This window comes from Sus scrofa, chromosome 1 (assembly GCF_054392235.1).
Source record: "Sus scrofa isolate SSC_HxYL_T2T_F1_AM1 chromosome 1, Sscrofa_HxYL_maternal_Yorkshire_Landrace_v2.0, whole genome shotgun sequence".
Classification (NCBI taxonomy): Eukaryota; Metazoa; Chordata; class Mammalia; order Artiodactyla; family Suidae; genus Sus; species Sus scrofa.
Window position 1 is genome coordinate 22,614,321 of NC_139383.1, and position 282,583 is coordinate 22,896,903.

Genomic DNA, 282,583 nt, shown 5'->3' on the forward strand with positions numbered 1-282,583 from the left:
CAGCTTGGATCCTGCTTTGCTGTGGCTCTGGCGTAGGCCGGCGGCTACAGCTCCGATTGGACCCCTAGCCTGGGAACCTCCATATGCTGTGACAGCGGCCCAAGAAATGGCAAAAAGACAAAAAAAAAAAAAAAAAAATTCACTTCAGTAGGCAGAATAATGGTCCCCCAAAGATGCTCACCTCTTAATCACTGGAATCTATGATTATGATATGTTATATGGCAAAAAGGAATGAAGGCTGCAGATGGAATTAAAGTTAGGGAGATTATCTGGGATTATCCAGGTGGGCTCAAGGGAAATACAAGGATCTTTAAATGTGTAAGAGAGAAGCAGAAGAACAGGTCAGTGTGAGGCTGTGTAATAAGTTTCAAACTGCCACTTCTGACTTTCAAGATGGAGAAAGGAAACTATGAATCAAAGAAAGTGGGCAGCTTCTAAAAACCAGAAAAGACAAGGACATGATTCTCCACGAGGGCCTCGGGGAAGGAAAGCAACGTTGCTGGTACCTAGACTTTAGCCCAGTGAGACCAGTGTAGACATCTGATCTCAAGAACTGTTAAGATAGTAAATCTGGAGTTCCCGTCGTGGCGCAGTGGTTAACGAATCCGACTAGGAACCATGAGGTTGCGGGTTCGGTCCCTGCCCTTGCTCAGTGGGTTAACGATCCGGCGTTGCCGTGAGCTGTGGTGTAGGTTGCAGACGCGGCTCGGATCCCGCGTTGCTGTGGCTCTGGCGTAGGCCAGTGGCTACAGCTCCGATTCAACCCCTAGCCTGGGAACCTCCATATGCCACGGGAGCGGCCCAAGAAATAGCAACAACAACAACAACAACAAAAGACAAAAAGACAAAAAAAAAAAAAAAGATAGTAAATCTGCGTGGAATGCTTTATTTTATTCTGCCTTTTTTTTCTTGCTTTCTTTTGGGAATAATTATTGTATTTTGTGGAACTTTATTTTCTGTATAGATTTTTAGTGTACTTCTTTGCACTATTTATATATTTATATATGCTGCTGTAAGGCTCATAATATGCATTCCTAACTGAACAGGTAGAGATGATATATTTGACATGAAATATAAGAACACTGTAATAGAATAGTTTATTTTACCCCCATTATTTGTGTGTCCCTCCCAATAAGGTATTACAATTTTTGCTGTAAACAATCATGTACCCTTTAAAGAAAATAAGAAAAATTACTGTCTTTTATATTTATCCACGTATTTGCCATTTAGTTTGTTCTGGCTTCACTTTTTCTTCTACTACTTCTACTCTGTTGTTAAGCTTATCTAGTGAAAATTTCACTTTAAATTATTATATTTTCTAGTTCTGAAACTTCTACCGTGTTCTTCATATTTTCATTTTATTGATGAGATGCCCTGTAAGTTCATTTATTATAGCCCAATTTATCTTGAATACATTTGTAATACACTAAGGTCTTTGATAATATTTGTAATTGCTCCCTTAGAATTCTCATCTGCTTTCTGCAAAATATCCGTTGTCTCAGAGTTTATTTCATTGACTGCTTCTTTTCTTTCTCCTAAGGGTCACATTTTCATTCCCTCACATGTCTAATAATTTTTGTTGAATAATTTTTGTATTAGTTTGCCAGGACTGCCACAACAAAATACCACAAACTTTTTAGTGGCTGAAACAACAGAAATTTATTTCCTTACAATTCTAGAGGTTAGAATCCAAGATCAAAATTTCAGAAAGTTTGGTATCTTCTGAGGCCTCTCTCCTTGGCTCTCACCGTCTGGCCGGTTCCTCACATAGTCTTTCTTCTACCTACATTGTCTGTGCCTGAATCTCCTTTTCTTAGAGTGACACCAGGCGTACTGGAGAAAGGCCCATTCTAATGAACCCATTTTAAGTTAATTGCCTCTTGAAAGGTCCTATCTCCAAATATAATCACATTCTGAAGTATATATGAAACAGGAGAACAAAATTCACCCCATAACAATGGATATCATGAAAAATACATCTTAGAACTCTTTATTCTATTATGTCTAATTCTAAAGAAAGCCAATTTTTGTTTGTTTTAAAAAGCAGTCGTCTTGGCTGGAAAAAAATTCGTAGTCTCTCTTCTGAAGAAAGCAGTAGCTGAAATCTTCTCTCAGCTTGTTGTTATTGTTGTTGTTCTATCTTCCAGCTGTTGCTTTTTTGATAAACTCCTTGAAATTTCCCTTATACATGTGTAAGTAAGGGTTAAGCCATGGAATTGAAAGGTTAAGTTTATGGTAAGATTTTGGGGTTCACTCTTGTAGTTTCCTTCTTTCTGGAATCAACCTCGCATTACTGAGCTGCTTTGGTATCTCTTAGCCCTGCAATTTGACCCTTTAAATCAGTAAGGCTTTCTGCTTCAATTCCTGATATCCCTGTAGTAGACTGTAGCATCTCCTCAGGTGAAAAGCCAAATAAAGACAAATCTCACCCAGTATAATTCCTTTCTTTCATGGTTCAACTTTTCCCCAGTTTCCTTCTAATTTTGTTGTTGTCATTCTATGATATCTTCAATCATTTTTTAAAATGTTTTAACCAAAGCATATTTTCCTGTAGGAAGATTGGCCTGATACAAGTTACTAGTTTATTACCAAAACTTTAAAATAAATTTTGAATATCTTGAATTGTTTGCATAGATCGTTGATACAGAGGCACAACACAAGATAAGCATATCTGATTTAAAATCCCATGTTAATCCATGTGACATATTAAAAATATTGCACTTAAAGTCTTCAAAAAGAAGCAAGAACACATGGCAACTACGATAGAAGAGGAAGGAGAAATAAAGAGAAAATGAGTTAAGATAAAAGATGAGATCAATGCCATGTGCAAATAAATGAGGCTCAGATAAAATAAGAAATGCAAGCAAACTCCAAATGCAGTGGAAAAACCAAAGTTTATGTATTTGAAGCAATAAAAATAAAAATTAGGAATACAGCAAAAGGAATCAGTAATTGCTGTGGTCTGAATATGTCCCCTCAAAATTCATAGGTTGAATCCTAAACCCCAAAAGTCATGGTACTAGGAGATGAGGAATCTGGGAGGTAATTATCCCTCATGAATTAGATTAGTACCTTTTTGGTTTTTTATTTTATCTTAGTTTTTTATTATAGTTGATTTACAATGTTCTGTCAATTTTTGCTGTATAGCAAAGTGACCCAGTTATACACATATATATCTCCTTTTTCTCACATTATCTTCCATCAAGATTAGTACCTTTATTAAAGAGAGATCCCTCACCCCTTCTGACATGTGGGGATACAACAAAAATTCTGCAGTCTGGGAAAGGGCCTTCACTCCACCATGCTGGTACCCTTATCTCAGACTTCTAGCCTCCAGAACTGTGAGTGATAAACTTTGTTTAGAAGCCCAGTCTGTAGTATTGTGCTATAGCAACTTGAACAGACTAAGACTGTAGTGTAATTTAGAGGATCATTTGAAACATTTTCCAGATGGTCCACTATGTTGAGAATAGTGAGAAGAGGGGAAAGAGAATATGGTCCATAATGAGAATTCTGTTTATTCTAAAGGAAGAAAGGTAGATGATTGGAATAAAAGCCATAATCGAAAATATAAGAGAAGGCACATGGAAAAAGACTACAAATTAAGCAGAATTTTCACTTACCACATGTGTGACACTATTGTGGACTCTGGGCATACAGTAGTGATCCATACAGGGAGGGCCCCTATAATGACAGATTTTCTGTGATCATGCAGGTGGAAGTACAGTAATCAATAATTTTAGCTCATAACATATGTAATTTTGGATATTGATAATTGTCCTAAAGAAATGTATGTTTCCAAAAGAAGGATTATTCTTCAGGGCAGTACTTCCAGATCCTCCCAATTTTTACATAGAATAACACACTAGAAGGGGAATTATTTTTATGACATAGTGGGGTAGACTAGGGGGCATATGGGTATGATTTTATACAGATAAATATTGTTTTAAAAAACAAAATAGAATGCCAACATTATAAAATAAAATAAATGCTGATTTTGTAAAGTGCTTTTAAACTTAAGATATTCCCCAAATATTTTTTTAATTATTATTATTATTATTTTTTGTCCATGTACATGGCATATGGAAATTCCTCAGGCCAGGAATCTAACCTATGTCACAGCAGTGACCTGAGCCACAGCAGTGACAACACAAGATCCTTAACCTGCTGTACCACCAGGGAATTCCCCCAAAATATTTTTAAAGAGCATTTAAATTTAATTCGATGAACATTAGTTTTTTGTTTGTTTGTTTGTTTTTGTTTTTTGTTATTTTGTTTTTTTGTTATTAGGGCCACGCTATGGCATATGGAAGTTCCCAGGCCAGGGGCTGAATTGGAGCTACAGCTGCTGGACACAGCCACAGCAATGCAGGTTCAAAACTGCGACTGTGACCTACACCACAGCTCACGGCAATGCCAGATCCTTAACCCACTGAATGAGACCAGGGATCGAACCTGCGTCCTCATGGATACTAGTTGGGTTCCTTACCACTGAGCCACAATGGGAAATCCCCATGAACATTAGTTTTTATTCTCTGGTTAAATAGTATACAATTCCTAGCCACGACTTTCTAAGGATAATTCCTTTAGATAATTTATCATTATCATTGACAATAAACTTTGTTTACACAAATAGGTGATAACAAATTTAACTTGTTAAAAATAGCCACCCCAAATTTTACAACAGTTAAAATTATACTTAACAAAACTAAGAGTTCTTCCTTTTATTTTTCTGACAAATGCAGTCTTGAAATAAATCGTGATAAAGCAAGTGGGTTTATATGTAATTAAAATTTTTACATCAATATTTAAAAATAGCAATGAAGCTCTAATTTGTAGTTTGTGCATTCATTGCTAGAACAGCCATTCTGCTGCAGGCTGCTGGCTTGAAAGGCACATTAAACACAAAGACATGGGAATATCCAAAATACGTGATAGCAGAAATTTAGGGCTGTTGCCCGGGCATGTTCCAGCTTATCTTCTCTAACCTCCAGCCCCAACCTTAGCTGTGCAACTTGCTCCTTGGGTACCACTTCATGAACTCTTTAGCAGCTGCAAGCCCTTTTGCTATATGACAGGAAGAAGATCACTCTTCAGGATGTTGCTGAATCAAATGGTGTGTGATAAAGTGTTTTTTTAACAAGGCTCCCTGTATTCTGGTACAGAGCAAGGATGGTGCCATTGCATTCGTTGTTGTCAGGGACTGTGGGTCATGCTATCAGACTCTTTATCCCATTCCCTGAGAAATCCCAGAAAAAGCTGCTCAAGGTTGGAGGTGTCCAATCTAAAATCTCCAACAACCTCAAGTTCCATGAATGACTAAGGCTTGGTAGATTTTAAAACATAAAAGTGTTTAGTAGTTGGGAAACTAAAGTATAGAACTCAATAGATGGTTATTATTTTCTCAATGTATCATTAGTTGAAAATTGTGTTTGGTTTTGATAATTGTTCTTTAATTGTCTAAAATTTGTGCTTTCCATATTTTTATGCTATGTTTTGGGGCATGTAAATATCCCTGAGTGTTTTAGTTTTGTTATTGATTATAACTTTTACCAATTTATGAAAAGACTAACTTTCTCAGTGAAATTATAATTTTACTTCATTTGAATAGAAACACCATAACCCTGATCTATTTTTTTGACACTTGCCTAATAATTTTTATTCTTTTATATTTAATATGACTTTGTCATTTTTATTTATACATTTAGGAGCTTAATAGTCCAGGTATTTTTATATTTCTTCTGGGTGTTTGTCCTTTAGAAAGGACAAACATTTACTTTTTCATTGTCTAAACTAATTTAGTTTCTTTTTCTTCTGTTGTTTTGTCTCATGCTTCTCTTTTTTGACCTTTCTTGGTATTTATTGTGTTTTATTAAATATTTTACTTTCTATTTTATTCCTGCTAACCACATTTTTTTTCTAGAACATCTATAATTTTATTACTCTCTTTCCCTGAACCTTTATGCTGAACATCTATTATCTTCACTCTCAATATTTTAAACTCATTTATTTTATTTTTGTTTTTAGTTGAAACTCTGGTAGACACTTAAGCTGGTATTTCACAAGACCCATTTATTTTATGCATTGTTAATTCTATTCCTTAATGCCTCCAATTCAGATATTAATTTTGGTTTTGCATTAGAAGATTTTTTAAATTTCAAAGTGTTTGCTTTCTTTTTTTGTCTCTGTCATTATCCTAATTAAATTTTCTTGGTGTTTTCCTATTCCTCTTTCATAGTTGCTATATAGTCTGGCTTCTTTTAATGACATTAAGAAAATACCATCTACAATTTTTTTCTTTCTTACTTGAAGATATTTTTTAAAGACAAGCTTTTTCACTGAGTCTCTGGAGCTATGTTTATATTCTCTTATAATTCAGCGTCATTTTTCTAAAGAATTGTTTACATATCCTTGAATGAGAAGAGATTTAGTTAAATCCAGAACTAGCTCACAGTTATGAAAGTGGATATAAGTCCTATTTAGTGCACATCTGAAGGTTGATGGTTTACTCATTTTATCTAACCTAAAGGCAGGTATTCTCTAAAAACTTTTGAAAATACAATAGAAAGGCATTGATCAGGGATGATTTATCAAGAGCACTATTTGAAGTTAAGGGAATGAATTAGGTAATCATTCAGGAACTTATCCATCGCTAAAATGCCTTAAAACGCCTTCTTTGCTATTATTTATTAATGGCCTTGCCCACCTCTCATAACACCAACCTAGAGAGTTCCAAGAAAATAGAACAGCATGTGCCTTTGACTAGCAGCTCTGTGGAAAGTAGTGTTTGTTTGAACTGGATGACATCATTTCCTGTAGAACTCAAGGAGTCAAGTTTTAAAAAAAATTTCTCTAACACTTTCAAAATGAGCATGAATTTTTTGCATCATTCTTTGCTTTGGGATTAGCAATTCTAAGACAGCTGCAATAGCAAGAGAAATTTAAACCCTAACCAACCACAAAGTTAAATACCAGGTTTCTACTCTTTAAAACTCAGGAGAAAACGACGAACAAGTCCAAACTTGTCAAGTGCTTCAGTAACTGGAATGTGTGAGGTGAGTTTTGGGTAAGCATCCCAGTGAAACAAGGTTAAATTGTCAGTTTCCATCAACATACTTAGTCTAAAGAAAACTAGGTGGGATTGACATTTATCACAATGCCATTTGCTTTGGTTGGACTTCATGCTGGCAAAGATCAGGAATCTGGCAAAATAGGCTGCAGTTCAAAAGGTCTTACAATTTCCTTGGGAAGAAATTTTCCCCCAGTTAATTTGTTTTCTATCTGTTGTGTAAGGCTCTAAACTTGCATATTCAAACCCTCCATGAGAGTAGGTGTTTCAGAGGAGGATGAGCTGAGAAGAGCATGGATGGATGTGGTTTGGGAAAAGAATAGGATGTAAATTTCAGAACAGCAAAATGACTATCTAAAACCACTTCAAAGAGAGGGAAGTGGCTTAGTGACACCATCTCAGGTGTGGGAAGTGAGCTGAAATGCCTTTGATTCCATAGTGCGTAGAGGAGAACAAAGGGTTCTTTGCTTATTGTTCAGCTGCTCAGACTCTTCCACCCCTTTCCTTCCTGCCTCCGTCTCATGTTCTGTGAGTTCAGTCCTTTGGAAAATAAATCTTGCTGTTCTTGCACTTAAAGTCAAGCCATTTGCTCAGCAATGATCAGGATCGGAGAAAGATCTCATTAGCAATTCAGATATTAATCATAAGTTTTTGAACGTTAAATAGATACTTGAACTCGGCAGCAAGTCTTAATTTAGATAAATAAAAATCACCCAGGAGGTTTCTATTGCCTCTCAAATGCTCACAATTTATTTGGCTTTTGAGGCTGGATCCACCTGTAAGGAGGAAGGAGTTCTTTAGGGTTGCTCTGCATTTTGGTACTTCTGGGTAAACGCGGGCTGTGAAGAATATGTAAGGTGATATCTCATTATGTGTCTTCTGTGAATTTCAGGAAAATGTGATGCTTGGTGTTTGATCAGAGTCTGTTATTTCTTTTTCTCCACAGCTCTGTTTCACACCCATTGATGAGTCAGAAGTAGACTCAGAAAAAAAAAAGAAAGAAAGAAAAAAGTGGTAGCCCAGAAGTTTTCATTTAATGCTGCATGTACTTTTTTTAAAGAAGCCATGGAGGATTTTCTGAATCAAAGGGAGACTGAAATGTTGGTTAAAAATGCTGTACAGTAGAAAATTGACAGAACACTGTAAACCAGCTATGACTGAAAAAATAAAAATCATTTAAAAAATGAAATTAAAGGCTTCTCCAGAATGCAGGAGGCAAACTTACATTACTCAGTTGTGTAAGAGGCAAGATGATAATCAGAATATTTCTTTGGTAGATCTAGAGATCAATTTAAAAAGGAATCATTATAATCTCATAAAGCGTCCTTTAGCTGAGAGAAGGATCACTCTGCTCATGAGATAAGGTCTTATTTTCTCATGGCCAACTTCGCTCTGACTTGAGTCATTCTGAATACACTCTTGATAAAATTTTGATGCAGCCTCTTTTTCTGTGTTCCATGCAGGTTATCTTCTAGTAATAACTTTTCATGTTTTTAATTGTAGTAAAATTGGTTTATAGCATTACATAAGCTGTGTGTGTACAACGCTGTATCTCTGCTTCTGTAAACAGTACAGCTTGCTCACCACCAAAAAAGGATAACTTTTATTTTCTATAAACATAGGTATGAGACATATTTAATATACCAAAGCCAAATACTTTGACAACACTCTAGAGAAGTGTTTTTCAGCCTCTGCTCTATTGACATCTAAAGCTGGATACTCCTTTGTGATGAGAGCTGTTCTGTGCATTGCAGGATGTTGAGCAGCATGTTGGCCTCCACTCACTAAATGCCAGTAGCACCTTCTTTCCACGTCGCTCAGTCACGACCATGAGACTGTTCCCAGACATTGCCAAAACCAAAGCTGTGCTAGAGTGCCTTTTGTCATTTGATTGCAAGCAACCCTTTAGTTATTAGTGTATTGCATCTTATGATGGCCAACTTCCCCTGCTGACTTACCATAATCCCTAAATAGCGGAATCTATTTTTTTTTTAATCAGCATACATTATATAAAGATTCTGGCTTCTTTATGGCAGACAGAGTTTTTTTGTATAAGGTATTTGATGCTTTATATATCAAATACTTCTGAGAAATAGAAGACTATAATACAGGCTATTTATTCTGAAAATCTAGATTTTTTTAATGCATGAAAAAATCCATCCATTGGCCAAAAATCTCATTTTCTCTTATATTTTCATGCACTTCAACTTCCATTATCTTCCTTTCCCTGATATCAACCCTTCTCAAGCCTCCTGGATAAACAGTGGCAATTGCTACAGACATTCTTGTCCACCTGATATTTAACCATATCCATCAACAGCTATAGTTACTCTGAAGCAGGCATCATCTAAAAAATCTCAAAACTCTCCTCCCCCTTTTTTCCATTATTCATTACTGGGAGAAAAGTCTGGCTTCTCCCTGAGGAAAAAAAAAAAAAGGTTCTTTCTTTGCTTCAATGTTCTTTTTTTCAAAATCCCATAATGTCACTCAACACATTGTGTGACTAGTCATATGTCTCTTTTTCTCACCAGACAATGAGCGTTTGAGAACTTTCCTGCCTATTTCCTTCTGCATCTTTAGGTGCCTAGCACAGAGGCAAATTGCAAGTAAATGTTGTTAAATGAATTGTGCTAAGTAGATAGAGTTGTAATTGAATAGTTCAGGAAGACTGTACCATAATACTAGAAGCTTCCCCAGAGGGTGACCGCTTAGGTCATTAGACATCTAATGTCAGCTACACTTTTCTTCTGTTTTCTTGCCTCGCCAATCATTAAGCCCATCTCCCTCACTTTTCCTACCCCACATGCTCAGGGAAAATAATACTTTGGGACTTTTGAGGTTTAATTATGGGTACTATCAAAAGTCATTCGAGGCTGAAGTGAGTAGGGGAATTTAGAAGAAAAAATTGTTGAGGCAGAGGTATGTCATCAATTTTAGAATAAGGAATAGATACACATTGAAATACTAATCCCTTCCACCAAAAGGAATCAAATCAATTAACCTTTAGAAAGAAGACGGGGCATTTTATCTGTGGGTAAACCTTACCTTTGGAAAACATAGAGCTTAAGGTCTTAAAACAGTAAAGTTTCTAGGTTAATACTGCAATACTAGGGTTTGGGGGGAGGGGAAGCCAAAGTTAAGTATTTCCTTCCTTTGTCTCAAATTTGACCCTTTGAAAAACCTCCTCAAGGGTGCATTTCCTAAAAAATAGCTTAAGATCCAATGATAATTAAATAAGAAACTATACCCATATATTTCTGAAAAGAGAAGCAGTCTCTAAAAATAAAATTTGTAATTGAGGGGTGAAGAGATCTAGAATCACATCGTTCTAGAGCTGAGAAGACCTTTGTTTCTTTGTTTGTGATGTGAGAAGTTAGAATGAATGATTGTTGTATATCATATAAAATTTTGAGTCAATGGAGAATGACTTGATTTTCAAAACAAAATCAAAAACAAAGAATATCTTTTCATAAAATTCTTCAGGAGCACATCTATTCTATGCAGTAATAAATATGTGAATTCAAATTTGGCATTTGAGGAAACAGTAATGATGCAGGAAGAGGCTTAAAATGATGCTGAATAACACAGAAAATCTATGGGGAGTGATTACTTGGTGGGAATATATAAAAATTGAGAGCACTCCAATCAATGTTCATTGAAGATCTATTTACAACTGCCAAGACATGGAAGCAACCTGAGTGTCCATTGACAGAGGAATGGATAAAGAAGATGTGATATCTATATCTATATAAATATAAATATCTAAATAAATACACACACGTACACAATAGAATATAACTTAGCCATAATGAAGAATGAGTTTTTGCCATTTGCAGCAATGTAGATGGACTTGGAAGGTATTATGCTAAGTGAAATAAGTCAGACAGAGAAAGACAAATATTGTATGATATCACTTATGTGTGGAATTAAAAAAATACAACAAAATAGTAAATATAACACAAAAGAAGAAGACTCACAGATATAGAGAACAAAGTAGTGGTTACCAGTGGGGAGAGGGAAGAAGGGAAGGGTAAGGTAGGAGTAAGCCAATGCGAGGTACAAACTACTAGGTGTAAGACAGGCTCAAGGTTATATCGCACAACATGGGAAATATAGCCAATATTTTATAATAACTATAAATGGAAAGTAACCTTTAAAATTGTATAAAGGAGTTCCCATAATGGCTCAGCAGTAATGAAACTGACCAGTATCCATGAGGATGCAGATTTGACCCCTGGTCTTGCTCAGTGCATTAAGGATCCAGCATTGCCATGAGCTATGGTGTGGTCCCAGATGGGGCTCAGATCCAGTGTTACTGTGGCTGTGATGTAGGCCAGCAGCTTCAGCTCTGATTCAGTCCCTAGCCTGGGAACTTCCATATGCTGCAGGTGAGGCCTTAAAAAGACATAAATAAATAAATAAAACTATAAAAATTTTAAAAATTTAAAAATAAAGAATGGAAACAATACAAAAGAGAGAGACTTGAGAGAGATGCTCTGTAAAGTCCCCTGCACACACAGTGCTACACTGGACTACGTAGCCACCTACACAGTGTTCTTGCACGATACCACTACTGCCTATGATCAGGACAGGGTGTTCTGGCAAGGTCTTTTCTGCAGTAGAGATGAATTTGGGCTAATGAATCATAATACCCTTTTGCTTGGTTTTCTTTGTGACCTTTGAAATAGGATTTCTGAAAGCTCTGGCATAGTCTGAGTTCATGGAACAGTATTAGGCTAATAAAGGCTCAAAGTCTTGTTTTTGGCCTTCTAGGTGAGGGATCTATCCAGGTGAGGGATCCATCCAGGTGAGGAATCCATCCAGGTGAGGGAAAGGCCACATAAAGAAGGTTCAGCGGACATGTGCACAGTTGTTAGGGTAGAGGTTCTCAGTGTCAGCAGCATCCCTGCTCCTGGGGAGGTGTCTAAAATGCAGCTGTCTAGGCCCTACTCCCAGAGATTCTGATTTAAAAAGTTGTACATTGGGCCCAGAACTTGGCATTTCTAGCTAGCCAGCCAAGTGATTCCGAAGCATGTGTTCCTCTTTGAGAAAGGCAGTTCTAGAAGTTCAGTTGATTTCTGCCTCTCCTCCTTGGCTCAGGCCCTTTGAATTAGGCCCATTAAAAGTTTTTTTTTCCCCTCATCTGCTCCTATTTTGATGAAGCTAGTTTTAGAATCATAATTTACTTCTAGAATGCTCTTACTGTTATTCAAAATAGTATTGTTTGGCAAAGTGGAAGTGATTTGGAAGAGAGGGAACACAAAAAGCTTTTGAAAAAAAAAAAACAAAACAGATCATAGGATGGCCTATTAAGCAGCAAGAATAGAGTCAACTTTGAAGCTTTGGAGAAGTTTAGCAAATGGTCTCAATGAGGAAATGACTAATGGAGATTTGGGGAGCCAAGGGAAAGAGAGAGAGAATCATACTTCTGTCAGTAGTTAGACCAAGAATGTCTGTTCTGCTAGAAGACCTTGTGACACAGGGAGAGCCAGGTGACTGAGAGATTAGTGTTCTCATCACAGACTTTTATTCACTTAAGTAGAAACCATTCCAGCTGAATTTGCGTTTCCAAGACTGAAGAACATCCAGGGAAAAAGTTGCCTGGATTTATAGGAAGTCTAAAAAACTTGGCTTCAGCCTGAGTGTTTGGATCTTAGAACAGCTGAGAGATGGATTTTGTGGTCCCCATTATTAGAAGAGTCCAGGGTTGTTAATTGTCCAGTATGGGTCACGATGGGAAATGGGCTTAGGCACACAAATGAAATCTGGTGAATAGTTTGGAAAGAACAACATAAAGGTACAGAGGTGTTTGCACTTCTGTCAGAAGGATCATTTTAATAAAATAGGAAAAAATGCACGTAAATTGACAGTCTGGCCAACGTATACCAAGAAGCATAATGAGTAATGGCAAAGGCAGTGGAAAGTGCTCTGATATCTGTTCTCACTATAGTTGAATTCAGATAATCACCATGGGGAGTGAGAAGTAATAAATAATAATAACATTGAGAAGAAAAACAAAAACAAAAACAAAAACTACTGTAGCAGGGAGTCTGAGCCAGCCCTTTTCTCAATGCCCTTCAGCCTGTCTTTTGGTAACTGGACCCCCAGCCTCCTATGTCTCTAGATTGCCCTCTGGCTGTCGCTGCTGATACTGCTCTGTTTTCTAGGCAGAAAGTCTACAGAATTTCCCTTGGAAACAGATGGGTCTGTATCCCCTTGCCTTTTTGTCCACTCTCTTCTTTTAAGTATGACAAGCCAATGATTTTCAAATACTTCTGATAATAGAATTCTTTCTTCAAATACCATTTCATGCAGAAGTCCAGTACATAAAAGGTTGAAGTAGAACTGCTTAGCCTGAAGAGGGCAGGACCTGCAGCCATATTCATGTGGCCTCCAACTGGAAGCACAACCCAACAGAGCACAGTTAGGCAACTGCTGTGATAAACTCATTGTGGAAATGAGCTCCTGTTAGTCATCTTATGGATGTATTGGCCTTTAAGCAGAGATATCTTGAAAATAATATACATTCATCACAACTCTTTAGGTTGGAATTGAAAGAAACCCAAATCAAATTAATGAAAGCAAAAATGGGAACCTTTTAAGAATCTTGTAAATGCAACTGTAAGGGTGTTATCCGAACGAGGACTAGAGGCAGATGCTCAGAAGATGTCAATTGGAATTGTCTCTTTCCATCTCTCAGGTCTTTGTTAAAACGTGTTGGCTTTATCCTCTGTAAGTTCTCTCCACAAAGTTGAGAGAAAGAAGATATCTAGGCCTGCATGGTAGACATAGCTGGACTCTCATAAAGAGAGACAACATCTTTTTCCTTCTGGCTGAATCCCTGTCCCTTCCCCATCACCTTTGCACACTGACAGTGTTCAGGACCAAGATCCACCATTGCATCAGACACCGAGGTTATAAATTCACAACTCCTGCATAGCATAAGTGTACCATTAAGGATTCCTATTATAGAGTATTCAACTCTTTTCCTCTTGTCTTAATAAAGGGACCAGATCGTCTAAAGTGAAAACCAAGAGGGGATTCAGGATCCAGAAGCCCACAGTGTCATTAGAGCTGTATTTCCACTCCTGTGCTCTTGGTTCTGCCCTCCTCCTCATGTTTCCTTTGTCCTCACACTGACTTCACACATGCCAGTAAGGTGGTGGCAAGGACCTCCCAGGGATCAGTGTTTTCTGAGTCATATTATCCAGTGAAAGACCTGGCTTCCCTCTGACTAGATCCACTAAGCTAATGGGCACAGCTCTGAATCAGTTACTACTGGGAGGAACTGGGAAATCATTGATTAGCTCAGGTCAGTCAGGGACCACTCCTGTAGCTAAGGATAGCTCAGGGAAGAGAAGTTTGGGGTTTGAGAATAAAGCAATAAAAAGAATGAATGCCTTTCTCTTCAATATAATGGTGGAAGTTAACTCCCAAAAAGGAACACCTGTCAATCTGTGTTTGATCAGAAAAATGGACTCACTAGGATATATATAATGAGTATAATATATACTCCTTCTAGTTATGAACTCAATGATGTCCCCCCAAATTTGTATGTTGAAGCTTTAAAGGCCTTTAAGGAAGAAATTAAGGTAAAGTGGGGCCATGATCTTGGACTTCTAGCCTCCAGAATTATTAGAAAAATAAATTTCTGTTGCTTAAACCACCCAACCTGTGATATTTTGTTATGGAAGCCTAGGCAGACTAATACATGTTTTGGCACCAAGAAGCGGGATGTTGCTATAACAAATGCCTGAAAATGTGGAAGTGAAATTGGAACTAGGTAGGGGTTAGAGTGCAAGACTTTTGAAGATCATGTTAGGAAATGTCAAGATTGCCTTGAAGGAACTGTTGGTAAAAATATGAACATTAAAGCCATTTCTTGGTGAGATCTCAGGTGGAAATGAAGAACATGCTGTTGGAAACTGGAAGAAAGGTGATCCGATGAAGCAGAGAAGGCAAGGACAAATTAGAACCCCCAAAGATGGATTAGAAGCCCCAAGGATGGTCTGGAACTTACTGGTCTCTCACCACCTCTAGGATGTCAACTTTGATGATGGGGTGATCCGAAGGAGCAGTTGGCCCCTTTGTCAAGGAGATAACTATGCACTTGTCCCAGGAAATAGAGAAGCTGAAGGACACAATATGGCAAAGCAAAGGGTCTGTGGGTCCAGCAGCTGCCTCATGCTAAGCAGGGGACCCAGCAGATAAGTGACAACATGTCTGAAATCAACAGTGCTTCATGGTCTGCACCAACCTCCCAAGCATAAAAAAATATACTGCTCTTACTTCATTTCTCCCCAGATCTGCAAAATGTCTCATGTGGCTGATGCTAATTCAGAACTATGTAGTGATGGGAATTCTAGGAAACAAAGTGCTAGGTGAGCCAAATTGATGCCACACAAATCTTACACAGGAATTAATGCAAAATGGAAGAAAAGGTAACAGACATCACCTTAATCATTGGTCAAACTGAGGATTTTAACTGGATGTGCCCTGCAGAATGTTCTTCAGTCTACTGGGGATTATCGCTGCACAATTACTTGTGACTCAAGTTGCTGATTAGAAACTAAGCAGTTCTTTCTTTGTCAGCATGTTATGTGTGCTGCCACCAAACACAACAGCTTTTTATTTTTAATAAAATATTTGCAATGGTAGCACCTACAAGGAATTTTAAGGCCACGTGAGTCACACTGTGAGAAAGACATGTTTATATACAGGAAAGTGCTGCTCTATTGACATCCTCTTTGTCCCAAAAGATCCCTTTCCTTAGTGTGGAACTGCTAGGAAGATGATGGAAGATTCCTGAATATGAATACCAGTCTAGTGACTGACGGGGGTGCATATGTATACATCTATGTAGAGAGGAACCCCTGGCTCATGTCTCTTATTCCACATGCCCTCTCCTTCATTAACTCCAGAGAACTGAATGCAGAATCAGCACAGCACCCCTCCCTCAGAGACCTTTCTAAATTGTCCTCAGGTATTTGAGAGAACTCCCTTTGTTCTGTATCAGCAACTCCACGGTCTTGGGGTAAACATTATTTCTGATTCTATAAAGAGTCACAGAAAGACTAGCTGGAGAAAATTAAATAGAAAGACTGTTGCTCATTGTTTAAAAGTTTTTTTCCTCTCCCCAGAGGACTGTCGATCAAGGTAAGTAGATTCACAGACAGGAAGAGAACTCTCTGTCTTTTCCACATCATATCTGCTCCACCTGGAGACAAAAACTAATGATTGGTCATAAATGGTGAGCTGATGCTTTTCTATCGACTTGTGGTTTGCCGAAGCTTTACTTCCTTTGATTTGTGACATCATTTTCCTGTTCATTTCCCACAGTTGCATATGTGGGTTCATAAGATACACACTAATCCAACAAATGGAAGAAATTATGTACCGAGTCAGAGAGCTTTCAGGAGCAGAACTTGGAAGAAAGGGGTCAATACTTGAAGCATTCATGAAGTAAAAATGATGATGAGATAACCTACGAGGAATGCTTCTCAGCATGAGATGAAAGGAGCCTGCTCACTGAAGGTTTGAAGTCAACTGTGGTGATTCTATCACCGACCAGCTTCATGCTGCCAGCACTCACTGCTGGCAAGTAGGCAGAAGTTTATTCCACAAAGCTCAGTGGGGTTGACCAAGACTGCGCAGCCACCCGGGGAGGTCATTTCCACTGGCAGGAGAGAAGATGACTTCTCTGAGGTCATTTGGTTTGAGGAAACCATAAGAAATCCAGGAACTTTAGGACACTGGTGCAATTCTTACAGAGAGGGGAAAGGTGGTTTGAGGTTGTTCCTTTTGACCAAAGTGCCTCCAGGCTGGAAAATGTTTCCTGAGTTAGCTTTGGGTCAATATACTTCTGTAATCACTCTGACCCTGACAACCTCACTGCCCCATGACAGTAAGAGCATCTTGGAATTTCAGGGGAGAGTCAGAAGTGCCTGTTGACTGATGATAACTTTTACTCTGAAGGAAGATACCTTGTGAGGTACTTTTGCTGATGCTTTCTGCTAGGAGGAGCACCTGGTAGCTGCTGACTTAAATCCTCTGCCACACTATTGGAGTTTCAGCTTGATAGTCAAAAATAAGATGCTCTGCGGTGTTGCATGACTGTCTGATGTCTATTCCTTTCTTTTGATGCTGCACATGAGGGAGGGGGAGTCACGTGTTGAGCTAACAACCACTTCCATCAAGCCTCTTATTCAAACAGTTTTCACTCAGAAATTACCTGTCAAAGAGGGCAAATTCTTTTCAGGAGTTTAAATTCCAGTTCTCAAAATAGTGTCTAAAATAAGACAGGGCTGTTGCATGGCATCCTCAGAGGCTCGAGGAACCATTAAGGTCACACCGTGTGTGGCACTGCTTAACCATCGGATGATCCCATGGTTATCAGCAAAGCCTGGGAGACAGCAGTAGCTATGAGAAAATTAAAGATTTAAGCCCCAAGACGATCGGTTGCCTAAGTATCCTTAGGGGAGTCTTTCAGTGTTTATGCCAGTGCATGGTGTATAGGAAGTGCTCAGTAAGGTCTTTGGATGCCAAAGGAAGCTTAGGCTGGGCAGAGGCTGGGGAGGGCTCCTTACATCCAGGGCTGTGACACACCAACCTAAGACCAAAGACACTTCCTGCAACTGTTGGAAAAAATGCTGCCATAGGCCTTTCTCTTCAACAGGGGGTCAGCGGAGCTTGACAGGGAAGAAAATTTTGTGATTACAGTGTACCTAACCCTTAAATATGCATCTTTATAGCTTCATCTATAAAGTGGGATAAAGAGACATACAGGACTGGAGAAAGTATTAAATGGTATTATAGGTTATCATAGTTGGAAAGACATCTAATAGATGTGTATGTGTGAATGTGTGTGTATACACATGCACATATTTACATACACATATAGAATGATATGTTATGCCATCTATTCACCACAATAACGCTGTGAGATAGTAGTCTGTGACTTATATAGATCAACTGAGCCCCACCCACTTAAATAACATAGCTATCTAGTAAATGATGAAACCATAATTTCAGTCCATTCTGTCTGATTCCCCCAGCCTGTGCTCTGTTCTCTACATGATGCTGCCTCCCAATAGGTAGTGTAAATTGGGTGAGAAGAGTTTAGAACTGCTGAGATTTTGTATTCTTGGCATTAGTTGATGTAACTTAATTCTCTGCTTGTTTTCAAGAATATCACATGTAAAAGAGATCTGGACAAACCTTGTCCCTAATTGCCTAGTAGTCTATGCAAATTAATTTTAAATTAACTCTTGTCTTTAAGAAGTCAGGGAACAACTAAGATTTGTAACTGACTAATGTGATCCTTCTCCAGTTTTAGTAAAATTCTATTTTAGTAAACCTCTATTTTAAACTTCTTTTCAGCATTTCTTTGAAGTATTGATGCAACTGAATTTCTTTTTCTTTTGTTTTTTGCATTTTACCTTGTAAGTTTATAAGTCTGTCTGTCTGTTTTCCAGAAGGAAAATACATTCCTTTTCATGTTTTAGGGATGAATGAGCCACCATTGATACGCACACAACTATGCATGTAAAGAAGTAAAGTTTTTTATTCCTATGACTCCTTTTCTCTTGTAGATGAAATGACCCCGTAAAGTGAATAATACATATACATATGTGTATATGTGCATACATGATTACATATATATGATATATATGCACAGCATGTATATATATCACATGCATATACACATTCTATATGTATTTCCATAGGATTAATGTGAAGCAAATCATTATTCTCAAACCTTTCATTTGTCTCATGTGTCTTCTACATCTTTTGCTGCCATCCAACATAGTAATTTTCTTTTCACCCTGTTTCAAAATGTACACCTGTGTCACTCAGAACAAATATTCATGAGCCCTTCCTGAGAAATTGTTTTTAAGTGTCAACTGTCATCTCACAACTTGGACCATCTAGGCCAGGAAAATTCTTACATGCTGTCACCATTAAGAACCTAGGAAAATAGCCTCCCCATCAGTCTAGGGCTAGGTAATGTACACAGCTCTATCTTTTCCAAAGCACAGGTTCATGCACTTGTTATTACATCTGTCTCCAGGCAATATGCTGCCAGGCTGCTGAGCCAGCCTTCCAGGTCATAGCCTACTTTGGTGACCCCTTGTCCTGAGTCAGTGACCTCTCATCTCGGAAGATAGCTGACTGTTAAACAAGTGGAGGAAGAGAATTATCAGTTCTGAGCTGTTTGGTTGGGTGCAACTCCTCTGTGTGAAATAAAAGACACATTAGGGTAAGAACGGCATAAAATGACTCAGTTAAGGTGGCTTCCATGGGCCTACCCTCCCATTTCCCCTCCTACCTCTGGATTTCCATAGCTGATAAATGCCAGTTGTGCAGAGTTCTAGTGTGGGAGGGGTAACAGTGGTGACGTGCCAACAGTGTGGTCTTCCAGGTCCCACTGCTCAGTGGGCCTTCTATTTTCTGTCACAGTGCCATCCTCACCCACAGTAACATGTCCACACTTCTTTCCCTCATTTACTACCATCTCTAGGAGGATTTTGACAATGGATTTTCCTATTGGATGATTAAGCCTAAGCTTTGATAGTGCATTGGCTTCAGGTTTATATGAACATGGTCCTTTTATATGTCCTTGTTTTTCTAAGCCTTTTATTTTTTTCTAGATCTTTTATTTAATTGCTCCTGAGTCACAACCAATCAAATTTGTCTACCAATGGCAGGAACTTTTTTTTCAATTGCTTCTGTGTGAAAAAGAGTGAGTTGCGGGTGGGAGTGGTGGGGAGGCAAATGGAAGAGTGTGGAGTGGACAGCAGCTGGTTCTCCCATCCTCTGCCTCAGATGAGTGAGTGAGTGAGGTGGGTGGAGTGTAGACTTCACCACCGTCACCAAAACAATTCCCTATTTGTCTTCACCGTCATCATCATCAAACACAATTTGTAAGCACTGTTGGCATGTGGTTGAAATGACCATTGACGACACTCAGATTATTGTTTTGAGAGCTATCGTGGGGTGTGGGAGTCAGTGGGCATTTTGCCCAAGGTCCACCACAATGGGAGGTCAAGGCTGTTAGTTAGCAAGTTTAGAGTACAAATTGAGGCTTCCCAGTCTTTCTATAATAATGCAAAAATTAGAAAGTGATAATATTTCATGGCATTTGGATAAATGGATAAAGATGCTCTTGGCCCAAGGCCACTGGTACAGACACTTTGGCAACTCCACCTCCCACATGGCTGCCATAAGGCCAAGAAAAGCAGTATTTCAGCATGCCTACGGCCCAGCCATGGCACAGCATTGCACTACTATCTTCCAGCTGAGAAGTGCTAATCTGCATGACTTAGATTGATGAACCACATGTGTACTGACTGACTCAATTCTATGCCTATACAATATTTGAAATATCCTCTAAATTAATGAAAGCATTTACATATTCAACAACATGCTGAATTCCATTGATTATTTTTCTGTGAGTTCTAACAGTTCAGTTGCCCTAAAGGCTCATGGAGACTGGAGGGAGAGGAGGAATATGTCCCAAAATTTGTCAAAGTTTCATTACTACCAGATGTCCCTAAACCATGGACCCACTGTTCTCAGAGTATTTAGGAATTTGGTAGGAATATTTCTACTCAGTTACCTTTAGTGAGATAAATCTCAGGCAGTGGGCTATTTGATTTACTTTAAAAAGTAAAGCAAATCAAATAACCCACTAGACCTAGTAGTACAGGAGGGAGGCTAGATGGTGTTGCCAGGCAAGGTAAGCCATTGCTAGATGATGTTGTCCAGGAGGTTTTCAAATAATAGCAGCACTTAATAATTGCTCTTGGAAAAAAAAAAAAAAAAAAAAAAAGGAGTTCCCATCGTGGCTTAGTGGTTAACCAATCCGACTAGGAGCCGTGGAGGCTGCGTGTTCGATCCCTGCCCTTGCTCAGTGGGTTAAGGATCTGGCGTTGCCGTGAGCTGTGGTGAAGGTCACAGATGTGGCTTGGATCCTGCGTTGCTATGGCTGTGGCCTAGGCTGGTGGCTACAGCTCCAATTAAACCCCTAGCCTGGGAATCTCCATATGCCGCAAGAACGGCCCTAGAAAAGGCAAAAAGACAAAAAAAAAAAAAAAAGTTGCTTTTGGTAGATGCAAACTATTATGTTTAGAATGGGGGAGTTCCCGTCGTGACGCAGTGGTTAACTAATCCAGCTAGGAAGCATGAGGTTTCGGGTTCGGTCCCTGCCCCTGCTCAGTGGGTTAACGATCCGGCGTTGCCGTGAGCTGTGGTGTAGGTTGCAGACGCGGCTCAGATCCTGCACTGCTGTGGCTCTGGTGTAGGCTGGTGGCTACAGCTCCGATTTGACTCCTGGCCTGGGAACCTCCATATGCCGTGGGAGCGGCCCAAGAAATAGAAAAAAAAAAGAATGGATAAGCAATGAGGTCCTAGTAAATAGCACAGGGAACTGTGTCCAATCTCTTAGGACAGAACATGATGGAAGATAGTATGAGAAAAATGTACACACACACGCGTGCACACACACACGTATGACTGGATCACTATACCATACAACAGAACTTGACACATCATGGTAAATCAACTATACTCAGTAAAAAAAAAAAAAAAAAAAAAAAAAAAAATAGGCTTAGGCCACACCCTTTAAGAGAGTATTACGTGAGGAATGTTTCTTGAGAAAAATTGAACATACTTGTCTTTGGAGATACAAGTCTGGAGCCATCTCCTTCTAAATGTTTTTGGCATGATTTCCCAGGATCTCCCTTCTTGGGAAAGCATCTTGTTTCTTCTTCCACGACTCCCCTGCATGTACTGTACCATCATTACTTCTTAAGAGCACAAACTCCTGAGAGTTGGGACCATGTCTCATGTCCTCCTGAATCCATAGCCTCTTGCAAGTACCCAATAAACTATCAAAGAGAGGATGTGAAGTATGAAAGTCGGGGAATAGTTCTCCTTTACGTGATGTATTTTATTCACTACAGGTGATCTGCTGGTATGTTATAGATAGGCTACCCCCGGTTTACAAACATTGGGCTTTCCCATGGTTCATTTTATTAAGTCAGTTGTGGGAAACTTGGAAAGGGTTTCTTGGAGAAACATTTTGGTGTGTGGTGGGTAGGTTCCCACCTAAACTATAAAGTTCAGAGTAACAGAGAATGGCGCCAAATCATCAGACTCATGTAACAAGACAGAAATCTGGACTGGAGGGTCTCACGGTACAGAAATGAAGGGAAAGGGTCTGTCTTTTCCCATCTGTTCTGGGCTGGCCCCTGGCAATATTTTGGAACAAACAATATTTGAAGATTATTTTGTCTCATCCCAGATCTGCTCTATTTCCTAAAATGCTGCACTCTTTAAAATGCCCCTTTAACTGCAATCACAACACAGATTTGCTCACTGTATGAGCTCTCAAGCTTGCACTTGGCACAAAACAAGCTGATCTAAATGAATCCCACAAAACCGAATAACTTATCAGTGAGATGCTTGCTCTGTTGAGTGGCGATTGAGGTTAATCCTCTCAACTGTTCGCAATTTTCCCAGATTTTGCCCGGCTTTGCGAAGAATGCACCGTTCTCCCAATGCTCTGTTTTTTCATCCTGAATTTCTTGGAAACAGAAACGCCAGTGGTGCCTTTTGCCTGGGCGGGAATGACCCTCTGTGTCACTCCGGATCATTTACTTATGAACCGGGAATGTGCAGGTCTGGTACTGCCTGTGCTCGGAAAGGTTGACGAACGTTCCCCACCCCGAGGCACTGGAATGCCCACTTCTCTAAACCTTCAGAAGCAGCTCCTGCCCTACCCGTGAACAGCCCGGGGAACCTGGGAGCCACCCTGGGGTTTGGAGGCTTGAGTTAATGACACACAACCGCCTGGCTGTGGTTAGCGGCTGCTTTGCCAAGGTTGTACAGCTGGCTGCCTGTGTGTTGGAAGATCCTGATGCCGCCTGCTGCACCCTGGGTTGCCAGGAAGAGCAGTTCCAGTGGGTTTTAAGGAGAGCACAATCTATCTTTTCTCAGAGGCATCCTTGTTCCTCAGCTCCTGGCAGGTCCGGCTCAGCTCAGGTTGTGGTTACGTAAGTGTTATATACTGAACCATCTGCCTTACCCAGGGGCTAGGCTGATTTACAAGCCGAGGCTACAGAGGGTGTTTGGCGCTGTCATAGCTTGAATTTTACTTGAGATTTGAGCCTCTAGAATGTTCTGTGCTGTGTTCATTGTCTTGCACAGGGCAAGCTGTCTATGCATTTTTTAATTCCTTTTCTCTTTGCCTGGAGTGTTTGCTTACCATAGTGTTGTATAATACCACAGCCAGGCCTTTGACTCGCCTCATCTCCTCAAACGAAGATTGTTTTTGCCTTCTATTTCGTTACTCTCGCAACAGCTGCCAGAAGTTTTTCAAATTTATGCTTTTATTAAATATTTAAAGATGTATTTTCAGGGATGGAAAATATTCTCCGCTCAGAGCTGCGCCAGCAGATTTATCGCCTCTACCAGCGGGGAGATGAATTTATGAAAGGCTATGAAGTGTCCCCAAGTAGCGAGCCGCAAATGGAGATATCAGAGGTTTTATGTTACTGGAAGCTTCAGACTGGTCCTTATTCCTAGAAGACCCTTGGTGGGCGGCAGTATTACAGGGCTGTGAAATTCTAGGGTCGGCAGCACAGAATTATACTGAAATGAATAATGCATGCTGATTTAAAGTAAAATGTGTACCCCCGAAAGAAAATGGTAACATTTAAATTTTTGCAACCAAGGCAAAAATCTTTTATTCAGTGAACAGGGCTCTTGCAAGTAAACTTTGCAAATGAGATCATCTTTTAACATTTATGTGGAGCGATCCGACCCTTCCAAGAGCTTTCTGAGCACGTGCTCAGCCTGGTAGTGGAGAGGGCTGCTTTCAGAAACAGTATTTTTAAAAAATCCCCTACAGATTTAACAGAACCTTAAGGGACAGAACCCAGTCCTGTCAGAGCAGCAAAGATTTTCTTTTGAAAGCTGCTTTTTCCCCTTCCATGACCGCCAGAGTAAATGATGCTGCTTCTTCTAAAAAGGAGAAGAGAGCACAGAAGGGAAGGCAGGTGCTTTGGCATCGAATAAGTAAGAAGCCCCTGGGAAATACCAAGCAAAAGTGACCCAGAGGAAGAAAAAAAACTAGTCTTAAAATAAACATAAAATAATTTATTTCATCTACCTTAAAGGCAATAAGCATTGATGATATCTAAAGGCAAATTAAAATAAGTAGTTGTACTAATTGGCTGTGTACCCTCCTTGTTCCTCCTGGTCCAAGCATTATAAGGGTGCTTATCTAGTAAGTGGCCATCGGTCCTACAGGTTCTGCATGGAACCCCACTTCATGTTCCCTGAAGGAGTAAGCAGACACTTGCCTTGATCATTATATCCAAGTTGCCCTGGAACTAGCCTCCTGCTTGCTCCTTCAAGATCCTTGAGATCCTTGCCTCTTCACTCCATTCCCATAAGTAGGTACCTGGTACTTCCTGCCAAACCTTCCTCAAGCTGCCTCCCAGCCTACCTGTCTGCTGCCTCTCACCTGTCACCACCTTCTCTTAGTACCCTCCCTGTCTTCCCAGTTCCCACCCCTGGGTTTTTACCCCCAGGCCTCTTACCCCAACACACACATACAATTCAAACAGGACCTGCCATGTACCATCTCTTTTTAAGGTATGCAGTCTTTTAACTTTGACCTAATTCCATCTCTGCCACTGGCTATTATATCTTAAAAAATATACCTATCATCTGTTCTAAATAATTAAAGTCCTAGGTAAAATTATAAATTAATATTGCTTAGAGTTCAAATACCTTATATCCCGGTGTTTTGCTTATTTCTTGGGTTTCAAAAGAGTCTATTGCTTCTTCCTGAAAGAACCTAAAAAATCCTTCTCCTCGATGCAACTGCCATCAAAGTAAAGATTTCTCTTCCTGAAGCAGCGTCTCTTGCTCGAAGCTTCTTGCACTTGTGACTACCCCTCCATACCCACCACAACCCCATTCCAAAATGCCGAGATTGTGTTGCAATACCCCACGCCTGTGCTGACCAGCTTCTGATAACTTCAGTCTTAGAAATCTTCGGGCTTGACACAAGGTAAATGATTTAATCACCTAGCATTGTTTGGAAAGACCAGAGTTACTTTATGCACAACATATGTTAAAACAAATTTAATCTCACACATTGATAGATGCAAACAAACAACTTTCCTCACAGTCTCTGATTATAGTCGACTTGAGGAGACAAGCCTAGCACACAGACATTAATTCCAGAACAAGATACGGGTGCTAAGCTGGGTGTTCAATCACATGATACTGGCAATCAGAAACCAAGAGTACAGGGAGGTGTGGGGAAAATAAAGGCAGCAGGTGTGAGCAGGCTAGGAGGAGACGGTCTTTGAGGACTAAAAGGATTGAGTTAGGAAAAGAAGGAAAGGCATGTGAGAAAGGGGTACAATCATTCAGAGGCAAAAAATAGGGATGCGGTTTTGGGAGGGGGTGAGGAGAGGGTGTTTAAAAGATAGGCTAAAAAATGCAGGGCTAGAAGTGTTGGAAAATAAGCCTGGGAGTTCCTGTTGTGGCTCATCAGGTTAAGAACTGGACAGAGTGTCCGTGAGGATTCGGGTTTGATCCCTGGCCATGCTCAGTGGGTTAAGGATCCGGCTTTACTGTGAGCTGGGGTGTAGGTCACAGACATGGCTTGGATCCAGTGTTGCTGTGGCTGTGGTGTAGGCTGGCAGCTGTAGCTCTGGTTTGACCCCAGCCTGCGAACTTCCATATGCCACACATGCTGCCATCACAAAATGAAAGAAAGGAAGGAAGGAAGGAAGGAAGGAAGGAAAGAAGGAAGGAAGGAAGAGAGAGAGAGAAAGAAAGGAGGGAGGGAGGGAGGAAGGAAGGAAGGAAAGAAAGAAGGAAAGAAAGAAAGAAAGAAAAAACTAGTCTGAGGAAGTAGGGTGAGTCCCAATTATGGAGGGCCTTAAGACACCAGGACTTGGATTTTAGATACTTGGGCATTAGGTGTTGAAAATGTTTATGAAAACTGAGCCTAAAGTATTTAAATTCAGAAATTTGGGAATAGCTGGGAGGTTATTTTAATTACATATTTATAAGACAATGAGGTTCTTGTCCAATGATTTTTTTTTCTTTAGTAAAAAACTAAAGAATATTTTTCTTTCTATAATTACTCTTTATTGATAATAAATGGTATAGATATGATTGGATAAGTCGGAAAAAAGAGGGTAATAAGTGATCAGTTTACATATGTCCAGGTGGATCTTGCCTAAATTCATCCTCTGCCATTTTTCAAGTACTCCAGAGGCAGAAGGAGTTAAGGTAAAGACAGGTTAAAGTTACCATTTTGCTTATTATGAATAATGGATTCAACCTTGCTTATGCTAAATTAGCAGCAGTGTCAGGAAGTGCTCAGGAGGTAAGCTCATGTCTATAGAATGACCATTCTTAATCTGTGATGTGCTGTTCCTGCCTGTGGAAAGGTCTCTCTCTCTCTCTTTCTTTCTTTTTTCTCTTTCGGCCATGTGCATGGCATGTGGAATTTCCCAGACCAGGGATCAAACCTCTGCCACAGCAGCAATAGGAGCCACTGCATGACAATACCAGATTCTTAACCAGCTGAGAAACAAGGGAACTCCATCTCTTTCCATGCTGTGTTGTTTGTATGGGGTAAGTTGCAAATACTATTTGCTTGAGAAATGTATGTCAAGAGGTATTTTTGACCTGGCCACTCGGACAACATATCTATATTTATTCAATTGTTTCTTTCTTTATAAAAAATATGCCTGGACATATGCAAATCAATCAACATCATACACCACATTAACAAAAAAAAAAAAGTCAAAAATCACATGATCATCTCAATAGACGCAGAAAAAGCATTTGACAAAGTGCAACATCCATTCATGATCAAGACCCTCGCCAAAGTGGGTATAGAGGGAACATTCCTGAATATAATCAAAGCCATTTATGACAAACCCACAGCAAATATAATACTCAATGGGGAAAAACTGAAAGCCTTCTCACTCAAATCTGGAACAAGACAGGGATGCCCACTCTCACCACTGCTCTTCGACATAGTTTTGGAAGTCCTAGCCACAGCAATTAGACAAACCAAAGAAATAAAAGGCATCCATATAGGAAGAGAAGAGATCAAACTGTCACTGTATGCAGATGACATGATACTATACATAGAAAACCCTAAGGACTCAACCCCAAAACTACTTGATCAACAAATTCAGCAAAGTAGCAGGATATAAGATTAACATTCAGAAGTCAGCCACATTTCTGTATAAAAAATATGCCTGGGATTTCCCGTTGTGGCTCAGTGGTAACGAACCTGACTAGCATCCATAACAATGCGGGTTTGATCCCCGGCCTCTCTCAGTTGGTTAAGTCTTCATACTCTGATATTCTTTGCAATGGCCTATGCTGCGGTGTAGGTTGCAGATGCAGCTTGGATCTGGCATTGCTGCGGCTGTGGTGTAAGCTGGCAGCTGCAGCTCCAATTTGATCTTTAGCCTGGGAGTTTCCATATGCAAGGGTGTGGCCCTAAAAAGACAAAAAAGAAAAAAAGAACTATTCCTGAATTAAACTAACTGTCTAAACTTAATAGCTCTGCTTTTTATGTTTGATAATAGTGAGTATAAATAAAATGAGCTTTTTCAGTGCTAGCTCTGTGAGCCTGCACTAGTTTTCTGCTATGCAATGTACAGATTTGATTCAGTGGGTATTGAACCAATACCAAAGAAGAAACCTCAAGTCCTGAAAACTTTTGTAGAGCATGTAAACACTATCAAAGAGATGGCCAATAAGAAGAGTCCCCTTTAAGGGTCCCCAATTAAACTGTCATTAATGCAAGAAACCAAAGTCCGAAGATAAGCCATTGCAAAGAATATCAGCGTATGAAGAATTTTGCTAGAGTGGGTTGTGGAAGTGCAGAAGAAATCAAGGATAAGAAGCTCAGGGATCTGTATTTTCAAAATAGTGAGGGGAATGTGTAGTGAGAAGGGTTTAACCATACTTGTATACATTCCTTCAAGGTGTTTATATAAGGAAGATGAAGGCCAGAAATCTGAAGACTAAAGAACATTTGATCTGGTGAAGAGGAAATGTTAAATGAAGTATCAATAAGGAAAGATTGGGGTTTAGATATGTTTAAAGTAAGAAATGCTGAATTTTTAAATTTACGTTTGGCATTATGCTTAGATAGGCTTGGGAGTTGTAATTTGGATGTGACTCCTGTCCATTCAAGAAATAATTTAGAGGCATTCCCGTCGTGGCGCAGTGGTTAACGAATCCGACTAGAAACCATGAGGTTTCGGGTTCAGTCCCTGGCCTTGCTCAGTGGGTTAAGGATCCGGTGTTGCCGTGAGCTGTGATATAGTTTGCAGACACGGCTCGGATCCGCATTGCTGTGGCTGTGTCTGTGGTGTAGGCCGGTGGCTACTGCTCCGATTCGACCCCTAGCCTGGGAACCTCCATATGCTGCAGGAGCGGCCCTAGAAAAGGCAAAAAGCCAAAAAAAAAAAAGAAAGAGAGAAAGAATTTAGGGGAGTTCCAGTTATGAGGCAGGGGGTTAAGAATTAGACTGCAGTGGCTTGGGTTCCTTCAGAGGTGTGGATTCAGTCCCCGGCCCAGCTAGTTGGTTGAAGGATCCAGAGTTGCCACTTTTGTAGTGTAGGTACCGCAGCTGAGCTGTGGCTCAGTTTTGATTCTTGGCCTGGGAACTTCCATATGCCACAGGTGTAGTCATAAATAATAATAATAATAATTTAGACACTTAGAGCTTAGCCAGTCTAGCTTAGAAAAAGAAACAAAATTTATTTTTTATTGTTAATTTAATTATAATTAAAACATTTTCAATTACAGAACAAAACATGTGAGTAGGGATCACAGTGATTAAGATTCTCCTGTCTGAAGGGAGGGAAGCCAGTTCCTAGCAGAATATTGTACAGCAGCCCTGTATCAGAGAAACACACCTTCTCATCTCCAATCTCCAAAACTAATTGGCTCAAAATAGCATAACTATTAAGAGTGGGACCTAAACCCAGATGATCTGATTCTGAAATGTCAATATCAATTTGGGGTCCCTTGCTTCCACTTTGCTTTCATCTACAGATCCCACTGAAGCAATCTGCATCTGTACTACTCTGTTCAGTCCTCTTGCAAAGCAGTGAGGTGAGGGCGTTCATATCCCTTCATATATCTGTTTATGTCACTCAGGGCAGCTATACTTGTTCAAATTTGTAACTTCAAATTCAATATGTGGCACTTTTAAAAAACTAATAATTGATCTTTTAATCTCCTTAGAAGGAATGCTAATACAGACAGAAATATAAATAAGCTTTAGTTCCGGTGGGTAAGGCTAAAAGAAAATTTGAAAATAGCATTAAAGGAAATGTAGCAGTTAGCCCGGGTATCCTCAAGTAGCTTCTATGAAATACCACAGAGTTCGCTTCGCCTTTGTCTTACACCTTATGCATGCCCAGGTTCCCATCAGGGGCTGTATCTGTAAGTGACAAAGGAACCTAGTTTTCAGTGAACAGTAAATATGTCCTTCATTCCCTATTCTGGGAATGAGAAAGAAAGAGGCCTTCAGTTATGGTAATGTCTCAGTGTTTGTCCTAGTCAGAAACAGAGTTCATTCAAAGAAGTTATGAAAGTGAGTTTTATAAAGGAATTGCTGGAATTAAGGGAAAACGAAAGATTTACATGGCATGATAACGCCACCCCTAGGTCTAAGGGACAAAGAGAGGGACTGTAGATAGTGCAGTAAGTACTTGGTTAGCTAGTAGTGGCAGTTGTAAACAAGATCTGGAGGACAGGACTTGCAGCCTTCAGTAAACAAACGGGAAAGAAATGCAAACGCTCCAGCAACCATAGTGATGACCCAGCAGTGATGGGGTCGGAGAATGAAACCCACGCTGATCTTCTTTTCCTTTCTCACTCTGAGCTCCACCGGTGCCTCCCATGGCTGAAGCCAGGTAGCAAGAGAGCCTTTGCTGCTGACCTGGAGCTCAGTCTCCCAGGACCCCAGAGCAGGTCAGGGGAGTGGATCTGAGAGGCAAACCAAAAGTGCCCAGCACAGACAATGACTATAAGATTAAGGCAAAATGCTCTTTTTGTGGACCAATGCTGGTTATATTTGACCAACAAATATTTGATAATTATTCCTAAACGAAAGGCTCTGGGGAACAGAGATTCACTATTAATAACACTCCTAGAACCTGGAAGTGGACATTGCTGAATCTGGAGTTTAGACTGGGACCATTTGAATGCTGGCCAAAGCTTCCAGGGCTCTCAGAACCGAAACCAATGGGAGGACAGTGGCTTTCACTTTCCTGGAGAGACAACCATGATGAAGTAGAAGAAAGTAGTGAAGAACGAGAGGTTATTTCATGGTCAAGTTTCTTCTAGGATATTGGAAACTAGAGCCAGCTCAAAAGGTTTTTTTTGTTGTTGTTTTTTTTTTTTGCAAATGAGTTGGCAACGTTTCTTTAAAGCCAATTAAACTTACCTCAGATTGAAAATGATTGTGAACAGTGTTGTTCTCATTTAAAATCAGGGGTTTGAGGTTCTTTTGTGAGAAATCAATGTAACCACATTTATCCTTGGCCTAGTATTGAAAAAAATAGTTACAGTAAAAGTGATTTTAGTCTTTTGAAGCTGTGGGTAATATGAGTGATGCTGACAATGGAAATTTCAGGTTAAGAGTATGAAATGGCAATTCAATAATGATGTGGAATTCAGGTGGGGGGTGGTGGTGGATTTAATCTAAAGACACATAGGTAATTTATGTGCAAAAAAATATCATTGTGTTCCAGTAAATGATGTGACCTTGAAATGTTGGTGGGGTGGGCGCCATCACACATTCGCAGCCCAGCACATTTTCAGCTCTGGCTAAATATATGCTGGGAACGCAGTAGAATAAGGCCAGTGTTGATGACAGCAAGCCTTGCAAAAGCCAGCCCCGGCAGAGCTCTCCCCTTCTGTTTTCCTACTTTCAAGAAAGGGCTTCAAGCGTTCATTTGAAATTTGTCTCTTAATCTGTTTTCCATTGATGGCAGCAACCGGGAAAAGTTTTCAGCCGGAAAAAGTCAAGTTAAGTCAAACCAGTTCTGCACACAGCAAGCATACAAATTGGCTATTTTTTAAAAATCAGAAGTTAACCATATGCTTTGAATTCAGAAGTAGGATTACATACTCAAAGGCTGCATTAGCCTTAAATCATCTCATCTGTGTGCATGGGTGAGGCTTTGTGTGTGTGTGTGTGTGTGTTTTCACACATGTGTGTGTAGGCCTGTTCTCTCAACACCTGGCTTCGCTGTTACCCTTAAACAAGGACAGGTACCACGGAGTCCTCTACAATCCCCCACAGGCAGAGATCATCTCTTCATGACACTGGAGAGGCAGGCTCAGTCTACATACACTCTGAGAATGTGTTCCGAGCCTCAGAAGGCATGGAGATTTTTACAAAGTTATCTTTAATAAATAACACTTGAATAAATATGTTCTTTTAAAATACAGATGAGGGTTAGATAGTCTTCCTTGAAGTTAAATAAGTCACCACCAGCCACTGTGCATGAGAAGAATGTTCTACAAACGAGATATGAGCACAAGGAAAGGGCTGAAGGGCGGACCCCCCTGCCACCACTACAACATCCACCATGTTGACCCACCCCTCTGCCCCTGTTATGGAGTTGGCTGAATTCAAAGTGGCTCTAGAAGAAAGGCTGCTTCAATGTCCCAGGCCGATTTATACACCAGCACTCCAAAGCTTCAAGCTTGGGGTTTGTTTGTTTCCTGAGCAAGTGTAGGTATGCCTGTGGCACCAGCCCTGGTGTTCTCATAGGGCTTGGACCCCAGAAGTGTGTGGCTCCCACACCGTGTGCCCCTGGGAGCAGGGTTCTGGCAGGAGGTGAACATATGGCAGCCCTTCCCTGCTCTCCAGACTGTGCGTTTTTCCAGGTCCAGAAGTGAGGCATATGGGAGATATCTGATGAAGGTGTTGAAGGGGCCAGTCAGGGGTGTCACCTTATCTTGTGTCCAAGATTGGTAGAGAAGAAGTGGCTTGTCCTAAGACTCCCCCACCCTAATTCAACCCTGTTTTAGGGCAGCTGCTAGTCCCAGTGCACACAGTCCCTGGAATCCCAGGATATTATCCTCAAAATGCAGATGTGTCATTTGCTCACTTTCCTCCACATGCTATAAGGTAAATCAATTACGGTATAACCTTTCCCAGATTGGTTATTGAACCTTGAGACAGAAACATGTGCTCCAAGGTCTTTGTGTCTCAGTAATGTTTCCACTTATTCAATAACATTTCACAGATGTTGCATCAATGTTAGACTGTTGGGGGCAGTGCCTTATTTGGGTTCTGCTCTGAGTCCCTATTCTCACCCACACTAAGTAATCAGAGGTAGCTGATGCAGGGTAAAGTGTGACAGCAACCAGTGACCACCTGGGGTCTTGCTCCTCTTTGAGGAGGGCAGACTGCAGGCTGGGACTCTTAGATCAGTCATGAGGAAGGAAAAAATAAAACTCGAGTGTGTATGGCCTTCCTCGCTCTCACACTTGATCCAATCTGTGTGGGACCTTTGGAGAACATGTGACCAGACACATTGGAGAAGGGAGTGGAAACAGCCACAAGCAGAAGGATCACAGCCTCCACCTAACTGCTGGATGACATGCAGTATTTATCTGGACACCGTGGGCAGAAATAGAGGAATACGGCTGCCAACAAGGCTATAGATATCTAAGCAGAAAATTTCCCCACGGTAAACCTCCCCCCCGACTAGAATCTTGGAAAAGTTCCTCTCTAGTCATAGATAAATCCCATTAAATTTCCAGAATTCTATCTTCTTATAATCCCTGTCATATTCTATTATTAATAATTTTAAATTAGGAAATAAGCAAAGGTTTTGATAAGAATTCCCAAAATAGTATGGTTCTGCTATAACTCTAAGAAGCAACTTTTTTGGTTGTACCATGACTGAATTTCAGCAGAAATTTTGATTTATTTTATAATGGGATCAGGAACCACAGGTGGGTTTGTCTTCCCGTGGCTTCTGCAATACCTTATACTGGTCACATTGTATGTAGTGATTCCGGAATTTTTCAGCTTATAACATGCATTAAAAATTAAAATATTGGCACCCACTACTGGGCTAACTGGATAAATTTGTCCAGAGCTGGAGGCAAAATTGGTCTGGGTCTCTGGTCATCCAGGGCCTGACTGGTCTCCCTGGGACTAAATTTCTTGAGTTGATATCTTGTTGGTTTTAAGCAGGAGAATGTCTCCTTTGCCTACGGAGCAATGTAGATGCTGGCCATTTTTGTCCTTTGGATGATTCAGAATCTCCTGTGTATGAATGGTGTGAAACACTGACAGCTAAACAATGCCTTAGAAGTGTCATTGTGAAGTGACATGAACTGGATGACACATTGATCCCCATCTAGGTGAGGTTCACTGACACTGTGATTGCTTATCCATCACATCTGATTTACCTTTACTCTGGCTGCTGCCTTGGGAAGTGAACTGTCACTGCTTCCTTGAGCATCATGGAGTTTCCCTGTATCTTGACATGTCAAGAAACAACAAACACATGTAACACCTTTTCTTATCTACATTCCCATCACCCTTGATTCTAAAGTCCTAGTGTGACTCCCTGGTATTCTGCCTTAATTATGAGAGCATGATCTACAGAGGTGTTAATAAAGTTGAATGCATTCCAACTGTCTGATAATATTGAACTTGAGCATGAAGATCCCATATTTGATTCTGTCCATCAGAATAAGCTATAAGACCAAAGTTCCTTTGTCGTTAAACTACATTCCATCATGATCTGGCAAGAGGGTTATCCTCACCATAAACATCCAGGAGTCCAGGATGATGCAGTCCCCTTTCTCACCACATGCTTCCGTAAAGCAGAGACAGAGGAAAGAGAGAGTACAAAGCCACACGCTGGTACTTAAATCTTCCAACCAAGTATAGCACTTATTTCTTCTGCTTGGATTTCATTGGCTAAACAAGTCACATGATTATGATTGAATTCTTTTGTAGGTAGGCAAATGGAACATTTGTGAACTGTAACATAGTATACCACTGACTACATGGCCTCATTATCCAAAAGAAGCCATCTGTTCATCCAGCAAACACTTTTGAGCACCTATTACATGGCAGGAGTCTTCAAGGCTCTTGAGATGCATTAGCAAATAAAACACACAAAGATCCCTATTCTCATGGAGTTTACATGCTAGTGGGAAAAGAAAGACAATACATAAAAAGCATCATGTATAAGTGAATTATATGGTTTGTTAGGGGATGGTAAGTGTTATGGAGAAGAAAACTGTAGAACAAAGTTGGAGGGTGTATCATGTTTTCGGAAATGCCAGGTCAAAAGGGACAGCAATTTTTTTTTTTTGCTATTTCTTGGGGTGTTCCTGCGGCATATGGAGGTTCCCAGGCTAGGGGTTGAATTGGAGCTGCAGCCACCAGCCTACACCAGAGCCACAGCAACACTGGATCCGAGCCACATCTGCAACCTACACCACAGCTCACGGCAACGCTGGATCGTTAACCCACTGAGCAAGGGCAGGGACCGAACCCGCAACCTCATGGTTCCTAGTCGGATTCGTTAACCACTGCGCCACGACGGGAACTCCCGGGACAGCAATTTTAAAGAGAGTTGTCTGTTGGGGAAGGACTCACTGAGTAGTAAAGTCAGCAAAAATTTGACATAAGCCAGGGAGTTACTAAGTGTATATCTGATCATATGGGGCCTCCCATGTTTTTATTTTGAGACAATTAGGAAATCATTGATGGGTTTTGAACAAAGGAGTAACATGAAAAGTGTGACTTCTGCTTTAAGAGGAACTGCTCTGTTGAGCATAGACTGTAGGATGCAGGATAAACACAAGGAGACACTCTGGAAAGCTATTTCAGGAATCCAGATGAGATACGATGGCAGCTCAGACCAGGGTAGCAGCAGTGGAAATGGTGGGAAGTAGCCAGAGTCTGGATGTTTCCTGAAGTGGGAGCCAACAGGATTGGGGAAGGACCAAATGTGAGATATTAGAGGAAGCTTTTGTCTTGAGGAACTGGAAGGTTAGAGAAGGAACAGACTTCAGGTGGAATGGATGGTAGGGGAAGATAAATAATTCAGATGCATACATGCTAATTTTGAGATGTCTATTAGATGCCATGTGGAAATATTGATTAGGGAGTTGAATATATGAATCAGGAAGCTGGCAGACAGATTTGAGCTAGAGATATAAAATTAGGGGTTGTCAAAGTGCAAATGGTATTTAAAGCCATGGGGTTGAATCAGATGGATATGAGTATAGATAATGTAGAGAAGAAAATGCAGGACTGAATCTTGGCACTCTCCAATTTAAAGGACACTGTTGAATTTTTCCAGACCCAGTGTAAACCAGTCATCATGTTTATTTAGTTCTTGTTACTTATTTGCTTCTTTAGGTTATCCTACACTTTTATTCTACAGGAAAATGAATTTTCAACCCAATAGACTTCTTGAATGAAGAGCGTTTATTCCCTTCCATCACACAGAAATTAGGCTCCAAATCAATTCAAGAATTTCAAAATGAAATCTGAAGTGGGATCTGTGACTAGGTGCTGAAGATAAAAAGATGAACAAATGCTTTCTTACTCTAGTCTGTCATAAAAGGGCGTTTTTATATTTGTGATGAGGGAACAGAGAACATGCTTCCCCTCCCCCTCTGCTCCCACTCTCAGTCAGTGGGACCACCCTCTAGTCATACGTGGGGTGAGAAACCAGGGCTTTCTCCTTTGTGGTTCCCTGTGTCTTACCCCAGCATCCCCTATGGCTAAATTCTATTGAGTACATCTTCAAAACAGCTCTTGAATCTATGCATTTCTTCCATTTCCAATGGGTCAGTCAGAGCTGCCTTTCAAAAAATTCAAAAATACACAAATATAAGAATGTATGAGAAAGAAAAAGAAATGAAAGAAAGAAGGAAGGAATGGAGGGACAGAGGGAGAAACAAAAGGAGGAAAAAAAGAAGAGAAGAAAGACATGAAATCTATGAGTGGTGTCCTACTGGCCTTGGGAGAGACTCAAGACTTTCATCGCTTGCTTGCTACCTCTCCAACTCTCTTCTCCTTCCCTTCCCACCGTGGCTAACCCCTTCATCTGGTCTTACTCCTAAGTACCCTTTAGTCTCAGTTTAAGCATCAAGTCCCTGATCCTACCCCTCTACTCCCATGAGCCTGGGACAAGTTCCCCTGATATTTGCTTCCACTATTGCCTTTGCACCTCCTATCATTACAAGAATGATATGTTGTTATATTTGCATTCAGACAGGTTGTGTGTTTCATCCACATACACCTGGAGTCTAGCATTTTGTGAGGCCTTCAACCAAAAGCTATTAGGAATGCGAGTAATAAGTGACAAAAAGGACACTAAAGCTTTGTTCCCTCTATAGACTGTTTGCTTTTCAACAGGAATGAAAGCTTTGATTTAAAAGCTGGAGCTGTGATTGGTGCTGAGGAAGAAGACTGCACATGCTGTCAGGAGAAAACTCTGAGCTGTCCAAAATGTTTGGGACAGTGAAGGAAGTGGCAATTCCCTGATTCCTTTAAGATGTGAGCTGAAGCCAGAGGGTGGGATGTGTCTGGCAGGAGGATGATGTTAACTCCTGCACGTTCCTTGACTACTCTCTTCTCCTCCTTTTCCTCCTTTCTGCCTTAATATTTTACAAAGAAGGAAGCTTTCTTTCTTGCTTGAATTCATGTAAATTTATTTGGAATCCCCTCATTCTGAAAGCTGCTTCTATCTGCCTGTTTTTAATTTACTAGAATTTCAGAAAAGAAGCAATGATTTATGAATGTGTCAAATAATTCATGTTTGAGGTAACTTAAATATCAGCATTATTTGTCCTGTTGAATATTTCATATAAGAGACAAAATATTTGTCTTTAGTCTTTGGGGGCTTTTGTCAGATCTCTTTGGGAATATGCAACATCTTACATTGCATTTTGAATGTCCTCATAAACTGACTACTCTATATTTCAACCTTTCTTTCTCTTTCCTTCCTCATTTCCCCCTTTTCTCAATTTCTTTTCTCCAAATGAAAATATATACAGGTTCATGGACAAGCAAATGGCTTAGCCAGTTAATCCAAAAAGATTGGAAGATTAGGTTTAAGGAAGTCTGGGTAGATAGCTATGTATGGATTTATGTGAGTGCAAAGGTAGATCCTTGCATTATGTATTAATGGTCACCAGAGAGCATCCACTACAAAAGAATAGCTACTACTAAACCACCAAGGACACAAGACAGAATAACTTGGCCAGTTGACATTGGTCAACCTCTGTCTTCCAATGCCAGTGTTCAAACAATGGCCTATGAGTGGAGTAGCCCTAGTGGCAGGAATTAAGGCTGTGCATGGATCAGAAACACACACCTCCACCCCCAATCTTGATCTAACTGCTGGTACTGACAAATAACCAACCTACTGGTAACAGAGACCACTGAGAATCCACCCCCCACCCCCGCAACTAGGCATGGCATTGTAACCTGAGATCGATCAGCCATTTGATGGAAAGTTGGCTACATCATTTTCTTCTATCCTGGAAAGGGAAGTGGTTCATTTTGATGGGAGTTGATTCATATGTCTGGTTTGAGTTTGCCTTTCCTGCCTGCAGTGCCTCAGCTGGCACTACTACCTGCAGGCTTAAAGAATGATTGATCTGCTAACACAGTATCTCACATAATATTCCATCAAAACAAGTGACTCACTTCACAGGAAAGGAGGTGCAAGAATAGCCATGTGACTATGGGCTCACTGGGTCCTATCACATATTGCACTATCCAGAAGCTGCCAGAGTGATAGAAAGACCTATTGAAGGCATAGCTGAGGTGTCAGCTTGGTGATGTTACCTTGCAGGAATGGGGCACTATTCTCCCAAATGTAAAATACAAACTAAATAAGTAGCCATATAATGCTCTGTCCCTAACAGGAAAAAATATGTGTCTGGGAACCAAAGGGTGAAAATAGTAATAGTCTCACCATCAGTACAAACAACCACTTGGGGAATTTGTGTTAAGGCTTTGTGGGTTTAGAGGTCCTGATGCCCAAAGGAGACATGCTTCCACCAGAGAATGCAACAAATATCCAACTGAGTATTAAGCTAAGGTTGCCACCTGTATATATCAGGCTCTGCATACCAAGAGGCCACCATTCAAGAAGAGGAATCTCCATCTTATCAGGACTAAACATCTCCTTCTGATCTTCAGAAGGAGAGGGAACACAATAGGAGTAGAGATGTTTGGCACCAAGCTAATTCTCTTGGGTGTTCCTTTAGAATTCCCTTTCCCAACTTGATGATAAATGGACACATGCAACAGCTTCTTCTTGATAAATGCTTGTAGATGAGGGACTTGGACTTCTCAAGAGTGAGAATCTAGGTCACACCATCATCCAAGTAAACTAGTGGAGGTGCTAACAAAGAGAGCAGGGAATCTGAAATGTGAAATAAAGGAGGAAGATCATAGGTGACAATGTGACCTTGAGACCAGCTGAACCAAAGGTTTATTACCTGCTGTCTTTCTTCTTATAAGTTTTACTCAGGAAAAGAGACTATTATCCTGGAGGAGCTTCTCTAGAACATACAGAAATACATGGATCCAAGAAGCGCAGAGACTCTCATGGGTGCTGCACCGCACTGTCGAAATTCCCTGTCAGGTCTGAAGGACCTATTTCCCATGGCTGAGGACAGCTGCCTCACCCAACTTCGTGCTCCTTTATTGGGGCAGTCTATATCCAATAACTTGCCAGCATGGGGTATAAGGTCTGACCCTCTTGCCTCAGTGGGGCAACTCTGAAGTTCTATCCCAGTTTCTGAGCTCTCAGTTGATTTGGGCTGGTCCAACCTCTTCCCCTGCCTTTTATTGTGTCCTGTCCTTTCCTCCCACAGTTTTTGATCCCCAAAGCACTCCTGAAGAAGCTTTATGCCCACATATCTCCACCTTGGAGTCTGCTTCCTGGGAGGCAAACATGGGGAAGGTCAATTTACAAAGACAGAGGAAGAGTTTAGGAATACCAAAGTGTTGGTGTTACCAGCTATAGGTCCTTCCTACCAACTATATGAAGGCACAAGTAAAAGAACCTGGAATAAGAGATAGATAGAAAAAAAATAACCTTACATGTTGTAGGGATTCAAGCAAATTGAAAGCCAGAGATTTTGCTGATGAGTTTTCCTTGCTGTTCAATGTAGTATAAATATAATACACTATGTTGATGTTTGGTCTTGGGCTTGTTTTCTAAAATATTTTTTACTCAACAACCTTTAAAAATCATGCCCTTAAGGAGTTCCCATCGTGGCTCAGTGGTTAATGAATCCGACTAGGAACCATGAGGTATTGGGTTCTATCCCTGGCCTTGCTCAGTGAGTTAAGGATCTGGCGTTGCCGTGAGCTGTGGTGTAGGTTGCAGACGTGGCTCAGATCCCGAGCTGCTGTGGCTCTGGTGTAGGCCGGTGACTATAGCTCTGATTCGACCCCTAGCCTGGGAACCTCCGTATGCCGCAGGAGCAGGCCAAGAAAATGGCAAAAAGACAAGGAAAAAAAAAAAAGACAAGAAAAAGAAATCATGCCCTTAAGATAGGAATTGAGCTCTTCTTTGCCAGAGTCCTCACCATTCTGCAAAGTTTTACACTGGCCCTGCAGCACTCATTTAAGATCAGTAAGCATTTCAGTTTATGACCACTGGTCTAGGTCTTTAGTAATTTCTTATGTTCTGAGTTTCATGACTTGATAGCTCAAGCATTTAATATGCAAAGGCCTTTTCATTTTCTTTTCCTTTTTAAAACACAGGAAGGAAGACACCGAGGCTTCAGTCTGTATTATATTTTTTCTCAAATGAGTTAACGATATCCTAGCCTAAGGAGATATCTGGGAGAAGAAATTAGTTTTGCGATTTAACTAGAGTACCAATTTTTCCTAGTAAAAAGTTTTTTATATTTACCCTCAGAGAACACCTACTTCTCTGCTTGAGTAGTGCTATGTGCCATTCAAACTGAAGGATGGAGATATGAGGATAATATTTAATTCATTCATCTTATTTCCATGTCTGTGGGGCTTCCTGTGAACACTTAGCTGTAATGCCAACAAACACTAACTTTGAAGTTTCCAAAGGTTTTCTTTCTTCCCTTCTCTCTTCCAAAACATCTCTCTCTCTCTTTTGCACATTTAAAAAATAAATCTAAAGCTAGACCCTCAAACTTCCTTTAGCAAGAGCCCCGTTTCTTTACCAATAACATGCCCCACAGTTTGCCAGCTACCCATCTTCATTGGATCTCAAGGACGAGGGAGGCAGAGGAAGCACACTGGTGATTGATGAGATCTTGTGGGGATGAAAGAAACCATTTCCAAATTAAATTTATTAGGCTTATATTAACAAAGAAGTCATAAGCTCTTAAAAGCTAACTTCATTCACATATTTTTTGGCCAGCAAAAATTACACCATTGCCAAATGAAAATGCTTCCTTTATTTCTCTCACTTCTGCTGACATATACTTTTTTTTTTTTTTTTTGGAAAGACTTAATTAGAATCAGAAAGCAGCTGATCCAGCCAGAACTGGTGATGGAGACAAGGTGTTTGGTAGCTGGATCTTGCTTCCTGCCACCCTACCCCCCATATTTCCCTGGTTTTGCTATAGATGTAAGTTGCAGAGATGCAGTTCTTTGACTCAAGAGAGCGCCTCTTACACTGGAGTCCATTCACTATTAGGGAAATGGGAAAACTAGGGCTGTATGTGCGATTCTTACCAATAGGGATGCTGCTGACCTGGGAGGTTGCAAAAGAAAAAATGTTATTTTATGATTCTTGGAATAGCTGTGCCATGAAAAAAGATTTGAAAATCTGTTCAGCTTTGTACTAAATTTGGAAATAAAAGAGTTAAAAATTCCAAGAAAATAAATACCTCCTATAATCATGAGTTTGGGGGAAGAAGTGGGTGTATCCATTTGAAGCTTGCCAACTCTTGCCTTTCTGTTTACTTCCCTCTTGAGGAATCATTCTCCAAAATGCTCTAGTTGATGTTAACATTTAATGAGGGCCAAAAATACGCTAAGCCCTCAGTGGTACACGGAATGAGCAAAGACCTTTATTGGAGGTCTTACATTAAGGCACAGGGGATAGAAAAAGAAAAGATAAAAACAGGAGACATAGAATTATAAAACTATTCTACCAGCTGTTTTCAAAAGAATACAAAATACCCCAATAAAAACAACCACAATGAGACACATTGATTGACAATCAGACCATTTATACTAGAATATGCGAAAAAGTATATTTTCAATGACTATATGCTCATGCATGTGTTCCTTACTCCATTTGAAAAAAAAAAATTATTGCATTGTTGCAAAGTCGTGGAATAAGCCTTGCGTAGGATAAAAATATTCCACGATAGTCCTGACTAAAGTAATTTCTGATCTAGTAATAAAGATAAGACAAAATTGCCTATCTGTTGACTAGATAACACTAGCAGTATACCTTAAGAACAGACAGGGTGTGGGAAAAGAGTTGAATAGGCAGAGCACAGAGGCTGTTTAGATCAGTGAAACTATTCTCTCTGATACTGTAGTGGTAGATACATGTCATTATACATTTGTCCAAACCTATAGAATATGCAGCACCAATACCAAGAGCAAGCCCTAATGTAAACTATGGACTTTGGGTGATAACAATGTGGCAGTGAAAGTGCATCAGTTGTAACAAAAATACCACCCTGGTAAGGGATGTTGATAATCAGGGAGGCGATGCCTATTGCGGGGGGTGGGGGTGGGGGAAATAAGTACCTTCCTCACAATTTTGCTGTAAACTTGAAACTGCTCTAAAAATTTGTCTGAAAAAAAAACACATGTGACAAGGAAGGGTTTATCTCAGAAATATAAGGATGGATTAGTATTACAAAATGCAGTAAAATCAGATACTTGTAGGAAACCTGTTTCAGAAAGGGAAAAGGGGAAATACAAAATACAAGAATATGGAGTCCCACCGTGGCGCAGCAGAAACGAATCTGATTAGGAACCATGAGGTGTGGGTTTGATCCCTGGCCTCGCTCAGTGGGTTAAGGATCTATCAGTGCCATGAGCTGTGGTGTAGGTCAAAGACAAGGCTCGGATCTGGTGTTGATGTGGCTCTGGTAGCTGTAGCTCCAATTTGACTCCTAGCCTGGGAACCTTCATATGCTGCAAGTGCGACCCTAAAAAGCAAAACAAAAACAAAAAAACCATGAATATCTCAATTGATCTAGAAAAAGTGTTAGATGAAATCCAACATCCAGATGTTACTCAAAACACACACACACACGCACACACACACACGCATGCACGCACACACCCACACACGCACACATTCTTAGCTAACTATGAATAAGAAGGGAAACCTTTAACCAGGTAAAGAATATTTACCTATCACTTACAACAAACAATATACTCTATTTATTTAATATTAAATGCATTTCTGCAAAGTCCCAAATAGCTCAAGGATGCCAACTTACAAACATGATTTTTCAACTTTTTTATTTTGAAATAATTTTAAACTTACAGAAAAGTTAAAAAAACAGTACAGAAAGTTTATTTATATATCTCACCCAGCATCCCCTAATACCAATATTTTATATGATCACAATATAATTATCAAACCAGGAAATTAACATTGGTACATAATATCAACTGAAGGCCTTATGCAAAGTTTGCCCATTGACACCAATCTTCTTTCTTTTCCTGGTCTAGTTGCTTATAAAATATTTGACATTCTGTTTCCTTGTTTAGTCCTAGCTGTCTCCAGTGATTAGTATTTGCAGCACATTTGCAAGTGTGGATCAGTTTTGTCCAAGTTCCCTCAATTTGTAATTGTTTGCGGTCTTCCTACGACTCAGCTGAAGTTATGCAATTTGGCAAGACCAACACAGAAATAAGATTATATTCTTCCTTTTTTTTTTTTTTTCCCTTTTTCTTTTTTTGGTCTTTTTTTTCCCCCCCTTTTTTTTTTGTTCTTTCCACACCCACAGCATATGGAAGTTCCCAGGCTAGGAGTCCAATTGGAGCTGCAACTGCTGGCCTGCACCACAGCCACCACAACACCAGATCTAAGCCACAACCTACACCATAGCTCATGGCAACGCTGGATCCTTTAACCCACTGAGGGAGGCCAGGGATCGAACCCACATCCTTATGGATACTAGTTGGGTTCATTACTGCTGAGCCACAATGGGAACTTCAAGATTATATTCTTCTCAGTGCATTATACCATGGAGTTCAGTACCTCCACGTGTATAAGTTGTTAGAGCAGCTAAGCACTAATTAGCCACGTGTATAAGTTGTTAGAGCAGCTAAACACTAATTAAGAGTTGGAATGAATAAAGCAAATTTTTTTTCACAGATAATGCTTGTCTATGTATTTCTACATATTCTCCAAGACAATACACAAACGATTATAACAAATTACATAGTTCACTAGACTAGTTTATTGGACAAAGATCAAAATATAAACATCCTTAATATTTCCGTTCACATGCGTTAATGAATTTGAAAATGTAATGACAAAATAAAACACAACAGAAAGTATCCAACACACCTGTAAATAAATATAACAAAAACATGCGAGATTTATAGAGAAAATTTTTAAAATGTTACTGTAAAACATGATGTAACAAAAGGTATATGGAGATATATTTATCCATGGACTGGAAAAATAGTTAAAATTTAACAATTCTCCCAAATTGATATATAAATTCAATGTAATTCCAATCAAATTCTCAGCATAATTTTTCATGGAATTAGACAAACTGATTCTAAAAATTTACATGAAGGGAGTTCAAAATATCAACACCAAACTGATTAAAGGTCTAACAGTCTAAAATTTAAAAATCAAAACTGCAGAAATTTCAGAAAGCAACAGAGGAGACTATCTTACTAACATAAATGAAGATAACTTAAAGCCTAAATAAACAAATAGGCCATGTAGTAAAAATTGCATACATCTGACTATGCCAAAATTTAAAACTTCCATATAATAAAATACACATAAAGGAAGTGGTAGGATAAGTAAAATGTCTGAAACTTGTAGTATCCATAATCTCTCATAACCTAGATTATAAAATGCACATTTTCACACTTTAATATCTCTAAATTTGGATACATCTTACTATTGAGAAAGCAATTTGGCAATATCTGATAAAATTGAGGATGCTCACACCTTCTGGTCCAGCAATTCTGCTCCCAGGTATATACCCTAAGTCAGTGTTTTTCAAACCTTAGGTCCTAACTTGGATCAGAATTTAAAAAGGATTAGAATGGAATGGAATGGACTGGACTGGAATGGAATGGGATAGAAAATAGAAAGGGGATCCATCAGAATGCACCTCAATTGTGTTTCAGTTAAATGCACATGTATATGTTTATGCGCGTTTGTACCTGGGCTTACGTGTGGTGATACACAGTGTAGTCAAACTGTTAAGTCCTTGTCAAAATGAGTTGAAAAACACTGCCTTAGAGAAATTTTCACACACGTGAACAAGGATTCATATACAAGAATGTTCACTGCAAAACTATACTTAATAGAAAAAATTTTGAAATGTGTAAATGTTCATCAAAGGAAAAAAGATAGATTATGGCAAACTCACATAAGAGAATAACATTCAACCGGCAGAATATATTGAACTAAGTCCACGTGGATCAACTTGTATAAATGTCAAAAACATAATTTTGAATGGAAGATACAATTTCCAAGAGGGCTCATAAATATCACACCATTTAAAATATTTTTAAAAATCAAAATCATACATTTTGTAAACTTGTTGCCACTGGGCAACAAAGCTAGTGGTTACCTTTGGGAAAAGATGGAGGGAGAGAGGGAAGAACAGAGAGAGAAAGGAAAATTAAACTGTTGATCAAGAGCTCTTTAATTTTATTGGTAATATTTCCCTTTTTTTTTACTAATAAAATATCTTTGGAAAATTTGGCAAAAGTTTGATATATATATATATATATATATATATATATATATATATATATACTTAGTGTTATATAAATTGCTGTACTTTTTGACCCTTTGCATTGTTTTATAGTAAAAAGTTAATTTCTTGAGAGCAAAACAAAGTCATACATCTATCATGTTTTTACACATTCTCGGCACCTAAGGCGTGTTTGGGAAATAGTGTGCTTCATTCATTGATTAATCTATCACTGGACTCTGGGATATTGGATGGCATTAGAGAGCATTCTAGAACCAGATATCTCATGTATGAAATAATCTAGTAACGTCCTCAGGGGAAGGTGGGCAGGGTTGACAGATGACAGCCTTATGGCCAGTGGCTTCACTCCTTCCACAAGAAAGCAGTAGGAGAGTTCAGACAGCCCAGACAATGTATTCTTGATGGAGACACAATATGGAGAAAAATATCGCCATCCTTCCTTCTTCATAAACCCAAGGTCAACACCAGGAAGAGATGTTTGGTTGCCGGATGCCTTTCATCAGTGTCAAGAATCCCCAGGAGGATACCTTCATTCCGAGAGACTGGGGGAAGAATGAAAACCTTGGGGTAGCAGGGACCACCCAGTGTGCCTCAGACTGCTATGGGCTGCAGAGTCAGAGGGAGGGGGCGCGGTGGGAAGAGAGAGACAGAGGGTCTCTGGCTCAGGGGAATGGCTGAATTCCGGCTCTGACCGTGTGTGGTTCTATAAATTCCACTGCAGCTCTCCTGGTGAGGAGCGGAGGCAGCTGTTTGCACTCAGGACACTTCCCCTTCCAGGCTGCAGTTGTGATGGATTCTGTTACTTTCAGGAAAAAGACAGAAATAGGTTTATGAAGGCTTATAATTCCCTTGTTCAGACAGAGGCAATTGAGAGTGGAAAGATTCTTCCCTGTGTGAGATGCTGCTTTGGAGAATATGCCGGTCCAAGCTGTTGGAGGTTGATTAGAAGTGAAAGTACACTTAGTAGCTGATCGCAATGCTAAGGAATCAATTTACTCCAAATTAATTTTTAGCATTTGTTACAGATAGGCCATTATTACCGATTAGGAGAGGTAGGGGGCTAGAGGGAATTTCCTAGGTATAATTTTATAATCTGCCTGCGTTGTCATCCTTTAAGGGGGAAATTTGATTTATTTTGACAAAGAAGAGGAATTTTCTGTTCTTCTTTCCCCAGCAGTGGACTTGTTGGGGGCTGAGGGGTGGTGTAGAGAAAGGGTCTGTTCTCATCCTGGAGAGAGAATTCCTGCACTGGCAGACCAGGACAAAATGCAGGCTGGACAGAGCAAATCCAGGGCTGGAAAAGGATGCATCAGAGGAGAAAAAAAGTTAAGGAAAAGGAATGAAATAATATCTAAAAGGAGTTTTTATAGGTCAATTGCCCCCCCTTTTTGGGGGGGACCTCATCTGTGGCATATGGAGATTCCCAGGCTATGGGTCTACAGCTGCCGGTCACAGCCACAGCCACAGCCACGCCATATTGGAGCTGCGTCTATGACCTACACCACAGCTCATGGCAATGCTGGATCCTTAACCCACTGAGCAAGGCCAGGGATTGAACCCACAACCTCATGGTTCCTAGTCGGATTCATTTCCACTGCACCACGATGGGAATTCCTGATCTCAATCAACCCTAAGAGATAAGTACAGTAGAATGCAATACTACTACAAATGAATAAAGTGAAGGACAGAAAATTAAGTAACTTACCAGCTCACCCTTGTAGCTATTCCTCAGTATCTGCATGGGAATTAGTTCCGGAACCCCCATGGATACCAAAATACACAGATGCTCAGGTCCCTTACATAAAATTGTGTAGTATTTGTAAGTAACCTAGACACATTCTCTTGTAGACTTTAACTCATTTCTTGATTACTTATAATACCTAACACAACATAAGTGCTATGTGAATAAGTCCCTGTGCATGGAAAATTTTGCTCTTCGGAACTCTCTAAAATTAAAAAAAATTAAAAAAAAAAAAACTTTCAATCTTCATTTGATTGAGTCCATGGACGCAAATCCTATGAGGGTGGAAGGCCTGGACAACAGTTCCCCTGCTTCTAAGCACATGACAGGATCTCCTGCTTCTGCTTCCTGGAGGGAGATGTCACCCTTGGATTTACTTTGTCCTGTAAACTCTGAGTGGAGGTGATGTAGGCCACTCCTGAACAGAGTTTTAGGAAATAGTGCGTCCTCTGTCCTTGTCCCCCTCCCCTTACCATGACAAATCAGAGACACTCTAGATGGAGGAGGTGCCACTGACCTGGGTCCCAGAGTGGAGAGACATGACCAAGTTGTGCATTGATCAGAAAGCCCAGCCTAGAAACTTCAGCCCTTTCAACAAATGTATACACAGCTAATTCAGTGAATTCAGTTCCTTCCTGTTTAAAATGCCTGCAGACATTTCTGTTTCCCTTGGTGACACTTAAGGAAGAATTTCTGCTTAATCTGACATAGGAAACCACTCCCTTCTTGACCCTCTCCCCTTGGCTTCAATGGCACTGTTCTTTTCTGAGCTTTCTTACTCTTTCCCACTGCCCTTTACAGGTTCAGCGCCTCTGCCCATCCCTAAAATGTTGGTGTATTTCAGATTTGATTCTTTGCAGCCTTCTCTTACTGCAAATTTTGCCTGTAAAATTTTATCCAAACATGTTCATTTATCATCTATATTGATGCCTGCTAATACATGGATGGATATCTTCAGATGAGGCCTCTCTTCTGGGCTCCAGATCTGTATTTCCAGCTAACTGCCAGAAATCTCTGTGTAAACATTAGGGCTGCACCTGTGGCATGTGGAAGTTCCCAGGCTAGGGGTCAAATTGGAGCTTCAGCTGCCAGCCTGTGCCACAGCCACAGCAACACAGATCTGAACCGTATCTGAGAACTATACAGCAGCTTGGGGCAATGCTGGATCCTTTATCCACTGAGTGAGGCCAGGGTCATCCTCATGGACACTATGTCAGGTCCTTAGCCCCCTGAGCCACAATGGGAACTCCAAGAAACGTATCTTCTTCAACTCTTCCTTTCACCAACCCTCATATATCATCTCTCATTCATCAATAATACTTTTCTCCTCATTCAGTCACCTTTTCATTTGTTCAAAAAATATTTATGAAACACCTAAATATGTTGGGAATATCACTGTCATGCTGGACAGTGGTGAACAAAATGTGGTCCTTGACATCAAAGAGTTCTGGAGTTCCCATTGTGGCTCAGTGGTTAACGAATCTAAGAACCATGAGGTATCGGGTTCGATCCCTGGCCTTGCTCAGTGGGTTAAGGATCTGGCGTTGCCGTGAGCTGTGGTGTAGGTTGCAGACGCAGCTTGGATCCCGAGTTGCTGTGGCTCTGGTGTAGGCCAGCGGCTACAGCTCCAACTCAACCCCTAGCCTGGGAACCTCCATATGCCACAGAAGCGGCCCAAGAAATGGCAAAAAGACCAAAAAAAAAAAAAAAAAAAAAGCTTGTCTGAGTTCACGCTGTCACCATGTCTCATCCAGCTCATAGCAGTAGCCTCTTAACAGGTGCACCCCACCAATATATCACATTGCTGCACAAGTGACATTTTATTATTGAAAACTGAATTTAGAATATGTCTTCTGGGAACTCCCACTGTGGCTCAGCGGGTTAAGAACCCAACTAGTATCCAGTATCCATGACGATGCTGGTTCAGTCCCTGGCCTGGCTCGGTGGGTTAAGGATCCGGCAATACTGTAAGCTGTGGTATAGGTCGCATATGCAGCTTGGATCTTGCATTGCTATGGCAGTGGCTTAATCTGCAGTTGCAGCTCCGATTAGACCCCTAGCCTGGGAACTTCCATATACCACAGGTGGGGCTCTAAAAAGCAAAAAAAACAAAACAAAACAAAAAAACAAAAACAAACAAAAAAAAAAACAATGTCTTCTGTACTCGGGTCTGATTTTGAATGTCTGCCATGAACTTGCTAGTTGTATGTACCATGGGCAAATTAACTGCCCCTAAATTTTGTGTTACTTTCTCTTTATAGGACCTAGGTATAGATTAGCTTAATAAATATTAGTTAACATTATTAAAGTGAAAACTGAACCAGGTTACTAGCCAGCTTACATTTCTTTTATAGATTTTTATTCTGGACAAGATAAAGTCTAATCTATCTGGCATGAGGTGTTGGAGTCTTAACAATCCAGGGTAAGGAGAGTTTGACTATTTTCCTCACACTCCTGCCATGTGTTCCTAGCACCCCGAATGGCTTGTACTGAATGTACTTGTTACATTCTTTCTGGCCTCTGTGCCTTTACACACTCTGTTCTTTCTGCCTAGAATGCTCTTTTCTTCGTCATCTTGGACTCGTGATCATCTTTAAATTCATTCAGCAACATTTATTGGCCATTTATAATTTTCCAGATACTGCATTAGGTACTCAGGACTCAATATTTTATAAGACATTTAATCTGTTCAGGAGATCCTTACATGTTAATGAGAGAAGCAGCCAAGTAAGGAGGTCATTACAATGCAATACCAAGTGGTGGGAGCCGTGATGGGCAGAGGAAGACAGAGGAAAATTATTTACCTCACCCAGATCTGGAGAGTCCTAGGAGATTTCTGGGTTGAAGAGATGCATGAGCTGAGTTTTAAAAGAGGAGACAGAGGAGAGGAAGAGAGAGGATAGGCAGTGCTTTTGAGGAATTTTGCTGCCTAGGGGAACAGAGAAATAGGGTGCAAACTCAGGGGGAATTGGGTTAAGAGAGGTTGTTTTTTTTAATGCTGATAAAAGCAGGTTTGCATACTGATACAAATGGCCTGGTTGACCTGATAGAGAAGCAGTGATTGATGGCAACATGAGAGGGGTAAGTAGCTAAAATTCTAGCCTTGAAAGGACTACAGAAGGCAGGATCCAGTGGGCAAGTGAGGGGCTTGGCCAGATATGGAGCATGGGGTGGAGATGGGCTCATCTGCAGTAACCTCATGTCTGCCCTCTCCTCTGGTGTGCTCCTTTGCATCTCTCTAGAAGCCCTGATTACCATTTTCCCAGCAGGGATAGGATTTTTAACCATACCTCTGCATGCAGAAAGCTCTCAAAAATATATCTGTGGAATGAATAATGAATGCGAAGGACCAGCATGTGCAAACCTAAAATGCAAACGTTGTTGTCCAAAGGAAAGAATGATTGAATTACAAATTATCCTTTGGGACACACTTATTCCTGAGTTGAAAACTACCTTTAAGTTTCTTTATTGCTAACAATTTGACTTTAAAATGGATTTAAATCATTTCAACACATTTTGGGGAGGGGGTTACAAATTCAGTTTATAGAATTGTCCACTTAAAAAAATAATTTCTTGTTGTACAGAGAAGCCCTCAAAGTTTGATATTTTGAATATTTGCCATGAACTAAAGAATATATTTCTTAAAGTAGAAAGATTATTATATAATCATTTATCACAGCAATGTGAATAATAATAAAACAAAGTAATCTATAAGGGGAAATTAGATTAAAATATTATTAAATTCAATACATCTGTGAAATTAATTAGTAAAAGAATAGGCATGTTTAATGACACAAAAACATGTCTATGACATATATTTAAGTGAAATAAATAGTTTAAAAAGTATATGTTCAATATTTGTTTTAGGAGAAAATATAAATTGAAGCACTGAAAAAGTTCCTGGAAGGATATACCAAAGTATACATAATTTTCTCTCCATATTGGAATCACGGATGGATTTTTTTTTTCTTTCTTATCTAAATTTTCTAGTTTTTAATAATGGAAATATAGTATTTCTGATTTTAAATATTATTTTTAATTAAAAAAATATTTTCTTCATATTCTATCAATTTCCACAGTCAACATTTTATGGCCCATTGATCTCCTTCATTAACCTCCTTTGTAGACCACATCTTCCTGTATCTCTCCCAGACCAAAAGCAGTTAACTCCACTGTTAACCTCTTCTGAAGCCAAGTGCTGTTCACACAGTATTAGCAATCATCTGGGAGGAGTGTAATGATATGGCAAATATTTTCTATTTTCCATTCCAGACCAGGATATTTACAGGTGGTCTAGGTATGTTAGATTCATGATCAATGGGTATCTTGACTATGCTGAAAAATGCTCCGTGGAAGTGTGGCTGTTTTTTCAGGTGGTAAATTATTATTCATTATCATCTCGGAATAGTTTATCTTCTCCAGTGCAAGTATGGTGTTTAAAAAATAGCCTTTCGGTTTTCAACTGAGGGAAGAGGAAGTTTCATTGAAAACGGTGAATACATTGTACCTTAATACAGAATCCTTAGCATCTTCAAAAAGGCATTGAAGAAATATTACATAACAAGTGTTCTTATTTCCACGTTTGGCTGGTTATAGGTAAAAGTAACATTTTCAGTTTTATGTATTTAATGCCTTTCATCTTAGCTATCCTTAATTTCCACTGTAATCTTCTCCAAAATTAGCTTCCAATAGAACATAAGCTTCCTCTCCAAATATAGCCTCCAGCAGCACTAAAATAGCAAGCTTTTTTTTTTTTTTCCTTCCTATTTCTTTTTGGTCACAATCAGAGAAGAGAGAATTCAGTAAAATTCTTCCCTGTGAGGAGCATATGAAGCATAATTTGAATCCTTTTGGAAAAATAACAACCCACTCTAGAAATGTAACTGGCAGGGGTTTGAGCTGTTCATATTTTCTGTGGCCAGTGTGTTCCTTCAGCCCTAGCTTGGATTTTGATGATGCAACTGGGTGGATGTCTCCATAAGTCAGGTGATGGAAAGCAGGCAGGCCTTCAGTTCATTTCATGCTGCATATTTTCATTGGTCCAGGTGCTGAGAAGAATGCCAGCGTGTGTGGAATAAAGAAATGCAATGCAGAAAGACTCAGTAGAAAAAGTGTTTCTTCAAAATAGAACATGAGAATGGGAAGTATCTGCATATTCATGGGGAGAATGCAGAATTTTAAATATATGAAAAATAAGTGTCAGAGAAAAAATGTAGTACAATAAGATTACTAGATTAATTTGATGTGGGATGCCCAGCTAATTGAGAAAATACCTGTCCTAGTCAAAGGGAAAGCAGTATAAACTAGAGATTTACAGGGCTTTTTCAATATAGAAAATTAAAAACAGAGCACAAGAAGTTGTAAGACTTGACACATAACAAACATTCAGATATGATACCTCTTTTGACCCTTCAAAGGGAGGATTCCGGATCGAAGGGAGCTGGGAACACATGCAGGGAGAAATGCAGTTTATTTGCGAGTTTTGCCCCAATTGTGTCTCCTGGGGCAAAAAAAAATTTACCCCTCCTCCCTTAGTCTTTTTTTCTTTTGTTTAAAATGAGTAAGTTATAGGCTTTCCCACTGTGGCTCAGCAGAAATGAACTGACTATCATGAGGATGTGGGTTCGATCCCTGTCCTTGCTCAGTGGGTTAAGGAGCTGGCATTGCCATGAGCTATGGTGTAGGTTGCAGACACAGCTCGGATCCTGCATTGCTTTGGCTGTGGTGTAGGCTGGCAGCTGCAGTTGCTATTCTTCTCCTAGCCTGGGGTCTTCCATATGCCTCAGGTGTGGCCCTGAAAGGCAAAAAAAAAAAAAAAAAAGAAAGAAAAAGAAAAAGAAAAAAAAAAGCAAGTTATAAACCATATTTTCGATAAAATATTTTAAATGAGGGAGTTAGCCACTATCTCCTTGGAGTTTAATTATCTCTGAAAGTAGACAATATAATGCCTGGCATATAATTGATGCTCAACGAATAGTACCTATACTTATTTGAGACAATGTTCAATCTATTAAATATAGCTTCCCAGGAAAGGCCTGGCTACTCTGGCTTTGGGGGTATAAACAACAGTGAGGCCCCTCCATGTTTGTCTCATGTAGTCGATGTCCTTTACTCTTTATGAATAAACCAACGTAATACACCAGGTATTTGAGAAACAATATATTTTTTTCACCGAGCATCGTGATTCAGTGTTCAAGATTGCTGACCTACACCACAGCCTCAGTAACACAGAATCTGAGCCATGTCTGTGACCTACACCACAGCTCACAGCAATGCCCTATCCTTAACCCACCAAGCAAGGCCAGGAATCGAACCCACAACTTCATGGTTCTTAGATTGTTTCCACTGTGCCACAATGGGAATTCCAATTTTCTATGACTCTTGATTGAGTGTTGAGAGTTAAATAAATAAATAATTTTGAGACTTACGTTTTAAGTTACTTTGAAGTATGGTGGGATGTATCCAATGCTTCCTCTGTAAAGCATAGACCATCTTAGGTACATGTGCATATTGGTACAAGCGAAAAAGTAAGATACGTCATAAGAGAAGTATGGATAAAATGTCATGGGAATTTAAAGGATTATTATTTCCCATCGGAGGGAATATAAATGTGATTTTTAAAAGCAACTCCCCACAGTTTATCTAAACCCAACAAAAGCTATATCTCAATATGGGGTTGTTGAGACACACACACACAAGCTCTGGAGTTCCTATCATGACTCAGCAGTTCACAAATCTGACTAGCCTCCATGAGGGCACAGGTTTGATCACTGGCCTTTCTCAGTGGGTCAAGGATTTGGCGTTACCGTGAGCTGTATTGTAGGTCTCAGACACGTCTCGGATCCTGCATTCCTGTGGCTGTGGCGTAGTCTGGCAGCTACAGCTCTGATTCGACCCCTACCCTGGGATCCTCCATATGCCGAGGGTGCGGCCCTAAAAAGCAAAATAAATAAATAACAAATAAGCTCTGTGTTCCATTTCAATCAGGGGACATTTGGGTACAAATTGGAACTCTATCAAAAATAATACCATAAACCAGTATTTGGTTCCTTTTCAACTGAAAGTAAAATACCAGTTTGTTATTCTTGAGGGGAAGTTCCAATAGGTAATAAAATATATTGGTGGAACAGGCGCATCAGAAATTTTGGTTCTAGTTCAATTATCTCATATGTGAATAGCCTTAGAGAAGAATGAGCTAATTGTACCAGGACTTCCAAAATATGACAAAGGCTATAAACCAAAGCTTAAGCCTTACCAACAATCATTACAGAGAGCTGATCATCAGGCATCACTTTTTGCCTACACTCATCCTCATGGAAAGCAATTTGCCACAAAGACTCAAAATCACTTTCCTGCATAATATGACATGTAGTCTATTGTGAAAAAGAAACACAGTTAGTTGACCTTGGAACCACATAGGGGCTAGCAGTGCTGACTTCTGCATAGTCAAAAATCCATGTACTGCTTTCTCTACCTCAAAAACGAAGGAATTAGTAAATGACGCACCCAGGGGCAGGAAGCTGAAACAGTTGGATAGGGTTAGAACTCAAACCTGAGTTCTTTTGCTTATGTATATTTTGATCTCTTATTGAACACGAAATTTTCCCTGTCCTTATTTAAAGATCCATAAAGTGAATATAGAGATACTATATTTATTTTTAAAAGACCACCTATAAGTGAACCTGCACAGTTCACACTTGTGTTGTTCAAGGGTCAGCTGTATCACCTTAATTGTAAATGGGCTCACTACTCTCAGAGAAAATGTTGCTTATTTTGGATGGGGATCAAAAAAAAAGCAGATTTTCCTCCACATGCCAAAACTAAATACTGAAAAGGAGTCCTTTCCACAGATTCTATATTATTTGTGACCTATGGATCCTTGGACAGATTCTTGTTTCATAGCTCTAGCCTTGGTGACTCCAAGATTTCATAGCTAAAGTTCAGTTTAGACCACTTGAAGTCTCTGTTGTTTAGATTACTTGTTTTTAAACTTTAGCGATGAAAAGAATCAGCTTATTACAGATTCCCTATGTCATTTCCAGCTATTCTGATTCAGCGAGTCTTGGGTGGGATCTAGGAGTCAGTATATATCACAAGCATCACCAAGCCAGCCTGATATAAGAGAAACCTGCTGTAGGTTTACTAAGCTTGATAAAATGGTCTCCTAATCAAAGATCTAGTAAGTATTCTCTTCCTTCAGTTTCTAGAACACATCCTATTCTTATTTTCACTCTTTCTTAAAAATGACACTCATTTCTGTGCTGCATCTAGGCCATGCTGTGAAAGAGAAAAATATTCCCTGTGCACAACTCTCTCTAAAGGCTCAAAGCTAGTGGTCTTCCAAGTGGGTGTGTGCACACAAAAGTGACTTCCTGGACTGTAGGAAAAAACCAGAGTTTCTATTTTTATTCACTTTTATCTCAAAAGAAAAATGAAACCTTACCAACTTGAATGAATCAGGATATCAGTGTAGATGCATGGTTTCTGAGTAAGTGAATAGGCATGTGGAGGTATACACATTCAAATGCTTTTTACTAAAAGAAGTGAGTAATGGAAAGATGGAGAACCAACTGTCCTAATCAATAAAGTTCCCATTTTCCCAAATCTCCAGCATTTATTATTGTATTGTATCATTGCTTAGATTTAATGTATTTATGTCTTCCTTTCCCAATTTGAATGTAAACTGGAGGACAGGAACTGTTTGGTCAACCCTCTCCCCACACCCAGCTCTCAGCCCCAAGTTTCCAATTGGTGGCCATTAAGTAACAGTTTGGAGGTGAACAGACCTGTCTTATGTCTTTCAATCTATTAGTTCTTTAATTTCAAGGTGATTGGCAGTACCACCAACTGTCTTTCCCCCCCTTCTTGTTTTCACATGTTCTGCATCCACAAAGCTCGTCCCTCACATTCCCTTCTGATGGACATAGGCATCTTCCTTATGGCTCAGATCCAGTGTTTCCTCTTCGATGCTGTCTTCCCTATGCCCCCAGTTTCAGTTAGCTCCAGGTGTCCCCTGGCTTTCCAGAGTAATTTACACCTGGCTCTATTGTAACAATTGCCATGCTGTGTGCAAACCTAAATTCTCTCTGCATGCCAAGTCTTATGTCTATAACATAGGAGGCATGTTCTTGAATGATTGGTTGATAATGAATGAAGGAACACACAAAAAAACTGCCTTTATTGGGCGTTCCCATTGTGGCAGTGTGGAAATGAATCCGATTAGGAACTATGAGGTTGTGGGTTTGATCCCTGACCTTGCTCAGTGAGTTAAGGATCCAGCGTTGCCGTGAGCTGTGGTGTAGGTCACAGATGCTGCTCAGATCTGATGTTGCTGTGGCTCTGGCGTATATGGTGGCTATAACTGCGATTGGACCCCTAGCCTGCGAACTTCCGTATGACTTGGATGCAGCCCTAAAAAGCAAAAAACAAAGCAAAACAAAAAAAGTGCCTTTATCCTTTGTCTGTGTTTTTTAGAAATATGTTAAAAGTCTCAAAAAAGTAGAGAACATCATGTAATCATCTTAACAGGATTTTTCGCATCTTTTCATGTCAATGTGTGGATACAAAATTGCTGTACTAGAGCAAAAAATTTTTAGGCAATGCTTTAGTTCAGTTCCCTTTTCAAAGGTAGCAATTTATAAACAATTACAAATGAGAAATGCTCTGAAGAAGTGCACAAACACCTCAGAGTGCTGATGGGTTTAGATGCTGATTTTTAGGAAGTAAATAGGTGAAGGCAACTATAAATAAAAGAATACAGAATAATCTTTTTTATTTTTTTATTTTATGATTTTTTTCTCCATCCCAGAGGCTGGAAATTCAGCAGTGAATAAAACAGAAGAATCCCTGCCCCCAAAGAACTTCTTGTCTGGAGACACAGGAAATGAGAAATAAACACATAAATAAACAAATTATTTCAAACATGAGGGATGCTGTGTTGGAAACTGGATGCCATAAGAGAAGGAAACCACTAAGCCGGGAGAGAGAAAGGTGGGTCCCACTTTGACATTATGGCCAGTATAGACTGCTTTGAGAGGACTTGAAGAAAAGACTTAAGAGCCAGTCCTAAGAGGAACCAAGCAGGGAGAATTCAATTAAGAAACTCCGTGGTAAGAAGGAGAGAGTGCAGCTGGAACAGAATGAGCGAGTGATTGGGTATGGTAGGGAAAATAAGCTAGCTAATGTGGGGTCATTATATAGAAGTCCTGTCACTACACATAATGTCATATTTCTGCCAATAATATATAACCTGAATTTAGTCATGAGGAAAGAAAAATAAATCCAAATTCTGCAAAACAAGTGATGTGTAATCTCTAAAAATGTCAGTTGTGAAAAACAGTTAAAGACTGAGGCACTGTTCCAGATTAAGAGACTAAAAAACAACAACAAAAAATGGAAAATATAATAAAATGCAATGTGAAATCCTGAGATTAGATACTGGATTGAGGGGGTGCAGTTGCTCTAAAGAGCATGACTGGGAAATTGGCAAATTTTAGATATTAAATGATGTGGATGATATCAATGTGCAAATCTGCAAATTTGATTGTTGCACATGACCTTAGAGAATATCCTTGTTCTTAGAAAACTAATGCTAAAGTCCTTAGAGATACATTCGCATGAGAGAAAGTATTAATGATTAATCTATTTGGGGTAAGGTTAAGTGGCAGTTTATTAAACTATTGCAATTCTTCCCTACATCTTGAATTAGTTGAACATTAAAAGCTAAAAGATATCACTGTGGCTGCTGTGTGAATTCTTTTTAAGGAGACAAGTCTTTTTAAGGAGATAACAGACATAGTGAGACCAGTTAGGAGGTCTTGCTCCATGTGAAAGATAGTAGTGGCTTCAGGAAGGGAAATAATAGCATATTTGTCTTTATCTGATTGTAGGGAGAAAATACTCAGTGTTTCACAATTAAATATGATGTCAGTTTAGGTTTTTAGTTCTCATCTTCTATCAGACTGAGGAAGTTCCCTTCTAGTTTATTGAGAGATTTTTTTTTCAGGAGTAGATATTGGACTTTGTCAAATGCTTTTCCTTAATCTTTTGAGATTTTTTTTCTTTTTTACTTTATTTAAATGGTGATTTTTGGAGTTCCCACTGTGGTGCAATGGGCTAAGAATTCGACTGCAGTGACTCAAGTCGCTGCAGAGATACAGGTTCAATCACCAACATGGTGCAGTGGGTTCAGGACCTGGCGTTGCTGCAGCTGTGGCAAAGGTCATAGATGTGGTTCAGACTCAGTCCCTGGCCCAGGAACTTTCATATGCTGCAAGTAAGGCCAAAATAAATACATAAATAAATAAAGGTGGTTTTCATTGACTGATCTTTAAATATGAAGTCAACCTTGCATTCCTCAGATAAACAACAGTCGATATCCACTCTCACCACTAGAGCAAGAAGTGAGTTTTGCAAGATAGTAGAATATGAGCCCAATTTACAAAGTCAATTGTACTTTCACATACAAGCCATGAACGATCAGAAATTGAAATTAAAAAAAAAAACCACTATTTACAATAGCAAAAAATTATGAATGACTTAGTGGTAAATCAAACCAAATATGTACAAGACCTCTACACTGAAAACTACAAAACCCTCCCGAAATAATTAAAAGATATCTACATAAATGTAGAGCTATACCTTGTTCATGCCCTAGAAGACTTAATATTAATATGCTAATTCTCTCAAAATTGATCTACAAATTCCAAAAAATCCTAATCGAAATTCCTGGATGCTATCCTGTAAAGATTGACAATACAATTCTAAAATTTGTATTTGAATGCATAGAACTAAGAATATATAAAACAAATTTGAAAAAGAAGAACAAATTTGATGACTTGCATTATCTCTTTCAAGATTTATTATAAAATGATAATAATCAACCCCGTGGGTATCAACATTATGGACAATCGATGTTGACAAAAGTACAAAGGTAATTTAGTGGAAAAGGATCATCTTTTCAACAAATGGTTCTGGAATAAATAACTGGAGATCCAAGGGCAACTCTCCCCCAAAATGAACTTTAAGCTATGATGACACCGTGTATGAAAATTACATCAAAGCGCATTGTAGAACAAAATGTGCAGAACTAAAACGATAAAATTTTCTGAAGAAAACATGGTTGAAAATTATTGTTATCTTGAGTTAGACAAAGATTTCTGGATTCCAAACTAGAAGCATTAAACATAAAAGACAAAAATAGTAACTGGATGTCATCAAAACGAAAATGATTAGCTCTTCAAAAAGTGCTATTAAGAGACTGAAAAGACAGACTAGAGAACATATTGAGAAGATATATATGACAAATAACTTGTTTCCAGTATATATAAAATGCTCAAACTCTAGAATACGGGAAAAAAAACCAATTCTTTAAAAAAGATCAAAATATTTGACTACACATTTTATTACAGAAGACACAGGGATGGCATGAGAAAAATGCTGAGCATATTTAGTCACTAGGGAAATGCAAATTAAAATCATAATTAGATACCTATTAGAATGGCTAAAATTTAAAAGACTGACCATACCAAGCACTGGCAAGCACATGGAAGACCAAGGACTCCATTCACTTTTGGTGGGGATATAAAATGGTATGCCTTTTTGGAAAAGTTCATCAGTTTCCAAAAAAAAAAAAAAAAATAAACACACAACATTCTATATGATCCAGCCAATCCCCTTGTATTACTTATGAGAAAAGATAGCATTTGCTCCTGCAAAGAGTTATACCCAAATGTTCAGAGCATTGACCATTGCCTCAAACTGGAAACAGTTCATATTTCCAAATACAATGAATGGGAGAAACAAATTGTGGTGTAGCCATGAAATAGAAAAGTACTTGATGATAAAAAAGGAATGAACTATTGACATAGGCAGTGACATTGATGAATTACAAAATAATTGTGTTGAGTAAAAGAAGAATACTCACTGTAAGATGTCTTTCATGTAAAATTCTAGAAAAAGCGACTAAGCTATAGTGACAGAAAGTCAGTAGTTGCTTGGACATGGGGTCATAGGGGGGATGGAATGAACTATACGGGATGGGAGGATGCTTTGAGGGTGATGATTTCACAGTTGCAAACGTGTCAAAACTTTAAAATTGCACTTACTTTTGTACAAAACTGTATACACAACTTAAATTGTACACTTAAGATATATGCAGGTGATTGCACGTCAATTATATCTTCAACAAATCATGAAGTATGTGCGCCTGTTAGAGCAAATTAAAGACTATAATAAAGCACTTTAGAGTTTAAAAACTGAAAATGACTATTGAAAATCTTCTTTATAATTGTATGTATTTCATGTTTCTTAAAAAAATTAATAAGTGAAGTAAAAAGAACTATTCTCTCAGAAGAAAATTCCAGGAAGATCTGCTTATCCCACTAGTTCCTGTGTAGGTGTTTTTGCCTTTTAAGGGAGTTGGATCCAGGCATACACCTCCACAGTTTATATACAGTAAAATGTATTTAGGTTAATTTCTCATATACTCTCACATATTGCTAAAAGCTTTAATTGCTTCTTTACCTCTGATTCTTGCTAAAATTTTATTGCTTCCTACCCTATGGTCAGAGTCCGGTATGGCCAAGTGACATGAAGTCATGCTGTGTCAGTCACTCTTTCAGTAAAAGTCCTTGCTTTACCACTGATGGTCCAAAGATACTCTTTCAAGTTTAACTATCGCTTCTTTATGGTCGGATCACTTTTAATCATTTATAATGTAGAAATAAGAAAAGAAATTCCCATCTCTTTAGCCTTAGTATTCTATTAAAATGAAAAATGGCATATAAAATGTACTTAGCAAATTGCCAAGCATCACTCAACCAGTGGTTTTTATCGTTGTTAGCCCTTTATCACTGTATCTCAATGACTGTCTATCCATCTCTCTTTCTATAGACATCACTTTCCTAGGTCTGTTTCTAGAAAGAGAGAATTATCAAACTTCCCAAGGTAAAAAACAGAAACAAAAAATAAGAGTTCTCATTATGGCTCAGCAGGTTAAGAACCTGACATAGTGTCTGTGAGATGAGGGTTTGATCTGTGGCCTCACTCAGTGGGTCAAGGATCCGCTGCTGCAGCAAGCTGGGGTGTGTGTAGGTTGAAGATGCGGCTCAGGTGGAGGTTTCTGTGACTACGGCGTAGGCCTGCTGCTGTAGCTCCAATTTGACCCCTAGCCCAGGAACTTCCATATGCTGCAGGTGTGGCCCTACAAAGAAAAAGAAAGAAAAAAGAAAAAAACAAGTGAGTGATGAAGTTGGGTTTCAAACCTTCTCTACCTGACACCAAAGTCTGTGCTTGTCAACATCCTGGTTCACTACTCTCCACAAATGCCAGCCAATGTCCCTGAAACATAGTAGATTTCCTGGTAGGTGCTCAATAAATATGTCTTGAATTGAATGGAACTGAAACTTGTTTTAGGAAAAGGAGATAATTATTCCAATACCTTTTTTTCCATGATAACATGACCTTGTAGGTGGCTTCCTTAACAAAGAGTGATGCAGCTCAAATTATCTGCAGTTCCCTGAATAATTTCCCACCACATTTGCTATGTATCCTCTCATTGCCAAAAGCCAGATGCTCTTTCTTTGATCTATATTTGTTCAGTAGTTGTATTGCGCATGCTACTAATTGGTCAGTAGGGATTCATAATATTTACTCCTTCACGATCCAAACAATACTAATTCTTTGTGGGCAGAGAGCAGTTGTTGATGTTATATTTGAGCCTGAAGATCTTATTCTGTAAAACATCAGCCTCTGCTTACATCTGCCTTTCAAAAACATTAGAAGTCAAAAATCCTTGTTTCTTCCTCTCAATTTTGGTATAAACCTAAAATTTTTCTAAAAATAACCTTTTTTTAAAAGTCCTTGTTTCTTCTCATTTGCATTGCATTCTACATCTCATCCCCAATCCCACAGAAACCATGAAAAATTCAAAGTGTCTAAACTTTCTTATATTTTACATAATAAATATGTGCGTTTGTGTGTGAGAGAGATTTATGCTTGTTACAAAAGTGTTTTTAGCTGTTGTATGTATATTAATATTTAAAAGATCTAATTCTCTAAAAATACTTTGGAGGGGAAAGACCCAACATATCATGGGTGCCCACTGCATATGTTAGGATTTTGCATGGTATGAGCAATCCTACGGAAATGATAAAACAAAAAAACAAAAAAACGGAGGTTCTGAGAAATTAAGGAAATTGTCACATGGTGGTGACAGTAGTGATTGTAAGGGGCACTATCTGGATTTTTTGGTTCCAGTTGTTCCTATTTTAGTGTTCCACACTAGAGTCACTGGGTGGTTAAAAAGGGATTCCTATCTTGGGAAAGGTGCTGCCTTCTCAAGGTCCTAATGCCGTCTTATCTTGAGTCCATCGGTTCTCCTCAAAGTTAGGAGGAGTTACAGCTCATTGTAAAGAATCAAAGTTTAGTCAAGCTGTAACCCTGACCCCAACAAGAGACAGAGTCTCCTCTCATTGCTTCTTGTGGCCTGCAGTGAAGTTGTAGTAAACTGGTAAACACTGGAGCAGACCAGTGTGTAGGAACTTAGAGCATCACACCAACTTCCTGGGGGCTGCACATATCATGGTGGCCACGATGAAGCCCCCATGGCCCTACTCTGCAAAGGCAAAGTAGAAGAGGTAGGATGGCTGTTAGTGGAGAGAAGAAGACTCATTACAAACAGAACTAAGCATAGTGATAAAAACCAAACCAAACCAAACAAAAACACGCAGAGAGCATAACGGTTGGAGGTCCATGATATGTTTCATGAACTCCTCTGGATCTCTAAAGGAACATGGATTAGCTTGGCCTATGAAGGATGGTTATAGCATAAGGTCAGTGGTAATGTTCTTGCAGAATACGTTAAAAAACCTTTTCCCAGCCACAGCTGATATATCATTGCTTTATAGTAAGGCGAGCATGAGTGACATAGTAAATTTCTTCAAGGAAGAATCTTATAGAATAAGATTGATCAAACAACCTGAGGGAAGATATTAGGCAAGTTTATAAATCTTCTCTCTTATGAAATGTCCTCTCACCACAAATATTCAGCTAATTTCAATAATACTTTTGAGTTATAGGACACCAGGGTATCATTCCTAGCTTGGGGTTGGAAAGTTTAGGGCAATACCTTCAGGCCCCAACTTATAGTGGTTTTTCGGATTTACAGTGGTGCAGAAGCTATATGCCGTCAGTCCTTCAGATTTTGAATTCGGATCTTTCCCCTGGGTGGTGGTCTGTGGTATGATACCCTCTTGTGACACTGGACGGTTTTACGGAGCCCACAGCTCCCTGTCGACCACGTGATCCTGAGGGTAAACAACCACTTCTGCACCCAGACGGGCATTCTGTTTCTCACTTTCAGCACAGGATTCAATACATTACCCAGATACTCCACATTTCATTATAAAACAGGTTTTTGTTGGATGATTTGGCCCAACTCTAGGCTAATGTAAATATTCTGAGCATGTTTAAAGCAGGCTAGGCTGTGATTTTGGTAGAGTAGGAATATCAATGCATTTTAGACTTAAGATATTTTCAATGTACAATGGGTTTCTTGGGCTATAAGCCCATGATAAGTCTAGGAAGACCTATATAAACAAATGATTTCACCAAAATCTTATATGGGTTTGTGGTAGAAACACAGGTCTCCCGATCCTCTGTGCTATCAATTCCTAGTTAAACTTAGTATGTTTTCCTCCTACCAGGAAAGATGATGCAGTTAACTGTGGTTTCTAGGGCTTGGCTGACCTGAAGTAAAATGTCATCCTTGTTTTGAATTATTGCCACTGATTTAAAAAAATAGGCATATCTGGAGTTCCCGTCGTGGCGCAGTGGTTAACGAATCCGACTAGGAACCATGAGGTTGCGGGTTCGGTCCCTGGCCTTGCTCAGTGGGTTAACGATCCGGCGTTGCCGTGAGCTGTGGTGTAGGTTGCAGACTCGGCTCGGATCCCACGTTGCTGTGGCTCTGGCGTAGGCCGGTGGCTACAGCTCCAATTGGACCCCTATCCTGGGAACCTCCATATGCCGAGGGAGCGGCCCAAGAAATAGCAACAATAACAACAACAACAACAACAAAATAGGCATATCTTAAAAGTAATAGTGATATACCAAAAAGAAAAGAAAATTAAACATTTGTCCTTAAGGATATAGGCATCCATGAATGAGACTTAAGCAGTACCACTTCTGATCTTGACATTGATCTTTCCTATAACTACAGGATTTCCTGAATATTTATGAATTAAACGACTGTGAAGGAGGAAGTAGGGGTCCACCAATGGCTTAGTTTTTACACTGAGAGTTCCATGCCTAACTTATCAGGATCTCACTGGAAAGAGAAAAAAAAAAATTCCCTTACAGTCATTTAGATCAGAAGTAATCTTTTGGATCAATCTATGTCATCATAATGCCTGATATAGGCCCTCCCTTAAAACAAAAGTTCTGGTTAGAATTGTTTTGGGTTTTGAATTGACAGAAACTGGTGTGTGCAGAATGCTCTGTGTCCTGGCCGATGTCTCGTTGCCCAGTGGAAATAATGAAAGAGGATTTATCACCTAGAACAAGAAAAGATTTTTTTTCCCTTAAATTCCTCATCTCTTGAACTTTGAAACTACAAAGGAATGTTAATTATCCCTGTCTTTCCCTCCCTAAGAAAAGAGGAAATATTTTAATCTTTGTAGACTATGATTCAACACTTCTCAAAAAAAAAAAAAAAATGGAGTTCGTGTCGTGGCACAGTGGTTAATGAATCTGACTAGGAACCATGAGGTTGCAGGTTCGATCCCCGGCCTTGCTCAGGGAGTTAAGGATCCGGCGTTGCCGTGAGCTGTGGTGTAGGTTGCAGAAGCGGCTTGGATCCCGCGTTGCTGTGGCTCTGGCGTAGGCTGGCGGCTACAGCTCTGATTCCACCCCTAGCCTGGGAACCTCCATATGCCATGGGAGCAGCCCTAGGAATGGCAAAAAGACAAAAGAAAGAGAAAGAAAGAAAGAAAGAAGGAAGGAAGGAAGGAAGGAAGGAAGGAAGAAAGAAAACACTTCTCTCAGATTCAGGTAACTTACTTTCTTGCCTTTGCAGTTTAGATGAAATATTTCTGTAGTGATGGATTCGTAGCTTGACCCAGTTTCCTGGGCTGAAGTGGAACAGTTTATTGGGTTTCCCCAGAGATGTGGGAGTTGAAGTGGTTTGAATTCAGGCTTTGGAGTTGGACAGACTTGGATTCAGTCCCCAACTCTGCCACGTACTGGTTCGTGTACACTGGCCAGTTATGTAACCACAACTGTCTGAGGACAGTTCCTAATCAGCAAAATTGGTATCACAATAGGAAAGAGTCCATATGTATTTATTTTCTAAATATTATCCGATATACTATCTGAAAGTACCTAGCCAAAAAGAAAAACAAACTCACAGTGAACATGAGTTACTATTATTAGCCTTACTTGGTCTGGAAGAATTGAAAAGGTTTCTAAACCCGATCACTCAGGGTAGAAGTCATCACCCAACGTGTCCTGACTGATGTCATGGGAACTGGGACAGCTGAGGTGCAAGAGAGGTCAAGATACCCACCAGAAAGGACTTTGGAGTAAACTGGCCAAAATAGGAGTTAGAAATGTGAACTGGCCATGTGATTGGGAGCAAGAGCCAGATGCTTTAAAAACAAACATCAGAGTTCCCATTGTGGCTCAGTGGAAATGACTCTGACTAGTATCCATGAGGATGCAGGCTCAATCCCTGGCCTTGCTCGGTGGTTAAGGATCCAGTGTCACCTTAGCAGTGATGTAGGTCACAGATGTGGCTCAGATCTGGCATTGCTGTGGCTGTGGCGTAGGCCAGCAGCTGTAGCTCTGATTCAACCCCCTAGCCTGGGAACCGCCATATTCTGCGGGTGTGGCCCTAAAAAGCAAAAAAAAAAAAGCCATGTAACTGATCCCCCAAAATCATTCTTACAAAATAGAAGTTGAGGATCAGCATCAGGTGTTTGTATGCATCTTTGGAGGCTGGAGGAGGGGTGAGGGGCCAGCCTTGGGGGTTGGCAGCAGGAATGTAAGTCCCATCTCTGCCATTTATAACCAGTGACAAGACCTACTATACCTGGTTGATCTGAGAATTAACGGAGAGGACTAAAGCAGCAGGTGGAAGAGTGAATAACACACACACATACACACCACAGGGAAAAAAAGAGACGTCACAAAGATCTCCACCTTATTTCCTTTTTCCTCCGTGGTCTAGATAACACACAAGGAGCCTCCAAACTCTAATCACGTTTACTAGAGATAGTGGCAGTATTTAAACAGAGCCCTTTCTATATGCCAGGCCATGTTATAAGGGTTTTATAAATTAATTCATTTATCCTCTTAACAACCCATGGGGTGGTGTTACTCCACAGATGAAGCCACTGGGGGCATAGAGTGTACATCACTTTCCCACCTCAGGTGGCACAGGTGGTAGGTGACTGGGATTCAATAGAGCAGCCTGGACCCAAATCCATACTCTTCACCCATGCACTACATTGCTACTGGCTGAGTTTTAGATACTGAAAACAGAAAACAATCATTCTCTTCCAGCCCACTGCTCTCTTTGGAGCAGCTATAGTCTTTCCTTTTAGGAAGTAGCATTGGTTGTTTTTGTTCTGAACTCACCTTAAAAAAAAAGAAAGAAAGAAAAGAAAACATTCCAAAGGCAGTAGTTTGCATCTGCGAAGACGGAGCATGATAATGTGAGAAAAAAGAATGTATACAGGTATGTGTAACTGGGTCACCTTGCTGTACAGTAGAAAATGGAGAGAACACTGTAAACCAGCTATAATGGAAAAAACAAAAATAATTATAAAATAAAATGAAAAAGAAAACAATTCTAAAACTGACACCTTTCCTATGAGCTTTATCAAAGGCGGGTACTTTAGTGCCTCTTTCCAGGCTGGGTAGGTCGTGCAGAGCAGACCAGAAAAAAGGACACATCCAATTAGAAGCCCAAACTTTCCTCAGGATTATTGGCTCTCTGCAGCCATTTCTCAGACTGTTTAAAAATAGACAGGCAATGAAATAATCTAAACATTTCCCAATTAGGAGAATGAGATAAAAGAATAAAATTTCACCAGCCAAAAGAAAAGCCAGCATCACAAAACTGCCACGAGTTCCTTTGAATAAAAATTTTTAAATGTCTTGAAGTGAAGAGTGAAGTGTTGTGTGGATGCAGGCTCAATGCAAGGAGTGGTTCTTATCAGGAGGCTGTGGGTGAGGGCTTCCAGAGGTGCAGTGGGCAGCTGGAAATTCCCTGTGGGAGAAATCTCACCCTGAGAAATCAGTCCCTTCAGGTGAATTGTGCACTTTCCACTGGAGATGGGGGGAGGAGAGAGGTGCAGATCCCCAGAGGAATGTTCTCTTGTCCTCAGCAGACACCCAGGAACACCCTCCCAAACCTCATCCCTGACAACAAATGCCCTCGTAGTTGCAGATAAGAAGTCTAGGGCCACACTGGCAGCATATGGACGTTCTCAGGCTAGCTGTCGAATCAGAGCTGTAGCTGCTGGCCTACACCACAGCCACAGCAATGCAGGATCCAAACCGAGTCTGCGACCTTCACCCCAGCTCCAGGCAATACCAGATCCTTAACCCACTGAGCGAGGCCAGGGATGGAACCCACATCCTCATGGATGCGGGTCAAGTTCTCAACCCACTGAGCCACAAAGGGAATTCCCCTTTCCTTCCTTTTCTTCCTTCCTTCCTTTCTTTTCTTCTTTCTTTCTTCTTTCTTTTTTTTTAATTATCATTGATTTTCTCCTCTCTACTTATTTTTTTGGTCTTTTTTGTCTTTTCTAGGGCTGCACCTGCAGCATATGAATATTCCCAGGCTAGGGGTCTAATCGGAGCTGTAGCTGCCAGCCGACGCAAGAACCACAGCAACTCAGGATCCAGGCTGCGTCTGCAACCCACACCACAGCTCACGGCAATGCCGGATCCTTAACCCACTGAGCAAGGCCAGGGATGGAACCTGCAACCTCATGGTTCTTAGTCGGATTCGTTAACTGAGCTACAACAGGAACTCCTCTTTTCTCTTTCTTTCCTTCTTTCTTTCTTTTCTCTTTCTTTCCTTCTTTCCTCCCTCCCTCCTTTCTTTCTCTTTCCTCTCAGTTTTCTTTATCTTGCTCCTTAAATATATAGTCTCTCTCTAACATTTCCTCTTAATACCATTTTTTTGCCAGCCGGATTAGAAAATGTTAAAAAACAAACAAACAAAGCTCTTTTCTTGGAAATTGTCAAAAGGCAAGCCACATTCTCATGTCACAATACAAGAGGAGTAAAGAATGATGCCATCGTTTCAAGTACCTAGTGGGTGCATGATACCTATGATACCTTCTATGCACTGTTTCTAATCCTATTGAAATTATTCTAGGAGTTCCCATCATGGCTGAGTGGAAAAATAAATCCGACTAGCATCCATGAGGATGCAGGTACGATCCCTGCCTTCGCTCAGTGGGTTAAGGATCCGGCGTTGCCATGAGCTGTGGTGTAGGTCTCAGATGAGGCTTGATCCTGCATTGCTACAGCTGTGGCATAGGCCGTGGGCTACAGCTCTGATTTTTTAAGGGCAGGTGCAGCCAGCCCTAAAAATAATCCTCTAAAAATACTCTATCAAGCAGTTGTTGGTAACCCCATTTTACTGGCAAGAAGAGTGAGGATTTTAGAAGTAAGGAACTTACTCCAGGCCACACAGTGACCTTGTACTGGAGCTGCGATTGGAAGTGAGGTGCACATGAGGCAAAATCCATGTTCCTGCCTCAGGCAGCCTGTCCCAGAAACTCAGAAGACAGTCATGCCTGGGATGGATTTGGTGTTTAAAATGAGGTCTTGTTGAAAGAGCACATCATTGCTTCCTAGAAGCATTTAGCTTAACAGAATCTAAGGAGATGGTGCATGCTGCTTGTTTGCCGATCTATGAGCCGTGATGGGAAAAGTAATTCTTATGACGTGGGGGGTCCTGAAGACACGGTTCCAAGTGGCAAATGAACGAGTGAGTGAAGCATGGCTTGAAGGGACGTGGAAACAGGAAGCAGTGTGGCCTTTCAGAAATGCTGTGCTGTCCCCCCTCCAGTCTATGAAACTTCGTCAGAACATGTGTCTTCTACAACGGCAAGCCTTCATGAGTTGAGAGTTTCACGAGTCTGGGCATTTCTCAACCATACCTCATGAAGATCCCTTTAGACAAGACTCAAGGGACCAAGTAATTAAACGGTGTAATGTCCCTTCTTCCACACTCACTCCTACCCTCACGTGTGGTTCTGTTAAGGGGAACACACGACACTGTGATGTGTTTAGTGGTTCCAGGTGTGGGGTGTGAATCTCCCTAGTTGAGTAGGAGAGAGACATGGAAGGAGAAGCGTCATGTGCCTTTGAGTCGCTCTTTCAAGGGGAGGGGAAACTAAATAGCTGGTGGGTAAAGGGCTTTATTTTAGCTTGGCGTCGGTGCTATTTAATAAAGAAACTGCCCCTAGAAAAGGAAGTGTGAACTTTGTGGTCTTTGGTACTTTTCCAGAGTTTTAACTCAGAACAGATATCCACTTGGTAAGTATCTGAGTCATTCCAGGCGTTTGCATGAATTCCTTTTTCCAGCATTTGGTCAATATCAGTTCTTCACGCATACATCATTGTCTTATGCTCCAGCTGGCAGTGCCATCATTGTCTTTGCATACTGACCTTACTGCTTCATGCCTTTGGCATTGAGGTTCTCTCTTTAGGATGGTGTGAGGACAGAGGAATGGAACCAGAGTGTAGCCACCAAACTAGATCTTCAATGATCCCTGAGTGATCAAGTCTGGAGCACCGAAGAACTGTCTTTTCTTCCAGGTGGCCAGAACACACTACGGCTTTGAGCATTCACTGACACTATGCAACCTTAGGAATTCTATCCAGATACCTTCAATGGCTCCCAGACAAACAAGAAGATGTCAGGGCTCCTCTCTCTCTCTCTTGCTCTCACTCTCTCTCAAAATTTAGAAAATTTGGAAAGATTCAAAGAAGAAAATAAATAGCATGAAGACAATAATAGCTTATAGATAATAATAATGTGTTAATATATTTTTATATAGGCTTCCAACTCATTTATACTATGTGTGGGAGGGGTGTAGGAAGGTATGAAAGTATTAAGTCCTAAGAATTTATTGTGCTTCATCTTACAAGGGTAAATATAATATTTGTGGCTGCACTTATGGCATGAGGAAGTTCTCAGGCCAAGGATCCAAGCCACACCAGTGACAACACTGGATCCTTAACCCAATGAGCCACCAGGGAATTCCAAGGTAAATATAATTTACCATAACATACTGTTGAAGTGTGAGGACTGAATCACAGTATCACAGTGGGTCACCCTGAAAACTATATTCTTCATATTTTAGTATAACAATGTTTGTTTGATAAACAATTTGAAAAAATAAAGTATATATATATCCCTGATCCCAGATTCCCAAATGTCAACATCTTACCATATTTCCTTTATCACTCAATCTGTCTTACGTTCTCTTCTATTAATAATAGATGATAGAAAATTTTTTTCTTACTCATTTGAGTGTAAGTTGTCAGTTGCAAACATTGTACCCATTTATTGATGAATACTTCAGTGTGTATTTCCCAAGAGAAAGAGCACTCTTTTACAAAACCATAAGACTGTGAAAACCAAGAAATTAACATTGATACAGGAATATTATCTAAATCTACAAATCTTATTCAACTGTTTCTCACTAATATCCTTTATGGAAAAAACAAGAAGGGTGTGTGTGTATGTGTGTGCATATATTTCATGTTTTCGGTCCAGGAATCCAGTCCAGGATTACACATTAGATTTAATTGCCATGCTTCTTTAGTCTCTTTTGATATGGAAGCTCACAGCAACATTGGATCCCTAACCCACTAAGTGAGGCCAAGGATTGCCTGCATCCTGACGGAGACAACATCGGGTCCTTAACATGCTGAACCACAATGGGAAGTCCTGGTTTTTATTCTTAACATTATATTGTGTCATTTGTCCCCATCAATAAACTTTGGAAGTAGGAATTTAATATTTGCATATATCATCAAACGGATGGTACTGAATTTATTAAAAATAATTCCTTCCTCTTAGCCCCCTCTTTTGATTCTGTTATTGTTATTCTTAAAATAGCATGATGAATATTTGTTAGCATCTCTGATTAGAATTCCAGAAGTGGAAACATTCAAGTTTTAAGGTCCTTTCTGCATATTTTCAAAACAGTTAAACAAATTTACTACTCAACTATCAGTTCAAATACCTTACTTTAAAAAAAATTGTTGCCATTATTATTATTCTTTCATTTCTGTCCATTTGAGAGTAGGGTAGGAGAAATGCACTTTAGAATATGGATTCTTGAGTTCTGCTTTTGCTCAGAATGTAGAAAGTTGTAACAGAAAGTCTAATAATGGGAAAAGCCAAATAATCTATAAAATCATTACTCCTCTTGAACCCATCGAGGAGCGGAGGTTGTAGTGCAAACAAGTGGACGGAGTTCCAGAGGATGACAGGGCTTTGAGGAGACATGGGGCACGTGGACTGGCTCATCACCACTGGCAGAAGGTGCCAGGAAGGGAGGGGGCTACCACAAGAGAGGGTGAGATAAAATCAACTAAAAAAATAACTTATTCAAAACCAAGTGTGAGCCAGCATACCAGCGTGGAATAACCACACTCACATGCACGCTCATTTCCACAGAACCCCTGTAGTTGCTCACCAGACATGAGACAGCTGTGGAAGCACACTGTGGAAGATTTTGAAGACTCTGTTGCCCTGAGGGTTAGAACAGAAACTTAAAAGACCGAACAGGGAGTTCCCATTGTGGCTCAGTGGGTTAAGAGCCCAACATAGTGTCTGTGAGGGTGCAGGTTTGATGCCTGGCCTTGCTCAGTGGGTAAAGGACTGGGTAAAGCATTGCCGCAAACTGCAACATAGGTTGAAGATGCAGTTTGGATCCTGCATTTCTGTGGTTGTGGTATATAGGCCAGCAGCTGCGACTTTGATTCAACCTCTAGTCTGGGAACTTCCATATGCCATGGGTGTGGCCCTAAAAAAAAAAAGAAAAAGAAATAAAATAAAATACCCAACAGCCCAACTACTGACCACACTCTTGGCCAGAAAGAAGACGAAATGTACCCATTACCAGGTATAAATACTACTTTACCTCAGTTTTTATCACTCGCCTATGTGCAATATTAGGCATTCAATAAAAATTATGAGATATATATAATTAAAAACCCAGTGTGAAAATGACCCACTGTCAAGACTTGAGTCAACTATGGAACAAGCCTTAGCATGGAAGCTCAAGGAAACAGGTCTCCTTCAACTCAACAGCTCAACTCAGCAAGACTTAGAGAAGATGCAGGTGTTGTAACCATAGGACAGAAGCTTTAAAATAACTAAGAGTGGCTTCTGCATATAATAAAACAAGACCCCACCGTGAAGAAAACAAGAATAAAACTTACATGTGCTACAAAAAAGCAACTACCTGAGATGCTGAAGCATGAGTAGAAGCAGAGAGATGGGGGAGAGGGGTATGTTTGCTTGAAATAGGAAATATGAAAGAATTCTGCAAATGAAGTCTTGTCTCATCACTAGGAGGTCACATGTTCTCAGCTTCCACTTTCCTTCCCATTGCATTTCAGCCATTGCTCCCCTGGCCATTGGGAGCCACGACCTTAATCACATGTGCATGGTAACAGGAGTTTTTCCCCTCATGCCACAAATAAACAAAATGCCAACACTCAACCCCTCCTTCTTTTTCTCCTCTCGAGCATGCATTCCACTGTCTTGGTCCTTTTTGAGGGCATTTTGGACCCAGTAAGTGATAGAGACTGTGGCTTCTATTATTTTTCTCCAATAAGTATTGTTTTCTTCAAACAGTGTAATTCACAATAGCAACAGATGTATATATTGTTTTAAGCACCGTTCTGGAGATATACCTGAGAATATAAGACAGAAAAGGTCTTCAGCCTCATGAGAAAAAGAGGTGACAATGAACAGATAAAGAAATAGGTGAGGAGTTCCTGTTGTGGCTCAGTGCTAATGAACCCAACTAGTATCCATGAGGACACAGGTTTGATCCCTGGCCTCACTCAGTGAATTGAGGATCTGGTGCTGCCGTGAGCCATGGCGTAGGTCACAGACACGGCTTTGATTCTGCATCACTGTGGCTGTGACATAGGCCAGCAGCTGTAGCTCCAACTCCCAGCCTGGAAACTAGCGTGGCCCTAAAAAGAAAAATAAATGGGTGAAACATTACTGATGTGATTGGTGTAATGAAAGGAATAAATACAATACATTAAACCAGGGGTCATTAACCTTTATTTGTAAATGTAAGATAGTTTAGTAGTTTTAGACTTTGCAACTATTCGACTTGGCCATTAGAGCACCAAAGTAGCCAGAGATGGTAAATAAATGAATGTCTAGCTATGTTCCAATAAAACTTTATATTAAAAAAAAGTGGGTGTTCCCAACATGGCTCAGCAATGATGAACCTGACTATTATCCATGAGGACATGGGTTTGAGCCCTGGCCTTGCTCTGTGGGTTAAGGATCCAGCGTTGCCATGAGCTGTGCTGTAGGTCACAGACGCAGCTCAAATCCCATGTTGCTATGGCTGTGGTGTAGGCCAGCAACTGCAGCTCCGCTTCGACCCCTAGCCTGAGAACTTCCATATGCCGCAGGTGCAGTACTTTAAAAAAAAAAAAAAAGTGGATAGTGGGCTGGTTTGGTCCCAGGGTCAAAATTTTCCAATCCCTGTGCGATGGAATAAAGCACACTCTATTCTGGACACTTTAGACAGAGTGGTCAGAGAAGACCTCTCTGAGGAGAAAGATTTTAGCTGAGACGTTAGGAAGTGCCAGTGTGTTCTGGGAAAAGAAGCAGCAAGCATGAGCATTCCCAAGCATGGCAAAGGCCCGGGCTGTTCCAGGAACCGTCAGGAGGCCAGTGTGGTTGGAGTGTGGTCAGCAAACGGCAGATTCAGGTTGGAGGGTGGACGAGCAAGGCCATGCAGGCATTTCAGGTCAGCGTGAGGAATTGAGTGGTTCTCTCAAGTGCAAGGGAGAGTCACTGAAGGGCTTTAAGATTGGCGTGATATGACCTAACAGACAACTTAAAGGTCACTCAGGCTGCTGTGTGGAGGAGTACGAGGTGACAAGAGTGAGGAACCCCCCCCCCCCGGGGGTGTTGGCAGGACTCCTGGGAGAGACCACTGCAACTTTTACCTGGTATTTACATACCGTTGTTACCTATCCTTCCTAGGAAATAGTTACTGTTATTATCCAAAATTACCATTTAGGAACCAGAGTAACTTGTCTGGAGTGATGAGGCTGGGAGGTAAACGCAGGGAGACTAGTTCTCAGGTCTGCGGTGGTCAGCCTCCCCTAGTCCTTTGACCTTAAATTGCCCTTCCCATCACTGCCTGTGATGTGTGTTTGCGTGGTTTCCAGAACCTTTGGCTCCATGCCCTGTGATTCAGCAGTAAGCCACACCACCTTTGGCTCTGGGCACTTGTCACAGCCAAAAGCCTGTGTGTTTGATGCCTAAATGCAGGGCAGCCAGTGTGCTCCATGGGCAAACTCCTCACCTCCGAGAGCGGGTGCCAGGGGACATTCTCCACTGAAACCTGGCTGAGTGTGTGAGAGAGGACGGTCCAGCATGAAGATAGTGTCGTCATTCAGAAGAAATTGAGTTGCAAATATTTAAAATGCTGTAAGTGTCACTTTTTCTTTGTTCTTCGTCACTGATTGCACCTGTCATCACCTTCAGGATCTAGGGTTTAGTTTGCTCTGGTTTTACCCAGCAGCAAGCACTCTTTGAGATGATTACTCTCCCACACCAGATTCAGTGCATTTGGGGAGCGATGGATAATTCGAGATGGAAGGTCTTTGCAAGATCTCTCAAGGGCGGTATTTTTCGAACTCTGCTCTGAGAGACTGAAGAGTCCAGGGGAGAATGATGGAAGCTCAAGAGGAACAAATCTCTTTCAACTCAAGCACTTTCCTTTATGTATTGAACTCTTGGATAATATTTTTTAAAAAATAGATTCTTTTGGTAAAAATGTTTAAACTGACTTACCTAATCCAATGCCTTCATTTTTTTAACAGAAAAGTAAACTAAAGCCCAGAGAGATGGAGTGGTTTGGTTAAGAATCCACGACTGTGGCAAGACTAGAACTTGTCACTTGTCACTTGTTCACTTCAGCCCTGAACTTGTCACTCAGAGAATCACTGCAGTGAAATGTTAGAGAAAATGTTGGGTCAGCTGACTTGCATCTAACTATTGCCAGTTGTGTGTTTAGGCAAATGATTTTGCCTTCCTTAAGTATCCTTTTGTATGAAAAGATTATAGTTGTCTTTTTTTCTTTTCACTGTAACATTTTCCCTTAGATATGACTTTCAAGGAGTTGAGAAAGGGGGAGATGAAATTTTAAAAGACAAGTCCCTCTTCTTGCTCGGACATGTTACTACACTGGGAATGTTCTCCACCAGAGCCGAGTTAGTGTCTGTTTATTTACCAGTGCAACCCCAGAGTCTGAAGAAGAACCTTGCACACAGTAAGAAATTCGTAAACATTTGTTCAGATCTCTGAAAATTGAACAACCCACCTTGTGCTAACGGTTCAGTAAACTGTTAATGATGCAGTGCCACCTGCTGGCAATGTGCATAATTACAGCGGCATCCATGAGAAGGGAATCTTGAGGGACACTTTCCTTTTTATGCTTTTGCATTGCTTCCACGGTGTTTAAAGAAAATATTGTGGGGACACTTTCCATTTTTTACAATAAAATCAAAATTTTGATCTCTTTAGACAAGAAAACCTCTTCATTTTCGTTGCGAAATGACAAAACATGTACCCTCACCTAATCTGAGAAATCTCAGCAAGCCTGGGAAAAGGCAGGAAATGAACAGATGGACCTGAGGGAGAAGGAACCCAACAATGGTGAGGGGCGCCCCCCTGTGGCCATTCAGAGCCTTACCTACAATGAAGGGTGATGTGATCCGCGTTCTTAGACAATTTAAAATTAATGGTGAGATTGCTGCATCCCTAGAAAAATCCCAAGTCTTATTTGCTATCATGCTGTTCCTTTAGAAACAAAATCTCCCTGAGCATGTATGACTTCCCCCCACCGTGTTTTAACACAAACCCTTGTGAGCACAATTTGTTTATTAGAAGTCAGGATAAGTTGCTGCCATGTGGGATTTTTCTGGGCCTCGAATTTGTCCCACGAAATATGGATTGTTCTAGAGAAACCCTAAGGTGATTACACCTCTGGAAACCATGAAATCTAATAAGCATTTCAGCTTTCCTATTCTCCCCATCCCTTCTTTCTCTGGGTCGTAGTACCTGTGACTATGAGAATTTACATGGCATACGGGACTTTGCAGATGTTATTAAATTAAAAATCTTCAGAGGGAGAGATTATCCTCAACTCTGCAGGTCAGCCCAATGTAATTACAAGGATCCTTAAAAGTGGGGGAAGGAGAGCCAAAGTCAGAGAAGGCAATGTGACAACAAAAATGGAGACAGGAGTGATACGGTCACAGCCAAATGTGGGCATCCTCTTGAAGTTGAGGCAAAGAATGGATTTTCCTCTGGAGCTTCCAGAAGGATCCAGCCATGCTAAATTCTTGATTTTAGCCTAGGTAGACTTGGTTCAGACTTTGGACCTCCAGAACTTTAAGAAAACAAATTTATTTTTTAAGAGAACAAATACATTGTTTCAAGTCACTAAATTTGTGGTAATTTGTTACAGCAGCAATAGGAAACTGATACTGCATTTATCTTTAATAAACAAAGATTTTGATCTAATCATCATGCTGACACATGTCACAAAATTAATCACTCCTTAATATCAAATACTACATTCAAATTTTATAACCCTACTCACCATGTATTGTCATCACCTGTTTGATATACTCGCTTTCCTCACCAGGCTGTGAGCTTATTGTCAATAAGGGTTGGTTCTGTTCAGTATTGCATCTCTTATAGTGCCCAGGATGTAGCATATTGTAGATGCTTTATAAGAGTAGGTGGAACTGAAATAAATGACATTAGTAATCTCTTGGATGTGAAACTTCTGAAAAGGCAACTTTACTATGATAACCATCTATACCAAGTCAGAAAGATATCACACTATAATGACAAAGTCATTACTGATTGATTGATAACTATATGATCGTTGTTTTATGTGTATTTTTTAAGTGTTATAACAGCTCTGAGAAATAGGTAGTATTATCATAGAGTTGGTCATACCGAAAGTCAGAGATTGGTAACTTGATAAATATCATCCAACAGGTGATTAGCAGGGACAAGTTTCAAATCTTGGAAACATCTGCTATGAACCACCTCTCTTTCTTGATGAATAGCTGTTGCTCAGAGAGCTGAAGTGTGCAACAAAAATAGAATGGGTAGTGATGGGGGACCATAGATGCTTAGGCTAGAATACCACTTGCTCTATTTCCTGTGGCAGAATCATAGGCAGAGAGAATACCTGAGTCCAGGCAAATTAGAATATGATGATTAATATTTAATGATACATGTCACTTAGTTCCTGAGCTGAGATTGAGTAAGCATGAATGTCATACACACACACACACACACACACACACACACACACACAAATCAGCTGCAGAAAAAGCAAAATGAAACCTTTAAAAGCCTGTAGTGCAATATGGTTCCTAGACATCAACTGGATTTTTCACTTCCTGACTTGCTCACTGTGGGAGGCTGGATTGTGCCTCCTGGAGATATCTAGGTCCTCAATCCTGAGACCCATGTTTTTATCTGGTTGAAAAAGATGAGGCTCAGCAGACAATTGTGTCAATCATTACCATCAACATCATTATACTCATAGGAGCAGAACCTGCCCTAAGGGCTTTACACATATTTATTCAATTAATGCTCACGTAACTGTATGATAAAAATATTACTGTTTTCACAGTTGAGGAAACTAAGCCTAGATTAATTTGCCATGTCTTGGTGTGATTGGGACAGTCCTGACTTGTGCCTCTTATTCTGGTGTCATTCTTGATAGCTTTGTTTTATACAAAGTGTCCCATTTGGAAAATATATTTATGGTTAACTTAGGCATAACCAAAATCCAAACCTATGCAATTGGCTCCCTATCTCCTGCTGATACTCTCTAAGAAGTGCTATATGCTTCTGACATGTGCAGTGAATGAATGAATGGTTAAAACACAGTTCCTGCCTTAGAGAACCTGACAGTATTAACAGAGGGAGTGAGAAAAGCTCACAAATGACTATTGTACAGGGAGAAATTGAAAAGACAAGAAGGCTGTGGGTGTTTATGAAGAGAGAAATGACATTTTCTTGGTAGTACATACAAGGAGGCATTTAAAATGAAGACCATTTAAAACAGCAAGAGCATGAGAGAACATTCCAAGGCAGAGAGTGTGCAGTGCACAGAGTCAAAAGTAGGCAAAGGGCAGGACATATTTGGAAAACAGCTCAGTTGGGTCATGGATCTGAATATTATGGAGAGTCTGGGAGTCCAGGGAAAGGACCTTAGATCTAATTTAGTAGGTAATGAGGGATACCTACAGGCAGATGGTGCCAGCAGAGCTTCAATTTAGGAAAATTAATCAGGTTGCAGTGTGCATGATGGTTTGCTGCACATACCACCTGGAATACTCAATGAAAAGTTAGTCAAATGAATTACAGAGAATATGGCTTTACAAATTCAGAAGTAAAAAAAATGAGGCATGTAGAATAGTTCTCCATTCATGATGCTAAAATGTCATGATTTTCCTGAATTTTGAATAGTACCCCGTGGCTAAAATGACAGGAAACATAGTATAAGGGAGAAACAGGGTTCAAAGAAGTTGGAAGTCAGTGGCAGGACCACATCACCTCCTTCCATTCCCATTATGTTAGCTTTTTAAGAAAGAGTTTCTAAAGACACGAGCTAATAATGATTCTTCAAAACTCCAGGAAATGCTGAAGCGTTTGCCTTCTGAAATGTTCAGACCCTGTGTAGGGCCAAGAATAGGAAGAGGTATATGAAGTGGATAAATAGCATTTCTTCCTGTAAACAGCATCCTGAACATAGTCTTTCTATTAATACAAAGGTTAATTGTGTCTTAGCTGGGGCACAGTGCCCAGCTAATTGGTCAAACATTATTCTGGATACTTCTGTGAAGGTGTTTTTCGGAGGAAATTAATCTTTAAATCGGTGGACTTTGAGTAAAGCATATTGTCCTCCATAATGCAGGTGGGCCTCATCTAATCAGTTGAAGGCCTTAAAAAAACAAGGACTGAACTTCCCCAAAGCAAGAAGGAATTCTCTCAGCAGACTGCCTTCATACTCAAACTGCAACTCTTGCCTGAATCATCAGGCTGCCAGCCTGCTCTATCAGATTTAGGACTTGCCAAGCCTCCACAATCTCACAAGCTAGTCCCTTGAAATACAACTCTATATATACACATATCCTATTGGTTTTGTTTCTCTGGAGAACCCTGAATAATCAAGAATGTTAGTTATGTTATACAGTATATAACATATGTATACACACGCACACACAAGGACACACACACACACACACACACACACACACACACCCCAGTGAATACTCAAGGCAACATTGAAATGAATGAGCTTTACTGTCCCCATATCAAGTTAAAACTAGCCTGCTGACCAAGGGAACAGAACATCCTTTTAGGAAGATGTCAACCATGGCCTGGTTATCTCTAAGTCTGAGGTTCAGAGCTAAAGAGAGAAGATACAATCTCGGCTAAATGTTGCTTCTTCCCTGTGAAGAAGGCGAATAGAACCCTGATGTACTTTTCTAGATCATTTTCATTTGCCTCAACAATGCGGAGCATTTAAGAGACGAAATGTTTCATGAAACCTCATGATTCATTTTCATGAGTTCTAGGAAATAACACTACCATTATTCAGGAAACATTATATCTGGGGTCCCTGCCCACCCCCACGCTGGCCTTATAGAGGTCTGTGCTAACAAGAATTTAGTTTGAGGGGACTTCCTGTTGTGGCTCAGCAGTGATGAACCCAACTAGTAACCATGAGGATGCGGATTCAATCCCTGGCCTCGCTCGGTGGGTTAAGGATCCAGTGTTGCCATGAGCTGTGGCGTAGGTCAGAAATATGGCTTGGATCTTGTGTCACTGTGGCTGTGACACAGGCCAGCAGCAGCAGCTCTGATTCAACCCCTAGCCTGGGAATTTCCATAGGCCACCCAACAGCCCTAAAAAGCAAAAAAAAAAAAAAAAAAAAAAAAAGAGGAAGAAGGGGAAGAAGACTTTAGTTTGGGGTTTTTGGATACAAATTGCTACATTTGTAATAGATGGGCAAGGGGGCCCTACTGTACACAGGGAACTGTGTGTAATTGGATCAATTTGCTGTACAATGGAAATTGACAAAACATTGTAAATCAACTATACTTTAATAATAATAATAATAATAATGAAAAGGATTTAGAAAGAAGGAGGGACTAGGGTCCCATGGATTCACCCCGCTATTTTGTTGTGACTGAAGAAAGCAAAGCTTTGCCCCTCCAGATTCTACCTAGGAGTGCTCACAGGCCCTGGAAGCCCCTCACCTCACTTGGAGGAGTGGATGTAAAAGGGGTGCTTGAAAACAAGGAGAGGCCATGAAATATGCCTTCTTCTCTGCAACTCTGGCTCATCCTGGTCCCCTCCAGCCCACACATGTGCTAAGCGAGATTCGGGGAAAAACTAACTCGAGGATTAAGGACCAGAATGCCTAAACTTCGAGGGCTTTTATTGAGCAAACAGGGATCATGCAAAATCGCAGAACCAAAGTTAGGAAAAAGATCCTTTGAAGGAAAAAAATCTCCGAGTGAATTGGGAATTACTTGGAAGAATGAAAACCACAGCTATGTTAGAAATCCCTTATAGCTTTTGTGGATAAGGAAAAAAATTAAAAAACAAAAAAACTAACCAACACTTCGTAACTACAAACTGATTTTTCTATAACTGTGGCAAAGGCCTAGTAAAACATTTCCTTACTCTTGTTTGGAATCCTTACTTGGAATCGTTCCTGAGGAGAAAATGTCCTTTCTACAAATCCGAGTACTTTGTTTGGAAAACATTCTGGGTATATAGTTATCTACCAAAGTTTTCAAAGAAATAAGCTTTTATCATCTTCAGGTTAAAATGGTAACCAGAAGGGAGCAAATCAAAGTAGTGACAATTTATATTTGCAGAAATATATCTGTTACTAAAAAAAAAATAATAAGGAGTTCCCATTGTGGTTCAGCGGAAAAGAATCTGACAGTATCCATGAGGATGCAGGTTCGATCCCTGGCCTTGCTCAGTGGGTTAGGGATCCGGCGTTGCAGTGAGCTGTGGTGTCAGTCACAGATGCAGCTCGGATCTGGCGTTATTGTGGCTGTGGTGTAGGCTGGCGGCTACAGCTCCTATTTGACCCCCCAGCCTGGGAACATCCATATGCTGCGAATGTGGCCCTAAAAAACAAAACAAAACAAAACAAAAGATACGACTTTGGTAGCTGTATTGAGTTCCGAGCTGTTCAAGCATCCCTCTGCTCAACATCTTTTCATTTCCACAGACATGACTCTTTTCATTTCCATTGTCACGACTCTGTCTGTAAACTGGTATTTAATACAACTTAGCAGACTCTCAGTGTCCTTGAAAAGGAATCAGAGGACATAGTACATCTTCCTTCCTTCCTATTTCGCTTTTTAGGCCTCACTGGCAGCATATGGAAGTTCCCAGGCTAGGGGTCAAATCAGAGCTACAGCTGCCGGCCTACACCACAGCCACAGCAACTGGGGATCTGAGCCACGTCTCTGACCTACACCATACCATACGGCAACACCGGATCCTTAACCCACTGAGTGAGGCCAGGGATTGAACCGGCGTCCTGATGGATACTAGTTGGATTCATTTCCGATGATCCACGACAGGAACTCCCACATATTACATCTTTAAAATGCTTCTTGGATTTTTGGCAATGAGTTCTGGGCTAAGAACTGCCCCCATAACTTATGTGCACACAGCTTTCTCTAATCTGAATGCAAGCCTGGCAGGCAGAGGCTTCCAGGGGCACAGGCAAATAAGCTCCTCTGCCCTGCGGGGCGCGTCCATGGGTGTTCATTACGTGGCCTATTGCTTTTGTCTTTCTCACTCACCCAGCAAGAGACCCTGTATTGCCCATCTGAGGCCAGTTCTTGGCAACTGTCCAATCTGGTTTTTTTGCTGTCTTAGTACTTCCTGCTGATCTGTTTTCTTCTTTCCCCCTGTGGAACACAGTTGGGGAGAAGAAATGGGATTTTTGTACCTACATGGGGAAGATCATTAATTCCATAGATTTGCTACAAGAAAACCGAGGTTTTAATTCTGATTTTCACAATGAGAAAGTACTGCCTTATTGCTAAGGAATCCTCTATTTGTATTTGAGAGTGAATCTTTGTATTAATTTTATCCGCAAAAGATTTCATGCATACCCTGAGAACACTAACGTTTTTGTAGAGACAAGGCATTGATTTGGAAAATAAAAAAGACATGGAATGCATGTATTCCCTTGAAAAATTCAGACTGACTAAGATCAAATGTCTTGCTCGACCTTTAGTTTTTGGGTCTTTGGATTCTGTATTTAAATAAAAACGACTAGCATTTTTACATTTTAAAAAGTTAAAGAGAACTATAAAATTCTAGTGCTGAAAACATGTTAGCTCTTAAGCAGCCTCTTTTATTTACCAGATAAATAAACCACGGCCCACCGCAAATAGGTGACATACTAAAGTCATGTGGCATGGACCAGGGGCCTTTCTTCCACATTCTGTGATTACTTCACAGTAAAGGAACTGTTGGCTTTAGCAAAACGGGATCAACTCACCTTTCTAAACTTTAAACAGCAGTACTTCTATATGACTGCTTTCTCCAGTTCTTCTCATCCTTACTAGTTTTCAGTATCACAGCTCCCCGTCCTTTCTGCAAGGCTGTAACATGGCTTTCTCACTTGTGGAAACTGATCAATAGGACAGAGGCTAATAAGCCAGTTGGGATCTCAGACTCTTCTTTATTTGCAACAAGTTATTTAAAAACATATTGACCAGGAGTTCCCGTCGTGGTACAGTGGTTAACAAATCCGACTAGGAACATGAGGTTGCGGGTTCGATCCCTGGCCTTGCTCAGTGGGTTAAGGATCCAGAGTTGCTGTGAGCTGTGGTGTGGGTTGCAGACGCGGCTCGGATCCCGTGTTGCTGTTGCTGTGTCTGTGATGTAGGCCGGCGGCTACAGCTCCGATTTGACCCCTAGACTGGGAACCTCCATATGCCGCGGGAGCGGCCCTAGAAAAGGCAAAAAGACAACAACAAAAAACATATTGACCAGAAGTTCATACAAAACAAGTCTAACAAATATTGGACTTTTGTTAGTCAGCTACCACTGTTCTCTCAGCAACCTAACAGCTGTTCAAGGAAAGTGATGAATTTATCAAGTGGGAATGGAAAGAAATATTTTTTTGTTTGTTTGTTTTGGGTTTTTTGGCCATTCCCCTGGCATGTGGAGGTTCCTAGGCCAGGGATCGAACCTGAGCCACAGAAGTGACAATGCTGAGCCTTTAAGCACTAGGACCATCAAGGAACTATAAGAAATAATTTTCTAATGATCAGTTCTGCTTGGTCTCTAAAACATCTCTTGATTTTACGTAGTGAAAGCAGATAGAGAAAAATATCAAAATCCTCAAGTCTGCCTGCAGGGCTCCATGAAGATCCTCTGTGCTTATACATTAAATTCCCTGATATTGAAGCCAGTTTGAGCCAGAAAACAGTTCCCAAGACAATTACTCAAAAGCAGATCTGTGTACTTATTCTTTTCAGACTTCAGTTGAACCTAGTTCCTTTCCAAAATCATTGAAAAATTAGGGGATTAATGTAAAGCTGTTATCTTCTTGTGTTCATCCTACTTGCCTGTATCATATAAAGTGACATTTAGCAGTGGGGGTGAAGTGTCTTGAACAGCATGATGCTAACATGGTCTCCCCCCCTTAATTTGTATTTCTAGTCCATATTCTTACCAATCTACCCCAATCCAAGGTATTCTGAGATATACTTTTCCAAAAAATACAATGTAAAAGGACCAGGTAAACTTCGTATAAATTTCAATTATTTAATTAAATTAATTAATTAATCTATTTATTTATTTTTTTAGGGCTGCACCTGCAGCATATGGAATTTCCCAGGCTAGGTGTACAATCGGACCTGTGTAGCTTCCGGCCTATGCCACAGCCACAGCAATGCCAGATCAACGCTGGATCCTTATTAACTCACTGAGCAAGGCCAGGGATCGAACCTGCATCCTCATGGATTCTAGTCAGGTTCATTACCACTTAGCCACCATGGGAACTCCCTAAATTTCAATTTCTTTCAATAAACATTAACCAAGTGCCTGTTATGGAGCCAGCAGTCTGCTATCACCTATGAAAATGATGAAAATAAACATAATCCAGTGCATCGGACCTTAATATTAGTATACATTCAGTAGAAGATCCACACACATACAAAAATTAAAAAAAAACCAAAAAACTGTATAATGTGTCACCTTTAAGTACTCTAGACACTGTAGGCACTTACTGGTTATTGCTGTTAAGGCTATGGGCAGTCAATGCATTAGCTCTAATTTGGCAGTGATGCTTGTGTTGCAGATCTTTACAGGTAAACCAATTATTTTTTGAGTTAAAATAGTTTCAAAATGTGTCAGATCTGTCAGTTCAGGCAGTGAACTCCTTGGAGGAAGGTTACAGGGGTGTAGTCATTCACATCCTTGACTGCTGGAGCTTTAGGACAATACAGCTGGAAAACACTGTGGTGCTCTGGAGCACTGTCTTTTGCTCCTATTGTATTTCAACTCTTCATTTTGTTATTTTCTCACCTGGTGTGACTAGACACTATACATATCAATACTAAAATACACTGAAAGTGAATATCAAATATTTGATTTTCACTGACATCCTGAGTTTATAAAAATCATTTCAATGACTTCACTATGAAAATAAGCCGACCAGCAGCCATGCCTTAAAAGATTCAAAAGATGTGGGGATACCTCTGAAATTATTTGTCATTCAATTATTCACAAACGTTTAAGATACATTAGTAAGGTTTGAGCTTTTAGAATATTAAGTGATTATAACCTTGAAATTAAACCAGTTTTTCAAAGCACACCAAATAAAAATGTTTTAATGAGATGATTTGGGGAAGGTACTTATAAAAGCTACTCTAAGGTCCACACCATTTATTAACTTGTTTAATTTAATTTAGCCAAGGATTTGCCTTCTCTGTAAAGTTGCTTCAAATTTAAATTTTACTCAGATCCCTATCCTGATACCACTGCCCTGACATTACCCAGAAGGTGAAATGAGCTTCTATTCTATTAATTGGCAAAAAGCAGGAAACTCAACCCTGCCCACCCCTCCTTCCTCAGGTAACAACCTGTTTTCAACCTCATCTCTTTGCCAGGGCTAACCCTCTCCTGCTAATTCTCATCATTCTCACCCTCACACCTTCACATGTATTCTTATTTTTCTCTAGGGAGCTAGGAAAAGGATTCTTCCTTGAGATGAAGAGAGAGGGAGAGAAGGAAGAGAGAAGTGAGAAAAGCAGAAAAGTTGGGGGGAGGGAGAAAGAGAAAGGGAAGGAAGGAGACGGGGGAGAGAGAGAGACTTAGGGCTTTTACATGAGCAAAGCAGACGGTTACTCAACAGGAAACACAGAAGTTCTTCCAAAATCTGTATTTATAAAGCCCAGTTTCTTCAGATTTCAAAATACTACAAACAGAGAGGTCAGCCTGCCAATCAAATAAGTACTTCTCACCTATTTCCTACTGCTGCTCCCCAAGCTTTCTAATGTAACCTACTGTATGTGACTGCAGACAAAGCCTCAGCAACTGCTGACCTGTTTTCTTACTGTGGCTTGGACGGTTTGTGAACCTTGGCTCAGAGGACCTGAGTTAGCAGTGACCAGCCAACACACCTCACAACTTAGCACTAAGTAGGGCCGTGAGCCAATTTGGGCCTTGGCTCTCTGAAGAAGAGAGTTATCCTAAATAATCACAGCAAGAGGAAGTGAGGAGGTTCTGTTCTAATCATGCAGGTGAAGTTGGCTAACTTCTGTCATTTCCTAAGCCTCTCACAATGAAAATACCAACCATAAATGTGAAAAAACATCCCAGGTCCTACATAGTATTACTGATTTGGTTCCCTTTTCAGGAGGCTGAAGACTTCCCAGAAAAGAAACCTAGATTACTTCTAATTTGCCTCAGAGCTTGGCTTTGCATCAGTCATCTTAAGAAAATCTAAGAACTTCAAAATGTATTAATCCCCAGTGAACTGGATCGTTGTAAAATATTCATTCTTGCCATGTTTTGGAGAAGTAGCCCCATGTCACTAGCTTAATTGGTGGAAGGTTATTTTCCAGCTGTCAAATAATCCTTTCCTATTTAAGGGTCAGAAATAAAAACATTCACTCATAAAGGAATTGAATAATTTGGATCACAAACAAAATAAGTATTTATTTGAAAAACATTTTCCATTTAAGTATAATGGCAAACCAGCTATAGTAGCTTCTTACTACTAATTCTAATTTGCACTCACAGTCACTTTTTATTCATCAAATTCAGAGATACTACTACAGAAAACTATTTCACAAAGTATTTAGAAAAAAATATATACAGTCTCTCCAATAGAAAGCTAAAGATAATAAAGCCAGGCAATAGAAAGCTAAAATATAAAACAAGCTCACATTTATAAACACAAATAAATAAATATGTACAAAAGAGTCTATGCCAACATTGAACAAATTAAAGCTTTACAATGCAAGTCGTGGCGACAACAATGGAAAATATCTCAGGATCCCAGTTGGACTCTAACATAATGCATTTAAAAAAAGGAGAAGGAAAAAAAATTTAAACACCAAAAAATACCCCCAGAGAATCTGAATTGATATTACTCTCAAAGTTAGGTTAAAATTAATTTTGGCTCCATAGCTAAATTCCTGTAATTCTCTTCTGAGAAGGGTAAATGAAGGTGAGAGCTACAGGCTTAGAACTGAGGGTAGAATTTGGCTCAGTCTTTTCAATCCACTTGTAAATGTTTCTATTTAGCTGTTTTTTCTTTTTTTCTTTTTTTCCTCCTTACCTGATTACTGGAAATTTCTAATGTGGAGCTGACATTGTCATCAAATGTGAAGAAAAAAATGTTTTCTCAGATCTGAATGAATACGAGTAGAAACCAAAGCTATTTTAAAAGCTCTCTTTTAATTACTTTTAGCTAAATAAGCACTTTGGGTAGAAATCTCACAGTAGAAAGCTAATTAAATTCTATCATCTCTAAGGCTTGGGGAAAGTATATGAAGAGTCAGTGACTATTTAAGGTTAAATTTCATCTAGATGTAACCTCTGCAAACTAAGCAGCCCGTTAATACATATCCCTCCAGCAAAGGATGTCGCTCTACCGGAGTGAATCTTCATGACTCATGTGAAACAACATGGCCTCATAGTAACGAGGTTAAAATCTGGTCAGTCTTTCTGGTCCCCACTCTTTCCTCTCTCTACACCCCTCTCTGGTGAAGGCCAAGCTGGGTAATGGTTCTGTCCCCCAGGACAGCATCTCAGTATGCTACAAACCGGAATGGTATAAAAACCCATTACCATGTTATCATCCATTTAGGTCTGGTAAAAATCTTCATGATTGAAGGTCAGCAAAAGCTGAGAAGCCCCTTGGTTGGTGCAGAGGCTGAAAGCTCTCCCATGTCTCAGACTGAGAGCTACCTGCTTTCTGTGCAGAGGGCAAAGTCCCCAGGTGCTCAGTCCTGGCTTCTGCCTTTAAGCAGTTTGGTTCTGCCAGAATGTCTCATCTTCTCATCACTTAGGCTGCTACCTCCCAGACCCTGAAACGTCTCAGATAACCCGGAGCCAAGGCAAAGGTACAGCATGTGCTGAGACTGATTTCTAAGAAACTGGATACGACTCCATCATTTAAGAACTGTTAGAATGTGGCCTCCTACACACTCTTGCTAGCAAGCATATTCCTCAGGATAGGTTGAAAGTTAGGTTAAGCTGTTAATATTATGCACGGCTTGTATGCAGAAACCTAATCCATAAATAACATACTATTTATCTTGCCAGACCTCCTCTGGCTCTTATAATCAGAGGACTTATGTACAAATAGTTTTCAGACTGGCAATTGTAGACCCACAACTTTTATAAATTATTTTGATTATGGTAAGTCACCCATATGTCTGAACTTATATTCTTTGGAATGAAACTCTTGAAAGAGAAAGAGGTTTTTCATTTGTGCAAATGGAGATGTCTTAAAGCCTCTGGAGCAAAGACGAGACCAGAGAGTCTCAATGGTTGTCTTTCCTAAAAGAGACAGACTATTGTATACAAAACACCTAGTGGAAGTCTGCACTCCTGAGAGCCCGCAGCTCAATATATGGTAGAAGAGCAAAGGCAGGGGTGTAAGAGGTTCATTCTGCAACTACTGGGAGGTTCACTTTAATGAACCATCAACACTAACCTTGATTCAAATATATAAGGTTAAATTATAATTAATGATGATGCTTAAGCCTTGTGTCTTGAAAAGGATAAGTGAAATAACATGGTCTCATATTAATGAGGTCAAAATCTGGTCATTCTTTCATTCTCAGGCACATTATGGTCTTCAAGGTTAAACCTTTCATATAATAAGAAAAAATTCCTTTCCAAACTTTGAGTCTGACATAAAATATTCTTTTGTATCTGTGGTTGTAATTTCACTTCAAAAGAGGAAAATCCTACTACATTCCTAGAAACTAGCCTTGCAATGGGGCTTGCGAGGCCCAGAATAGTTGTAAGTATTAGTATGATTTTGTTGGGAAAAAGATGACGCAGCAAACGGCCATATCCAAACCTAGCTATCAGGTGGGGTGTGAAGGAGCTCTAACTAGGGCCTGTCCCTAGCGCTGCTTGTCCCTTGTCCTCTAATTTTAATATTCCACCTCCTAGTCTAAGTTCTGATTGGTCAATTCAATTATACATTTAAAAAACCATGTCCCCTCTAGCTACTGAGTCATGCTGCTCTCGGAACTAAAGTTCTAATGATGTTGGAAACTCTCCCATGAAACACACTGAAAAGACATAGATTTTGAATTTCACAAAAGCCTTCTTAACAAAACACATTCTTCATATATATGTCGTTACCTAGGTAATTCCAACTTTACATCTGCTAGTCAGTGTTCTCTCTGCTTGCACATCTTCACGTTCCTGCAGACTGATTCCCCTTTCATATATTAAAGATATTAAAACTTTGTGCTGTGGCTGAAGGTGTCTGACATGATAATATTTTTATAGAAATTATCTGAATGAGCACTGCAATAACCCTTGACCTTATCAATGACCTGATGGACAGGGATGATTGATGTCTGTTCTCCATCAGCATAGGTCAGTTTTGATGAGGACTTGTCCATAGAAGCACTGTCTGCAAGAAATAATACAGGAAATTAGGCTGCTGGATGAAATGGTGACATACCTATGGGCCACCACACTGGACGCTTGATTTTGCACATTAAAGAAGATCACAAAGGAAATGAAGCTCTGGTTCTTTCTCAGTTTAGGTAATAGCACTGAAATTTCACATTTTTCACCTTCCAAGTGCACCCCTGCATATGAATGAATGTTAATGTGCCTTCTAGGAATTTGTGTTGGGATTTGTTTTAAGAAATGTTCTTGTAAGTGGTTTTTTTTTTTCAAAAAGCAAGTGAACAGAATAATCAGAAAATTGTTTTTGCAAAAATATATGTAGCAAATGGGTCAAACAAAGCAGTGACAGATCATATAACAAATGAATTAAAAGGTGCTGGAGTATTTGTGGAAGAAATGATATGATGTCTAAAACATGTTTTCAAATTAACACTGGGAAGGGAAAATGGGTCAGTGGCTATGAGTTGATAGGTACAGAGGGATTCATTATATTATCCTCTCTACTTTTACACTTGTCTGACACTCTTCATAATAAAAGATTTAATGAAATATAATTTAAAGGATTTTGGAAAATAAAAATGATCAAAAATGCAAAAGGCTATTTTGCACACATTTTTCTCATGGTTTTTAGCTTGTGAAATGATTGCAATGTAGAAAAAAGCCATCTTTTGTTATTTACTTTTAAATTATAAAAATCAAAATTATCTTTATCAGAAATATTTTAAGTTATATTTTCATTAACTATGTTATAGTCTCAGAATGATATCATTGCTGGCAGCAATAATATACGAGCCATTAATAGTAATAAAGGACTGCTAAATACATTTCTGTTCTGAATTTCTCAATATCATATATTTAAATAGTATTTTCTTGAACCCCAAACTTTCAAAAGAAAGTTCTCAGCAAGTGCCCTGAAACTTAGTTAAGCACTATTAGCTACAAATACAAATGGCTGTCTTCATGTACTCTGAATGTCTTGTAAGTATCTGCCCTCCTTCCTCTCCCAACACATTTTGGAGAAAAATTCTACCTAAAAGCTATCTACAGAGATTTCACATAGGTGAAGCAGCAAATATGACCTTCTACAAAGTACTCAGTTCCCTACAGTTGTATCTTCTCTATTCACTGTGGAAGCGGCAAAAACTCTTCACAAAAAACTGCTTCAAAGAATCATGGCTCCAGAATTGGAATGTTCATTCTAGGTGTTTTATGTTTTGAGTAGGTTGGAACCCGTATGTGACATAACATTAAAAATCCATCAATAATTGCTAAAGGCCATTATCACTGTATCTGTTGTCTTTGGAAATGACTCAAATTGTTCAAATGGGGTCTTGTGTTGGAGCAGACAGTAAATATAACAAAAGCTAAAAGAGAAAATGATGTGTCCATCCCACTAAAGGAAGCAGGAAAGAATTGATGATTTATGGGAAGAGTGGGCAGACTGAAGCATGGTAGAATGACTGTCCCAGGATTGGTGAGAAAAAGGCTCAGGGAGACTCTGTTTAAGGTCCCCACCCCATTCAGCTCTCAGCAAGCTGACGGATTCTGAGCTTTCTTTCAGTTCATGGAGTCACTAGCCACTGGTTTTCTGTTGGGAATTTTCCCATTGACTTAAATGTCAACAATGAACAATTTGTATTTGATGATTTTTAGAAAACCACACATTCCCGAAGAAATTTCAAGGATACACCCATTCTGCTTTGACAACTTCCAAGGGCATGAATTTTTAGAGATTTTTGACCAGCTCCATTTCAAATACTTGACCCAATTTTGTGGTCTTCACAGTCTAATAAGTACAATACTGAGCAAGGTCTGTATTTCAATATATATGCTATTCCAGTCCTCTGGACAGCTCTTATATTGTAGACGATATAGATTCTGATTATGGCTGTAAGTTTGAAAACCAGGGGCTAGGGAAATGAACTAATATTTGACTTAGGCTGATCAAGCAGATAAAAGTCCTCAAAAAGCAGGCTTGGAATCCACAAATTTTCTTTTATGACTTCTATGAATGTACCATGACATATCCAGTAATTCATAAGAGCAGTGAAAAAAATAAAGAATTTCATTTTCTTTTATAACAAACCTCTCCAGTACGGCTTTTTTTGTCGTTATTTTACCTGAAATGTGACCCACTAACTCCAGAGCATGGTACATATCCTAGAAGGAGCAGCTTGCAGACACCCCCATGCAAAGAAGAGCCAATACAGCACATGACCATTTGAAATTTCAGAAATTCCAGCTCGATGCAGGAATGTCCTTGTGCTAGCTGAGAAGTTTCATAAAGAACAAGCAATTTTGCTGGTGCAGCAAGAATCTTAATCCATGCAAATATTCTCTTATCACCTTGCAGAAAATTCATGCATTCAAAAAAGCAATAAAAGTTTACCTGAATGATCCACTTTTGTTGAAGGAATGCTCTTAGAAGACATTATCTACACCATAAACATATGAATTTCTAGATCAATTCCAAGAAATAAACCATCTAGATACCCATGATGATATGACTTTTTGCATACCCGCAAGTACATCAGCAGTCCCACTGAGAACTGGCTAGGTCGCAGAAGGTCATTTATATGTCAGTTGACTGGAAACTAGAATTTATTATATCATGGAAGTGATGTCATATACCCTTATACTAACCGACAAGAACCCATTTAACCTCAATGGTTTTACAACAGAAATCAATCAACAAATTAAAAAATATATACAAGATGATGAAAAACTTGAAACAGTCAAGTTTTTCTTTGGTCCCTCCATTTCTGCAATTCCTTTTTTCTTCTAGTCAGTTTTCCCCATGCTTGTTACTTCCAAATATTTTAATACTTCTAAAATGCCCTCTGTTCCAAATTGTCTACCTTGTTATCTTCTCTCCCCTTTTAACAGTGGTTCTTCAGGTAGCAATTCTCAGCTGTGTTCAGAGGAAAACAATTCAATTGGTCTAATTCCTATTCATTCATAACTGACTTACAACCCATTAAGTATTTGCATTTTAGAAAGAGAGGCAAATGAGTACCTAGTTTTAAGACTGATTAAATAAAGTAAAAGCTGATTCATTGTAAGTACAGTTGAGCCTGGAATAATGGTGTGGGGCTGACCCTCCTGCACAGTAAAAAATCCAAGTAAAATTTACAGTATATGCATCTGAGGATCCTCTTATCCATAGTTCTGGGTCCATGGATTCAACCAACTGTGGAGCATGTTGTACTGATGTATTTACTACTGAAAAAAATCTGCATGTACGTGGACCCAGGCAGTTCGAATCTATGTTGTTCAGGGGTCAATGGTGAAAGATATTTTGTGCCAGGGAACTACCAATTAGGTAGAATAATTCATCTCAGACTACATACTTGTTATCAATTTTCTTACACAGGTATTTCAAGCAGGGGTGCACAGATCTCTGAACTTTCAGCAAAACTGTTTGTGTACAGGACTTAAAGGCTGTACCTTATTCTGGAGAGTCCAGAGCTTGTATTCAATTCCCATAAATGTCCCTGACTCCCAGAAACTTAAAAACTGCTGACCTAAGCTCTTCCAATTTTACAGATCTTTAATTCTGTGATTTAAAAACTCTCTAAAAAGGAGTTCCCATTGCGGCTCAGCAGCAACGAACCTGACTAGTGTCCATGAGGATGTGGGTTCAATTCCTGGCCTTGCTCAGTGGGTTAAGGATCCGGCATTGCCATGAGCTGCAGTGTAGGCTGCAGACATGGCTTGGATCCCATTGGTTGTGGTGTAGGCTGGCAGCTGTGGCTCAGAATTCCACCCCTAGCCTAGGAACTTCCATATGCCATGGGTGCAGCCCTTAAAAAATAAATAAATAAATAAATAAATAAATAAATAAATAAATAAATAAAAACTCTCAAAACATTCAAACTTTTTCCCACAGTGCTATCATGAATTCCAGGCAGTGGCCACTCTAGTGGTACAAGCAGGAACACATGGAAGGATACACATGAAGAGTCACTTGAAATTCAAGCATTTTCAATGGAACATTCATAGACATATCATCCAAATCATTCCCTACTTGCACAAATCCAAATATGAACCTTTTTGGTGTCATTCACCTCTGCTTATGTTTATGGCTAAACAAATCCAAAATTTATGTCCATTATCGTTTTAGAAGCATCTTTAATTAAGAAAGTGCTGAATGCTAAGTGTTGACAGACATTTGCCTGATGTTTAATTAGTATTTAAAAGTAGCAATTCTGCTACTTTAGATTGGGATTATTAAAAGATTACACCTTTCCACCCCACCTGCTGGCTATCAAGGACCTCAGAATAATCTTTACAAGCGCACACGTCGTTTTATTGCACTTCACTTTGCTTCCCTTTGCAGATATTGCAGTTTTTATAAATTGAAGGTTTGTGGCAACCCTGTGTTGTCAGATGATGGTTAGCATTTTTTAAGCAATAAAGTATTTTTTAAATCAAGCTATGCACATTTTTGGACATTACTGCATTACACACTTCATAAACTACAGTATCAGCTTGTAAACATAACTTTTATATGCACTGGAAAACCAAAACAATTATTTGACTCTCTTTATTACAATATTCACTTTTACTGTGTTCTGAATCCAAACTCACAATATCTCTGAGGTCTCCTGTATTTGCACATTGTTTTTAAGATTATCCATACACATTCTTAGTGTCAAAAAGTGTGTCATTGTAAGTATCCTAAAGATGCAGAAGATGAACGAAGACACAATGTTTCTCACCATCCTGTATCACTTTCTAAATATGATGCTCTCTATTCCTTCATATTTAATCAGAGATTTAAAGAACAATTTCCAATAGCACTTCCAACAGTTAAGGATTAAAGTTTTTTCTTTTTTTTAAATCAAGGTATAATTGAAATATATCTTCATAATAGTTTTAGGTGTACAGCATTATGATTTAATATTTGCATATATTTCAAAGGACTGAAGTCTTAACTGTAACACCTGGATGGTGTTTCTTCCCATACCCATACCAACTTGCTAAGTAATAATTACGCTACGCTGAAGTAATCTACGCCTCAATTTCTACATTAAAAAAAAAACAACATACCTTTTTAAAAGAAGATACCATACTCTCTTTTTTCTTAGGAAAATTAAGTTTTAAAGCAAATGAAGTTACCAAAATGTTCAGAGGTAATGATACTATGGCAATACAGATTCGATTTGGGTTGTAAAATTTTTTAAAAGAGACAAAATATCCACAAGGGTGCTGGATGAGGTCTTCAAACAGATTTTGATTTTCATAAAACGAAAAATAAGCGCCCTAAAAGGCACTGTGACCTATTCATCTCCATGATACCCAACTCTCACAATGAAAGCATGATAGGAACTGACCATAGAAGATCTTCACCATGGCCAGCATGACTCACCTGTGTGGCTATTCCTTTTGAAGTAGGTGGTGGAGCTAGATTTAGATTTCGATGTAAGGTAGGTTGAGTTAGAACCAATGGAGCTGGAGGACAATGATTTTCCTATATTATCAGAACTTTTCTTGATGATGTTGGTAGCTGTCTTACTCCAGTCTGAAAGAGATGACATCTCTCCATGAGTCTGCTTTCCGGGGAATGTACCCTGCCCTGAAGAATCATCACCAGATCATGCAAGTAGCTTATCCATAGCATTAGGTGCCAACATGCTGGCAGCGGCTCACAGAGGCGACTGATGTGTCAACAACGGTTAGTTGAAGATGCAAAAGTTTCCTACTTTGACCCTGAGTTTAAAATTCTACCTTAATATCTTAAGGGTAAGAAATAACCAATGGTGGTTTTTTAAAAGTACATTCTTTTTTATATTCTTTTCCATCATGGTCTATCCCAGGAGATTGGATAGAGTTCCCTGTGCTGTTCAGGAGGACCTCATTTATCCATTCTGAATGTAATTTATACATTCTGAATGTAATTCACTACCATTAACCTCTTCTACTAACCCCAAACTCCCAGTCCATCCCACTCCCTCCCAGCTCCTGGCCATTTGTTTTTATATTGAGAAAAATCTCTTTGCCTAATAATGTAATTGAGGACTCCAAAAATGTGGAAAGGTACATATGGTCCAGTGGGTATCTGAGTTGTTAAATTAGACATAAAACCTCGGGCAACTCACTTAACCTGTCTGGGATTCATGCTTCTCCTTTGCAAAGGAGGAATCCTCAGATCTCTTGCAGTCCTAATAGTCTAAGACTCCAACTAAGGATTTTTACATAGTGCACCTTCACAACTTGCTACTCTTGGGACCAGGTTGCCCTGGCCAGGGAAGACCCAGTGACAAATGTTTCTGGCTACTCTTGGATGTAAAAAAACCAATTACCAACATGCCCCTTTACCTGAGTTCTCTGCTAACCGAAATCTACCACAGCAAAGATGCCGCCTCCACTGCTTCTGAACATTCTCCTTCATAGCACAGTGGAAGATAAATATAAATAAGCCTGGGAGGAGAGAGAAAATATAAACACTGAAGCCAAGGGACATATTTTAAGGATAAATCTTACAAAACACATGGATTCATTTTAACATTTTTTATATCCCAGTCACTAAGAAACAAAGATCCTAAGGAATCTTGAAGTATGTAGATGTTTTTTGATCCTTTAGAACAGAAGACAGTGGCTCAGATAAAAATAGAACAATTACATGGATCTAATTTGGTCTTTGTTCTGTTCACTATTCATTATGACTTAACCTAAAGACTAAGCTGATATAAGTAATATTCAATTTAAGAGGCACTTAATATTTCTTCTATATTCATTCTAAAATTATGTGAAAACATTTCATGAAATTGAGAAAAAGAGAAACTGAAAACATCCATGAGCTCATCATATATTTCAACTAATATATTTATTTGAAATATATATATTTGAATATATTCAAATGTATTTATTTGAAGCTATTTTATGTGAGTATTTTATTGTAAGTTTAGGCCATATAAAAGCAGTATTTTTACAAGTCAAATAAGCAAATTCATGTTGTTCCACCTGATCTGCCTTAATTTCTCAATGTTTTAATGCAGAAATATTTCTGTATTGTGGAGTAGCCTCCATATTTATAGTCACTCCCTGTGCTGATCCAAAACTGGCTATCACTTGTGCTTTGGAAGTCAACCCCTTTTAACTTTTCAAGGAATTTGCCTCTGCATTTTTATTCTCTCTTTTCTGCCTCAATTTCTCTCCTATTTCTCTACTTGGTTATTCCCATTAACTTACAAGCTTATTCTAATAACTCTCTTTTAAATAGTCACGTGAAAATATTCTCCTTTAACCCCCAATCTTCTTCCAGCTTCAACTTCTTCATTTCCTTTCTCAATAAAATTTCTTGACATGTTTAACTTTCACTGCATCCACTTTTTCTCATTTCAACATGGGTTGAGAAAAGGCTACTATCCACACTGATGAGTCCACAGATGCTCTTAGAAAGGTCACAGAGATTCGCCAAATGCTAATTCAGTTTCATTCTCCTTTTACCAGATCTCTCAACAGTATCCACCACAATGGACCATTCCTTCATTTTTGAGGTACATTCTTGATACCATTTGCCTCTAGGTTTCTTCTTAATTTGCTTTCTGGTCTCTGTAGCAGATCCCTTGGCTTTACTTTTAAAGGCTGACGGTCCACAACTTAGTTCTGGATTTCTATCTTTTCTATCTATGGCTACACTCTCCCAGCAAGTACTCATCATGCTTTACAAGTTCCACACACTAATTTTCACATATGCCCTGATTCCCTTTCTCCCCAACACCCCCAAGATTCCAACCCATGCTGCTTGCTGGACATCTTCACTTAGCTGTATCTCTATTTTGCAGGGTCTCAAACCCCTGAGGTTTTAAACAGCAGTCCTCTTCATCGTTACCCCTCAAACTAACACATCAAACTTATCCCTGCCCAGTAATGTGAAGGTTCTTTACTCAAATCTTTTCATAACAGGTTCCTACCTGTCACTTAAGTGTTAGATCAACTGTTAACCCTTCCAAGAGTCCATCATAAACTGTTAGTTTTATTTTATTTTTTATGTGTTAGTGTCCACTCACACCTTTGACCACTCAAAACACCTCAGCAACAGGACCCACAGGTAGATCCACCTTCCCGGGAAGGACAGAACAGACACTGGGTTTGAACCTCATCTTCACACTCTCACTAAACGTGACTGCCTTTCAAAGCCTTCCTGCATCTGTCTTCCAAGTCCCTCACCAGTTTGCTAATACAGAAAATTCCTTTAACCAGCCAACATGCTTGGTAACACGGGAGTCTGAATAACCAAGGAGTATACAAAATGTGAATTGGCTTACAGATCCTTTCCAGTCTTTAAGAGGTGGTGGCAGGTTCAGAGCAAAGAGGGCAGAGGGCATGGAAGCTTGAGGCAAGGTCAACACAGGTTACAAAGGAGGCTGTGGCTAGAGATGAGGGAGCCCTCTGCCTTGGGTTGACTCTATTTTCGTGACATGGGGCAGAATTTGGAGAATTTGTTCTTGGAGGTATTTTTGTCCTACGGCAAAAATATAGCTACCCGTGTGTTCTTTAACAACTGTTAAACAAAATCACGTATCAGAGCTGGAAAAGACTATAAATTCCAATTAAGGACTTTCATTCCCAGGCATTAATCCAGGCATTCCTCATTATAGGGCCTCACACTGTGCAAATGGCTTTCTTTCCGTTGAGGGCAGAAGGTGAAATTTGCTAGACACGGTTTCTCCTAACACCCAGGAGTTTTTATAAATGTCATAAATACTGGAGGAAAAAACTTCAGAGCATATGTCTGATGTTTGGAGGACTCTGGAAGAGAACCAGTTCTTGGATTTGCTTCTGTGGCCTTTGCTGGGATGCTAAGATATGAATTATTTTGAGGATCTGATGCTGACCACAGTCACACTGGAGGAGGTCAAAGCTAAGAAAAACTGACTAAATAAAACATTTTTTTAGATTGTGCATAATTACATAGCATAGATGATACTGCCTACTTTTAAGCAACCTACAAATATACAGGCATCCAATAAGTTTGAGACACCAGTCTATAAATTAGATTCAAAATATATCTCCTCTAAAACTAAGTGGTAGACATCATGTACATATTCCATATACCACTAGGAATTGTGATGCTACAGGACAAAGTTAGATAATAGGAATAAATATATTTTATAATGCCAAGGTATTATGCAGATTCTTTCGCTGTAATAGGATTCTCATAATAGGTTATTTTACTATTTGTAGTAACTAGTCCTTTTCACATGCATTTAAAGCAGTCTGGCAATAAATATTACACTGAGATTATTTTAAGACAAAACACCCCTTTTAGAGTTGAGCCATGGGAATTGTGGTAGGTAGCCACATCTGGAAGAACGCACACACGAAGTATGGAAAAAAATTCTAAACACGTCAGGAAGGAGGAGTAGAAAATGCAGCAGTACAGCCAAGGGCACTTGGAGGCCAAAATGAGAAAACAGAGGGCTAGTCCCTTTTAGTTTTGAGGGTTTTTTTTCCCCCATCCATTTACAGATCTTGGTGCCAGAAGCAGAACTTAAAATTACAAAACTGTAGAGTTTTATGCTGGCATCCAAGTGCATCTTTCTGATTTCTCATCCCCCATCACTGAGCTCTTTCTATCAAATATTTTCCCTTTGAGAATCTTTATATCAACCCATGCGGCTCAAAGAGGCTCTTCATACCACCTGGAAAAATATGCTCTTCTGGTTTTCTGGAAAGGACTTTAAGCTGTGACTGGGGACCAGGATAATTGGCTTTGACTCCTCTTTGTGAGTTACAGTTTTATTTAACTGACCAGGGAGGAGGGAATATTGTCCACAAAAGTTGGATGCTAAAATGACTGAAAAGACAGAATTCAAGTCTCTGCTTCATCTTGACAGGCTAGTTCTGGTTTCAAGATGGCCCTTGTGTAGCCTGAAAACTTACCACTCTGATGAATCCAAGCCAAAGTGCCTTAGCAATAGCTTCTTCAGCCTGATTAACTGCCTTGATTCTTTACTTTACTCAAATGAACAGATTCCATATTAGAACGGGGGGGGGGGGAGGGTCAAACCTTCTCTAAATGGACAGTTTCCTAACCAGCCCTCCACCTACTCATCCCACCTTCACCCTTGCCTTCCTTTTGCTTCCACCTTTCACTAACCAGAGGTATCTGCTCCCTTTTAAAACTAATTTCGACCAATATGTGAATTCAAGATGTTGGAAATCTTGGGAAATCTTGCCATTTTCTCATTTAAAATACATGGCCTTTAAAACTGTGATGGAGGAAGGGTGTTACAAGTATGTGGGGCCTGGTAGGAAAGAAAATGTAACAAGCCTTCATGGAGAAGCAGACCATAGGCCAAGGCTGGTGCAGATCACATGGCAAAGGGACACCCAAGAGAGTGCTCTAAGCCTCTAAATGTGGAGTGAGAAACATTCTGAGAAGTCTCATCCAAAACAGGTTTGGGTTTTGAAATCTAATCCTCTCTATCTCAGAACACATTCAGGTAGCATGTTTGGGGAGGAAAAAAAAAAAGCTTCCTTTTAACGTATTGACTTTCTATCCACTGAAGATTTTATGGGCTTCTGTTTAATCTTGGTCTTTACAAGAGCTATTTATTTTACTTAGGAAAACAAAGATATCCTTAGCCTCAATATTTTGGCTAGGACTTTGGCTCCCACATAGAATTCATTCTCGTTGGTTGATTTTGGCAGAGATATGTGGTTTCTGGGGCAGATGTAAAATAAGTAGCCAAAGGGATGCTCTCAGATCTTTAGCCTGATTATCAAAAGTTTGAAAAAAAAAATTGCACAGAATACTTTCCCTTGGACATGAAAGTGAATGTTATACAATAGAGAAGCACAAATTGCCATTCTTTTACTGGTCTAAAAACTCACTTTCAAATAGTCTGGTGAAGGAAAGAAAAACAAAACAAATGCCTAATGAGTTCTTTACCAATTCGGGGCCACAGACACTTTCATCAGGCTTGTGATCAATACATTGCAACTGATGACTTAAGTTGATTTTTCTTACCCTGGATAATAAAGATCCAGAAACACAGTGAAGGGGAAGACTGGAGACACAGATAACTTCAGGAATGTGGGATGGAATCAATCAACAATTAATCAAACCAGGTGTTTGGGCAAGAAAAGGATACATGCTCTAGACAGCTCATCTTTGACCAAAATGATTTGGGTAATTTCTGAACTTCCCAGAAAGCCTGAGTCCAAATCTTCCAACAGCTCATCTGTTCTGTTGTCACAAAGTCATAGCCAGCTGGCAGCTGGGCTGGGGATCTCTAGGGTTTATGGCTCTTTGGGAACCTCTTGAATCCTCCTTTCATACTACAAGGTGCCCTTTAGAAAATTATTTCTCTGTGGCACAAAATGCTCTGCCAAAAGATGAGTAATTTATTTCCTTGCAGTGTGTAATGTCTCAGCCAACATGATGTCGTTTCAGATGTTACGGGTTTAAAGGTGGTTCATCTCTTTACCTTGGCGTTGATTCGCCGTGTGTGTTGTCCATGTGATTATGGGCCAGCTTAACTGTCAGGAGGCCCCTAACTCATAATTTTATTTAATTTTCTTAGTTTACCAATAAGGTTAAAATAATAATCATAAATGCATTCCTATAAATGATCCTTGCTAAGAAAGTAAATTTCCATTTATTCATTAATCATATGTATACTAACAGTTTTTTTTTTTTTTTTTTTTTTTTGCTTTTTAGAGCTGCTAGGGGTTGAATCAGAGCTAGAGCTGCTCTATGCCACAGCCACAGAAAGGCAGGAGGAAGAAAGGCGTCTTCAACCGACACCATAGCTCTCAGCAACGCCAGATCCCCAACCCACTGAGCAACGACAGGGATCGAATCCGTATTCTCTTGGATACTAGCCGGATTTGTTTCTACTGCACCACAATGGGAGCTCCACTAACAGTCTTTTAAAAATGGACATCAAGAGTCACTTCCTAGAACTTTGAAATAAAAAAGCTGAAAGGACAGTAAATTGTTTAATTCTTTTCTCATGCTCTGTCACTTAATGATGTGCTTTTCGGTTTTCATGGACCCTATGTTATAAATATTACACTGTCGGATTCAAACTGATCTTGGGAAAGTCAGTGACTTTCATCTATAAATTGGAAAGGATACCTCTTTCTTGGATACTACTTTTCAGATTTGCCACCAGAATCATATTAGATCACAGATGTCATGTGAAAGTGCTTTGTACACCACAATGCACTATGCAAATAAAAGTTACTTCTGTTGCTCTGGGTATCTTAATGCTACACTATCTTAATGTTACAAAACTAATTAACGGAAAACTGATCTGAGTAGACTGATAATCCCCTTCCGTGTGGCCTACAGCAGCTTCTGTTTGCAGAACCATATGTTGCACCATATTATGCTGTCATATATATACGTACAGACCAGATGACGGGCTGCTTAGGCCCAAGACTATTCATCATTAATGTTTCATATGCATGAAAAAGGAAAAGTTGAAGATTAAGTTCTTGGTATGGAATGAGATCCTGAAGAACCTGTCAGGAGAATTAAATATCCTTATATATTGGAGAAGGTTAATTTAACTGACAGTGTCAAGTACTTTTATATAGTAATGAAAAAAATATACAGTCTAAGACACTGTTCGTCATTTATATAACAGGCAGCAGTGTACAGGCTGCCTCTCAGAGGAATAAATCAATCCTGTAAGTACATGGGTATCACCAAGGGCTACAGAGGCCCAAGAGGACTCTGGCCAAGATCGTCTCAGCAACCAAAGAACTGCCTTTTACTTCTTTAGAAGGAATTATATTATTTTTCTTGACGTACAAAAGAATATTTTCAGTAATGTAAATTATGACGTATTTTTGTCAAATACCTGTTCTTTTTTGAATAGTAATTTCTACAACATATAATTTTCTCAAATTGTAATCTTTAGACGAAATTAAAATTCCTCATACAATGATTTGCCAGTTTTATCCTAGGAAAGCAGCAGAAAAGCAAAAGGAGCTAGACATAATTGCACTGTGTTAAGAGAAGGTGTATTTATCTTTTCATCTTAGAATAAAAAGTTCAATGAAATGATTAATATATAACTTAATCAAATGAAGTAGGTAAGAAAAAAGAACAAAGCAATATACTGTGGAAAATTAGAAAATAATAAATTTGGTTTTAGCCTGGATTCAAGTGACTTCATTTGTTTATTCAAGTAGGTAATTTTTTTTTTTTTTTTTTTTTTTTTTTTGTCTTTTTGCCTTTTCCAGGGCCGCTCCCGTGGCATATGGAGGTTCCCAGGCTAGGGGTCGAATCGAAGCTGTAGCCACCGGCCTACGCCAGAGCCACAGCAACGCGGGATCCGAGCCACGTCTGCAACCTACACCACAGCTCACTGGCAATGCCGGATCGTTAACCCACTGAGCAAGGTCAGGAATCGAACCCGCAACCTCATGGTTCCTAGTCGGAGTTGTTAACCACTGAGCCATGACGGGAACTCCGGTAAAATTTTAGTTAGAGCCATACAGAGGATAATTTTATTATATCCATTTAATATGAATTTTGCAATTAAATTGGACAGTTATAAGTGTATATAAAAATATATATTGGGAGTTCCCGTTGTGGCGCAGCAGAAACGAATCCAACTAGGAAGTATGAGGTTGTGGGTTCGATCCCTGGCCTCGCTTAGTGGGTTAAGGATCTGGCCTTGCTGTGAGCTATGATGTAGGTTGCAGACATGGCTCAGATCTGGTGTGGCTGTGGCGTAGGCTGGCAGCTGTAGCTCCGATTTGACCCTTAGTCTGGGAACCTCCATATGCCATGGATGCAGCCCTAAAAAGCAAAAAAAAAAAGGCAGGTTCGATCCCCTGCCTGGCAGTGCATTAAAGGATCCAGCATTGCCACAGCTATGGTGTAGGCCACCATCTGTGGCTTAGATCTGATCCCTGGCTAGGGAACTCCATATGCTGAGGGGTGGCCAAAAAAGAAATATATATATATATATATATATAAAATAAACAAAAATAAAACATCTAAAATAAAAATACTTATATACAATTTTAATATATAATCTACACACATATATGTGATTACTGACATAAACATATATGTATATATGTTTGTACACACACACACATTTTTACATATATTTTTAGATATACTATCCTGAAAGATAAAATGGATTTTTAACATCATTGAATCAAATTTTTAAAGACATACACAAAAGTGAAATCTGCTAGCAGAAGCCACTCCTCTGATATACATGACCTGACATCACTGTAGATCCAGTTCAAACACTCTGTCCCCACATGCCCTGATTTTTTAACACTATAGGGTGACTTGTGAACTTTATGATTTTTAGATACTCAACTATAAGGTATAGCTGAAAAAATTGAAATGCATTTTGGCACAGTTTTAGGTTTCAGAATATTGTATTACATCCTAAAATTTTGGCTACTGCTAAGTCTTATAATGACAGGTTTCAATGAACTATAACATTGCATTAACACAAAGTCTTCTTCCCCTTATCACTGGAGAAAAATAAGATTTTAATGACCAAACCAATGATGAGTGTCTTACAGTAGCATATGTCCTAAATTTCTCTCAGTTCTGCTCCCCATTGCCCACCATAGTCTAAAACACCATTTGATCTTGTTTCACCCAGACCATTGCAATAGCCTCTCATCTACAGACACTACTGGGCTGCTCTAACCCATTCTCCACATTACGTCTGGCTTCATCTTACAAAATGTACATCTGATCCTATCAGTCCACGGGCCTAAAACCTTTCAAAGACTGCCCTTAGAAAGATCAAAATAAGTGACTTCTGGTCTAGTCCTATCTCCCTTCTATACCACACCCATTGCTCTGTTACTGTCCTGCTCTTTCTTGGTTCTCAGTTTATATGATCTTCCTTTTAATTCCTTGAGTATATGCTATAACAACCCATTATGGAAAATTTTTGGCACATAAAGTACCCTCTACCTGAACTAGTTTTTCTCCTATTCCTACTCTGCCTTTCATCTAGTTAATTCCTGTTGATTCTTCAGATTTCAGGAGTGCGTGTCGTGGCTCAGTGGTTAATGAATCCGACTAGGAACCATGTGGTTGCGGGTTCAATCCCTGGCCTTGCTCAGTGGGTTAAGGATCTGGTATTGCCATGAGCTGTGGTGTAGGTTGCAGACATGGCTCGGATACTGTGTTGCTGTGGCTCTGGCATAGGCTGGCAGCTACAGCTCCAATTAGACCCCTAGCCTGGGAACCTCCATATGCCTCGGGTTCCGCCCTAGAAAATACAAAAAAAAAAAATACAGATTTCAACTTAGACATGTCTTCTGTCATGTGCTCTCAACACCACCATGTACATTTATATGGAGATGTATTTGATTAATATCAGTCTCTCTCCTAATAGAATATGAGCTCCACAAGGCAAAGGAACCAAGTCAAGTTTTTCTGCTGGAATAAAGAATATCAGAAGGAGGACAACACAGCATAGTTTGCCTGAGTTCATCATGCATTCACCAAATTGGTTCTTTAAATGTCTAATTTCTACACACTTCTTTAAATAAAGCATATACTTTTAACTATAGCCAAACTTCTCATGGAAGTTTCTGAAAATGATGCAAATAAAAACCATTAAATGACTTTCCATAGTGTCCTAAGAAGTTTTCATATAAGCCTGGCCAGTAAGGAATTGGTGGTAGACTCGTGTGCTCTGTATCATTGCCTTTTAATTTAAATTTCCTTTTTAGGAGGTGTTTTTAATATTTAATTCAGAAAATCTGTTCTGAATTTCTATCATTTAAAATCAGCCTTAAAAGTCAATGATTTATGAAGAACACTAACTTGATGATGTTTTACAACATTTTTCCCTCCTGAGGAGACCTATGCTGGGGAAAACTAAAACATCCCAACTCTCATTAATGGAAACAGAGCTGAACAGACAACTGTAACTGTTGAAGGTTACTGAAACTGCCAGGAAATTCTAAAAGCAAAAACAAGGTTGGGCTGGCAGATTAATGTGCCTTTCATGTACAATCCTGAAATATAAAACCATGGAATTTTCTGATGTTAATGGACACTTTTGTCAATATTTGTCTAGGCATTTTTATGGTGCATATTATAGAAGAGATTAAATAGAGGAAAAATCACTTTGCAAAGCTGGATCCCAGTGAAGCTGTATTCATATGCTACCTATTCAGTTTCCAACTTCTGGAGGTACACTTGAGGGTTATTATTTTATTTGCTAAAGATAATCAACCCACATAATTCCTCTGTTATGGAAGAATAAATCTGAATAAAATTTGTTCATCTAATTAATGCATATTTATGCCAGCAGACTCTCAGATTAAATTTAGGCCATCACCAAGGCTGCTCCCTTTCTTCATCCAACAATCATTATTTATTAACATATAATGTTGAGCATCTACTAAGTGACAGATTTTTCTGATAGGGCTCATGAGCTAGTGGAAAACCTAAGGGGATAAGCAAAGCAGATATGTATGATACAAAGCTGTAAATGCTCCCCTGCAGGTAAATGTGGACTTTTCTTTTGTCTTTTTTTTTGTTGTTGTTGTTGTTGTTGTTGTTATTGTTGTTGTTGTTGTTGTTGCTATTTCTTGGGCCGCTCCCGCAGCATATGGAGGTTCCCAGGCTAGGGGTCCAATCGGAGCTGTAGCCACCGGCCTACGCCAGAGCCACAGCAACGCAGGATCCGAGCCACGTCTGCAACCTACACCACAGCTCACGGCAACGCCAGATCGTTAACCCACTGAGCAAGGGCAGGGACCGAACCCGCAACCTCATGGTTCCTAGTCGGATTCGTTAACCACTGCACCACGACGGGAACTCCAGATGTGGACTTTTCTTATGACACACCTGTTGGGAGCACCTACCTAGGCATCTCACCTGGTGAGAAATGATTTCCACTATATTTTCAAACCCAGCTCAGATTTGTTTAGCTTTAGTCAGCTCTTCCTTCCCCGAACACCTCCAAGTGGGTGACCAGTAGCAACAGGTAACCCAGTAGCACTGTCCTGCTCAAAAAGATTCCAAACGTTGTCACCTCATTCCTGTTGGAGACAGGCCTCATGGTGCTTCCAACATTAGGGAGTTTTATCAACACAGAGTATATCCAATGTCTTATACAATGCTACTGAATTTTCAAAAAATATTTTACATTCACTTAAGCTTAAACGTTAAATTCATCCTAGGTTACATTAGGGTGTATATTACGGACTCAGAAGCATGACAGTAAGTCTCTTGAGAAAAGTCTTGTATTTCTGAACAGAGCAAGCCATTTGTTACACTGTTGAACTAACTGCCATAACTCATGAAAATATAAGCTTTTCTGATTCTATTGCTATTTATTTTGAAATCCAAGGGGCCAAGGAATTAGAGTTAATTGCCCTGCCCTGCACAGAGTCTAAAGATTTTTCTGGCCATGAAAAACATACCCATATGGTTCCACGAAGAGCTCCAACAATCAGAAAAACAATGAAGAAAAGCAAAAGTTATCTGTGCCTCCTTTTACTCTTCCTGTTGGGCACCTCCCTGCCCATATTCAGTCATGCATATATATATATGCATGCAACATATATATATAGAGATAGCTCATATATATGCCATATACACACACACACACACACACACACACACACACACACACACACACTACAATTGAGCACCTACTATCTTTCAAGCACTGTTCTAGGTGCTTGAGATATATCACTGAGAACAAATAAATAAACTGACATTTCACCTCTTTTTTCCATTTAAGACCTTCTTCACAAGTATCCACCCTGTACTTGGAACTGTGCTCAGTGCTTGGAAGAGTGATGTAGAAACTTAGCATGGTGTCTGTCCAACCAGGAAGCTATTTGCAAATATGGTAAAATGGTCTGGGTACCATTTATCCTACCTTGTAATGAGTTGAAGATGCAGAAGAGGTATGTGAAAGGGACAGTCAACGGTCCCCAGGCAAAGAAAGCAAATCCCCACGTCATGCCCAGTAGGAACGTCAGACTGACCACACTTCGCAGGTTCCTTAAAACCTCCTCACGCAGCGTCCGGCTGCTTCTCTTGCCGTTCCTCCCGCAGATCTGCACCATCACCACAATGAACATGGCGACATTCAGGAAAAACATGACTCCAAAATACCCCGCACAGGACACATAGAATACGACTGGATCCTGAATCCAACAGCTTAAAGGAAAAGCGATAATAAAGTTATCATTGTGCCCTGTTTACCTAGACTTCTCCTGGCTCACTTTGGGCTTTTGTAGATTTCACAGCTAAGCCTTTCTCAGATGCCTTTAGAAAGTCATTTCATTTTCTTGGGCCTCAGTTTCTTCCTCAATCTTTACATAATTTATTTTTCTTTGTTTTGGATAGTCATCATCTTAAGACCTAGTTATTTGGTCAACAATTAAGAAAACAAGGTGGCTTCTTGAACTCTGGCTTGGCATGAAGACACCCTTGACTGGCTCACCCAAAATCATGTCTCACCCCCTTTCTCTTATGAGCCTGCGCTCCAAGAATGGGAAATTTTCTCAATCTCTTTTGTATTTAAGAGATTGGACATTGTTCTGCAAAGTGATAGGGAAGCAGAGTCTGCCAAGGGATTTTTGAGAGAGCTGTTCTTGATGGATTAAACTGAGTCAAGCAATTCTTGACAGACTCAGCTCAACCCTTCTTCCTTCTTTCTGCTTCACACACTAACACAAGCTCTGCAGCTGCAATAATCATCTTATATCGAGGAAGGAAAGGCCAAGACTGCTGCAAAGTTGCTGGCCCTGACATTTTCGCCACAGAATTAATGCCAGTTGTTGCCTTCTTTCAAGTTTCTTGCCATGTGAGAAGAGTAAATTCCTACTTATTTAAAACACACATTGGAGGTCCCACCATGGCGCAGTGGTTCAGGCCACAGCTGTGGCTCGGATTCAGTCCCAGGCCCGGGAACGTCCATGTGCTGCAGGTGTGACCATAAAAACAAAAAAACAAAAACAAAACAAAACAAAACAAAAAAAAACAGGCAATTGTGAATTCTATTACTGAAGACAAAATAACTCTTATTAATATAATTGGTATATTTGAGGCTAGACCCTGTTGTAGAACTCTGATATTCCTATGCTGACATTTCTTATACACAAAAAGGTTACATCACTCAGAACATCCTTATGAGATAAGGAAGGATACACTTTATATTCAGAATGATACAGATGAGAAAACAGATGAAAGTAATTTTAAAGGGCACTAAGGATAAAATTAAAACACTTCAATTTGCAGATTCCCCATTACCTATGTAATACTTTGGTTCTCAGGTACCAAAAAAAAAAAAAAAAAAAAAAAAAAAAAAATTAGACGAATTATTTGAGACAACTAAATTAATCTTAAAATTATAATGTAAATGGTCATCATTTTAGGTTGTGTCTTTCATGGTGGTACATGACCCCACAAAGGCAAAAGCTATCTTGAGCATCTTTGAAACTTATAACCGAACACGATTCCTGGTATTACAGTAAATGTTCAATTTATGAGAGTTGCTGATGGCATAACAGTTTACTAAATGGTACTTTAAAGAACTGCAAGAGTTGACTTACAACCTTTTAAAATTTCCTTATTTAGAGTTTATGCAGTGACTTCCACGTTTAATATGTCTTATTATAAAGATCTCCAAAATGATACTGCTTGTCCCTGAAGCTGATCTTTCTTTCCATATGGAAGGTCCCCTAGAATCTGAAAATCTTGACCTGGATCCTTTATTCTCTGCTAGTTCTTGTGGGGTTATTATGAGTGCTACCTTGGAAATATAAAAGGGAGGGCCATAGAGAACGGAACATGACCAGATACTGACTGGACGTAAGTGTTATCTATCCATGAAATGTACACAGAAATGTGACATCATAGTCAGGAGTAAGCTCTTTCTCATTCAGTAATTCACTCAGTCAACAAATATTTATTGAGTACCTACTATATGCTAGATAAAATATGAGAGAACTACCACGATGGACTGGTTTAAAAATCTTGGCCTTGGAGTTCCCATCGTGGTGCAGTGGTTAACGAATCCGACTAGGACCCGTGAGGTTGTGGGTTCGATCCCTGCCCTTGCTCAGTGGGTCAAGGATCCGGCGTTGCCGTGGGCTATGGTATAGGTCGTAGACGAGGCTCAGATCCTGCGTTGCTGTGTCTCTGGCGTAGGCCAGCGGCTACAGCTCCAATTCGACCCCTAGCCTGGGAACCTCCATATGCCGCGGGAGTGGCTCTGGAAAAGGCAAAAGGACAAAAAAAAAAAAAAAAAATCTTGGCTCAATAATCTCACAGTATGAAGGGAATTTTCCAAATTATTCAAGAACTCACTAACTTCTCCATTTCCTCCATTTCCACATAACACTCATACTGGGCACTGAATCATTCACCATCTGATACAGCTATTTAACTCGTTTGAAGATGTGTGTGGTTTAATGGGGTGGGAGTGTTGCAGAATCTCCTCAAATAGGATGAATGGGTCTAGAAGACAGTACCTTAGACTTCTTCTGAACTCCCCCAGCTGAGAGAGTGCAATGTTAACATGGAAAAGCAGCTCAAACAGTTCAGAGCAGTCAAATGAATTCATCTGTGGTACAGCAGAGATCTTTGCAAAGACAGGCAAATACACTTCAACCTTCCAAAATAACAAGCCTACTATTGGCATGGCAACTTACACCAAACCTCAAGGAACAAAGGATATACACTCATCACAATTAAATTCCCAGAAAGCTTTTATTACTTACAATTCATCACCTTGTTCTTTTCCATAACTCTCTTTTCCATAGACTTCATTTTGGTTTCTGCTCGCTAGAACAATGGACACAACTAAGGCAGGCAGACCTGTTACAACAAAACCAGGACAAAAACAACCTTTCTGAAGTATCTGAGGCTGTTTTATAAGATCAATAATGGCAAGGGGGGAAAAAAAAGAAAGAAAACACTCCATATCATAGAATCAAATTTCTTAAAACTGGTGACTTGGTTAAAAACAATAAAACCCCCTTTTTTGGTGTGAAATCTCCAACTCTAACTGGAAACGATCCAAACCTACTCTTAAATGGCAGATATTTAAACATTCTGTTCGCTTACTGGTACCCACTAAAATACTGAACCTGATTTACACTGAATGCAGCACCAGAAAATGGGGTTTCATTATGACACCTGTTAGACTGCCAGAGTTCAGGGAGGAAGGTACTGCGGCTTTATTTTGCCCCTTCTGCAGAAAGACAAGTCTTTAGAAAAAGTGGGGGGTGGGTGGTGGAGAACAGTGGGGGCGGAAAGTCTTTATAGTCCTCCCTGGAGAGAATCAATAGAATATTTCCATGCATATTTCAGTGAGGCAATGCTACACCACCTGAATTCTGAAAGGTGCTTTCACTGCCTCCTAGGGTGCTGCTGAACACTTTGGAAACGTCTCGTTTCTACACTGCCACCTGAAAAAGAGATTTGTGAGAAAGCTCTAAATGCCTAGCCTGATACGAAACCCAGATGAAGCAGAAGCCCAATTAGAAGATCTCAAAGATCCCTGGCCTCGCTCAGTGGGTTAAGGATCCGGCATTGCCACGAGATGTGGTGTATGTAGGTTGCAGACGCAGCCTGGATACCACATTGCTGTGGCTCTGGCGTAGGCCGGTAGCTATAGCACCGATTAGATCCCTAGCCTGGGAACCTCCACATGCCATGGGTGTGGCCCTATAAAACAAAAAAAGACCAAAATAAAAGATCTCAAGGAGGCTAATACAGCTATCTGTGTTTGGTTGAGGAATCATGTTAAGAAGTTCAAAGCAAGAATTCGGTCAGTATTCTGGTTGCACACACAAAAATAACTTTCTTGCTCATGTTTTCAAGACATGGGCATGTGTCTAGGGGTGAGTAGAGTTAGAAGTATGAGCTGGCCTTTATATTTTGAAATATAATGGAAATGCACCACTGTCCGCCAGCTGCTTCTTCAGACTTGGGTGGGCTGGCTCTGGACACAGGAAATAAGTTTGTGGTGACTCAGGAGTTAGGGTTTTTTTTTTTTTTTTTTTCCTTTACTCCTGACCTTAGTGAGGACTGGTGAATAGTTTTTAAAAACACCATTCTGAGGAAGCCCCTTTCTTAGGCTGTGTATATCAGGTCCACATCATTCACAATTGGGAAGTTTCTTTTGGCAGTGTTATTCTTTCCAGACAGGATCTTCCTAGGAGAAGCTAGGGATTTCCATAACGGAAAAAGATAAAACAAAATTGAGGAGGCTTACCCCAGCCAACAATGCAGAATTTCAGTATATATCGGCGAATGTAAGTGTTAAAAACTTTAACCAGAGCGATGTACATGTGAATCGCTTCCAGCCCCATCCAGGTAAAGGTTGCCAGAAGGAAGAAATGCAGCAGGGCTGCCACGGCGGTGCAGAGCCCACCCACGTGAAACGAGGTGATCCAGCCATCCAGGAGGAAGATGAGATTTAGGAACAGCAGGGCTGTACTCAGGTTCATCAAGATTTTGGAGGGATAATCCCTTCGCAATTTTCTAAAAAAGGCAAAAAGAAGGATATATGTTGGCGTTCCCATCATGGCGCAGCAGAAACAAATCCGACTAGGAACCATGAGGTTGCGGGTTCTATCCCTGGCCTCGCTCAGTGGGTTAAGGATCCGGTGCTGCCATGAGCTGTGGTGTAGGTTGCAGATGCAGCTCAGATCTGGCATGGCTGTGGCTGTGGCCAGAAACTACAGCTCTGATTAGACCCCCAGCCTGGGAACCTCCATACATATGCCACAGGTGTGGCCCTAAAAAGCCAAAAAAAAAAAAAAAAAAAAAAAAAAAAAAAAATATATATATATATATATATATATATATATATGAAAAGAATCTTGTAACTAAATCTTTTAAGCACAGGCAGTAAATTGGTATCTTACACAGCTCTGCAATAGGCAGCACCATCTTTATAACATGGTTCCCCTAGGAGAAGGGCTAAACATACATGGTTATTTGGTAAATGACAAAGATTGTTTTAAAACAATAATTTTATTTCAAAACTGTTTCCAAAATTTCCAGTTGGTTTCACAGATTGATTTTTTTCAATCCAGTAAAAATTCTAGATTTATAAAAAATGATATTTAAAAAAACACAATTTCCCCAAATTTTGTTAAAGTTTATTGATTTTTAACAAGGTAAGAATGCTATTTAAAAAAAACTTCCTGTTTCAAAACCAATTTTATAATATTTGTGAAGCACATGTTTTCATGTTTTACCATGCAAAAGACACTTCATACAATTATTTACTTAAATGCTAATCATCTCTAGCAGGCTTAAATACATTTTATCAGCACAGTACCTATAACAACACAGAAACTGTAAATTAAGATTCTACAGCTACAAAATTCATGTTGCACAATGAATCTTATGAGAAAGCCGAACATTAAAAGTGAACCACCCTACATGATTCACAAAGTGGACAGATGTTTTTAAAAGCCGAGGTGATTCTCTTATTCATATTTTGGGACAGGCAGCAGTGGATTTGGCAGGTAGAAAAAATACTTACTCAAAAGCAACATATGTCAGGAGAGTAGCTGCTGAAAAAATAGCAGATATTCCGCAACCAATATAGGTGATGAAGGTGAGAACTTTAGTGTTTTTTGCATCCAACTGTGAGGCGGTTCCTTGAAGGTCCTACCACAAACAAGAGAAGCAGCTGTCAGATTCTGTTTCCATGAGGGAGTGTTTTCTTTCATCAGAAAGTCCACTGATAACACTTAGAATCCCAGTTCAATCTCAGGGGCTAAAAACAGTGGTGTAAATCAATACAGGCACGCCTTACTCTACTGCACTTCGCAGACACTGCCTGTTTTTATAAATTGAAGGTTTGAGACAACTGAGTTGAACCATTTTTCCAATAGTGTTTGCTACTTTGGGTCTGTCTGTCACATGTGGGTAATTCTTGCAATATTTCAAACTTTTTCATTAATTATATTTGTTTCAGTGACAGGTGATCAGTGATCTTTGATGTTACCACTGAAGTTCATATGATGGTTAGCACTTCTTAGCAATAAAATATCTTTAATTAAGGTATCTACATTGTTTTGCACACTTAGTAGACTACAGTATGGTATAAACATAACTTTTATATGCACTGGGAAACCCCCAAATTCGTGTGACTCATGCTATCTTGAGATTTGCTTTATTGCAGTGGTCTGGAACTGAACCCACAAAAACATCGCTGAGGGATGCCTGTACTGAAACTTCCATTTATTGTGCTCTTGTGGATCACTTCATGAAACAAAAATGCAGCATTGAGAGTTGCATATCGTTTTGGTTTTGGGGGGTTTTTTTGTTTGTTTTGTTTTGTTTTTCTTTTTAGGGCCACACCCACAGCATATGGAAGTTCCTAGGATAAGGGTCGAATCACAGCTGTAGCTGCCAGTCCACACCACAGCCACAGCAATGTGGGATTCAAGGAGTGTCTGTAACCTGCATCACACCTCAGAGCAATGCCAGATCCTTAACCCTGAGCGAGGCTAGGAATCAAACCTGCATCCTCATGGATACTATTCAGGTTCGTTTCTACTGCATCACAATGGGAACTTCTATACATAGTTTTTTAGCTTTTTTTTTTTTTTTATAATCATTACCCTGTTACCCAAGGTCTTTGTATACCAGTATAACTTGAAACCAAAACCACTGGGTCCCCCAATGAAAACTGGAGACCCACTGCCTTGCATAATAAATGACCAGACACTTTCCTATCATTTGCAGAGCTGGGGACACAAGTATTTGGAGAACACCGTGGCCCACTGGCCAAGCTCTCAGGTGGGCTCTGGGTTATTTCCTTGGTGGGGAGGGGCTCAGCCAGAGACAGCCAGAGGGTGGTGCTGGCGCATGGCTGCCCAGTTCAGACAGTTGTGCTGAGGTGCTTACTGTGGTCATTTCAAAGATTGGTATGTTTTGGCTGTGGTGGCTTTTTTTTTTTTTTTTTTTTTCCATAAATGTGAAGCCACTAAGAATTTGGGGGGTTACAATTGTTTGATACCAATAGACCTGAAAGGGTGCCGCTTAAAAGTTTTAGGGGTTGTCGTGAGTGGAAACAAGTCAACATTTTCTAGCATGTGAATATGAAGCCTTAATTTTAATTTTACCATGCAGACAGAGGCAGACTTGCAAAGTCCAAGCCTGGTAAGAGAATCTTTCTTTTCTTCCTTAAATGGAGAATTAGGGTAGGGATAAATCTTGAGTTAACATCAACCACTCAATCTTGGTTGGAGAAGAAAGGCACATGCATTTTATACAGACGTTTGAAAACGGAGCCTTCTTGGAGAAGGGACCTATTCCAAAAAGAATACCTGGTTTAAACTTTTAGGTCTTAAATTACGGGGGGGGGGGGGAGTTTGCATTAATACGTTTTTCATTCTATAATGTTAATTTTCACCAAAATGTCAGTAAAACTGCCATTCACACAAAGACCTGCAGTAAGTGGCATTTGCATGTGCGTATATGCATGTGAAATCATGAAACGGGACTCAGCTCCAGGTCTGGCTGTTGCAGTAAGAACAGGTAACAGTACCATTGTCAGGCCACGAAATGTACAGAGTGATGGAATTCAGCATACACAGGGACTCAGCGTCGGAGAGGACTTTCCTATCCTCCTCTGCCAGGAATCCCTCAAAACCCTGGGAGGACATGGACACATCCCAACACTCCCAGGGCACACAGGATGGGGTTCAAGTCAGTGCTACTTGACTCACAGGTTGGCTACTTCACCAACGCATTGGTTACTCCAGGATTTGACCAGGCCGGAGAAATATCGTGAGACCCTCCAAAGAACTTGTCATTACCACTTGAAAAACCTATCACTACCATCTAGAAAAGGTAGTAGACTTGAAAATCATAATTAAAGCCACAGTTTAAAGTGTAAACTAAGGACTTCCCTTGTGGTGCAATGGGTGAAGGATCCAGCATTGTCCCTACAATGGCTTCAGTAGCACTGCTGTGGCCCAGGTTTGATCCCTGGCCCGGGAACTTCCACATGCCACGAGTGTGGCCAAAAAAATACATTAAAAAATAAATAAAATAAAATGTAATTTAATAAACTAATATTGTATTATGCTTACACATTTACACACGTCTCATGCTGTTTTTTACTTTTAGAGAAAGAATATAAAAATATTTGTTCCTCTGAACTAGCCAACATGAGAATGTACTGTTAAAAATACGAAAAATCTATAAAGAAATGTAGCAAAGGACATGAAATTCTTCATACATTTGTAGATGAGAAAATATAATTATGAATCTGGAGAATGTTTTTTAATTTCTCATATGGTGAATGTGTCACAGGGCAAAGTAGACTCTGAGAATATGTTAAACAAGTGAATAAAGAGTTTGGATATTAAAACTTTTTTTTTTTTTTTTTTGCTTTTTAGGGCTGCACCTGCAGCATACAGAAGTTCCCAGGCTAGGGGTCAAATTAGAGCTGCAGCTGTTGGCCTACACCACAGCCACAACAATGTGGGATCTGAGCTGCATCTGCAACCTACACCACAGCTCAAGGCAATGCTGAATCCCTAACTCACTGAGCAAGGCTAGGGATTGAACCTACATCCTCATGGATACTGGTTGGATTTGTAACCCACTGAGCCACAGCAGGAACTCCTATATTAAGACTCTTAACAACGTTTTGGTGGTCCAGAAAAGCTGAAAGGCTATGGACATATTGCCAGAAAAGATAAATCCTGAAAAGTTTTTCTTCTAGAAGTTTATAAACAGTGAAAAATGAAAAGACAGCACTAAAAGAATATATATCCATATACATGTAAAACAAATTATTTAATCAATGGCAATAGAAAAATAATGTATAATTACAGATTTATAATCTCATTTAAACACTGTTTGAATACAGTAACCATTCAAAGTAATAGGAAGCCAAACTTTGGTTATGTATAATCATCTCTGAAGAGTGAACTGTGTTACCGTTATCTACTTATCTAATATTAGACTTACACACAATCATGCTACGTACACACACTCACACACACTTACAGTTGAAATAATTCAATGAATTAAGCTAAAGCTTATATACCTAAATGAGTCATGATGCAAAATAAGTGTTTTATGAAAGAATGATGCTGTAATTTTTTGAAAAAAGAGAATATGGAAGAAAACTGAGGGTTTGTAAAAAATTATTTAGGGAAAACATGCTACAGTTTAATTGTTCATTTTCACGGTCTGGCAGTAAACAAAAACATTAATACTTGGGGAGTGTTAAAAAGTTCTCTATGATTGTCATCTTTTTAAATAACTTGGTCTTATCCCTCAGAGATTTAAGTACTGCGTTGTCAGGGAAATGATAACTTGCAGGGTTGTGATGGGACAATGGCCATTTACACAGGCCAAGTAGATGCACGAGCCAAACACCACATTGCAGGGTTCCTCACTGCTTCCTCCCAGCCCCACAGGAAGTAGGTGTAAGGTTTCAGGGATGGGATAAACATAACCCGATGGCTGTGATTTGAGTTCCAAAAGCTTTATTGCCTCAGCACACCTTACTCCCATCTTCCACTAAAAACCAAATGTGGTTTGATCCCTTTATGGAAAATATACAGAACCAATGGCTCTGTTATGATCTGGAGGGCGTACTTCGCAACAGAAAAGTGCCTGCAAAGACACAACTATATCAGATCATAAGGTAAGAGTATAAGTCTGTGGATGAATTCACCCAAGGTGCTGGTTGTAAGGTGGCTCTTGAAAATTTGAAGGGCGGAAAAAAATCTATCGATGCAATGCAATTTTTGCTTAAAACTATTGGATACATTGGCTAATGAAGTAAAACCAGGGCCAGGGGAAAGAGAGCAGGAAGAAAGGAAGGAAAGAATAATATGAGAGAGGAGGTCCCGTCGTGGCTCAGTAGTTAATGAATCCAATTAGAAACGATGAGGTTTCGGGTTTGATCCCTGGCCTTGCTCAGTGGGTTAAGGATCTGGCGTTGCCGTGAGCTGTGGTGTAGGTCGCAGACACGGCTCGGATCTGGTGTTGCTGTGGCTGTGGTGTAGGCCAGAGGCTACAGCTCCGATTAGACCCCTAGCCTGGGAACCTCCACATGCTGCAGGAGCAGCCCTAGAAAAGACAAAAAGACAAAAAAAAAAAAAAAAAAAAAAAAAAAGAATGATATGAGAGAAGTGTCACAGCCATCATCCCTCTTGCAGGCCTGAAGACTCCTTGCTGTCCTTGTCACTAGTCTGTCTTAACAGGCTGTGATCTCTATAGGGGCTGCAGTCATTTGGTCACAGCTGATCACCAGGCACAGTACCGGGTACAAAGTAACATTCAAACACACTCAGTGATAATATAAGAAAGATAATTTTTGATGAAACTTTTCACAACTCCCTTCCATGTTAGTAAATCCCAACATTTTCTTCCTCTTTAATGTTTCTGTCTCTCCCTCCCTCCCTCTCTGTCTCCCTTACTGTGTTTCTCTCTTAATTCCAGGGTCTCACCATGATTTTCTTGTGTTGGGGACTGTTTATGTGAATGCTATGAGAAAAAAAAGTAGGGTTCATCTCCATCCTTATTTTGCGTATTTTTAATAAATGATCTCTGTTAATGAGATTCTTCATTAAGAATCAAGATTCTGAGTACAGATGAAAATTATCAGGGAAAAAATCCCCAAAACACATAATCTAAAAAGGCTGACTCATAAAAGAAGCATGCTTTCCAAAATTACATTACTTCGAAATGAGTGTGGAAGTTCTTCCCTTACCATGAGAACGCCAAAGTGTGTGAGGTGGTTACACAGGCAGATCGTCTGGTTTGCGTCTGAATCTCTGTGTGCGTCACATCCTGATGTGTTCCAAAATCCCGAACCTTCTGTAGGAGGAAGTCAACAAACAGGGTGAAAACAACAGCACATCAGGGCCTTCGCTATCCTGGACCTTCACTATCCTGGATGAGCTCCTCTTTGGGGAAATATGCCTCAGTCTCTTCTGCCTTGTGGTTGTCTTAAAAGGGATACTGCTGTGAAAGCTACCAACATTTAGAATAACTTTGATGCCTGGAATCATAGAATGTGCTGGGTGGGCAGTTACAGATGATCTAGGCAGCAGTTTTCAACAATGTTCTACTGCAGTGCTGATGGGGGTCCACAAAAGTCCCACTTAAAAATTCTTAATATATTGTAACATCTATTTTGCTTATTTAATATAAACGTATTAATTATGTCTATAGAAATATATTTATTTAATAATATTAAATGTAGTTATTTAAATAAATTTAATTTCTATATATAATAGAAATATATTTAAATAAGTATTAGATATTTTATGTATAAATATATATTAATATATGAATTGATATGTTATTTAAAATATTTTAACATAAATATATTAATATATGAATTTATATATTATTTATTTAATGCGTTTTAAGATCAACTTCCATAAAAAGAATATCCCTGGGGTTCTTGTTGTGGCTCATCGGTAAGGAACCTGACTAGTATCCATGAGGATGCAGGTTCGATCCCTGGCCCTGCCCTGTGGGTTAAGGATCCAGTCTTGCCACAGCTGCAGGCATAGGTTGCAGATGAGGCTCAGATTTGACCCCTAACCTGGGACTTTCCATATGCCGAGGGTGTGGCCCTAAAAAAAAAAAGAAGAAAATCCCCTTTCAAATTGTTACATACTAGCAAAGTCTCTAAAGAGGAATACATTTTTTCCTCTTCAGGTCAATCTCTGTCTCTGTGAAGACATGAGAACAAAGGACCACTTCCTTGGAACATGCTACTATGTACACAGCAGTCATGCTCAGTAACAGCTTATTGCAAATGCCTTAAACACATCTTACCTGACTTCCATGGTATGATATGGAATACAAGCAACTCATATATTTGAAAAATATTTTAAGACCACAAAGTGATACCATTTTGAACTATGTAGTTAGCAAATCAGGATATTCACAAAAATTCAACTAGAAAGCAACCAAACAACAAAAAACTTTCCAGCTGAGATAAGGAGTACACAAAAAGAGGTTTTGAGGGAAAAAGAATGTCTTGACATTAAGAAAAATAATACAAATAAAAATAAAAGGCTTGTAGACACCTTCAGACTATGCTTCTGAGGAGCAGCCTGCACTGGTGCTGGTTTGTTTAACCACCATATTCCCACTGGGGGGCCCTCAAGGGAAGGTGACATTAAGGGGCAGAGGTGAGAGGTTTTGTGGCTTGTCCTTCCCTTGAAGTTACCTCCACACTTTAGTGATTTATCCCTCCATCCTGCCTTTCTCTCTTGACTGTCAAATGTCATTTTCGAGCCAGTTCATAACCATTCCTATAGTTACAGTCCTCTAGTAGGATTTCCACCCATAATCTGTGGTCTGGAAGCTGGATTTGAAATTGTATGCCTTGTGCACATCAAATAATCTCTTCGGAAGCATCCCAGAAAAATGTGACCAAATGTATATTGGCATTTATCTAAAAGTGGAAATAAAAATGTATGCTGTATTTTACAAATAACTGAAATCAGAGGTGGTTTGTTTAAAGTCTGCCTATTTCTTCTTGCAAAGAATAAAAAGTTACAGAAATTAGAATTCACTTCACTTCCCAAGCAACCTAAACCAAATTTTGCAGCTCAGTTGCCATCAGACTTACATTGTGACTCACTCTGATTTGGGACAGAATTAAAGGCAATGAGGGGGTCTAACGATGTTTAAGAATTTAGTTGTTATTAAGATAGTGAGTATTTTAAAACCTACCGTTTTTGTTCAGATCCCAGAAGGCACAGATGGGATGAAGCACTGCCTATATTAACATAAGAATAAACATGTGAAATGGTGTTCAAAATAAATGAAAAACCATACGATTTGAATATGGGAAAAGAATAAAGATGCTAAGGTTTTCACAAAGAAATAGATCATCATTAGTCAGGGCAATAGAACCTAAGAACAGCAGGCAGTTTAGGGGGTCTGCTGTCACAGACTTCAAATGGAAATCAGCTATAACCACAGAGGAATCATGCTGCCCACTTATCTGCAGGTTACTAATTATGTCTCATCATAAAATGCAATTCTCAGCATTTAGCAAAGCTCTTTACACTCAAATTTCACTTCCTCTTCCAAATTCTCCTTCCTCTCTAAGTATATGTCCCAAAGAATTCAAAGCAGGGACTCAAACGGATTTTCTCATGACACCCTTGCTCTCAGCAGCATTATTCACTCTGGCCAAAAGGTGGAAAGCAACCAAGGGGCCATCAATGAATGAATGGGTAAATAAAAAGTGTGTGTGTGTGTGTGTGTGTGTGTGTGTGTGTGCATGCACGCACATGCACAATGGCATATGATCCAGACTTAAAAACACAGAAAATTCTGACACATGCCACAATATGGATGAACCTCAAAGGTATCATATTAAGAAATATAAGCCAGTCACAAAAAAGTAAGTACTATATGATTCCATTTATATGAGATACCAGAGCAGTCAAATTCATGGAGACAGAACAGAATGGTGGTTTCCAGGGGCTGGGAGAGAGGGGAACAGGAGTTAGCACTTCATGGGAACATAGTTTCAGTTGGGGAAGACGAAGACGTTCTGGAGAGGGATGCAGTAATGGTTGTAGAACAATGTAAATGTACTTAATGCCACAGAACTGTACATTTAAAATGGCTAAACTGGTAACTTTTATGTTATGTATATCATATACCACATTTAAAACTTTTTTTATTTACTTTTTTTGGTCTTTTGTCTAAGGGCTGCACCTGTGGCATATGGAGGTTCCCAGGCTAGGGGTCTAATCAGAGCTATAGCTGCTGACCTACGCCACAGCCACAGCAACGCCAGATCTGAGCTGTGTCTGCAGACCTACACCAGAGCTCATGGCAAGGCCAGATCCTTAACCCACTGAGTGAGGCCAGGGATCGAACCAACAACCTCATGGTTGGTTCCTCGTCGGATTCGTTTCCACTGCGCCATGACAGAAACTCCTAAAACATTCTTTATGGAAGGAGCTGAAACAAAAGAGGCCAAAGGGTAGAACAGGGAGGTCTCAGAGGGTTCCGTGACAAAGCAGAGCTAATTCTCAGATGACTTCAGTCCAAGTCTTAGTCCTTATCAGCCAGCTCACTTCCTGCCCGCCTTCCTGCCTAGTGGTAGAATCACGACTGAGACCCTCTATAAAACAGTGAAAAACTGTGGCTGGGCCACCTGAGACAATAAGAACCCCCACATGATTTTATCAAATAAACAGATGATAGCAAGGGTAATGAAGCAAAAGAAAGAAAAAGAGAGCAAGATTTGCCAAGATTTTAGACAACTGCCAACCTCTCAAAAAATGTCAACTCTTTCTCCTATTTCCATTCTGCTTTCCCAGTTTCTGTAATCTTTGACTTTAAAAAGACAACCCAAATCTTTAATGACACAATTATGCAATGAGTCTGCATCTAATTTAACTGAATTATACGTTGTTTCTTTAAAATAGTGGCTCTTTCCTTTGCTGTTATTCTTTTGCAGATAATTGGGTCCTAGATAAGACTAATCCCCCCCATCTCATCTAAGTCCCTCTGCCACCATTTATGGTGACATGACAGCACTACCTGGCTAGCTGGCCCCCCTTTTTGTGGAAAATTGTCCCCTTCAAGTAAAAAAAAAATACCAGATCTTTCTAAGCATGTTTGTTTTTTTTGTTTGTTTTTGTCTTTTGTCTTTTTTAGGGTCATACCCACGGCATATGGAGGTTTCCAGGCTAGGGGTCGAATCAGAGCTGAAGCTGTTGGCCTACACCACAGCCACAGCAATGCCAGATCCATGCCTCATCTGTGACGGATACCACAGCTCACGGCAACGCCAGATCCTTAACCCACTGAAAAAAGCCAGGGATCGAACCCGTGTCCTCATGGATACTAGTCGGGTTCATTAACCACTGAACCATGACAGGAACTCCTCCTTCTAAGCATGTTAAAAAAAAAAAAAAAAAAAAAAAAGTCCCGAATTGTCTGAAGTAGTCTGCCTCTGTTCCATGGCCATTTGTAGTGTTTCCTTACCTGAGTTGTTGTATGTTTGATTTTAATTCGAACAGGATCCTTCAGATCCCGGATGGTAATGTTTCCAATACTGCATGCCATCACGTAACTCACTAAGGTGCCTTTCTTGGTTTCTACATCCTTTTAAAGAAAATAAAATTGTGTATTAGTCAAAAGCACACTCTTTTATATTATTTTGGTGCTCAAAAATAAGCAAACTGTCAGCACTTTTTACACTTAAGACCTTCAGTTATTGAACATCCTGTTTACATGACCTAATTGCTAGCTTTCTTGAAAGAGCTGTGCCATTTCTTTACTATAATAAATATGTCCAGGGAACATTATAAGCCAGCGCTGCAAGGTGATGTTCATAAAACATTCTTAATTGTTCTGACTGATGCCAGCCAGTTAACATCTGAAACAATGCAAACCCACAAATAATATAAACTCATAAAAAGCTGCGAAACAATTAGATCATTTCCCTCCTCTAAAAAATACATGAAGTTATTTTCCTTTAGAGAAGTACCAAGGAAATATGGTATGAAAAATAAAAATCAATTCATCCTTCATGTCCGTGACAACAGTCGGAAGTCTTTACTAACTTAAACCTAAATGTAATTCAGCTGGATTAAAGCCCATCAGAACTGCTACTATCTCTGATTGTACACTTGCCAGCATCAGTAGCTTCCACTTCAGAGATAAGGTCGTCAGGAAATCAAATCAGTGAATCTGTGCTGCAAAATGAGTGGGACCAATAGACTGTCTTTCCAGCAAGATCACCAACACTTTTTCCTTCCCTTTGGGTTTCCTCTCGAACCTCTTGCATTTCTCTGTCACAGATTATGAACCATTTGTTTTGGAATAATGGCAGGATTTCTTAAATGCTACATAGCTCTTTTCATCTAGAATAATGCTTTTTATTTCTTTTGTGTGGTCTTTCTCTATTGCTTGGGGACACCCTACCTTTCCTTTAAAAATACTCTGGTTTTGTTCCCTGTGTGAGGGGAGTACCATAGAACCCTTAAATTTGTTTCATTCGGCTATAAATTGACTTTAAAAACCTAAAATATGTTTCTTAATAACACTGCTGAATGAGAGATGACAAAGGAGAAGAAAATGATTGTGCGGAGAAGACAAAAGTCAAAAGGAAACAGTGAGGGATTCTTATAACACCAAGGCTTTTCCCAACTCTTCCCTCTGGGGCAATCTCTCCTCTCAATGGACCCCCTCCCTCCCCCACCACTCACATCCTCTAACACCTACTGCATTGTTCATAGTTATTAAATCCTTCAGAATAATTGTATGGAATTATGTTCTTAATCAGATGTTTTATTTAGCAGTGCTCTTAAAACATTTGCTGATAAAAACTGTAAAATGTTTGAGTTAATTACTGTAAATGATTCCATGACCTCCTTTAACTTCTCTGTAGCCATCTCTGCCCTTCCTCTAAACATGACATATAAACATGACAGGTCTATTAAAAACATTTCCACTGGCTTTGAAACTTGCTGTCCTGTCTTCTCTGACATAGGTCACATTGTTTGATATATACAGGCATCTTAAATTTAATAGATAACTTTTATTGAAAGGGCTCAGTGCAACTGCTCAAAATGAGTTGCACTTTCAAAGGCAACCAGAGGTCACCAGTGTTTGCTGGCAGTGGACTTTCTAGTATCTAGAAATGATGCCAATAAAAATGACAATATGTGCTCAGCACAATGCCACCCTACTCCGGGGGATGTGGGAAGGCCAAAGGCCATTTGAAATACTAATGGGAAAACTGATTAAAGCCAAGAATGCTACTCATTATGTAAACAGTGCTTCCCTCTGAATTAAAAAAACAAAACAAAAAACTTTTCTTTTGGCACACAATTTCTTTAACTCTGATGATCTAAACTGCTAGAGAACATAAAACACTTAAAAGAAACAGTAAATAATAACTTCACTAATTGTATCATGTAAGTCAATGTGATATGATTTATTTTAAAATGTGAAATATCCTATTAATAAGGATATAATTATCTGAAATAAAATAAATAGTTATGTTAAAATTTTTCATTGTGGAAAATACAGTAGTTTTTCTATTCTTCTTGATATATTTTTCTTTTGAGCAAGAAAATAATTTGCGATTAAAAATAGTAACTTACTCAACACTTACCTGGAAAAGTCCGGTTTTATTGAAGAAAGTAAATTGTGCTCTTTTAACTAATACAGAATCTTCCTCACTTAAGTTCTCAAGTAAGTTTGGAGGCAAAATTACGGAAGCCAATGGATCCATTTGTCCACTTTCAAAATCCATCTGTCACATACACAGAGAGACTGGTGGAGTTATCACATTTAAATTGAAGTAATTACTGCACAGCACAAGTGTCAGCATCAACTCAACCAGGACCAGAGCGCCCCTCTACCTCCACAGCAGTCACTGCCCTTGAGGCTGAGTCCCTTTCAATAAAGGCCTGGATCTCAAATTTTATAAATTTGGGAAAAACTTCTCAAATTTTATAAATTTGGGAAAAACTTCTCAAATTTTGCAAATGTGGCAAAACAGGAAATGCACTGTTTTGCTGTTTTCACAGCAAACTGAGAAATTTATAAATCAGTGGACATTTTCAAGTATAAGCATTAGATTTACACTTAATAGATTTTGAGCTTTTCCCAAAACACATTGTGAAAAAATAACCACCACCACCAAAAAAAAAAAAAAAAAAAAAAAGCCAGGAGTTACTTTGATTTCTGGGAAAGAGTATATCTGCATAGAGGAAGCAGCTGAAGTTTTATGAACATTCTTGGGTATCATTTTTCCTGAACCCACAGATCAGGCCAAAGTGTTTTCCTGCAAATGGATTTGGTATGAGACTGAGGCTGACTGTGTTTTTACTCTTAAAAATGTGAAACAGAGTTATCCAAAAAAGCCCCCCATCCAAAGTAGAAAAAAACTTCTTCCTTATATCCAGATTTTTTAATACTCAATCTTGGTTTGTCGCCACAGTTAAGACGCATTACATGCCCCTTGTGTGTCTGTTCTCCCATGTCAAGGATGATGTTCCTATCATTTCATTTGCCCACATGGCGAACACTGCCTAGCACACAGTAGGAACTGAAAGTTATGTGCTCAAGTGTCATATGAACAGGTCAAAGCGGCTCTCCAGGGATCTGGCCCCACCTTTCTTGTTCAGCCTTATCATCGTCTGCCATTCTTAGCCTTCTACATCACTGCTTCTCAAAGTATGACCCTCAGACTAGGCAGTATTAGCAATACCTGCAAATTGTGGAGGACCTATTAAATTAGAATCTCTGGGGATAGGACCCAGCAATCTGTTTTGATAAATCCTTCAGGTGAGGGAGTTCCTGTCCTGGCTCAGCGGTAACAAACCTGGCTAGTATCCATGAGGACGTAGGTTCGATCCCTGGCCTCGCTCAGTGGATTAAGGATCCAGCATTGCCATGAGCTGTGGTGTAGCTTGCAGACATGGCTCAGATCCTGCGTTACTGTGGCTGTGGCGCAGGCCAGAAACTACAGCTCCAATTTGACCCATAGCCTGGGAATTCCATATGCCATGGGTGTGGCCCTAAGAAGATACCCCCCCACCCCACCCCCACCCCCCGCAAAAAAAAAAAAAAAAAAGATCCTCCAGGGGATTATAACGTAGTCTAAGACCCAATGGCAAAGATAATACACCATGTATCTTCCCACCTTTGGGACTTCAGTAAAGGTTTTTTTTCCCAATGAACTTCTCCCTTACCCCACTCTCAAGAGGCTGGTATACTCTCTCATAGTTTAACACTTAGTTCCACCATCACCTCCTGTAGAAGGTAAGCTGGAAGAATACCTCCTCTCTGTGTCCACATATTTTATGGCTACTGCTGCTTTTAACCTTGGTCAGCCTTTGGACCTGCCTGCCATCCCTGAAGCCACGATCCCTTTGCTGTGGCAACCAGTAGAGGATAAGAGATTTTTGCCTAATTAATAAAAGAAACCACTGGCTCATTACCTGGAAGTAGGATTCATTATTGCTTGGAAGACCGATGCTAAAATTTGAAATTTCATTGGTTTCTGGGGACAGGGATGAAACACCAAGAGCCAGATTCCGAGTTGTGATATTTACATGTGATGTGCTACTGAGGTCTATCTTGAAGGCCAATTCATCAATCGTTTTTAAAGCTCTGAATAAATGACAATATCACTGTTAAGTAACACATTGTAGGTACTTGCACACATGTGATTTACTGAAGGGCAAATACAAACCAAATAAAATTGTCTTTAAATTTTTTGATCTTAACACGAATACCCACAAAATTACCGCAACCACAGTAACATCTGTTAAAACACAGAATAGAGATACATAGAGATAAACACATCCTTAAGAGAAACATAGGCTTGAAGGAAAAGCAACAATTAAGTCATCCTAAACAAATACTGTTTTTTCATCTATTTTTTAGCGTTTGTTTCCTCATATGAAAAATACCTTTCCTACTTTATTACTGAGTAGAATCAAAGGAAATGATATGATAAAAGTAGTTTTTTAACAGCAAGACCCTGTAAAAAAAAGGTCCATAATTGTTATGTGCATAAGGTAAGTTAGAAAATACATTTTAAGAAATACAAAATTTTCATGAAAGAAATTTTGCTAAAAGGAAGGAAAGAGAAAGAAAAAAATTAAATATCTTAATACTAACATATTAAATGAAACAACTGGATAGAAACTGAAGTGTGTAAAAATAACTGTATTACACCCCGCCCTAGGCAGTTTCATTTCAGAGGTACAGCAGTCATTGGGAGTTCCTCTGTGGCTCAGTGGCTTAAAGACTGCGCATTGTCCCTGCTGTGACTTGGGCTGCTGCCATGGTGTAAGTTCAATCCCTGGCCTGGGAACTTCCACATGCTGTGGGGGTGCCAAAAAAAAAAAAGGTAGTACAACAGTCACAAAGCTGTCACAGTTCTGTGTCACAATCCATAGGATAGTGACCTACAGTGACCAAGTTATTATGCCTATAAGATGAACTAAATGTTTCCTAAGTGTCTCCTTTGTAAGCAAAGGAAGTGTCACAGGAGCTCCCAATGTGGCTCAGCAGTAATGAACCCTACTGGTAGGCATGAGGATATGGGTTTGATCCCTGGCCTCACTCAGCAGGTTAAGCATCCAGCATTGCTGTGAGCTGTGGTGTAGGTCTCAGATACGGATTAGATCCGGCATTGCTGTGGCTGTGATGTAAGACGGCAGCTGCAGCTCCAATTAGCTCCCACAGCTCCTTTTGAATTAACACCAGTTAACATTTTTCAGATGAAAAATGAATAGCAATTACATCTTTCTGGGACTACTTATATTATCTAATCGAATAGATAATCCTATTCAATTTGTAAATTATTTTTTCAAAACTTCAGAACTTTGAAGTTCATTTCATGAATGATCTTGGGAAACATCAATAGATCTTCTAGAGATTTAAATTCTGCAAGCATTTAGATCTGTGAGAAACATAACAACACATGTAGCCAATAAATTTTACTCTACGGAAGTTAAAAAAAAAAAAAAAGACAAACTTACTCAGAAGAAGACTCAAGCAAGTCACTGTCTGGGCTGGTTAGGATATTAGAAAATATATTCATTAAAGTTGAACCAAGTGTTATATCAATGTTTTCCTCTTTATTTACAATCCTTTTGACCTGTTCTACGATGCTGGTAATATTGGCTGAGTTTAATGTCTGCCCATCACTGGTTAAATTTAAAATCTGATTGGCAACTTCATTTGCTTCCCCTAAAAAATAGCAGAAGAAACAACATACAGTTTTACCCATGTATTTTGAGCATTTCTAAGAATTCAAACCATAGTATGATATTTTACTTTATATTAAAGTAGCAAATAGGTTTCCTGTGTGTATCCCTTATCACAACTGTCACAGGACACAAAAGGATTTCTATACAAACAGAAACTAACTTCTCTCTTTAGGTAAGACAACAAACACTGTGCCTGTTAGCAACATAAGTACATAACCTGGAGGGCCCAACAGTCACATAGAGTTCTAAGAGAGATGCCCCAGGATCACTAAATCAGTGTATATTTGCTGCTTAAAAAAAAAAAAAAATACAAAACTATAAAACACTGACCCAAATCTCAATTTATATATTGTCTTCTCCAAAATTTTCTTATTATGTTTAATCTCCCATAGAATGGATGGAACAGAAAGTCAGAAGGAGAACAAAGAATATCTTCTGCCTTAAGTAAATGAAGCCATCATTTGCTTCGCTTTTAACATTACAATGGTATCACAGAGCAGAAGAACATGACCCAAGGTGATGAAAACCATGAAGCCTGAGGTCATTTCACTCTGCCTTTGAGAACTGAAGAAAAATCCCTCACTTACTTGAGCAATTGGAAATATCAGGAGGCCCCCAGTAGGCTACAGATGTATTAGCAGAGTAACTATAAAACAAAAAAACAAACAAAAAAAAGGATTTTAAATACTTGGCATCAACGACATTAGAGCTGACTAAACTGGTTAATAATGAGTGTTAGAATTTGCTATCTAAATGTTTCACTTGAAAATAAGACTGTAATATATTGAAATAAAACTCATAATAAAAATTCTTATAGAAAAGAAAAAGTGAAAAAAATATTAGCAACAGCCTTAGCCTACATCCTCATTGAGGCTATATCCTATCCTACCCTACATCCTCACTGAGGCTACATCAGGTTACTAAGATTAAAAGCATAGTTGGTAATGTAAATCAAGTACTGCTTTAATACCTTTCCAGATAAAATCTCTTTTTGATTTCACCTGATTCTGTAGAGCAGATTATAATCCACATTTTACAGATGAGAAAATAGATAAACCAAGGAATTTTCCAAGGTCTCAAAGCCAGGAAGAGGTAGAGCCACAGTTCAACTCAAGTCAGCAAGCTCTTTGAAGTCCCCTTCTTTCCTCTCCACCACATGTTAAACCCAGCAAGGGGGGGGCAGAGTATTTCTATTTGGGCAGTTTCAGTTTCCAAATTGCCCCCCGTAAGAAAACAATAATTGACGGTGAGGTGGACCACGAAGAACTGGATTTGACTTGCTACTTGGTGAAGTCTCTGCACTCAACCTGTCTCACGGTCTCCGTTCAACATTTAGAGGAAAACTACACCTTGACTGTCTCCACTAGCACACTGCCCTAACCTGCATCCTGTCTTTATTCTCTCTTTGCTGCCTCTTTCCCCATCCAATGACAACCACTCCCAAAATGTCAGATGTGTGTTCCAGGGCTGTGAGCTGGTTCCGTTCATCCACAAGCAAGGTACTTTGCTCTAGAGCCACCCTCTTGTTTCCAAGTTTCTCCACCTTTCTTTGGAGAAGGCTAGATTGGCATGTTGCTTGGAGAAAAAACAAAACAAAACAAAACAAAAAAACGGGCTTTTTTGGGTAACTTAGCTGCCTCATCTTTACCCCTCATGGAGTGTGTATGATCAGGCATATGCAGAGATTCCTGCCCTTCTTTGAAATTAATACACCCTGCGCTGGACCTGAGGTACGGCACGTGTAACCCTGGGAAGGTAGGTAAGGTGGAATTTGCTGGCACGAGTCCAGCAAATATTACCATGTTCGTGAAGCATAGAAGCCTGGTTTCCCTGGACAGGGGGCATTGTATATAGAAGGCTGGATGGTTGGCCATTTATATCCTTTAGGATTCTCCTCAGCATAACATATACCTATGTGAAAATAAGACCCAACATGAGAGATACTAATCAACTTTTTGAAAGTAGAGGTGCAAGATGAGAGTAAAACAACATTGCTAATTACATACTTATTCCATGCAAAACTAAAATACCAGTTTTTTGTGTTCAGAATTTGTAAAAAGTTAGAAGTTAGGAAAAATAAACATTAAATACATTTCATAGTCAAAATTACGTCTTATAAAACTATCAAATAAAAAAAACTTATGTGAGTGTAAACATGAAACACACCATCGTTCTCACACAAATCTTTAGCAGATTTACCTCATTAGAGTTCTCATATGCACATATACACACTCTCTTTATTCCTAAAGTTGAAGCCAATTCTAGTCAAGGTTATTTTGGCATTTTGCCCATATTCTTAGTATTTTCATAATATGCTCCTAAAATAGGGTATAAACTTTCATCTGCCTCTTTCCAGTCCTTGGACAGCTTTTATGTCACCCATTTGTTACATCACTAATAGGCTGAATTTCATCAGAAAAAAAATAGCTTTAAATAAACACACAAAGGAAGAACATTGTTGTTTTTATTTCAACTAAACCTGAATATGTAATCATATAAAATACACATTATAAAAAAATTCAAGGCACTTACCCAGTTGCCGCACACTGATTGTATGTACCCTCAAGCCCTCATCCAGGGACTCATTATTTCTTAAGAGCTTCCGTTGAATTGTTCTTCCTTCTAAACTGGAACTGTTGGTGGCATTGTAAACTAGAAGGGCCCAAATCACCAACCTAGGAAAAGAATTCAGATAGAATCGTTGTTGGGGTTCTTGACTAACTGGCTGGGGTTTTTTGGTAGAAAAAGAGAACATTTGGATATGGTAGTAAGAAGATGACCCTAAAGTGGTGAGACAAGAAATACACCCAGGAGTTCCCACTGTGGCTCAGCAGTTAATGAACCCAACTAGCATCCATGAGGACGTGGGTTTGATACCTGGCCTTGCTCAGTGGGTTAAGGACCTGGCATTGCTGTGAGCTGTGGTGTAGGTCACAGATGTGGTTTGGATCCCAAGTTGCTGTGGCTCTGGAAAAGGCCGGTGGCTACAGCTGACTGGACCCCTAGTCTGGGAACCTCCATATGCTGCAGGTGCGGCCTTAAAAAGACACACACACACACACACAAAAAAAAAAAAAAAAAAAAAAAAAGAAAGAAGAAGAAGAAGAAAGAAATATATCCAGGCACTCAAAGAATTCTCTAGATGCATGAATTATAATGTTAAGAAATCTCAACATAAAAGATTTTATAGGATATTGCATGTATTATCCTATCATATCTTATCACCTCATTTCTTTTGAGAAATACTTTAAGGAATATTTTATAGCATCCAAGCAGGAAAGGGCCATATTTATGGCTAGTGCTACACTGTTTCTTTAAAGTCAAAAAGAAAAAAATTTAAGAAAAATTAGAATTTCAACTAATCTAATTAAACAGTTAACTATTGAAATTATTGTGTTACTTTTAAAAATAGTATAATTTCTCCAGAATCACAATAAATGATTTTCTATCTCCATGAAGCTTTCACTAGTACTTTGTACAGTGAAGAGTTACAAAATAAGTACTCGAAATTCACTTGGTGACTGGCCAGCATATTACTTAGAAGTATATAGACTGTTGGACCTGGCATGCCTTTAAAAAAAAAATGTCTCTATGAGAAGCAGAGACGTATCTTAAAAGCTCCATCAAAACTCTGGTTCTATAGTTAAAAGTAATACAATTTTTAGCTTAATTGTAATCACAGCTGTAAAGAGCAAAAATCAACAGATGCCCAAAGTGAAAGCGGTAGCATTGTTTTTGAAATAACTATGAAGTACTCAGTGAAGAGGCAGCAGCATACTTTATTTATGAAATACTATGGGTATTGGTACAAATGAAATAGAATATTAACATCTCTGTGATGTCATAAAAAGTGAAATATTAGCTATTCAAAGTTAGGTGACATTTTTAAATGACTCTATTTTTCCCCTAAATATCTGTGGTATCTCAAGGACAATACACCCTACAATTCTCATAATTCACTCTGAAAAACTATTTATCTCCAAAATGATTTACTGCTTACTATTCATATGTAAGTCATGTTTCAGGATGAGACAAATGTAGACGCAAATAAATAATGGTGAACTGTGATACATTAATAACTTTTTAAAGGCCTAGAACCTCTTGATTAAATTATTGTTGGAAGCTAAGCTTTGCCACTCTGGTAATTGAGAATTTATAGTTGGGAATATGACCTTTCACTTCCCCTGAATATTGAGAACTCAGTACAGTGTACTGTGGATGGTACAGAAGACCCAAATTCAGCAATTCAAGAATGACCATGCGTTTTCACGGGTCTTATCTGTGTTGTTCTCCTCCCTCATCCTGGAAACTGAAACTATTTTATGGTTCTGCAAAGTCCAATTCTATCTGCTGCTACCATCAAGCATTCTTTATTTGAATAAACCATTCTCTGTGACTTTGGTTTCCTGTCTGTCTAGGTGATAGAGTATGATAGCATTATCTAAAACTAGGGTCTGTGTTAAGTGTTACAATCCAAATGAAAGGAAAGATTGGGGGAAAAAGAGTATATGTAAGACTAGTAGATTGCAGTTTTGAGAAAAACCATGAGAGACTACAAAGATTCATCTATGAGCATAAAAGCAAGTGGGAAGAAAGAGATGGAGGTAAAGACTGAACAAATTTTATCTTTTTATTCTTTATTTTTGTTTTTTGTCTTTTCTGGGGCCACACCCGCGGCATATGGAGGTTCCCAGGCTAGGGGTCTAATCAGAGCTATAGCCGCTGGCCTACGCCAGAGCCACAGCAACAAGGGATCCGAGCCTCATCTGCAACCTACACCACAGCTCACGGCAATGCCAGGTCCTTAACCCACTGAGTGAGGCCAGGGATCGAACTGGCAATCTCATGGTTCCTAGTTGGATTTGTTAACCACTAAGCCATGACAGGAACTCCAGAAAAAAACAAATTTTAAGGCTAGGAGTTCATACCAAAGAAAAACAAAATGTATGGATTTTCCCACATAGATAAGTTCATTCTGCTTATAATTTTTGGTAAAATTAACCATTGGTTTGACAGACAGGAATTTTCCCTGAATTTAAGTGATTATAATCTGAATTTGAGCCCTCAGAAGAGGGTATACTACCACTGGAGATCTCTCCAACTAGACCTCGGCTTCTCCGATTGCAAGTGTCTAGCAAAGGGATCCAGATTACTGCTGGATTCATTATTCAAGGCTCAATATGATCTAGCAATAAGGGTTACAGAAGAAATTATTGGCTAAATAAAAGAGTCCTGTTATCAAGAATACAGGGTTAAAATACATTAAATACATTCCTCTGTTCTTTAGATCATAAAGGAAAAGCAACAATTCCAGAAAACTAAAAAGAAAAAAACAAAAACTTTCCCTAATCAGATGGCTCAGGAGTACCCGTCACGGCGCAGTGGTTAGCGAATCCGACTAGGAACCATGAGGTTGCGGGTTCGGTCCCTGCCCTTGCTCAGTGGGTTAACGATCCGGCGTTGCCGTGAGCTGTGGTGTAGGTTGCAGACGTGGCTCGGATCCTGCGCTGCTGGGGCTCTGGCGTAGGCCAGGGGCTACAGCTCTGATTTGACCCCTAGCCTGGGAACCTCCAAATGCCGCGGGAGCGGCCCAAAGAAATAACAAAAAGACCAAAAAAAAAAAAAAAAAAAAAAAAATCAGATGGCTCAGACCAGTCTGCTGAATATATACAGAAATGATAAGTTTGCTATAAAACCTTAAAAACTGTGTTTTTCTAATGCTGAATAGAAAAAGAAAAAAACAAGAATAAAGCTCTCTGGTCAACTTTCATATGAAATTGTATTACTATCTTCTCATATATCACCTGAGAAGGAGTATATTCCATCATTACAGTTGTAAATACATAACATTAATTCAGTTAATTGAAACCGAGTAAGACATGAACTTTACTTTTCAACTAATTTTTTTAATTCTATGGAGATGCAATATACTACCTGAACACAATTAAATTTATTTCATTTAGGAGTTTACATTGGCTTTTACTATACAGTACTCTGAATAATTGGTCTTCATATGCCAGCTGAGTATATGTGGTGCACATATCCATTAAATTACCTGCCTGCTTAAGTCACAACCTTGACATAAATTTAAAAATGAAGACTTCAGAAAATTAGCTGATCTCTTTGAATGCTGAAAATATTTTAGCATCTATGATCCATATTATTAAACACTACTGTACATAAGTACCTTACTTAAAATAAAATTATAATTTTTTTTCTTGGAAGGTCTCTTTGAAATTTCAAATAAGAGACAATTGGTTATCACAAATAAACCTGAACTACTAAAATAATAAGTCTTCCACTTCTTAATTATTTTTATCAGATGTGTATTTGTGTATTTCTACCCAGTCTGCTAATTTACACTTTTAACTATAAGAAAAGAAGAAGGCCTTAGGTCTAAAAAAATAACTGAAATGTCTACTTCTACTGGATGGAGATGTTTCCTCTCCTATCTCATTGATTTCATTTCTTTACCAGACAGTCAAAACAGCAGGAGAAAGGATGTAACATTTTCTGTAAGACTTGTTCAGCCTTACCTTTGATCATTCACAAGGCTTCTCCTCACTTTAATCTTATCCTCTTCTGTGATCTGGTGAAAACTATAAATACAAATACGTGTATTCATTACCAAGCTCATCTGCCAAATGATCAACAACACAATTTGAGGAGGTGAGAGGAAGAGGCAGAAGCACATTCTAAGCCAGCATTTGTGAAGGCGTGTTCTGAGGTTTGCTCATATACCTGAGCAAAAACAAAGCTTGGCCACTACACGCCTTCGTCTCTTTTCAAGATTCATAATGCACATCAGGACATGAAAGAACCTAAGATGCTCTGATATAGAGAAACCTGCTTCAGTTTGTTTAATAATTTAGCTCCTGAACGAATTTGACCATCTGATCCCTTTTTCAGTGTTATTATATCCCTTGGGTTCACAGAATACACATCTAGGGTTCATACACTTTAGAAATTAAGTATAAGACTATAAAAACGAGGTGCAGAGGAAGACAGGTGGATGACACTCTCTGTAGAGATTTAGTGGTGTACTTAAATGGAAGATGAGAGAATGTTAATTTTGAAAAGCTAGGTTGCAATCAGACTGTAGACATCTCATCTTATAGAAAAATGGTCTCTGAACTGGGGGGCATGCGACCCAGGAGGTGCTCTAGATGATCTACTGGGGCATGAGAACCAACTAACAGAACTTCTATTTATATTTAAATATTCTCTTAATTTATGATACATTAAAACATATAATATACTGATAAAGTAATATACACATACACCTGCATATATATAATCTATATAAAATCGCAAATATATTTTGGGAGTGCAAGCTAACATTTTAAATAATCAAAAGAATTTTTAAACTCTTGCTGCATCATTGAAGTCTTTTGTGCAAAGAAATGACATAAGAGGGAGCTGGTTGTTTTAGAAAGATTGACTATGGTATGAGTGTCTGTGTTTGTGGTATGTGTATGTAAATATAACCACTAAGACAGGCAGAGGATAGTACTAAATTAGACACTACTTTTTATTTCTCAAATTTTTCATTCTGTCATTTACCTGATATTTACCACATAAACAGTGTAGTTCCAATTCTGGAAGGTTGAGTTGAGCTGAAAATACAACAGAAAAGGGTGAGTTTGAGTAATACTTTAACTACATTGAATCCAATTTCTTCTCTCCCACAAATTGTTATTGGAATAAGACCTCAGGAAAATTCTGAAGAGCTAGAGAAGTGAAAGAAAGGTACAGAAAATAATTGCTGGATCTTGTAAAGTAAGCCAAGAACTTTACAAATGTTATTTCTTTCATTCTCATGACAGCTAATGAGATAGATATTACCTGCACTGTCCCCCCAGCCACCACATGAGGAAACTGAGCTTCATAGAGATGAAATACTTGCCCAAGCTGCAACTAAGAAGCAGTGGATCCCAGACTGGAACCCAAGGCTGTCTGTCTGGGAACGCCACACCTTCCTTTCCAGCCTATATTATAAAAGGCTTTCTCTGAAATAGGCCTCTAATTAGCCATAACACTGAGAACTTAGCTGCAATAGGGTACGTGGAGAAGATCAGCGCCATACACACCTTTCACATTCTTCATTCAACACAGAGGTTCATTAATACATGTTTTTCCAGCAATTATCATCTCATCAGAACATTAGTAGCAAGAAAAATAAATTTAACAGTATAGACCTTTAAAAAAACAAACTAAAAATAAGTTCAATATTATGGGGAGCTGTGTTATTTATCGTCATTATGTGGTTATTTAACAATCTTTATGGGTCTCAGCACCAGACTTTTTAATGAAACAATTCCTTTCAATATAAATAGCAACCTTCCATATGCATTGTCCAATATAATTACAAAACATGATTTACTGACATGAACTTCTCATTTTTAATTTTTTTTTTTTTTTTTTTTTTGGTTTTGCTTCATATACACACTTAGCCTTCCTGGTAATCATTCTCTTTTTTTTTGGTTTTTTTTTTTGCTTTTCAGGGCCACATGCACGGCATATTCCCAGGCTAGGGGTCACATCGGAGCTACAGCTGCCAGCCACTGCCACAGCCACAGCAATGTCAGATCTGAGCCACATCTATGACCTACACTGCAACTCATGGCAATGCTGGATCCTTAACCCACTGAGCAAGGTCAGGATCGAACCTGCGTCCTGATGGAGACTAGTAGGATTCAGTTCTGCTAAACCCACAACAGGAACTCCCCTTCCTTGTAAGCATTTTTAAAACTAACATAAATTCTAGAAAATTCTGGTAAAAAGTTATTTTAAAATTATAAATAGCAATAATATGAATCAGGGACACCACCTATATTTTCTGTTATCAAATACCTGCTTTGGTATCTTAAGCAAAAAGTGTCCATTGACACTTAGCTTCTGATGAAAATGATGCTATGTTAAAAACCAGGCAAGAGGGAGTTCCCATTTGTGATTCAGCAGGTTAAGGACACAACGTTGTGGGTTTGATCCCTGGCCTCGCTCGGTAGGTTAAGCATCCAGCATTACCACAAGCTGTAGCAGAGGTTAAAGATATGGCTTGAATCCTGTGTTGCCATGGCTGTGGTGTGGGCTGGCAGCTATAGCTTCAATTTGACTCCTAGCCCTAGGACTTGCATATGCTGCAAGTGTGGCCACAAAGAGAGGAAAAAAAGAATTAAAAAAAAAAGAAAACTATGCATGAAATAAACATAAAATTATACCTTGTCTAAAGCATAAACTCTCCAGTGAATGCTAATTCACAGAATTAATAACATCAGAAATGTGACCTGAACCACAGGAGTGACCCACGCCACATCAGTGACAATGCCAGATCCTTAACTACTAGGCCACCAGGGAACTCCTATGTAGCACTTTTCACTGGACTCAGTTTCTTGTCCTTTATTCAAATTTAACCTTTCTTTCTATTCAGAAGTGCAATAACTCACTTATATATCTACTCATACATTTATAATGAAGTATCTATGTTTCAGTATGATCTGTGGATTCAATTAGACAGTAGAGGTTTTTCCAGATTTCCAGAGATTAAAGGTTTAAAGCCAAAAAAGAAATTTTACAATTCACTTACCCATTCTGCAACCATGCTCTGTACTTTTACCTCAGGGTGATGAAGGGTGTTTTGAACCACTATGGAAATTCTATAAACAATTCCATCTGTCCATTGGAAATAGGATTTATTTCATTAATTACATTTTACAGTCATACACTTATCACCTTATATTTACAATAGCATAATTTAATACTATTTAAAAGAAACAGCTTCTATATAGGTACAGAAAAATTTCGAGATATTTTAACTTCATTCCTATTGACCTTTGCAACTTTTTAAAAAGTCATCATTCAGTTTACTCTTATAGATAATACATTACTCCTAAATTATCACCTGCATAGTTACTTCATATTTTTAAATTCTATAGATTTCAATCTACTCTCTGCCAAGTTATGACCCTTCTATGCACAATTTGATTTCTTGTAACAAAAAATTATCCTTTTTTGTAGATTATGAAGAATGATAATTTGGGATGTGAAAACTTTAGTAAGATGATGAGCCAAACTTAATTTGGAAAGGAACAGGCATCACATAATTATGGCCCACGGCTCCTCATTCTCTCTGTCCTCTTTCCCTTCCCCACTAAAGTGTTTACTTCTACTAAATCATATTTTTCATATAAATTCCATAAATATAATCATTTGTATCAAAGGAAATATGGAAAAAAAGAGTATCTGCAGATGGAATTTCAACTGGACTCCTTGCCTTTTTTTTTTTTTTTTTTTGTCTTTTTTGCCTTTTCTAGGGCCACTCCGTGGCATATGGAGGTTCCCAGGCTAGGGGTCAAATTGAAGCCGTAGCCACCGGCCTATGCCAGAGCCACAGCAACGCGGGATCTGAGCCGCATCTGCAACCTACACCACAGCTCACGGCAACGCCGGATCCTTAACCCACCGAGCAAGGCCAGGGATCGAACCCGCAACTTCATGGTTCTTAGTCAGATTCATTAATCACTGTGCCACGACGGGAACTCTTGGACTCACTTGCTTTTAATGTAAAATTCTATGTCAGAAGGAGATTCTGCTTTTTTTGGGGGGAGTGCAATCTTTAAAGTAGCTGTGTGTGTGTGTGTGTGTGTGTGTGTGTGTGTGTAATCTTATAAAATAAACATACATATTTTAATGAAAATTACACTGACAAGCCAGAATTTGCTATATCTCTCTAGACAGTGTTATAGGGCACCTTATTAAAAATAACTAATGAGAAAAAGACTCTTTAAAATATGGAAGGTTATAGAGAGAAAAATTGATTCTTGATTATTGTCAATCTGTCATCTGTCTTCATGCTAAAAAACATAAGTGAAATATGCATAGAAAGAGTAGAAGTATATAATTTAAAAATGGGAAAGAGATTTAATGAAGATTTCGGGGAGGTAGTAGATAGTACAAAAGTATGCCTCTGGGAACTTCCAAATCTACCAAAATGAAAATTCCAGTCACAGGACTGTTTTTCCACTATAGGGGTCAGAAATTCATGTTTAAAAAAAACAGCACTTCCAGATGTAATAATATAAATACATGAAGTTGGTACAAATCCAAGGATATTTATGCATACTAAGTTATTCCAGCTTCTAAAACTCTTCAGGTATTTTAATTACCTAATTTTATGTTCCTTTTAAAAATACTCTGAATGAAAAATCAGTACAGGAATATATTTAAAACAAATGATAATAATGCAGGCCAAAACAAAAAAAAATTTTATACTACAGATCTCATCACATCAAATCATGGCCATTCCGAAGAGAGGAAATTCAAGTTGCAGAAGTCCAATATATATCAACTATTCTGATGTCAGGATCCGAGGGAAATTCTGTCAATGTTTGCTAGTGCCAGTAAAATAACTGACAAGCTACCACTAGATGGAGCCCTACAGCACGCATTTGTGTTAGGAGTGGTATTCTTTCCCTCTATAGCAAAGTACTAAAAAATAAGTATTTTTAATTACTCACATTTATGAAATGTTATGGAAGCACTGAAACACTTAAGGTATTTTTATTTAAATTTAAAATATTTCCTCACTTGTTTTTTCAATTTGCTGTTTCTATAAATGAGAAAGCTATTCCATATCAGAGATAGTTTATATCGATTTATAAATACAGGACTCTCCCTAGAGTTATAGTGCTTATGGCAAATAAAATAAGTGACTATAGCAAAAATTTATCATTAAGTGTTAGACATTCTCCTGGCTATTAATCATTTTCAAGTAGTCTCTCTTCAGAAGCCTTAGAATGAGGTATTTATACATTTAGCCAAAAATGATTCAGTGGCATCCACTTGGTTTTCTTATTTAAACTTTTTGGATAACGTAGTCAGCTAGTAGTCCTAAGAAATGTCCAAGAATGAATAGTCAAAGTAAGATAAAATGTCCATGAAGGACTGGTTAGAAAGGTTTTGGACTGCAGCAAAAATAAGTGGTTTAAGCACTGCCATTGCAGAAAGTGCACAGTTAAGACACACTAATGCAGGCTTTTCCCATCAAAAGTCTTCCTATTCGTCAAAAGTCACCTTCTATAGATGTAACAGCTCCCAAGGTCTCTCAATAGAAGAGTTATTCACAAATCTTCGTATGTTCCACAGACTTCAAAAGATGTATGTATTGTCCTAATAATGACATCCAAACCTGAAGAATTCATGATGGACTTTTTCCAGTCAGGTAACTCTTCCAGCCACACACAACTTCAGAGTAGAAATCATTTATTGCTATAACAGACGTGGTATCAAAACATATTCCCATTTGCAGTTCTTCCTCCACATAATCGTCCCCCCCCCCCTTTTTTTTTAAATCTTAACACTCTTCTCAGAGTTTCTTGGAAGATACTACCAAGTATCTTTCCCACTTTTGATGGGAAAAGACACTACCTTATTCTCCATTCAAGGGTATGAAATATAGGTTTGAAAAGGTAGGTTTTAAAATATGCATTTGAAAAAAATGGATGTTAAAACATAAATCAAATGTTATTCTAGACTCAAGACTATTTCTTTGAACTACTGATGAGGGAATTACAGGATCTCAGTGACCTACACAATGTCCTAGGAAATTTGTCACATAAAGCTAGATTGATTACTGGGTCCACACAAATATCCTGAGAGTGATTTTTTGTGTGTTTGTTTTTTTGTCTGTGCCTGGGGCATGTAGAAATTCCCAGGTCCAGGATTCAAACTCAAGCCACAGTAGTATTAAGCTGAATCGTTAACCACTAGGCCACCAGGGAACTCCAAGAGTGAAATTTTTTGAGTAGTCAAACATATGTGAGAAATTAGAAGCAGTGACACAATTTGAATTTGTAAGTTAGGGGGTTTTTTTTAGAACAATAATAAAGACTAACAAAGTTAGTTTTTTACTTGCATTGCCTGTGCTGACCTCACAAAAGTTTAATATTCAGTAGCACTACAGCAATGCCTCAAGCATAGAAGATATGACTTGGAATGTAAATAACAGTGAAGAGCTTTTCTTGGCAATGTAATGGAAGAGGCACAAAGGTTATTTGTGGGACTACCTGGATTATCCCTTATGTACTACAATATCTATCTGTTTGTGATAAGTAGCCTAAAGCTATCAGATTTTCTTAGAACATAATCTGCAGTATTAGATTAAAATCCTATAGAAAAATAACAAAAAAGAACTTGTACAGGTAAATAGGAACATTTCACAAAAGTGTGAAGACAAATGTTATTGATATGCTGAAAAAAAATATCTGACTGTCAATCTCAATTCCTCTCCCCTCCCCACCCCAGAGTATCATTACTGATGAACTAAATCTCTCTGAGAGTCCAGAGTTTAAAGGACTGGACGAGGTAGATAACTGACTTGATAGCTGTGTCTAACCTCACAGGGAACAAAACAGGGCTCTTTCATATATCAGATCATAGGCCTGAGAATGTTTACAACATCAGTTTCCCAAGGAGTAAGAAAAGCATATTTGAAACTGTTAACAGTGTGTGAATGCTCTTAGACAGTCTAGGACATGATATTAAATCCCATTTACTCACAAGGTAAACAATTAATTCTCTTTTCAATTATTTCAAATTTGACTACACCAAAGGAAACAAATCTTAATTACAGTGTGTCTCTAACCCTCACCCTCTCTTTTTAAAAAAGATAATAAAGGCTTCAGGTGGTGAGATGTGAGAAGCCAAGAGGATATACAGAGAATTCAGTAACATTTGTTTTCATTATTTTAATTTTCAATTTTCTCTTCTATTTTAAAACAAGTAGCACTGGTTTCATTTTACAACAGTGATATTAATTTCCCCATGTAAATATAAATGTTCAAATAGTGAGTCAATTTAGGGGAAAAAGCTATTAAATAAATAGTAGAAGTGGTTCAAGAATGTGGTAAAATTGTTCAGATAGTACATAAATTGAGTACACAACTGTGAGACTAATTCTACTCCACTATGACTTTCAAATATTTTTAAATATTTTTAAGTGCTAGGATTACATTGTTATCAAGAATCATCTGAGCTAGATTCTTCTTCTTTAAAGTGGTCAAGTCAAACTATTTTAACTGATTCTAACATTTGCTTGCTTTGTTGAAACTTCAGCGAAGGTTATGACGCAGAGAGAGATGGACTGAACAAGGCTCTCTTCAAGAATGTCAGAAATGACATGATTGAGTGAATACAGCTCCACTCCACCAAGTCCAGGACTCTGAAGCATCATGTAAACGTTCTTGGGCAGTGGAGGATGTGCCAGTCCTGGAGGGAGAATGCCACAGAGGCTCTTTGTATGTTCATACAAAGAGTGGAATACTTAGTTAGAATTAGAATATTCCCATCTACTGGCTGGAATCCACGTGAAATATGTGCTGGAAATTTCAGCTGCTCTTGCTTTCTTGGGGGTTGCTGGAATTTTTGCTCCATCATAAATCTCCTTGGTGTAACTACCAGAATAACCATAAACACTTCCCTGAATCGATGTCTTTATAACCCTAATGAAATTTATATCTACATTTCATGTAAAATATTCCATACTTCCAATTTAAATGTCCTTACAGAGGAAGTTGATGTAACCCTTCAAACCAAAAGAAAAAAAAATGAACTACATGGATTTCTTGTCTCTGGGTTTTGGTCCCTGGTAATATATTACAGAGGTCTTGGCCTTGCAAGTTAAACAATTGCGGTTGAGAAAATCCCTTTGTTTCTGATACCTCATATTTGAGAATATTACTATGTTTGAGGCAGTAGTGTGGTAACCTGATTGGAATTTCTCTTTTTTAGAAGAAACTGAAGTCACTTATTCTGAATTTCCAGAAAACTATGTATGTAGTCAATATAGGTAGCAGACTAAATAATTACTCAATTCACCTGGTCTTTCCTTGTTCATTTCTTCTGTACCTGCTATATTTGCAAATTATAAATACTATAAATAGAAATGTGTATGTAGAGGAAAAAACAAGATGTACTGGCAGTTATTTGAAGTTTTGTCAGTCAGAAATTGATTTATGATTTAGTTGATACACAATAACATTTTAACCATTATTCTTCAACAAATAAATACAGAGAGCAAAGGAATGCCATATAAAAATGATTTAAATGTCACTATAAACCAGGGGTTCCCATCGTGGCTCAGTTGTTAACAAAACTGACAAGTAACCATGAGGACGCAGGTTTGATCCCTGGCCTTGCCCAGTGGGTTAAGGATCCGGCGTTGCCATGACCTATGGCGTAGGTCGCAGATGCAGCTTGGATCCCATGTTGCTGTGGCTGTGGCGAAGGCTGGCGGCTGCAGCTCTAATTAAACCCCTAGCGTGGGAACCCTCCATACGCTGCGGGTACGGCCCTAAAAAGACAAAAAGACCAAAAAATAAAAATTAAAAAAAAAAAGGTCACTGTAAACCAGCTATAATGGAAAGAATAAAAATCATTAAAAAATTATTCAAATGTTACAAATGCTTAAACATAAAGTTGGTCTTAATGAGAAATTAAATTCCTAAAATTTAGTTTTTTGAGATTATAATATTCTTTTTTCTTTTTATTTTTTAAATGATTTTTATTTTTTCCATTATAGCTGGTTTACAGTGTTCTGTTAATTTTCTTTAAAAACTAGATTCCTTAGAGAATAATCTGACAGAATGCTATGACTAGTTTTCTTCTCAGATCTCTAGTACAACACACATTAATACTTAAGAAATTAACGTCTTTCTCTTCAAGGTTCCTTTGAAGAAACTTTAACTAAAAGTGCAGAAGGTGGTATTGGACATGTACTCCTTCCCGTGGTCATTAGGGTGGGGAACTCGGGGAGTCAAGCGATATTTATTTTATTCATCTTGCAAATGTACAAACATACCAACTGGTCCTAGCAACAGAAACTTTGTTGAAACATTAGATATTTCCGCCCTTAGAATACAATTTTTCATCAAGTCAGACATACTCCAAATACAGAAGGGAATGATTTCTTACCATTGCTTTGTTTATCGGTTCTGTTAGTAACAGGCATGTTAGTGCTGACAGTAGGTGGTGTAGTACTAGGAGGGTTTACAGTAGCTGGTAATAAAGATGAGAGAGATGTAATTTTGCAAGGAGCACATGAAAGTTAATATGGATGAGCAATCTGCAACTAATGCATGAAAATATATAGAGGAGGTACAGAAACCATTTCTTGCCACTAAATATAACAGATTCTAAGGTTATAATGCATAAAATAAAGCAATGCTTTCTATGGCACTTTAGGAATCTGTTCCCATTGCCTTTGGTGCCATAATGCACAAGAGTCTGGAGCTGGTACAAAGGGGATGCAGAAAGATCATTTAGATTCTAGACACAGGTCTGCCATTTAAAGGCTGACAACCACGCAGTGAATGACTAGAACTCAGTCTCCTAAGTTTGTAAAAAGAAAGGTTGGAGAAGGAAATCTATATAGCACCTGCCAGTTTGAAAATTACCTAAATTAGGTCAGTCTTTCTGACATCGTGATTAGCAAAATAAAATCACAGAAGAAAAAACATTTCTCCTTGAGAAGATAAATATAAATAAAAATAAAAGAGAATGAAATGTATAGATGAATTCAATTATTTAAAGATCCCGATAACTTTACTAAATGCAGATGGATAAAATGAATTTCATAAGGGCAAGCCTTACAGGGGGACTTTTCAAAATATTATGTCATAGCTATGCTTCTGACGTTCTCAAAGATTAAGCCTTTAAGTAAGGCTTTGATAATATCTTTTTCAGGGATTCTGGAGGAACAATATAAATAGTAAAATAATGATACACTTAATTTTCTTTAAATTTATCTTAGGAGTACATTTTATATGTACATTTCTATGTACAATAACCATTTATTAAGTATCTCTCTTAATTAGAAAAAAATGACCTAAATGTAAAACACTTCAGTGATTATAAAAAGAATCATCTTCCAAAGATTCTTTAGAAAATACTGAACTTCTTATTCAAAATATGTATTCTTAACTAAAATAATTGCCCATTCCAGAATAATACATAATACTTAAGAATAGGGATTCTTATTGAAGTCTTATATTTTTAAGTTATGAACAATCAGTTATAGCTATTTAATGTAAAATACATCAGTGAATATGAAAGTGCTTTTTGGTCATTTAGGTCATAGGGGCGGAAAAGGCTGGTATCTACTCCTTTGACCCGAGGAATCAGCCCTATAGATATCTCAGATTAAAGAAAAAATAAAATAAAACTTAAAAAATAACTCTTCACACCTTGACTAAGCAAAATTAAGGTGTTCTTTTTTTTTCTACTTGATATAATTATTTTAAATTACACTGAGTTCATGGAAAGAAACTACTTGATGATTTTATTTTCATGGTGTCAAGAGATAATGTCTCAGAAAGGAAACGAAGATAATAATGAGGTACATCCTTCCTCCCTGACTACTCTACTCCTACACTGGAACTGCAGAAGACAGCCTAGGTTTCTATTCATTTAGTCTCACTTTTAACCCCTGTCACTTTCATGCTCTGATCTTCTTAGTAAGAGATCCAGCTTTACAAAAGGCATGGTCATGATTCTTAATGTGGCACATAGAACATGCTACTTCCAAAAAGAAGCATATAATAGAATAAATGGATGAAAATGGGCCATGGGTAATTAGAAGGCGCAATGATAAAATTAAAGCAAAATATTTATATTATTATTTTCAACTTTATGCAACTCTATAGATTATTGAGCATGCAACTATTCAGAATACGAAAAATAATGAGCATACTGGCCATAGTATAGTCATTAGGCATTATAATAGTTAATAAAATTACATTCACTTTAGTTTAGTATAACTATTTTATCTTAATATTTAAGTTACATTGTACATCATAAATTGCCTCATGGCCTTGTCTTAAACTTAGTTAAATATGCAACTTAGTTTTTCTCTTGTTTTTTAAACATGAATATTTTTTTCAAAATATTGTATGGCTATATTTATACTGGACATGTGCAGTATTCTTGAGGAGAAATAGAGGGGAAAAAATGAAGTCAACCCTTGCTAATAGCATATAATCATTCACATTTAAAAATTCAGTGCTTTATGGAAATGTGGTCATGCAGTGTGTGAATGCATTCTTTCTCCACACTGTGCACCCACACAAATAAAACACATCCATGAATTCCTCTGTTTTGCTGGTTGCTGGCTTCCCCAGTGAAAATTAAGATGAAATTCAAAACAATGACAACTACATTTTCCAAAATACCAAGTAGGAAACAGAGACTTCAGAGGACAATGTTGACTCCCTACCTTGGCAGAGGGTCCCCAGATCTGCACAGCTGGCTAGTTCTGCTGCCGGGAGCGGGATCAGGTAGGAACCTTGATCAATACAGAGGGATTACACAGATTTGACTTATGACTTAATGATATTACCCAAGGGGGAAAAAAAAATCATGAATCATTTGGTTAATGGAACAGGAGCAGCCCAGTAATGTTCCAAGATTGAGAAAGTCTCTTAAGATCTTTGTGTCTTAATTTCCACAAATGCAAAGTTAAGCTATGAAATTCCTCTCAAAACCTTTAACTCGATTCATTGGCCCCATCTACACATGAAAGGAAAAGAAGTGACAGTGCCCCTTAAAGTGTGCATTAAAAATTCTGAGCCCTTTCACATAATAAATTATAAGGCTTTGGTGGAAATTCATACAAATGAAATAATGAGAACATCAAAGATAAGTTTCAAAAGTGAACTTGAATGTTACTAATACTCATAAAATGCATGTTTTCAGCTCACAGGCCCCAGCACATGCTAGCTGCAATTCCAGAAATGTTTCCGTGACTTCAAATTGGTCTCTGTGTTTTTTTATTTCAAGCTCTGACTGACTCATCCTCAGCAGGAAACAAGTTTTTAGCTGATTTTCCAGCAGGAGTAGTGGATTCTCGCTGTTGCACTAAATCTCCCTCTGGCTACTAACAGACTCTTAACCACTGGTTGAGGCTGAGGAAGATGGGATAAATTAATCACAAAGCTTATTGTACAATAAATAAAGACAGAAAAAAATACAAATATATATATACATATATACTCACATACATATATACATATATTTCACTTTTAAAGAACATTTCTATAATAGTGACTACATTCTAATGGTTAAACATTTTCCAGACTTTCCTATGGGGATGGTACATGAAGGCAGAACAGGTACATAAGCCAACAAAAGATGTCTGATTAGGTTAACTGTATGCACAAGGAGAAAGCACCCCAATAATTTCACAGCATCTCAGGAATCATGGTTTCCTGTTCTTGATTGCTCAGGCATCTGGCCCAAGGAAGGAATCATGTTATCTCAGAAAGACCCAACCCTTCAGCCTCCAGTAGGTCTGTGAAGTTAACCGGCAAGAAGCTCTCATCACAGACCTTTATATGTTCATTCCGTAACCATTCACGCACAGCTTACAGTGTGCGAGACTCGGAGGCTAGAAGAATGCTTTAAGGCAATGTCTCCGAGTTCCTGTTGTGGCGCAGCGGAAATGAATCTGACTAGGAACCTTGAGGTTGTGGGTTCAATTCCTGGCCTTGCTCAATGGGTTAAGTATCTGGCATTGCTATGAGCTGTGGTGTAGGTTGCAGACGTGGCTCGGATCCCGCGTTGCTGTGGTGTCGGCTGGCAGCTATAGCTCTGATTGGATCCCTAGCCTGGGAACCTCCATATGCCACAGGTGTGGCCCTTAAAAAAAAAAAAAAAAAAAAAAAGACAATGTGTCTTCTCTCAGAGAGGCATGAATGAGAGATGGCTTCACAGCTCTCTGAGTGATATGGATGCCCAGTGATTCAAAGGAGGATGTTTCCAGAAGCTTGTTGACAAGGGCGAACAGGAAATCCATTACAAAGATGAACTGAGAAGTGGAGGGGTCACTACACTGATCCAGAAGAGACCAGAGAGAGTTATTAATCGCAAAGAGAATTACTGAAACATATACCAAGAAGGTAGTGAAACCATCTGGGAACCACAGTGGCACGGCATTACTGGAGTAGGGCATTTGTAGAAAATTGGTAAGAGTGATCAGATATATAGGTAATGGACAGCCTGTGGAGGACCTTATAAGGTGTAAACACCATGAGCACCAAGCCTTGTGTTTTTCTTCCAATGGTGTAGCCCACACACAGTAGGTGGGTCCTCAAACTCTGCCAAATACACTACTGAATGCATCATGAATTACTGTGAACATTTTGAACTCTTTTGTAAAGGAAATGGGAATAAAATGAAAGGGAACTTGAGGAGAAATTAGATTTAAATTTGAAACCAATCACTTTTGAGACACCAAGCTAACTAAAAAGAGGATACATAAGAAGCGTGGATAATGTTAGTAATTCAGGCTTAATATCGTGAGTACAGTGAGGGAGGACAGAAAGTGATGGCTACCAGACAAGTGAAGATGGAATACACAGGATTTATTTAGTGACTAATTGGTACAGAGAAAATAGAAAGAAAGGGATGAATAGAAAAAAAATTTTCTGGTTTCCAACCTGAGAAATTAGTACATAATGATTTCATAAAAGGAGATAGGGAATACTCAAAGAAAAGCAGTCTTAGGTGGGGTAGGCTAACCACTAAGTCCAGTAAGAAGAACTGAGGCACCTGTGACATCTGGTACATGGGTAGGTGTACATGTTTTTGTAAGAGCTTTAGCCAGGAAGTACTCCACAGAAGATACAGATGTGGAGTTCCTGTCGTGGCTCAGTGGTTAATGAATCCGACTAGGAACCATGAGGTTGCGAATTCGATCCCTGCCCTTGCTCAGTGGGTTAAGGATCCAGCGTTGACGTGCGCTGTGGTGTAGGGTGCAGACGCAGCTCAGATCCCGCGTTGCTGTGGCTCTGGTGTAGGCTGGTGTTTACAGCTCCGATTCGACCCCTAGCCTGGGAACCTCCATGTGCTTTGGGAGTGGCCCAAGAAATGGCAAAAAGACAAAAAAAAAAAAAAAAAAAAAAAAGAAGAAGAAGAAGAAGATATAGATGTTATCTGGGATCACCTGAGCCAGAATGTAGATTTGATGGACTCATAGACATTCCCATATTTAAGTACCAGATTTAAAAAGAGAGAGAGTGCTATAGGTTTGAGAAGGCAAAAACAGCTATCGTAGAAGATGGTCTTACAGAATTCAAATGAACAAAGTTTCATAGGGGGTGTGGCCATATCAAGTATACAGAAAGGTCCAGAATGATAAAGACTGAGAGAACCCTTCACTTCGCAATGGAATTTTGGTAACAGCTCAATGGAAACTCCCTTCAGTAGCGTGGGAATGATGAACTCTAGATTTCCAGGGTTTAAAAGTGAATGCAAAAGAGGAAGCTTGGCTACGAAAGGAAGTAGAGATAGGGAGGGAGGGTTACAGATTGAAAACCTAGTCAAGTGCCCTGTGGAGAAAGAGCTCCTGAGGAGGCAGAAATTGATCCTGAACGTTTTCTGCCCATCATTCCTCCTCATCACACTTACCCTGGGCCTTCTTCTTGCACAACCTCACTTCTCCTTTAGGCAGTTCTATTTCAGTAAGGAACTTCTGAAAACTAAAGAGCCTTTAAAACGCAAAATGACTGAGGAAATCTCAGCCACTATAACATGCCAGAGAGGGGACCCTGGGGCTGAGTTCCTGTGCTTCTCTAATTACACACAATGTTGGCAGACAAAGGCTCCTAAGGCCACTCTGGCACTGCTACAATATCTCTGGAAGACGAAGGGAGATAAGGGGACAGCACTGTGGGAAAGATGTTTATAGGCTAACTACATTTCCACTGCAGTATATCAGAAAGCTGAGAGGTGGAAATAAGGAAAGAAAATCCGAAGAGTTAGGATTTAGAGTAAGATATTTAACAATTTTCTTTAATATTTCATTAGTTTCATTGCATAGTAGCGAGTCTAAACTTCATGATGAGACATCCTTGTCATGGAAAATTGTTAACATTCACTTCTCAGTATTTCAATTATTATCAACTGTTCCTTCCTGAGTACTTTGAGTTTAGCAAATTGACATTGCTTTATGAATACTTTATAAATGCTATTTTATGATAATTCAGTATAGCAACAGAAATTAAATTTGAAGTGTGTTTCAGTGAAAATGATGTGAATACAAGCGACAAATTTAATGAGAAAGGACCAGAATAGCAATCAGTGTGAAGTCTTACATTACAAATATGCCAAATTACACAAATACATAAAATATTTAAAATGTGCACAAACTTTTTATGTGTACTCAGTTCTGTTTTCAGCTTTTCTTCATAGAAAAGTCTTTCTCCCAATAAATTTTTCTAGAGGGACAGATTTACAAACCAGGAGATTGTTAAGAAAAAAGACACAATTCTTTCTCCTGGCTAATGATATATTTATCACCAAGGAATTGTTTTCAGAATGTGGCCTATGTATATTCACTGATTTTCGTGGATACCACAAGGAGTTTAAAGGTGTTTACTTAGTATTAACTGCAACACTTAAAGTCAAATTTTCTTGAAAAAATATGATTGCTAGAAATGGGCAGTTGGTAAAATCTGTTAATCTTTCCTTTCTTTGGTTCTTTCAAATCTTGCTACTGAAAAGAATCAATATTTACCCAAGTTATACTAAAAAAAAAAATCCTGACATGTAGCCAAAATTCATGTCACATCCTACTTCATGACAATCCAAATAAGTTGATAGCACTAAATCCTCTTGTGAGTTGCATTAATGGGGCAAAAGTAATTAATTCCTTTCAATTCCCTCTTTGCCGCTGTTACTACATTGAATTTAAATTTTTTTCATAAATACATTTAAAATAAAGTTAATTTTGGAAGTCATTTATGTTCACAAAGAGCATGGGCATCTTCGAAGAATTCTTTGTAAAGATAAAGTGATTTTATCTTCAATACTCAAAAAAAATTCGGTGATCTAAAAATGTTACACTCAATCATTTGTTAGGAATGAAAGAAAGGATCCAATAGTGACTCAGAGTTTTATGGCTGTGAGGGGCAGAACTGTAATAATAATCAAAAATGAAAGAGGAGAAATCCAAGATGAAGCCTTGGTAATTAAGTGCAAAATTTCAGAGATGAAAACAAAAGTCTGCACAAGTCCAAAAATCTCTAGAAAAGAATAACGTCAGAGTACTTGTGAATTATGTCTTATCGCTACAGCCACGGTGGTTAATAAATGGAAGTGATTAATAAATGCTTGTTAAATAAATGTAATTTGTTTGAACTTAGGCTATTCATTGAGTTATACAGTACCACTCCTCAGGAAAGAGCAGTCATCAGTAAAATAAATAAAACTGGTACAGAAGGCACTGTCTGTTCCTTATGAAAACTGATGGACATTAGCCAGTACCTAAAACTTGACTATAATGCAGCCAAATACTTGCATTTATAATTAAAAGAGTCTATTAGGGAAACTATCTATACATGGAAGTTACAAAACTCAGTGCTATTTAACAAAACTGGCCTAGGAAAAAGAATGATGATATAAAATAAAGGATTCCTGCTAAATAAAGCATTTTTTTCTGAAAAGGACCGACAAGATTAACCATATTGAAAAAAAGAACCTGCTGAAAATTTCTTAATTGGGTATAGTCCCTAATTATGCTTAGAATAGCATAGGAAAATAAAAAGTCCATTTATTAAATTATTAACACATGTATTAATTATGTGTTGATTTTATTAAGGCTAGGAAATTTAATATTTGAAACAAATGACAGGATGCTTTGATGTTAAATGCAGTCAGTTCTGCTCTACTATCCTATTTTCATATTAAAATTTACTTAGCAGTAGACCTTTGGAAAAGCTATTCATTTGCTGTCACGAGTTGATTCTGGAACAAAAACTCATATTTAACAGACACTGTCAGGCCAATGGAATGTTAGGCATGAAATTCAATGTTCCCATTGGCTACTGTACTGATCATTAGTTTGGGGAAATTACCATTACCATAAACAGCAAGCCACAGTGTTCCGGAAAAAAGGAAAGGTTAAAATGTTAATAGAGCATACTTTTTTTCATTTATTCAAGTTTTGCTTAGATATAATCTCTGTTACAGGTATTTCCTGTCAGTTAATAAGTGACTTGGGTTCTTCAACTCCCAATGCTTATGATTAAGCAGCAGGAAACTCCCTCTCCCGTTATTACTCCTGAAACACAGTTCAGGATATCTGAATGTACGGAACGGGGGTGCTGAGTGTCACTGTGGAATGTTAAGACGATGACTATAAAAGTTAAAGGAACTCAAACACTAACTCTATAAGCTCGTACTCCTTTGATTGCAATCGTTTTGAAAACTTACTGATGACTAAATTCCATGAGATCATGTATTTGATGCTTTCCAGTAATCCCAAGGCTTGGTAAAGGAGTCTTAAAGACGGTGTTAAAGAAAGTATGAGGACTTCCAGATATAAACCCTGGGCAAGGGGACAGGAGACGTGCATTTTAGCCCACCAACTGCCTCAGCCACTTATCTTTTCCGAGCTTTGGTTTCCTGCCCTGTGTAAAGTGAAGGGCAGGGCCTAAACTGGAATTACCAAACATAAGTGCCTGCTGGGGCTAGAAGTCAATCGAAAGGGGACAGTATGTGGGAGAGAGGGTAAAGGCTAAGGGGACGTGGAAAGCCCCTGCAAAGAGGGTGGTCACCATTTAGCGCTAGCTGTGTTGCTCATGCAGAAATACTAGCCTAGCGTTTGCTTTTTGTTATCAGAGAATCCCAAAATTTATTTTTATGTGAAATCTAACTTTTTAACCTTGAAAATCAATCATTATTTAAAAGCACTGTGTGGGAGTTCCCATCGTGGCTCAGCAGAAACAAATCTAACATCCATGAAGACGCAGGTTCGATTCCTAGCCTCGCTCAGTGGGTTAAGGATCCAGCGTTGCCGTGAGCTGTAGTGTAGGTTGCAGAGGCGGTTCGGATCTGGTGTTGCTGCTGTGGCTGTGGTATAGGCCAGTGGCTACAGCTCCGATTCAACCCCTAGCCTGGGAACCTCCATATGCCATCGGTGCAGCCCTCTTTAAAATAAAAGCGCTGTGTGGAACAAATGAAAGTAAATGAAAACGAATAAATGTTGCCACTGTCTAAGGGCTAAATTAGCCCATGAGTGACTGGTCTATTATCTCTGGCCCAGGAGATCTAACAGGTCTTTTCCAGTGTTGTCCAAAGGGTATGCTTCAGAAACCTAGACTCTTTGATTCTTTGGTCTAGTTTCAGGGGTTGGTGATTTTCTCTCAAAGGGCCAGAAAGTAAATATTTTAGGATGTTGGGCCATGTCATCACTCACAAGCAGTCAACTCTGCCCTTGTAGTACAGAGGCAGCCGCAGATGATACAAAACCTCAGTGGCACAGCTGTGTTCCAACAAAATTTAATTTACAAAACATCCTAGTTTGCCAAGCCCAGGTCTAAAGGAATTCTTAAAAGAAGTTTAGAAATTCTTGTATTCTATAGTCCTCACATTTTATACTCAGGTATCAAAGAAGCACTGCAGAAAAGAAACCTTGTTAATTTGATGTAAAACAAATACCATGCTAACACCTGGGAAAGCTGGTGTTCTGGCCGGGAGTCCTTTCTGGCCAGAAGAGACGGCTCCTGGACCTTTGTACTCCCCATCTGGGCAAGAGCGGCTAGCCTACTCTAGTAAAACAGCTTGTCTTCTAGACCTGCTTACTCTAAAAGACAAGCTAAGAGAAACAGTTCTAAAAGTGAATTTTCTGGCTTCAGTTCCTGCCTCAGCCACTTATTAATTAAATGATCCTGAATAAGTTACTTAAATCTCTTTGCATCTGAAAAATGAGTAAAACAAAACTCACATCACAGGATCTACATTGTAGGAAATAAGTTATCATGTGTAAAGCACTTAAAACAGTACCTAGTACATAATATGTGTTCAATTTAAGTATAATTTAAGTATTGAGCAATTACTAATATGTCTGGCCAAAGTCTTTTTTTTTTTTTTCTTTTGGTCATCATAGTCCTCAAACACTGACCCATAGAAAGGAAAATATTAAATAGTCCCTATTGTGACTTTTTAAATAATGGTCAAGAATATGATGAAAACAGGTCCCTAGACTAAAGAGAATCACCCTGCATTGGGAAGTGCACCACGGTTTTCTTGCTTCTTCTTCACCATCCTACATCAAACACACACACACTTGATTTTCTCAATTTTCTCCCTGAGTGGATGACTTCTCAAGAGAGAAGTTCATTTTCTAGAGCTAATCTCAGAATAAGAGGATTGTGAGGAAACCATTAACTCTTACAATGATCCAAAGTCTCCTTCTGGAACAGACTTGTGGTTATACCCTCTTTCCAACAACCCACAAAGAAATACCTCTCAAATGACATCACATTACAGCCTCCCACTATCTGCAGGAGCACCGTGGACCACACAGAGAGATGGGTGGCCCAGCCAGAGGGGTAGGTGATAGGAGTTCCCCAGGCTGGAAGGACAAACACAGGTCAGGGAAACAGGGCAGGTAGCCTCAGGTGTTCACACTGGGTCCTCTTTTGTTGAAAGTATTGGGAATAAAGTTTTGATGGAATTCCTCCCAAAGTCACATACAAATGACTTTTGAGTACTAGGCCCCTTCTTTCCCTCCTTTATTGCGAGTTATCTCTGTGACTAAAAATAAATGCAGTATCAACAGCTTAGTCTTAAGTTATATGACATTCAAAATTGATAATGGATTTTTATACTTAAATCAATTCTGTAGCAAAATAAGGAATTCCAAAATTGATTGATGTACACAGAGAATATGTTAGAGAAGTCCATTTTAATGTAATTCCTGTAACGGAACAATTATATCTCATTTAAAGTCTCTCAAGGAGCAACCAAAAAGAAATGAGTATTTGAAACAAACAACAAAAAAATGCTCATTCTCAAACAAATGGAGAAAAGAGGATTAAAGAAAAAATTGATAATTCTTTTTTTTTTTTTTTTTTTTGTCTTTTTGCTATTTCTTGGGCCGCTCCCGCGGCATATGGAGGTTCCCAGGCTAGGGGTCGAATCGGAGCTGTAGCCTCTGGCCTACGCCACAGCCACAGCAACGCGGGATCCGAGCTACGTCTGCAACCTACACCACAGCTCACAGCAACGTCGGATCGTTAACCCACTGAGCAAGGGCAGGGACTGAACCTGCAACCTCATGGTTCCTAGTCGGATTCGTTAACCACTGTGCCACGATGGGAACTCCTTGATGATTCTTGATTATTAAAATTTTCCACAAAACGGACAGTGTTGATATTTAATATTGGCTAAGTAAATACCATTCTTTTAGGTGGTGGCTGTTTAGTAGTATAATGGAAATTTCATCCAGGATGAAAAATATGAGGTTTTTTTGGTATCATCTTTGCGATTAAAAACAGTCAGTTTTCTTTTCATTTCTTTTGTTTCAGTCCTGAAGTTAACTTTTCTATTTGAGACACAATAATTATAACTGTTGTTTATGTTAGGGGTAAACTGTGTGATATGTTATGACACAAGAAAAACTTAAAAATGGTAGTAGGGCCGAAAGCTTTGACTGAATATATATATGGCTTATGATGTGTATACACATACATGTGCGTCTATATAATTTCTTGTTGACAAACATATTCATAGAATAATGAAGAAAAAAAAAGTGCCTATGCCACAGACTTACCACAGCTTAGGTTGCTTTCAGCTTTCAGGGCTAGTGTTGGGATGTTCCAGAAGTCATTTTGCCAGTCCACCACATTCCCCTTCACGTTGCAGCTGAGGTTGGAGAGGGTTTTGGAATTCATGGTAAAATTCCAAAGTCGAAAGTTATAAATGTCCCCTTTTAGAGAGGCAATTTCATTTTGATTGGAGCCCAACAACAATTTCCCATTCCCAGGAATGACTTTACTAACGGTAGAATCACATGAAACTTCTTCATAGTTTCTTTTGAAATTTACACCAATAGAGCCCAAAGAATTATTCCAAACAAAGCAGAGCTGCTCAAAGTTTTCTGTAAAAATGTCATCCTTATCTTTCACAGGTAGCACGCTGTTTAGTGAGCATTTTGAGCCCGAAATATATAGAAAGTAGCCACTCTTGGTCTTTCCAAAACTGAGCAATTGTGAGAAGGATGCATCTGAGTAGGAGAAAGCGGTCCATTCGTTGTCTTCCTTGCCAATTTTGTTTGCTTCAAAGCAGAGTGTGAAAGCTCTGAGCTCTGGAATAGAGACACTTTTTGCAACAGATACCTGGTAAGCATCTAGCGTCTGGGGTAAAATGACCTTTTGATTCCTTAAGGACACGGCAACTAGGACAAAACATAGTAATAGATAAACCACGTTAAACTGCAGACATGCACTAATGATATGCAAAACGTCTGATACACCCAACTCCTCCACAACTCTCTACTAAGTGGTCTCTGCCCACACTTTGCCCCACTGCTCCCTTCTTTCTCTGCCCACCATGCTTGCTCTATCATCAACCCTGTACCTTATACATAATAGCAACATCATTAAGAAACCCCACCCATTTGAAGTCAAATCACAATTGGCTCCACACCTAACCTTCGAGTTACAGTGGTCAAGGTGCCAAGTTTTTCTTTTCTTTTTTTTAATCCCTGAACTGAGAAAAAAAAAAAAATTAAGGAAACTACTGGTTTCAGGAAAGTTCTGATCATATGATATGATTTTCAAAACTACGTTTCTTTTTGGGAATCCTTTTCGTGGTAAGGAACCCAACTAGTATCCTTGAGGATGCAGGTTTGATCTCTGGCCTGGCTCAGTAGGTTAAGGATCCGCCATTGCCATGAGCTGTGGTGTAGATCGCAGACGCTGACCGGATCCCACGTTGCTGTGGCTGTGGCATAGGCTGGCAGCTGCAGCTTCAATTTGACCCCTAGCCTGGGAACTTCCATATGCCACAGGTGTGGCCCTAAAAAGCAAAACAAACAAACAACAAAGAAAACAAACTATTTCTTTTCAAATAATTTCTAAATGTAAGAGGTAATAATTCTATTTTTCAGTGACAGTAGTCTTTCACTCTTCCCAAATGTTCCTATGCCACCCTCTCCCTTCAGACACCCTTATCCTACTTCTCTTCCCCATCACCAGGCTATTTTAGGATCAAAGGAAAAGAAGAGTCCACTGAGGAGAGGGAGTCTAGCTTTTGTGGGATAAGGAGCAACAGTTAAAGGCCACACAATGGACCTCCCTGCCCACCTCTTCAACACAGTGCCTTTCGACCTTGGGCATGTCACTCTATCTTAGTCCCCTTGTCTGTAAAATCAAAGGGAAAGGCATCTGTATAGCTGATACATAGCTGTTAGTGATTACTAATATAGATTACTATAATTACGTGCATGATGAAATCGAAATGCATTAGCCTAGTCCTTCGGTGACATATGTGAAATTATTAAATACAATGAATCTAGTTCTGTGCTAATATAATAGATTTTATAAACATTATGTATTGATTTGAGAGACAACTAGCTCTCCCCAAAAACACTGTTTAATACTGCCTTCATATGAATGTTAGTTTGAATATATTTTCATATACACCAAGGTATAGGTCTATGATAACATCATTTTGCTATAATTATTCTAGTCAAAAATCCATGATGGAATTTAATAGAATCACAATTTTTAGTCTATTTCTTAAACATAAAGGAATGTACAGGTCTACTGACCCAAAAGGATAGTTATACAATATGAACCCAGTATTCCATATGCATTGTTAAAATAAAAAGGCTAGAAGGAAATACATCCTTCAACATTTTATTCATAGTTATGGCTGGGTGGTATACGCATAGGTAATTCTTTTTTTTTTTTTTTTTTGCTTTTTAGGGCCGCACCTCCAGCATATGGAAGTTCTCAGGCTAAGGGTCAAATCAGAGCTGTAGCCACCGGCCTACACCACAGCCATAGTGGGATCGGAGCCCTGTCTGCGACATACACCACAGCTCATGGCAATGCCAGATCCCCAACCCACTGAACAAGGCCAGGGATCAAACCTGAGTTCTCATGGGTCCTAGTTGGGGTCGTTACTGCTGAGCCACAATGGGAACTCTGATGTATAGGCAATTCTAATTTATTTCTTTTTATTTTCACATTTCCTATAATATTTTATAATCTTAAAACATAATTTGAAAAATGAAAGCATGTGTGTTTCAATTAACTACATATACATCTAAGGTCAATCACAAACAGTAAATAACTGCCACCAGAAACAATTTTATTTATTTTTTTAGGGCATGTGGAAGTTTCCAGGATAGGAGTCAAATCTGAGCCACATATGTGACCGACACCAAAGCTTTCAGTAATGCCAGATCCTTAACCCACTGAGTGAGGTCAGGGATCAAACCCACATCCTCATGGACACCAGTCAGATTTTTAACCCACTGAGCCATGCATGACAGGAACTCCCAGAAACACAATTTTTGATAATAAGGGCCAGTGATTTCTACAGTGGTGCCTTCCTTTTTTGTTTCTCTTTTATGATATACAACACCTACCTTAGTAGCTCAGGAAGGAAAAAAAATTACAACTAAATTTCATAGTCTTGAAGCTTGAGTTTTCCGTGAGCAAAGACAGGTTTTGGAGACAATGAGATTATTTAACACTATGATATGCCAGAACCTGGGAAATATGTTTGATAAAAACATATTTCTTTCCTTCAATGAGCCATTTTCAAGGAGCTTTCTTCAGGCTATGTTGTTCATTAATTTCAGTTATACAAAGCTCTTTTTAAATTTTAATTTATATGCTTATTTCCTATATTTCTCTCTTAGCATAGTTCCTTAAAAGGGCAACATCTTAAAAGTCTATAAAATTATTTCTAAATCAGGATGTTTTAAATGTTTGATGGAGAGATGTCAGAATTACAGATTTTAATTATAAACTGTGGAATATCTACAGGATCTTTTAAGCAGCCTTTAAATACTCTGCATATAAACAATATGAAAGAACTCAGCTCTACTATAACCAGAGTTTAGATCTGGTAACTAACTATACATTGCTAATGAGAACGCTCAGGGAATATTAACAGATTCTTGCCCTTAAAGTCTAATCCTAATCATTCACATTCACATAAAAGAGCATAACTCTGTCTTCTGGTCCTTGTGTTTACTGCAGAACATGCTAAATGAAAGCATAAGGTTGGCACCGCCTTTGGTTTACATACCTCTGATGTAGCTGGCATTGAAACCTTTCTTCTGGATGCTAAAGTCACTTGAAAAGGACACATGCATCTCATTCGCACTTGAGTTAAATGATAGGCCTTTGGCAGTTGCTCCACAAAATTTAGTCTGGCTCTCTCCATTATCAAGGGATAATGAGTCATAAATGCAATTGGGAGCTTCTTCGATGTCGAAGTCATTAAACGTTATCTGAATGATATAGCCAGTGGGGGCTCGGAGGGTCCACATGCAAGCCTGGCTGTTAGGGTAGTCGTTAGGGTAGCACGGAGAAGTAAAGGTCCCAGAAGGGTTGGAGAGGACAAGCCTGCAGTTGGCACATCCCCACACTGTTGGCCAGACAAAAGAGAGACAGAGAGAAGGGCTGGGATCAGAGGTGTGCAATAAACCAAGAATACCACACACTGCGGACATTCGAACAGTAAACATTTTAAAACACCAAAACTTAATCATCAATATTAAAAGGAAAATGAAACCATCTCAAAGAGGGAAAAAAAAAAAACCTCAATAAAGCAACAAAAAGTAAAAGAGAAATACAAAATTTTAGAGCAATGATTTCTACCTGGGGGGAAGGTCATAGTCACTGAGAATCTGATAAAAGTTAGACCTCTCTCCAGTAAAATGTACCAGAGCCACTGCACGTGGCATACAATTTCAGAGAGTACATGAGGCCTTAAGAGGCAACGCTGGATTTCACTAAGGTTCACCGACTCAGATTAAGAATCTCTAGAGACTAACTGAGCTGGGGTGGAAGTTTTATATAGCACTCAATATTACAAACCATGGAAGAGAACACTTAGGAAATAAATGTTTAAAGAGAATGCAAAAAATCAAGTTATCTTCTGGCAGATGGTATTTTTTTCTAAAATTCAAATAAATAACATCACTTTACATATGTGAAATATTTATAATTTTGAAAAATACTTTCACTTCTCCCATTTGTCTGTTATAGTTGGTAATGATATACCTGTGTGATGATCTCAGTTATTCATTCATTCATTCAGCAATTATCTATTGAGAGTATGCTATATGGTAGGCACTATTCTAAATAGTATATATCAATGAGCATGAAAGACAAAATCTCTGCCTGAATGATTCTTGCCTTCGGTTTTTGACTCACAGATAAACAAATAATAACATAATGACAGATGATAATAAGAGGTGGGAAAAAAAGTAAGACAATCACTTATTTTGCAATTATTATTTATCCAGGACCTGGTCACCAGCTGGAACCAGAAACCAAGGTCTACCGTCTTTCTATTGAGCAATGCTTTTGCAATTAATATTCACGTCGTTTTTAAAAATTTATATAAATGTAGGCAATAGTCTCATTTATCCAATATTCTAGATAAATAAACTGTCATAAAACTGACACATACGCTTTCAAACTGTAAAGGACTTGCACCGTGCTAATGGAAATCACTCTCAATTTATTTTGTTCTACCCTCTTTTACTGGGTTGCGTAGGATGAATATGCAATGACTTTTGTTGAAAATGGTAGTAATTACAAATATTACTTATTCTTCTATGACACAGTGAAATAGTTCAGAACTTATTAGATGTATTGTGCTGCTTGAGTTAGATTTTTCATTTTTTCCTTTCCCTGTAGTCACCCTGTGTGATACAGGGGTTTGCCTTGCCAACTCTGCTCTCCAACCATTCTTTCTAACGTGCCCTCCCTCGGGCTCCTCCTCCCTAAGTCTCCAACATCTTGCACAGGCCTGAGGATAGACAGGGGAAATAATTTATGATCATCAAATACTGATCAAATGCCTTCACTTATCCATCCCTGCAGCACCACGCTCCTCTCCTTGAAGCACTGTTCAGAGCAGTTGGGTCACTTCCCTACGTGAGACGTCTGCTTATTGTCTGGATCCCCCACTCTTCTCTAGGCTCAAGGAGCAGAGGATATGGACTGTCATAATCACCACAGTACTCCTCAGGCCCTCACAGGACCCCTGGCACATGGGAGACCTTTGATAAGATTTGCTAAATTTATGAATAAATAAATGAGTAGCTTAAATGAATGAAACCATCCTTGGGGAGTTCCTGTTGTGGTTCAGTAGGTTAAGAATCCGACTAGTATCCATGAGGATATAGATTCGATCCCTGGCCTTGCTCAGTGGATTAAAGGATCCAGCACTGCCAAGAGCTGCAATATAGGTCACAGATGCAAGTTCTGATCTGGCGTTGCTGTGGCTGTGGCCTAAGTCAGTTGTTGTTGCTCCCATTTGACCCCTAGCCTGGGAACTTCCATATGCCATGGGTACCGCCCTAAAAAGACAAGAAAACAAACAACAACGACAACAAAAGACCACACAGTTAAAGAACGACTAAATTCAGTCTAGGAAATTAAGCCAAAGTATAAGTCCAAAAACAGAGAGTGCATGAGGTCTGGGTTATCTCTCTGGATGGGGTTTCGGGATTCTTTCTTCCAATGATTTCACTCACAGCAGACGACTGAAATGACGGGGCCCCTCTGCCACTGCCCTTTCTGTACCTCGGGCTCAGGAGAGAGAAGTGACCCTAGCAGATTAACAATAACGTAACCAATAAAAGGCACTGAAGATTATAAAAGAAAAAAAGAAAGGAAATAAGATACAACCCCTGTGTGGTCCTAAGATGATGCAGGCAGCATCATTTTTCCAAAAGCACACCATCTTCTATATCCAAGACCCAAGTCATGTTCACAATTTTCTTTATCATTTTATATTATTTTGGCTGAACTCATCCCTCGAGCTAATGAAAGGTACAAAAACAATTCAATCTGACTGACCTCATGATTACGGAATCTTGAACAAGTTAATTTCTCTGTACCTTGGTTTCGCCACTTTACACTGGTGGTAATAAAATCACCCACCAACTATGGTTCTTGGAAGGGCTAGATGGATTAGTCCTGGAAAGTCCTGGAAGCTGTACTGGCTACACAGTTAGCACTATTTAAGTGCTGGCCATTACTAAAATCTGTGCATCAATAATTTGAGAGAAAAAACAGCATTCTACCTTAAACAGAATCTCTTTTTCCCTTAGGCACTCATTGTGATAGAAAAGAGAAGACATCCATAATGATCATTTACAAAGCACTTAAAACATTCTTCTGTATGATTCTCACCTACAGTAATGAAACAGCATTTAGACATAATGCTACCAAATGGCGATGATCTTAATTACTTGGATGAAATGTCAATTAAACTAGGCACTGTATCACTATTTTCATTACATTTATAAATCACTTCACAGTAAAGGGCTATTGCCTATATCATCTCACTTGGCATCGTAACAACCCTGGGAATTAGTACTGCCTCCATCTTCAGATGAAACTAAGGTTGTTAGAGATTATATAACTTGCCCGAAGTAACATATCTAATTGATAGCAGGACCAAGATGCAAACCAGCTCTTTTGAATATAAGTCTAGGGTTTTTCTAGAGGAGAAAAAAAAGTTGCCAAGATTAAATAAAAGACAGCAAAGTGGTGAGCTTAAGTCCTCTTTTAAGAGACAATGCTTTTTAATGGCCAATTTCTTAAACATAGTGTAATCACCCCCAAATTAATATATTTTAAGAAACTAGTTTGGAACATTTTAGCGAAAACTATTAGATTGAAATATAGTGCTCTGGATTTGCCCATTTGGAGCAATCAAATGTCATTGCTAATTTATTTCTACACTATGAGCCAGTTCATTGAGAAATTAATTTGCTCTCTCTTCTAGGTGGGGCTACTTAAAAAGATGGCAACTGAAATAGCCACTGAATAAGGCCTCGGTAAAACCAGAGTTAACATACCTGCTTAAAGCTACCCAATTCCAAACATCTGGCTCTAGTTGTTCTCAAAGACACATAACATAGTCACACCCATAACTTATAAAAGCAACATTTTCAGGTAATCCAAACAAACAATTCTACCCTTGGTTCTTGCCCATGCTTGCAATGTTTAGCAATAATTTACTTGCGCATATTTTCACAAAACTTTATTCTTCAAAGAAACTCAAATCTAAAATGGAAAAGGCCCCAGCCATGTCAAAGGCTATCTCAATTTATTAAAAAAATTTATATATAGATTTAATAACTGTTATCTCATGGAGATTTTTTAATCTGATATTTGGATTCTTACTCCACCCTTGCTATGAGTACATGTCTATAAATCAAATACTGTGTTCTTTAAAATCCAAGACAGGAGTATCAGATCCCAAGAGATAAATCAAAAGAGATCAATTTTAGCTGCTTTCAACACAGATCTGTAGATGAAATGACTCTTCTTTCCTATACTGTGTTAAGAGGTGAACAAAATGAATGCACTTAACTTACATCTTGTCTTTTTAATGTGAATATGTGTAAAACTGCCCCTAAAGAATTTGTTGGAGAACCTGGCCGGTGAAAAAAAAATCTCCAGAAAATTTGCTTAAGTTGTCGGTTCAGTTTTCATCTATTCAAAATCTGTTTGAATTATCTATGTGAATCTATTAAATTCCAACGAAGAGCTGCTTAAAAGGGTTTAAAATATTTAGTAGAAGTTCCTGTTGTGGCTCAGTGCTAACGAATCCAACTAGTATCCATGGGAACGCAGGTTTGATCCCTGGTCTCACTCAGTGGGTTAAAGATCTGGCGTTGCCACAAGCTGCAGTGTAGGTTACAGACACAGCTTGGATCTGGCATTGCTGTTGCTGTGGCTGTGGCACAGGCTGGCAGCTACATCTCCCATTTGACCCTTAGCCTGGGAACTTCCATATGCTGCGAGTACAGCCCTAAAAAGATAAAAATAAAATGTTTAGTAGCCTTGGTGGTTTCTGAAGATTAACCCTAAGGGCCAGCAACTGAGGACTCTAGGATCAGCCTGATGCCTAAATCATTACAAAGCCTGGACTGTCATATCATTTCTCCACATCAAGTGAAATGCTGCCAGATATAACTTCACTGAAATGTAAAATATAAATAATACTTTAGATGCTGGCATGTGTTAAAAGACTGATAATATACAGAACTGAACGACTTCATCAAAGTAAGTCAATTTAAGTGATTTCAGGCCTCTATGCATATTTTTTTCAGGATGGCAAGGAATCTGAAGGCAATCTGGCTGTGACATCTGCGTTTCTGTTAATGTGACAGACTTGGCAAGCGTCTCCACACTCTCTCACCACTCTTCTTCAAGTTCTGCACTCAAAGATAGCATTTCCATGCAGGGGAAAGTCACTCTTACACCAAGGTTACTGTGGTCATTCCATTCTCCTGTTAGAACTTCCAGCAGCCAAGCAAGGATATCAGTTTGCTCCCCAACTCCTCCTAAAACACTGGTTGCCGCAGAGTCAACTAGAAAATTGTTTCATTTCCCTCTGTGATGTTTCAACCTCAGAATCTTCTTTGGAAGCACCACAAACATGAAGCTACTTCAATGACTTACACATGAGTTCAGTTTGACCTTGCTAGAAAACTAAAAGAAGTTGAACTGAAGGCTCCTTGATGAGGCACCACTAAGGCTTAACAATTTTTTGAATCTCCCAAGAGATTCATATGCACCACACCCTCAAACTCATTTCTGTCTTCTGTAATACTGTTAATGTTTAAACTTTGAATTCTGTTTTTTCATAATCACCTTGGCATGAGAACATTCCACATTTAACCGGAAAAGGTAATATTTTCAGAAGATCCAAACAAATGAACTGTTGTAAATCCTTCTAGAGTAGCTTATTATGTAGATATATCTCTTGCAAGAGGATTAAACATACAAGCGCACAAGTGCATGCATTTGCACACACACCCACTGACATTTTCATGGGAAACTCTTCTCTCTAAAGCAGTGGTTGAGTGTTTCTCCCACTGCTAAAGAAACAAACAAAGGCGACCCATAATTTGACACAATCTAAAGCTGGCTGGTCTATCACTTGATTTACTTTCTGGTTAATACATTCAACTTTCTTATCCTCTTCCTTCCTTCCTGCACTTCAAACCTCTAACGATGTATTAATTTAGCCATGGACCTTCTTGCTCTCTAATGCACAGACTTCTGAGCACCACTGGAATGAATTCACAGAAGCATGAATATTATACTAAAGAGGCTTCCAACTTGATCTTGCTCACCCTCTGCAACATTCGACGCCTCTGAACCCTCCCTGATTCTGAGTCTCTCCACTCATTTCCTACTTTCTTCTCGTTCTCCTCCAGCCATTCCCTGTGCCATCTCTGAGGTTTTTCTGCTCTCCTGACCCTTATAATCCTTGCTGTTCAAAGTATGGCCCTCAGACCAACAACAGCAGCGGCAGCAGCAGCTAGGAGTTTGTCAGACAAGTGGAATCATCCAGACCTGCTAAACAAAAACCGTATTTTAACAAGATTTTCTGATGACTCACAAGCAAATTAAAATCTGAAAAATGCAGCTTTATGTAATAATATGCTACAGAAGCTATTCACAATCTCCACCCATGCACCTGCTCCCAAGAGGATCTACCCCTTCCCCGAATCTCTTACAGTCACATTGCAAGAGACCGCGAGGGGAAGACCACAGATTTGGAAGGAACCAAATCATGGGCTTGGAGACTCAGTCAGATTCTCTCTCTGAGAATTTGAAGTTAAAGACCCAGATAATTTGTTCAGAGAATGATCAACTAAAGAATAACAAAATTATATAAACTCTAAGGTAGCAGCTTCCTTGGCCACTTGCAAACAAAGACACCAATGGGCAAAGAAAAGATAAAGAGAGAAAATGCAGAAAATGGAGAGAGGAGAGAACACCAGACCTCTGAAAAGCACAGAAGCTTTAATTCTAGACACTCCATGTTCAGTAATCAACAGAGGAGCTGTTCTTTGTGGTTTGTCCTTGGATTCGATGTCAAGAACTCTTATACCTACTGTGCCATTTCTTCTCTTGATCCAGCATTAGCGGGTTTCTGATCCTTACAACCAAGGCTGCCCCAAGACAGTCCTTTATGGAGCTGTCCTCTGGCTTCAGTTTTTCTTCCCCCACCCCCAATGCTCATTCTGTCTGGGTGATCTCATCTAAACACAGGCCTCCGTTATGTCCAAATGGTGATGACAGACATACTCTACTGACCACCACTCCCACATTCATGAATGTCCTACTCAACATCTCCACCTGGATATCCCATAGACTTTCTCAACCCAAAGACCATTTCTCAAACCTCTGATCCATGTTTAAGTGCTGGTTGTGTGAAAATCATCCAAGCTAGGACTCTGAATGTCCCTTTTCCCTTCCCTCTTCCACGCCCCTTCAAACAGTTTGTCAAGGACTATGACATTATTTCATTCACACTTCTTTCATTCATCCCCTTCTCTCAATCCCATGGTCACTTAGTTTAAAATTATTACCTTTGCTCTCTTGGAAAAAAAGCTCAGTAACTCATCTTTTTATCAACAGTCTTGTCACCTTCAATTCACCCTCTATATCACTACAGAAAAGATCTATAAAAATGCAAGTATAAAAATATTTTCTCTAACTTGAAGTATTCTCTGGGATCCAACAAGACTATCATCTTTGAATGACACACACAGGACTCCATGTTTGCCCTGTTCCCACTGTCTAACCCATCTCTCAGCATACCCTCCCCACATTAATTCACTCAATTAATATCGATTATGCATCTATGTTCTTGGCACTGTGCTAGATGCTGGGAATACTGTTGTGGGCAAGATATAACCCTGACTATGGACGGTATAGATTATTGCAAATACAGATAAATAAGTAGATAGTGATAAGACAATGTGAAAATTGTTCTAGTGGAGCCAGTAGACGACTGCAATAACCTAGGGTCTTAGATCTCATGGGAAAAGAGCCATTTCCGACAGGCAAGAAAGAGGGTGAGAACTGAATATGCAGCAGAGAAGTGGGCCAAGTGAAGAGGGGATGCAGCGGAGAAAAAGAAAAGAGGTACTGGGCAGTAGAATCAGCAGGTTGCAAAGGCTTGCAGGTGAGAGAGCACATGGGTTGTTCCAGTAACTTAAGAGTTGAGTTTAGCTGAAGCAGAATGTGCAAAGTGAGAAGAAACATGAGATAAAGATGGCAAGGTAGGCAGAGATTAGATTCTGCAGAGATTAGATTCTGCAGGATTTTGTATGACATGCTAAAGAAAATTTTAAAATACAGTAAGAGCAGTAGGAAAAATAAAAAGGTTTTAATTATGGGAAAGTAAATAATCAGATTTGTATTTAGCACGGATATTTTTTAAAACCTCCTCTTGTACACATAAACAACACAAAATTGCTAGTGAACAAAGACAGTTGTAAGATTCACCGCAGTCTAACCCAAAGGATTGACAGATGACAAGGACAGAGACAAAGAACAGCAAGCTACCCGGGCAGCCTGTTTGTGGAAAGACAACAGCAGTCACAGTGGTGGGGGAAGATTAATACTACAAAGATTCAGTGAAGCAAAGCCTAACTGTTGATTGAGAAGACATAAAGGCAGCAAAGTGACCAATCTAGTGTTTCTCGAAGATCTGTCTTACTTTAATGTCTTATTACCCCTTAAAAAACTCCCCAAACTGAGGGAACTAAAACAAAACAAAACAAAACCAAAAAAAGCCCACTCACCAAATATTCATTTCACTTGCGAATGTCACAGAAAATTTTTCCGTATGGATTATCTAGGCAGCGCTCAGGCTAAAACTGGCTTAGCATTACCCAGAAAAAATATTGCCAACTAAGTGGAGAATGTCTTAGCCTAATATAAGCTAATTATAGTTCTAATGCCCATGAAGGCAATGATGTCATTATTGGCTAAACAGTGCATGACTAATTTCTTGAGCACATGAATGTCACTAATGAGCTAGCCACGTAAAGTACTTGGACTCTGCTTGGCTCACAGTGAGCTTCTCAAATAATCTTCATTTTTAACACTGTGATTGTGGTTGCTATCTAGCAGCAAAGCATGTTACTCATATTTCAGTTTGTTCACTTGGTTCAATTTCCTGGGTCCCTACTTCCAATCATTTTCAGTTTTCTTTTAGATATCTTTACATATGGCTACCAGAGGGTGGTCAGAGGAAAGGTAGGAGTAAAACGTTATTGCTTCCAATTTACTCTATGTTATGTGGGTGCAGGTGAAGAACAGGAAATTAACAGCTAGAACAAATTTTGGTTTTACAAACTTGCCCTCCCAATAAGCTGGGAAAATATACTGGGAAGAAGATGGCAGCAGCTGGGTAAGTGTGCATCTTAGCTCAAATTTTCCAAATAAGCCTTTAATTTGAGGACATAAAAAAAAAAAAAAAACCCACTCAGGTTTGTACACATAAATGGAAGCAGTTTAAATAGTCAAGGTTTGGAGCAAAGCAAATTATAGATGCAACTGGCATAATTTCGCCCCTTTGTGGAATATAAACATCTTAGTAATAACAAAGATCTGATGTAAAAATTACACAATAGAGATTTTTAAAGATAAACAAAAATTTTTTTTCAGTAAAACCTTCCATTTTATACACAAATAGGCTGTTTAAATACACTGTCTAACTGCCTTAAGTTAATCCATCACTGGAATTAATTACTTTTCAAAATATTTATGTAATGTTAACTCTGCACATAGTATAATATATTAGAGGAGTGTGTGAGAGAAGCAGAGAGAAAAACAGATTATCTCAAGTTTTTTTGCTGCTGAATTTTAAAAAGATTTCTTCTAGTTCAACTCCTTTCTAGCTAAATCACAAGGTCTAGATGATTAAAAAAAATTTATTATTACATAGGAAGCTGAACTAGAAGGTTTCTCAAGGTCCTTCCCAGATCTGGAGTTCTCACTGTGGCTCAACCACTTAAGGACCCAATGTTGTCTCCATGAGGATGCAGGTTCGATCCCTGGCCTCGCTCAATGGATTATGTATGTGGCATTGCCATAAGCTGCAGTGTAAGCCAAAGATGCCGCTTGAATCCAGTGCTGCTATGGTATTATGTAGGCTGCAGCTACAGCTCTGATTTGACCCCTGGCCCAGGAACTTCCATATGCTGCAGGTGCAACCGTTTAAAAAAAAAAAAAATCCTTCCCAGATTTAAATTACACATTTCAAGGTATTTTCTTTAAAGTGTGATTACAAGCCATATAAACCCACAAACCCATCTTTGGAGATGCAGAGAAATAAAAATAACAACTACTGTAATAACAACTAATATTTAGTGAGTGATTACTTGTGCCAGATTAGAGGAGATAAGAGGAGACTAAATTGCCTTCCTCTTGAAATAATCTACAGTTATATGACTATTTGGCACATATTACAAGTGAATCACAGTGGGTTGTGCTCTTCGTGAGCAACTAGCCATGGAGGCCTTGGTTTCCACATCTGAAAGAAATGTCTCTTCTGGTTCTTAAACCCTAGGATGAGTGATAGATTTAGGTCCTCACGCACATCAGAGTTTCAACTGCTCCCACTACTAGCAAGAACCATCCAAGAAGGTTATGAAGACATCTCACACTTCCCTAAGGAAAGGACTGTGCTGACATATAGTTCAAGAGATTGTGAGGCAAGAGAGTCTTTGTGAGTATTCATGAGTCTCAAGCTTGTTTGTGTTATTTGTCCTTAAATTGTGTTATTTGGAGCCTTAAATCAGCAAGTGCAGGTTGAATGTAGGTGGAGCGAATGGTCGGCAAACATCCTGGCTTCTGGGATATATTCCGACTACTCAAGAAATTTCCACATCTTGCTAACAGTACTTATTGTGCTATTTTGAATATTGCTGGCTTAGAATTACAGAGCAAGCTGTGACAAATTGTGAAGATTTAGAGTGTGGTTACATCAGGAAAAAAAATCACCTCCTTTCTACGTAATACAGCTGTTTTTGTTTGTACTTGATGCCTACCAGCTTACTCTACAAAAGAAAAAAAAAATCACCTCTTGCTTTCATAAAGTTAATACACCTACTGAGCAATGGGTACATCTAGGTTTGCCACACGACTGCCAAAATGTTTATCAAATTTCACAATGCACTGGGTCAGGGACAAAGTGACGTAGGTGCTAACTTCCTACAGCCTCTGGCAGGTTATGTACATTCAGGAAACTCAGTCTGTTTCTCCACATTTAAAATGCTTCACCTCTGCCCCCAGGGAGCCTCCACATCAATGGCCAAGTCTGCAGCAAGAGCACCCTTGAAGAAGTTCACAAAGTTCACCATGCTGTATAATTATAAGTTTCCAGGATGGTATAAAAATCTACTTGCTTGCTGTCTTCTTTCAGCCAGCTTTATTTTTAAACTTCAGAAAAATGGAAGAGTGACTTGTTATAGATGGGTGAATAAGGCCACACCTGCAAGCAAGCCAGAGAGGAGGCCAAACCACCAAAAGTGGGTGGGCTGGGTGGTCTACAGAGCAAACAGGGCAGTGTGTTTCCAGATGGAGGTGCAGACCTAAGAACAGAAGTTCGTCAGTGCTGGAGAGGGCTGACCTGGGGCAAACCTCACTGTCACTGGAGAGTGGAGGAGAACTCAGGCTGCACACAGCTGCTCTACTCACTATCGGAGGAGCTGAGCCATCACTCAGAATTTCTGTAAAACTGCTTCTATGCTCTCAATTGCCATTTAGCTTTGCAGTGTTGTTTGGGGGAAAGAGAAATATTATTTTAACATACAGATTCCTTTTGCAATCCCATTTAGAACATCAAGTGGGTAGGTTTTGCAGGGTGTTCTCTAAGGAAGTTAATGTGAATAAGAGATATGATACTATGCCTTTTCAGTACAAGGTATAAGACATAATTCAGTCACCCTCACTCTTTGTCAAAATAACACTGATGGAGAGGCAGACTGAACCCTGGTGATCACTGAAATTACATTAAGGAGGTCCATCGTACAGAAAATCTGAAAGGGAAATTTCAAACAATGGCAATTTGGGATTCCAAGAAATACAAAGCTTTCTATACACACGTCATTTTCCCAGGGAGGGGCAGATGATAGAAAGGCTATGTGCCATTTCGGCACCAAATCTCAATCCAAAAAAACACGAGAAACTTCAGGTTTTTTGATTCTTTGATAATGGGTTAAATTAAACAGAAGATATTTGGATAACAGAGCTTTCCTGAAAATTATTTGCTAGGATCATTTGAGTAAAATACTCAAGGAAATCAAAGGGATCTTCTTTTCCAATACAATTGGCTAACTTTCTATTTGGGGGATGAGCAAGACATCAGGCATTTTGCTGAAGGACCACCCAGCCAACGTGGTGCTACGTAGAAGGACTGGCAGCCTCACCATGCAAAACAGGTGAGAAAAAATGAAGTTAACTGAAATTTTAATAAAAGTTATTATATGCTTATAAAGCAATGTCAGTTTTGTATACATGTGATATTTCCTGAAAGGAACACTTTTTCAAATCATCAAAAATATTTTTCTTTTTTTTTTTATCAAACTGTAAGTCATGATTCAAAAGTGAACAATGCAGATGACATTCCTTGGTCACCATCTGTTTCAAAATGCACATAGTCGGTAAGAAATATATGAATCATGCTGAACTTAAAATGTAGGCCAAAGCTCTTGGCTAAAACATTAAAGACAAGAGTTCTCAGTGACTGAAAAACTTAATGTATAGCTGACAAAGACAAGATCATATCTGGTCATTAACAACTTAAACACAGCAAAGTCCATGTTCACAGAAGAATATGAGAAGTGCCAACCTTTAAAGGATGGCCCGGCTTGCCACTTCTGTTTACTGTATTTAAACATTTGCTCACAGAAGAGCTGAAAATTAAACACCTATAGTTCACAGGAGGTCTTTTGGACACAAACATAAGTTTCCATTTGAACTGGCTTTGGAGTTGCTCCTATGCCAACATCTGTACAGCTGTTCTCAGTACGTAAACCCTCCATACACTTGACTAGAAATAGCACATTGCCTGGCTGGAACTTTTTGCACAGCATTTCAGTGAAAGACACCACTGTCCTCTAAGGCACATTATTCAACAATTAGATTTGGGCTGCTGAAGCAAAAGACAAAGGCACCACTATATCCTATTTAGTTCTATCGATTTGCTTCATGATGTCATTTTTAGGTACAGCCTTTCAAATCACAGTTTGATTTTTTAACAGGGCTTCTAGTGATGTAGAAACTGTGTAAAAAGATGTACATCCACCTCCTAGCATACAGTCTTTTCAGAAGTATAAAAAAATAAGGACTTTAGTTAACAAAAGTTCATGTTAGAGTAACTTTTCTGTCAAAACCATTAATAAAAGCAAATTTTAATGTTAATGACATTTTAATGAAAAAAGTACATCCAATTATATCCCACAACATCCAAGTAATGTAAAGGTACTGATCCTATATTCATCACACTGGAAAAAGGAAATAAAAAAGAAAAGGTAACGAAGATAAAGCCAATGCCCAGTTGATTGGATCCAGGATTTTAGGGGCAGGCTGGAGGAACATTCTGCACTAAGAATATTTGATTTAAGTTGTGACTAAATCATCTAAAGATGAGTGGCATCTTGTTAGCTATAACTGGAACATCATTATGGCAGATTAAACTATCACATTTTCCTCTCAACCTCCCTTGGTAACTGGTGGTAAGAAGTACAGAGAAGTAAAATAAAATAAAGTTTGGACATAACTTGGGTGGGAGCCCTTTGCTGTCTGCTTCCTCTTTGATTCTTTGGGTTATATCCAATAAAAATGGAAGTAGAGAGAAAAAAATGGGTATCGCTACGATGACCCACTTATCTTGAGTTCAAACTGTGACATTGTTTAATGCCAGTACACAAAGTTACAGATTTCCTTCATCCCACATAGAGAAAGGCTTGCCTTTTTTGTTTGTTTGGGTTTGTTTGGTTCGGTTTGGTTTGCTTGATGGGGGAGTCTGAAAATCTTGTGTTACACACTCTGAAATTCAAGACTATTTTTCTGGGCACTCTTCATCTAATTTTATTTGCTTGCTTTCTTTGTCAGATTGTTTTTATTGATTAAATACCACAAATTCATAAGATGAGCCATGCTAAAAAATAAAAGTAAACAATAAAAAACGATGAAATTCTACATGCACATACATGACGTGTGTGCCTTCTAGACACATAAACTATGTAAATGCAGAAAATCTGCATGAGGTCAGGCTGCACAGCTACTTCATTCTCTGCTAAATCTCCAGTGTCCAGTGATTCAGCACTCAAATACCCAGAAATTGAGAATAGAACACACACAACACACACACACACACACACACACACACGTACTTCAAAATATACACATTAATATACATACTTTTACATATATTTTAAATATATGTATTATAATTTTAATCAATTAATTACATTACAATTAAAGAAGTAATTGGGATTCTTACATGATAGAAAAACACCAAGTTGTTTGTTCTTTCTTGGTCATGATAAAAGTTGAACCAGAAGTTCATTCCAGGCTAAGATTATATTTGTTTTTTTTAATTAATTAATTTTTATTAAAAAATTTATTAGTTGATTTACAATGTTCTGTCAATTTCTTCTGTGCAGCAAAGTGACCCGGTCATATATATATATATATGATATATAACAGAATATATTTATATATACATTCTGTTTCTCATATTATCTGAGGCTAAGATATTTCTTATATTATTAGGCTAAGATAATATACTTGATTTCATAAAACATATTTGCTTCACTCTAATCAATCTATACTTAGCCAGAACACACTATGTGTAAAGAATATGTTGTAAGTATTAAAGAAGAAAATGATTTAACTTAAGGAAAAACAAGAAGCCATAGCAGAGGGGGCATCAATTTCCTGAAGTCGAAGGGGACTGAACTTAAGTCCAGTGTTGACTTTATACATTTTTTCATCTTAAACTGCCCGGACCTATTATCAATAACATTCAGTAGTGTATTACTGCTTGCAGAAATCCACCCCAGGCCCCTCATTTTACAAATGTGGAAGCTAAGGCCTAGAGATACAAATTAACTTGCTTGAGCGAACATTATTAATTAAAATTAAAATGAGAATCATTTCTGTTTGTCAACTATGGTAAATGCAAATATTCTCTAATATGTTTGTGCTTGTACTATATTTAAACACAGAAAATAAATTTTAACATGCATAAGTGTCTCGAGGTATGTATGATTATCTTTCTATATGTAAATTAAATTCTTATAACAACCTTACAAAGTATAGTAAATCACTATTTTATTGATCAGAAAATCACTATTTTATTGATCAGAAATCTTGGAAACTGAGATTTCTGTATATCCTTTAATGCATTACTTTTTTTTTTTTTTTTTAATATGGCTGCACTGGCAGCATATGGAAGTTCCTGAGCCAGGGACTGAATCCAAGCCATAGCTGCAACCTCTGCCACAGCTTCGGCAACACCACATCATTTAACCCACTGTGCTGGACTGGGAATTGAACCTGGGACCCGAACCATGACAGTCGGATTCTTAACCCACTGCACCATAGCAGGAACTCCTTAATGCATTACCTTTGCTTGTATAATCTAGTCTGTACAATTCTGAAAGTCAGGGATCACATCTAACCTGGTTTATCAACATTACATGCTAAATCCATTTCTAGTGGTGGCAGTAAATATGGCCACAGTATCAACAATGACAATTAATACAATCCTGAGGTTTTCTCTAAATCAAAGGATGTTAAACAATCTCAGAATTTAGATAATCCACTCTATACCTTTCTCACTGTAAGAAAAAGCAACATGAAAAGAACAAGAGCTCTGGAGTCAGGGAGACTTGCCAATTGTATGTGATCCTGGACAACTCAACCTCTTTAAACCTCTGCTCTTCTTAGGAAAAGGAAGACATCACCTCCTTTTAGTGGTTGCTGACACTGTGACTTAGTGAAACCCTATATAAAGTGCTATACAAAGTGGCTGACATCATGTAGTCATTCAACTACTGGTGATGTTACAGATGCTGCTGAACCCTGGCCGGACACCACTTCAGGACTGTACTCGTTTTCTCAGATGCCGAGACTGTTAACCAACCACTGGCAGCTCACAGGTGAGTCTCTCTCACAAGACGGCCATCATCTGAAGAGACACCTCACCCAAAGTCACGCTCACCTCCGAGAGCAGCCTCTATGCAGTGACTGACTACAGCAGGGGTACAAGGGCCAATCTCCTGCCCCAATCAGAGACATCCTGGTGTCCTGGCCCCAGAGCTGCCTGAAGTACCTTCCGGGGCTGTTTTTGTGACACCTCTCTCTGGAGATGTCTCTGGAAGAAAATGACTCCCTCTACACCTCCTACATCTGATCTCCATCTCAACATCCAAGTCGCAGGAAGAACTCAACCTGCAACATCTGGTCACTTCATTGTCTTATGACTGAATGAAACAGTAGGCAATGAAGATGCTCAGTAAAGAAATCTCCATGGAAACTGCAGTGATATCATAGAAAAATACTGAAGTAAGAATTAAAAGAGTTATGTATGGTTCTAGTCATTACCTATGAATGTTGGGTCACTTTAGTATCTCAGCTTTAATGGTTTAAAATGTGAGGGCATTATGACTTTGACTTAACATTTAGGCACCCTCATTTTAGTTCCCTCTTTAGGACCTAGTATTTCTACCAGGCCTGAATAAAATTACCTGTATCAAAAAAAAATCAAATTGAGATTTTCATCACATCTCAATCAATTCACAGACCCAAGAGGACTAATTTAAAGATTGTCTTAGCAGATGTGGAATGCAGAACTTCCCAGATTAATTTAACGAAGTGACGGTTCATTAAATAATCCATCATGGAATATTAATCAATATATTATTGATCAGTGAAACTTCCCATATTACCATTAAGATTTCAAATAATTTTTAGGAAATGAGTTCTTTTTCTATGAAGTCTAAATATCTCAGAAGGAAACCGTGTGCTCAAATACTGCTTTGCTCATAATCCATGAAATTTTTTGAAGCAAAGACAGGAAGTTATTTAGTCACTGAAGTGCATTTTCTATTCATGCTGAAGTGGCAGATGTTTTCAGATGATGTTAAGAATGAACAGAGGAGAAAATTAGAAAAAGATATTTTCCATTATCCTATTTTTACCAGTCCAAAGATACACATCATTCCTGTTGGAAACACGACCTATCTCACGCCTATATCTAAATTTGCCTCTTCCTTTTGATCTTTTAACATTTTGATGCAAAGTCCAATTATAAGACAGCTCAGTTGATCAAAGACGGGTTTTCATATTCCCTTTGATGTATCCTCGGGAGGGCTTAACAAACATGATTTTAAAAATATACTGTACTAGAATATAAACCTATCACACTCATATTTGTTTTTTATTGAATTTCTGGTAAGCAAGTGGTGTGAGGAGTCTCAAAACCTTAATTCTACCACGTAGCTAATGGGTTCAGAAAAATCCAACCACAAAAACATAATCACAGTAGTTCTCTGTAAAGAGGTACCTGAAACCTCATTGATTACAACACTTAAAATGTTCCCTGTGAAGGTCAAATTCAAAACATATTTATGAAAAATAAACCTTTATGTTTAGATTTTAAATCTGTTGGCCAGAAAAAACATGGTAGCTTGGTCCAGAATATAAAAAACTAACATAGAAATCCAGGAGAATATTTAGCTACCTTCTTCAAACAAAAACCCTTGTCAGTGCTTGGAAGCTATGGTGAAGAGCTCCCCAAGAATTTAGAAATCAGATTGTTCTTTAAGGCATTAAAATTTTAACTCTTTTGCATGGATACCAACAGACATTGTCATCTTAGAAAAAGAGAATCTTTCTGAGAAGAGTAAGACTTGACTAGCATCAGAATGAATGTGGAGAAATACCGTAAGTGTGGTAAAAGGAAAATCTAAGGCATCTACGTACTGTACTAAGCCAGCAAGAAAATCCTTGTGCCACCAAGATCGAGCCTCTCATGAAATGGATACTCAAGGCTCATTTGGACTGAGAAGGTTAAAAGTTAGACTCATCACAATCTTTTAACTCATACTCAGACCACTATGTGGCTTCTTACTTTAAGAGATGTACCATCTACTCTTCTGGCTCCTCGGTTAGATATTATGTATCAATAAATTGGCTCATTAAAATTTGGCTTCTCAAGTAAAGAGATATCCCCATGACAACAATGTCAGCAGGGGTAATATTAAAAATACTTAACAACCCATAACAATTAGGATGGGTTTGACTCCGAACAAGTAGAAGAGATGCTGGCCAAGAAAGCGGTCATTAAAAACAGCTGAATATCATCAGCTCTGACTCAGATTTCAGTACTTCCTTTTACTTGTAAATAAACTCTCAGTTACTGGTTTTAATATTTTTCTTCTCTCTTATACTGTAAGGTTCATGAACACGGGGATGTATTAATTCCTGGCCCTGGTCCTGAAAATGAATAAATGAATGAATGAACAAACAGACAAGTACTAACTTGAATGAATCTACCATTAAGAGATGGATTCACTTTCACAATAGGTTCAAAAGCAAACTTTTGAGACTCGAAGACTGAAGGTTAGTCCAATTCACCAAGGCAAGGTGTAGCCTTTAGCAAAGTCACCTGGGAGAAGGTTTTAGCTGCCTTCCAGCAAGCACCCCACTATTTTGACCCAGCCCTCCAGATACCCTGGGGATTTTCCCTCAGAGAACCTTCAATGAGATTACCAACCTAAGAAAAACGACTTGACATTCTTTGTCTTCTCAACACAAAATCTAAGCTAAAACAACCAACAAATTTAACGGATTAGGAAAACTCAATTTTGCCACAAATTAAAGTCTGGCTAGCAGTTACAAGTTTGATTATTGAAACACTTTAATCATGTAATAAACTTCACTTTTACTTGTTATGCTTTAGCCCAGACTAGTAGTAGCCATGTTGCCATTGAGAAAAATGCATTTTTAGTTGATGGAATTATTTGGTCATAAATTTACATGAAACATAAACCATCTCAAAGGGTACATTCAGAACATTCTGGTGGGGTGCTAATATTTATGCTATTTCTGTTTCCTTCCCCTTTGTGTGTCAGAAACGCTCACTAAAAATTCATGCATTTAACTGGCATGTAAACCAGAAAGACTATTTTTAATTCAAACACAGTTGAGCATGATGTAAAAAGACTTCTAATCAAAAATCAAGGTTTAGTACAGTGTTTTATATTTTTAAACCCAACTTTTGTTTAGTATTTTCATTAGGTGTACTGTCTTTATAGATATCAGCCAACAACTATAAATAGAACAGCCTTCATTATGACCACCAAGAACACCAAGGTATTTTTTTCAAGTTACACACATTTTCCCTTAGTCCAGTTCCTAAGTGAAAACTAAAGAAAGATTAGAGGCAATTGCATTTTTATATCAAAAACTCTCAATGGATCAACAAATTGGTAGCACCTATTTCTCATTTGCCACTGTAGGAAATTCTTCAGTCATGTAAAGCTTTTAACTGCAAAATGAGTATTTATTAAGTCACCCTTTGACTTTTTTTTATTGTGGCAATCTTTTATTTTTCCATCATACTTAGACCTTCAGACTAAGTTTACTTTTGTTGTAGTTGTAATCTGAATACAAAATTATTTTAATTAAAAAAACACTTTTCTTCTGATTATAAAAATAAAAGAACACTTGGGAAAATGACTTATAATCAACAGTATTTTACAACCCAATTATTGAATGACTCAATTCGATTTTTATTGAGGCTGGTTTGACCCTCAATCCTCCTAATCTCCCAATCCACTTTTCTGCCTTGTTCTACCCTTAGGTACCTGAAATTATTTGAAATGGGAGTAGAATCAGTTCATTTAATAATATCCCCATCATCTAAAGGGATTTTCAAATATCCTTATAGTCATCAATCAATTTTACTGCAAAGACAACTTGATAACTGCAGTTTTAGCTTCATACTGAATATCAATCACGATGTTAGACATGTTACAAGTTGCGTATGTGTGTGTCCTCTATGTATCCTTTCCATTAAATCTTATGGACCAATTACTGCCTAAAATAGAATGGACCAATCACAGACAGAGGGCTTTTTATTTACAGTTTTAAGGCATCTAGCTACTTTAACAAAAGTTTTTGATAAAGGTAGTACCTCATAATACATCACATAGTATCAATTGTCAAAAAAAACCCCATCATTTACCTAGTTAATTGTAAAAGTTACTAGATGGTCTAGCCTCAAAAATGTCCTTCCCATAATGAGAATCCTTTAAATATTCTTCCACACTAGTTTATTTAAAGTATATCTATAGCTAACTGCCAAGTTAATTTTACATGCATCCAAAAGGGTAAAATCATGCCATACCTTTAAAACTGGACATTCTGTGTGTACTGAAGACATGACCTAGGATAGCTCTGTGTGCTAAAACTTTCACATGTATGATGTGTAAAATACTCAATTGCATTAATAATGCATTTCAAACATCCTTTTCACAACAAAGTTATAGTATAGCAAAAAACATTTATACTGATGAGCACATTGTTAGATGGTTTTTTCTCAAGTATGTATTTCTTTTACTTGAGCTTATGTAATATTTTCCATATCACTAATACTTTGGAAACAAAACAGTCAATGACAGCATCTGGAAAAGGCTTTTTTTTTCACTTTTCACAGAATAATAAATCATGTATAAGCATGTAAGCTAGATCTTTCTGATTTCCCTATGAATGCCCTTTCAAGTCTTCCAAACCCCCCCCCAAAAAAAAATCCAGTAGGAACTGTAGCTATTGTTCAAGAGAGATAGCTTTCATGCATTCATTTAGAATTCCGATAAACTTTAGAAACAGGAATTCAGTGCTGTAAATTTTAAGTATTAGTGAAAGGTACCATATAAAAAACTGAGGTATTATAAATCTCAAGGTTTCGGTCCAGGAGAATGTAAAGTAAGAACTTCCCCTTTTTGAATTGTGTTTTCTTCTGATAGATATTTCACATAAAAAGTCTTGACTTTTTGTACCTTATTAAAATAAATAAGTGAACTGCAAATTCTCATGTCTCTGGATCTATTACTCTAACAGTTATGGATGATTAAACATTATGAGGCTTGGAAACGAAATGTATTTTTCCAATACAGAGACTCTTGCTCTCTTCTTCAATGGCAGTTAAAATATTAAAGTTACTTTTATATTGCTCAAATTTTAAAACCTATACTTTACAGATTTTTAAATAAATTATAATCTATAAAAATATTTAGCTCTAAGAACTTTATCTTCTTATCTTTCACAGAACGATTTCACTACATTAGCGAAATAGCATAATTTAAGATAAACAGTAAATGAAGATCTTATTCAAAGATACTGATGGCCCTCCCCATTTTTACTAAAAGTGATAAACATAATACGTTTTTCTGAATTTTATTAAAAGTAGAATTTAATATTGCATTTGCTTAGAGATGGTTCACTATCTCTGGCTATTGAATTTTTTTAAAGATACTGTTATTTTCTTACTTCCAAGTATTCTTTATTCCAATAACAAAGTAAGTTCTCCTTAAGTTCTTCATGACTGGGAAGAATACACAGGCACTTATCCAGGTATCACTGAAATTACTAAACAAAAATACCCAAAAAGCAGATGATTAATTTCATGTGATTGTCAAAAACACATATCCCATTTAACAGAAAATGCAGAGTATACACTTATACATGAGTAGTTATATTTTTACATAGTTTAATATAAAGAATCCATTCATATGTATCTGGGAGCCATGTTGGGGCACGTGTACCAGTAACAGTTTATGGGTAAATCAGAAGTCAGAATTTCATCTGTATTTTCAGCAGATATTACACTTATCTAAATATATTTTTAAATAAATAAAATTGGATCTTTTCATTCCTTTTCCTCTTCTAAAAGCTCAATACATACTTACAGTGTGGAGATTATAATTTATGCCAGATGAGTATGAGTGAAAACTGATTTCATTTATGTTTCTACTGTGTGATCGGCTTTATTAAAGAATTATGATAACTTTTAAAAATTGCTTATAATGTTAGTAAATGTTTAAAAAAAAATCTCTGAAGAAAAATGGAAGCAATACTACTACCAGGTTTGTGGCTTCCTAATTTTGATTTTGGTTTAAAAGAAACAACTGAAATAGCCAATTAACGATGAAAACTTCTTTATGCTTTATTTAGATGGTAAAGCTTTAACAAGACTGCTCAAAAACTAGAAATTTTATAATAAATATTTTCAATTTGGAGTTCCCGTCGCGGTGCAGTGGTTAACAAATCCGACTAGGAACCATGAGGTTGTGGGTTCTATTCCCGGCCTTGCTCAGTGGGTTAAGGATCCGGCGTTGCCGTGAGCTGTGGTGTAGGTTGCAGATGCGGCTCGGATCCCGAGTTGCTGTGGCTCTGGCGTAGGCTGGCGGCTACAGCTCCAATTCGACCCCTAGCCTGGGAACCTCCATGTGCCACGGGAGTAGCCCTAGAAAAGCCAAAAAAAAATAAATAAAATTAAAAATATATATATTTTCAATTTAATGGTAGGGATCATTTCTCCCTAAATTTTTTTCAAAGTATATATTCTGCGCCATGGACTGGTAAGGATAGTTTGATTTTCCCTTAATATAGAATAATTATAATTCAAGACATTATAATTTCTCATGTTAAATAATGATTGCTGTACTTACAGCATAAATATGGGTTGAGAAAGCACTGTAGAAATGGGTCTCCTCTGGAATCTGATTTTTGGGATAAATCCCCAAGATAATTAGTTTCCTAATGTTTTTCCTTTCAACAATTTTCTCTTGCCTCTGGAAAACTTTTTTCCACTCAGTTATACTTTGCCTCTTGCTACAACTCTGCAAAACTCACACTGCCTGCCTTCCACTCCAGTTTAGTCCCTCTTTGCACAGGGTTCCTAGAGCAGCAGGCCCTGATAACCAATTGAGTTGCTAAACACTGGAACTATCTGCCTCTTAAGAGATGAACTGCAACAAAAAAGTGTCTTCCAAATTAACCCAAAATGACAAGACTTAGGATGCATGAGGTTCGAATCGGATTCCACTTGGACACTCATTTTAATTAGTCAAGTTCAGTGATCTGGTTTTTTTTTTAAAAAATATGGTGTTCATTGGTCAAATGTTCACAGAATTATAGAACTCTAACTGGAACAGAATTGAGAGCATATCCACTGTTTCATTTTATAATTTAGAAGAAGGAGGAGGAAGAGGAGAAAGAGGAGAAGGTGGAAGGAGGATGCAAAATGTTCAAAGTCACAGAGTTACTCAGCGGCATCACTATGATCAGAATCTTGTTCTCAGAGTTCCCGTCGTGGCTCAGTGGTTGACGAACCTGATTAGTATCCAGGTTCGAACCCTGGCCTTGTTCAGTGAGTTAAGGATCTGGCATTGCCGTGAGCTGTGGTGTAGGCCACAGCTTGGATCCCAAGTTGCTGTGGCTGTGCTGTATGCCAGCAGTTACATCTCCAATTGGACTCCTGGCCTGGGAACCTCCATTTGCTGCAGGTCTGGCCCTAAAAAGACAAAAGACCAAAAAAAAGAAGAAGCTTGCTCTCCATTTACACTTCCAGGCAAGCCATAAACCAAGGTCTTTATTTTCCATTTTTAAAAAATATTAAACTCTTACACTATGCTAGGCAGCCCAACAAGGTGGACACTATTAATAGCCCTACTGAATAGTAATAAAACCAAGACTTAAAGAGAAATTAGTCACTGTCAAGTCACGAAGCCTCCCAGTGGTGGAACCTGGATTCAAACTCTAGGAATCTGCTCCAGGGCCTCCCACCACCCATGGAGCACCATTGCTGACCACCTTCCAATGCACAAGTCAGGTCAAAGTGGTCATTCCCCACTCTGAAGACCTCTTTCATTCTCAAAATCCACTAACAAGAGGCTGACTCTCTAACGCATTCCTCTTAATTTTTTAAATTTTTTTTTTCAAGGCATCTTTCCACCATGACTTCCTAATTCAGTTCCAACCCCTGCATTTTATGAGACTATTATTTCTCATAAATACTTAAAATGTTTCAACCGAGGTCATCCTACAATACCATAAAGTCCAAGAAGACCAGAGAAAATGATGCAGTGGGGCAGTTCTCTACAAGTCTAAATCCCTTAATTTAACATGAGAGTGTCCTCAGAGACTTTATGGTAACAGAAACATTCACTCCATATAGACTTCCAATAGATGCTCTAAGCTTTTAAAAGTTACCCACTGGCAACTCAACAATTTCACTGATTACAAGCTAAAGATTTCTGTGATTCTACTTGGAATGAGTAGGGGGACAAGAGCTTCTCTCTCTGGAAAAGTCTACAACTCAAAGGGCCTAAGAGTTAAGAAAGAAAAGAAACCTCATTATTTCTTGATTTTATTCTTAAAGGAAGAGTGAGGATGTATTCTTTACAATTTTTTCTTAGTAAACAAAATTTTTGTTTTACATGATGTACATGTGAGCACTTTTGATTATACACTCTATAATCTTATTATCTGTATCTGTGAGAGCACTTCTAATTTCTTACAAGTGACCTTCCTATCATTATAACCTCCTATAGTGAACTTAATGCACACACGGGGGAAACTGAATAAATACAGGGTTATTCATGAACAGGGAGACTTGTACATAGTAGATAATCAATAAACATTTGGTAATACCCAAATTGCCACAGACGGACACTTACTCTTGGGAACACTTCTGCCTTCCATATTGTCTTTCTTTCCAAACAACTTTCAGCAGGGTCAGTACATTAGCATAACTACACTGGTTAACCTAACTCGCGCTTCCAATATTTCTCTTTTCACAGATGTGTAGTTAGTTATAGGAAAGATGTCCTGGTCCCACAGCACATATAAGCTACTGTTAATGTACAATATTAATGATTAACAAGATGTTAACTTTATTAAACAAGAGTGGCTTGGGAGTTCCCGTCATGGCTCAGGGGTTAATGAACCCAGCTAGTAACCATGAGGTGGCGGGTTCGATCCCTGGCCTCGCTCACTGGGTTAAGGATCCTGCAATGCCGTGAGCTGTGGTGTAGGTCGCAGGTGCGGCTCAGATCCTATGTTGCTGTGCTGTGGCCTAGGCCGGTAGCTACAGCTTCAATTCGACCCCTAGCCTGGGAACCTCCATATGCCGCAGGTGTGGCCCGTGGCCCGGAAAAAAAAAAAAAAAAGAGTGGCTTAGCACTGCCTAACTCTGCATCTAATATTTATCTGTAGGTCATGAGCAAAACACACACATATATAACAATGCAACACAGACGGGAATGCTTACCCTATTGTGTTGAAAAGTAATACATGAGAATAAAAGTTAAAAAAAAAATCACCTGGTTTCTAAAGTTTCAGTGGTGAAAGGCAATACAGAAACAACTATCTGGCATTAAATAGAGAGGACTGTAATGAAAAGATTAAGTAGGTTAATTTCACAGTGGTTTTTATTTTGTACTTCTAGTAAAGCACACAACAATCCTTAAAGTCAAAACATCCCAGGAGCGTGGAGGGTCTTGAAGAAGGCCTGCTCGTGATTGCCAAGTGTGGCAGAGCACTGTACAAACCTAGCTCTTGATGTCAAAAAAGAATTATGTTTTTTTAACATAAAACAATACCAGTAACGATATGAATGAAAAATCTGGGTGCTCAAGCTAAGCAGAAGCAGAGAAAAAGAAACGGCCAACATTGGTCTCGGTACACATTTTTGGCACTGCCTGAGGCAAGGAGGGATTCTAAGTTTAGTGTGGTTTCTAGAAAGCTCTGAGATCAGCCTTGATATAACCATACTTGATAGTTCCTAAATCAAGTCCTTAGTTTCGGTGCCTTATGCCAATTTTTACCCTCTGCTGGTCTCCAGCTTCTCAAGGCAGCTACAGTGGCATTAGGCCTCCAATGCCAAAAGGCAGTTTACGATAGAGAAAGGAATCTTTACCTGCCTGGTCCTTGCATGAGCTCCAAGCAAACTACTGAACTCTATCTAGGAAGTGACTGTGAAAGTTTGTGCATAGCAAGCGTCAGATCCTCAACAGGGTCCCTGACTCAAAAACTGTAGAATACTGTTAACAAATACAAATGGTTAAATCAATATCCGAGGTTTTGATAACAGCTAAGACACCTAACAAATTAATAACTGTTCTGAAGGTGAAGATTTAAGAACACAGAGATAAAATTCTTACCTTAACTTAGAGAGCTGATACAATGTCAATTACATCCAGTGAGATGGGGGTTATGTTTGTATCTATGAAGGTGTGGGTGAATTTGACAAATTTCTGGAACAATTAGTTAGCCATTGGGAGAAAAGTCCATTTATATTTGGGTTGCTTCCAAGTTCATGTGTGTGGGGGGGTGGGTAATAGCTATTACTATTTTAATTAAATTTTAAAAAAATAATTAAAATGGCTCAATTACACATCAGCTGAAATTAAGAACTATACTTAAATTCTTTACAATTATTTCTGGGACTAGGATTATAATGTATAAATCTAATGATGTTAACTATATTATAATGATTATGAAATGGTAATTACCTTGAGAACTCTTTGAATTAAAGTGATAGCAAAGAAAATTAATTTAGATATTTTAAAGTTTTATAGCTAAAATGAAGCTGATGATATATCAATGCAAAGTTTTTAGCCATTATTTAAATACCAAGTATTTGTGCTAAATCTTTTAATTTATGGAATAAAATTTATAGTCTTATTTAGAGCCTTCACTAAGAATTAAATTATTGAACTACAACCAAATAAAATTAGGTTTTCTCAACATAGTTTAAAGCATAACTTTAATGTTATTAAAATTAGAGATTTTGGAGTTCCATTGTGGTTCAGCGGTAGAGAATCCAACTAGCATCCATGAGGAGGCGAGTTCAATCCCTGGCCTCACTCAGTGGGTTAAGGATCTGGTGTTGCCATGAGCTTACAGGTTGCAGACATGGTTTGGATCCCACATTGCTGTGGCTGTGGCACAGGCCAGCAGCCGCAGCTCTGATTCGACCCCTAGCCTGGGAACTTCCATATGCCGAAAGTGAGGCCCTAAAAAAGACAAAAAAAAAAAAAAAAAGAGAGAGAGAGATTTATATCTTGAATATAGTATCAAAGATATAGGGAGGGCATAAAAATTCATTGTCAGCATTTTTATTAATTTTCAACATAAGAAGTATATTTAAATTCAGTGTCAAACATGCATATAAAATGACCTGATACTAACTAGTCACTAATAATATTCATTTTGCCTAAGTCCATAGGAGATGCACTAGAAGGCTATAGAATGCCTCCTCTCTCAGGTAGGTAGCTACCTAGCCGCACACAAGAGGCTGGAATCAGGCTGAGCATGCCTAGTTAGGCCTTCACAAAGTACCAATCATTTAAGTCCTTCTAGCTGTAAAGTCAGTTTGCAGCTACCTTCACAGGGAAGAACCATCAGAAGAAGAAAGCTGTTTATCCCTAACATACGTTATTGCCATTTTTCTAGTTTGTTTTAGTTGCATTGCTTGAGTCATACTTCAGCATTCACCAAAAGAGTCCGCATAAGATTAAAACAGAACAACAATCCATTTTGTTTTAATTATAACTTAGAAAAGACAAAGTGCAGGGGTTCCCATTGTGCCGCAGCAGAAATGAATCTGACTAGGAACTATGAGGTTGTGGGTTCAATCCCTGTCCTTGCTCAGTGGGTTAAGGATCTGGCGTTGCCGTGAGTTGTGGTTTAGGTCACAGCTGCAGCTCGGATCCTGCATTGCTCTGGCTGTGGTGTAGGCTGGCAAACGTAGCTCTGATTCGACCCCAAGCCAGGGAACCTCCATATGCCCCCAGGTGCAGCCTTAAAAAAACAAAAACAAAAACAAAAGTGCAAAATTCTTAAACCATGATGCCATCTGAATACTTCCAATACATGGTAATTTTGTTCACCCTAAGAGTTCTTTTTTTTTTTTTCTTTTTTTGGTAATACACAGTCCCAAACTCACAAAGACTACAAGATCATATGAAATTCTTGAAGACACGTAACATTATAATAAAATGCCAGCATTTTATCCTAAAGAATGCTAATGGCAGGAAAATTTGTGGATGAAAGCTGGAGAGAATGGTCTCTGAAATTTATTCAAAAAGAGAAAAAAATGTCCCTACAGAGGCAGCCTGTGGTGGAAGGGACACTGCACTGATGAATGCAGACCTGGGCACCAGCCTGTCCAGCAGGTCCTGAACCCCTGTGTGCTTCAGCTCCCTCACTTGCACACTCTGACACTGAAGCCCTCGCGTGGTCTCCACTCTGATGTCTCCATGTTCGTAAGAAGTACACTGTCACCCTGGGATGGAGAATATCAGATTTGAAACCACACTGCTCTAAGGAGCTTTCTGGGCTAGTTCTTGTAACCATATCAACTTGGACAGTTACAAGATCTCTCACAAACTCAGTCTGCTCACATGTATAATAATAAGAATACCACCCCTCTATAGAGGTTGTCATAAAAGATGATAATATATACACACATGTCTATAAGTATATATACTGTCTAACACGTTCCTCAGAACATGCCTCAATATGTATGTACTGACTGTTACATTTTTATAAGTAGAATTAGAGTATTTGATTATGAGGAGCATATACTATAGTTGCTATGATCATGTAATAGGTGAACAATCTGAACCAAAAACTGAAGTTTCAGTTAAGGCAGTTACTTTATCATATCAGACAGCAAAATATAAAACAACAAACCTGTAAGTAACCCCCAGTCACAGTCTTATCTGTACGTACAATGAAATCACTTGTAAGTAAGGATTTGCAATTTCTGAACCACTATTTACACTGGAGCCTGTCTTACAACAAAGCTATCGCATGCACGTTATTTCAGAGATAACTAGGCATTCTGTGCTCGCTTGCCCCCATCGTCCATTCCCTCCGAGAAAGGAAAACAGGAGCAGCACTGCCTCCAATGGAGCCTGATCCCAAACCAGGCATTCAGTCTGAGGTGAAGTTTTTCCCTAGAGAAGTCTGGGAGGCAGTGTGGGAAGGAGGCTGCGCCCCTGGGCACAGAGAGGCACTGCTGTCGCCGGAAGGGAAGAAAAAGAGATCATGGAAAGTCACTTTGAAAAACAAACAAAACTTTGACAATTTGTAATTTGGCTGCTTTTTGTTCTCTCACATTTCCAAAATTATATGGTCACCCCAGTTCCCAAGCTCTTGAAGGGGCATCAGAATCCTCCACAGAAACTTCCAACTTGGGTTTTTCTTCACTTCCCAGATCTCTCGGAGGGTTCCTGACCACATTTTCTTGAAATTCTGTTCTTTCCCAGCCTCCAAGAAATACTATCTCTTGGGTTTTCCCCTTCTTCATTAAGAATTCTTGCATTGCCTTTTCTCATTACTCTTCCTTCTCTTTCCATTTATTTTGCTGTTCCCCAAAGTTCAGTTCAAAGGTCTCTTTTCCTTTCCCCTGACAGTCTTCCTTTGGAATTTCATCAAATTTTACTTTCCGTTCTGTCCTCCATGTAACTAACTCCCAAATCAGCATCTCCCTTACCGACCTCTGACCCATTCATGAGTCCTGCATCTGTGGCTGTCACATGGACAGGAGGACCTGCTCCCACACTGATGGCCACCAAAACCTTTTCTCCTTCATAAGCTTCCCATTTCAATGAAAACCAACTCTGTCCCCCTGGGAGCCGAATTCTCCCTACTTCTCTTTCAGACTTCCACTTTGCTCACCTCGACTTTTTATCCCTCCCTTCTCTTTTCTAAATCTTCTTTCCTGGCACTACCAAATTAATACTTATGAAAACTCATATTATATTTACTTAAAAAAACAAACAAATAAAAAACTTTCAAAAGAAATCAGGTGTCTGCCAAAAGCCAAACTTATGAATCTGAAATCCAAACTCCTCTATTCCCTGACACTGTTTCCGACTGTTTTTCCTCAACATTGCCCTCCAATCAGCTCTGCTAAAGGACAATGTTTGCCCTGTAACCCCTTACACGTGTGTTTTGCTTACTCTGCACAAGTTCTTTCCTCCGACAAAATAATACAATAACAGGGGCATACCTCAGAGATACTGTGTTTTGGTTCCAAACCACCGCAATAAAGTAAATATGGCAATAAAGCAACTCACATGGATTTTTTGTTTCCCAGTGCATATGTTACGTTTACACTGTACTATAGTCTGCTATGTATACAACAGAATTATGTCTAAAATACATATACACATCCTTTAATTTTAAAATACTTTATTGCTTAAAAAATGCTAACCATCATCTGAGCCTTCGGCAACTCATAATCTTTTTGCAATAGTAACATCAAAGATCACTGATCACAGATCACCATAAAAAATATAATAATGAACAAAAACTGTGAAATTTTGTGAGAATTACCAAAATGTGACAGAGAAACGGCACCAATAAGACTTGCTCAAGGCAGGTGGCCAATAGCTTCCATTTGTAAAAAGAACACGGTAACTGTGAAGCACAATAAAACGAGGTGTGCCTGTACGAAACGCAACTGATAATTTCTTTTCTAGATGTGTCTGTATCCACTGTAAATCACTTTTATTCATTCTATTGAGATTTATAATCACTATCACGAGCTCCAGTCAATATGACTTTCAAGAGAATTTTCTCTTCTGGTTATTTTCCTCTAACATATATGATTTTCAGGGTTTTTTAAAAGATTTTAATTTTTTCCATCATAGCTGATTTACATATACGATTCTGAATTTCATTTGATTACTTTTGTTCAAGGATTGTCACAGCTAATCTCATTTCATAAGCCCAAGTCCCTCCCTGTGTGTATTAAAGAATATTTATGAAAAACAGTAAAACTTTGAGTATGAAAGAGAAGTAAGGTGTAACCAAAACAGTCATAGAATCACAGAGTCTTGGCAAGGGATCTTCAGATTCATCTGATTCAAACTGTGACCCTCTGCTGGAACCCTTGAAGGCACCCCTGCCAGACAATGTTCTGGCTGCTGCCTGATTCTCCAGTGGGAGGAAGCTCATTACTTTGGAGAAGAGGACATTCCATTGTTGGCAGCTCTTATTGTTAGAAAGTTCTTCCTTACCCTGGGCCAAGACATACTTCCTGGTAACTTTTCCTCGTTACTCCCAGCTCTAGTGCTACAAACACTTGGGCTTCTGTTATTTCTGGAGAGTTAGGTAATAGGACTCCTACAGTCTGTTCATGTTTGCAAATCCACTTTATTGTTTTATGGGGCCCAGGATGGTACAGTCTGGGTCCCCTTGGTGTTAACCAATGTACTACATGTCTACTCCCTCCGGTGATGTGGTATTGTTTTAACTTTCTTTTCTTATCACTTTCTTCCTTTTGCCAAATTTGCTGTTTTGATTCCCTGCTTCTTCCACACAACGTTATTCTTTCTAGCATCCCCAGTGGATTATTCTTTCATCATTTGCCTGGAAATGTTGTCTTTCTACTAATGTCCAGATTCTAACATTTCAAGCCGAGCGGTCAGACTTCAGGACTCCCCTTGGAAACATCCTAAAACTACCACCTAACAGACTGCCATACTGCCATACCTATGTATCAGGAGTAACAGGAAAACAAACTTGTCTCCCCAGTCAACAATCTGCTATCATTCATTAGCAATAATTTATACCAGCTTTCCTCCAGCAAACACCATTAGTTTACCTATACACTATACACTGTCCTTTAGAAAAAAATGAACAAAAATCCATGTGATGTAAAAGGAATGATAGTGTGGGCAGGACACAGGACTGGAGTCAGAAGGCCTGAATTAAGCGCCTCTCTGCCTCGAAGTCCTAATGTGAGGAAGGGCCAATCAATTAACTTCTCTGCAGCTCAATTTCCTCATCCCTAAGTGATAACAAACTACAATGTACAGAGATATCCTTGTTCTAGCTGCACCACAGTGTGACATGGGTATTTCTAACCCCACTCCCAAAAGATCAGAACATTAAGTATTGTTTCCAAGTTCCCAGAGCCTGAAGCTTAAAGGTGATGAAGGTGAGTTAGCCCAGTTGGCCCGATTCCAACACCACCCTTGTGCACACCACATACTAAAATGAGGAAGAAGAATTTGCTGATAATCAAGGTCTATCATACTTTATGATTCTAATGACGTGTGCAAATACTTAGGGAATAGTAAAATAATTCAGAAGGGTTATAACCCTAGAAAACTAACATGAGATATGCTTGGTAATGAATTAAAACAAATGAGCCACACAGTACTCTTTTTCTAGACATCAGGGCCTCTTACTCTGTCTAAAGTTGTTTACTGGGTGGGTTTAATCACTGAGCCATTGGTTCCTTGACAAATTCAAGCAAGAAGATAACTTCATGTTGTCTCATTAATCAATGTTGTATTTTCTCTTTACTGTGAAGTTTGAGGCCAATGACAGGATCATACTTTTCTAGTGTTATCACCGTTTGGATGATGTAAGACTGTTCAAACACCTCTGAGTCAGTAAGGTGAATGCCAGGCTATTTTTATGCGCAGCAGACTTCCTAGTGTAGGTAGCTAGGATGGTAAGCAGACAGCACATTGGCACGGCCATATGCCTCACCTTCCAGGCATCTGAACAGAATCCCTTCCCTGGAAAGTTTAAGCACCCCTATTGGCCTCTTGCTCTTGCCATGATCCTTCAGCTCAAATTGCAGTTTTCCCCTTGTTTCTCTGGATGGGGGTGGGGGCAGTGGCGAGAGAACCTCAAGGACATTCTTACCAACTCACATAGAATAATTTACAGAGGAGGAAGATCTGAATAAAACCCTGAAGATTAAAAAAACAGATGTATATTAAACATTATCTCTCTTGCAAAAGCTATCATTTTTTGGCTTGGTAAATAATGTTTTATGGCCACACAACACCCAAGCTTCACAGTAAGATTTATAAGGAAAGGAAATCATTTCCTCGAGAAACTGCCTTGGAATGAGGTGGCTCATTATCTAAGCCAGCAGAATGTCAACTCTGCTTAACCCAGACTTCCTTTACAAATGAGGCCCAAACACATCCTAGGTAAAAACATTCTAGTTTTGCAGAAACCAGAGAAAGGTCATCAAGCCAATATTTAAATAGTTTTATTTCTATTAAAAATTTTTTTAAAACTTGCCATTTCTAAGGACTGTCATCTGATATTTACAGAGGTTTACATTTCTTTGCAAACTGAATTAGAAGAGATTATCTCTAATATTCCAGAACATGCTACCTATTCATCACTATGCCAGCAAGTACAGCCTTTCTGCTGCAAGAGTTCTGTACTCAAATCTTTTTTAAGGAAGGATGGGAACCTATTTTATATTAGAGAGGTAGAGTCATGTTAAGGAAAAGGGTAACCTACACATGTCTTGATATTCAATTCTGCTATATATACTTTAAGAAGAATTGTGTGGCAAACCTGAATTTATATACGAGTTCTCTTTTCTCTGAAACTCTCATAAGAGAAATTTAGATTTGACAGTATTTTATTCTAAGGTTCTAAAGATCCTTAGATCTTTATTTAATTTTCCCATTGTGAAGCTCTCATTAACACAAAATACCAATGCAGTCTTTAATTGTAAAAAATGCAGTTAACTTTTTTGAGATAACAGTATTTCTTCACATCTCCTTAAAAGATGGCCCAACAGACTTGACAAAAAAAAATTAATATAAGAACATGTTAAATTCCACAAGCTGTGAATTAAGGGGATTAGTTAATGAAATGGAGAGGGGATAGGGAAAGCAGTGACTGATTTTCCTACTAAGTCATAAGTACACTTATTTAAAAAACGTACAATCTTTAAAAAGCAGAGCAGGAGTTCCTATTGTGGCTCAGCAGAAATGAATCTGACTAGCATCCATGAGGATGCAGGTTCGATCCCGGGCCTCGTTCAGTGGGTTAAGGATCCAACATCGCCATGAGCTGTGGTGTAGGTTGCCGATGTGGCTCGGATCTGGCCTGGCATTGCTGTGGCTGGGATGTAGGCCGGCAGCTTCAATTCTGATTCGACCCCCAGCCTGGGAACCTCCATATGCTGCAGGTGTGGTCCTAAAAAGACAACAACAACAACAAAAGGAGTAGAAGGCAATAGTTTGATTATTCTGCTCCATTAGCCCTGCTAATAGTGATCAATATCGTTACTTTACATTTTTTTAAAATATACCAATCTATATCTATCATCTATGAATACAGTGCATTTCAGGACGATCTACACCAGCGAAAATAAAACAAGGTCAAGTTAACGACGTTTCTAAAAAGTTTTCCTTTAGCATCCTTTTTAGAGGGTCATGTCATTGTTGGATGCCCACTGCATTTTCGTCATTCAGAGTGATGATTATACCGGCAAACACAGAACAGAAGAATCTCTTTTCATTTCTGACCCTGCAAGATGAGATCACGGAGAGCCTCACACAAAGCCCATGGGCTGCAGGACATGTTTCACTGGGCCTCAAAAGACACAGCCCTTTTCAGTGTGGCTTTCTTTGAACTACACACTTTAAAGGAGCCATAAGATTCTGGGGGCGGGGGGTGGGGGCAGTGACAGAGAAGAGGCAGCTTATCTTCCCAGAACTAGAGGCAACAGGATGGAAAAGGTTAGAATTTAGTGGGGAAACACTAAAGAACCCAGGACAATTGAAAAACATTAGTTTGACAGGTTTTTTTTTTTTTTTTTAATTCTTTTCCTGCTATATTCTATAGAATATCCATGTCACTCACAGACATTTCTGACCTCAATTCCAAATGAGATTTAACCTCCTTGGGGCCCATCAACAGCTTCCAGGCAAAGGCAAGCTTCATTTCAGTGGTTCTATGGATAAAACTGTTGACCAAGCCCCATTATATAAATAAAGTCAAAACACCCTTTTTGAAAACAATTCTCAAATGTTTTTACATGGACAAGAATTCCATGCTTTAAAAAGACTATGTTGCAGTTCCTCTGATCTATAAGAAATTGAAAATTGACTTTTTTTCAAGACAGAAACAGATATTTTCATACTCTAGTAATAAAAATGTAAAGAGTACATTGTAAATTCCTCCTCCTCAAAACCCCAAATTAATGCCCATAAGGGAAAAAGGCATATAAACTATTTTCAACTTCCAGCCGCTGAATGCATTCAATACTATGAAGTTATAGTAAATCAAATCTGTCTTCTCAAGAATATTTTGGTTTTTTTTCCTGAGAGGAAAGGTGAGGTATCAAACATCATCTGTTTCTTGATTCTGAACAGAGTATAGAAAACTCTGAGTCCAAAAATGGATCTGGTGGCCTAGTATATGACACTGAGGGTTAGGGGAAGCCCTTTTCTTAATACAGTTTTCATGAATAATGAATGATATTACCATATCTACTCCCACAACTTTCCAGCTTGCGTAAGCCCCTTTCAGCTCAAGAATACCATCGAGAAAAAAAACGTTTTCACCACCTAATTCCTAACCTCTCCCTTACCCTGTTTTTCTGCTTATAAAAGAACTGCAGTGGCAAATAAAAACATTTCTTTCAGCAGAACATGGGGGCTGTTTTTTTTTCTTGCCAGAGCCTGTATAAAGACTAAAATAAAGGAGCCAACAGCCGTTGGCAATGGGCTACAGTGAAGAGTGAAGTTCAAGAGCAGCACTCATACCTAACCTTTACACAGCTGCCTTTCCCTACAATCTTCTCTTCTGTGCACTTCTCCTTGTAGGTGGCAGGCTGGTGGCAGATGCATGATTACTGCAAACTTATGGGAGGAACAAGAAAGCTTAAGGAGTAAAATGGGAACGCCTTAGCTACCAAAGAATTAAAGCACCAACGTGTAAAAGAAAAGAAACCCTCAGTGTCAGAACACCTCTCCATCACTCCAGGTCCTATCATTTACCCTTTGTGGGGATCACATCAATGACTCAGTGATGGGAGCATTCTACAAATAATGATTCTTCATTGAAAGAAAGAGGAAACACTAGAAGTTGTCCATCAATTTCACTGTTAGAATTTTCTTTCATTAAGAATCGTGAGAAATCCCATGGATTAATAAAGACAGATGTTGGAGTTCTCTGACGGCACAGCGGGTTAAGGATCTGGCATTGTTACTGCAATGGCTTGGGTTACTGTTGCAGCTCGGGTTTGATCCCTTGCCAGGGAACTTCCAAATGCCACGGGTACGGCCAAAAAAATTTAAAAAATCAAATAAATAAAAAAATTTTAAAAATAAAAATAAAAATAGATGTTAACAGTTGTAGCTGATGGCTGACTGCCCAGAAGCTGGATGCTTATGTAATCCTTTACTTCTCTTTCAAAAGTTAAAGTATTAGAGGAAAAAAAAGGAGGAATATTACCTTGCAATGTGATTTTTTTTAGCATAAACATTCTTTTTATGCCACCTTTAATTATTAATAATTTATTAACATAAAAAAGCAAACAACATTTAGGAAGGAAAAACAACTGCTAATGAGGCATGCATATTATTGTGCTACCCCAGAAAAGTCTTCTAAATTCAGTAGCTTCCCAAAAAGTTCATTTTTAAATCCTTGTTTGAAATAAATATTATTTTCCAAAATACTATTTCCTCGGTGAATAATTATTCACTGTGCAAATCACTGTGCTTGACAATTATTGCTAACACTTCATTGGTGCTTTCCAAAGGATCAGGCTCTGCTAACTATGTTACATGGATTCCCTTAATGAATCGACACAAAAGCCCTAGGAGGTGGAAACTATCATGACATCATTTCACAAGGAAGCAACTTCTCCCAAAGCCATGTAACCGGTACATAAGCAATGGTACCAGTATTCCAACTCATGTTTGTCTTCAGAACCCATGTACTGAACTATGACTCTCTCCAATCTCAGGGAACCAATGTGGGGGATGCAGACATTGGTAAGAACAGTATTCTAAATGCTGGGTAGGCTCCTTAGATATTCCAAGGAGAAAAAAAATTAAACTTAATGAACTAGCATTTCAACTGAAATGAATGACGAGTTTAAAACAGTGGTCCTCAAATGCTGCTGGCGTGGCAACCATCTGGAGGACTTGTTTAAATGCAGACTGTTGGACCCCAGACCCAGAGTTTTTTGAGTCAGTCAAGGATGGGAACCAAGAACGTGCATTTCTACCAAGTTCTCAGATGATACTGATAGTATTGGCCCCAGGACCACACTCTAAGAACCGCTAGTATAAAACATCACTCTGGTGATACTTACCATTGAAACGTAAGGGAAGAATTTTTGGAGCACTATCACTGCATAAAAATCAGGCATAAAATACATACCCTGACTCCTGGTTATGGAGATGAAGTAAATTTAGTAAGAGAAGGATAAGCAACAGGAGGGTGTATGACTCCTCACAGCCTTTACTTGGTTGGTATTTGCAGGATTTATCTGGAAACAACCAAAGTCTAGGAGCTAGAAGAACTATGTTCTGGTTCTTACTCTTAAATAGTCTTAAATTCATATTCTCCTCATCTGGAACACAGGAATAATAATTCCTTTGCTTTTTTAAAAATATACCAAGGAATAATGGAATAATGTACAAAATAAAGTAGCATTACTGAGACCATGGTTAAATTTGATTTAATCTCAAAATGTAGGACTTTTGTTTTCTTTAAAGAAGATGAATTTTTATATACCAGTTTATGATTGTTGATCATGAGTCATAATTAGCACCTATTTTAATTCAAAAATTTCCTATAGAGTTAGAAGAAACAATGAAAGAGAATTTACTGGGAAAATTGGAAATAAGTGACTTCTCAACGGTAAAATGAAGAGAAACTGGTTACACAATCTTCTTGAGGAGAAAGAAAAGAAATAGAAGAAAAGGTGATGCACAAGAAGTTACCACAGGGCACAGGAGCAAGAGTTCTGGTGCTACACAATAATCAAGCAAAGGTCATATATATTTCCTAGAAATATCTAACAGCTTATTTTTAAACTGAATTGAGTACCAGTGCTCAGCCTTATAAGTTTATTCAATGTCTGCACTAATAGAATCTGTTTCCGACTAGCACTGATTTTCATACTGTGTTCAGAAACAACATTTCCGAATATAAAAGGTAGACTTGAATTGCTCAGTTTGAATTGGGGGATTCTTCCAGTTTACACAGAAAACTGTTGTTATACTTCTGGTCCTCAAAGACTTATTAAAAAAGAAAACTAAATTCTTCTTTTCCTCTTCCATCATTATTTCAGTTGAAGCTGTGGTTCATGTTCTGCATTCTTTATGAGGCTTTAAAAATTAAAACAATAATCTCCAACTGATGATTGCATTACATCTGAAAAGAACTTAATTAGTAAGTATAAACACTCAAAATATTAGAGCAAGATGGAATACTAATCTTTCATAATCAGACCAAGATGACAAATTATACTTTCACAATTCCCATGATTTGTTATTGAATCATTAAATAACGTACTAAGACCTTTCTGGATGCTATCAGTTTCTGAAAGAATGATCTATATAGATTAATCTAAAATGGATTCTTATGGGAGTTCTCGTCATGGTGCAGCAGAAACGAATCCGACTAGGAACCATGAGGTTGCGGGTTTGGTCCCTGGCCTCATTCAGTGGGTTAAGGATCTGGCTGCAAACAAGGCTCGGATCTGGCATTGCTGTGGCTGTGGTGTAAGCCGGCAGCTACAGCTCCGATTAGATCCCTAGCCTGGGAACCTCCATGTGCCACAGGTGAGGCCCTGCAAAGATAAAAAGACAAAAAAAAAAAATTAAAAATAAATAAACAAATAAAATGGATTCTTAGAGTGAAAAGATTTTTTAAATAAAAAGCAAATATATGCCAATACAATCTCATAAATGTACAAGGAGTGTTCACTGTCCTCCCAACACACACACACACACACACGCACACGCACACGCACACTCCCTTAACTCTCACACCACTTGATTGTATGGCCCTTTCCTCAGATGCTTCTGTGATCACTTCAGCCATGAAGTCTCTGTCTCCACCTAATAACTGAGTTTTGACAACAGATGATCTCAGTCTCATAGAATGAGTCTGTCCCTGAACCATTAATCTAAAAGAACAGTGAACAGTCAGGGGTACATAAGAACAAAACAACTCTGTTCTGGACAAGGAGTCAGCATTCAATGTAACACTCATCTTGAACCACATTCAAGACCAAAAAAAGAAGAAACTGAGAGCCTGAAAAATTATGATAATATCACATATTATAAATAATTAGGCAGAATGAAATATACCAATTATCTTTCTAAAAATCTAGTTAATTTTTGACTCCTGTTTCTTTCTGTATGGTAGTTTTGAAAATTCACCAGTTTTGCAGCAATATATGGAAAAGGAAACACAACTGGGAAGTGCTATTAAGAATAACTTGTTAGAAGGGCATGCAGTGAAACAAAAATTATAGTTCTGAATTTGTCTTGACGCATACTGCTTTAAATCAGCTGGCCTTACTGTTCCAGAATCAATTTGTTTACAATCAAGACTTATTTTGGGAGTTCCCGTCGTGGCGCAGTGATTAACGAATCTGACCAGGAACCATGAGGTTGCCGGTTCGGTCCCTGCCCTTGCTCAGTGGGTTAAGGATCCGGTGTTGCAGACGCGGCTCAGATCCGGTGTTGCTGTGGCTGTGGTGTAGGCCAGTGGCTACAGCTCCAATTCGACCCCTAGCCTGGGAACCTCCATATGCCGCAGGAGCGGCCCAAAGAAATAGCAAAAAGACAAAAAAAAAAAAAAAAGACTTATTTTGAGGACTCACTTTGAAAAAATAAAGCTACTAGTCTGAACTTTCTTACTCCTCTTTCAATATTTGCATACTACCTCCCTAGTCATCTATATTCATCTATACTTTGCAAATAGGATATATCTAATATTTAGTGTTGATGGTTTATTATTCTAAATTCTGTGTGTACTTCTACATTGTAATTATAGTTACATTGCCAAAATTCATAAAATTATTTTGTATTAATGGAATTTTAAGTGGCTGTTTTTTCTACCACAGATAATATTAAATAAGCATCTTCATGTGTGAAGACTTTGTTTCTATTAAATTACTCCCTTTGGTAAATCTCCCAATAATTAATCAAAGATACAACATCTTCTTCCAAATAAATTCAGCATAGACTAGTTTTAAAAATCAAACACTTGTATTTAATTTTAGGAAACTAAATCCTTTTTTAAAAATCTACAAATACTCATTCAAATGAGAAGCATACCATATAGGTTGATAAACCTTTAAAGCACTAATTATATCATGTTTCTAAATAATGCATAAGGATATTTTAATTTGATTTAAAAGGATAAGGCATAGACACAATGAATTTTGAAAGATCTGATTGTAAAAAGTCAAAAATACCAAGTCTAAAATGTACTCATTCCTTGTATTACAAAAAATAAGCTCCTGGTGGGTTGTTTGGACGTTAGAGCTCTTTTTCCCATAGAAGTAACATTATAAAATTCAGTTAAAATCCCAAGCCAACCCATAACATAGCCAAGACAAAATTAATAGCAGCCCAGAATCCCAAACCCACTTAATACCCTGGAGCCTCAGCCCAAGATTCTACTAAGCTAATGAGCCTCCTGGGAAATGTAAAGAACATAAAGATGGCACTCGTGGAAGTCCCACTGCCTCTCCCCACTCCTAGGGAAAGGCGAGGAAGGAGGGATTTAGCAAGAATTGTGCCAGAAGCAGAAACCTACCACAGGGATAGCTCAGTCAAGACAAGGCAGGAAGGGACAAACTTCATGATACTGGACTTCCAGATATGTTGTTTTGTTAAGGCTGGAGTCCTTATGTTACCAACTTCTTGGGAAGTTTTTCTTAAGTACTATGTAATTTAGGGATATACACCAACAGAGCCAAAATGAATGAAATGCAGAATGAGCCACCAAGATCTGCAGCACTCTTAACGTTCAGGTTCAGAATCTGCTCAGTATAACTGAAACACGCGGTAGTGTCTTGGTAGACTTTTTCATGATAAAGCCTTTAACACCAAACCTGTAGAGTAGATGGGTTACCCGGACCTCAGAAGGCTCCCTTTAAATAACGTGCTGTGATTCGTTCACATTGCTCTACCTATATTCTCTTGGTTTTGTGCAGAACACAAACAAAAAATACAAAAAATTAAAAGATGTAGCCACTACATTTTAGGCACTCAGGATCAATAAGATAATACAAACATGAATAATCATAAAGCACAATTTGGCAACAAAACATAGAATAAGTACAAATTGCTATAGAATTCCAAAGGAGAAATAGAAAAAAAAAAAAAAATGGAGATTTACAAAATACTTTCCGGCTCCATTTCTACCTTTAAAATGCTATCCAAAAGGTAGTTACATAGGCATATACATACATGAAAATTAAGGAAAAAGCACCTATTTATCTTACCAGCCTCATTTTAAATGGTCCCTACATGAAGAAAGAACTGCGGCGCTCTGAACAGTTCAGGTTCAGAATCTGCTCAGAATCTTCATGAAGAAGCATTTGACACAGGTCTGGAGATGGGGAACCACCTTACAATGTAGCAAAGAAGAAGAAAGGAATTTGGGGTTGAGGAAATAGTGTAAAGAAGACTCAGAGTCAGGGAAGTATACGAAATGTCAGAGAAAAATATGTTTTTCAATTTGTTTATTCCTAGATTATGAATAAGGCATCAGAGAGAGCTTAGAAAATACTAGTTCAGGATACATGGTGAAGGATCTTCAGTGTCAATCGGTGAACGCAATACTTAATTCAGCAACTGAAAGCTCTTCAAGGCTCCCGAGCAAACCACACTGTAGGACATGTTTGTACTAAAGTGGTTTATTACTAGCTTGTGAAGGAAGACAGGAGACAGCATCGGTTTTTCGACTATTACACAAGTTGAGACAAGAGGCCATTAGGGTCTGCAGTAGAAGGAATAGCATTCGAAAAACCAAAGAGATACAGGAGATGCTCCCAGATTTAGCAATAGATTAGATCTCAGGGAAGTGTTGCTGAGGAGGAGTCAAACATGCTTTTGACACTTTAATTCTGGAGGGAAGAAAAAAAATAATAATGATACACTGAAACCAGAAAAAAGCATCATAGGTTAATGAAGAATTTAGGTGGTAGCCCAGAGGTCTGTGGGCTGCTCTCCTAACCCAACTGCACTTAACTGGTGCCTCAGGTTATCCTACTCTCCTGACTTTCTCAGTAAAAGACACTGAATGATACTCTCAGTGAACTGGATATTTAAACCTAAAGTCCTGTAATCAGCTACTCCCACTAGCTGAGTTGTGCTTATTAGATGATGTTTGTCCCCAAGTACTGTCTGCTGGTTGTACTTTAGTTATAAAAGTTAATATATTTTATTTGGACCAATAAAAATACAAATGTAAAAGGATATATGGGTCTATATATATATATATTCAAAACTTAGTTGAACCGTTAGGAAAGTTTTGAAAAGTGTAAATAAAAATAACTTCAGATGGCGATGGCTAAGATGATCTTTAATGATGGGTAGTAAAACTCTTAAAACTAAGGATTCTGTGTTCAGATCACTTGATAAGCAATCCTCCTCCACTCTAAAGGAATCTAAATTAAAAACCACTGCGTTCATCTCAATCAAAAACATTATGAACATGACTATTCAAGAGAGACAACCCTCTCCAATCAACAAATTTATCCTTCAAGAAAAGGACTTAGCTCTATATCGAATGATTGGCAAAGAAATGTAAGCTTAAATAAAATGTTCACATAAAATGGTAAGGACTCCTAGCTCCAACAATGAAGTAATAAGTACTGGACTTCCCCCTCCCAACACTAGCAAACATATAAGTGGACAAAATACACCAAAAAATAAAAAAAAACTGGTTTCAGATACTGAGTAACTGAAAACAAGCCTCTGATCCTTAAAAGAAAAGAAACTCATGAAGTGTGAGCCCCATATTTCTGTCTGACAGCACTTTTCAAGCCATTGCACAGGTAACTAAAACCGAAATACAGAACACTGGCTTCACAAGATAGAAGATCCATAACATTTCCCCTACTCTATTATCACACAGGTTTGGCTTCAAGGTGCCAACAGTATCTTAATAATCTATTAAGATGTTTATTTATTTATTTATTTATTTTGGCCACACCTGCTACATATGAAAGTTCGCCAGCCAGGGATGGAATCTCAGCTGCAGCTGTAACCTCCACCACTGCTACGGCAGTGCCAGATCCTTAACCCACTTCACCAGGCTGGAAATCAAACACACACCTCTACAGCAACCTGAGCTGTTGCTATCAGATCCTTAACCCACTGCACCACAGCAGGAACTCCTATGAACACTTTTTTTTTTTAAGAAAATAAAATGTTTGGAGTTCCCATCATGGCAGCACGGCAACGAATCCGACTAGGAACCATGAGGTTCCAGGTTCAATCGCTGGCCCCAGTCAGTGGGTTAAGGATCTGGCATTGTGGAGAGCTGTCGTGTAGGTCGCAGACGCAGCTCAGATCTGCACTGCTGCAGCTGTGGCGTAAGCTGGCAGCTGTTGTTCTGATTAGACCCCTAGCCTTGGGAACCTCCATATGCCTCGGGTACGGCCCTAAAAAGCAAAAAAAAAAAAAGAAAAGAAAAAGGAAAAGAAAATGTTTTACTATTCAATGGCTATAGCCAATGAACTTGTGCCTACTAGCACGGGTCCTGCTTGGTAAAACATCAGCTAGGTCAGCTTAATTTTAAACTTGTATGAAACTAAAAAATGAGATTAGACATTAAGGTGTAAAAGCTGAGCTTCACTTTTTTAATAATAATTACTGAGGTTTAAAATGATACCACTTTTCCCTCTTTGGATTCACTAAATTATACATAGTGCCTCCTCAAATTATCCATCCAATAAGGATACATTCTCTCTTTCAGGAGATGTTTTTGTACAATCTGTGCAATATCTGAGATCTTAATATTAACAGTTGATGATTATTAGTCCCATTATTTGGCTTCCATCAATGGCCACATTCTCATTACACCCTGCCTAGGCAAATAGTGACCTTTATCCAGGGATGCAATCATAGCAGGTGCATCTTCTGAAATGAGACAGTCTTGACTGATGTTTTCAACCCACTATTTACCCATAAAAACCTCTCAAGTCAGGAACCAGGGGAGAACAAATAAGCCCTCAGAAACCACTCACCAGGTGCTGAGTCTACTCTAGGTTGGAATTTTCAAGTGTTTGACTGAAATTTACTTTCTGCTCTACGCTTTATATTTGCTGAGCAATCAAATTTACGAAATGATTTGTAGGGTTTTTCACAAATACACCACACGTTTGTGATATGAGTACAAATCACTTTACAGTAAATGACAAGCAGCTCCATAAAATAAAACAAAATAAACAGAAAGAAAATTGCTTTTAACACTACAACTAATGGAATGAGTGTTCCTGAACCACCCCTTTTTCTTTCATTGTTACTAACAGTAACAAGACAATAATATCAATGTCTCCCTAAAAGTCTTAGTTAATAAGCTAAGACTTTATATAACATTATCTATATAACATTATATATATAGTGTTTCAAATATGTAAAAATGAAAAATATAAATAATAGAACAAATTATATACTGCTCATCACATGCATTTTTCTTAAATGGAAGAAAGAAGCCCTCAAGAAAAAGAGCTGTCAGGTAAAGGTATAGTAGGTTGAACTTTTCAATGTATGCAGAGGCTAAAGAGGGGTGAAATGGAAGCTTACACACTTGAGCTAGGTGAAGTTTATATCCTTTCCAGACATGTCTACACACACACACACACACAAATATTCTTAAGTACTGAAAAAATCTGAATAATTATAACTAATTCATAAACAGTAAAACTAAATATTGCTTTCCTGTGAGCTAAAAAAAGCCATCAAATCAACAGAGAAGTTGTATTTTAGAAAACTATTATTTAATTATTGATATAGCTAGTAAAATTCTGATTGTTCTGGAGGCATTAAAATTCTATTTATACTAAAAATACTTCTAGTATTTTTTCCAATTAGCTGAGGTCTGTTTTTGGCGGAGGGTATAACTGACACACATTAAAAGGCAGAGATTTTAAGTGTGCACTTCAGTTTTTTTTTTTTTAAGATTTTTTATTTTTTCCATTATAGCTGATTTTCAATGTTCTGTCAACTTTCTGTCAGTTTTGATGGATGTATACCCCTATGTAGCTATATCCCAACCAAAATTTGGAACATTTCCATCAGCCCAGTATATCTTACAGTGTCTTCCTCCAGTCAGTTGCTCCCTGGAACTCAATTGTCCAGTGTAACTAACTGTTTTTAACCATCCTCTGCCTGATTTTGCCAGAAAGAGAATCTAAAAAATTAGACACATGTTTCACTACATGTAGTAACTCTCTCCTTCTCCTAGAACTCATGAGGAATAAAGCTCCAGTACATACACTAAGAAGGTATTTCTGACTATAAAAGAATAACTTTGCAAAATTTTATGTCAGAGTTAGCATTTAACTCATGGTACTGATGGATCAAGTCACTCAGAGTTAACTTAGCGGTGTCACCGATATCGATCAAAAATTCCTCGATGATGCCATTGTATGTATAATTCAAGTTTAAATAAAACACAACATAGGCTTAATATTTTAAAATATATTTTTCAAAGGCACTTTCTCTTAAGCAACATAGGAGTCACTTGTATTTTTAACCTAAAATAGCCCACACTAGATTTTATCTATGACTATGATTTTTAAAACTTAAAATACTCTGAATACTATGGTCTTACTTTTGAACGAATTAACAGTTCTTTAATAATAGGGAAAAACAAAACTATGTAACTTGAATCTGATGATTCAACATCAAATCTGACTTTTTTTGCTTCCATATGAATAACAAAACTGATTGTTTCTATATTCTGCCCTAAGCGCCAAAAAAAACTCTTATTTAACAAAGCCTAATGAACTGTTTTTCTAACCAAAACAATGATAAATTGTGACTTCCAGCACTACATTTTTATATCTATGTATTTCTGCTTCCCACAAAGGAGAGTTTTAAAAGAAAATTAGCCAAAATTTCTCAAGGCATTTTTAAAATATTATTATAATAAAGATTAATGCTGTCGTAAAGCAAAGCCACACACACATAGCAGACAGAGAATAAAGGTAAGTCTTTCGGCTTCACCTGAAACAACCACTTTGAAAAAAACATCCTAATAAATCTCTTAAAGAAATTTTTAAGATATGGTAGGAATATTGAAAAGTACTCAAAAGGAATGAAACAGTAATGGGAAACAGAATTCACTGGATGTAAATCTGACTTAAATGAGCAACAAAAAAGAAGTCACATAAGCTTCTAGGAAGTCAGAGGACCTAAAGGAACAATTTGAAAAATATGAAAAATATGCGAAGAAGTATATTCTAAAAGTTGACTATAAACAGACTAAATAATTAGTCATTTCATTTTGTTACACAATTTTCACCCTAAAACAGGCTTTAGTTACAAAGAAAGTGTTTTCTTGTCTCCTTAACAACACACATTATTACAGTGAATATGTTCCACCTACTTAAAAAGAAATTTTAAAAATAAACAACCATGGAGAAGTCTGACTAACTCAAGAGATTTTAGAGAACTATAACATAATTGTTTACATACACACACAAATTGATGCTGGTCAATGCATCTCCAAAACAGAATAATCTATTTTTGAAAGGTGAGGAAGTAATAAATCCAAGTCTTTCAAGAGTTTCAGAAACAAAAGGCATGACAAATGAGAATGAAAACTGGAAAGAACAAAGGCGTTGAGGGGCTATGGGAAATTTTTGTTTGTTTTATATAAAGAAGACATGGACGTGCTTGTGGACTAAGCAGAGAAGGTAGAGACCAAGATAAGAAGTTAGAGATATAAATGATGAATTCCCCCGTTGTGGCTCAGCGGTAATGAACCCAACTAGTATCCATGAGGATGCAGGTTAGATTCCTGGCCTTGCTCAGTGGGTTAAGGATCTGGTGTTGCCGTGAACCATGTTGCAGGTCGCAGACGTGGCTCAGATCCTGTGTTGCTGTGGCTGTGGCGCAGACCAGCAGCCGCAGCTCTGATTTGACCCCTAGCCTGGGAACCTCCATACGCTGCACGTGTGGCCCTAAAAGGCAAAACAACAACAACAAAAACAAAAAACAAACAAAAAGACATAAGCGACGATGAAGGAACTGTGGGAAAGACTGATAAAGGGAAAGGAGAGAAAAGCTGAAAAAAATTTTAAAATAAAACCTTTTTTCTATTTTCAATAAAAATAGATATTTTTCAGAGCATACATTTTAATAGTGATGAAATTAGTTTGGCACTAAAAAACGTATTTCCACAAGAGGCTTAGTCTTGGAAAAAGTGAAAATAAGTACTTTGGTTTTTTTACTCATTTAGAGGGACCACTTTCTTCTTTTGGCACAAATAATTATTGTAAACTTTTATGAAATTTTCTCTCAAATCACTGGTCTTCCACAAAGCTAGATGGGTCAAACCATTAATTTTTAAATGCCAACATAGTACCAATACCAAGCACAAACTTCTTCTCTTAAATAACTGAGTATCTACAGCTTCATCCACATTTTGCTTAGCAAAAACTATGTCAATTCCTCAATTTCTGCACTCATTCAATAGTTGAGACCCTACTGTCTGGCATGCACTTGATAGGGCATTACAAAGCTCGGGGGATATGAAATTCCATAGCTTAATGCCTGTGGGGTGTATCCTGTGGGCAATGAGACTCTTCAGGGGAACTCGATCAGGGCAGTGACATGATTCCAACTGTAGTTGAAAGAAACACTGGATGCAGGGAGATGATTTAGGAACTCATACAATGTACCTCCTGGAGACAGATGTCTCAGAGATAGTCACTATAAAGATGAAGAAGGCATTACTTTTTTTTTTTTTTTTTTTTGGTCTCTTTTTAGGGCCCCACTCATGGCATATAGAGGTTCCCAGGCTAGGGGTCGAATCAGAGCTGCAGTTACCACTCTACACCACAGCCACAGCAACACCAGATCTAAGCCATGTCTGCGACCTACACCACAGCTCAGGGCAACACCGGATCCTTAACCCACTGAACAAGGCCAGGTATTGAACCCATGTCGTCACGGATCCTACTCAGGTTCGTTAACTGCTGAGCCATGACGGGAACTCCACAGAAGGTATTTCTAACCCAGACTCAGCAACTCTTGGTCACAAACAAATATGAGCAAGAAAGAATATGAGTTTGAGCAAGAAAGAGAAGGCATCGAATGTAGCTAAAATTCTATTCATATCTCCAGCTTTTCTATATTTTTACATATATATATATACACAAACACATATGTATTCATATATGTATATATACATGAATGCTGTTCACCAATGAGAAGAGTTAGGCTGCCATTTCTGAAGTACAACAGTATGACAGAGAAAAAGCCAAATTATGGATTCAATAAACAAAAGACAGTTCTGTCACCGAGTTGCCTAACTCTGATGCTAGGGAAGTTCTTACCCTCTATTCCCTTCAGCATACATTTTTGATTGCACACACCTCACTGAGTTACAGGTAGTAGTGACACGTCTCTCTCCCCTCTTGAGCTGGAATTCCTCACTCAGCTTTGTCAGCCCAGCCCCTCAGGTAACATCCTCCACAGCCTGGCCTCCCACTTAATTCCTGATTATCTCTTACAGAAACCCTTTAATTCTAGCAACAGGAAGTACCGATCCTTCCACAAAATCGCTTTCAACGCATTCATTGTCCCTTTTCTGCCTACATCACCCTTCTCCATTTCCATACTCACCTTCCATCTTCCTGAGTTTGGTTAAGATCAGAGATGACATTCAATGGGGACAAATCATTGCCACAGAGGCATCAGTTTCTACAGTCAGCCATTCAATCTGCTTATAGGGAAAGTTCTTCAAACCGTCAATGATGAAGCCATACTCTTTTGTAAATATTTTTTTCACCACTCCTGCTAGAAGATGCAGTTTTAACTCTACCTCCTCTATGCAAACTTTTCTGAGCGCTGTTCTGTTATCGCTTGATAATCACATTCAAAAACCTATTAGACCACATGTGACAGTGCTTCCTACTTGTCTTATGTCCATCTCCCCATCAACACTAAAACTCCTTGAGATTAAGGGCCATGATTTAGCTCTGCACAGTCAGGACTTTGAAAAGAGCCTGACATATATCTGAAACATATACACACACAAAATGCTGAAATACTATCATGATATTATTATGACATAGCCCTTAGCATTGAAAAGTAGCGGGGGGGGGGGTGTAGGGAGGTATAAATTAGGCGTTTGGGATTAGCAGATACAAACTACTATACACAAAATAAACAAAAAAGATCCTACTGTGTAGCACTGGGATAGTCAATATCCTTTTATAAACCAGAATGGAAAAGACTATGAAGAAGAATATGTGTTATATATGTGTAAATGAATCACTTTGCTGTACACCAGAACTAACACAATGTTGTAAATCAACAATACTTCACTTCTTTCTTTTTTTTTGTCTTTTTGCCTTTCCTAGGGCCGCTTCCCGTGGCATATGGAGGTTCCCAGGCTAGGGGTCTAATCAGAGCTGTAGCCCCCGGCCTACACCAAAACCACAGCAACACCAGATCCAAGCCGCGTCTGCAACCTACACCGCAGCTCACGGCAACGCCGGATCCTTAACCCACGGAGCAAGGGCAGGGATCGAACCCGCAACCTTATGATTCCTAGTCGGATTCATTAACCACTGCACCACGACAGGAACTCCAACAATACTTCACTTTTTAAAAGCAAAGCAGCAATACCAACAATCTTCTCTGTAACTCATTTAAGTACTATAATGTTCTCACAAATGTTTAATTTACTTTAATAATGGGGGAGATACTATTGAGGATTTTGATCAACTCTTAGATTTAGGTACAGAAAGGTTCCAATTAACTCTTAAATCTGTTAGATTCACTCTCGCTAAGGAAACTCCAAAGCCACAGAAGGACAGCTTGGAAAGCCATATGATTCACTCATTATACATTTACTGAAAACTTCTTCTGTGGTAGCACAATCATAGCATTGTGTCTGTAGAGATACACCATCTTAAATATAAGAAATGGTTGCATAGTATGCAATTACATGTCAATTATATCTGTGGGTTTTTTTTTTTTTTTAAGTAATGGCTGCAAGTTCAGAGATAAATTCCTTCCGAAATAGTTCCTGAAAAAGGCAAAACCTCTCTAATGTGCGTGTATGAGACAGGAAAGCAAGTTGATGATGAGAAGTAATGAGGGTCCTAAACAAACACCAACAGATGAGTCAGGGCTTCCTGGACTGGAAGGAAAGTCCCACGTCAAGATAGCAAAGGGCCTGAGAGAAGAATCACAAACCTTACTGTTTATTGATATATTACTACTTCATCAGTATAGTAACAGTAATTTTGTGGTCATGAATTTACTGACAGTTTTTCAGGTTACCATTCTAAAGAGAGATGAGATTAGTAATCCCCGGAGAAAGCTAATAATATCCCTCTGACAACCCAGCCAGGAGACACTGGAGTCTCATCAGGAAAATTCAGGAAGAGGTGGGGACCGCATTCCATGATGCCTTAGTGTGTAGCTTGGGAGTTCATTCTCTCTAAAAAACCCAATTTTGAGGCAAAATATCTCTAGCTATTTATAAAGCTAATAAGTCTAGCTTTCTAGCTTTTCCCTCATCACACCACTACCGAGAACAATGAAACCCCTGTAACTAGAAAACTCTCATCCTCTGCCTTCAGATTCTCTTCAATAAAGCCAGTAATCCAGCTACCAAGCTTGAAGCAGAATGTATTAGAGGCATCTTTTTTGATGCATAATAGTTGATTTATTGAAGAAAATTTTGTATTTTTTAAAAAAGGGTATCATTTTAAAACCACACTTTTAAGACAATGGGTTCAAGTATAACTATAAACCAAGATACTTCCACATGAAATAATTTAAACTATTTTCCCATCAAAGGAGCTCTCATCTAAAAGTACTGCTTGGCAGAGTTCCTGCTGTGGTGCAGGGGAAATGAATCCGACTAGTATCCATGAGGACATGGGTTTGATCCCTGGCCTCGCTCAGTGGGTTAAGGATCCGGTGTTGCCGTGAGCTGTGTGTATGTCACAGACAAGGCTTGGATCTGGCATTGCTGTGGCTGTGCTGTGGCACAGGCCGGCGGCTGTAGCTCCTATTCAACCCCTAGCCTGAGAACATACATATAGGGCCCTAAAAAGCAAAAAACCTAAAAATAAAAGCACTGATTGGCTATACATGTTTTTAATGATTTTTGGGAAAAAAATCAAGATTATTTAGTCTTAACCATAGAAATACAGTAGTAACACAGTTCCCACTAGACTGTGTTATTCCTCTCTGAGAGGTTTTTTGGGTTTTGCTTGTTTGTTTGCAATGGTTAAATAGGCTCATCTGAACTGGCGATAGCCACCACCCATGTACTGGCAAACGACCTTGTTTTCTTTTCAGGTGTTTAATCATCTTAGTTCAGTGAAGGGGGAAAGTTGTTTATAATGTTGTGACTTGTGCTCACTGTCCGATTAATAGATTTTGTCATTTAACCTCCTTACCTTCCTTCTCTGCTGCCCCACCCCGTAAACATATTTACTTATTAGATCTGGAATACATTTGTGTTTTTCTTTCCCTCTCTTTGGTTCTTCTCCATTTTGTTCTTTTCCACATTCTTTACTTACTAAATACTGTGATATTACAATCTTAGGAAGAACAGTGCCAAGAAACACATATTCTACCTGCTGGAAATAAAACTCCATAAAGAATTATTAATTTGAAAGTGGCAGAAAATTTTGTACCCGCCAAAGCCTCGGGTTCCCCAGGTATATCTTGCCTAAGAAAGTTACCTGCCCAATCTCTAATTAAGTATACAACTTACTTGCTAAAATTGAAAGGAAGTACTTATAGAAAGAACTTTCGAGGTAAAACTGTTAAAAGTATGCATACATTTTAAAAAAAAAAAAAAAAAAGGAGTTGCCGTTGTAGTGCAGTGGCTAACGAATCCGACTAGGAACCATGAGGTTTCGGGTTCGGCCCCTGCCCTTGCTCAGTGGATTAAGGATCCGGCATTGCCATGAGCTGTGGTGTAGGTTGCAGACTCGGCTCGGATCCTGAGTTGCTGTGGCTCTGGCGTAGGCCGGTGGCTACAGCTCGGATTTGACCCCTATCCTGGGAACCTCCATATGCCACAGGAGCAGCCCCAAAAAAGCCAAAAAGACAAAAAATAATGAAATAAAATAAAATAAAATAAAACATTTAAAAAAATTAAAAGAAAAAAAAAAGGCTCTCTTTGCAGCAACATGGATGGACCTAGAGATTATCATGTTGTAATGCAGGGGAAATGAATCCAACTAGTATCCATGAGGACACAGGTTCGATCCCTGGCCTCGATCAGTGGGTAAAGGATCCGGCATTGCCGTGAGCTGTGGTATAGTTCGCAGATGCAGCTTGGATCCCGAGTCCCTGTGGCTGTGGTGTAGGCCAGCAACTAAAGCTCCGATTCGACCCCTATCCTGGGACCTTCATATGCCACACACACGGCCCTTAAAAAACAATTTTTTTTTTTTACTTTCTAAAAAAAAAAAAAAATTACACGAAAGCAACAAAGAGGGGACTGACTCAAAGCACGGAGTCCACAGCTGCAGCCCAGGCCCACAGAAGCTTCACATCATGCAGTGGAGACAGAGAAGCTCTGAAACATTCATCAGACTGCTCTCAACTCATCACCAGACTGATGGGCCTGGGCCAGATACTCTACGAATTCCCTCTGAAGGGTGACAACCATGCCTGGAGACCAGCAACAAGCATGATCTGACAGAGAAAAGCGTGAAGGGCAGGCCTCTTTGCTAACATCCCCTTCTTCCTCATACCTAATTCCTAAACAGTGCCAGTTTCACCGGAGGCCCCCTCAAACTGCTTAGTCACTTGAGACCGTCACTGCGGTGAAAAGATGAGTCACCCCATTCCACTTTTATGTAACTGACTTTATGACCCCAACGTAGGATTTCATATTTACTGACATCAAATTCAGATCATCTCAAAGGTGTGTGAAGGAATTTATCTACAGGGAGATGCATCAAAGAAACTTCTCAAGACTCTCTAAGGTTTGCTGATTCAATCACAATGGCTCTTCTAATCTGAGGTGTAGAATGAGAAAACGGCCTTTTAGCTGAAAGCTTCAGATGGTAATTGGGAGCACTATGACCCTGACTGAAAAAATAAAAATCCTACAAACATTTACCATCAGACATTATAAATTTCTGTTAGTCACTTAGGCATTATTCTGGCTCTTTCTTCACTTGACACGAATAGTTACACAAGCAGAGTCTTATTTTTAACCTTTCACATATAAGTATTTAACAATTAACAACATTGATACTAAAATGGCTAGGAAAAAAACCTGGCAGACTTATAAAAGGATTATCTATCTATGTATTTGAAAGCCTTTTGATCAAATATAAAAATACGTATAAAAGATATCTAACCCTCCAATACAGACTACCATGTAATTAATATTTCAGAATAATGGCTCGTTCTACTATCATGAGAAAAATTAACACACAAACCAACCAAAAAAAGCACAGGATTCCTTGAGCCCAATCATCTACCTTCCAGAAGCGTGCTGTGCTCTTGGCTAGAAAGTACACAATTCAGGCCAGACTGTACTTTCAGAAACACTTCCCCTTTTAGCTGTTGATGTATCATAGATATCAGAATAGCACTGAACCTTGAAATAATCTGCTGATGTCATGGATTTGCAGGCAAGAAGGTAGGCTCCTCCCACGGTGCTCGTGACTAAGGCTATCTGTGGGGAAACAGGCTCTTCGTTGCTTAGGAAATCGCTGGCTCTTGGCTGTTTGTTTCCCACTCTACTTGAAGCTGTAACCTTCTCTCTGCTTGAGATGTCATCATTCACCTTCAGAGTCAGGGCATATCTAGCTCCATGAAAAAAAGGTTTTTATTTGAAACACCTTTCAGAGAGTCTTACCAAGTGAAGGAAGAGTGGGAGTGATAGCTAAGGGACTAACAGAAAAATATAATATTCACACATGCCAGGAGTCTCTCTGGCCATTTTTTAAATTTTTTTTCATACCAAATAATTTTATCAGGATGTTTGGTCTTTCCAAATTACTAAAGTAACACACGTTCATTCTAACAAAGCAAATAATTCAGAGCTGTATAAAGTTCCATCATCTACCCCCTTCTTACTCCAACCCTCGGATAATCCGTTTTATGACCCAGAGATAATCCATTTTAAAACCTGATGTTTTAGGGAATTCCTGTCGTGGCGTGGGGCAGTGGAAACATATCCGAATAGGAACCATGAGGTCTTGCGTTGCGTTCGATCCCTGGCCTTGCTCAGCGGGTTAAGGATCCAGCGTTACCAATGCAGCTCGGATCTGACGTTGCTGTGGCTCTGGCGTAGGCCCGCAGCAACAGCTCCGATTGGACCCCTAGCCTGGGAACCTCCATGTGCCTCGGGTGCAGCCCTAAAAAGACAAAAGACACACATGCACACAAAACCTGATGTTTTATTAATATGTCCATACAGTCTTTCACAAAAATATACATACACAGTAACCCCTGTTTTGTAGTATAACCCATTACAAATCTAGGATAATCTTACACTGCTCTGGTATTTGCTTCTTAACTTAGTATTATTATCATGGACATCTTTCCAAGCCAATATACACAGGTACACTACATAGTTTGGAATGGCTGCACCATATTTCATGGTATAAACACAAAATAATTTCTATAGCATTCCCTTACTGATGAATAATCAATCTTTACCAACTGTTCGCTAAAACAATGTTATACGCATACACATTTCTCCATATATTTGTTGTGGTTTTTGTTTCCCATCTGTAGAACAGATGGGCATGATACGTCAAAGAACAGCGACATTCTTACTTTTTAAAAAATGTTGTCCAATTACTCTCCCAAAAGATAGAGCCAACAGTATTACTGAAGTTGAGGTAAAAGACACACACTAAGAGTTAGTGTTAGTGTGTGTCTTTTACCTGAACTTCAATAATACTAGATGATATCAACCTTCTAAATACTGTCAAGCTAGTGGGTAAAAAACAATAACATTTTGTAATTTGCATTTCGGGGGGGCAGTTTAAATATTCAACTGTTATTTCCGATGTAGTGCTTATTAAAAGTTATCTCACCACTTGTTAAGAGACAAGGCATTCTTTTTCTATATTACTTTTTAAAATCCTGAAGGGCACAAATCTTGCATACTTTGTAAATGCCCATAACACCATAAATATTGACTTATCGAGGAGATTTAACACTGCAGTTCTATTTGATGAGTTAAATTGTGGATATTACCAGAGTTAAACTACAAGATCCCAATTTTTAATCATCTGAACTAAATGTCAATCTTAACATTCAAGAGGTTTTGCCAACTCTCCGCCCTAGCTATCAGAGTCAAGTTAAAACATTAACAACCAAGACAGCAATGAAAATCAATACAGACTATCACTGAAGGGCAAGATGAAAATGACAATGGGGCCCCTTTGAATTGAAGGATAGGCCGGCTGCCTGGGGATGGTAAGAGTTAAGACCTGAGTATCAAAAAAGAACCAGGTGTGGAGATTAGGGAGAAGAAGGTACTAAGAGGTCGTGGTCAAAGAATAGAAAGGACAAGGTGTCTAAAAAATTAGTGACTGTAGGAGAGAATAGCAGTACAGTAGGTCAGAATATAATGAATGCTTCAGAATGAAAAGGATTTGAGGATAGGAGGCAGGCATCAAGAATCTTGTGCACACATGGGAAGTATGTACTAGCCCTATTAAATCCAAGTGTATGAGGAAAAGCAACCCAAGAGGTGAGTCCAGGGTCCAGGAAGGGGCCAAGGCCAAAGATAAGGATTTAGGAGACACTAGCATAAATAAGATTCAATAAGATCACCTAGAAGTGTAAAAAGTCAAAGAATGTCTGTAGAGAGACATAAATTCCAGTTAAGCACCATATGTTCTTAGAGGTATTACACCATGATTTAAAGATAGGATTCTGAAAATTAGATATATCTAAGGTTTTAATACGCATTATTTTAACAAACCTTACACTGAGTTACTTAGAAGGCAAAAAAAGTATATTAAAATGCCCATAACAGCCCCTCAAGCATTTTTGTGAGGTCAGATATTCATGGGGGAGGTGGCGGCATTGTAAGTGAGTCGTGTTTGGCACATGGCGCAGCGGAAACAAATCTGACTAGCACCCATGAGGATGCAGGTTTGATCCCTGGCCTCGCTTGGTGGGTCAGGGATCCAGGGTTGCCGTGAGGGGTGACGTAGGTCACAGACGCGGCTTGGAACTGGTGTTGCTGTGGCTGTGGCATAGGGTGGCAGCTACAGCTCCGATTCGACTCCTAGCCTGGGAACTTTCATATGCTGCAGGTACGGCCCTAAAATAAAAAAGTAAAAAAGAAGTGAGTCATGTTTAAGGTATATAGATATAAAACATTCTGGCTTCATGAGTAAATACAGTTAACCATCTGTCACAAAGCCTTAGCTGATGCACATATCCTATTGGGTAATAAAAGAAATTTGTAAAAAAGATTTCTTGTGTCAAGCAGTAACTTAAAAACACACTTGAGAATTCTGACTCCCATGTCCCTGAGGATGAGCGCCTCCTTAAACTTTACATCCCAGGTGCTTCCCTTGCCCCACCCTAGTCTCAACCCAGTGGACCCCATTTAATTAGTCTAAAAACTTGAGTGTCACTGCATTTATTCAAATGATTAAAATAATGAGTGTGCATATACCAATTAAAATGGTGACATCTAAAATAAAACGTCCAATTTAAGGTTTGAAGAAAATCTGAAAATTTACAAATACCTTGACCTAACACAATTGAAAGTAAATAGACCTCAACTAATCTGAATCTCTTAATTTATCTTACATCATGTAATTGGCTCTTGGAGGGTCACTTTTGAAAATTAAGAAGTTCAACACTGTAGATGATAAAAATCCAATGTACATTTAATTTTCCAACCTCTTTACAAGTCTGCTTCCTCTTTCTGGCAATGAAAGTAACAGAAAGAGTGACTTTAGAGTGAAATTGAAACAAATTCACCCAAAAAAACCATTCGGAGGTCAGTTCTGTTTTGAAGTTATTAAGTCTATACTAGGGATTTTCCTAGTAACTAGTTGAAACTATTTAAAATACTTGATGGCTTGGAAAAAAGTATTTGTATGTTAAATACAAGTTGAATGTCTTGCTCCCTTAATAAGCAAATTGGGCAGATAATCTATTTCCATGACTGGTTAAATGTATTATTTATAATAATATATGGGTTACTATTTATAATGTATTATTTATAATAACAGATATATTATAAATATAGAATGCATAAAGTTTTGATTAAATCCCAAGTAATCAATATAGAAGCCTTCATTAGCAATGAATTCATTCTAAAAGAAAATATAATAAACTAAATAAATACAGCAGTAAAGGAAACATAGGAATAAAACGCTATGGGCTTAAGAGAAATGCAGTTTGCTCAGGAACAAAACCAGATAACTTTTAAAGATCATTTATATTCCTCAGGTTCTGACTGGCTTATTCACATAATCAGCTGTTTACAGAAAATTTGGCTTTCAATAACAACTAAAAGTTGTTTTAAAGTTAAGAAAAACAACTGTGCTAATTTAAAAAATAAAATATTTTCATTCCCACAATACTGTAGTTAAAATCAATGTTTCCATATCATTTTAAATTAACTAAGTAAACCTCATGGCCTAAAAAATTTCAAATTCCTGTCTTATATGTGGCAATGAAATCAGGATAAATAAAAACAGCAAAGTCTATACTTTTCATGAACAACTGAACAAAAGCTTGAAAAGAGAGAGAATTAAGTTCTGTATATTTATTCAACTGTAGAAGAAACAGCTAGCACATTTTTAATGCCAGACATGTAGTTATCTCATCATTCAATATGGGCTAGATAAATAAATAAAACAAAAAGAAATGCAACAAAAATTAAAGAAATATACTCGTTAGAAAGTAAAACAACAATCAAGGTAACAGAATTCACACGGAATTCAAGAGGCATGAGAGGCCATGGACAAAAAAAAAGCCTGTAAGGACAGAGGAAGAAGAGTGACAACCAAATCAGAAGTGCACCTATAACTGAGACAATGTCATCATTATTAAATTAGGAGTTTGAAAAAAAAAAAAAGTCTTACTTACCTGAGGGAGGAATGCACACAATACATAAAGCAAATAAGAGCAAAAGAGAACTTGGCTTCCATTTCCAATGACAGCTCCACATTCGCCCTGAAGGAAACATCCTGCCAAGGAAGAAAGCAAGAGTCAGGACACTCAGCAGTCAGTAAAGCCCTGGGACAATCAAAGCTGTAAGTCCCCATCAGGGACTGGAAAAGAGGAACCTTTTTCAGTCTTGCTTTCAAATGAAAAATGAAACTTTTAAGATGATAAACTAATCACCTCCTTTAGGCTAATCAGGCCAAAGGAAAAAAATTCATGCATTTTATCTGCCACTTGGTGGCACCTTCCTTATCAGAGAATTATATAACAGATGATTTATGTGTGAAGATGGGGAAGTATTCAAATAATTCAAGAAGAAAATCATTTATTAAAAAATAAACCAATTTTACCTTCAACCTTCAGCATCACCGGTCCCATGCCCATCTGAGTAGCAAAGGGATGTTTTTATCAACCACTTCTATAACCTCTCAGAAATCTGTTTTAGGGAAATGTTTTCACTTTATAACATCTGTGCTTTACAAATGGAAATATTTAAAATAAAGTGCCCAAGTTTTCTTCTTTCCCCTAAAATTAAGTACTGTAGCACTAACATTCTAAAAAGATTGATTTCTTTATATATAATTAATCTTTTAATTATATAGATTATATAATAATCTATTATTAGTAAACACCAAGTATTACAGAAACTAATAAGTGACACTAGATGGAGGGGTGGTGTTTTGACAACTCCCAAGTAATTCTCTGTATATTGGTTTTATCTTTAAACCTAAAATTATACTTCATGATTTAGATGGGACCACCCATAGTATCTTGGCTTACACCAGTGGTATGATATCTTTCATTGACTCAGCCCTATCAAAAGAGGCAAACCAGTGAAGGGGGCAGCATGTGTAACAGTCAGTCACCAAAAGGGTCCATAAAGGAACTGGTGAGCAGAAGAATCATAAGGCAGGAGGACAGGTAAGTGGCAGTAAGAAATCTCCAGATCTTAAAAGCCCCAAAGGGAGTTTCTTTGGTTATAAATAATAATTGAGAGTCATTTTACCTCTAAAAAGAGGAGCCACTAATAAGATACTTTAGGATCACAGTAATACCAGAGCAACTAATAAAGATACTTTAGGATACTCCTTTGCCTGAAGAGGGTATTACTAGAATTAAACATATAGTACTAAACAAAAAACCAGAAAGTGGTAAGAGAAATACTTGAAAAAGCAAAAGAGACATCAGACTGATTCCTGCACTTGCCTCGAGGCTGCATTTTCAATCTATCTTTACTGTTCGAGACCACTTCACAGCAAAGAGAACAAGCTCAAGAGTTAGACAGACCCGGCTATGTTCGCTGCTTATAAACTATGCAACCCTTGGGAAATTGACTTGTGCCTCCTAGTTTTCACCTATAAAATAGGAACAGCAATAGATTTTAGTCCATATAGTTGTTGGATGATTAAATCAAATCATGTCTTCTAAAAAAGGTGCCCAACAAAAACTAGCTATTTTTATTGTTACTATTATCCTGAGCTTTCTTTTTTGGCCACGCCCACAGCATGCAAAAGTTCCCCAACCAGGGATCAGACTGGGCGCCACAGCTACAACCTGAGCCACAGCAGTTGACAACGCCAGATCCTTAACCCACTGAGCCACTAGAGAACTCCCATCCTGAGCTTTCTAATATAAGTGTGGCTATTCCCTCAACAGGGAAATCAAAAGAAAGGACTTAAATAAGACCACTGTTATAAGCCAACACCAATCTATTGACTTTGTGGCTACTTCTGGGATCATCTTGGAACAGAAATGAAATGGATTATTCATGTATGCCATGAATACAGAAATTTCAAATAGTATCTGATATTCATCACATGTTTTTATATTCAGTAAACTAAAAGTTCCATCATGCAGCTCCTAGTGGAAATTGTACACAAGGAAAATGCTACCATCTAAAGAGTATTTTTTTTAATAGAAGGTAAATTTTCAAATACATCCATCCAAAATATTTGATATTAAAAGTAGGGTTACTGCTTACAAAAAAAACAAGATGTTACAGTGAGTCCTAATAATATAATAATAATGAGTGTGAACTCTGCCATAGCACAGAGTTATATTCTGGTGTCTTTATTTACTGTGTGGTTTGAAGGGGAAGTCCTTCAGCTCTGAGCCAATTTTCTCTTCTGTAAATAGAATATTATCCACCAAAAAGAATTAGATGTAACACTGCATGGAAATTAGGGCTTTAAAAAAAAGTAGCTGCTAAACTTTTGGAAGAACGGATCCATTTCCCATTGATGCTGAATGAATGAGGTGTTTCCCATTCATGCTGGGGGTGAATGAGTGTGCTTCTGAAATAAAAGTGCAATAACATATTCAAAGAAGTGTAGAGCTGGAAGGAGGAAAGATGAAATCTAACCTCTTCATTTCATAGAGGAGGAAACTGAGGCCCAGAGAAATAAAGGGCCAGGCCAATGAAACCTGGCTGCCAGCCTTACAGATACTAACAGAAGAAAGCATCAGCCCAGAACTTCTAGCTTCTTAAGCTCTGTGGCATATGATATCCACATGTGAACAGTGGCCCCCTCTTATGTCCCTGTGCTCTCTAAACAACACTCGGGAACTACATTTGCTAGTTTAACAACATTCAATACTATTGATAACATGTGTTCATGCAACTTTCTTTTGCTATAAAAGGATCTGACATTTAGAGATTCCATGTTCAGCTCTGAAGCTGTTTTATGAAAGCTGCCTGCAATCCTAGCAGACAAGAACTGCAAATGACAAACAAGGGCTTAATGCACTCTGGTTTTCAGAATGCCATCATTCTGTACAGAAAAGGAACCCAAGGCAGGGCAAGCACTTGCGACCAAAGTAAACCATATGACAGGGCCAACTTTCATCCACTTTACTGTTTACTGAAGAACAGAAACAAATAAATTAAGAATAGAACAGAGGAAGGAAGGCACTATGTGTCTTCTCAGGGGATCACTTAGCAAAGACACATCCCTGGGATTTAAACAACTTTCTCAGAATGGAAAATCCTGAACAGGGTTACTAAGGTTCTAAATAGGAACTACAAAAAAAAACATAGTACAATCTTGTGTCACTTGAGTTGTGGCGTCAAAGTCCTACTGAAGAAAACAAGAAAAATCTTTTGTAAGTAAAAGAGACTCATAGATTTCTATAACCTGAAAAGAATCTAAAAGTTATGCAATAAAACCTATCATCTCACGGAGTTCCCGTCATGGCGCAGTGGTTAACAAATCCGACTAGGAACCATGAGGTTGTGGGTTCGATCCCTGCCCCTGCTCAGTGGGTTAAGGATCCAGCGTTGCTGTGAGCTGTGGTGCAGGTTGCAGACGCAGCTCGGATCCCGAGTTGCTGTGGCTCTGGCCTAGGCTGGAGGCTACAGCTCCGATTAGAGCACCAGCCTGGGAACCTCCATATGCCGTGAGAGCAGCCCAAGAAATGGCAAAATGACAAAAAAAAAAAAAAAAAAAAACTATCATTTCACAGACGAAAAAACTATGATGCTAAACTACTTGCCTAAGATCACATAAGCAGTGGTGGCAGAGCCAAAAGGCATCCTACGTCAGCTGGCTTCCAACTCAACTGCCCTTCTAAAAAAAAAAAAATTCATTTTACTGGGTTGAAGGTGACTTACCACATTGCATTAGCTTCAGGTGTACAGCAAAGTGAATCAGCCATACACGTATATATACATCCATTCCTTTTCAGATTCCTTCCCCAAATAGGCTATCATAGAACAATGAACAGATTCAGAGAAATCTATATGGTAGGTAGGTCCTTGTTACAGATATTCTGTATATGGTAGTGTGTATATGCCAATCCCAACCTCCCAGTCCATCCCTCCCCACAATGTTTCCTTTTTGGTAACCACAAATCTGGCTTCAAAACCTTTGAGTCTATTTCTGTTTTATGGAGGTTCTTTTGTACCATTCTTATTAGATTCCACATATTAGTGATCAACTGTCCTTTCTGAGAACCAAGCTTCCTCTATTGCAAACTCAATCTCCTTTTCAGTGTATACAGGCTACAAGATAAAATATACTTGAATCCTGTGTCAGAAAACTTTAACATTTATAGGAATTGTTTTAAATGTGGCTATGATCCATTATAGAAATCATTTAATTCAAATGCGTCACTTAAAAACCTGTCTTCCAGCTCTTTACTCCTACTGACTTCTCTCAAAATCACAATTAAAGAGTAATTAGTGAAGAAATTTTGAAATTGGTGGAAAAATTAACATGGTATTAGTTCTCTTAATACCAGCAATAGTCAGAATTAACTTTCTTCTCCATATCCCAACTGTATTTACACGACAGATCTTTTCAGAAAGGGGCAACAAGAGTGGCACAGAGAATACTGTAATTCTTTCAGGATAAAAAGAATAGTAATTTGGTTTATTCAAGCCTGCTTATAATTATGTATTGTCTTCTGGTTAAAGATCATGTTCCTGAGCCTAAAAAACAAATTAAAAGAGAAGTGCTACTCTATTACTCAATTTAAGCTCCTCTATTAAGTTGGGTTCGCCCCCTACATCAAAAAGATAGAAAGGTTTATTCCTCAAATCTGCACAAATCTTGACCCTTACTTGTGCTATAATGTGCACAAATGAAATTAAAAGGCAACCCTGAGAAACATACACACACGAAACTGTATGTAAAACTGGGAAAATCTGAAAAAAAGAGACATGTATACCATCAATATCCTGGTTATGAGACTGTACTCTGGTTCTGCAAACTATCACCACTGGGAGAGACTGGGTAAAGGGTATATGGGATGTATTATTTCTCAAACTGTATGTGAATCAACAAAAACCTCAAGAAAAATTTCAATTAAAAAAGTAAACTCTGAAGCCCAGATGTATGTTAACTTACTTTCAGATGGTTCAGGAAAAAAAAAGTGTGTGTGTGTGTGTGTGTGTGTGTGTGTGTGTGTGTGTGTGTCTGTCTGTCTGTCTGCCTGTCTGTACACAGACAGTAGAGGGGGGAAGATAAGAGGGAAAATGATAAAACAAATGCGGCAAATATTTACAATAAGTGATTCTGTGTAAAGAGTGTACAGCTGTTCTTTGTATTATTCTTGCAACTTTTCTGTAGGTTTAAAAGTATTTGTATATAAAGTTAAATACACAAAATACACATTTACACTGAAGGGTATCAGTGTTTATCTTATGACACTCATCACTGCTGAGTATTATTGCCTTAGTCATTGCCAGCTTGATAAAAGAAATAGTGTCTCATTTGGATTTCCTTTATTTGGATTGGCGTGTTCAAGTCATTTGTATAGTTTTCCATTATAAACAGTTTTCTTGGTGATTTGTGATTCTTTTAGCCAATTCTACATTAAATATGTTAAGCCTTGGTCATATTTGCTATACATGTTTTCAATTTAGAAATATTAAAGTTTTCCTTAAAACATTCCAAATAATTCCATCCTGAGCACTGCTCACAAAGGAAGGTAAGATAACACTCAGAACACTCAAGTTTTACTGGCATTTTTAGTTACAACTGAAATGTCCTTCAAATGTGATCTCCCCAGTTACTCAGTGTGCTTCTTAATGATGTCCAATGTAGATCATGGAATAATGTCACCTAACTAGAAATGAAATGGAAAGATAAGGTTTTTACCCAAGCATGCCACACACATTGAACAAAGTCTTTTACTATTTAGTCTGAAGTCGAAATAGTCTCTAGAAACCTTTGATCATCCCATCAGAAATGTAAACTTTGTAAGATATGGGCAGTGAGAAAAATGGTCAGGTCTAAGGAAGTGGTTGTCAGTTTATTTTTAATACATAAACTGATTCTCTTTCAAATCATTATTTCCAGAAATCAGAGTGACGTGTCCAGTTGGGCAGTAAAACTACAAGCTTCTAATATTTCCCATAAGCCAAGAGACAATAGCCTCATTCACCATTCACATTGGAAAAGCACAATGTCATGTAATTTATATAAGCCATAAATGGAACAGTAGCTTCATGCAGCTTGAGACCAATTAATGCAAGTCTTGCTAAATCTATTAAATTTCTTAAGATATGAAAAATATGCAGTCATTACAACTCCAAAGTATACTTATAAAGTCTGTAATTCCAGAACTTGAGTATAACAATATACAAATACGTTCTATGCACAAGGAGTAGGCAGAAATATACTTAAATACTTTGTGCACTTGAATCTACTAAAATTAAAATTTAAAAGATAATACAGTTTACGTTCCCTATTTTAACATTTTTCAGCAAGATCGCAGGAATATTTACCTTCAGAAGTTTGATATTACTTCCATATATTCTAACATACTAAAGTCTAAAAAGAGTCTGATCATCTTCAATCATTCTATATGAAGTATAAACAGCAAAATGGAAAATAGAAACAGTTATGATCTGGCAAGAAATGGGAAAACATTCAGTCAAAATAGGTCAATAATGAAACTTAAATCAGAGTAGTAAACTCTACATTTTACCTGATAAAATATTCATGGTTTTAGTCTACACTGACATAAGATTTTTTTAATCATATAAAATTCGAATGGACTATATAACAATTTCATAATGAGGAAACTTTTCCATCACTTGTTGATCAGTTTCATATCTTTTACTTTAAAACCTGGTGTTCATTTTTTTTTTTATGTATAATGTAGTTTTTTCCCCATAAGATCTAAATTGCCCAGGAAAGCTGAAAGGAAGCAAAACAAATATCTGCTGTTTACTCTACCATATTTTTAGGAAAAACTGAAGTTTAAAACAAACTCACATTCATTGAAAATGTGCTGCCTGTATATGAGAACAAGTCTTATAGGAGACCATTGGCTGTATCCCAAAATAAATTCTTCCAGGTTATACTTTGTTGATTCCATTGGCATAAAGGAAACTTTAAAACTCACAGGTGTGGAATGACTTCACATGCAGTTTAATAAAAATAAGTGGTTCCTTTCTAATTACACTGCTCACTACCAGGAACAGAGCTGCAAAGTGCTAGACTTCTGGGCACTACCCCTTTTCCTATTTCGAAAATGTGTGCTAGCAGGAGGGAGGTAGCTGCTACAAGGAAGGGGAAGAAAGAGCCTGATGGGCACGTCTTTTCCCAGTTACTAAACTGAAAGAGGAAATTTAAATGGAAACAAATAAGGTTCCAGAAGTTGGGGGCGAGGGTGAGGGAGTGAGTATCAATTTCTATAAACTCTTCTATATTAGTGGAAGGGAGTAAAATGTCTGTCAGGGTGTCTGCCCAAGATTAAACAAAACACCAGAGGGAAAATTACATATTACAAGAAAAAGTAACCTCTGAGTTGGCCACAAAAATAAGCTTGGCCCTTTAGAGCACAACCTTCTTTTTTCCATTATAGAAGGCCAGGCGGTGTTCGGTGGCCCTTTCGCGGGGTCGCTCTCAGGCGTCTTACCACTTAGATGACAATTTCATAGAAACAAAACCCATTAGGTTTCTCTAAGCGTTTCATCACCATATAGCCCTCACTTCTACTTCTCTACAAGTCGCTTCACGGATCCTACCACGTAAAATGACATCTTTCTTAATTACTTTTTAATTAAGAAAGCACATGGAGAACCTTTTCTGCGCGCTTCTATTTTTTTTTTTTTTTAACCATTCAAATAACCCAAAGATCCAAGAATAACTTCTACAGTCAAGGGTGACAATGTGTAAAGTCAACATTTTCTCGGCATACTAGTACCTTCCAAACCCCCAGGTGCTGATCCAGAAGAGCACTTTCTTGGCAGGGCCAGGGCCCTGGATGGAGCAGCCGCGCCTGTGACTCCTTGTTTAATTTGAATCGAAAACGTTTTCCCCATTCTTGAAGCCCTGCCCTTTTTATTATGCTTTACGCCGCCCAAATGTGAGGTTTACCTCGCTGGAAAAACAGCCAGCCGCACACACATGTCACAGCTCCGTCAGGCAACCCCAGTTCACTAATCAGTGCCTCGAGGGGCGAAGTGAAGACAAACCGGTTTATTCTGTCAATGCGGCTGAAGCCCTTATAAAACCCTTTAAAGGAAGTGGGGGAGGGGGACACAGGTAAAGGTGTGAAGGAATTCTGAGCTGAGAAGGGAAACTTACATGTTGGCATTACTCAGCTGAGGTCCCCAGGAGCCGCACGGTCATTCTTCGCCACCTTCCCCGTCTCTGCTGCTCCAAGTTCCCCGATGGAGCCCCTCGGGCGCCCGGGCCGAGCACAGAGGCTGGACCCTCCTTCACGCTCTTTCTGGAGAGTTCATCGGGGCTTCCCGGTAGCGGCTCCTCGCCAGCGCTCCCGACGGCGCAAGGTGGAAGGCCCGCGCTTCCCGAGTTCAAGTGCTGATTAAGGAGGGCAGGAGGCGGGCGGGGCGGCAGGTTCCTCCTCCCAGAGAAGTTGGAGAAAAGTTAGGACGAAAACGTTGAAGAGGTTGGGTCAGCCTCTGAGCTGGTGCTGGGTGTTCCGGGCGCCCCGGGTGCTCCCAGGAGGGTGCGGGTGGGCAGAGGGGACCGATTCGGCAGGTCCTCGGCTCCGCCGGCGCGCGGCGGCACGTGGTCACCCCTTTGTGGCTCTCGTGCCCCCGCGGGCTCGCGCTGCTCTCGGGGCAGATCCACCCCGCCCGCGCTTCCGGCGCCGAGGCTCAGCGGGAGCTGGGGGCTCAGGTGCGGCTGCCCCAGCGGCTCGCTGCCTCTGGCCTGGCCCGCGCGGCCCTGGGGCGGCCCCAGCTTCGGCGCTCCGCTGCGGGGGCTGTCCCGCAGGCGCAGCCACCCCACCCAGGATCCCGCCTGGGAGCAGAAGGGAGAAGCCTCGCTGCGGGGCAGAAGAGGCACTCCCGGGACTGCGAGGGGCAACTTGCCGGGACCCGGGGTGGGGTGGGGTGGGTTGTAGATTGGCGCTGGGCCGGGCCCAGCTGCCAGGCGTGGGAGGGGGCGGGGCAGACCCGGAGGTCACCTGATAGCCTGGCGCCCTGAATCCATGAGGACCTCTCCTCCGCCACCCGCCTCAAGAAACAAGCAGCTTGGAACGGCAGTGGCGATGTGGGCATCTCCCTGCCCGCTTGCCAGCCGGGGTGCCGCGCTGCCACTCCACCGGCGTCTGCGCGGGACCCCTCTGCCAAGTTCCTGAGCCACTGACTTGCTTTTCCTTTACTTTTCTGTCCCTTTCTTTTCTTCTCTTTCCTCTTGTCTCATCTCTTCTCTTCCTTCTTTTTTTTTTTTCTTTTTTTTTTTCCTTTTTTTTTTTTTCCCCTGTCTTTTGCGGCATATGGAGGTTCCCAGGCCTACGCTACAGCCATATAGCAACGCGGGGTTCCGAGCCGCATCTGCGACCTACACTACAGCTCACAGCAACGCCGGATCCTTAACTCACTGAGCGAGCCTCATGGTTACTAGTGGTATTCGTTAACCACTGTCACAACAGGAACTCCCTCTCTCTCTCTTCTTTTATTCCTTTTCTTTCTAGTAATCAGTGTCAGTTTGTCTTCAGAGGACACTCAGCCCCCCGTACATCCCCACATCTCTTGGTCTTTGCTGGGACAGAGGAATTGAGTGCCTCTCAACGAACGCACCTGTCTCCAACCAAGGATGAAGACCAGCCTTAAGAAGAAGCTGAGCTGGCGGCAGTGGCAATATACCTATGCCCAGCACAGAAGCACATCCACTACCTTCTCCTACTGAGTTGTTGATACTTGTTGTTCCATCCTTTTGGCTTAGAACGTTGTCTTTTGTTGAAATGCATCTAAATACCTCAGGGAGTGGTAACACTAAAGCTTTGCCATTGCCTTAGTTTGGATTGTTCAGATCCCTTCTGGAAAGATGTATTTCTGCTATGATATGAGATGGAAACAGTTTGAGAGATGTGAGAGTGGGTGCAGAGAGATTCAGTGAAAGCCAAAACTTGGCGGGGCTAGGACAAACTTCACCAGTTACCTGGGACCCTCCTCCTTGAACCCTCTTCTGTGGCTTCACTGTGACTCAGGGATAGGTCTAGATAAATCCTGCCTCCTTTTAAAATCTACACCATTTTAAAAAAAGAAAAAAGTGAGGGAATAATAACATGAGGCCCAGAAGATATTCACATAACATTCAGCAGGATTGATTTGCAAATGCAAATCCAGTTACTCAATGGGGAAAGTCCACTGCCTGGACTCCAGTGTTCCTATAAAGTAGCTGCTTGGCAAAGGGAGCTGGACACACCTCCTTGGAAATGAGAAGAGGAAAAAAAAAACTCACACTGTCGAAGACGGTCCCTCCCCTTGGGTAGCGCCAGAGTTAATCCATGAAAATGTTGGAGGCAAAACTTTGAATGCCAGTGCTGTGTACACATCCAAAGCCAGAGGAGCCCAGTTTGAAGTGTGAGCCTGCACACACATGCATCCACACACAGGTAACACACAAAAGTACAAAAAATGTATATTGATTGGCTAGTGATAGAGAACTGTTGGGATGAGGAGAAAAAAAAAAAAAAAGGTAAAGCAGCACTTGAACAGAGACAGCTATCAGTTCAAAGGAAGCTGGAACACTGCCAGCAAATCCAAAGGCCTGAAAACCTAGGGTGTGTTCTGGTGATTTTTATCAGTATTTATTTTGATGAATAAACAGTATGATTAACAGAGACATTGAATTGTAGCACTTAAGGAAAACTAAAGTTCCAGTGTCCAGGCCTTTCATATTACAGACAGGGAAATGAGACACAGAGATGTGAGAGTTGCATAAACTAGCTAGAGGTGACCAGGAGCTAGGACGTAGGTCTTGCAATTCAAATCAGTCTCTATTACGAGACACTGTCTCAAGGGAATTTGAGTTCCATTCATAGAATATTATTAAAGCAAAAACATTTATTATTTCACAGTTCTCAGGTTCAGGGACCTGAGTACACTTGAGTCAGTGTCTCTCATGAGAGCTGGAATGAAGGTGTTGGCTAAGGCTGTGGTCCTATCTGAAGGCTCAACTGGGGAAGGATCTGATTCCAAGCTTACATATGTAGCTATTCCACTCCTAGAATTCTAAAGCTCAAAGAAATCAGGAAACATAAGGGAAAACAAAGAAATAAAAATAACCAGGAGTTTCTGTCGTGGCTCAGCAGTTAATGAACCCAGCTAGTATCCATGAGGATGGGAGTTTCATCCCTGGCCTCGCTCAGTGTGTTAAGGATCTGGCATTGGCCATGAGCTGTGGTGTAGGTTACAGACTCAGCTCAGATCTGGCATCGCTGTGGCTGTGGCATAGGCCAGCAGCTGCAGCTCTGATTTGATCCCTAGCCTGGGAGCTTCCATATGCCACGGGTGCGGCCCTAAAAAGACATAAATAAATAAATAAATAAATAAATAAATAAAACCAGACTTAGCAGAGTTTTCTAAAGAAACAGAAACTACAGGATGGGCACATCAAGGACCCTTTAGGTACTCATGGCCACATGAAGTGCAGTGCTGATGGAAAGCTATAATCTCAGGACACAGTACTGATGAACCTCTACAAAGGAGTTTTCCCCAAATGGACTTATGATCCATGTACCAGAAACAGTACCTTGGGTGAAAAATGAGATTTCTTCAACAGTAGCGGGGGGGGGGGGGGGGGGCGGGCAGGGAGAAAGAAACAGCAGGCTATATATATGAATATATACAGAGAGATTGAAGAAATTGGCTTACATGACTATGAGGTACAAGTCCTAAATCTACAGGATAGGTCAGCAGTCTGAAAACCTAGGGAAGAGTTGCAGTCAAGTTCAAAGGCAGTCTGCTGGCAGAATTCCTTGTTGGAAGAGATCAGTCTTAGTTCTACTCAGGCCGTCAACTGATTGGATGAGACCTACCTACGTTATGGAGAGCAACAGGCTTTACTCAAAGCCCACTGATTTAAATGGTAATCTCAACTAAAACACACCTTCACAGAGATACCCAGAATGATATTTGAACAAATATCTGAACATCAAGGCCCAGGCAAGTGAGCAGATAAATTTAGCCATCATGGTAACAGAAAAAAATGTACATCTAGAAGATAGGAGTAGTATACTTAATGTCCTATTATATGTTAAATGTTCATAAACTTATGTACTAATATTTCTATATTTCAAGAAGCCAGTACTTGTCTTTGGTCAATATCTTAGTAAAATCTGTATATTTTGATATTTCTGTCTTCAAACAAAGGATTTTTTTTTCTTTTTCTTTGAAAGGGAAATGGAATGTGTAGAGATGAATTAATTCATGGTCTTTTAATGCAACAACCTGGGTTTAAAACTTGGTCCTGTCATTTATAAGCACTGAGCTCTAGTAGTTTATTATGTAAATTATATAAGCCTGATTTGTAATAACACTTACAGTATTTAACTCGTAAGTCCATCAGGCAAACACACTCAGTAAGCTAATGGTACAGAGCATACAGCATATTTCCTGGAACTTGGTAATATTGGTTGCCTCTGTCTGCCCATATATCATCCTAAAAAGGAAAGTGCCAGGGCACATTCCTCCGCATACAGGAATTCTCTGACAGCATTCCAGACAAAATGAATATTGAACATCTGTTTGAATCCTTAGCATTAATGAACACTGAACTATGAAAAACTTCCTCTTTCTGTTGATTGAATCATTCATACCATCAACTTCCACTCAGAACAAGGACATGCTATCTTCCACAAAAAGCCTTTCAAATATCTGAAGACATTTATCATCTCTCTCCTCAGCCTTCCCTTATGCACTTTTCACAGCCATCCAGTGCCTGACTTCTCAGTACCCATGTGATTCATCCTGCCTGCGGACACATGAGTCATTATCAGCCCTTTGATAAGGTACTCTGCGTGGATTCCACACCTCACCCCTGATAAGAGTGTGATCCTTACCTTTCCTGAACTAGACATCATTCCTGAGTAAATAAAAGTTAATATTGACCTTTTGAACAGCCACATAAAGTATTTATAGTTGGGATAGGAGTAGCTTTTATTATATTGATCTTCTGCATGTGCCAATGAGTGTATAAATTTTATCCTAACAAATCAAGTTCTCAAGATATCATCTTAATTTGTAAATAATTCAACCCAATACCTGTCTTTTTTTCGGGGGGTGGGGGGTGGGGGGTGGGGGGCAGGCTCAAGGCCACGCAGAAGTTCCCAGACCAGGGATCACACCAGAGCTGCAGGTGCGATCTACAAACCCACTGTGCCACAAGGGAAGTTCCTGGAATTTTCTTTTAAGTACTTTGGTACACCATTAAAATAGGGATCTGACAATTGGATGTGGAGTTGAGAATGGATTTAAAAGAATAATAGAGGCATGGTGGCCAGCCACTTAGGTGAGCATTACAGTAGTCTACAGTGTTAGTAGTGAAAATGGAGAGAGTAGTAGATTGAAGACAAGTTTCAGAGGTTGAGGTTACATGGATTATAATGATTTGGATGCAGGAGTTTGAGGAATCAAGAAAAACACCTAGACTTTAAGTTTGCACCGCTTTGTGGGCCGTGATGGGGAAAGGTCGGCAGTGTTGAAAGATCCTTTCAGAAGATAGGGGAGATGTTAAGTTTGAGATGCCTGTAGATGTCTAAGTAGAGATATCAAAGAGACATTGGCATCTATATCTAGAGTGTAAGGAGTGGATGTGGGAATCATCAGCATACAAGTGATATTTAATCTTCAGAATGAGTCCAGGTACTATCCAGGGAGACACACAGAGAAGAGAAGGGAGCTGAGACAATGCCCTGGGACAAACCAACATAAGAAGAGGAAGAAGGGCCAGCAAAGAACACAAAGAAGGAGTGGTTAGTGAGGTATAACAAAGCAAGAAAATGCACTATCATAGAAACCAAAAGAAAAACTGTTTCAAGAAGGCAGAAGTATTCAGCTATGTTGACATGCTGATGAAGTGCTTGGGTATGGCAACACAGAGCTCCCCAGGAGCTCACAGGAGCAGTGTCAGTGGAAGGGTGAGACCAGAAATCCCAATGGAAGAGCCTGAGAGAAGAACAGAAGGGGAATAATTGGAAATATTCAAAATATTCTTTTTTTTTTTGGTCTTTTCTAGGGCCACACTCAAGGAATATGGAGGTGTTCCCAGGCTGGGGGTACAAATGGAGCTGTAGCCGCCCTCTGGCCTCTGCCACAGCCATAGCAATGCAGGATCCCAGCCATGTCTGGGGCCTACACCACAGCTCATGGCAATGCCAGATCCTTAACCCACTGAGCAAGGCCAGGGATCGAACCTGCAACCTCACAATTCCTAGTCGGATTCGTTAACCATTGAGCCATGATGGGAACTCTCCAAATTTTTAATTAAGTTAGTTCTCAGTGTTCTCTTGTGGTGCAGAGGGTTAAGGATCTGGTATTGTCATTTCAGTGGCTTGGGTTGTTGCTGTGGTTCAGGTTCAGGGAATTGGGAAGGAATCCAGTGTCCACATGGAAGACTTGGTCTCTAACAGTTCCTATCACACTATCCAAGAATGGGGTCTACAAGATAGTGACTCTGTTGATGGATCACTAACATCAAGCCAGAAAGTGTACTCACGGTGGCACTGATAGATGGTTAAGCAATCTATTGAAAACCCTTGATAAGATTGAAGAACTATTAGAATTCAGATGAAAGAGCAAGTGAGCTTTGTTCACTTTTTAGGAAGAAAAAAGTTGGCTTAGATTTTTATACTTTCCTAAGCAAAATGATGATTAAATTTTTAACTGAAGGAGTTCCCATTGTGGCTCATCTGGTTAAGAAGCCAATATAGAGCTTCTGAGAATGAGAGTTCAATCTTTGGCCTTGCTCAGTGGGTTAAGTATCCTAGAATTGTCTGGCAGACTCAGAACAATTGGAAACAAGGAAAAGCACAAACCCAGACCAAGAAATATGGCTGTTAGACTATACATGAGAAAAAGGAGTTTTCTTGACTATGGAGGAGTCAAATTTGTTTAGAATGATGCACGTGGAAATTAACCTTGGAATAGAGGTCTCAGAGAATGAAAAATCTAGAGGTTATAGGCCCTGAATCCAGTAGAATAAGCAAGGAACTTGAGCCTCTAGTAGAAGGCCGGGTATAGTGGGAAAAACACACTTGGGAACCACAAAAACAGAGATATAAACCCGGAGAGTCTCTACCACCCGCTCATTAAATGACCTTGGCAAGGATTGGCCTCTCTGAGCCCAATTCCTTATCTACAAGTGGAAATAAATGATAGCAGCTTTATTAACTGTTATTATACTTAGAGATAGTGTTTGTAACACTGTCTGGGGAATTCCCTTGTGTTGTGGCCAGTTAAGGATCAGGTGTTGTCACTGCAGCAGCTTGGGTCACCCACTGCTGTGGCCCAGGAACTTACACGTGCCGTGGGTGCAGTAGAAATAAGTAAACAAATGAATGAATGGATGGATGGATGAATATGTTTGACAGAATTGGAGCTTAAAGATGACAGGAGCTATTTATTTATTTATTTATTTAGCTTTTTAGGGCTGCACCCGTGGCCTATGGAAATTCCCAGGCTAGGGGTCAAATTGGAGCTACAGCTGCTAGCCTACATCACAGCCACAGCAACTTGGGATTCAAGCCATGTCTGTGACCTACACCACAGCTCACGGCAATGCCGGATCCTTAACCCACTGATTGAGGCCAGGGACCGAAACCGCAACCTCATGGTTCCTAGTCAGATTCGTTTCCGCTTTGCCACAATGGGAACTCCAGCAGGAGCTATTGCTATTAATAATAATTTCAAAGTAGAATTGGACTTTTCAATGGAAGAAAAAAAAGATCCCCTCCATGCCTCAGTGAAGAAAGCAAGATTTATTATCAGAATAGTGAATTCAAACCAATTTGGATTTTGTGCCTCTGTTTAGCGCCTGAGTGTTTCCATCCTGAATATAGTTTGTACCCGGTGTTCTTTGACTTGTGATGTAATAAATTTTGCTGTCTCAAATGGTCTGGCTGACCTGCTATGGAGTAAAGACACAAATCTTGAACTGTGGAGATGTGATGTGATGATTGCAGATTACTTGGTGTTTCCATATTTACAGTGCAAATGGACAGGCCAGCCAAACTGGACAGCCCACCTGAACTGAAGCCCTTAAAACACAATAATTTTGTTTTACTCTCATCAGAAACTACCTTTTGTGAGTTCTCTATAAACCAGTCCTGTTTTTCATAAACATGAAAATTACAAAATTCTTGTTCTCATAATTTCTCTAAAGTTCTATTTGTATATTTGCCATCTGTTTTACATACTTTTTAAAAATGTTTTTGATTTTATCGAATCCCAAATTTATTTCTCAAATTACATTTAAAATGATGTATTGGGTTATATCAACATTTTTACCATAGTATAATATACATTACATAATTTTACCATTTTAACCATCCTTGAGGGTGCAGTTCATTAGCATTAAGCGCATTCACATTTCTGTCAAACAGCACCACACCCCCTCTCCAGAATTTTTCATCTTCCCAAACTAAAACTGTATATACGTTAACAGTAACTTCCCACTCTTCGTTCCCTCCAGCCTCTGGCAAACTTTCTGGTACTTCTGTATCCGTGAATTTGACCATTCTAGGTACCTCCTATATTCTTTGTTTTTCTTTTCTTTTTTCTGCTTTTTAGGGCTGCACCCACAGCAGCTGCTGGCCTATACCTTAGCTACAGCAACACAGGATCCGAGCCTCAACTTCGACCTACACCACAGCTCATGGCAATGCCAGATCCTTAGCCCCCTGAGCGAGACCAGGGATCGAACCTGAAACCTTATGGTTCCTAGTTGGATTCATTTCTCCCCTCCCGTATTCTTTCCTTTGTCTAGTTTATGTTACCCAGCATAGCATCTTCAAGATTCACCTATGTTGTAGTATATATCATAATTTCATTCCTTTTTAAAGCTGTGTTACACTTTTTTTTTTACTTCCGAAGGCATAATTTATTCCTTAACTTAAAAATAGACTCTTTTGAGTTCCCGTCGTGGCGCAGTGGTTAACGAATCCGACTAGGAACCATGAGGTTGCGGGTTCGGTCCCTGCCCTTGCTCAGTGGGTTAATGATCCGGCGTTGCCGTGAGCTGTGGTGTAGGTTGCAGACACGGCTCGGATCCCACATTGCTGTGGCTCTGGTGTAGGCTGGCGGCTACAGCTCTGATTCGACCCCTAGCCTGGGAACCTCCATATGCCGCGGGAGTGGCCCAAAGAAATAGCAAAAAAAAGCCAAAAAAAAAAAAAAGACTCTTTTGAAAGCTATTTTAGGCTCACAGCAAAACTGAGAGGAAGGTATAGAGATTTCCCACACACTCCCTGCCCCCATAGATGCAGAGTCTCTCCCATTTCCAGCATCCCTCACCAGAGCTCAATGGTGAACATGCATTAACACATCATCATCAACTAAATTTCATAGTTTACATTATGATTCACTCTTGATGTACATTCCATGGGTTTGGACAAATGTATAATGACATGTATCTACCACTATATTATCATGCAGAATATTTTAAATGCCCTAAAAATCCTCTATTCTCTGCAGATTCACCCCTCCTTCCCCATACCCCTGGCAAATACCATTCTTTTTACTGTCTCCATAGTTTAACTTTTCCAGAATGTCATATAGGTGGAACCACACAGTTTATAGCCTCTTCACATTGGCTTCTTTCACTTATATTGTAATATGCATTTAAGGTTCCTCCATGTCCTTTATAGCTTGATAGCTCATTTCTTTCTAGTGCTGAATAATTATTTGGACATACCACATTTGTTAATCCATTTATCTACTGAAAGGCACCTTTGTTTCTTCCAAGTTTGGGAATTAAAAATAAAGTTTCTGTAAAAATCTGTGTGTAGGTTTTTGCATGTACATAAGTTTTACTCAACTTCTTTGGGTAAATACCAAAGAGCAGGATTGTTGACTGTCTGGTAAGAGTATATTTACTTTATAAGAAACTGCCAAACTCCCTTCCAAAGTGGCTATAACTTTTTGTGTTTTCACCAGAAATAAATAAATGTTCCCCTTGTGTTACATCCTTTGTAGTATTTGGTGCTGTTAGTGTTCTAATTTTGGCCATTCTTATAGGTAGGTAGCAGTATCTCATTGTTGTTTTAACTTGCATTTCCCTAATGACATATGATATGGTGAATCTTTTCATATTATTTGCCATCCATATGTCTTCTTTTGGTAAGGTGACAGTTAGGGTCTTTGGCCTCCAGGGAACTCTGCATTTTAATTGAATTGTTTTCATAATGTTGAGTTTTAAGAGTTCCTTATATATTTTGGATAATAGTTCTTTATTAGATGTGTCTTTGCAAATATTATCTTCCAGTCCGTTGCTTGTCTTCTCATTGTCTTGACTGTGTCTTTTATAGAGCAGAAGTTTTTAATTTCACTGAAGTCTGGCTTATCAATTATTTCCTTCCTGGATTATGCCTTTGGTGTTTTATCAGAAAAGCCATTGCCATATCCAAGGTCACCTCTCTTCTCTTATGTTTTCTTTTAGTTTGTGTTTCTCGTTTAGGTCTGTGATATATTTTGAGTTAATTTTTATGAAGGGTGTATTGTGTGTGTCTACATTTTTTTTTCTTTTTTGGAATGTGGATGTCTAGTTGCTCCAGCACCAATTGTTGAAGAGTATCTTTTCTCCATTGCTTTGTCCTTTTGCTCCTTAGTCAAATATCAGTTACTAAATTTATGTGGGTCTATTTCTGGGCTCTGTGTCCCATTCTATTTAGCTATTGGTTCTTTCACAAATACCATGCTGGCTTGATGACTACAGCTTTGTAGTAAATCTGGATGTCAAGTGGTGTCAGCTCTCTGATTTTAACTTCTCCTTCAATATCATGGTGGCTAGTCTAAGTCTTCTACCTCTCCATATAAACTTCAGAATGGTTTGTCAATATCCACAAAATAATTTCATGGGCTTTTCATTGAATGTTATACATATTTTTAAAAGTTTAATTCTTAGAGTTTGGGGGGAAGGGGTGTCCTGCTAGATTGGCACACGTGTTTAAAAAGTGGCCAGTGAACCCAAGGCTTTTGAAATAAAGTGAAATTTGATCAGAAACAGGACAGACCTGGCAGAGGCCATCCTGATTTCCCACATAGGTAATGACCCTTGTGCTATCCTGATTTCAGCTCTGATAACAGCTGAGGATTGTGGATGTGGATACTAATTCAACTATTTCAGAACTTATGTCATTGAAATTTTGTTACATCTTTTTTGGAGAACCAAAAAGAAATTCACCCTGGAGGAAAACAGTACAAAATCAACTTACCTCTTTCACTCCTTTTCTAGTCTCTTAGCCAACATGAAATATTTGAACAAAAACAAAAAAAATGTTTGGAATGCTACCTGGTAAACGAGAGAAAGAAAGAAGTGTACTTCTGCAGAGTTAACAGCATGCAAAATCTTATTTCCAATAAAAACTTTTGCTTTGTAGACTATTTTAATATGCCACAGAATGAATAATTATGTTCAAAACGTAGGAATAAAATTAAAGGAGACAAGAAGGAGGTGCTGTCATGAAAGCCAGAATTATAAACTTCGTTTGAAGTTGTAAAATATCATTAATCTTTGAGTGAAGTGAAAACAATCCTCCCTCTATTCTCACATAGACAGCTGCTAATAGTTAGGTTGTTTCAGGAAAAAAAATATTTTGACATGGAAAATGCTAGTGCATTTAGGCATGGGCAACTATGTCTAGAATCCAAACTGATTTAGCCAATGAAATATTTTGAAAAATGAGTGAATTTAATTAAAAATATTTTTAATCAGTATATTCAACTGTATTACCCATAGTGATTTCTTTCTTAATCCTTTCTGTACTGTATAAATAAATTTATAATCAGTTTCCTTCATCCATTTAAAAAATTATGGCTGGCATCAAAGAAATAATAATTTATGCCACAAATTGTTGTTTTACTTTATCAGCATACCCAAATGAGTAAGTTAAACTTAATGTAGCTACTGTTTAAATGCAAAATGCCACTTATGATCTATAAAGTTGCACATAACTTATATATTTCTATTTTTCTATGTGGCCATTGATTTAAGTGGAAATCCTTGCCAAAGTTAATAAGCGCCCATGATCATTTTTATGGTTTCCCCAAGTGAAACTGAATCATGGATCTTGCTTTCCCAGCTCAGCTAGACTCAACAAACTTTCACGCTTATAATCAAGGCATAGGTCATTGCTTTGGGTGGGAACTGACTCCAGTGGAGCTCAAGAGAACTATTAATCTATTCCTGTTAGACACTGTTTGTTCTTCGGCCTTTTTTCATCTCACTAACACAGAGAAGCAATAGAGCCATATTCTAAAATAGCTAGATTTACTCTTCAAACATAGGTGAAATGGCCATGGATCCTTAAAGGAGATATTACCCTTTCAATGAGTCATTATACAAGCAAAAAAGATAGGATAAAATTTTCTGTAATCCTTTATTTATTTATTTATTTGTTTCGTCTTTTGTCTTTTTAGGGCTGCACCCATGGCATATGGAGGTTCCCAGGCTAGGGGTCTAATCGGAGTTATAGCTGCCGGCCTACACCAGAGCCACAGCAGCTCAGGATCCAAGCTGCCTCTGTGACCTACACCACAGTTCATGGCAACTCTGGATCCTTAACCCACTGAGAAGGGCCAGGGATTGAACCCACAACCTCATGGTTCCTAGTCAGATTCGTTAACCACTGAGCCACGAGAGCTCCTAATCCTTTATTTTTAATCCTCAGCATCTGGATTAATGAAGAAGTCGGGAATGTCTTAATTTAATTATTAGCAAATCAACACTGGCTGAGTTTAATGGGTATAGAACTCAATGAGAGATGTTTATTGGATATCTTATAGGAAATTAAGTGATAACGCTAGACTGAAAGACCAACTTTTTTGTGTGTGCTCATATTTACAGTCAATTTCCAAATGCAGTAATTCAGTTTTGAACAATGTAATGAAGTTTCCTTTTCATTTTTATTTTGTCTTTTTAGGGCTGCACCAATGCATATGGAGGTTCCCAGGCTAGGAGTCCAGTCAGAGCTGTAGCTGCTGGCCTATGCCACAGCCACAGCATTGCCAGGTCTGAGCTGCGTCTATGACCTACACCACAGCTCACAGCAATGCCAGATCCTTAACCCACTGAGCAAGGCCAGGGATCATATCTGCATCCTCATGGATACTAGCTGGGTTCATTAACTGCTGAGCCATGATGGGAACTCCAAAGTCTCCTTTTTAGATCTAACTGAAAAGAGTAATAAACATAAAACACTTACTAATTATGCAGCCTGACACAGAGTCAGGATTCAATAAATGAATTATTCAATAAAGAAGTTATTATTGTTAAATGAGTGTTATGTTTTATTTTTGCAGTGTTCATTTGTTATCAAAACAGTTTCCAGTACTATCATTAAAATAGTTGGCTTTATTTCACTCTGTTGTCATAAATATCTTATTCATTCTTTTATGCATCTAAATTTCTTCCTAGAAAGGTAATCTTCTTTTCTTTAAATCAAACTTAACCCTAAATTTCTGCCTAACATTATAGGTAATTTATTAATATATTCATTCTATATTTTTTCCTATTTGGTCACATTTCATCTTGTCTGTATTGTGAAACTTAAACTATTTACATCATATATTTTCTTTAACATTCATATCAAATAATGATATGCTAAAATTAGTGTTTTGGCTTAAACTGATTAGCTATATCAGTACATAAATAAATGAGGGTGGGTATGAGCTCTATAATTACATATGAATATATATGGTTTGAATTTAACCTGAGTTTGAAATATAAAAATACTTTTCCATTACTTGATTTTCAGGTTGAATTATTATTTTTTATTGTTATTTCCCAATACAATTTTTTTTCTACTGTACAGTATGGTTGAATTATTGATTCTAATTCTAAAATTAACATTTTGGGTATAATCTCTCTTAGTCCTACAATATCATAGCTATGGGAGCACGGTAGAAATGAAAGAAACACTGATTTGGGAGTGAAAATGAATATAGACATTTACCAAATTCCAGAGAAACTCGGCTGAACAGAGTGTGACATGGTCCATGGGGACATTAAAGCAGGATTGTCTCATGTATCCTGTGACTGTGCATCATAACTGCAAGAGGTTGTAACTGCTACCTAAAAAGTCTGAATCTGGAGTTCCCCTTATGGCTCAGTGGAGACAAATCTGACTAGTATCCATGAGGATGCAGGTTCGATCCCTGGCCTTGCTCAGCATTTGAAATCGCAAATGCTCCTGAACCCCACTGACATTATGTTCTGGAAGAGGAGGCAAGACCAATTGAGAAAATGTAAAAACTTGGCACCTTGGCCATAAATAGTCCATTGGCACAGCAATGTAGAGGAGAAACTCCCAGGGCATAACAGTCCAACAACTGTCACTTTTCATCTAGTAAAATCAAGACAAGTCACCTGCCCGTGAGCATACACACACACAGTTTTGTTATGAATTTTTTCCTTGAGCTATGGAGCTTTCCAGGATGCCAGCTAAAACTGAAATGAAATGCATAAACAAACAGAAAACACAGCAACTGAAAGCCAAAAAAACCTGAGAAGAGACGTCAGTTACCAAGCACACACAGGGGCAGGTTTCACAATTTGCATCCAAGCAAGTTCCAGACTGCTAGTCAAAAAAAAACTAACACTCCTCAGAAGAGAAAAACAGACTCCATAGTTGCTTCAGTGCCTTACTTCCAACTAAAATGTGTTAGTTATGAAAAAAGTTATACAAAACAAGAACAAAAACCAAGGAACACAACCAACCACAGATATCAGAGTATGCCCAAAGGCTCAATTTAATAGTTATAAGTGTCTAAACAGGACTATAATTATATTTAAATAATGAAAAGAAATCTGTTCCAATATTTAAAGAAAAATATAATAATGAATAAACATTTAGGGATACCAGTAGAAAAATTGAAACTATTTTTTAAAGACTAAAAAATTCTAGATCTAAAAAGTACAACAACTTATATAAAATAGCAATGTGTTCAACTGTAGATTTTAGATAACACACAAAAAAATAATGTACTTAAATATAGGTCAATAAAAGTTATCCCATCTGACAAGTAGAAAAAGGACAATATCAAATGGCACTGCACATGTGTAGAGTTCCAGAAGGAAAAGACTGAAGAAATGGGCAGAGAAAAGCATTTAAAGAAACAATGGATATGTGTATATGTATAATTGAACCATTTTGTTGTACAGCAGAAATTACCACAACATTGTAAATCATCTGTAATTCAATAAAACTTTTTTAAAAAAAGCTTAAGTTTTTCTAAATTTGTTAGAAAACATAAACTTATAAATCCTAGAGTCTCTGTGAAACCCAAGTAGAATAAAAACAAAAAATCATTCTCAGGCACTGCAGAATAAAACTAGTGAAAGCTGACAATGAGAAGAAAGTTAGAAAATGTGTAAAAAAAATAAATGTTACCAAGAGAGATAATAGTATGATCAATGCTTGCCCTTTCATTAGTAACAATGCCAGATTAAAAATATTGTGTTGATATAATCAAATTGCTGAAAGAAAAATTATTATTCAAGATTTCTATAGTTAGAGAAATTATCTTTTGTAACTGAAGCTAAAGACATTTTTAGATTAAAAAATTGATCGAAATTAATGCTAACAGAACTGCATTATTTAAAATGCAATAGAAAGTCCTTAGGACTGAAGGAAAATTGCAGCAGATGGTAATTCAGATATACCAAAAGGAATAAAGAGCACAATAAAAGATAAATATATGATATGTGAGTTAATATAAATATATATCTATATTTTTTCTTATTTATTAGCTTAAAATACATATTTGCATATTTATAAACCAAATTTATGCTACTATATTGTTGACATTATACAGAGAGATGAAAATAATGCAAAGAAGGGAAGGATAAAGAGAACTCTAATGTCAAAAGTTTTCTATATTCAATACTAAATGAGGTGGAATAATAACTCAGGTAGTCAGCATAGGGGCATGGGCTTCCATGCATTCTCTGATATGGCTATTGGTTAATATTTGTGGTTTAAGGGCTCCAGGGAGTAACATTCCCACAGGCCTTGGTTATTATAGGGAGTGTACCTACTCCAGATGGACATTAATCTCTAACTCTCTGTGACTCAGTCTATTGGAAGAGAAGGACAAAGAAACCATGAGACTCACGGGGCATTTCCAGCCCTAAGATCCCTATTGGACAAAGACTGATACAGGTAATTGGTCAAGACCAATGAGAGAAAACCACATCTTTCTGGACCCCATGTTGGTAACCCCATTCTTCAAGGGATAAAAATCCCTATAGGACAACAGAGATCGAGGATTCTTCTTCCCCCTCCCAGGTGTCCTGGGAGCTGTTTATTTTCTTGTAATAAAGACTTTGTTTGCTTGCTGCCTGCGTGTTCACGAAGTTCATTCTTCAGCTCCATGAACAAGAACAGATTCCGGTAACATCTTTCTGGCATCACTAATTAGGTAGATTTTGATAAGTTAAAATTGCATGCTATAATACCTAGAGTAATTACTAATAAATTGTGAAGACATATGTTATAAAGTCAAGATAAAATTTATATTAATATATGCAAATATTTGCTTAACACAAAGGAAAACAGGGAAGGAGCGGAAGAAGAAAAAATGAAAGGAAACAAAAATAACAACAAAGTGGCAGGCAAAATCCACATCATAAATAATTTTATTGTAGTTCCCATCGTGGTTCAGTGGTTAATGAATCCGACTAGGAACCATGAGGTTGCAGGTTTGATCCCTGGCCTTGCTCAGTGGGATAAGGATCCGGCATTGCCATGAGCTTGGGGTAGGTCACAGACACTGCTCAGATCCCGGGTTGCTGTGGCTCTGGCATAGGCTGGAGGCTACAGCTCTGATTAGCCCCCTGACCTGGGAACCTCTATATGCCACAGATACAGCTGTAGAAAAACACAAAAATAAATAAATAAATAAATAAATAAATAAATAAATAAATAAATAAATAAATTTTATTAAGTGTAAATATACAAAACATGCAAAATAAGAGGCTTAGTGGGTGATGAACCCGACTAGTATCCATGAGGGTGTGGGTTCGATCCCTGGCATTGTTCAGTGGGTTAAGGATCCAGCATTGCCATGAGTTGTGGTATAGGTCAAAGATGTGGCCCAGATCCTTCATTGCTGTGGTTGTGGTGTAGGCCTGCAGCTGTAGCTCTGATCTGAACCCTGGCCTGGGAACTTCCATATGCCACAGGTGAGACCCTAAAAAGCAAAAAAAAAAAAAAAAAAAAAAAAGAAAGAAAAAGAAAGAAAAGAAAAAAACCCATTGAAAAACAAACTGGATTAAAAAGCGGGATTCTACTCTATGCTGCTGAAAAGAGACACTCTTTAAGTACAATCATATAAATAGGTTGAAAGGAAAGAGATAGAAAATAATGTACACTCAAAAATAAGGATAAAAAAACTGGACTCATCTCAACAATATCAGACAGAACAAACTTCTAGCCAAAGAATATTACTACAGAAAAATGGAACATTTCATGAAGTTAAAGGAGTTTATAAAACAGAAGATGAAACAATTTTAAATGTGTATGCACCTTATAACGGAGTTTCAAAAATTGGTGTACATGGAAGAAGAAATAGATAAATTTAAAACTTTGGCAGATGATTTGGTAGGGGAGCCAATATTTGCCACCCAAAAATGTCTCTTTGGCTATTAATTATTTTAAGCTGGTTATTTTCTACGAAACATTTGACATGGGAGAAACTCTTCAAACCAAGTTGGTGTTCCTTTTTTAAGAAACACTTAAAAGAGAAACTTGCTTTTGTAAGGGTGTCTCCCTCATCTACCAGGAAGAAGAGGATGATCATTAGTCTAGAAACTCTTATCGGTGAAGAAGGCAATGACTTAAATGTGCAACCTTAGACTTGTTTACTGTGCTTTTCCTGGCAGCCTGCCATAACTGATGCTCCCCCACCCTCAACATCCTCTTTTGGCTTTAGCCGAAGATGGTATTTAAGGTGAAGGCTTTAACTTTTTGAGTGACTTAGTTTTCCTGGTCTCTCCCATGTATACATGTTATTAAAATTTGATTTGATTTTTCTCCTCTCAATCTATCTCATGTCAATTTAATTATTACACCAGCCAGAAGAACTGGAAGGGTGGAGGAAAAGTTCTTCCTCCCCAATAATTTCAATACTCCTCTCTCAGTATCTGATAGGGAAAGAATATAGAAAATTGGGAGGAATGTGGAAAGCTTCAACAACTATTAACTAACTGACATGCATAGAAAACACCATACAGCAAAAATGTGATACACAATTTTTTCAAACATGCCTGTAGTATTTACCATAAAACAGTATTTTATAAACTTATAGCATTGAAAGCATACAAGTGGATTCTCTAAATGGGGGATGGGAATACTCTCCTCCAACTTTCCATCCTAGTTCTTTTAGCTGGTCAAATAGTTAAAATGACATAAGGCAGATTAACAGGAGAAAAAAAATCAAATTTATCAAGTAGGTATGGGAAATTCACATAAGCATGAAGAATTCCAAAAATAGCAAGTCAAGGAGTTCCTGTCGTGGTGAAGCGGAAACGAATCTGACTAGGAACCATGAGGTTGTGGGTCCAATCCCTGGCCTGGCTCAGTGGGTTAAGGATCTGGCGTTGCCATGAGTTGTGGTTTAGGTCACAGCTGCAGCTCGGATCCTGCATTGTTCTGGCTGTGGTGTAGGTTGCAGACCCGGCTTGGATCCTGCATTGCTGTGGACCCTGCATTGCGTAGGCTGGCAGTTGCAGCTCTGATTTGATCCCTGGTCTGGGAACCTCCACGTGCCATGGGTGCGGCCCTAGAAGGACAAAAGACCAAAAAAAAAAAGTAAGTCAAGATGAGGTATACATGTCATTCTGGACTAAGGAGAAGGAGGTAGGGGTCTGGAACTCCAAAAGGAAGTAAGGTAATTCACAGGAAGATGAAGAGTTAATGTTTGGTAAATAAATGTTAGTTAAGCCATCTAGAGACAATAGGACACAGAGAGGACTTTGATCAAAAGGGCCTTCCTAGGTTCCTACCTGACTACCATACCAAGCTCATAGTTTACTATAGTTATCTATGGTGTTATCTCTTCCCTGGAATACCCCTTCTATCTTAAATTCTTTTCAGCAGTAAAAGGGAGGTCCAGAGTTTCTTCTTGGACATTGTTTGACTTCAGCCGGAAGTAATCCACATGCCAGAATGGCGTACATCTTGGTGGCCTGCCCCAAACCCCATCATGTAACAACAGAATTAAACTTAAATTCAAACAGAAACATAACTGGAAATTCTCCTTAGAAATTAAACAATATGTAAATTAAATATTTGGAAGTTGAATTAACTCACTGGTCAAAGAGAAAATAAAAAGGAGAACCAGAAAATATTTTGAGACGGATGATAATGAACGCACAATATTGCAAAATGTGTAGAATGAAACAAAAGAAGTGCTTAAAGGGAAATTTATAGCATTCAATGCTTATTTTAGAAAAGAAGAAAGATCTGAAATCAATTACGTAAGTTTTCAAGCTAAGAAGCTAAAATTAAATTCTTTCTAAGTAAGATGAATGAAACAAAGAAAGAGCAGAAATCATTGAAATAGAACAGAGGAATAAGAAAAATAAGTGAAACAAGAAGGTGGATCTTTGAAAATTTTGATAAAATTGATAAAACTATAGGTAGTCTGATCAATAAAAAAGAGAAAACACACAAATTATTAATGTCAGGAATGAAAGAGATGAAAGAAAGTGTTGCCCCCCCCCCCGAAACTCCAAGTTCATGTGCCTGAGGCACAGTGAGGCCAAACAAACAGAAACATCAGAATTTTGAGAAGAGCAAAGGTTTATTGATGGGCCAAGCAGGAGAATAGTGGCTCATGCTCAAATAACCTGAACTCCCTAACAGTTTTGGGAGGGAAGTGTTTTTATAAGCAAAATTAGGGATGAGGACCGCAGGATATGAGACTTTCTTCTGATTGGTTGGGGGTGAGGTAACAGGGTGCTGTTCCAGGAATCTCAAGCTCAGTCTGAAGTTACCTTCCTCCACTTGGGTGGAGCCTTAATGCCCGTAGAAGAACACAGAGATAGAGAGCAGATTGTTATGTTTATCTCTTGAAGAGGAACTTGGACTCTGCGCTATTGTTTCTTTTTTTTCTTTTCTTTTCTTTTTTTTTTTTTTTTTTTTTTTTTTAGGGCTGCACTCACAGCATTTGGAGGTTCCCAGGCTAGGGGTTGAATAGGAGCTACAGCCGTGAGCCTACACCACAGCCACAGCCACACCAGATCGGAGCCACGTCTGCGACCTACACCATAGTTCACAGCAGTGCTAGATCCTTAACCCACAGAGGAGGCCAGGGACCGAACCTGAAACCTCCTGGTTCCTAATCGGAATCATTTCCGCTGTGCCATAACAGGAACTCCCACTGTTGTTTCTTGACTACTTCTTTTTGTCTGCATTCCCTCCCTTCTCTGATTAGTCGCTGTTTTAATCTTCCCTTTGGAGCTCAGGGAATGTCTAAAAGGCTGAAGTCTTTTTCCTACAAACAAGAATTGGGGAAATGGAAAGGCTTTTGTACCACAGGGTCCTGCTCAGTTTCAAGAGGATTCTACAGATATTGAAATGATACTATTATGCAAAACCTTATACAAAGAAATTTAATACTTTGGTTAAATGAATGATTTCCTTTAAAAAAACTATCAAAATTTGACTCAAGAAGAAACAGAAAATCTGAATAGTCCTGTATCAGTTAAAATATTGAATTAATAATTAAAATGCTTTCTATAAAGACAAATCTGAGAAGTTCCTGTTGTGGCTCAGTGGTAACAAACTTGACTAGTATCCATAATGATGTGGGTGTGATCCCTGGCCTTGTTCAAGTGGGTTTAGGATCCAGCGTTGCTGTGAGCTGTGATGTAGGTTGCAGATGTGGCCCAGATCCTTCATTGCTGTGGCTGTGGTGTAGGCCAGCAGCTATAGCTCTGATTTGACCCTTAACTAGGGAACTTCCATATGCCCGCAGATGCGACCCTAAAAAGAAAAAGAAAAAAAAAAAAAAAAAAAAGAAAGAAAGAAAAAAGAAAAAAATCTGAGCCTAAATAGATTCATTGGTAAATCCCATCAAACACTAAAGAAAAAACATCATTCCTACACAAATCCTATCAGAAAATAGAAGGAAAAAGAACTTTCCTCAACTCATTTTATGAACCCACTATTCTTCTGATGCAAAAATTGGAAAAAATTCAAGACAAGAAAACTATAGACAGGAGTTCCTGTCGTGGTGAAGTGGAAATGAATCTGACTAGGAACCATGAGGTTGTGGGTTCAATCCCTGGCCTTGCTCAGTGGATTAAGGATCCGGTGTTGCCATGAGCTGTGGTATAGGTCACAGACATGGCTTGGATCTGGCATTGCTGTGGCGTAGGCCAGCGGCTACAGCTCCAGTTAGACCCCTAGCCTGGGAACTTCCATATGCCACAGTGCAGCCGTCAAAGACAAAAAGAAGATCAAAATAATAATAATAATAATAAAATTAATTAATTAATTAAACAAAACAAAGATGAAAAAAGAAAACTATAAACAATCTTCACAAGCTCAGTTGCACGAATCCTTAATGACATTAGCAAATTAAATGCAACATGACATATAAGAAGGGGGACACAATATTTGCCTTTGAGATGGAACATATAAGTTGGGAAATTTTCCAAGTTAGAGAAGGGTAGGTGAAGAGTGCCTCTTTAGAGTCAGACGAAAGTGGTTTCACATTCTGCTTCTACTTGTTTTATAACTCTGAATGTCTACTTAATCTCTGCTTATCATCTGTAAAGTGGAAAGAATAAGAAAACTCATCTCATGAGGTTTTTATGACAAATAAATGAGATAATGTATACATATGGCTTAGACAGAACCCAGACCATGGACTAATTTAAAAAAATTTCAGCTGTAGCTGTTTTGAAGGCCATATTAAATAGGATATGGCTTTTAACGTACACTCATGAGTGGGTAGTTGAATCAGGTAGTGAAATATTCAAAACTTTAAGACTATTCTGGAAATATAGAAAATGGGTTGAGGAGTTCCCGTAGTGGCTCAGTGGGTTAAGAACCCAACTAGTATCCAGGAGGATGAAGGTTTGATCCCTGGCCTTGCTCCATGGATCAAGGATCCAGCATTGCTATTGTTGCAAGGTGTGGCATAGGTCTCAGATGTGGCTCAGACTTAGCATGCTGTGGCTATGGCATAGGCTGGCAGCCACAGCTCCAGTTAAACCCCTAGCCCAAGAACTTCCATACGCCACAGGTGTGGCCCTAAAAAGAAAAAGAGAAGAGAAAATGGGTTGAAGGCTTAAAATATTTATTTTTTGTTGCTGTAGTCTAGATAAGGAAAACAGCATTAAGGCATTTTCAGTGAAACTAAATGTTTTGAACATTACCAAAATAGAATCAAGGGATCTTGGATTCTAAGGACAAAGGAAAAGATGAATGGTTCTGAGCTTTGTATGTGGATGAACGGAAGGATGATAATTCCAGAATTGGAGAAGAAAGTGTAGCCATTCTTTTCCAAAAAACAATCAGTAAGGCATTTTTGGTATTAAAGTGATCCACCTCTCCCTTATCTACATCGGGTATGCCCTGCACCCACTGGAACTTTCTGCTTTTTAGACAAGTCATTTAACTTCCCTTAGCTTCAGGTGACTTACCTCTGTTTGAGACAGAAAAAGTGAGAGACACAGAAACACACACAGAGGACAACGACCTATGCAAACATGATATTACTGTTATTATTCAAATAGCATGAAATCTAATCACAGAGCATATTTCCTTCAGGGAAGCTGTGTTCTGGTTTATAGCATGTTTTTCCTACAGCCAAAGGCAGCCTCTATGTGTCCACAGTCTGCTCTGAGGCCATAGTTCAGGGGAGCATCATTTGTCCTCATGAAGGAAGAGTCTTTGTACCCCTTCCTCATGTCTTCACTGAAGCATTAAACACTGTAGACAATGACTTGCCTCAGGTGCAGGCAAATGTGCTATGAATTAGAAGGAAAATAAGAGAGAATCAGAGAAATGTATAAAACATATCTGTATACTAAACAGGAGAGGAAATACTTGTAAAAACCACCACAGTGCAAGAGAGTATATGGGAATATCATGACTTTGGTGCAGAATCCTCCTAGATTTGATTAGGAGACTGGCGTCATCTCGCTTCTGATTAAACTCATGGGAGAGTCTTCAGGGAGGAAGTGACATTAAATTGGCTCTTAAAAATGTGAACTTTCATGCCGGATCTTCCCATAAAACTTGTTCTATCTTGTATAGCATCTCTCCCAACCCCTCAGGGTCAGGCCCTCCTAGTCTTTCTGTTCTCATTCTACCCCCTATCAAAAATCTCTTGCCAACTAAAAAGTTGAGAAGGCTGCACATAAATGTCAGAACTAGGAGCATTACAGCTACCTTTGTCCCTGGGTATTTGTAGTTTAACATGTAGGGAACAAAATTAATGTTTCCTATGGTAGAATTTAGGGAATTTTCAATATTAGCAAAGGTAATTTTCAAGAGACCTTTGCCAGAAGCCAGGAAATCAGCTCTGCCCTACTGATTTTAACTGGCCCTTGATCTGCAGCTACATTCCAATCATATGAATCAGAAAGCTATCAGAATGGTAACAGGAGGAGTTCCCATTGTGGTGCAGTGGAAACAAATCCAACTAGAAACCATGAGGTTGCAGGTTTGATGCCTGGCCTTGCTCAGTGTGTTAAGGATCCGGCATTGCCGTGAGCTGTGGTGTAGGTCACAGATGTGGCTCAGACCCTGCGTTGCTGTGGCTGTGGTATAGGCCAGCAGCTGTAGCTCTGATTCGACTCCTAGCCTGGGAACCTCCATATGCCATAAATGTAGCCTTAAAAAGCAAAAAAAAAAAAAAAAAAAAAAAAAAAAAAAGCAACAGGAATGTGACTTTTTGGAGGTCATCTTCAAAAAGATCAAAGGAAGGTTGTGCCTTATCATTGCAGAATATTCCAAGAACCCAAATAATTTGTAAGAGGATGTGAAAAAAAATCTAGGAAGGGCTTTCCTTGGACTGTACCTGGAGGAAACACTTGGTCAAAGAAAAAAACATCTCATGTATCTCCGAGGGGTACAGAAATGTAAATCATGATATTTGAACTGTTGAGAAACCTGAATATTAAATTGGCTGCTGGGCAGCACAGTTGCCATTGCCAAGACATTATGAAATTCCTCCTTAAAATATCCCATTTGTTGAGTGAGGGGACTATTTTGATAAGTGCTCAGAATTCCACTAGCAATTTGTATACTCTCTCTGTACTTGAGGTTAATAAAAACATGCCCATTGAAACTTCCCTAAATATGGGTTTCTCTAGGGTATCTTTGAGTTTCATTTTATTTTGTTTAACAGGAAACTTTATTCTTTGGCCACCTGGACTTCGTTTCAGCACTTACTTTTTTCTCTATAGGTATTTATGCCTAGGCTTAATGGTCAATTAATAAATCAAATAAATACCTAGTTTTCCTCCCTTGAGGTAGGAGTTTCTACCAGAAATGTTGGCTGAAATTTGGTTGAAAATTTATTATGCATGAAAAACAAGGAACTGGTGGGTGGTCAGTACAATGAGGTGGTCACAATGGAAACCAGAGCAAACTAAAAGACTCCTTGTGAAAACCACTCTACGTCTTGAAAATTAAAAACATGTAAAGACCCTGTGGAGCAGTGAGCTTCTACAGCAAAACAAAGTTAATTTAATGTCACCTCAAAGCAGAGTCTTTAGTGGTTTAGCTGCAAAGGTAAATAACAAAGGATGATGAAAGTAACAAAATGTCATTGAGCTAAATTTATAATTCAGTTAAATGAATGAATTACTGATGAAAGGTAAATAATGTACTTCCTTTTCTTTTCTTTTCTTTTCTTTTTTTTTTTTTTTTTTTGGTCTATTTTCCATTTCTTGAGCTGCTGCTGCAGCATATGGAAATTCCCAGGCTAGGGGTCGAATAGGAGCTATAGCTGCCAGCCTACCCCAGAGCCACAGCAACACCGGATCCTTAACCCACTGAGCAAGGCCAGGGATGGAACCCGCAACCTAATGATTCCTAGTCGGATTTGTTAACCACTGAGCCACGACGGGAACTCCTAATATACTTGCTTTTAAAAACAAGCCATGATGAGTTCCCATCGTGGCTCAGTGGTTAACAAACCCAACTAGTATCCATGAGGATGCAGTTTCTATCCCTGGCCTCGCTCAATGTGTTAAGGATCCAGCATTGCCGTGAGCTGTGGTATAGGTCACAGATGCGGCTCAGATCTGGCTTTGCTGCGGCTGTGGTGTAGGCTGGAGTCTACAGCTCTGATTTGACCCCTAGCCTGGGAACCTCCATATGCCATGAGTGTGGCCCTAAAAAAATAAATAAATAAAAGACAAAAAAAAAAAATGATGATCTTGACCTTGGTATAGATCATCATTCAAGTACAGTACTACCTGGATACAAAGACATGAAACCTTGACCCCCTATTAACATTTTGTTTTTCTGTCGTTTTCTTGTGTTTGCTGCCAAGTTAAAGTAAAGAAACAGATTTCTGGCTTCCCCTAGCTTGCAAGCAGCCTAACAAAAAGAAATGAAGGGGAGTTCCCTGGTGGCTCAGCAGATTAAGGATTCTACGTTATCACTCCTGTGGCATGGGTTTTTCCCTGGCCCTGGGGTTTCTGCCGGCTGCAGGCACAGAAAAATAAAAAAAGAAGAAGAAAAAAAAAAAAAAAGAAATGAAGGTATGAATTACCCCAGATGTGCTGAAGATACGACCTCTTATCAGTGATGCTAACAGTGTATTAAGAAGTTATAGGAGAAGCTCATGGAGGTCCTCAGGTTCTCAGCAGGACATAAAAGACAAGTAATGACCAACTTCTTGACCACTGTGATCTCTGTTTCATGAACATTCTGAACTCAAAGAGTTGGATAAAGAGTCAAGTTTGCTTTAAAAAAGAAAAACCCAGAACAATATTGAATTCACTGATTCCTCAGATAAAGTTCTTTCCCTACCTCTTTCTTTCTGTGAAATTCAATTCTTAGTGCTTGAGTACCCATGAATACACTTAGTATTTTGACCAGCTTCTGTGCAAAGTTGAAAAGAAGTGAAAGATGTGATTCCCATCTGTGCTTTTTGATTCCCTTTCTGATCCAAAAGCCCTTTCTGTTGTCCTGCCCAACTTTCCCCATTATTTCCTGATGAGGAAGGGTATTATCAGGTGCTAATTTCTCAAAGTCTTCTCTTCTTTATCCTGCACTAATCTTCGTATTCCAAGTCCACAATAAATTTCTTAAATGTTGGGGCTGTCTTACTCTATCTGAAGTCTGGAGTCCCTAGCACCATGTCTTGTGCATAGTAGATACTCCCTAAATATTGGTTGAATTTTAACACCCCGTCAGGAAAACGAGTCTCAGACTCGTGAAGCAGTAGTCACAAAAAAAACATTACACAGTAAAGGATGAGTAGGGAACCAAATGAGTGGGGCAGATGCAAGATGATGCGGGAGTTCTGAGGCAATTGAAATCTATGTGCAGGGCTGAGGAAAGTGTCATGGAAAAGAAGGGAGATGAGCTGGGTATTGAAGGAAGGTAGAAACTGGATAAATGCCAAGTAGGGGGAAGGGCGCATATATTTATAGGCACAGGTACTATCATTAAGAAAGTACCACAGCAGAAATAAGTAGGAATCATGAGATGTACCTGCCTATCAAGGCCAATTCTACGAATAGGAAACAATGATGATATCTGAATTTTATGGGAAATTTTAAAACAGGGAGAAGAAATAATCAATCTTGCATGAGAGGTCTTTTTATTTATTTATTTTTCCAATGCTTTAGAAAGGAAAATGTTTAAAATTGATGAATATATCTGGATATTCCTATTTTACTTTTCTTGGACCTCTACTGGCATGTAGCCCACTTTATTTATAACCACAGCTCAGAGCTGGATGCACAACAGAGCCGAGTAGTTCTCCCGGTAGAAAGTGGCCCTTGCTCAAAGGATTTACGACTTGATCATCCCTCACTCTTTCATAACAGTGGACAAAGTGGCACAGTGCACAGAGGATCCTACACACAGTTTTGGTTTTCTTTCTTCTTCTTTTTTTTTTGTTTTTTGTTTTTTGTTTTTTGGTTGTGCCCTTGGATGTGGAGTTTCCCAGGTCAGGGATCAAACCTGCACCATGACAGCTACCTGAGCCAATGCAGTGATAATGCCAGATCCTTAACCTGCTGCACCACAAGGGAACTCCAACGGTTTTATAGCCTTGGATTATATAACCTACATTCAGGATTTTAGAAACATATTACTGAGAGGTTTAAAGCTTATTTAATTCAGGTTTTATTAACAAATAAATTGAAGGCTAGAATAATAGAGTGATTAGCTTAGATGACCTAGAAATATAGAGACAAAATGAGACCAAAAGTCCAGGTCTTTCAACTTTATATCCAGGTATCCTCCCCCTTCTGTCTTGTGGCCACACTTCATTATCTAAGGGTCTGCATGCATTATATTTTATATTAAGTGCTAGCAGCTCTTTGTTCTCCAGCAAGGAGTCTTCAAAGCCAGTCAAGGGGAAGAGCCATTTCAATTCTACCCTACTACAATGTAAATCTCTAAAGCAGGATCCAAGCCTTCTTCTCTCTCTCTCTCTCTCTATCTATCTCTCTCTCTCTCTCGTGTGTGTGGGGGTGTGTGTGTGGGTGTGGGGGTGTGTGTGGGTGGCCCCCAGTAGCCTCCTGGGAACACAAGGGCAACCAATAAAATATCTTTTCAGTGTGTGCATTATGGGCTTCAACTTGCCAACTAATGAGCTGAGGAAACACATGCCCATTAAACTCAACATACATGACTCAGAAACTTTTTAAAGGGGCTTTTCAGAGCAAAAGAGTTACAGGCTGACATTTGATCTATTTTCCTTCCACACCAGGCTGACTCTCTTCAAATCTGGCAGCCACCTTCTCACTTCCCCAAATCTCTGTATATCACGTGGAAGGAAATACTGGTGTCTGAGCAGCAGTTCCCACCCAAGAAAGGCATCTTTGGGGTTGAATTTTGCCATTTATAAATTTAAAAGAACTCTTAATTAGGCAAAATTGTATACAAAACTGATCAAGCTTACCACAATATTTAGAAAACAAAAATGTGGCTGGTTAAAAATGTCACCCCTAACACTGTCCTAGTTAAGAACTGAGTTATTCCCATAACTTGGCATTTAGGAGGGAGTAATACTTTTTAGAAAAATATACTTTTAGAGATGTCTGATGCATATTTGATCAGCACATATAACTAAAGAGCTTTTATGTTTTGGTGGCCTGGCTAAAGAAAAGGTAGAGGAGACTGTGGACCTGACTGATTATTTTGAGAATGGGTAAATAAAAGAAAAGGATCAAATAGGTGTTCTGATTTTCTCGTAGAATCTATTTCATTATGCAACTGAAATAGCAGGGAAGGGGACAGGGTATAACCTTTAAAAGAACGACAGAACCCTTGAGGATAAGACAAAAACTGGCTGGAACCAGCTAGGTCCAAGATGGGGGAAAGTTTGACTTCCAGTAGAACTCACACCTCATTATGTACTCCTTGTAACATGTTAGCACTAACTGACACACCCACAGGCACCATGACAGTTCTGAGGCCAACCGTAAAAGGCCAAAAAGTGGGCAATGGCCCAGCTCCTGGAAATCACTGCCCCGTCCTTGAAATAGTTGCAATAATTCTCCCACTCCTTAACCTATGAAATTACACAGCCCATAAAAACTAGAGTTCCCATTGTGGCTCATTGGGTTAAGAATCCAACCTGTATCTGTGAGGATGCAGGTTTGATCCCTGACCTTGCTCAGTGGGTTAAGGATCCAGTGTCATTATAGGTCACATCTGGCATTGATGTGGCAATGGTGTAGCTGGCAGCTGCAGCTCTGATTTAACCTCTAGCCTGGGAACTTCTATATGCTGCAGACAGAGCTAAAATTAAAACAAAACAAAAAACTAACCATTCCCATCTCCTTCTGAGATGGCCCACACTCTGTCTTTGGTGTGTGTTTCTCCCGAGGCCACTCTCTTTGTTTGAGATGGACTGCATTCTATCTATAGAATGTCTTATCTTCCAGGCAGCTCTCTGAGATGGCCCACACTCTATCTCTCTCAATAAATCTACTTCTTATCTATCACTTTGCCTCTCACTGAATTCCTTCTGCACTGAGACATAAAGAACCAGAACTTCAGTAAGTCCTGAGAGCAGGTGTGTGATTTTAGTTAAAAGACAGTGGGAGAGTTCCCATTGTGGCTCAGTGGGTTAAGAATCCGACTAGTATCCATGAGGATGTGGGTTCCATTCCTGGTCTCGCTCAGCGGGTTAAAGGATCCAGCACTGCCGTGAGCCATCCTGTAGGTCGCAGATGTGGCTCGGATCTGGCGTTGCTGTGGCTATGGTATAGGCTGGTGGCTGCAGCTTGGATTCGACCCTTGGCCTTGGAAACTTCCGTATGCTGCTGATATGGCTCTAAAAAGCAAATAAATGAATAAATACATAAATAAATAAAAGAGTTGGCTCATGTCCCACCTGGCTTTTGGCTGGGTTTGAGTCCTAGCCTGTGGGCTCAAGTTCCAATCTGGGTTTTGGCTGAGTTCAAGTTCCAACCCGTGGATTCAAGCCCCAATCTGAGTTATGTGGTTTCACAACTGTATCAAAGGTAAGGCAAACTGCACCTTGCAGATGTACAGCCACAGTTGAGAATCACTGTGTAAAAAACTGCCGTCTCTAGAATGACAAATGGGTTAGATCACAGCTTCCCTGCACTGTGCTTCAGCTGGGTTAAGACATTTTAGGGTATGAATTCCATCAGTCCTCTGGATGGATGGAGCCCCTGAGCCTCTGTCTATTTCCTGCAATGTGCTGTTGATACATTAGCATCAAGAAAAAAGCTGGGAATCACAAGGGTAAATAAGAGCAGTGCCTTTTTTCCAGAGAGCCTGCTACCTGTCAGGAGAGACACGAAAGGGACACTAAATTCTTTCCCTTGGACAGTCATGATTATAAAAATACACCTCTCAGATCCTCTGCGGGGACCGTAATTGAATGACAGCTCCAGTTGCTGCTTCCCCACTGCATGTACCTGCTGTTCCCCTCAAGGTCACTCTTGCCCCTCCCACCCAAAGGCTGAGCCCTACATGGGGAGGAAAGCCAGTCACTCCTACCTGACTGTGTCTCCTGTAATATGTAACACGTAACTTTATCTCCAGGACTTTCCATTGACCTGGCTGAAATCTTCTCAGAACTGTGGTGTAGTCTGAGACTTCCTTCCCCTGCCTTCAGGGATGTCCGAACTGCATTGCAGACTGAAAGTCCACGCATCCTCTCCTAGTCCCTTCTCTTTCACATTCATCATCATCCCCCCCCCCCCACCCACCCAGAACTCTCTTCCACTCTCATCCCATCTACTTCTTCAGGGTCTTCAAATAAACACACTCCCATAAGCATATTGGTAAGAATCAGTACATCAGATACAGTAACTGTTTCCCTGAAAGATAGAAAAAGTCTAGCTTTGAGAGATAGGATTAGAAAACAAGTAAATTTCTAGAGAAACTAAAGGGAGTTATTTTTCAATTGATTCAGTAAAGAAATCAACTATGGTAGAGAGAACAGAGCTTTGGGAAAGAGTCAGTCTTGAAGTTAAGGAGTAAGTTTGAAAACAATGAATTAAAGTCACAAGCTCCAGAGAAGCATACCCTAGGTGAGTTCCCAGCAGAGATATGGGCTTAAGGTTCAGGATGTACATTCAGTCAATAATTAAATTCAACAAATAAGTATTTGGTCCATACTACATTTTCAAATATATATTGCTGAAAAGAAAAAAAAAATCAATCTTTCTTCTCTTTGGAGTTTTAGTCTCATGGTGAATACTGAAGATGAACTGGCTACTCCTCATTCTGGTATGGAAGACCGAAATTTTACTTCTCTGATTTTGAGCTGTTGGGATCTTTAGTCTCCACTGCACTGTTAATTCAACAGCTTATTCTTCCTTATCTTACAGTATCTTTTTAACCCAGAGCTAACCTTGAATTCATTTATTTATAACAATTTGTTTGCATATCTGCTTTTCCAACTAGCCTTTGAACTTCCTGAGGTCTCTAGCCTCCATCATAGTACAAGGTACAAGCAGGAATCAGATAAACAAATGTGTACTGAATAAAAGGTGAGACAGGACATTGAAACTATTTGTTTCGGATCTGTAAACGAAAATTTCCCTCACCCCCATTCCTTTTCCCAGCACACTTGCCTGAGGTAACCACTATCTTAAAGCTGGGAGTTTTATGTCTAGGCTTGTTTTTATGCATGCAATGCATTTGTATGTCTCCACGAGCAGTATGTACTATTATCTTTTATATTTCAAAATGTTGGCTAAATGGTGGCATGCTAAACATATTCTTTTGCAACTTGATCTGTTTCTCAACTTTATATTTTTTAGTTTGATCAGGTTGATCTCCATGGGTATTGTTCGTTTAATTTAATGCAGCATAAATTATATTGAATAAAGAAAACATTATTAATATATAGCCATTTTCCTACTAAGTTTTCCCACTGTTTAAACATTACAAACTGTGCTTCAAATGAACATCCTTTGACTTCCTCTTTTGCAAATATGAAAGTCCATTTAGATGAGGAATTACTGTGCCATAGGGAATGGAATCTTCATTTTTACTTCATAGTTAAATTCCTTTCCAAAGTGGTTTTAGCAATTTAAGCCGCCAAGCACATGGTTTAAAAATGGTTCCCCACAATCTTTCCAACTTTATACTCTCAGGTCTTTTTATTACTTCTTTAAAGCTGTATTTAGTGTAAAATTTGGTGTATCGTGTTGTTTAAGTGGTAGGGTTTTTTCTTTTTTTTTTTTCCCTTTTTTTTTTAGGGTCACACCTGGGGCATATGGAAATTCCCAGGCTTGGGGTGGAATCAGAGCTGCAGCTGCCAGACTACACCACAGCCACAGCAAGGCTGGATTTGAGCCACATCTCTGACCTTCACCACAGCTTACAGCAATGCCTGATCCTTAACCCACTGAGCAAGGCCAGGGATCAAACTCACAATCTCATGGACACTATGTCAGGTTCTTAACCTGCTGAGCCACAATAGGAACTCTTAATTGGTGATTTCTTGATGAATGCTGAGGTTAAGCTTCTTTCATTTGTTTCCTTTCCCATTTCTTCTGTTATCTGCCAGCTGATAATCCGTGGCAGAAAGCAGTTTCAAAGATTCATGTTCCCATGATTTTGTGAACCTGTTGCTGATAGATGATATTATCCAGAAATGACTTTTCCAGGTACCCTGGCATCTTGATTGGACTATATGACTTGCTCTAATCAGTGAAATAGGAGCAGAAATGATGTGTTATACCTGGCTGAAGATGCATAAGAAGTGAGTGTGACTTCACTTTTTTTTCTCTTTTATCTTCATGCCGAAGCTTCTGAAGCCCTAGGAGACACAGAGCTCTCCCAGATGGAAGCAATCTGAGTTCCCAAGTGACCATGTGGAGGAAAGCTGGCCATCAGCCAGGAACACTTTCTTCGGACTATTGTAGGAATGGAAAATGAACTTTTGTGTTAATCCATTGAAATTTGGAAGTTTATTTTTATTTATTTTTATTTTTATTTTTATTTTTTTTGCCATTTCTTGGGCTGCTGCCAAGGCATATGGAAGTTCCCAGGCTAGGGGTCGAATCAGAGCTGTAGCCACTGGCCTACACCACAGCCACAGCAACGCGGGATCTGAGCCGCGTCTGCGACCTACACCACAGCTCACGGCAACACCATATCGTTAACCCACTGAGCAAGGCCAGGGATCGAACCTGCAACCTCATGGTTCCTAGTCTGATTTGTTAACCACTGAGCCACGACGGGAACTCCGGAAGTTTATTTTTAGAGAAGCTAGCAGCATTGCCTTAACTAATACAAATCCTTTACTTGTTTTGCTGTTAGATTGTCTTTTTATATTAATATTTAGTTTTCTTTTTTTTTTCTTTTTGGCCACACCCCCTGCATGTGGAAGTTTCTGGGCCAGGGATCAAACCCATGCCAGACAGCAACGTCAGATCCTTAATGTGCTGTGCCACAGGGGAACTTCCTAATGGTTTTCTTATATTGGATAAATATATAAAGTTTCAAATATCTTCTCCCAATCTATAGCCTGTTTTTCTCCGCCCTTAATCTTGAAGTCTAGAAGTGTCAAATTAAAAATATCCATTAAAAATATTTTTCCCTTTAAGGACTGTGCTTTTGTTTTGTTTTGTTTAATGTCATAGCAATTTTCCCATGCCCATCCAAAACTTTACTTTAAAAATTAATTTTTTTTTCAAAAATTTCCAGATTTTTATTAATATTTGATATGCACTCCAGATCTAATTTCATCTTTTTCTTCCATAGTTAATTGTCTCAGAGTCATTGATTAAATATCCATTGTTTCTTTACTGATCTGTAATGCTTACAATAAACCCTTCTGATCTGTAATTCATCAAGTTCCCATTTATACTAGACTATTAGACTAGAAGAGTGAGCTGAGAAAAACTGACCTTTGTTTCCCTCTATGCGAGTGATATAAACACATGTATTATAAACATACATACTATAAATAGAAAATGAAATCATATGAAATATTCTTTGTGTCTTTTTTTTTCTGTTCAACATTATCTCATGGGAATATTTTCAAATAAACCAGTATAACAATACTTTTTATCAGCTGAATAATATTTCATGAACCAAGTTCATGGATAAGAACAAGTGTTCATAAAACACTGAAAAGTTGTTCTATAATTTCTTCAGTATTTCCCTACTAATGGATGTTAACATTTTGCTTGTTTTCTTACCACTAAAACACGGTTACAATAAATAGCTTTATATATGTGTGTGTTTCTACATGTTGGTCTTTTTGTTTGTTTGTTTGTTTTTATTTCTTCTTAGGGCCGCATCCAGGGCTAGGGTCAAATCGGAGGTTTCCAGGCTAGGGGTTGAATAGCAGCTGTAGCCATTGGCCTATGTCACAGCCATAGCAACATGAGATCCGAGCCACATCTGCGACATACCACAGCTCACAGCAATACCAGATCCTTAACCCATTGAGCGAGGCCAGGGATGGAAACTGCATCCTCATGGAAGCTAGTTAGATTCATTTCCTCTAAGCTATGATGGGAACTCCTCTACATGTTCGTCTTTCATTTATATTTCATTGGGTTAGAGTCCCAGAAGAGGGATAGCTACATTGAAGTATGTGTTTACATTTAATTTTAGCGTATCTTGCCAGACTGCCTTTCAAATGCTTGTGACAGACACTTCATAGTTCCACTAAAAATATATGAAAGTATCATTTCCCCTTATCCTGCCAACAATAGGTTTTATAGATCCCATTAAATTTTTTTTTTCGTCTTTTTGCCATTTCTTGGGCCACTCCCGCAGCATATGGAGGTTCCCAGGCTAGGGGTCTAATCGGATCTGCAGCCTCCGGCCTACGCCAGAGACACAGCAACTCGGGATCCCAGCTGCGTCTGCGACCTGCACTACAGCTCACAGCAATGTTGGATCATTAACCCACTGAGCAAGGGCAGGGATCAAACCCGCAACCTCACAGTTCCTAGTTGGATTCGTTAACCACTGCGCCACAACGGGAATTCCATAGATCCCATTAAATTTTATGAATCTCGTGGATACAAAGTGATATCTCTCTGGTTTTTTGAGCTTTTAAAATTTTTCCATATAAATATGTCTTTTAAGTGTTTCTTAACTCCTCTGTGATTTATTTATTTATCTTTTTTTTTAGGGCTGTACCCATGCACACAGAGGCTCCCAGACTGGGGGTTGAACTTGAGCTGTAGCCGCCAGCCTACACCTGCCGGCCTACACCACAGCCACAGCAACGCTGGATCTGAGCCACATCTGAGGCCCACACCATAGCTCACAGCAATGGCAGATACTTAACCCACTGAGCAAGGCCAGGGATTGAACCCGCATCATTATGGATACTAAGTGGGGTTTTTTAACCACTGAGCCAGGATGGGAGCTCCTCCTCTGTGATTTATTTACTCTGTCTATGCTGTTGAATATGTATATGGTTGTCTGTCATTTTCTTGTAAATTTTTAATCGTTCTTTGTATAACATATGCATTAATTCTTTAACTTTAACATTAAAAATATTTTCCCATTATTGTCATGACCTCCTGATTTTATGTGTAACATTTTTGACACATAAAAACTTTTAATTTTGAAAATGTTACACAGTTTGGAACTTTCAGTACCAACACAACAATGGAAGGAAAAAGTATGCATACATGTTTATGTGTAACTTGGTCCCCATGCTGTACAGCGGAAAAAATTTAAAAAAATGATTAGAAATTTAAAAAAAAGAATATTTTCTCCACCCCTGTTTTACATGAGCTTTTCCAGATTTTCCTACAAAAGCTATTCTCATTTTATATTTTGCCTCTACATCTCAGTTGCTAAGTATGATAAGCACGCAATTCTTGTGTTCTCACACTTTTTGGACAGTCCAGGTAGTGTTCCAAATTGAAGTCATTGCTTTAAATTTAGAGGTACCTCACTTGAAAATGTGTCCGAAGATTTTTGTTTTAAAGATTACTGAAGGGAGTTCCCGTCGTGGCGCAGGGGTTAACGAATCCAACTAGGAACCATGAGGTTGCAGGTTCGGTCCCTGCCCTTGCTCAGTGGGTTGACGATCCGGCGTTGCCGTGAGCTGTGGTGCAGGTTGCAGACACGGCTCGGATCCCGCGTTGCTGTGGCTCTGGCATAGGCCGGTGGCTACAGCTCCGATTCGACCCCTAGCCTGGGAACCTCCATATGACACAGGAGCGGCCCCAGAAAAGCCAAAAAGACAAAAAAAAAAAAAGAATACTGAAAATAATTTTCAAATTATAACCAACATACTGCTTAACAAGAAGTTTATCCTTTTCTTCCCAACTTTTCGGAAACCTTGTAGAATATAACTTGACTTTCTCTCTTTTATAAGAGAATACAGTGCAGTCCATTTACTTTTAGTCCTTACATAATACTTTAAATGTGTTACTCACTTTAGAGTCTTTTTTAAATCTCTCGCATGTTATTTTTACAGGTTGATCAAAATTGTGTTCATTATTCACTACCTTGTTGTGGAGTTTCTACTGTGTTTTTACATTTTATCAATGGTCAGCTTTCCTTTCTCTGTTGATATAACGAGCCACAAACAGAGCAGACATGCCCACGGGATTTCCGTTTACCCTTCAAGATGGTCTATTTCCTCCCTGCTTTTCTGCCATTCTAATATCAAAAGATTATTAGAAAACAGTCACTATCCCTTTCCATTTAACTTTCCTTCCTACCCCTGTAAGAATTCTGGAATGTTTTACGTCTCCATCCCTTTCCCAGTCAATTCTTCATTCCTTGGGGAATTTTGCCATGCTTTTATCCTCTGGAACAATTTTTTTCAGATAAATATAATATATTGTTTGAGGATTGCACATAATTTACCAAGAAAAAAGTGACCTGGGGTTTTTCAGGAACGCTTTTTTCTTTTTTACCTATAAATGCAAATTCAAATTTCTCAATTAAGATTGTATTTCTCCAATAAATTGTTCATTTTATTTGTATTCAAATTTACCAAACAAAAAATTATTCATGTAGTTTTCTTTGATTATAGAAACCCTCTGTTACATATCATGCCCCCTTTTGTATTGCTGATTCTTTTTTAAACAATCTTTTATTTTGAAAATTTCTTTGCTAGTTTCTTTTTCTTTCTTTTTTTTTTTTTTTTTTGTCTTTTGTCTTTTGTTGTTGTTGTTGTTGCTATTTCTTGGGCCGCTCCCGTGGCATATGGAGGTTCCCAGGCTAGGGGTTGAATCGGAGCTGTAGCTACCGGCCTACGCCAGAGCCACATCAACACGGGATCTGAGCCGCGTCTGCAACCTACACCACAGCTCACGGCAACGCCGGATCGTTAACCCACTGAGCAAGGGCAGGAACCGAACCCGCAACCTCCTGGTTCCTAGTCGGATTCGTTAACCACTGCGCCACGACGGGAACTCCTCTTTGCTAGTTTCTAATATTGATTTTTTGTTTTGTTTTTTTTTTTTTTACTAAAGTGGAGTTGATTTATAATGTAGTGCCAATTTCTGCTGTACAGCAAAGTGACCCAGTCGCACATATATATACATTCTTTTTTCTCATATCATCCCCCATCAAGTTATAGTCCAAGGTACTGGACACAGTTCCCTGTGCTGTACAGTGGGTCTTCGTTGCCAGTCCATCCTAAATATAATAGTTTCCATCCAGTAACCCTAAACTCCCACTCCCTCCCCCTCACGTTTGGCAATCACAAGTCTGTTCTCCAAGTCTATGGGTCTGTTTCTGTTCTGTAGATAGGTTTACTTGTGCCATCTTTTAGATTCCACATATAGGTTACATCATATGGTATCTGTCTCTCTTTCTTTTTTTTTTTTATTTTCTTTTATTTTCTTATTTTTATTTTCCCACTGTACAGCAAGGGTTGTCTCTCTTTCTGACTTCACTTAGTATGAGAATCTCTAGATGCATCCATGTTGCTGCAGAAGGCATTATTTTGTTCTTTTTTATGGCTGAGCAGTATTCCATTGTGTATATGTACCACATCTTTTTGATCCATTCTCTTGTCGATGGACATTTAGGTTTTTTCTATGTGTTGGTGTGTGAGCAGTACTGCTGTGAATATATGGGTGCACGTATCTTTTTGAATTGTAGTTTTGTCTGGATATATGTATGTTGTTTATTCTTGATCACTCTTATTAGAGGCTTGTTGATTTTAGCAGACAACTTTTGGTTTTGTTGATCCTAAATATTTTGTTTTCAATTATTTTTGTTTATTTTTACTCTTGTCAATAGTTTCTTTCTTCTACTTTTCTTTACTTCTACTTTTGAGTTTGATTTTTTTCTAAACTATATGTTGTTGATTGTTATTCATTGTTTTAGACCTTCCTTTTAATGTTCATATTTAAGGCTACCTTCTTTATGGATACTGCTGTAGCTGCATCTTATACATTTAACATATGATATCATCATGGTTGTTTGAAACAGTTTCTAATTTACATTGTAATATCAGAGACAAAGTTATCTAGAAGAGATCTTTAAAATTAAACATCAAATTATATATATATAATTTCATTATTTTTAAATTTTTTGTGAAATATGCGTTCTATATTTATATTCTGTGTGAGTGTGAAGAATGTGTATTCTTAGTTGCTGGCTACAGAGTTCTCCACATGTCTATTAGGTAAGGCTTGTTAATTGTGTTTTTCAAATAATATATATTCCTATCAATTAATTGTTTGTTTGCCTTATTAACTAATATTGACAGAGATCGGCTAAAATATCTTACTGTGATAGAATATTTATAATTTTCCTCAGGTATTTTATTAAATATTTCATTTTTTCATTTGGGAGCTGTGTTTTTAATCACTCACATGTACAGCCTTATTATGTTTTCCTATGATTTTTTTCTCATTAATGACATATGAATAATCCCTTTTGCTCATGTTTATTTTATCAATAGGGCTACATTAGCTTTCCTTGGTAGTATTTTCAGGTCTATCTTTATTTACATGTATTCATTATATTTTGGAGAGCCTATTATAAAGAACACTTCAATGGTTTATTAAAAATTTTATAAAACAGGGATGGCTTCTGCTTCCATCCATAGAAACCATAAAACTCGAAAGTTGTACAAAATATATGAGACAACTGTTTCAGACATTGGATAAGGAATAGTTTAAATATGTGGTGCCGCCAAAAAGAAAATCTCATAGACTAAGCCCCACTTCACCTTGGCTCTGTGCCTGGAGAAAACTTTCTGACTAAGGCATGAGGAGATGAAAGGTAATCAGAAGGAATTCCACTGAGCTGAGGAAGCAGAGAAGGGAGTTGTGGGTGCTGAAGAGGTTGGATGAGGTGGAAAAGGTGCTGCACAGAAGACTCTAGAAATCCGTGTAGGGAACATCCATTGATCCTTGGTATGGGGCTGGGCTTCGGACATTCAATGTGAGACTAGCCAGAGGACAGCTACCCAGGCAAGATCAGAGGAAATGTTCTATTGGAGGTCAAGCCACAATGCAAGGTGTTTTGTTAGCAACTCTGTGGTGCACTGTGAAGGGCAGCCAGATATACTCTTGGCTGTTACATATGGTCACACCATCACTTCTATTCAAGTCTTCTTGTTACTTTCCCACTTCTTTCCTTCCTTCCTTCCTTCCTTCCTTCCTTCCTTTCTTTCTTTCTTTCTTTCTTTCTTTCTTTCTTTCTTTCTTTCTTTCTTTCTTTCTTTTTCTTTCTTTCTGTGTCTGTCTTTCTTTCCTTCTTTCTTTCTCTTTTTCTTTTCTGAAACTCATTCTCCTATCAAAATATATGCCAAGACTCTCTGAGACTATTATCAAAATAAAACACAAATATATATATTGTGTTTTTAGGCCCACACTTGTGGCATATGGAAATTTCCAGGCTAGGGGTTAACTTGGAGCTGCAGCTGCCAGCCTACACCACAGCAACGCTGTATCCGAGCCACATCTGCGACTTCCCCACAGCTCACTTCAACACTGTTCCTTAACCTATTGAGTGAGGCCAGGGATTGAACCCAAGTCCTCATGGATACTAGTAAGGTTTGTTACTACTGATCCACAATGGGAACTCCAAAGTAAAACATCAAGATATTTATTTGCCTATTTTAGAAAAGATTGATCCAAAGTATCATTAAAAATATAAAACTGATTTTGAAAATTTATATAAGACCTAACATTCCTAACTAGTTATTTAACTAGGAATTATTCAACTAGATTATCCCTTTTTCAACACATATTGTCAACTTAAAGAAATACCACCATTCAGAGACTGATGTGGTCACCTCCCACCCCATTCTGGAATAAGGTAAGGACTGGAGACAAAGATCAGTTCTCAAGAGTTAGTAGAGGAGTTCCCTTGTGGCTCAGCAGGTTAAGGATCTGGTGTTGTCACTGCAGCAGCTCTGGTCACTGCTGTGTCATGGTTATAATCCTTGGCCCTGGAATTTCTAGACACACACACACAAACACACACACACACAAGAGAGAGAGAGAGAGAGAGAAAAGGGAGTATAGGCTACTGTTTCTTTAAGTTAAGGAATGAAAGGAGTTCCCTGGTGGCTCAGCCAGTTAAGGATCCAGAGTTGCAACTGCTGTGACTTGGGTCACTCCTATGATGCAAGTTGGATCCCTAGCCTAGGAACTTCTGCATACCATGAGCACAACCAAAACAATGACAGCAACAACAGAAATGGGAGTTCCTGTTGTGGCACATCGGAAACAAATCTGACTAGTACCCATGAGTATGTGGGTTCAATCCCTGGCTTCGCTAAGTGGGTCGGGGATCCAGTGTTGCCATGAGCTCTGGTGTAGGTTGCAGACATGACTTGGATCCTATGTTGCTGTGGCTGTGGCTGTGGCATAGGCTGATGGCTGTAGCTTCGATTTGACCCCTAGCCTGGGAACTTCAACATGCCACTGGTATGGCTCTAAAAAGAAAAAAAAAAAAAAAAAAAAAAGAAAGAAAGATCTGCTTATGGGTCCCTAAACATAGGGAAGGCATGTAAGGTCAGGAGGAATTATCAATAAAGTCAGATGAACCTCTAAACCTCTAAATCCTACCTCCACTATGCAACACCTATATTATACTACACCATACATAGTGACTGCAAGCTATATAAGTGGATCTCACTAAACTTCAACTAAACGTATCAACTCAATTTCTCCTTAGTTGGATTTAAAAAGTGACATGGTTACTCCAGTTCTTCCTGTCAGTGGGGAGTCTGAGAGATCTTGAGGTGGAGTGGAAAGGGAGCATATTCCCAACCAGCTAGCTAAAATATCTTACTTTTGCAAAATTGACAAGAACAGATGTCCATGTGAAGCTATTCCTGGAATACCCCTAAAATTGTGTAGTGGTCCATGGGAGTGAAGGAGAAGTCAAAACTTCAGCTTGATTAACTTCATGGTCCATCCTCTGCTTGGATCCAGATGCTTGGGTTTGAATCCTAGCTGTGTGACCTTGCACAAGTTGCCTAATCTCTCTGGACCTCAGTTTCCTCATTTGTGATGTAGGAATAATAATAGTACCCACCTATAGGGTTGTGGGGAGAATCAGTATATACATGTAAACGAATAGTAATAGTGCTTAGCACATAGTAAAGACTTTTTAGTTTAGAGTAAATTAGAGTGCATCTGTATGAAATTTTAGCTTTTTAAAACTTTCATTATAATATAATTCATCTGATCCTTTCAATACCCATGTGGTATAGTTATTCTTGTTTCCATCTTTCAGGCGAGAAAATCCAGGTCCCAGGAGGCATTTTGCCTCCCCAGTATGTTTCAAATGTCTCTCTCTGGGTGTTCTTTGCAGCATAAACTCTACTGTAACCTAATATTTGTCTCTCTCCTCTGCTCAAGCATAATCACTGATGAATCATTCTTAGTGGGTAACATCATATGTGCTCTTTATACGCCTGTGTTTCTTAGAGGACCAGAATTTATGGCCACCCTCTAGCTTCATCTGCAAACTCTGTAGATGGTTCTTCAATACAGAGAAAGAAATACAAACCTCTCTAGACAGAGTCATGGTGAGAATTGTTGGCAAGTCCCATCATTTTCTTAAAGAAAGAGGCTCCCTTTTACTTTGTGGGAAAAAAAATGCATAAATCTTCTGACTGAATGAAAGCATGGGAACTATTTATAATGAGAAAATTAAAAAAAAAAAAGCCTTCCTTTTAACTGAAGCCAATGGAGACAGAGGGCTGCCTGCTAGAACTCAGGCCGTCCCCACCTCCTTTGTTGGCCTTTCTCTAATAACTGGAATGTCCTTTGGTAATCATTTATTGTAGGTAGTTTCCCTCCTCCAGACTACTATTTTTAGAACACACTTATTGGTCATAATTTCTTGCCAGCTTGTGAGTTATTTGTAATGTTTTCCACCATCAAGAATGCCTGTTGTGGTTTATTTTTAATAGACTTATTGCCTATTCCCCCTGGTAAAATTTTATGATGGAATTTATAGCTACTCGGTTACTTTTTTCACGTGTTTTATAATTGTAAACTTGCTGGGGATTAGTGTATAGAAGACACATGGATGTGGCTTGGTTTCTGATTTTTTTTTTTTTCTCTGTTCCCATGCTGGAGTCTTCAGCCTACACAGTGGTCAACCTCACACACCCTTGCCCCCGCCCCCCACCCCCCAGCCTTCCAGGTTGTGCTGCAGCCTCATACATCAGGAATTTGAATAAAAGTAAAACTGGAAAGTTCTCCTTTACCATCAACACTATTCTCAGTTCATTTCAATCTTATTCCCGCTGCAATTTTGAAGCACCTCAGCTGTGTGGGAAAAAGCAAGTTGGACTGGGCCTCTTTTAAAACCTGAGTAGACTAAAACTTTTTTAAGGTGTGTATATTCTTCGTCTTAAAAAAACAAAACTAAAACCCTATCATCCTTTTGAGAAAATTCTTGCAGATTTTCAAACTGAATAATGTTGCCTTACATCAAATACCAGTTCTTTCTCCAGGTACAAAGTGGGTTTATTCTGGACCCCCATATTGCAATTCACAGTCTGTGGCCCTGAAAGCCATATATGCAAGTCCCCTCAGCTCAAGGGAGGGAGAACGCTTTTAGAGAAGGGAAAGAGAATTGGGAGGGACTAGAGGAAACAAAGACTCCATGGCTTTTCATTGGCTGAGCTGGTGCCAGGAAAGAAGAGGACTCTTCCCTCTTGCTGTTGGGGTCTGCTGTCTTCTTAGGGAGTGAGAGCTCCTCTGGTCTCCCAACTCTATTTAATTGAGGTTTCTGTCTAACAATTTTTAACAATAAGAATAAAAGTTTGTTGGAGTTCCCGTCATGGCAAACAAATCTGACTAGGAACCATGGGGTCGTGGGTTGGATCCTAAGCCTTGCTCAGTGGGTCAAGGATACAGCATTGCCATGAGCTGTGGTATAGGTCGCAGATGCAGCTCGGATCTGGCCTTGCTGTGGCTATGACGTAGGCCGGCGGCTACAGCTCTGATTCGACCCCTAGCCTGGGAACCTCCATATGCTGCGGGTGTGGCCCTCCAAAAGATAAATAAATAAATTAATAAATAATAAAAATATGCAACTGCTTTTCAAACTAAGAAGATCTGTGAAAATACGGGTGGACCTTGAGATCATTACACAAAGTGAAATAAGTCAGATGGAGAAAGACAAGTACGTATCTCACCTGTATATGGAATCTGAAAAAACCCCCAAAACAATCAAACAAAAGACTTGACTTTAAAGATCGATCAGGCCTCTGTTTTGTGTGTCCTGCATTTCCATCTGGAGATTCAACCAAACCCAGATTGAACACGTTCAAAAAAAAAAAAAAAAAAAAATTCCAGAATGTTCTTAAAAGGGAAACTTGAACTTGCTGTGTTGGCAGTATAGCATTTACATTGTATTTATAATGGTTTCAATAGCATTTTTGTTGAATTTACCACTATTTGCATTGCATTTACATTGTATTAGGTATTGAAAGTAATCTAGAAATGATTTAAAATCCACAGGAGGGGAGTTCCCGTTGTGGTATAGTGGAAATGAATCCAACTAAGAACCATGAGGTTTCGGGTTCAATCCCTGGCCTTGCTCAGTGGATCGAGGATCCAGCGTTGCTGTGAGCTGTGGTGTATGTCGCAGACGCTGCTTGGATCTGGCTCCGATTTGACCTGGGAACCTCCATATGCCACAGGTGCGGCCCTAAAAGGACCAAAGACAAAAAAATAAAATACACAGGAGGTTGTGCATAGGTTAGATATAAATCCTATGCCATTTTATAGAAGAAACTTGAACGTCCACAGTTTTTGCTATTTTTTTTGGAATCCTGGAACTAATTTCCCACAGATACAGAGGGAGAAGGGTGTAGAGAACAAATTGGTGGCTGCCAGAGACAGGGGGTAGAAGATTGGCAAAATGGGTGAGGGTGGTCAAAAGGCACAAACTTCCAATCGTAAAATAAATGAGTTGGGGGATGTAATGCACAGCATGGTGACAGTACTGAATACATACAGTAGTGGCTGTACTGTGCCTTTCAAAGTTGTGTCATCACAAGACAGAAAGACAGAGAAAAGAGAGGAGCAAGGAAGGAAGGAAGAAAAGAAAAAAGAAAAGAGGGAGGAATGAGCAAGGAAGGAAGAAAAGGAAGAAAGAAAGAAAACAGTTTGCGAAAGACCTAGGTAATCATGTTGTCAAGAAAAAATATGTGCTTGATGAGTCTTCAAGGAGCAGATCCTCTCTGCACTTTTTTTCTTTTACTATTTTTATTTCCATCTAAAATTACGAGGGAAATTTTGTTACTTATCTGATATTTATTTATTTTTTGCTTTTTAAGACCACACCCACAGCATATGGAAGTTCCCAGGCTTAGGTCAAGTCAGAGCTACAGCTGTGACCCCCACCACAGCTCACCGCAATGCCAGATCCTTTACCCACTGAGTGAGGCCAAGGATCAACTCCAAGTCCTCATGGGTACTAGTCGGGTTTGTTTCCATTGCACCACCACGGGAACTCCTTATCTGCATTCCAGCAGTAAACACTTATAAAAATTAAGACTTTTTTGGAGTAGGATAAAACCAGGGACTGGTATTAGAAATGTAACAGTTGGAAATGCCAATAATAATAATAATAGTAATTTGCATTATTTACATCTTCAAGACTTTTTGAACCCTTAACACAATCTGCACTGATCCACATGTAACAGCCTAGAAATAAAGGGTTGAATCTAGTCGTACCCTTTGCACCTCAATAATAGGAAACAGAGAAGAAGGAAAGAAAAAATACCCTAGAGGATTCATAACAAATGAATTGACTTTTTTAAGGTAGGTGTATTTCAAGACCCCATGTCCTAGAAATTTTAAACCAGGGAAACTGTCTTCATTGTTAATGGAAAATTACAGCCACTTAGGGACTTAAAGTTTTGAATGTATCATTTGGGAGAACTTTAATGAGTAGGAATGTCTTACTCATGCTTCCATGATCTCACTATTAATAGCAGTAATTCAAGTGTACCATAAAGATTCAAATGATATGTATCCACCGGGAGTTAAGGTCCTATTTTTCCTGTACCCTGAAGAGGGTAATTAAGATCCTAAAGGACATGGGGTAAAGGGTACAGAACGTGATTTCAAGTTTTTATTTTTTATTAATCCACTAATCCTAACATTCTTAACTTTTCTCCTTCCCTTAGTTGTCATTAGTAATTTGGAAGTGCTTGCACAACATTTCATGGTCTTTTAGGAAGAACCTAACAGCAGGAGAAGAGAGTTAAAAAGGATTATACTGCGAATATCATCCTTCTGGGACAAACAGTGGTTCAAGTACTGACCTGCTCTGTGCAGCTCCTGAGAATCTGGGTAGAAGGAAACAACTGGATCCTTGAGTTTAGTTAAAGTCATAATATTTTATTTATTTAATTTTTAAACATTTTATTGGAGTAGAGTTGACTTAATGTTGCATTAGTTTTAGGTGTACAGCAAAGTGAATCAGTTATACATATAAATATATCCATTCTTTTTTCCCATATAGGTTATTATAGACTATTGAGTACATTGCCCTGTGCTATAGGGTAGGTCCTTGTAAATTATCTATTTTACATGCAGTGGTGTGTATATGTTATTCCCATTCTCCTAATTTATCTCTCCCAACCATGATTTCCCCTATGGTAATCCTAAGTTTGATTTTGAAATCCTTGAGTTTGTTTCTGCTTTATAAATAACTTCTTTTTTTATAATTTTTATTATACCACCACATATACGTGATATATGATATTTGTCTGTCTCTGTCTGATTTATTTCACTTGGTATGATAATCTAGTTAAAGTCATAATAAAGAAATTATCTTTATACTAAGTGGAAAATAAGAGAAAAAACTCCCATAAAACTTTCCTCAGGAGTTCCCATCATGGCTCAGTGGGTTAAGAAACAGACCCATCTTCATAAGGATGCTGGTTTGACCTCTGGCCTCATTCTGGGATAAGGATCCTGTGTTGCTGTGGCAATGATGTAGGCTGGTGGTTGCAGCTCCTCTCCAATCCCCTGGCCTGGCAACTTCCATATGCCTCAGGTTTGGCCATAAGAAAAAAAATACAAAAACAGAAATCCAGACTTTCCTCAGTCAGAATGTAAAATCAAACCAGACTTGACACTACTAGTTCTACAAGCCAGGTATCATGCAAGGGAGGATAACACAGAACTCCTTGTGAAGGATGGAAATAGTCAACCCAGCTCTGTGGCCAGAGCTCACCCTTTCCTAACCTTGGGTATTCACTGCAGTTCAGTTCACTACATTTACCAAAGGCCAGTAATATGTTAATGACAGGAGCACTAACTTACTTACTGTATTGTAATAAGTCAGTCATGGTTTCTTCCTGCTAAGAGCTTGGCGATTGGCCACCTGATGAGCTGCATCATGAATTCTTCCTAACATGACTGTCATTGCAGCTGGGTTCACTTGGAGCTTTTTGCTTCTGAAGATAAAAGAGGTATAGTTTCTTACCTGCCTAACTGTAGGTCTTATTCCTGTATTTGGGATTTGGATTAATTGTTGGGGGATGCAGTAATTGAATGTTTATTCTAGGTATATTAATTAATTTATAGCCATTCTGCTTAAGAGATTTTGCTTTCCATGAGCCTTAGAGCCTCATATTTAAGATTTTATTCCTGGGTATTTTCAATCATACACATATTTCCTTTTCTCTTTTTCACTTGTCCTGGCATTTTCTTTCTCTCCCTTTCTTTTTGTCAAGAGTAAACAGAAGGCAGAAAGCAGAAGGACCTTACTGAAAAGCTAAAACTAAGGTTTAAATAAAATAAAGTATCTTGGAGTTCCCGTGGGTGCAGCGAAAACGAATCCGACTAGGAGCCATGAGGTTGCAGGTTTGACCCCTCGCCTTGCTCAGTGGGTGAAGGATCTGGAGTTGCCATGAGCTGTGATGTAGGTCGCAGATACATTTCAGAGCTGATGTTGCTGTGGCTGTGCTGTAGGCCAGCAGCTGTAGCTCCGATTAGACCCCTAGCCTGGGAACCTCCATAGGCTGTATATGTGACCCTAAAAAGCAAAAAAAAAAAAAAAGACTTAATTAAGAACATCTATGGAAAACTTACAGATATCACATTTAATAGTCCAAGACTGAAAACTTTACTCTTAAAATCAGGAAAAGTAAGGGAATATCCCTTCTCACTCCTACTCAGCTCTGTACTAGCTAAAGCAGTCAGGAAAGAAAAAGAAATTGAAGACATTCAGACAGGAAAGGAAGGGATAAAGATAAATAAATATATAAATACATAAATAAAGTATCTTGGAGTTCCTGCTGTGGTGCAGTGGGTTAAGAATCAGACTGCAGCAGCTTGGGTCATTGTTGGAAGTATTTGATTGATCTTGAGGCCCAGCAGTGGGTAAAAAGATCTGGCATTGCCGCATTGCCACAGCAGCTGCAGATCAGGTTGCTGCTGTGGTTCAGATTCAATACTTGGCCCAGGAACTTGCATATTTGGCTGTGAAAAACAAACAAACAAAAGATCAATTTGGCTATTTGGATCATTTATGGTTTCATAAAAATTTTACAGTGTTTTTTTTTCTATTTCTATAAAAATGCCATTTAAAAAAATTTTGGTAGGGATTGCGTTGAATTTGTAAGTTATTATGGGTTTTATAGACATTTTAACAATACTGATTCTTTTAGTGCATGAGCATGAATGTATTTCCATTTCTTTGTGTTTTCTTCATCTTTAATTTCTTCCTTAGTGTCTTATAGTATTCATTTTATAGGTCTTTAAATTTGGTTAAATTTATTCCTAGGTATTTTATCCTTTTTGATGCAGTTGTAAATGTGAAGGTTTTCTTAATTTCAGCTTCCGATAGTTCATTATTAGTGTACCAAAATGCAACAGGTCTTTGGGTATTTTGTACTCTGCAACTTTATTGAATTTGTTATACTCATTTTTTCTGATGGAAGCTTTAGGGTTTTCTATGTATAATATCATGTCATATATAAATGGTGACAGTTTTACTTCTTCCTTTTCAATTTAGAGGCCTTTTATTTCTTTTTCTTGCCTAATTGCTCTGGCTAGGACTTTCAATACTATGCTGAATAAAAGTAGCTAGCATGGGAATTCTTGTCTTGTTCCTGAACAGCTTTCAAATTTTCACCATTGACTATGATGTTAGCTCTAGACTTGCTACATATGGCCTTTATTATGTTGAGGTACGTCTCCATATTTTCTTTGTTGAGTGTTTTTTTCATACACAGATGCTAATTTTGTCAAATGCTTTTTCTGTACCTATGGAGATAATCATATAATTTTTTTTGTCCATTTTATTAATGCTGTATTTCAAATTGACTGATGCATGAATGTTGAACCATCTTTGCATCCTTGGAATAAATCTGACTTGATCAGGGTGTATGAATGATCTTTTTTTTTTTTTTTTTTTGTCTTTTACCTTTGTAGGGGTGCACTTGCGGCATATGGAGGTTCCCAGGCTGTGGGTCTAATCGGAGCTGTAGCCACTGGCCAACACCACAGCCATAGCAATGTGGGATCTGAGCCACATCTGTGACCTACACCACAGCTCACTGCAACACTGGATCATTAACCCACTGAGCAAGGCCAGAGATTGAACCTGCAACCTCATGGTTACTAGTCGGGTTCATTAACCACTGAGCCATGATGGGAACGCCTATGATCTTTTTAATAGCATTCAGTTTGTTAATTTTTTTGAGGATTTTCACATCCATGTTCATCAGTGATATTGGCCTGTAACTTCCTTTTCTTGTGACATCCTTGTCTAGTTTCGGTAGTATGATATTTTCTATTATATTAAAATTAATTTTTAAAAATCAGGGCCATCAAGTGAAAACTGTTTGCATCTCCAAAATGTATTTTTCTCCCTTTCATCATCATTTACCATACAATGTACAGATTTTAGGAAGTCTTTAGTTATATGAAAATGCCAGTGAAATGCTGGTCTCAGATGAAGGTGACTATTAAAGATGTTTTCAATACAACTATTAAAAAAACTATTAAAGTTGTTTTTCAGGTATGAGAGTATGCAGTTCCTTTAGTGAAAAATAATTGAAAACTCTAGGAAGAACAACTTCAATGTTTATTGATTTTTCAGCTGCATTTGAGCATTTTTCTACATTTTAGAAAACTCCTTGCAAGGCATTCTGAAAATCTACATGAAAATAGATGTCATTTATCACAACTTTCTGTACCTGAAGCAGAATGACTATGTATCTCTAGCAATGAGAAATATTAGTTTTATTAGTTTTGAATTCTTGAAAATGCATCGAGGTTCATAAAGTATGGAAAGCAGATGTACCACTTGCACAGTGGAAAGCTGGCAACATTCTAGTTTTGGCATTCTGTTTTGTCCAAGGTCCAGATATCATACTTTATTATAAACTGTATGTTCTTGACCTCAACAAAACTAGCATGGGTAGCTTCATTACCCAAAGAAGCTAGTCTTGGGAAATAATGATTTGATTGTTTTACGTTTTTGAATGCTAGTCGATCAGTGATTTGAAGTTTTATAACATTTGCATTGCTGGTTTTAATTTTTTTAAACTTTCTTAGTACTCAAGTGCACACTTTAACAAAACTGCGGCTTACAAGGGCATGTGAACACTGTGCAGTTAAGTGCATTGTAAGTTTTGCCCAACAGCAGACAAACCATTTTGCTGTTGACAAAGCTATACTCATGTTGCTTTCTTCATGGTTGTTTTTTTCCACAAGGGAAGAAATATCTCTTTGTGAATTATAAAGTAGAATTTTTTTCCCTGATATACTCCAAAACAACAGATAAGAATGCACTGGTAAAATTGTATTAGTTTCCCTAGATCTTTACCGAACACAAATATCATTATCAATTTAAATTAGCCAGATATTTCAAAAGGTGCTTATTTACACTTAACAAGTAGGAAAATGGAAACTCTTCTACAAGTCATTTTTGCATCAACAGGTTATACCAAGATAAGAAACTGATCCTGAGGATTCCAATAAAGGAATCACCAGAGACCCTATTATCCCTGGGAATGAGAAAAGCATCCTTTTTTTTTTTTTTTTTTTGACGTATGTCCTCTTTATTAGGTTTTCATTTTTTTTTTTTTAATAACAATTCCCTACACGATACTTCAGTAGCTGCTGGGTTCATTTGGAAGCTCATAAAGTAATAATGATCGCTTTGATTAAAAGGATTAAAATCACTCTTCCCTTGGCTCTCATTCCTGCATGAATAAGTTTCTTATATGAATGTAATCCAGATCTGGAAAAAGTGGAAGCCAGAAAAAATAAGAACTACTGAGAAAGAAAAGTGGTGAGAAAAAGCCAAGTTTGAAGGAGAACTGTACTTGTGATTTTGCTACAAAAATTTTTACTGGAACATTTGGACAACTGTAAAAATATATATATTTACCTTTGGGGTCCTGGTAGACATTGACTGGTGTCCATATCAAATTACCTAAGGTTTTTCTTTTAACTGTAGCAACAGACGCTACTACCAGGCAAGTTTTGTAACCTATATTCGTGCATGAGATTCTTTTGTGACGTTCTCGGAATAGCATTTTTAAATGCACAAAATAAACAGTATACTAGTTTTCTATTGCTGCCATAACAAATTACCACAAACTTAGTGGCTTAAAAAGCATTAACTTATTATCCAATAGTTCTGAAGGTCAGAAGCCTGATAGAAGTCTCTCTGGGCTAAAATTAAGGTGTTGACAGGGCTGTGTTCCTTTTTTGGAGGCTCTAGGGTAGAATCTATTTCCTTGTCTTTTCCATTTTCTAGAGGCCACCCACATTCCTTGGCTCACAGTTCCCTTTTTTCATCTTCAAAGCCAGCAAAGGCAAATCAAGTTCTTCCATGTCTCTTTTCTCACGACTGGGAAAGCTTCTCTGCTTTTAAAGAATACATGTGATGCACCCCAATGTTCATTGCAGCACTATTTATGATAGCCAAGACATGGAAGCAACATAAATGTCCACTGGCAGATGAATGAATAAAGAGGATATAGTGCATATATATAATGGAATAGTACTCAGCCATAAAAAGAATGAAATAATGCCATTTGCAGCAACATCGATGGACTTAGAGATTGTCATACTAAGTGAAGTAAGTCAGACAGAGAAAGCCAAATATCATGAGATACCTCTTATACATAGAATCTAATAAAAATGATACAAAAGACCTTATTTATGAAACAGAAAAAATACGGATTTCAAAATTAAATTCATGGTTACCATAGGAGAATCTGTGGAGGGGAAGGAATAAATTAGGAGGCTGGGAATAACATATGCACACTACTGTATATAAAATAGATAATTAACAAGAACCTTCTGTCTAGCACAGGGTATTCGATAGGCTGTAATAACCTACATGGGAAAAAAGAATGGATATATGTGTATGTATATCTGATTCACTTTACTGTATACCTGAAACATGACATTGTAAGTCAGCCATGCTCCAATAACATTAAAAAAAAAAAGAAAGAATGCATGTGATTAGATTAAGCCCACCAGTATCCTTTCCCCACCTCAGAGTGCTTAAATTTAATCACATCTACAAAGTCTCTTTTGCCATGTAAGGTGACATACTCATAAATTCTGGGGATTAGGGCTTGGACATATTTGGGGACCATTATTCTACCTAATTAGAATGCTGGAAAAAATAATTACATGTAAATCAGTAAGAAAAATATATTAAAAAACCAATTTGTGATGTAATAATGTATATTTGTCTTTATTAACATATTAATAACAAGATCTAGAGCAGGTCTAATAATCTGTATAAATTCAAAATAGTTATGAGCATAAATGATTTTTCACTGTGGCAGTAACAACGTGCAATGACTGCGAGGAGGTATGAAAATGTCTGTAATTTTTATTGGTAACAGTCACTGGGATTGCTCATACTACTGTGGTTTGCTGTTTATATTGAAAATTATAGGAACTGGTAAATTTCAGCTGGATGTTAAAACAGTAAATGCGTTTTTTTCTCAACCACCAGATACTTTTCTCCCATTAATTTGGCATTTTATCATACATTGCTTTGAGATGGTTGATATCTTTTCATGTGTATGTTTCTTATACCCTGACGAGCTTGGAATCTCTGTAAATAGAAGTAATACATATCTTTGCTCTTCAGTGGAGTTTTGAGAGCTGTTAAGAGTACCAGTAAGTGAATATTTATGAAGTGACTGACCAATTAATTAATCAATTATGATCCACACTGGATTTACACATATGTTTTGGTGAAAATGACACGTTTGAAGAACGTGGTTGATTAGCTGAGTCTTTTTGAACTAGTCCTCAGAATAAGATACATTATATGAAAAGAAACGGTCTGAGAGTTGGAGTTTTTTCTTTTTTTCCTTTTTCTCTTGCCAGCTTTGTGACCCTGAGCGAGTAAATGCATCATCTCTCCTGGGTCTCAATTCCATCCTTTGAAAAATGGCAGGACTGGATTAGATCACCTCTAGGGGACCTACCATCTTTAAGAGTTTGTGAATCAAAGAGTTTCTATAACCTTCATCAGCATTGCTAAAGCTTTTAACACTTCATTAGGAGTGAATTCAAGTTTCCAGGGTTATCCAGCTTCCTCAAGCAGTTTTAAGAATTGAAATGCCAGAGTTCCCACTGTGAGGCAGCAGGTTAAGGATCTGCATTGTCACTGCAGTGGCTTGGGTTGCTGCGGAAGCACAGATTTGATTCCCAGCCTGGTGCAATGGGTTAAGGATCCAGCAGTGTCATAGCTGTGGTGTAGGTTGCAGCTATAGTTTGTTTTCCATCCTTGGCCCGGGGAACTTCCATATGCCTTGGGTGCAGCCAAAAAAAAAAAAAAAAAAGAAAAGAAAAAGAAAAAATGCCTAACAATGAGACTTTCCTGAGAAAGTAAATTGTAGCTATATCAAACACACTCTTAATAAGATTCATTTCTTTTTGTCAAAATACTCATTTGGAGTGACAATGCTATTTCCAATTCTTTCACACCTAGGGTCATGGCAAATTGGAAATGAATCCGACTAGGAAAAATGAGGTTGCATTTTTGATCCCTGGCCTTGCTCAGTGGGTTAAGGATCCAGTGTTGCCATGAGCTGTGGTGTAGGTCGCAGATGCCGCTTGGATCCTGCATTGCTGTGGCTGTGGTGTAGGCTGGTGGCTACAGCTCCTTTAGTCCCCTAGCCTGGGAACTTCCATATGCTGTGGGTGTGGCCCTAAAAAGCACCCTCCCCCAACACCGCAAAAAAATCTTTCATACCTAGATGAAAGAGGGATTAGTTGGTGAAGTCCTCAGAAATATTTTTATGAAAGCATTTTTGTGAACTTTTCAACAATTTTCATACAAACACTGTAGCATAAAAATAACTTACCTAGGCATGGTAACAAAACAACAACAAAAATGACCATGGCAACAAAAATGACCAGTGATCTTCCAGCCAGGATTTTAGTGACATTTGTGTAAGTTGCTGGGACTTAACAGGAGTTACGCCCTTACTTTTGCCTCTGGGTAGAACATTCCGCCCCTTAGGTAACCTGTTCTCCATCTTCCTCTTCCACTTCATTCTCCTCCCGGTCCTGTCCAGCCCTTTCTGCTCCACATGCATCCTTCTCTCATTTTGCTCTCTCATTTTGTCTGAGAGATGTAAGGCGGAGGGTCTGGGTTAGGGCAGGGTAAGCGAAGGTCCTGGGGAGAGAGCTAGTGCTTATACAATGTGGGGATCTGCAAGTAGGTACATGCAGCTTCAGAAAAGAAAAAGAATACACAGATTTTGATTTGAACCTATCTACTCATCTTTAGGAGACTGTTATCTATCTCACAGGGACAATGTAACTATAGTCATCCTGTTAGGCAAGTTTCTCCTGAAGACTAAGATGGCTATTTTTGTGTAATTGAAAAAAGTTATCATGTGCTTTCCTACAACTTTATTTTTCTTCTTAGGCTTCCCTTTTAATTACCCATCTTACTTTCTCTCTTGGAATAAGGTACAACTCAAATGTTATTATCCCAATAAAATGTCTGCTCCAGTACCCCTCTTTTGGAGAAAAAAAGAAAAAATTAAGATCAATTGCAATTCATGAATGTTTTCTTTCTGGCACTTGAAACTCTGCTTTAAATTATGTTTATTTGTGCACATCTGTCTCTCTAGATTTTGAGCTCCTGGGTGGCAGAAACTTCTAGTGAAACTTTGTGCCTTCAGGTTATACAACATGATACTTTGGAACTTTTCTTTTTTTTTTTTATTTCCCCCAAATTTGCAACTTCTTAACCGAGGTTTGTTACACTGAAGTGGACTGAGTATCTACAGTATCTGTTCATCAGCTCACAGATCACACATTGGAAATATTCTGGTCTTATTTTGTAGTCCATTCTGAGGAGAAATAACTACTCAGAATGGCAGGAACAACAACAACAAAAAAAACACACCTCCAGTCTTGGCAGACTTTTTGCTTCACATAACTCTGAAAATAATTTCCAAGAGGATTACTGTCATTCATATGAAAAATTTCATTCTTTTTCCAATATTGTCTTAAGACACTGTTTGTAAACAGTCCCTGTTTTTTGTTGTTGTTGTTGTTTATTGTCTTTTCGTCCTTTTTAGGGCTGCACCCCCCGCATATGGATGTTCCCAGGCTAGGGGTCTAATCTGAGCTGTAGCTGCCAACCTACGCCACAGCCACAGAAATGCCAGATCTGAGCTGCATCTGCAACCTACACCACAGCTCATGGTAACGCCGGATCCTTAACCCACTGAGTGAGGCCAGGGATTGAACCTGCAACCTCATGGTTCCTAGTCGGATTCATTTCTGCTGAGCCATGACGGGAACTCCAGTCCCTGTTTTTTTAAATAGCTGGTTTTCTAGGTATTTCCAAAGGTCTGCCAACCAAGCAGCTTGGGAAAAAAAAAAAAACTTATTTCAAGTCACTGTGGTAAAACCTCTCAGACTTATTATATATACATAATATATGTAATTATATATATAGGTAATTTATATAATTACCTAATACACAAGTTTACAAATTACATATACACAAACACAACACATATTTAATAGCATCCTCTATGGGTTTTTTTTTCAGGCCTGAGGCATGTGGAAGCTCCCGGGCCAGGGATCAAACCCATGCCACAGCAGCAACCTAAGCTGTGGCAGTGGCAACACTGGATCCTTAACCAGCTGTGCCACAGGAGCACTCCAGTGAGCCTCTCTGTTATTCTACCTGTGATGCTGGACTTTTCTCATATGATATCAATAAAAAACGAATTAGATGGAGAGCTTTTGTGCTTGGAATAAATTTTTTTCCAAGCTGCTTGACTGGCAGACTTTTGGAAATACCTAGAAAATCAGGGGATGTTTATAAACAGGATCTCAAAACAATATTAAGAAAATAGTTAAATATATATATATATATATATATATATATATATACATAAACACACACACTCAGTAGGTATATATACTCATTTGAAATAACTAAACACCCCGCCCCCTTTTCTTGTGTGTGTCTTTTTTCTTTTCAGGGCCACACCCACGGCATAGGGAGGTTCCCAGGCTAGGGGTCTAATCAGAGCTGTAGCCGCCGGCCTACGCCAGAACCACAGCAACAGAGGATCCGAGCCGCGTCTGTAACCTATACCACAGCTCATGACAATGCCGGATCCTTAACCCACTAAGTGAGGCCAGAGACTGAACCCGCAACCTTGTGGTTCCTAGTTGGATTCGTTTCTGCTGAGCCATGGTGGGAACTCCCCATGTATTTTTTACATTCAGCATCAAAAAGGCAGACATACTGCTTTTGATCTTCATACCTGTGGAAATAAAATCTCCAATCATGAGAAAAACAGGGTCAGATTATTCTCATAACATCCTGCGTATGAGTCACTCCAAAAGAAGAAAAGGAAATAAAACCCATTGCAGAATGATAAAAGATATATTGGTTTTATTCGGGGTCATAGACCAATTTTAAGGACCATATTTTATTGTTCCATCAATTATTAAGATGAGTATTAAAATTTCCAATTATAATTATGAATTTGGTTATTTCTCCTTGAAATTATATTTGTTTCCTTGTATTTTGAAGCTCTGTTAGTAGGTACCTAAACCTTAGGGATCACTATGTTCTCCTGATTAACTGACCACTCTTTCATTAGGAAATGACTCTCTGTGGCTGGTAACATGCTTTGTCAGATTTTGGCTGACAATCTTTGCATTGGCAAACGAAAATTTCAAGCCCAAAGAAACAGCAATTATTTTGCTGTCCTGGTCCTTGATTTTAACTTTGTTCAAAGGTATTTATTTACTGAATTATTGACACATTAATATAAGATATTCAGGGGATATATATACTCAGTAAGTAGGATGGGTGTCAGGATTTAAGTTTTGAAAACATGGTATAAGGTGTCTAGTTCAAATGAGGACTGATTCAAGGAGCAAAAAAAAATCTTACCTCACACGTTACCTAGAGGCCCATAGAATATTCAGAGACTTGAGGAATCTTAGGTCTTCAAAGGACTTGAGATATCTGGCCCTAGCTGCTCATGTTATATGTGGAACTAATGCTCAGAGGAAGGTCAGGGAGGGTAAATATTCTTTAGTCAATGGACAGAAAAGATTACAGCAACGGGGGAGCCGGAACCACAGTTTCCTGACTCAGAACAGAACACTCTCCGCATTGTATCACCCTTAATGGTGGTTTTCCCATCTTCACACCTTCTCTTCAGTTGCTTGTCTTTAACGCAGTGGGTAGAAGAAAATAATACACATTGAGAAAAAAAGAGTCAAATGAGTTCTGATTTTCCTCAAAATGTTCATGTCTCAGTGGAGTTTCTGCAATTTTAAACTTCCATTTGCTCATTCATCTCTAAAAATAATCTTTCAGCTACAATTTCCTTGGACACCACAAATACTTCCATTTTTTTTTTTTTTTTTTTTTTTTGTCTTTTTGGGGCAGCACCTGGAAGTTCCCACGCTAAGGGTTGAATCGGAGCTGTAGCTGCCAGCCTACACCACTGCCATAGCAACGCAGGATCTGAGCCACATCTGCGACCTACACCATAGCTCATGACAACACTGGATCCTTAACCCACTAAGCGGGGCCAGGGATCCAAACTGCGTCCTCATGGCAGCTAGTCAGGTTTGTTAACTGCTGAGCCATGATGGGAACTCCAATATTTCCAATTTTTATTTTATTTTTTAGGGCCACACCCATGGCATGTGGAGGTTCCCGGGCTAGGGGTCTAGTTGGAGCTGTAGCTGCTGGCCTACGCCACAGCCACAGTAACGCCAGATCCCAGCCGTGTCTGTGACTTACACCACAGCTCACGGCAATGCCAAATGCTCGACCCACTGAGCGAGGCCAGGGATTGAACCCGCAACCTCATGGTTCCTAGTTGGATTCGTCTCTGCTGCGCCACGACGGGAACTCCCAATATTTCCAATTTTTAATGTGGCCTTTTTTTTTTTT

The 282,583-nt window shown here is 38.8% G+C and overlaps 1 protein-coding gene across 22 annotated transcripts; it reads right to left on the reverse strand.

The window, feature by feature from the left end:
• Positions 1 to 86,365: 86,365 nt before the first annotated feature.
• ADGRG6 (adhesion G protein-coupled receptor G6) lies at positions 86,366 to 225,390 on the reverse strand. 22 transcript variants are annotated; one of them, XM_085024798.1, is made up of 27 exons: positions 225,175 to 225,390; positions 220,628 to 220,701; positions 217,058 to 217,158; positions 159,154 to 159,495; positions 155,660 to 156,283; positions 146,321 to 146,389; positions 144,022 to 144,105; positions 137,639 to 137,724; positions 135,616 to 135,668; positions 134,589 to 134,651; positions 130,585 to 130,727; positions 129,852 to 129,963; positions 128,640 to 128,698; positions 127,822 to 128,032; positions 126,271 to 126,442; positions 124,437 to 124,577; positions 122,300 to 122,419; positions 120,020 to 120,065; positions 118,035 to 118,141; positions 112,830 to 112,957; positions 111,549 to 111,817; positions 110,050 to 110,146; positions 107,199 to 107,482; positions 95,662 to 95,763; positions 94,712 to 94,864; positions 91,730 to 91,775; positions 86,366 to 89,338 (listed from the first exon to the last, which is right to left on the reverse strand). In XM_085024798.1, the coding sequence occupies exons 3-26, from the start codon at positions 217,155 to 217,157 to the stop codon at positions 91,762 to 91,764; spliced, it is 3,579 nt and encodes a 1,192-aa protein (XP_084880924.1). In that variant the 5' UTR covers position 217,158; positions 220,628 to 220,701; positions 225,175 to 225,390; the 3' UTR covers positions 86,366 to 89,338; positions 91,730 to 91,761. The 22 variants fall into 22 exon arrangements, with proteins under 22 accessions (XP_084880924.1, XP_084880939.1, XP_084880931.1 ...); XM_085024813.1 differs by lacking the exon at positions 225,175 to 225,390 and adding an exon at positions 224,965 to 225,068; XM_085024805.1 differs by lacking the exon at positions 225,175 to 225,390 and adding an exon at positions 224,792 to 224,904.
• Between the last annotated feature and the right edge of the window lie 57,193 nt (positions 225,391 to 282,583).

Bases quoted from the DNA above. Each gene is read 5' to 3' on its own strand.
- ADGRG6 (XM_021087171.2), bottom strand. From the start codon at position 224,996: ATGTGTGTGCGGCTGGCTGTTTTTCCAGCGAG. The intron at 217,159-224,964 runs GTAAACCTCACA...CTTCCTTGGCAG, and splicing joins CTGGCTGTTTTTCCAGCGAG to GATGTTTCCTTCAGGGCGAA. The intron at 130,728-134,588 runs GTAAGGCTGAAC...TTCTTTTCCTAG, and splicing joins AGCCTTGTGAATGATCAAAG to GTTGGTGATTTGGGCCCTTC.